The sequence below is a fragment of the Phocoena sinus genome, chromosome 7 (assembly GCF_008692025.1).
Source record: "Phocoena sinus isolate mPhoSin1 chromosome 7, mPhoSin1.pri, whole genome shotgun sequence".
In the NCBI taxonomy this organism is placed as follows: Eukaryota; Metazoa; Chordata; class Mammalia; order Artiodactyla; family Phocoenidae; genus Phocoena; species Phocoena sinus.
Window position 1 is genome coordinate 109,612,281 of NC_045769.1, and position 243,048 is coordinate 109,855,328.

General features: G+C 48.2%; 4 protein-coding genes across 13 annotated transcripts; 2 read left to right on the forward strand and 2 right to left on the reverse strand.

The window, feature by feature from the left end:
• Positions 1 to 16,897: 16,897 nt before the first annotated feature.
• On the reverse strand, positions 16,898 to 65,824 carry IWS1 (interacts with SUPT6H, CTD assembly factor 1). Of its 6 annotated transcripts, none has more exons than XM_032637213.1 (14): positions 65,491 to 65,824; positions 63,305 to 63,420; positions 43,765 to 44,836; positions 41,697 to 41,886; positions 41,093 to 41,150; positions 35,663 to 35,760; positions 34,379 to 34,529; positions 32,595 to 32,677; positions 31,019 to 31,148; positions 29,777 to 29,894; positions 26,477 to 26,588; positions 25,846 to 25,902; positions 22,702 to 22,813; positions 16,898 to 17,872 (listed from the first exon to the last, which is right to left on the reverse strand). In XM_032637213.1, the coding sequence occupies exons 1-14, from the start codon at positions 65,522 to 65,524 to the stop codon at positions 17,741 to 17,743; spliced, it is 2,463 nt and encodes an 820-aa protein (XP_032493104.1). In that variant the 5' UTR covers positions 65,525 to 65,824; the 3' UTR covers positions 16,898 to 17,740. The 6 variants fall into 6 exon arrangements, 4 of the variants coding, with proteins under 4 accessions (XP_032493104.1, XP_032493106.1, XP_032493103.1 ...); XM_032637215.1 differs by having other exon boundaries at positions 16,898 to 22,235; XM_032637212.1 differs by having other exon boundaries at positions 63,305 to 63,423; positions 65,491 to 65,796.
• Positions 65,825 to 82,293: 16,469 nt separating this feature from the next.
• MYO7B (myosin VIIB) lies at positions 82,294 to 181,131 on the forward strand. Of its 2 annotated transcripts, none has more exons than XM_032636484.1 (48): positions 82,294 to 82,361; positions 103,070 to 103,111; positions 108,873 to 108,986; positions 110,013 to 110,165; positions 112,065 to 112,249; positions 118,078 to 118,199; positions 119,211 to 119,353; positions 121,482 to 121,595; positions 123,663 to 123,816; positions 126,250 to 126,326; positions 127,397 to 127,516; positions 127,817 to 127,959; positions 131,883 to 132,093; positions 132,721 to 132,856; positions 137,807 to 137,970; positions 142,041 to 142,178; positions 143,973 to 144,125; positions 144,702 to 144,800; positions 146,479 to 146,573; positions 149,494 to 149,578; positions 151,188 to 151,406; positions 152,240 to 152,410; positions 153,277 to 153,486; positions 153,621 to 153,788; positions 157,011 to 157,088; positions 157,237 to 157,364; positions 161,412 to 161,538; positions 163,599 to 163,718; positions 164,786 to 164,959; positions 165,553 to 165,780; positions 167,081 to 167,248; positions 170,359 to 170,476; positions 170,564 to 170,690; positions 171,767 to 171,945; positions 172,925 to 173,106; positions 173,925 to 174,055; positions 174,373 to 174,530; positions 174,689 to 174,842; positions 175,362 to 175,517; positions 176,377 to 176,482; positions 177,267 to 177,380; positions 177,606 to 177,693; positions 178,637 to 178,743; positions 179,183 to 179,368; positions 179,595 to 179,711; positions 179,929 to 180,012; positions 180,197 to 180,316; positions 180,732 to 181,131. In XM_032636484.1, the coding sequence occupies exons 2-48, from the start codon at positions 103,094 to 103,096 to the stop codon at positions 180,831 to 180,833; spliced, it is 6,444 nt and encodes a 2,147-aa protein (XP_032492375.1). In that variant the 5' UTR covers positions 82,294 to 82,361; positions 103,070 to 103,093; the 3' UTR covers positions 180,834 to 181,131. The 2 variants fall into 2 exon arrangements, with proteins under 2 accessions (XP_032492375.1, XP_032492376.1); XM_032636485.1 differs by having other exon boundaries at positions 171,767 to 171,933.
• A 549-nt stretch (positions 181,132 to 181,680) lies between these two features.
• On the reverse strand, positions 181,681 to 217,405 carry LIMS2 (LIM zinc finger domain containing 2). 4 transcript variants are annotated; one of them, XM_032636491.1, is made up of 10 exons: positions 217,234 to 217,396; positions 198,770 to 198,929; positions 196,510 to 196,576; positions 196,226 to 196,346; positions 185,839 to 185,988; positions 185,030 to 185,180; positions 184,054 to 184,146; positions 183,416 to 183,464; positions 183,177 to 183,252; positions 181,681 to 182,531 (listed from the first exon to the last, which is right to left on the reverse strand). In XM_032636491.1, exons 1-10 carry the CDS (start codon positions 217,242 to 217,244, stop codon positions 182,384 to 182,386), a joined length of 1,026 nt encoding a protein of 341 aa, XP_032492382.1. In that variant the 5' UTR covers positions 217,245 to 217,396; the 3' UTR covers positions 181,681 to 182,383. The 4 variants fall into 4 exon arrangements, with proteins under 4 accessions (XP_032492382.1, XP_032492381.1, XP_032492380.1 ...); XM_032636490.1 differs by lacking the exon at positions 217,234 to 217,396 and adding an exon at positions 204,032 to 204,164; XM_032636489.1 differs by having other exon boundaries at positions 181,681 to 183,464; positions 217,234 to 217,405.
• GPR17 (G protein-coupled receptor 17) lies at positions 187,424 to 196,219 on the forward strand. Its single transcript, XM_032636487.1, has one exon. The coding sequence runs from the start codon at positions 191,921 to 191,923 to the stop codon at positions 193,442 to 193,444; it is 1,524 nt and encodes a 507-aa protein (XP_032492378.1). The 5' UTR covers positions 187,424 to 191,920; the 3' UTR covers positions 193,445 to 196,219.
• Positions 217,406 to 243,048: the final 25,643 nt, after the last annotated feature.

Sequence of the window (243,048 nt, forward strand, 5' to 3'; positions counted from 1 at the left end):
TCTGGCACTCCTTGGCTTGTAGAAGCATCGCCCTGATTTCCGTCTTCCTCTTGACATGGTGTTCTCCCCGTGTGTCTGTTTCCAAATTTCCCTTTTTACAAGGATACCAGTCAGACTGGATTAGGGACCCACCTACTTCTGTAGGGCCTCATCCTAACTTAAACTGATAATCTACAATGACCCTATTTCCAAAGAAGGTCACATTCTGAGGTACTGGGGGTTAGACCTTCAACATATGAATTTGATGGGGGCACAGTTCAACTCATAACAACCCAATAGCCATGAGTGAAAAGTCCTGTCCCCCCCTTCCCCTCTCTTGTTTCTGCCACCCCCCCATTTTTCTTCTCTCTCCCCCTCCCTTCCTCCCTCTGTCTCTCCCTTCTTCCAAAAGAAGTCCAACCATTAGTGCTGGCTGTAGACGTGAACAGAAAATGATCTGATGTGAGAGAGCTGGAGAAGAAAAATTTCAGGGTACAGAGCAGTGGCAATTCCCTCCTATGGTCGTGTTTAAGAATCTGGGGAGTCCCAAAGGCCTGCCTTGGGCGTTTCTTGATTATCTGTGCCTCTCTGTGGAGCGAAGTGCTAAAGTCTTACCTGCAGGAGCGCTCCATTAGGAGCGTGGTGAGTGGGAGAGAAAGGTGACAACAGTGTGGGTGCCGGGCCCTCATTTCCTTTCTTAGAAAGGACCACTTAGAACCACATATGCTCACGTAAGAGAGTGAAAACGTGACTGCCTGTGTGTGGTAGGGAGATTTTCACTTGCATCCTTTGCACTGTTAACTGTTTTCTTCTTCAACCATGGGCAGCTTTTACTTTCCAATTAAACAAATAATAATGTAAAAAACATGCAAGGGTGAGTGGGTAGAGAATGAAGCTCTGCCACCAGAGGCTGCGATGACTCCCGCAGCATGGCGGGAAGGCCTCCTCCAGGTGCACCCTCATGGGTACAAGAACACATGGTTTTTGACCCAAAAGATAATTATCTTGATTCAGCTGCCTCAATTAGATGTGGCTCTGAATAACTTATCATTCTTGTTTCAAGCCTGCTCTTGAAAGAACAGTTTCTTACCATTATGGACACTCAGGGGACTCTGAAGATGATGTCGCGGTTTGTTAAATATTTTGAGCAATGGCAAGTGCTCAATTCTGGAATAAGTATACGCCTTCTCAGGGTGGTGTATCTCCAGATTGACTGGGTCAGGACATACATACCTGGAACTACACATTCCCTCCAACATTCCATCTTCTCGGGAAGACGGGCTTGCTCCATCACCTGATCCTTCTCTTATGGTGAATACTTTTCTCTCAGGGCTCCCATAATCCCTGCAAGTGGGCCTCTGTCTGGGCCACTCCAGCCCATTAATCCAATCAATAATCAAACCCAGTAGTGGACAAAGTTCAAAACTTCCCCCCCAGGTCCTTAGCTCTAACGAAAATCAATGAATATGATGTCTGAAGGAGATTGTCATCAAACCATTTACCAGTTTGGCTGAATCTCAGCTCCTACGTGGCTGTGACCCACTGAGGCTCTTCATTAGGATTTAGCTTTGTCAGTGTCCTGAGGTTTCCATTTGTTATTCAAGGTGTGACTGCACTGAGCAAAAACAGCAAGACCTGGGAGAGAACGGATACAGGTGTTCATTTCAGATGGCAGAAGTTTAACAAGGTCCAAGAGCAACTACAGGCTCAGCACAAAAACTCCAAGCATATATTTAAATGCTAGCATTTCCTCCAGAAAACACCAGAGCATAACCAAAAGCTTTGGAGGCAGAATTGACTTCAGATCCTTGGATGGCTTGCTATTTACTGTGTGACTTTGGGCTGTCATTTCATTTTGAACACATTTTCTTACTTATTAAAAGGTAATGATAGATGGTGATCACTCTGTAGTGTATACAGATGTTGAACAATTATGCTGTATACCTGGAACTGATATAATTTAAAAAATAAAAGAAAGGTAATGATGACTTCTTATAGTTAATTAAAAAATTAACCCAACACACAGTAGGCACAAGGCTGGTTTTAGTTCCTCTCCCTTTCAGTAGAGAAACGTACAGGATGGTCCTTATAAGACCATGCTATGGGATTGACTTACAAAGTTTTGCTTTTCTGCTTTAAAAGGTTTTAGAAAAGAAAACTGGTTGATATGAGAGCAAATTCATTCTGAATTCACCTCCAAGTTTAATATGATTATGCTGAAACTCTACTGTATTTGATTCCTTTTCAAATTTCATACTGAACAATAGCATTTCTCAAGAAACACTTAAATGGCTTTATCCACCTCATGATTTTCTCTGACTGCATCAGTAAAAAGAGAATAGCAATCATTAGGAATGATCAGAAAATAAAAGCCAAGGCATGAAAAGTCTGAACAATAAAAGCTATCACATACTCCATGTGGAAAAGATCCAATTGATAAGGTGGCCAGGAATGCACACAGGATCTGGAATCAGAAGGTCTGAGCTTGAATTCTGGCTCTGCCACTCACCAGGTAGGTGGCACCTTGTTCCCTTGGCATTATTTTCTTCATAAAACAGGGATAACACCATCTCATAGAAGTAAGTACAATAAATGTCAAAATGTGAAGTGCTGTGTGTTGGTTTAGCTCAGCAAACTGGAGACAACCACATCGACCTGGTCCATGACCCCTGGGAACTCACAGACTCTTTGACTTGGTCCTACTTCTTCCTGACATGGGTTTCAGAAGAGGCCAGCTTGGAATGGCTACACATAAGTACATTGGTCAACTACCATGTAAGCTCCTCAAAAGACCAGTGCTTACTGACCTCTGCCAGTCTCACACAGAACTGGTCCAGGGGAACCCTCTCTATTTCTAGACTATGTCTAGCCAAAAAATATAACTTCCTGCTCAAAGAGCATACAACAAAGACAAGAACTGCAAATAAATCACTCTTCCTCCAAACTCAAAGGACACTCCAGAATCTAGCTCTGCCCACCAATGGGCCAGCACTAGCCCTTGGAACCCCAGGGGCCCTGTATCCAGCAGCGTCATGACCGAGCCCTGCCCACCAGTGGCCAGCAGCATCTGCACAAGGCAGGGCCTGGAGACCAACCGGATGGTGGCTAACCACACCTACCAGACCCACAGTAATCAGCCTGCCACAACAAAAGGATGTCCACTGCCCACATGGGGGCACCCCTACAGCATATAGCTCTGGTGACCAGAGAGCAGTGTGCTGCTGGGACTCATAGGACATCTCCTACAAAAGGCCACTTCTCCAAGGTCAGAAAATGTAACCAACCTACCACATACATAGAGATGAAAACAGCAGATTAGACAAAATGAGGCAACAGAGGAATATATTCCAAATGAAGGAACAGGATAAAACCCCAGAAGAAGAACTAAGTGAAGTGGAGACAGCCAACTTACCTGGGAAAGGAAAGAGACATCCAGGTCCAGGAAGCACAGAGACTTCCAAACAGGATCAACCCAGAGAGGCGCACTCAAAGACACATTGCCATTAAAATGGGAAAAATTAAAGACAGAGAGAGAATATTAAAAGTAGCAAGGGAAAAGCAATAAGTTACATATAAGGGAACTCCCATAAGGCTATCAGCTGACATTTCAGCAGAAACTCTGCAGGCCACAAGGGAGTGGCATGATAGTTAAGGTGATGAAAAGGGAAAACCTACAACTAAGAATAATGTACCAGCAAGGCTTTCATTCAGATTTGATGGAGACACCAAAAGCTTTAGAGACAAGCAAAAGCTAAGAGTTCAGCACCACCAAACCAGCTTTACAAAAAATGTTAAAGGGACTTCTCTAAGTGAAAAAGAAAAGGCCACAAATAGAAACATGAAAATTATGAAAGGAAAAAGCTCATGGATAAAGGCAAATATACAGTAAATGTAGTAAATCAACCATGTATAAAGCTAATAGGAAGGTTAAAATACAAAAGGAGTAAAAGCATTTATATCCACAATAAGTAGTTAAGGGATACACAGACAAAGCATGATGTAAAATATGATGGCAAAAACAGTAAACGTGGTAGGGAGTAAAAATGCAGGTTGTTAAAATGCATTTGAACTTAAGAGATCAGCAACTTAATCACATATATATAGATTACTATATATAAACTTCCCAGTAACCACAAACCAAAAATCTATAATAGATACACATACAGGAAGAAGAAAGGAATTCAAACATAACACGAAAGATAGTCATCAAATCACAAGGGAAGAGAACAAAAGAAGAACAAAAAAGAACTACAAAAGTAACCTCAAAACAATTTACAAAATGGCAATATGTACATACCTATCAATAATTACTTTAACTGTAAATGGACTAAACGCTCCAATCAAAAGACATGAGTGGCTGAATGAATACAAAAACAAAAGCTATATGTACGCTGCCTATAAGAGACTCACTTCAGAGCTAAAAACACACACAGACTGAAAGTAGGAGGATGGAAAAGGGTATTCCATGTAAATGAAAACAGAAAGAAAGTTGGGGTAGCAATACTTAGACAAAATAGACTTTAAGACAAAAACTGTAACAAGAGGAAAAGAACGACATCATGTAATGCTCAAGGGATCAATCCAAGAAGATATAACAATTGCAAATATATATGCATCCAACATAGGAGCATCTGAACACATAAGGCAAATATTAACACAAAGGGAGAAATTGACAGTAACACAATAATATAAGGGGACTTTAAAACTCCACTTACTGGAGTTGCCTGGTAGGGAACTAGTGGTTAGGATTCTGGGCTTTCATTGCCATGGCCTGGGTTCAATCCCTAGTCGGGGAACTGACATCCTGCAAACTGCATGGCATGACCAAAAAAAAGCCACATGTACATCAATGGACAGATCATCCAGACAGAAAATCAGAAAGGAAACATTGGCCTTAAATAACACATTATTCCAGATGGAAAAAAGAAAGGAAAGAAAACAAAAGAAAGAAAGAAAGAAAGAAAGAGAGAAAGAGAGAAAGAGAGAAAGAGAAAGAGAGAGAGAGAGAGAGAGAGAGAGTGAGAGAGAGAGAGAGAGAGAAAGAGAGAGAGAAAGAGAGAGAGAGAGAGAAAGAAAGAAAGATATACATACATATAAAACATTCCATCCAAAAGCAGCAGAATACATTCTTTTCAAGTACACATAAAACATTCTCCAGGATAGGTCACATGCCAGGCCATTAAACAATTCTCAGTAAATTTAAGAACACTGAAACCATACAAAGCATCTTTTCCAACCACAATGCTATTAGACTAGAAATCAGCTATAAGAAAAAAACTGCAAAAATCACATACACGTGGAGGCTAAACAGTATGCTACTAAACAACCAATGGAGCACTAAAGAAATCAATGAGGGAGTCAAACAATACCTGGAGACAAATGAAAATGAAAACAAAATGACCCAACATTTATAGGATACAGTAAAAGTGGTTCTAAGAGGGAAGTTTATAGCTGTACAAGCCTTGACCTCAAGAAACAAAAATATCTTGGGCTTCCCTGGTGGCGCAGTGGTTGAGAGTCCGCCTGCCAATGCAGAGGACATGGGTTCGTGCCCCACTCTGGGGAGATCCCACATGCTGTGGAGTGGCTGGGCCCATGAGCCATGGCTGCTGAGCCTGCGTGTCCGGAGCCTGTGCTCCGCAATGGGAGAGGCTACAACAGTGAAAGGCCCGCGTATTGCAAAAAAAAAAAAAAAAAGAAACAAAAATAAATAAACAACCTAACCTCACACCTAAAGGAACTAGAAAAAGAAGAACAAACAAAACCTAATGTTAGTAGAAAGAAAGAAATCATAAAAATCAGAGCAGATATAAATAAAATAGAGACTAAAAAATACTAGAAAAGATTAAAGAAACTAAGAGCTGGTTTTTTGAAAAAAATAACAAAATTGAGAAGTCTTTAGCTGGACTCATTAAGAAAAAAAAGGAGAGATAGCCAAATTCAATAAAATCAGAAATGAAAAAGGAGAAGTTACAACTGTCATCACAGAAACACAAAAGATCATAAGAAATTACTATGAACAATTATATGCCAATGATGAACATAGATGTAAAACTCCTCAACAAAATACTAGCAAACCAAATTCAACAATACATTAAAAGGATCATACACCATAATCAAGCGGGATATATCCCAGGGATGTGAGGATGGTTCAATATCTGCAAATCAATGTGATACACCACATTAACAAATTGAAGAATAAAAATATGATCATCTCAATGCAGAAAAAACTTCTGACAAAATTCAATATCCATTTATGATAAAGTCTCCAAAAGTGGGTATAGAGGGAATATTCCTCAACATAATAAAGGCCGTATGATAAGCCCACAGCTAACATCACATTCAATAGTGAAAAGCTGAAATCATTTCCTCTAAGATCAGGAACAAGACAAGGATGCCCAGTCTCGCCACTTTTATTTAACATGGTATTGGAAGTCCTAGCCACAGCGATTAAACAAGAAAAAGAAATAAAAAGAATCCAAATTGGAAAGGAAGAGGTAAAACTGTCAATGTCTGCAGATGACACAATACTATACATAGAAAACCCTCAAGACACCACCAAAAAACTACTAAAGCTCATCAATGAATTTGGTAAAGTTGCAGGATACAAAGTTAATATATAAAAATCTGTTGCACTTCTATACAATAACAACGATCAGAAAGAGAAATTAAGAAAACATCCCATTTACAATCACATCAAAAAGAATAAAATACATAGGAATAAATCTAACTAAGGAAGTAAAAGACCTGTACTCAGAAAACTATAAGACACTAATGAAAGAAACTGAAGATGACACAAACAGATGGAAAGATGTATCATGTTCATTAATCAGAAGAATTAATGTTGTTAAAATGACCGTATTGCCCAAGGCAATCTACAGATTCAATGCACACCTTATTAAAATACCCATGATGTTTTTCACAGAACTAGAACAAATAATTCTAAAATTTGTATGGAAACACAAAAGACCCCAAATAGCCAGAACAATCTTGAGAAAGAAGAACAAAGCTGGAGGTATTACACTCCCTGATTTCAAACTACAGTACAAAGCTACAGTAATCAAAATAGAATGGTACTGGCATAAAACCAGACACAGATCAATGGAACTGAATAGAAAGCCCAGAGTGAACTCACATGTATATGGGAAATTAATCTATGGCAAAGGAGGCAAGAATGTACTATGAGGCAATGACAGCTTCTTCAGTAAATGGTGTTGGGAAAAATGGACAGCTACATGCAAAAGAATCAAATTGGACTACTCTTTCACACCATACGTAAAAGTAAATTCAAAATGCATTAAAGACTTAAATGTAAGACCCAAAACCATAAAACTCCTAGACGAAAACATAGGCAGTACACTCTTTGACACAGGCCTTAGAAATATTTTTTGGATATGTCTCCTCAGGCAAGGGAAACAAAAGCGAAAATAAACAAATGGAACTGTATCAAACTAAAAAGCTTTTGTGCAGAAAAGAAAACAAAGTGAGCAGACAACTTATTGATTAGGAGAAAATATTTTCAAATCATATACCTTATAAGAGGTTAATATCCAAAATATGTAAAGAGCTCATACAACTCAATAGAAAAAAATGTGATTAAAAAATGGGCAGAAGACATAAATAGACACTTTTCCAAAGAAAACATAATCATGGCCAACAGAGAAGATCCTCAATCATCAGGGACATGAAAATCAAAGCCACAATGAACTATCTCCTCTTCACACCTGTCAGAAGAGCTATTACCAAAAACACAACAAATAACAAGTGTTGTTGAGGATATGGAGAAAAGGGAACCTTCATACACTTCATATGCAAAGTAGACTTTTAAGTCAAAATCTGTTATAAGGGACAAAGAAGGACATTATATAATGATGAAAAGGTCAATTCACCAAGAATGTATAACATATAAACACACACATATATATAGCAAACACCAGAGCTCTTAAATATGTAAAGCAAACAGTGACAGAATTAAAGGGAGAAATAGATTTACAAAAATAGAAGAAAACTTCAATACCCCCTTTCAATAACTGACAGAACAGCAAGACAGTAGATCAGTAAGGAAAGAGAGGCCTTGAATAATACTGTAGACACTAACTAGACCTAGCAGATATATGCAGAATGTGTCACTCAACCATAGCAGAATATACATTCTCAAGTGCACATGGAATATTCTCCGGGATAGACCAGATGTAAGGCCACAAACAACTCCTACTAAATTTTAAAGGATTGAAACCATACAAAGTATCTTTTCTGATCATGACAGAAGAAACTAGAGAAATCAATGGCAAAAGAAAACAGGAAGATCCACAAATATATGGAATTTACACAGTACATCTGATGGCTCAAAGAAATCACAATGGGAATTAGAGAATGTCTTGAGATAAATGAAAATGAAAATACAACATACCCAAACTTATGGGATGCAGCAAAAGTAATGCTAAGAGATAAATCTATAATTGTTGTTATATTAAAAAAATCTAAAACCAACAACCTAACTTTGCACCGTAAAAAAAGAGAAAAATAACAACAAACTAAACTCAGAGCAAAAGCAAGAAAATAATAAAGATTAGAGCAGAGAGAAACGAAATATAGAAAAAAGAAAAAAAAAGCAAAACAAAGACTTGGTTCATTGAAAAGATCAGCAAAATTGAACTTCAGCTAGAGTGACTAAGAAAAAGAGATGACTCTAAAATCAGCTATCAAGAAAGGGATATTACCACTAATTTTACAGAAATAAAAAGAATTATAAGGGAGTACTACGAACTGTATGTCAACAAATAGGGTAACTTAGATAAAATGGACAAATTTCTAGAAACACAATGTACCAAAACAGAATCATGAGGAAATACAAATATGAATAGATCCATAACTAGTAAGGAGAATGAGGGACTTCCCCGGAGGTCCAGTGGTTAGTACTCCGTGCTTCCAATGCAGGGGGCATGGGTTCGATTCCTGGTTGGGGAACTGAGATCCCACGTACCACGTTGTGAAGTCAAAAAAAAAAAAAGAAAAAAAAACTAGTAAGGATATTGAAACAGTAATCAAAAACCTCCACCAAAGAAAAGTCCAGGACAAGATGGCTTCACTGGTGAATTCTATCAAACATGAAAAGAATTAACATCAATCCTCCTCAAATTATTCCAAAATAAAATGGAAGAGGGAACACTTCCAAATTCCAAACTCTGAGGCCAGTATTACCTTGAGGGCCAAAACTAGAGAAAGACAGTACAAGACAAGAAAACTACAGACCAACATCCCTGATGAATATTGACTCAAATATTCTCAGCGGGGCTTCCCTGGTGGCGCAGTGGTTGAGAGTCCGCCTGCCGATGCAGGGGACACAGGTTCGTGCCCCAGTCTGGGAGGATCCTGCATGCCGCGGAGCGGCTGGGCGCGTGAGCCATGGCCGCTGAACCTGCGCGTCCGGAGCCTGTGCTCCGCAACGGGAGAGGCCACAACAGTGAGAGGCCCGCTTACGGCCAAAAAAAAAAAAAAAATTCTCAGCGAACGGTGGGTGAGGTTATGGGTGAAGTAGGTGAGAGGAATCAAAAGGTACAAACTTCCAGTTATAAATAAGTCATGGCGATGTAATGTACAGCATAGCAACTATAGTTAATAACACTGTAGTGCATATTTGAAAGTTGCTAAGAGAGTAGATCTGGTAAATTCTCATCACAAGAAAAAAATTCTCAACTATGTATGGTGATGGATGTTAACTAGACTCACTGCAGTGAGTGACCATATTACAATATATACAAATATTGAATCATTATGGTGTACACCTGAAACTAATGTATGTCAATTATATCTCAATAAAAACAAAACAAAAACCCACTACTTCAGTCTAAAATATTAAAAGGTTATTTAAAAATAACTTTAATGCTAGTAATTCACACCCCCTCCTGCAAAATAAATGAAAGGATATTATTGGCTTTCAAAATTGTCACAATTCAGTATAAGGAAGTATATCAATTCTTTAAAAGATCCATGTTTAAAAGAATTGTTACAAGGAAAATTAAATGGGGATATTGAACGAGATAGGTGGAAACATCCTCAACACAGGGTAAAAACAATCCTCTTGTGTCCATGTCTTACAATAAAGTAAATAAACCTGTAGGCCTATATTATTCACGTGGAACTCAGTGAAGGTCCTCTTCAGAATGACTTTTTGAATTTTGATATGACAAAGATGATTATGTATCAGGTGACTGTAAGGTTGTTCAAACTAACAATCTCTAACTGATGCTTATTATTATTATCATTAGAGTGAGGCATTTCTAATTATTTCCAAGATTATAAACATCTTGGAGCTGGGATCATACTTTCTACACCTTGAGATTCCCTACATCATTAAGTATCATGATCTCAACATAAATGTTTGTTAAACTGAATTTCTGTATAAGCTGATAGTCTTTTATTTTCAAACCCTAGGAAAATAAAATTTATTGAACTAAAAAGACAATCTATTTCTCATGCTATAATGGACTCACATGAAACTCTCGAAACTTGAGAATTATTTTCAAAAATGTATTATGATTAAGAAAAAAAGCTCTTAGCAATAAAAGTTGTATAGATACTAAACAATTATCTCTTAACTTTCAGTTTAGTTAAGACATAACTTTATACGTGGATAAACTGTACATATGACCACATTTTCAAAAATAAAGAACTTGTATCAAATGTTAGAACAGAGTAATTAGAGATTGCCTTTAAAATTCTGAATTCACTACAGATATTTGGTTAATTATTAATCCTTTATTCCTACCAGTAGAGAAGGGGAAGAGTCAATATGTTATGATAATTCTCTTGCTATATACAATAGGATTGTGTATTATCAAATTAAGAAGTTGAATTAGGCCACACTGCCAGAGTAGCTAGAAAACTAACTTTGCCAAATTAAAGTTAAAATACAAGTTGCTATTAGAGTGATTTTTAGGCCATCTGTTGAGTAAGAAATATCAGTGAACAGTAAGATCAGTGCCAGAGTCTAGGAATCATATGACTATAGCATATAATATAAGCAAGAATACACATTCATTAGGTATCATAGGTATTCAATGATTTTAAGCATAAAAGCAAGAGAATATTCAAGTAATATTAATAGAGAGTAGAGGTGAACAAAAATTTTAGTCACTCTGATTAATGCTGCTGACAACAACAAAATCATGGCTTTTTATTTCTGGGAAATGTTTTTTAAAAAATCCTCAACAAAAGTTTAGCCAACAAATTCAATAGCACATAAAAGAATTACGCACCATGACCAAGAGGGATTTATTCTTTTTTAAAAAATAAATTTATTGGGCTTCCCTGGTGGCGCAGTGGTTGAGAGTCCGCCTGCCGATGCAGGGGACACGGGTTCGTGCCCCGGTCCGGGAAGATCCCACATGCCACGGAGCGGCTGGGCCTGTGAGCCATGGCCGCTGAGCCTGCGCGTCCGCAGCCTGTGCTCCACAACGGGAGAGGCCACAACAGTGAGAGGCCCGCGTACCGCAAAAAAAATAATATAAATTTATTTTATTTTTGGCTGTGTTGGATCTTTGTTGCTGTGCGTGGGCTCTTCTCTAGTTGCGGTGAGCCAGGGCTACTCTTTGTTGCAGTGGCTTCTCTTGTTGCAGAGCACGGCCTCTAGCCGAGCAGGCTTCAGTAGTTGTGGTGCATGGGCTTAGTTGCTCCGCGGCATGTGGGATCTTCCTGGACCAGGGCTCGAACCCGTGTCCCCTGCATCGTCAGGCGGATTCTTAACCACTGCACCAGCAGGGAAGTCCACGAGGGATTTATTCTTAGAATCCAAGTATGGTTCAAAACACAAAAATCAATCGGTGTAACACATCACATTAACAGAACAAAGGGCAAAAACCACATGACCATCTCAACTGATGCAGAAAAGGCATTTGACAAAATTCAACATCTTTTCATGATGAAAACATTCGACAAACGGAATAGAAGGAAACTATAACAACATAATAAAGGCCATACATGACAAGCTTACATCACACTCAATGGTGAAAGACTGAAAGCTTTTCCTCTGAGATCAGGAAAAATTAAGGATGCCTACTTTTGAGACTTCTAATCAAATGGTACTGGAAGTCCTAGCTAGAGCAATTTCACAAGAAAAAGAAATAAGTCAACCAAACTGGAAAGGAAGAAGAAAAATAATGTCTGCAGACATGCTCTTAAATACAGACATGCCAATAGATTCTACACTCACACACCCACACACACCTGTTAGAATAAAACAATTCAGCAAAGTTGAATGATATAAAATTAATATGAAAAAACTTGTTGCATTTCTGCATGTTAACAATGAAAAATCCTAAAAGGGAATTAAAATTCCATTTACAGTAGCATCAAAAAGAATGCTTAGGACTAAACTTAACCGAGGAGGTGAAAGACTTGTGCACCGAAAATGACAAAATGTTGCTGAAAGAAGTTAAAACAATACATGGAAAGAAGACACCCTGTGTTCACAGATTGGGAGATTCTTAAGATGTCAGTACTACCCAAAGTGATCTACCGAACCAATCCAAACCCTATCAAAATCCCAATGATGTTTACTGCAGAAACAGTATAATTCATCCTAAAATTCATATGAAATCTCAAATGATCCCAAATAGCAAAAACAGTCTTGAAAAAGAATGACGTATGAGGACTCACACTTTCTGATTTCAAATTTTAATACTAAGCTACAGCAGTCAAAGAAGTATCAGACTGGCACAAAGACAAACATAGACTGATGGAGTCCAGAAATAGACATATATGGTCAGATAATTTTTGACAAGGGTGCCAAGACCATTAAATGGGAAAGGACAATCTTTTCAACAAATGGTGTTGGGAAAACTAGATATTCACATGTCAAAAAAAAAAAAAAAAAGCTGTATGCTTACCTTATATCAAATGCAAGTTAACTCAAAATGGATCAAAGACCTAAATGTAAGAGATAAAACTCTTACAGGAAAACATAAGAAAAACTTCATGAATCACCAAAAAATCTACAAACAATAAATGTTGGAAGGGGTGTGGAGAAAAGGGAACCCTCCTACACTGTAGGTGGGATGTAAATTGGTACAGCCATTATGGAGAACAGTATGGAGGTTCCTTAAGAAACTGAAAATAGAGCTACCATATGATTCAGCAATCCCACTCCCAGGCATACATCTAGAGAAAGCCATAATTCGAAAGGATGCACGCACCCCGATGTTCACTGCAGCACTATTTACAATAGCCAGCACATGGAAGCAACCTAAATGTCCATCAACAGAGGAATGTATAAAGAAGATGTGGTACATATATACAATGGAATATTAGCCATAAAAAGGAATGAAATAATACCATTTGCAGCAACATGGATGGACCTAGAGGTTGTCATACTGAGTGAAGTAAGTCAGACAGAGGAAGAGAAATATCATATGATACTGCTTATATGTGGAATCTAAAAAAAGGGTACAAATGAACTTATCTACAAAACAAAGAGTTACAGATGTAGAAAACAAACTAATGGTTACTGGGGGTAAGGGGAGGTGGAGGGATAAATTGGGAGATTGGGATGGACATATACACACTACTATATATAAGAGAGATAACTAATAAGGACCTACTGTATAGCACAGGGAACTCTACTCAATACTATGTAGTGGCATTTAGGGGAAAAGAATCTAAAAAAGTGTATATATGTATATGTATAACTGACTCACTTTGCTGTATACCTGAAACTAACACGACACTGTAAAATAAAAATTTAAAAAAACGAACAACACTGTTGTTGGAAAAGGCAAAAATAAAAACTGCATGGAAAAGAAAAAAAAAAAAAAGAAAAGCTTCATGACATTGGATTTGACAATAATTTCTTGGATACCACAAAAGCACAGGCAATCAAAGTGGAAAAGATAAACAGAACTACATCAAAATTTAAATCAACTGTGTGTCAGAGGGTACAATTAACAGAGTTGAAAATACAACCCAAGGAATGGGAAAAAATTTGCAAATCTTATGCCTGATAAAAGAGTTATCCAGAATACATAAAGCACTCTGACAACTCAACAAGGAAAAACTTACTTTAAACTGGGCAAAGGATTTGAATAGACATTACTTCAAAGAAGATACCCAAAGCACCAGTAAGAATACAAAATGATACTCAATATCACTAATTATTAGGAAAATGCAAATCAAAATCACAATGAAATACTATTTCACATCCATTAGGATGGCTACTATCAAAAAACCAGAAAATAAGTGTTGGTGAGGGTGTGGACAAATCAGAACCCTTTTGTACTGTTGGTGAGAATGTTAAATGGTGCAGCCATTAAAAAAAATTTTAAATAGAATTACCAGGGACTTCTCTGGTGGTCCAGCAGTAAAGAATCTGCCTTCTAATGCAGGGGACTCGGGTTCAATCTCTGGTCGGGGAACCGAGATCCCACATGCCAAGGGCAACTAAGCCCGCACGCCACAACTACTGAGCCCACACGCCTCAACAAGAGAGCCCACGTCCTGCAAACTACAGGGCCCACATGCCCTGGAGCCCGCACAACAGAACTAGAGAGAAGCACGCGTCACATTGAAGAGCCCGTGCTGAAACGAAAGATCCTGCATGCCTCAACTAAGACCCGATGCAGCCAAAAAAAAAAAAATTAAATAAAAAAAATAATAACTGGGGCTTCCCTGGTGGTGCAGTGGTTGAGAGACCGCCTGCCGATGCAGGGGACACGGGTTCGTGCCCCGGTTCGGGAAGATCCCACATGCCGCGGAGCGGCTGGGCCCGTGAGCCATGGCCGCTGAGCCTGCACTCCGCAACGGGAGAGGCCACAACAGTGACGGGCCCGCATACCGCAAAAAAAATTAAAAAAAAAAATAATAAAGAAAAAATTTAAAAAACAGAATTACCATACGATCCAGAAATTCCACTTCTGGCTATATACATGAAAGAATTTAAAGCAGAGTTTCAAAGAAATATTTGTATACCCATATTCATGGCAGCATTATTCACAATAGCCAGAAGGTGGAAGCAACCCAAGTGTCCATCAACAAAATGGATAGACAAAATGTGGTATATACATGATAGAATATTATTCGGCCTTAAAATAAAATTCTTTCACATGCTACACCATAGGAGAACCTTGACGACATTTATGCTAACTGAATGAATGATCCAGTCAAAAAAGAATTATGTATGATTCCACTTACATGAGACATCTAGAGCAGTCAAAATCGGAGACAAAGTAGAATGGTGCTTGCCAGGCTTGGGAGAGAGGGGAATAAGGAGTTACTGTTCAATGGGTACAGCTTCACTTCTGCAAGCCGAAAAGATTTCCAGAGATGGAAGGCAGTGACTGTTGCACAACAAAGGGAATGCTTGTATTGCCACTAACTGGATACTGTCCTTTACAATGGCAACTTTTATGTGTATTTTACATACTCACATACAACTAATTCCCCAAAATTAAAATTAATCAACAATTAAAACTGTTTCTTTTAATTGAAAAAAAAAAAAGTGATTCTGCACCACTACGTCCAAGTGGCCGAAGTTAACACCACCAACGCTGGGACAAACCAAAGGTCCTTGTTTTGGGGAGAAATATGCATAAGTATTTGGAGATCAAGAGGCAAGCTGTCAGCAAACGTGGCAAAACGTTAACACTTCATGTATATAGGTGAAGGGTATATGGGAGTTTACCACTTTTGCAACATTATTGTAAATTGGAAGTATTTCCAATTAAAAAAAAAAAAAAAACTATTCTTGGCCAGTTTTGAGACTTAAAATGAACCACACAGCAATGGTAGTTTATACAGGAACCAGCAATTTTTTTTTAACATTTTGAATTCCCCAGGTATGATTATCACTTTAACACCTGGCACCATCAGTTTTACCCTACATAGGTGAAATTTTCAGATAACTGGAGCTTACCCCATTGAACGCCAGAATGGTGTATTAATAACTTTAAAGTCTTTTTAAAAAGTACTATTTTAACTTTTCTTGTTTAGAATTTTTAATGATCAGGATCATCAACATGTTTCAGTAGACGGTTGTGTTTGTTTTGTTCTCACGAGTGTTGCTGAGGGTATAAATAAAAGCAAAAATGCCATTGCAGAAAATAGTTGTTTTTCCATCTCCATCTGGTGGTTAGCTATTACCTGGTATCTTTACGTACCTGCTTTTTACAACTATCATTTGTGCTTTTAAATTTGCTGAAAGTACGGGTAAAGAGATCCTCATTTTTTTATGAGTAAAGGGCACAAACTTCCTGGTTGTTCCAAGGCTTTTATCGCCAATAAGATTCTCACGTGTTTTTGAAAATCAATATTGCCAGATAACCCTTCTCCAGTTTGTATAAGATTTCTATAATTAAAATCAATTACTTACTCTTGGATTTAGTCATCTTGACTAACAAGTGACTTCTCATAAATAAGTCTGCAGAGACTAATAAAATGACTTTAAAGGATCACAAAAATAGAACAATACAGCCATAAGCAATATTATTCTCTATCCCAACTGCCCGGCTGCTTATCAGCAATTACAGTGATTTTTAATTATGTCCATGTTTCCTCTGAGACAGTATTTCTCAATCTTTTTTTTCAGATTGTAGGACCCCCCCCAAGGAGAAAACAAATTTAATTTAAATCAAATAATTAAAAATTTCCCTACCGAGAAATACTAAGAAATGACTTTGTCAGCATTTTGTTTCAACCCCAGTAGGATACTGCAATTCAGTTCTGACACTGACCACCTGAAGTCATCACTGGACTCCACAGGTGTAAGGGCTCAGTCCTCCACGAGCTGCCTGCACTGGAGATGATGGCTGCAAGTGGAGTCCATCCCCACTTCTGACCGACTAGTTACTAGTTCTGACTAATTTGGGGGATCCCACAATCCCCTCACATTCAAGAATTTGCTAAAATGACTCAGAACTCAGGAAAGCACTGTGCTTAACATTAGTTTTATTGTAAAGGATTCAAATGAGGAGTACCAGCCAAATGAAGACACACACAGGGTGAGGTGAGGTCTGGGAGGAAACACGGAGCTTCTGCACCCTTTCTTTGTGGAATCAAGGCCCATCACCATTTCAGCACATTAGTGTGTTCACCAATCAGAGCCTCAGTGTCCAGAGTCTTTACCTGGGCTTCACTATTTGGACACGACTGATTACATCACTGGGCAACATGACTACGTCAATCTCCAGTACCCCCCAGCCCCCAGCCCATGAGGCCTGCCCAAAGTCCCGACCCTCTAATTACGTGGTAGGCCCTTTCTGGTGACCGGCCCCCACCTAAAGCTCTCCAGGGGTCTACCATGACTCACCTCATTCGCATCACAAAGACGTCCCTAGCACCCAGGAATCCCAAGGGTTGTAGGAGCTCATGGTCGGGAACCAAGGGTAATGACCAGACAAACCACACCACAGTTAGGCAGTCTACACTCTGAAGGGCCACAAACCACTGTAATATCTAAAATTTTTCTGCACTCACCAAGAACTAATTTTCACTCCCATGGAGAATGCATCCTCGAAGACAATGAAGAGACAGCCCCCCAAAACCAGAATGGAATTTTATTGTGTAAAGTTGATAGAAGTAGGACTAGTATTCTTCTGTACAAAGTGCACAACAAATGGTTTTAAATAAAACTGAGAGAAATGCAAGTCCTATGACAATATTTGATACAAGCTGAATCATTTACAGGTACACTAAAAAAGTTTTTAAAATATCATCTTTCTCCAAAGAGTCCATTGCGCATTTCTTAAGAGCAGATAGGGAACCTCCCAGGCAGTCACAAGGGCATTTTATTGCCCTCGATGCTGATTTTTACTGCGTGTGCAGATCTGCTTTTTTTCCTGATGTCTGTGAACTTTCTCATCTGTTTATCCAGTCGACTGATACCCTTCTTGGAGGTCCCCTGAAACTAAGAGTGGGGTAAAAATTAAAGAGCAAATTATTGAAACACATACACTTAGTTTTGTCTTTCGTCTTCTTTTATCTGAAAGTCAGCAGACAGAAGAGCTCCCAGCTCTGGAATAACCAGAATAAGCTTTGGTGACCTCAGGAACAGAGCAAGTATACACAGCAGTGTTAGAAAAGCATATTAAATTCTCTCAATGGAGAATAATTTTGTTCTTATCTGTGCCTTACTTTCAAATTTTGCCTCTAGTCCACAGAAATTTGCTAGAAGAGAGAAAGGGGGGTTAAAACTGAAACTACGATCCCCCTAATTCCATCAGATTACATTTTGACTGTATGCTTCTCCCTTTCAAAGACCAAATGTGGAGGTGACCGCTTGATACATACACCTTCAAACAGTGCTGGCATAAAAAATAATGATCTTCTAAGGCAAGGAAAGTCATCGAGAAAAAGCCTGAAGCATAATGAATGAGGTTAGAACCGCTAGGTGCTTGCTGGAACTCTAGTTTCCGATTAGAAACTAGTCAGGGTTCTGTAACCCTGTACAAATGATGCCCCTTGTGTGAACTACTTCCAGGACTGCTGGGAGAAGTGAATAAGATAATAATAACAAATACAAGCACAGAGGCTAGCACAGAATCGGCGCTCAAAATAAAAGCAGCTATTATTGCTATTACTACTACTTTGCAATCAATTAGTTTGACACAAAAAGAAAAGTAAATTAATTCTCTTGAACCAAGGGGCTTATACTTCTTGCATCTCTTTCTGCTTGCCCTTTATGTTTAAAGGTTTGCTTGTTAGGTAATTTCTCTTCTACTTTGAAAAGACTATGTCTGAAAAGGTGTGGTCTCCAAGAAATTGACACCTTTTAGAAATGTTGAAAAGGCCTGCCATTTATGTCAGATCAGGGCAAACTCTTCTTGCTGGCTACAGTAATCTAACAATTCCAATCTTTACGACTGTCGAGTGGTTAAAAAAAGATGGGATTTTCTAATTCTTCTCCCCAGATGTTTACTACTGAATCACCTGTGAAGCTCAATTCAAAGAATGCTAAAATAAGGTGGAGACTAGGAGACACTCTAGGGTCGGTACCAGTGTGGTGAAGTTCTTTCGAGTTGGGGAGACCTCCCCCAAGCCTTATCTCACCTCAGTTATAAGCAAAGACCTCTAAGTCATTCTTGAACAAGAGCTGCATTGATCATCCATCCTAGATTTTCTACATACATCCCAATTTCAAATATTATTTTATATCAGTTTTAATCCTGGGCACTAGTAGTCTAAGGGAGCATAAAAATTCATTATCAGATGAGAAAGTTATGCGACTATCACCCTATGCATGCAATACCCCAAATTTCTAGACAGTCCCAAATATCTGATTTCCTTTCAGACAATGTGCCCTGATTTTTAGTAGCTGCAATCAGTCCACAACGGAAGCCTTAGCTGCTCAGATCTCTGCCAACTGCCCAACTCCCAGCAGCTCTACCCCTCAGCCTGGACTTCTCCTTGTCCACTCCCAGGACCTTCTCTATTAATCTGACCCTCTAGCCTCAGCAACTGGGACATGCCCAGGCTGTGCTGACCTACTCCTAGTTACAGCTTGTATGACTTGTATCTGGCAGATGCCTGGTTACCCCAAGCCTGAAAACACACAGAACTGAGTACCTAGCCTGTCAAATTCAATGACTTCTCTACACCACTTCCTTAGGACAGTAAAGCTGTATGCTGCACTGCTTTATCAGTGAAAAACCAAAAGTAGCCTAAAAGATTAGCAAGAGGGGTTTGCTTAAAAAAATATGGTACAATCATATTACAACACAATATTAAGTCACTGAAGGATGTTAACTCAAATGAATTATTACCATGTTAAGTAAAACACAAACCCAACAAGGTATAAATGAGTATGATCACAATTTTGATTAAAAGTTAAAAAACAAAAACAAAAAAACACCACCACCTCCAACAAAACCCTCTCCAAACCAGTAATAATGTTTATGTACACATATATAAAGGACTGGAAAGAAATAACCCAAAATGTTAATATTAAGGTGCGGTGGGATTACAAGTGACATTAATTTTATTTGTGCTTTTCGTATTTAAAAGTTTATATAAAAACATGCACTGCTTGTGCCATTTTAATGTTATTTTAAAAGCATTCCATGGAAAAAATTAGCATATAAACATACAATGTAGCACAGGTTACTGCATTATTTAGAAGCGAAAAATCAGAAACCATAGAGGAATGAATAAACAAATTATATATTCACATGATAGACTATTATGCAGCCATTACAAATGATAACTCTATAAGGCGGTTTAATGAGAAGTGATCAAAATTCTATACAATATAATTTTAATTATATTAAAGTATCAATAGAAAACAAGGCAAAAATTTTATCAAATTGCTTTTGAGTGGTGAGTGATTTTTCTCTTTATAATCTCAAAATTTTCTACAATTGTAAGCAGAAAAAACTAAGTTTAAAGCATTACTGAAAATACATGTAACACATCAAAATTGTTAACAGTGGTGACTTACACAGAGGAAGAGCAGGACTTGGGAAGTGGGGTTTATTCTCTAGTATATTTACTCTCGTAATTTCAAAAATAAAAATTACATTTAAAACAAAAAGAGTTTCATTTGAAAGCCATTTACTCACTCCAGTTTTCTTCTTGGGAAACATGTTTTCTAGTAACACTCATTAGTGTCTGTGCAATGTGAAAGCCTTGAGTGTGTATGTAAGGAAACTTCTTGAACAGGAAAACAGTGTCAGGTGGTTTAAGGACAATTTACTGAAACGTAACATGGGCCTACCAGCCCCCAAAACATGCCTTATTATTTTTTTTCTTTTTTTGACAGAGCTCTGTAAGCCAGACACAGGCCAAGATAAATACCAGCCCGTTTTGATCTGGGGAGTGTTGGGGATGAAGGAGAAGAACTCTGCTTGAATTCCCCTCTCATCACGCTGGCCACCTCTTGCTCTAGCAACAGGCTGGGCCACCTCTGCCCACCTCCCCATCACCTACAGGGAGGGTGGGATCAGAACCAGCAACACCAGCGGACAGGCACACACCCTTCCAAAGAAGACTGGCCACTAGGATTTTTTATTACGTTTTTCACTGCCCTATTATAGTTCTTGATTCTCAAAATAGTCTGCTGGGGTAGAAAATGTATTACAAAAGAGAGGAATAAAAGGATGGAAGAGACAGTGAGAAAAGTAAAGGTAAAGAGAAACAGGGGTGGTGGGGGGGAAGGAGGGATATCAAGGGACATGGAAATGGAAAGAAGAAAAAAGGGAGGAAGGGGACTTCCCTGGTGGCCTAGTGGTTAGGATTTCATGTTTTTCACTGCCGTGGCCCGGGGTTCAATCCCTGGTCAGGGAACTGAGGTCCCGCAAGCCCTGAGGTGTGGCCTAAAAAAGGGGGGGTGGGAAGAAAAAAGGGAAGGAAGTAGAGGTGAAGAAATTCTTAGCACTGAACCAGTGCTCTTCTACCCTTTATTTATTCTCATTAAGTAAGACTGTGTGCTTTGTTTTGACAGTAGCTTAACAACAAAGTGAAACGGCAGGAAGGTGAGTGTGTCTGTCTGTGGAAACAGCTGCCAAAGCAGGGGTCACGGAGGAGTCACAAAAGGAAGGCAACACACTCAGACAGATGCTCAGGAGGGCACTGCCGCAAAGGCGCCACCGTTAACCTCCGAGCACAGCAGGTCAGTGAGTCTGGCTTTACGAATGTTTCAAAGTCTTCTTCATTTCCGACCATGAACTGAATATGTATTAATTAAATTTATCTCCTAAATATTCAGTGTCAGGCTTTATGCAGTGAGCCCTCAAATGCAGTTACTGAGCCACTGACAAGAAGAAAAGAAGCCACCTCCCTTTCACCAAGACGTTACTAACCAATTACATGCCTGTAAGGGAGACCACTCGGATTCCAGGCCCTAACAAAAACCTTTTTAATAAAAAGGGTACCAGTCAGAAAGACCAAAATGCCTAGCCGTGAGGTAATTATCTATTAGTCTCTAGGAAGGGAATCCCGTATCAATTTCTCAATATTCAAGAGGACTAGAATGTCACTAAGTGCCTGTTAGGGTCATTATTTCATCAACTAAAAGTGGTCCTGGCCTTTTCTGGTTAAGAAAGCACACACACATTGTTTTCACTCTAGCTGCTGACAACTCAAGCCCATGCACAGAGCATGCTTCCTTGGGGATACCTCCCGGATACGCTCCGGTAGGGCCAGGCCTACAGGGGCATCCTGTTGCCTTCAATGCTGAACTTGACAGCACGGTGCACTTTGCTGAGTCGTTTCTGTTCTGCAAATCGCCTCTTATGCTTTTCCAATCGGCTTAGGCCCTTTTTAAGAATACCAGGCTAGAAAGAGTAGTTTGAACGGAGAATAAAAAAAGATTACTGAGAAGCAATAAGGATCACCGAATAGTATTTACAGTGATGGCAGAAGTGTCTACCCTAATAAACACTTCACAACAGAATTACTTAAAACAGCTGAATAGAAAGGGAGGGGTAGGTTGCAGAAGCAGGTGAGTTTTGTTTCTCAGGGTTCTTAAAAAAAAAAACGACTGTACCAAAACACTCTAGGCTTCAAGATTCAGTTGAAATAAAGGGATTAATAAGAGGAAACTTCCCAACTTGATAATGTTTCTTTAAGTCTGAAGTAAACTTCATCAGCAATAAGTGATCTGGCTAGATAAGTGACCAGAAAATAGCTCTCGTCAAAACAGGTAAACCTTAAGAGCTGTTAAGGGTTATTGAACACGAAGTAAAAGACGAACAGTAATCTGCATTTCAGATCCACCTTGCTGTCTCCCTGCTTGCTTACCCTGGACGACTCCATTTCCACATTCCACTTGGGCCTGACAACATAGTCCTTGTTCGAGGGCATGGGGACCCTTGCCCGGGCACAGAATCCAGGATCTCCAGGTCTAAGAGCCCTGAGAACGGGAAGAAGAGCATGCTGCTTATGTAGCCGACCACACCCGGGTCCATCCCATTCGGCTGCATATCTGTGTCAAACCTCCTCTGCCCTCCCGAAGTCACCGGCTCCAGCATCCTGCTGTCTGTCTTAGATGGCCTCATCATCACTCACACTGCTGTACCAATGGCTCAACTTCCCCCTCAAAGCCAATTTCCTCTGCATTTTCAGGACTCCTTTTCACCTCTCCTCAGCTTCAGATATAATCGCATCTCTCCTTTCTAAGGCTGGTTCCTCCATCAGGACTCTGAATCTCAATTTCTCTGGTCTAATAGAGTCACTCATGTGTTCACTTGTGAGGTGAAAAACCAGGGAGTCAAAATGACCCCCCAGACTGACTATGCCCATAAAGTAGTTTACATGGTTTTGCATATGCAACTCATACAGTAATTTTTTGGTCTGTTTCTTGTTTTTAAAAAAGTTCGAGATAATTATAGATTCACATGCAGTTGCAAGAATTAATGCAGAGAGATCCAGTGTCTCTCCCAAAGGTAACAACATGCAAAAACTATAGTACAATATTACAACCAGGATATTGACGTTGCTATAATCCATCAATTTTTATTTACATTTCCCCAGTTTTATGTGCACTCATTTATCTGTGTGTGTGTGTATTTAGTTCTATGCAATTTTATCATGTGTGTAAGTTTGTGTATCCACCACAGGATCCCTCCTATTGCCCTTTAGTAAACATGTCCACCTCCCTACCCCATCTGCCCAGTCCCTAGCCCCTGGTGACCGTGAATCTACTAATTTCTGTAAGGCTGGCATTTGAAGAATGTCATATAAATGGAATAATACACCATGTAATGTTTAGAAATTGGCTTTATCCACTCAACATAATGCCCTTGAGGATCCAACCAAGTTGTTACATCTATCAATATTTTGTTCCATTTAATTGCTGAGCAGTACTCTATGGTATGAATATACCATGGTCTGTTGAACCATTCACTTGCTGAAGGACATCTGGGTTGTTTCCAGTTGTGGACTATTACGAATAAAGCTGTACTACTAATGGACAGGTTTTTGCACAAACGTAAGTTTTCATTTCTCGGGGATAAATGCCTAAGAATCTTGTGCAAGTGCTGGGTTGTATGGTGGTTGCATGTCCAACCTTACAAGAAACTGCCGAACTATTTTCCAGGGCAGCTGTGCCATTTCACCCCGCAGCAATGGATGAGTGATCTAGTTTCTCTGCATCCTTGTCAGCACTGGATGGCATCACATACAGTAACTTTTATGTACAAATTTGAGAACTATCGTGCTAGACTAACCTAAGACTATCATCCTTCAAAAGTAAAGCCTATTTGATGTCTGGGAATTCGAATCGTTCAACCTTCAGGTAACTAACCACCTCAGTGGTAAACGGAGGGTGGGTATTTGCGGGGGTGGGGGAAGAAGAGGAAGAGAAGGCTAAAAAATTCTGAAATTGTTTCTATTCCCTTGTATGGTTTACTCCATTCTTAGTATCAAGCTTCTGTAACTTTCATATACGTGAACTGAAACTTCTATAACTTTCATATACATTAACTGACTAGAAAATCTCCCACAACTCTTATTTTTCCCCTGAAGCCACTGTCAGCACACCTGTCCACGAGCAAACGACATTTGCTCCCTCTAGCTCATTTCTCGTTCTCCTTTTGCGATCTGGGTGCTACCTGATTGCCAGCCCTCACTGCACAAACCCCCGTGAAGCCTACCCTCTGCCATGGCCCCCTCCAGCGTGGCCTCATTCTCCTCTGGGTTCTCCTCCAACGTGTAGGACCACATCTGCTCGCTGGCCTTCACTGGCTACAACCCTTTTCAAAGGGTTCAGTTTATTTCTTACTCTGTACTCTCTTTTTTTTCTTTTTGCGGTACGCGGGCCTCTCACTGCTGTGGCCTCTCCCGTTGCGGAGCACAGGCTCCGGACGCGCAGGCTCAGCAGCCATGGCTCGCGGGCCCAGCCACTCTGCGGCATGTGGGATCTTCCCGGACCGGGGCACGAACCCGCGTCCCCTGCATCGGCAGGCGTACTCTCAACCACTGCGCCACCAGGGAAGCCCACTCTGTACTCTCTTGAGTCAACAATCTTTTCTACGGAGGTAACTATCAAATCTATGTCTCTAGCCCAAATTCCAGTCCTAAGCACAGGATAATTATAGGACTATCTCAGTCACCTTACATTTAATATGCTCAAAACAGACATCATCTATGTTTTCACGTCTACTCCTCCTCTCCACTCTAGTGAAGGGTAATACCATCATCTCAGTTGCTTACGTTTAAAATTCTGGGTGGTACCTTCAACTCTAGCCAACTTCTCGCCCACCCAGCCAGACTCCTGGCAGTTGCACACCTGCGAGGGCTCCTCACCCTTCCGCTTCTCCGTTACAGTCTCCGTTTAGCTGTATCACTGCCTTCAGTTCCTCTGCCCTGCAACCCATCCTACATCGTGCTACCAGCAGAAGCATTCCAAATCAATCTGACGACTTCACGTCCATGCTCAAAAACTTTCTAGGAAACCACAAAGAGAAGTGAGAATTCCTCATCTTGACTTAAAGCACTTCAGAATTTGGTCAACAACTGCATTTCCAACCTTACCTTCCACCACCTCAGGCAACATACTACTGCCCGACTACTTGCCATCCCTAAAACAGGCCTTGCGTGCTTACCCCACATCTTTGCTTAAGCTCTCCCCTTTGCCTACAATCCCTCTAAAGACTTTCTGAGAGAATGGACTACTTTTAGTTTGATTCTGTATTTTCAGAGTTTACCAGAGAGTCCAGCACATAGCAAGCAGCAACAAAATCTTTACTGAATGAACTATTTCTCAATATTCTTATAACCTCCAGGGTACCCACAGAATGTGAATATTCAATAAATACTACACTAGGAATCATCCCCTGCCAATGTGAACAGAGCATCATTTCATTTGCTATTTTTCTTAAAACAAAACAGCAAGCAGAACATTCCCAATACAGTCTACATTGAAAATCAATACAAAAATCTTACTTTTCCTCGCCTGTCAGAACCTTTTCCAAATCTCTTCGGGGTGTCTGACCACCAGTGCTGGGAAAAAAGTAATTGATGAGTTATTAGGAAATGTCAGGACCTTATAACTAAGGAAAAAAGAGCAAAATGAAATATCAAACTTAGACCACCATCAGGTCCTTTACACTGGATCAGGGAAAATAATTCCTAATATTATATTATAAAAGTACTACTTATTTTAATGATCATTTGCACACCAGGTTTCACTCACCTGTAATGACCCTGCCATCTTGGATGCAACTACATCCAGTTTATTGATACAAATCGAAATTTTTTTTTTTCTCTTAAGGATCTGGAAATGAGACTGAGAAAGTTTTTTCTGCAAGAGGCTGAAACAACCTAAGCAACCTCCAGAACGGTGGCAGAGGCCAGATCCAACCAGAAAAGCCTGGGAGGGGAGCAGGTGTGGAGCTTCACTGTACACTACTACATTTAAACTAAAAAGTATCATGAACTACAAGACATATCAAGCAGAGGAAAGACAAAATCCTACCATCTTGTAGGTTTCTTAATGATCTTAATTACCAACCCCCGCCCTGAGTTATCGCAACAATAACGTTTACTCCACTTACTCATACCTGTTCCCTCCTACCTGTTCATTCTTCGCCGTTGAGGCATCTGTTCTAGGTCTCTCTGCTCCCTTTCTTCTCTTGTCATTCCTTTGTAGTTTGAGGTAAGACCAAATATAGGCCGAGACCATTCATCTACAACAGAGAAAAATTAATTATTCAGCCCATAAAGTAGCATTTCTACTACCATTCTTTGAGATAATCATACCCTAGTGTAAAGTCATATTCTAGGCATTAAGCACATTCTTTCCTTAAAGATAACATTATTTCAGGACCATTTGTAGAATAAACACAGCATGATACCAGCATCACAACTAGCTCCAGCTGATTCAGAAAATTCAATATAAAAAGATCACTTAAACCTGTAATCACCACAGAGGCTTAAAGAAAGTAACATCTAACTCACTTTGAAAGTCATCAACTAGCTGTGTTATTTCATAAAGACAGTTTAATTTCTAAATTTAGTCTCTTGAAAACAGAAAATCTTTTGTTTTTTTTTTAAATTGAAGTATGGTTGATTTACTATATTTAGTTTCAGGTGTACAGCACAGTGATTTTTTTTTTTTTTTTTTTTTTTTTGCGGTACGCAGGCGTCTCACTGTTGTGGCCTCTCCCGTTGCGGAGCACAGGCTCCGGATGCACAGGCTCAGCGGCCATGGCTCACGGGCCCAGCTGCTCCACGGCATGTGGGATCCTCCCGGACCGGGGCACGAACCCGTGTCCCCTGCATCAGCAGGCGGACTCTCAACCACTGCGCCACCAGGGAAGCCCGTGATTCTTTTTTTGGCAGATGCTTTTTCCATTATAGGTTATTATCCCCTGTGCTATACAGTGTATCTTTATTGTTTATCTATTTCACGTATAATATTTTGTATCTGCTAATCCCATACTCCTAATTTGTTCCTCCCCGCTTCTCTCTCCCCTTTGATAACCGTAAGTTTGTTTTCTATGTCTGTATGTCTGTTTCTGTTTTGTATACAGATTCATTTGTATTATTTTCTAGATTCCACATATAAGTGATATCATATAGTACTTGTCTTTGTCTGACAAGTACTATATGATATCACTTATATGTGGAATATATATTTCACTAAGCACAGTATTCTCTAGGTCCATCCATGTTGCTGCAAATGGCAATATTTCATTCTTTTTTATGGCTCAGTAGTATTCCATTGTATATATATATACCACATCTTATTAAGCCAACTGTCTGTTGATGGGCATTTGGATTGCTTCCATGTCTTGGCTATCATAAATAATGCTGCTATGAACACTGGGATACATGTACCTTTTTGAATTAGAGTTTTCATTTTTTTTCTGGATATATATCCAGGAGTGGAACTGCTGGATAGTATGAAAGTTCTACTTTTAGTTTTTTAAGGAACTTCCATATTGTTTTCCATAGTGGCTGCACAAATTTACATTCCCACCAATAGTGTAGGAGGGTTCCCTTTTCTCCACACCCTCTCCAGCATTTATTAGTTGCAGACTTAATTGATGATGGCCATTCTGACTGGTGTGAGGTGATACCTCACTGTGGTTTTGATTTTCATTTCTCTAATAATTAGCAATGTTGAGCATCTTTTCATGTGCCTGTTGGCCATCTGAATATCTTCTTTGGAGAAATGTCTATTTAGGTCCTCTGCCCATTTTTTTAATGGTTTTTTTTTTTTTGATATTGAATTGCATGAGCTGTTTGTATATTTTGGATATTAACCCCTTGTTGGTCACATCATTTACAAATACTGAAAAGAGAAAATCTTGAAATTCCTCTACTTTCTTACTCTAACCAAAAACAACTCCCTTATTACTTGTCAAAATGGTCTAAATCTTTAAAAATTACATTTTGATAGTGCAGATGTAGGGTCTGTACTTCCATTAAGTCTAAGAAAGCTGCTAAGGTGGTCACACAAAAAAGTACTACATGCGCACTGTTTAGCCAGTAAAAGTCCAGAGGTGCCAGCTGATGTCTCTGTTCTTATCACTGCATTGTATCAAAACAAGAAAGGACCTTTACAGACAGAACACAGGTGTTGTCAAACTAAGAAGGAAGGAAGGAGTCTCAGGGGAGTCTATATCTCTTTAAAAACTGACCCGCTGTCCCCAACCCTGGATTCAGAATCACCTGTCGTACATGACAGGTACCAGTGGGAACAGTTTGCTTCTCTCTTGCCTAGGGCAAAAAGAACGTCGAGAACCACTGCATCAAAGCATCAAATGCTTATTGTTTAATAGGCAATAAACTACAGATCATTAATAAGATCGAAGATATAATACTTCTCTAGTTTATAAAAAAAATTAAATTTCTCGAAAGGCTTTTTTTTTTTTTTTTTTTTTTTTTTTTTTTTTGCGGTACGCGGGCCTCTCACTGTTGTGGCCTCTCCCGTTGCGGAGCACAGGCTCCGGATGCGCAGGCTCAGCGGCCATGGCTCACGGGCCCAGCCGCTCCGCGGCATGTGGGATCTTCCCGGACCGGGGCACGAACCCGTGTCCCCTGCATCGGCAGGCGGACTCTCAACCACTGCGCCACCAGGGAAGCCCCTCGAAAGGCTTTTGATAGTCTTAAACATTCAACAGAAAAATAACTACTGTATTCAGATACAAAAGTAGTTACTATTTCAAATTAGTGTTGAAGTTTAAAAATTTCTTTCCAACACAAAGCACAGGAAGAGTTAAGGAGGATGATGAAGACGCATGTGGTGTTCATAAACAATATGGCAAATGAGTAAATGAACTTCAGTTAGATTCCTCTGGATTTCGCTGTTATCATTAAGTAATAACACACAAAGGCTTTGGAGACCATTATAAAAATAACAACAATAGCAGCAGTGGCTAACATTTCTTGAAGACTTACTGTATTCTAGGCACCATGCTTTACATACACCTTCTCACTTATTCTGTCAGACAACCCAAACTAAACACATAATTCTCTGTTTCACAGAGGAGGAAACCAAGGCTTAGAGCTTAAATCACTAGCCCAAGGATATGCAGTAAGGTAGGTGGTAAATCTAGGATTTGAACCCAGGTATGACCGACTCCAGGGCTGACATTCTAATCCCTCTCTCTCTACATGCTCCTGATCCATGATTAGAAAATGCATCATTTTACTTGTTATATACTGGAGAGCATACTTAAATATACTGAGAAGCATTTTAAGTCTAAGGGAAAAAAGCTTAGTACCTATAAGAAGGTATCAAAAAATTTTCCTACTCCATTTCATTGACTCATTTTAAATGAAAATTGGTAAAAATATAGTTAGCTTTTATATATACATGTCTCTGTATATACATAAACACACCAAACAAAAAGTAAAATGTACATACTGATTAATTTCCCTGCCATGTCCTTGTTGGACCTTGATTCCTTGGGGTGTTTATAAAGATACATCACTGCTCGTCCAATCCCACTATGCTTCAGGGTCTCCTGGCTCACACTAGGTAGCTGGGGAACATAAACACAGACATACATATTAATCATTCTGAAGCTGGGAGTCCTGCCAATCTACTCTAGAGGGCCTGCAAGACCTGGTTCATTCACAATAGAACAAATAACAAAAAAGTTATATTTTCAAGGATCTATGGACACTGAACACAAAGATACTTTGTGTTTACATCAGTAGTTGAGAGTTCAGTACTACCACTGAGTTGAAGTAAAACTTAACAGTGTGAGAAAGTGTGAACTAAGCATCCTCAGAGGTTAGCAGCTTAATAAATCAAGGGTCCTCTCAGGCCTCTGAACCAAACAGACCTAAGTCTGAACCCAACCACAGCCATCTGCTAGCTATGTGACCTTGGACAAGTCATTTAACTTCTCTGAGTCTTAATTTCCTCATCTGTAAAATGGAGATAATACACCTACCTTGCAGGTTTGTTGTGAGGAATAAATGAACCTATATATTTAAAAAACACCTGGCACGTGGCAGGTTCCTCGGGAATTCCTTCAGAAGTTAAGTAGCTTGCCCAAGGTGTCTCAGCCACATAAAGGTGGCCCAGATCAAGATTCAAATGCATGCTTATCTGATGCTGAAGCTGGTGCTCTTTCTACTTCAAGTGCCTCCCTACAACATGCCCACTACTATACTACTCTTCTCAGATAAACCAGAGCTACTCCAAGATCTTTTTTCCTTCAATACCACAGTCACACAAAGTTTTAAAAGGCCTTCCTTTTTTTTTTTTTTTTTTTTTTTTTCTTGCGGTACGTGGGCCTCTCACTGTTGTGGCCTCTCCCGTTGTGGAGCACAGGCTCTGGATGCCCAGGCTCAGCGGCCATGGCTCACGGGCCCAACTGCTCCGCGGCATGTGGGATCTTCCCGGACCGGGGCACGAACCCGTGTCCCCTGCATTGGCAGGCGGACTCTCAATCACTGCGCCACCAGGGAAGCCCAAAGGCCTTCCTTTTATGCTCATTTTATTTGGTATGTTCCTAAAAAACACACCTAATAAAACTCCTGATAGGCTGTGGCAGAGAGAATATATAAATATATGGCAAAATACAGAGGTTATGATAATACAAACCACAGTAGATAACTAATGAAGAGCAAACAAGTCAGATTATCTGCCTCTGACCTCTTGCAGAATCTTCAACAGCTCTTCTCGAATCTTTAGTGCCGGCAAACTCCTATCTGGTAGAGGGGAGAGCCATTCTTTGATGGCAGACATCACACCACTGTCAATAAATGTTTCTTTAAGGTCCTGCCTGTAATAAGAGGAAGAATTAAAAAAAAAAAAGTCAAGTCTATGAATGTTGATTCTATTGTAGCTTCCTTTGGATTTTCTTACAGATTTAGTGATGTTTCCAAAAACTGCTTTTAAAAACTGACTCATATACATTATTTACTGAGCACCTATTCATAGACTTCAACAGCCAATATGAAATTTAGTTCCTATTTTCAAGAAACAAACAGACTTGATAGGTAAAGATGATGTGTTAAAGGAAAAAAACCACACCAAATTGCAAAAGGTAATGCTGATATGAATGGTACAGACTGTAAGAATAATGAGCTTTAATTATTACAGCTAAGAAAAAAAAATGTTTTATCTATGAGAATAGTGAGCCTCAAACTGTTTCAAGTAAGACAGAACCCAGAATTGTGCTATTCTTTGCAGGACACCAGGGAGAATACCATTCTCCTAGCAGAAAAAAAATCCCAATGAATACTGATACTATTCAAATTCCATTTTATGTACTAGAATCAATTATGGTAACAGGGAACATGACATTATATATATGAAATCTGGCACAGATAATTTTTTCTGTTGGGATAGAGGTAGCAATCTTCTAGTAGAAAGTCCTAGACCATATGGCTGGCTCACTGGTGTACTAATGCACTTCTTTAGCCATCAAAAGAAGGCTACTGCTGAGTTCAAGGAGAAATCAAAGTTGCTCAGGAATGTGAGCAAACCAATGAAAAGAACCTGCAGAAGGACCAGTGACATAATTCATGATATAACAGGACACATGAGTCTTATTCAATGTGCTTCAAGTAGTCTCCCAGCATTTTTGCTCTGTTCTCAATCACATTGGGAAAAAAGATGCAATTTTACCAGACTCTAAACAGTCTATAAAGAACAAAATAAGTGGTTTCCAAGTTTCTCTTTCATTAATATCAGATTGCTAGTTGTTCTGTTTGCATCATGCATCAAAGTGTAAGAAAAATTTGCGATGAAGTAATAATCTAGGAAATTCTATTCATTATTATTTTTCTGTAGATTGACAGAAGGCAATCATTCTTTAACCTCTCTAGAATACTAGTACATAGCTTGAATATCATTCCATTAAAAGGGAACACTTTTTCGGACTTCCATGGTGGCACAGTGGTTAAGAATCCGCCTGCCAATGCAGGGGACACGGGTTTGATCCCTGGTCCGGGAAGATCCCACATGCCGCGGAGCAGCTAAGCCCGTGCGCCACAACTACTGAGCCTGGGCTCTAGAGCCCGTGAGCCACACCTACTAAAGCCTGCGCACCTACAGCCCGTGCTCCGCAACAAGAGAAGCCACGGCAATGAGAAGCAAGCGCACCGCAATGAAGAGCAGCCCCTGCTCGCCGCAACTAGAGAAAGCCCGCGTGCAGCAACGAAGACCCAATGTAGTCAATAAATAAATAAATGGAAACACTTTTCCAAGGAAACAGAATACTTACTTCTTAAGATGCATGACCACAGTAGGTAATAATGTTAATTTTTTCAGTGCTGGCTTTTTTTGATTATTCAACTGTCTGTCTTCCTATCCAGGAAGAAAAAGATTGAAAAACAAAAAGGAAAAAAGGGCAATTGTTAATAGTGAATTATAACCACTATAATTCTAAACTTTAAATATAATAAAGTAGCAATTTCTCCGAGACACTACAGTTTTTCCTACAAGAAAGAATAATTACATAAAGAATAGACTTTCTGCAGAGCCAAAACCCACAAAACTATCAGAATAACTAGTTTTAACAACTACAAATCGAGAGGAACAATTTTAATTTAAAATATTGGCATAACTATCAAGTTTTCAGAGTTCACTCAAGGTACAAATTATATATGGAAAAATTTGGTTTATCATCAAGAATAATTTTGCAGCTATGGGGCCTGTAAGAAAGATAAAAGAATATGTTATTAAAGAAGGGTTTTAGTATTTGCTTGGGTATTTTTTTCCTAGTTTTTTTGCCAGGCCACACAGCTTATGGGATCTTAGTTCCCCAACCAGGGATCGAACCCAGGCCCTCAGCAATGAGAGCGCAGAGTCCTAACCACTGGGTGACCAGGGAATTTCCCCTACTTTTTTAATTATAGAAAATTTTTAATTCTACAGACATACAAAACAAAATAATACACTCCTGTCATGTACATCTCAACAATTAAACACACATGGCCAGTCTTATTTAGCTATCTCTCTAGCTACTTTTCCCTTCACCCTTGAATAATTTTGCAACAAGTCCTAGACACACGTCATTGGATTATAAATACTTCAGCAAGTGTCTCTAAAAGAGCAGGACTTGTTTTTAAACATAATACTCGGGCAATTTTTACAATTTGAGCAGAATTTTTAAATGCAGTGAGTTAAATGCAATCATTTGATCAGAGACAAAAGAATGACACAGGTTTATAACATAATAAATATGAGTTTATAATTTTTTGTATGTGAAGAAACATCACTTTGTGGTAAACTAGCAGAACCTGAGAACAAAATCACTCCCCCATAAAACCAGCACACCAATTCAGCTAAAAAGGCCCATTTTACTTAATACTTAGTCTTTTCACTTTTTTCCTAAAACACAGTACTTAAAAATTAAAATTATTGGGGCTTTCCTGGTGGCGCAGTGGTCGAGAGTCCGCCTGCCGATGCAGGGGACACGGGTTCGTGCTCCGGTCCGGGAAGATCCCACATGCCGTGGAGCGGCTGGGCCCGTGAGCCATGGCTGCTAAGCCTGCGCGTCTGGAGTCTGTGCTCCGCGACGGGAGACGCCACAACGGTGAGAGGCCCTCGTACCGCAAAAAAATAAATAAATAAAATAAAATAAAATAAAATTATTTCCGTGCTTAAAATTTAGAACAGTAAATGCTTATTATAAAAAAAAACAAAAATAAAGTATTTTTAATGTAGTTTAAGCAAGGATTAAGTGTAAAAAAAAAAAAAATGGCGGGAATTCCCTGGTGGTCCAATAGTTAAGATTCTGCACATTCACTGCCAAGGGTCCGGGATCAATCGCTGGTAGGGGAACTAAGATCTCATAAGCTGCATGGCGAAAACAACAAAACAAAACAGGGACTTCCCTGGAGGTCGAGCAGTTAAGACTCCATGCTTCCAATGCAGGGGACGCAAGTTCGATCCCTGGTCTGGGAACTAAGATCCCACATGCCTCGCAAACAAACAAAACAAAAAAGGCCACATAATCAATTACGTGGGAGAAAGAAAGATGAAGCTAGAAGTGACCTATCTCACCTCAGCAGCTTCGTTCATCTTGACAATCATGGCGCTCACAACGTCGTCGGCATCACTAATAAAAGTACCGCCATCACGGTTACGCCTGCGCTTGCCACTCATGCTCTTTTTCCGCTGCAACATCATCTCAAAGTCCGACAGAAAGTCCATGCTAAGCAGTAACCCAAAATTAAGTGAAATATAAATTCCCTTTTAAATATACATTTTCTTTTATGACAGTTAAGAACCACCAACTTTCTTAATTCTAACTCAGTGAAGTGCTACTTTCTTTTAAAGTGCACGTACTTTTAAAATTGCTTTTAAAAGAACAAGTGATCATAAATTTTATGCTCAACTTCCCAACAGTTACACATTAAATACTAATAGCCCTACACCTTCATACACTATGTTCATGCCTACATGTGTTAGCCTGGAAAAGAACATTTCAAATTTCAAGTTTTGCCTGCCAATCCATGGTTCAGTTTTAGTTGCATTGCCTTTTTGTGCGGGCAAAGAGTGGTTTTCAATTATCTGAATATTTTTGTCTTATACAGAATAAGTGCGGAAAAAAATCCCGCTGTTTTTTAGTGATAAGAAGTGTAACTCTCAAAACATAATGTGACTGAGATAAAGATGGAGATCTACAAATCTGCTAAGAGCCTCAAAAAGACTTTGTAGCTTTCATCTGAATCTTTGCACTTAACGAGGAGCTAATATGCTCTCTGCCTCTATCATATAAATAAGATGATATGGTTTATAATTTCCAAAGGTACGGCCAAACTCATTCAGCTTAATTCTTGCATGCCACTAGGAATTAAAGCATCATCTTTATAAACAGTAACTAACAAATCATTCTATGTTTGTCACCTTTCGTGACACTAGATTCTTCTGAACGTAGATTCCAACCATCTCAACAAAACTATGTGAAATACAATCAAGGAATATATTGTATCTAAAACATCCCCCCTGGGACCCCCAAATCAGCTTTCTCTCTCTCTCTCAAAAAAAAGTTTTTATTAGGTTATTTTTCAGAAGAACTTACTTGGTGAGATATAAATTAAAAGCCTGGCAACCATATAGCCCCACAAATTAAGACAGCTGAGCACAGGGCAAATGACAGAAAAATAACAGCAAATCATTTTTGGACAGCACTGTATATAGAGAAGTAGATGGGAGAACAAAAATGGAAGATTCTCTCCTACACTTAATCAGGAACCAAAATAAGGAAAACAAAGTTTGTTAGTCTCTACCTTCATTTTTAAAGTTCTCTTTAATAAAGTCTTTTAAAAAATAAAACAAACTTACTGTTTTCCTCTCTTTATGTTATCATCAGAATCTGAATCTTCTGCTTCTTTTACCTGTGTTTCACTTTTTTCTTCTTCCAAATCTTCTTGGTTAAAACCCTAAAGGAAGGGTAAGTTAGCCGGAGTTACCGCAACCTCATTACAGACTCTCTTCTATGTAACTGCTCTTAATTTTCTGCATTTTTAAAGTAATACGTTCATAAAGAATAAAAATTAAGAAGATATCAAAAGACATATAGCAAAAAAACCTCCCTCCCACCCTAGCCCTTAGTGTTATTAGTTTTCTTGTGTCCTTCTTCATTTTTAAGGCTTTAGATGATTTCACCAAATAACTGCAACCATAATTTAAACATTTCCCTGATGATATTTAGGTATGTGTATTTGAAATTTTGAGAAACATCTGCAAACTGTCTTCTATAGAGGTTACACCAAATTAACTCTCCTTCCAGGAAAGCACAAATTCACCTGTTTCCTCACCTTCCCACTACTACGGCAGGTTATCAAGCATTAATATTTGCAATCTCTGGACTGAAAAAAACAAAAGGCATCTCTGTAGCTTTCTCTGTATCCTCTTATTATGAGTAAAGCTGGGCATTTCTCATGTTTCAAAGCCATCTGTTGCTATTTCTCTGTGAACTCTCAATATCCTATGGCCAGTTTTCCATTGGATCTTTGTCTTATTGGTAAGGAAAATCTCTTTAAAAATTAGGGAAATTAGACCTTGCTACATGACGGGAACTGCACAATCCTGACATCTGTACAGTTTGATTTTGTTTATGGTAATGTTTTCTGGGTATAATTTTTAATTTTTTATGTAATTTAAATGGTCAGTCTTTTCTTTATAGCTTCCAACTTTCATGTTATACTTAGAAAGGCCTCCCCAATGGTTCCCCTAGTATGCTGTTTTCTACACTGAACTGAACCCATAATCAAGTTGATGTCCACTCTCCACACTAGAGAAACATATCTTATGCTTGTAAAATGTTGCTTAACTGAGTATAAGCCCCATGAGGGCAATGTCCAAACAATCTCTGGCATACAAGCTCTTGAATATTTGTTGAATGAATTCTTTTCTATTTTCTTTAGGTTTATTTACCATTTTTCTACCATCTTGAATTAGACTCTAAATTCATCTACTTTCATCCTCTCTTGCTTTAGTAATGAAAGTACTGACTTTTTTTTTAACACAAGAACTATTTAACAAGTAAGTTTTAAATTTGGGGGTGGCAAGGGTGCTTTTATGTGCTAATTTTGTTACTAATTTTTAATTTCATTGCATTCAGAAAATGTTGTCTATAGTTTGTACATTTTGCAAAAGCTTGATTTAAATTTTATATGGAAATACAAAGAACCAAGAAAAGCCAAGACAATCTTAGAGAATAACAACCTTAAAGGACATAAATAACCAAATATCAAGGGTTATGCATTAATGGTGCAAGGATAGACCAATGGAACAGAAAAGATACTTCAGAAACAGATTAGAAAATATATACATACTCGATTTATGACAAAGATGGCAGAATAGTGGAAAAGGATAGTCTGGTTCAACTAGATACTACAAATGGGGGCGGAAATCTTGACTATCTCATATATACTGCACACAAAAGCCCATTCCAGGTAGACAATATAACTAAATGAAAAAGATAAAATAATCAAGCTTCGAAAGAATAACTCAGGAGAATATTTTTATAACCTTGGGGATAGGCAAAAATTTCTTACAATTCAAAAATCTTTCTACATAAACGAAAAGACTGGTAAAGCTGATTTACACTAAAATTAAGAACTTTTGCTCATCAAAGACTCCATTTAAAAAGTGAAAATGCAAGCCACTGAACAGAAGATATTTTTATCTTTTATAATCTCCAAAGGGCTCATATCTGGATTATATAAAAAGAGACACTTCTTTTTCTATCTTTCCTGGTTTTTTGGTCTTGATTATTCCATTGTTTACATTCCACTTAGATTACAGATCTGTTCATTCTCTTCACAGTTCTGTCAATTTTTGTTTTGCTTATACATATTTAAAGCCATATTACTAGGTACACGGCTAGGTACAATTTTAAACCCTTTTTTCAATATAAAGGGACCCTCTTTATCTCGAACAATGGTTTTTGCCTTAAAGTCTACGTCGTTGATATTCATATAAGCTACACCAGTTTTCTTTTGGCTAGTGTTTGGAGAGAGTACCTTTTTCCATCCTTTTATTTTCAACTCTATCTTCTGTTTCAGATGAATTTCAAAATTAATATATAGCTGGTTTTAAAAATCCAGTCTTTAATTTGTCCTTTAATTGGAGCACTTAATATATTTCAGTGTGACTTCTGATATTATCAAAGTTTATATCTGCTATCTTACTATGTACTACTTTCTGAATGTCCCCCTGTTCTATATTTCTTTTTCTCTTTTCTTGCTTTCTTTTGGATTGACTAGCTTCTATTATTTCATTCTTCCCTCTCTATTAGGTTGGAAGTTACACATTCCATTAGTCTTTTTAGAGATTACAATGCACATCCTAACTTACCAAAGACTACTAATGTACTTTTACATACATTTGCAAAGACCTGTGAACATTTCAATTCCATGTAAACACCCAATCTGTCACTGTTGTCATGTTTTAATTTCATATGCATTTTAAACCACACCAGACGTGACTCTGTTTTGGATGGTCATTACACATTTAGACCTAGCCACACGCTTTTGTTGCTCTTTTTCCCTTCCTGCATCCTTGACCTTCCACCTGAGATTTTCTTTCTGCCTTTAGTGTTTCCTTCAGTTGGCATTTTGGTAAGATGAAATAAGCAGAGAATCTTCATTCCTGAAAAGAATTTTTACTGAATATAAAAGAACTTTTAAGTTTGCAGTTATTGGATGCTATTACTTCTGTTGAGAAGTTAGCTATTAAAATAACAGTTGCCTCTCTGAATGTAGTATCTTTTCCCCTTTGGCTGCTTTAAAGACTTTCCTGTTTTCTTTGGTTTCTTGCAATTTTCCTGTGGTGTATTGGGTTGGCCAAAAAGTTCATTCAGGTTTTTCTGTAAGATGTTACAGAAAGGGACTTCCCTGGTGGTCCACTGGTTATGACTCCACGCTCCCAATGCAGGGGGCCCGGGTTCAACCCGTGGTCAGGCAACTAGATCCCACATGCATGCCGCAACTGAAAGTCCGCATGCCGCAACTAAATATCCTGCATACCACAACTAAAGATTCCGCGTGCTGCCACTAAGACCCGGCCCAGCCAAATAAATTAATTAATTTTAAAAAAAGTTACGGGCTTCTCTGGTGGTGCAGTGGTTGGGAGCCCGCCTGCCGGTGCGGGGGACACGGGTACGGGGCCTGGTCCAGGAAGATCCCATGTGCCGCGGGGCAGCTGGGCCTGGGCACCACAGCTATTAAGTCTGCGCTCTGGAGCCCGCGGGCCATAACTGCTGGTCCTGTGTGCCGCAGCTGCTGGGGCCCGCACGCCTGGAGCCCATGCTCCGCGGCAGGAGAGGCCACCACAGTGAGAGGCCCCACGCCTCAGCAAAGAGTGGTCCCCGCTTGCTGCAACGGGGAGAGGGCCCGTGCGCAGCAGTGGGGACCCAGTGCAACCAGAAGTAAATAATGATTAATTTTTTTAAAAAAAGTTACAGAAAAACCCGAACGAACTTTTTGGCCAACCCAATGTTTAAGTGGAGATTGCTTTGTTTTTATCCTGCTTGCAATTTGTAGAACTTCTAGACTCTATGGCTTTATGAAGCATTTCTTTAAATATTGTTTCTGATATATATACATATACATTTCCTCCCCTCTCCTGGGATTCCAAGTCACTCTGTTAAACCTTCTCATGCATAATTTATGTTTTATTTTTTACATATTCCACACTAATATCAATGCTTCATTCTACACAGTTCCTTCTATTTATTTATTTAGTTAGTTAGTTGTGGCAGGTCTTGGTTGCAGCAGGCGGGCTCCTTAGTTCCTTCTATTTATTTATTTATTTAGTTGCAGCAGGTGGGCTCCTTAGTTGTGGCATGCATACTCTTAGTTGTGGCATGCACGTGGGATCTAGTTCCCTGACCAGGGATTGAAACTGGGCCCTCTGCATTGGGAATGCAGAGTCTTAACCACGGTGCCACCAGGGAAGTCCCTCTACATAGTTCCTTCTAACTTACCTTCCAGTTCACTCATTTTCTTTTCAAATACGTCTCATCTGTTGTTAAACTCATCCACCAAGTTTTTAATTTCAGTTACTGTATTTTCAAAGTTCCAGAATTTCTACTTGGTTCTTTTTCAGGTATTTAAAAAAAACTGTTTGCTCTAAGAAACTTTTCAATCCTTTACCTTGCTAAACATATATATATTAAAGGCAATATCTAAAATTCCTACATCTAAAGCCCCTAGGTCTATTTCTGTTATCTGCTGTTACTATTGTTTCTTTTTAAATGTTACAGATAAGTGTGTACCGTGTATTTGAAAAACTACAGAAATAATTGGAGGTCTGTGATGATGTTACTTTTGCCCTGAAAGGATTTCTGTTTGCATATGTCAGGTGGCTGAGAGCCAGTCAATGGTTTAAGAATCACTGCAATCAAACTTCTGAGACTTAGGGAGGGTGACGGAAGAGGGAAGAGATATGGGAACATATGTATAACTGATTCACTTTGTTATAGAGCAGAAACTAACACACCATTGTAAAGCAATTATACTCCAATAAAGATGTTAAAAAAAAAAACAAAAAAACTTCTGAGACTGAGGTTCTCTATGTTGCTAGATGACTCAAAGATGGCCTAAAATCTGAGCAAAGGCTATTCTAACTTCCAGTTCACCCTTAATCCTAGCAGTCTCAATCCAGAGCATGGGGTTTTCAGGGTCCCCTAACCTCAGCAGGCCCCGACCTTCCAGTTTTCTCTCTTAAGCCTTGAGGCAATCAAAAATAAATTTAGCCTCTCAGCTTGAGTAGATGAACATCCCAGAAAAAGCAGTTCTAAATGCTGAGCTTACCTCTTTAGGTTTCTATCTTTTGCTGGTTTTTGGCTTAGTAATTCTTTGTTACCTAGTTCTTATGATGATGAGCAGATTTTTTAAACATTTTGTCTAGCTTCTGTAGTTGTCCTTAGCAGAAGGGCTGGTCCAAATTACCTCATGTGCCATTGCTATCATCAGAAGCTCCGTAACTGCTGTGATTCTTTCTCTTTAGCATTGTAAAGCGCGTTTCATTGTCTCTTAATGTGTTCCTTCCTCCCTTTAATTCAATTTTGCCAGTTATTTTCCTTTTATGTCTTTGTAGACCCCTTTATTTCACTTTCTGAATACCTTTGTTCTAGATTTTTCTACTGGATACATCATAGCTATTTATTTCTACTTATTGGAATCTCCTACTAGACACCCACTGCCATAGAAACAAAAAAAGCATAGCATAATCAAAGAGGAAATCTTTCTGTCTAATACTTACTGTAAATTCTTCCTCCTCCTCATCACCAGATTCTCCAAATATGTCTGCAATAAGATTTCTAGAAAATATAAAAAACTTTCATTTGCTTTCTTCTCATTTGCATAGGAATCATAAAATATTTTTCTAATAGGGTATAATTTAATAACAGTAAAACATGCAGAGCTCAAGTGTCCATCTCAATGGGTTTTGACACATTCACGTAACCCTTACCCTAACAGAACAGTTCCATCTCCCCAGAAAGTTCCCTTGTGGCCCTTTCTAGTCAGTCCCCCCTATCAACATCCCAGAGGCAACCACCACTCTGATTTCCACCACCACAGATTAGTTTTGCCTGTTCTTGAACCTCACATAAGTGGAATCAGATAACATGTCCTCTTTACTTCTTTCACTTAAGATAATATTTTTGAGGTTCATCCATGTTGTAGCATGCAGCAATAGTTCAGGACCTAAAATCCTGAATCCCCCAAGGTCATGAAATTAGGCAGGGTATATTGTATTACACCTCAACACAGAATTTTAACACAAGTTTAAAAACCCTGAAAGACAAACCCCTCTGTACCGCCTTGTATGAAGCCTGGGAAGTTCAGGTTACACTGCCACTTACTCTTCTTCATTCCCTGACTCACTATCACTCCCAAAGAGGTCCTTCTCTTCATTTTTCTTATCAGACAATTCTCTCCCTGCTTCTTCTTCACTGTCAGATGCTATCGTCTTCTCTCTTTTGCCTGATTTGTCTGACATAACATCACTGTCAGAGTCATCTGCATCAGAGACAACACGACTCTTCTTTGTTGCTGTTGAAAAAAAAAAAATCATCATTAATCTTACTCCATCACAGTCACTGTATTACTAAGTACAACAGGTGCTCTAAAATGTCAGTACGTGGCCAAAACCAAAGGCCTCATGATACACAGTTTAGAATAAAAAGTAAATCCATAGCTAAAAGACGCAGAGTCATCTTACAATTATCTGCTATATAGGAAAAAGTGGCCAAAAGATGAAGACTGGCATCAATAGCTACCTTTCCTTTGGGGGAACAGAGAAAATAAGAGTAGAATCCCTTCTATGCTGCCTAATATTAGCAGAACTCTAAAGGCTTGGATATTCTTTTGTGGAATCCCCATGCTCCTCAGTCATCCATCACTGCTCTATCTGCATCTACCTTAGTAGTCATCCATCACTGCTCATCTACCTTAGTAAACTGCACGTGTGGTGCTCTTTTCCCTTCTCCTTTAACAACTGTCGGGTTATAAAGAAATGCCTTTTCCCAAAAAGATGTTTCATAAAAAAGTAATCAAGTAGTAAAGAGTGGAATATTTTGTGGAGACATGGAGTCTCTAAATAGAGTCCCTCAGAAACTTCCTTGAATTTGGGCATTCAACAATGTTTAACAACTGAAGACAGGTACCCATGGGAGCTCAGTCACTGTCTAGATGGGATGTAATGCATTAGCTGTCAAAGAGACCACAGTTAAAAAAAAAATAAAATAAAAAATAAAAATAAAAAAAAAATTAAAAAAAAAAGAGACCACAGTTAACTCTGGATAAGGTTGGGTTTTCATGTAAAAGTATTCTTTTGAAACATTACCCTTTCCAGTAAAAAAAAAAACAAAAGGACTTCCCTGGTGGTCCAGTGGTAAAGAATCCGCCTTACAATGCAGGGGAAGTGGGTTTGATCCCTAGTCAGGAAACTAAGATCCCACACGGGGCGACTAAGCCCTCATGCCGCAACTACTGAGCTCGCAAACCTCAACTAGAGCCCGCATGCTGCAAACTACAGAGCCCATGCACTCTGGAGCCCGCGCACCACAACTACAGAGCCCACACACCCTGGAGTCTGTGCGTCACAACTAGAGAGAGAAAATCTGCAAGTCACAACTAGAGAGAAGCCCGCGGACATCGAAGAGCCTGCGAGCTGCACGAAAGGTCCCACATGCCGCAACTAAGACCTGACGCAGCCAGAAATAAATTAATAAATAAAAAATCTTTTAAAAAATTTATATTTTCATAGAAATCTTTCATATTGCCATTGCAATGCAGTCTAGTTTATCATTTTGAGGCAGTCAGAACTTAACAAATGCTGCTAGAACTCAAAGGAAATTTAATATTAAGACTTGCCAATGAGGGAAATCCCTGGTGGTCCAGTGGTTAGAACTCCAGGCTTTCACTGCCAACCTCATGAGTTCAATCCCTGGTGGGGGAACTAAGATTCCACAAGCCACATGGTGCAGCCAAAAGCACCAAAACAAAAAACAAAACAAAACAAAAAACCGAAACACTTGCCAATGAAAACCAGTGTCCTGGTGATATTTTAGAACATCAAGTTGAATAAGAGAATACAGACCTAACATTCCAGGAAAAGAAACAATGCTTCATAGTTATAAGCTTAGACAACAAGTAAAGCTATGGAGGGACTTCCCTGGTGGTCCAGTGGTGGAGAATTTGCCTTCCAATGCAGGGGACACAGGGTCAATCCCTGATTAGGGAACCAAGATCCCACATGCCATGGGGAAACCAAGCCCACGTGCCGCAACTACTGAGCCCGTGTGCTATGGAGCCCACGTTCCACAACTAGAGAGCCCGTGTGCCTCAACTAAGACCCGATGCAGCCAAGTAAATAAATAAATAAATAAAATTAAAGCTAAGGATAAACAGCCCAAAATAATCCCTTACACGCTTTTTCTTCATCGTCACTATCAGAAAGCACAGCAGCTTTCCGCTTTGCTACTTTCTCCTCCACCCCCTCTTTTTCTTCATCCTCATCACTGTCAATTTTGGGCCTTTTTGGTTCTTCCTCCTCGCTGTCAGAACTGTGGAACCGCTTCCTGTCTACATGGGCATCTGAATGAAAGGGGTCAGCCTGCATTTCTGTGTCCTCTCTCTTATTCTCCCCGTCACTGTCCTCATCAGACTCCGGCTTCTGTCTGTGTCTGGGGGCAGCCTCAGCTTCTGAATCGCTGGCAGGCCCCTTCTGAGGCTCCTCGCTCTCAGAGTCACTGGCTTGGGGCTTGGGAAGCTCCTCATTTTCAGAATCACTGGCTTGGTGCCTTGGCGGGTCCTCGCTTTCCGAATCACTAATTCGGGGTTTGGGAAGCTCCTCATTTTCCGAGTCACTGGCTTGGTGCCTTGGGGGGTCCTCGCTTTCCGAATCACTGATTCGGGGTTTGGGAAGCTCCTCATTTTCCGAGTCGCTGGCTTGCTGCCTTGGCGGGTCCTCGCTTTCTGAGTCACTGATCCGAGGCTTGGGAAGCTCCTCACTTTCAGAGTCACTAACTCGAGGCTTGGGAAGCTCCTCATTTTCCGAGTCACTGGCTGGGTGTCTTGGGGGCTCCTCACTCTCAGAGTCACTAACTTGGGGTTTTAGAGCATCCTCTGTTTCCGAGTAACTGGCAGGACTTTTGGGGAGCTCTTCAACCTCTGAATCACTGGCAGGGGGCTTCCTAACATCTTCATTTTCGGAGTCGCTTGCGTGCCCATTAAGCAGCTCCTCGTTTTCAGAGTCGCTCACAGGTAACTTCCTGGGCTCCTCATTCTCAGAGTCGCTCCCGTGGTGATTGGCATCCTCGTTTTCAGAATCACTCGCAGGAGGCTCTGCATGCCCTTCGAATTCAGAGTCACTGTCCTTTTGCCTTTGAAGCTCCTCACTTTCAGAGTCACTGGCATTAAGATTTGAGGGGTCATCGTTCTCAGAGTCTGTCACATGATGTCTTTTGTTGAGACCATCTTCTCGATCACTAGGTTCATTCTGAAAAATCAAGGGAGAAAAAATTAGGAAAGTGCAAAAAGAGCTTTGGTAGTAAAAATGTTAAAAATTTTCAACTTAAAAAAAAAAGCAGGAATACGCATGCTTAAATGTAGAATTCTCATCCTATACGTATATAGAAACATCCCACTTTTAAAAAGGCCATTCATCTGTGAAATGGTAGCATGGTTTAGATCCCAAAATGAGGAACGATAACCTGCCTTCATGAATCTGTAAAGCACAGCCCCCCAGATTACTCTACGGTACCTTATACTTTGAAAAGCTAGATTAAACAACAACAAAAAATAAACCTTAACTTCCTCATATAATTCTAGCTCCTAAATATATTCTTTAAGTACATACAAGCAAACATGTACCCAAGTTCTCTTAAAAAAGGAACATTCTTGGGTTTTATAACGTTAAAGTTCTTTCAAGGAAGAGAACTATAAAACTTTACTTTATTTAAAGGGCCAAATTATACTTAGGGCACATTCTCCCAAGTGAATCTGAACAAATGAAGAGAGGAGCAGAGGAGCAATTAATAGAGCCAAATACCATGTTAGGGTCTCTCCTGCTAGTTTACTCCTCACAAGAGTATTTTTCATGATAAGAAACTGAGGCTTAGAGCAGTCTTGGACATATATCCAGTAACCCTGGCACAAAAGTTTAAGTTTTAGGGAAAACACTGACTAATCTAGCTATACTAACAAATAATGTTATATGAAGTCATCTGAAAACTCTAGGGTACAAATTTGATATTATAGCTATGTTTTTTAAATGCAGAGAAAAATATATAAAACTAAATATACCAAAATACTAATAACTAGAATGTGGGGAATTTTTTCCCTTCTATAATAGTATCTTTACTTTCAGTAACATGGTAATTAATATTCTGGCTTAAAAAGTAAAGTACTTCTGTGTTTGGGTTTTCCCCCTTAAAAGTTACTGAGCCAAATTTTTTTTTTTTTTTTTTTTTTGCAGTACGCAGGCCTCTCACTGTTGTGGCCTCTCCCCTTGCGGAGCACAGGCTCCGGACACGCAGGCTCAGCGGCCATGGCTCACGGGCCCAGCCGCTCCGCGGCACGTGGGATCTTCCCGGACAGGGGCATGAACCCGTGTCCCCTGCATCAGCAGGCGTACTCTCAACCTCTGCGCCACCAGGGAAGCCCTGAGCCAAATATTTTTCTTTAGAATATATGACGGACATTTCCTGAACTTACCACAGATCAATTTTCAAGGAACAAAGAGCCTTTAATAAAGTATATGCCCACCATATCACGCAATGAAATAATTAAGCAGTAAGAGAATACACAGTGACAAGATAAAAGGCATTAAAATGTTTTCACAAAACCCACACTTTAACTTGCTTCGGGCTCATTTAAAGAAGATTAAGTATGTTGTGTCTACAACTTCTGAAAGAGTACAAAAAATTATAAAATAAGCTTATAAAATATGTTTGAGGGTTTTTTCCCTCCATATTTCATTGCCAACTTGATAGCACAGAGTTCCAAAGATACATTAACTGCTATACATATTCATTCAAGTATAACACATTCAGGAAACTTTCTAAAATAATAAGCTTTTCAAATTTCCCAAAGATACTTTTCTTTTATTATCATGGGACACTCACAGCATAGCACTGGATTCCTTGTCAGTCATACATCCTACTACCCCAATGAAACTGGCATTTATCTATTAAATTAGGACAGGAGAAATAACATAGAACCTTTTGATACAGTACAAGATATAGTATTCTATATATTGGTAGAAGCTTACTCTTGGCCATACTTCAGAATTTAATTCTTTTATAGTTTAAAAGAATATAGAAGAAAAAATTAACTATCCAGAATGTAAGCCCTAAGAAGGCAGGCATTTTTTGGTCTGTTTTCTTCACTGAGAAGGCACACTCTGTGCTTCAGAGCACAGAATGGTGTCTGGTATATACAAAATCACAGTAAATTCTTACTAAGTAATTACTTACTTACCTACTTACTTACTGTGTAAGAAAGTAATTACTTAATTTTCTCATTTAATAAAAAGTTAAATGAGAATAATTTAAAGTGAGGAATAATTAACTCAACAAGTATTTGTTTAATGTCTACTACGTGCCAGGTGCTAGGAATCAAGGCTGAACATGTCTCAGTGCCTGACCTTAAGGAAATGTTGTCTAATAAGCCAGCCAAATATACCATAACAATACAGTATAACATGCACTGTTATGAAGGTATGTGACATTCTGAAAGCCTACCGGAAGTGATCTATATGAGACTAAGCTATAAAAGGTGTGTAGACAACAGGTATTGGGAATTAGTTTGTGATGACTGAATTAAGAAGTTAACTGCATTACTGAGGGCAGAAGACGAAACATACAGGTACCAGCAGAGGCAACTAAAGCAGGAGGCAAAAGGGGAAATTGTTAACTGGCTTTTGGAATGCTTTCCATGGCATACACATGACATAACTCTAACAACATGTTCGTGTGTGACTCAGCTGCAAACAACAGAAATCATCTCAGGCTAGCTCCAGAAAAAAAGAACAATCTTTCCAGAATCAAAGTGGAATAAATGGCTAAAGGCTCAAGAAGGGTAGGAACCAAGGCAGCTCAGAGAGCTTAGGAAAGGAAACTCAAGGACCTTTCACTAGAGCACTATCAATAACATGACTCAGCTCTCACGTTGCTAAATTTCAGTGTCCAGGATCTAAATTTTAAATTCCCAGGAGACATAATCTAACGGGCCACGGCAACAGAGGATGTCGTTACTCTGTGACTCAATGCCAGAGCAGGGGCACAGCACTGGGAGCCACTCCCAAAGAAAGGAGAGATACCATGAACTGAGTAGTCTTCCCAAAACTTATCTGTTACACTCTACCCTGGACTTCCCAACACATGGTGTATGCATTCCAAACAAGCAACCATTACAAGGACATTACATGTAATTCATGACTGTGAAACTTATGAATTCCCATCAATTTTTGAGGAGTCTCATAAAATCCTGAGTATCTATCCATTATGTGTGGCACAGTGGGGAAAACGTGGGAAATCACTGCAGTAAGAAAGTACTGGTCGACAGACTCAAGTTAAAGAAGGCAGTTAGGTGAAGACATCATAGGATTTGGGAAAAGAGTTAAGCTTAAAAGTTATCAAAACACTACTCAAAAATTTTAGACTGGTTTCAGCAATTAGTCTAAATTGCAAACTTAAAAAAAATCCAAAATACAGTTTTTAAAAAGTCAAATATGAGTACAACAAATCAATAGTAGAAGCTGCCATTTAAATGCTATTTCTTAATAATATTTTTAAAAATCCCTAATTTTACCTGTCAGAGAAATTGAGCACTCTAAGTGTCCTCAGAGGCTTTAGAAATGTCTATAATGCCTCACACTTCCCTCTTATGATCATTTACATTGTAGTTATAAATAACTTCTGGTTACCCATAATGAATGATCTGATCGTTTATTTCAGCAAACAGTAACACACTCTTTATGACCAGTGCCATAATATACATGCAGAGATAATTAACATTTTTAAATTACAAAATAAATAATAAAACTGCTGTAAAGGCAAACATCAATTTGTAAATTACAAAGTAGTATAAGAATGTCAAATAGGAGTCCTTGTAAAGAACCAAACAACTCAGGACACCTGTTTCCAGTAAAAGAAACTCAAAACTGTTGAACTTGCATTCTAACCTTCCATCATAAATTGGTAAAACATTCAACACCAAGTCACACAGTAAATTCCATGAAGAAATACGTATAGGAGCATTTTCAAAAACATGTTTTATTGGACCTTAGTTCCAGAAGATATATTTGAAATCCTCATCTTGGAGTTTGTCAATACATATCATCTTAAAAGCATAAGGAAGAATCTGGGAAATCCAGTTTTTACTACACAATGCTGTTAATCCAGGGTAGGTCCTGGAATGCTGCAAGGCTTTGACTCTGAGAAACTCCAGCTTTACAGCAAGCGCACACACACATAACAAAATGAAGATGTATACCAGTGTCCTTTGTTGATCTTAGAGCTGGTTGATCTTTGAATCAGTCAAAAACAGAAGCACTCCAGATGAGTACTAGAAAAAGAAAATGTCTACACAAAGCCTAAGAGTTTATAATGGGGACTTCCCCAGGGGTGCAGTGGTTAAGAATCCACCTGCCAATGCAGGGGCCACGAGTTCCATCCCTGGTCCGCGAAGATCCCATGGGCCGCGGAGCAACTAAGCCCATGCGTCACAACTACTAAGCTTGCGCTCTGGAGCCCGCGCACCGCGACGAAGAGTAACCCCTGCTCACCGCAACGAAGAGTAACCCCTGCTCGCCGCAACTAGAGAAAGCCCGTGTGCAGCAACGAAAACCCAACGCAGCCATAAATAAATAAATAATCTCTGAGAAAAGTTTATAATGATGAAGCAAACTCCTGCCTACCTCTCCAGACTCATTTCTGCCCTCTCACCACCATCAACCCTATGTGCTGCAGCAGCAGTTCCCAAACTTTTGCATAAGAATAACTTGGGGAGCTTTGGAGGAAAACATACAGATTTTTGTGCTTCTCACCTCCAGATATTAATACAGTAAGCTTGGGGAAGAGGTCAAAGAATCTGCATTTTGACATCTAATCCAAGTGATTCTAACCGCACATTATAATTTTACTGCAGACACATGGAACCACTAACTTCACTGTTACCTCCATGCTTTTACCTCACCTTGTCCTTTTCATACCTCAACACTAGGCAAAAATACCCCCTTCCTGAAGCCTCTTCCATCCTCCTCTCTAGGTAGAATGGACTCTGCCCAATATAATGTGACAGTTCACAACGTGGACTTTAGTGTCGGTAAGACCTGGGGTCCAAACACTAGCTCGCAGCCACCTTCTACTGTGTAATCTAGGGAAATTTTCTTAACTTCTCAAAACCTCAATTCCTCAATATGACAGAGTCAGAAATAGTTTCTATAACTTAGAGGGCCGTTCAGAGGACCAAATGCATGTAATGTAGTTAGCATGTGCCTGTGAGCATTCAATACATGTTGTTAATCATTTATAACAAAAATATCTTATTAATTACAAAACATTCACCCTTCAAGACTCAGCTCAAATACATCATCTATGAAGGCTGAGCTGGTCAGTCATTCCTTCTTACATGTCCCCATAGCATCCTGTATCTCTACCTCACTGAAAGGTGATTTTTTACACATTTACCTTCATAATATGATTGAATAAATGACCTTAAGATCAAAAAACTATCTTTTACCTTCAGTATACAGAAGATACTCAAATTAAATTCACTGAAATAAAACAAACCCACAAGACAATGCTTAACAAAAAAGAACCAAAGCAAAACAATATTCTTCTCCTCAATTTGGTAGACTCAAAGACAAAGGCTGAAACCTAACACAAAAAAAAGAAGTGTAGATGGAATCAAAAGAACTGATAAGAAATAGGGTAAACAAGGACGGCAAAAACCAACAAGAATCTTCTATGGGCTCTGATCTACTCCCCATAGGAATACTTTCCTTATACTAGCACAGCCTCTCTGTGGAAAGATCCAAATGACCGCAGACTGCCATCTTTACTCAATTCAAAGTAAGGTTGGAGCTAACAGGGCTGTCACCAACTTCAATGACAGATGGATGGTTGTGCCCACTAGGCTTTGCCTACAGTCAGAAAACAAGGAGAAACTATGTGCCATTTCCAAACAACCTCTTCCTCGATTGTCCCACATACTACTTTTTTCCTGTGAGAACCTCAGGAAGGGAACACTACTTTTCTATGCAGATGAAATCTACAAGCTGTATTTTAATTTTATTTTTTTAAAGTTTTCTTTTTTTAAAAAAATTATTTATTTATATTTATTTTTGGCTGTGCTGGGTCTTCCTTTCTGTGCGAGGGCTTTCTCTAGTTGCGGCGAGCGGGGGCCACTCTTCATCGCGGTGCGCGGGCCTCTCACTGTCACAGCCTCTCTTGTCGCGGAGCACAGGCTCCAGACATGCAGGCTCAGTAGTTGTGGCTCACGGGCCCAGTCGCTCCGCGGCATGTGGGATCTTCCCAGAACAGGGCTCGAACCCGTGTCCCCTGCATTAAGCAGGCAGATTCTCAACCACTGTGCCACCAGGGAAGCCCGACAAGCTGTATTTTTAAATGCTTATTACCTTCAATGTATTTCTGTGGAATAAAAACCAGCTGACCACAACCCACAAGTAATTTCACACTGTTCAAGAGAATTTTTTTTTTTTTTTTGGCCGCACCTTGCAGCATGTGGGACCTTAGTTCTCAGAACAGGGATCGAACCCATGCCCTCTGCCCTGGAAGTGTGGTGTCTTAACCACTGGACTACCAGTGAAGTCCCCAAGAGAATATTCAAGTAAAACAACAAAAGAATTGGAACTGGCAACTAGTTATAACTAGGTCACATTCATGCTCAAATTGCTTTATTAAAAAATGTGTTTCCAGTGATGACTATTCAAAACATTTTCTAAAAAATCATTCCCCTTTTCCCTATCTGCCCTACCGTCAACATTGTGTGAAGATTCTGAGTTCTCAAAATGCTCTACACAGAATAAATATACTTGAAAACTCCCCTGATATTCATATCCCTATATTTAGAAACCTAGCCCAAAAGATGTTAATAACCTAGAAACAAATAATTTAAATATGTAATCAACTTATTACTGCAATTGCTTATATATACATTTCTTTAAGAAACCAGGCCTAAACTTAAGAATATTATTTTTAAATTTCATTTCATAAGGTAAGTCTCTTTTGCTTTAAAACAGTGGGCCTCAACCTCATAAAGATTAACTCTTAACTAGCCCCCTAAGAAATAATCTGCCTAATTACTATAGAGGCTAATTGTAAAATAATTAAAGGAAATCAGATTATGTCCCCTCAAAATATGCCTCTGACATAAAAATTTTGATCTGAAGGCAATTAATAAGCAGTAAACACAAGAGTAGCTCTCTCTGTCTTCCCTCCTTTTCCTTCAAAAGGCAGGATATTCCCATTACTGGAGACAGACTGTCATTAGCCCAAAGACACCAGCAGAGCAATCAGCAAACAAACTTTACTACATTAGTTTCTTCCCATATATTTACCTTCGCACTCTGTCACCCTTGGAAGCCTAGAACTGCTTTCCTTTGTCCTGTCACTTCTCCACAAAATTATTACTCTTTGTTGAAGATGTTATATAAACTAGAATTCTAAGCTACTGCTTTGAGTTACTCTCTGTTGAGTTTTCTCCTGTGTGATGTATGCTGCACATGTTAATCAACTCGGTTTTTTTTCACTTGTTAATGTCTTTTTGTTAAAGAATTCCAGCTGAAAACCTAAGATGGGTACGGGTAAAATTTTGCCTCCCCTACATAACTGCTATTACAATTTTCAGAGCTGCTACATAAGTTTTACTTAGCCCTCATAATAATTATTTTAACCCACTGTCAAGATGGTGGAGCTAAGGCTCAGAGATGAAATAATTTTTCTAGGAGCTGACAGTCATTATGGTTATTAAGTGGCAAAGCCAATATATGAAACTACACTTTGGCCATCACACTGCCTTTCACTCTGAAGAGCTATGCAAATACAAAATTTTATCATCATCACCTAAGAGAGATTTGCTGTTATACCATCTAACCCAAACAATTCTTCAGTATCATCTTCCATTAAGCTATCCCACTTTCCAGGTCACAACACTCATTCTTGAAATATAACAAGTCCTTCTCAATTCTAGGCCTTTGAACCTGCGGCTCTCTCCAGCTAGAATCATCACCAGCACCCCTAACCGGCTTCTCCATCTGGCAATAATGTCAGACTCGTTCCTCAGAGTCCACTCAGCCCACCCTCCCATCCTCCCATGGCCCTTTGTATGTGCCCTTTCTGTAATTTTAAAGTATATTTTAAATTATTTGACGCATGCTAGTAAAAATAGGTAACCATATAAAATGATGGGACAGTTATTCTAACTATTCTCCCTTTGATTTTAAATGTGCCAACACAGGAAAGTATAAAGAAAATTAAAATCACCTTTAATAACCCAAAGATCACCATCATTTCTAATTTTTACAAGGAATTTCTTCCCAATCTTTTCTTTGTGTTAATTTACTTTAAAAAAGTAAACAAGGATCTAGAATCACAATTAATTTAATGGCTGTAACACACTGAATTCTCCCATGTCACAAAATATTCTTTGAAAACAATTTGAATGGACGCATTGCCATTCTTACAAATGTTCTATTTATATTTTAATCACTAGTTTTTTATATTGCTGGATACTTCTTGTTTCCTTTCTTATGCTTTCTACACATCATTTGTCCATTTCAGTGTTCTCAGCCTAAGGGTAGCTCTAGGTTCTCCCCTAAGGGGGCATTTGTGAATGCGAGGGACCATTTTTGGTTGGCAATGACTGGAGAGGATATGTTACTACCATTTTATTTAATGTTTGGGAACCAAGATACTAAATGTCCTGCAATATACAGGCCTGCCTCCAAATGCCAACAGTTGGCTTACTCAGAATCACCTGTTTAGGAAAGCAGCACTGGGCTGCTCTCCATGCAGAGGAGGCCACAGACAGGACCCACACACACACAGGCAGGAGACCCAGTGAGATGAAAGAGCCAAATGGCCTGAACAGAGACTGTGGTAATAGACAAGTAAAGCATCCTGGGTTCTTCTGGAATGTGAATTGGGGAATATGGAGAGGTTTGACCAATGATTAGAAGAGATAAAAATGAAGCCAGATGAGGACTTCTGATATGAAAATGAAAAGCTCTGCTGACCCACTCTCCAGTGAAACTGGTTAAAAGTATTTAAAAACAACTATTCAAAACCCCTGGAAATGGTCCTAAAGACAAAGAGAGAATAAAGAAACATCTATCCAAGAAGATCTACAAAATTTTGGTAAGAGAAGCAGAAGTATCTGGTATCTGAACCAAGACCATTCCTCACTTTCAACTTCACAGCTCAGTCAGAAAGGCTCTACTCCAGGCTGTTGCAGCCAAAAACAAAGGGTACTCTTTCCCTCTAGCTTCCAGGGGCAGGGTGTCTTCCCAGGAAGAGCCCGATATCAGCATTTCTCATTCTGCCTCCAGCTACCTGCTGCTGAAGGTAAGTTCCAGGCAAATGTAGTTGCAAGTGGGGGCTCCCATCTTCTGCCCAGCACTCAATCACAGTAAGAAGGCTCTGCTTTGGGTACAGCACACTGACAATACTGGGGCCCTGATCACCCTTGCCCCAATTTGTGTGACAGTGGTTCCATGCCAAGAGAGGCAAGCCAGGAGCACCTCAGGCTGCTATCAAATCCCCACTGCACACTGAGAGCTCGGCTTCTAGAACTGGGATGTCACTCAGAAAGAAACCTGCCGTCACCCTCTCCCCACCCCCTACCACAAACTCCAGAGCCCCGGCTCAGAGATTTTGCTTGGGGAAAAAGCAGGCAGTAAAGTAGATAGCTTCTAATTTTCCCCCAAAGAAACCAACTCCATTTGTAACCAAGCTTGGGGACGTTCAGGCTAAGGCACTTTCACTAACACTGGAAACTGGTGGAAGGCACTTAGAAGGAGATTCAAAATACAGAATAAACTGTAGGCCAGCTAGTTTGCAGGAGATAACCAGGTAATAATACAGCTGGGAGGAGCCATCCTGAGGTCAAAACAAAGCAAACACAGACCTCAGAAATTATTCCTTCAAAGGAGCCAGAATTTGATTAGACTAACTTGTTGAGCAATTTATGCCACAGGGCATGGCTGGAAATAACAGAGCCATCAGTGGAGTTTTTTTTTTGGTTTTTTTTTTTTTGCAGTACGTGGGCCTCTCACTATTGTGGCCTCTCCCATTGCGGAGCACAGGCTCCAGGCGCGCAGGCTCAGTGGCCATGGCTCACAGGCCTAGCCGCTCCGCGGCATGTGGGATCTTCCCGGACAGGGGCACGAACCCGTGTCCCCTGCATTGGCAGGCAGACTCCCAACCACTGCGCCACCAGGGAAGCCCCATCAGTGGAGTTTTAACAGCTGATTGTGGTCAGAGAAAGAGCAAAAAAGAGCCCTACTAATACCACTGTCATCCCAGGCGACTGTGAGCATGTCCCAAACTGCACATCTCTGAGGATGCAACACCAGAGACTTAAAACTGTGGGTGAGGAAACAGTATTCACTACAATCATCCAGCTAGTCACTAAACAATTACTCTAAAATGTCCAGTTTCCAACAATAAATTAAAAGGCATGCAAAGAAACTGGAAAGTATGACCCATAACCAGGAAAAAAGCAGGCAATAGAAACTGCCTGTGTGAGCAACCAGATATCAGATTTATCAGGAAAAGACTTCAAAGTGGCCATTTGTAAACATGTTAAAAAAAATAAAGGCATGATGACAATATCATATCAAATAGAGAATATATATAGAAATAGAAATTTGACTAATCACCTATAAGAGTAACCCAGTAAGATTAACAGCTGACTCCTCAATGGAAAAATTGGAGGCAGAAAGCAGTGGGATAACATATTCTAAGTGCTGAAATAAAAACTATCAACTAAGAATCCTATAACCAACAAAGCTATCTTTCAAAAATAATTAACAAAAAAGAAATGAAAACTTTTGTAGATAACCAAGAAAAGGAAAGAATTTGTCAAGCAGACCCACCATACAAGAACTGCTAAAGGAAGTTCTTCAGGCTGAAAGCAAGTGACCTCAGTGAATCCACATGAAAAAACAATAAGCACCAGTAAAGGTAACTGTGTAATTATGAAAGACAGTATAAATGCATATTTTTTCCTTTCTTAATTTAACTGATTTATTTAACAGTTGCATAAAGTAATATGTATATACTGTATTGCTGGACCTAAGACCAATGACAGTAGAAAGAAGGTGGGTGGGAACAAACCTGTATTACACTAAGGAAATAACTTCTATAACAATGCATTGTTGGATTTTAGCATTAATAAATATAATATGTATAACAATAATATTATAAAAAGAGAAAAAGAATAAGAGCCACATAGTACTAACCTTACTATATACCATTGGAATTAAGCTACTATAAATCTGAAGCTGATTCTGATTAATATATGTGGTAAACCGTAGAGCTACCACTAAAAAAAAAAAAAACCTCAAAACCATAGTAAAAATATTATTAAAGAAATTAAAATTGCACAGAGTATTAAAAATATAACTACAATAATTTGTTAACGAGTACACTAGAGAAAAAGACAAAGTGTGACATCAAAAACATAAAATGTGGGGGAGAGCAAAAATGTGTAACTTTAGCATGTACTTGAAGTTATCAGCTTAAAATAGACTGGTATAAGATATTTTACATAAGCCTCATGGTAACCCACAAAGCAAAAAGGTATACTAGATATACAAAAAAATTTTTTTAAGTAATCTAAGCATACCGCTCACAGAAAATCATCAAACCACAAAGGAAGAGAGCGGGGAGAAGGAAAAAAGGAATGAGAAAACAAAGAACAAAATGGCAATAATAAGACCCTACCTATCAATATTTACTTTAAATGTAAATGGACTCAATTCTTCAACCAAAAGATAGAGTGGTTAAATGGATGGGAAAAACAAAAACAAAAACTGAACTATATGCTGTCTACAAGAGACTCACTTCAGCTTTTAGGACACACGCAGACTGAAAAAAAAAGGATGGAAAAAGATATTCCATGCAAATGGAAACCAAATGAAAGCAGGGGTAGCTATATTTATAATCAGAGAAAATAGACTTTTAGCCAAAAACTATAATAAGATACAAAGAAAGTCATTATATTGTATAATGATAATAGAGTTAATCCAACAAGAGGATTTACCATTTGTAAATATTTATGCACCCAACATCAGAGCACCTAAATATTAACAGACCTAAAGGAAGAAATAAACTATCAACACAATAACAGTAGGGAACTTCAATGCCTCACTTTCAACAATGGATAGATCATCCAGACAGAAAATCAATAAGGAAATATTGGGCTTAAACCACACGTTAGGCCAAATGGACTGAACAGACATTTACAGAACGTTCCATCCAACAGGAGCAGAGTACACATTCTTCTCGAGTGCACACGAACAATCTCGAGTACAGATCATACGTCAGGCCACAAAGTAAGTCCTAATAAATTTAAGAAGATTGAAATCATACCAAACTTCTTTTCCGACCACAATGGTATGAAAGTAGAAATGAGTATGAGTATGAGAAGTACGAGAAGAAAACTGAAAATTTCACAAACATGTGGAGATCAAACATCATGTTGCTAAACAACCAATGAGTCAAAGAAGAATTCAAAACGTATCTTGAGACAAATGAAAATGGAAATATTGATATAACATACCAAACTTTATGGAATACAGCAAAGCAGTTCTAGGACGGAAGCTTACAGCAATAAATGCCTACATAAAAAAAAAAATCTCTCAAATATCAACTTTACACCCCAAGGAACTAGAAAAAAGAAACTAAGCCCAAAATTATTAGAAGAAAAAAAAATAACAAAAATCAGAGCAGAAATAAATGAAATAGAGACTAAAAAGACAATAGAAAGGTCAATAAAATTAAGACCTCTTTTTTTACAAAAGATAAACAAATAGACAAACCTTTAGCTAGACTTACCAAGGAAAAAAAGAGGACGGAAAGAAAACTATAAAGGAAAGAGGAGACATTACAATTGATACCACACAAACACAGAGAATAATAAAAACTAAGAACTGTATGCTGAGAAACTGGACAATCTGTAAGAAATGGATAAGTTCCTAGAAACATACAAGCTACTAAGATTGAATCATGAAGAAACAGAAAATCTAAATAGACTGATTACTGTGAAGAGATGGAATCAGTAATCAAAAACCATCCAACATAGAAAAGTTCAGGACCAGATGGCTTTACTGGTGAATTCCACCAAACATTTAAAGAAGAATTAATACCAGTCCTTCTCAAAGAGTGCCAAAAAATTGAAGAGGAGGGAGCACTTCCAAACTCATTTTATGAAGCCAGCATTACCCTGATACCAAAATCAGACATGGACACAAGAAAGGAAAATTACAGGTCAATATCCTTGATGAACATAGATGCAAAAATCCTCTACAAATTATTAACAAACCAAATTCAGCAATACATTAAAAGAATCATACACCATGGTCAAATGGGATTTATTCCAGGGATGCAAGGATGGTTCAACATCCACAAATCAATCAATGTGATATACCATATTAACAAAATGAAAGCTAAAAATCACATGGTCATCTCAACAGATGCAAAAAAAAAGTAATTCAACGTTGATTCATGACAAAAACTCTTAACAAACTGGGTAAAGAGAGAATGTATCTCAACATAATAAAGGCCATATGACAAGCCCACAGCCAACATCACACTCAATGGTGCAAAGGTGTAAGCTTTTCCTCTAAGATCAGGAACAAGGCAAGAATGCCCACTCTCACCACTTTTATACAACACAGTATTGGAAGGCTTAGCAATTAGGCAAGAAAAAGAAAAGGCATCCAAATCAGAAAGGAAGATGTAACATGGTCTTTATTTGCAGATGACATAATATATAGAGAAAACCCTAAAGACTCCACCAGAAAACTGACAGAACTAATCAATGAATTCAGTAAAATTGTAGGATACAAATCAATATACAAAAATCTGTTGCACTTCTTTACACTAACAATGAACTATAAAAAGAAATTAAAAAAACAATCCCATCTATAATTGCCTCAAAAAGAGTAAAAGAATCTAGGAATAAATTTAACAAGGAGAGTACACTGAAAACTGTAAGACACTGATAAAAAAAAATTGAAGACACAAATAAAAAGAAAGCTATTATGTGCTTATGGATTAGAAAAATTGATATTGTTAAAATGACCATACTACCCAAAGCAATCTACAGATTTAATGCAATCCATTTCAAAATTATGACATTTTTCAAAAAACTAGAAAAAATAATCCTAAAATCTCTATGGAACCACAGAAGATACTGAATAGCCAAAACAATCTTGAGAAAGAACAAATCCAGAGGCGTTATATGCCCAGATCTCAAACTATATTACGAAGCTACAGTAGTCAAAACAGTGTTAACACTGGCATAGAAAACAGACACATAGATCGACCGAACAGAATAGAGAGCCCAGAAACAAACCCATGGATATATGGTCAAATGATCTACAACAAAGGAGCCAAGAATATACAATGAGAAAGAATAGTCTCTTCAATAAATGGTGTTGGGAAAAGTGGACAGCTACATGAAAAAGAATCAAACTGGATTACTTTCACACCATATACAATAGTATACTCAAAATGGGTTAAAAACTTAAATGTAAGACCTAAAACCATAAAACTCCTAGAAGAAAACATATGCAGTGCACTCTCTGACACTGGTCTTAGCAATGTTTTTTGGATATGTCTCCTCAGGAAAGGGAAACAAAAGCTAAAGTAAACAAAGGAACTATATCAAACTAAAAGTTTGCATAGCAAAGGAAACTATCAACAAAACAAAAAGGCCGCCTACTTAATAGAATATTTGCAAAAAATATATCTGATAAGGGGTTAATATCCAAAATACACAAAGAATTCATACAACTCAACATTAAAAAAACAAATAACCCAATAACAAAATGGGCAGAGGATCTGAATAGACATTTGGCCAAAGAAGTCATACAGACAGCCAACAGACACATGAAAAGATCAATCATCATCACGGAAATGCACATCAAAGCTACAATATTACCTCACACCAGCTCTTATGGCGCAGTGGTTGAGAGTCCTCCTGCCGATGCAGGGGACACGGGTTTGTGCCCCGGTCTGGGAAGATCCCACATGCCGTGGAGCCGCTGGGCCCATGAGCCACGGCCGCTGAGCCTGCGCATCCAGAGCCTGTGCTCCGCAATGGGAGAGGCCACAACAGTGAGAGGCCAGCGTACCGCAAAGAAAAAAAAAAAAAAGACAAGAAATAACAAGTGTTGGGGAGGATGGGGAGGAAAGGGAACACTTGTGCACTGTTGGTGGAAATGTAAACTGATGCAGCAAATGTGAAAAACAGTAGCAGCAACTTAAATGTCCATCAATTGACAAAGGGATAAACAAAATATGGTATATCCAAAGAATGGAATATTACTGATCACAAAAAGGAATGAAGTACTGATACATGCTACAACTTGGATAAACATTGAAAGCATTAAGTGAAAGAAGCCAGTCACAAAAGACCACATGTTATGTAGTTCCATTCATATGAAATGTCCAGAACAAGGAGGGGTTGGGGGGTGGGGGTGATAAGGAGGTAACAGCTAAAGGGTTTCTTTTCAATGTGATGAAAATATTCTAAAATTGACTATGGTGATGGCGGTACTACTGTGAATACACTAAAGACCACTGAAATGTATACTTTAAAATGGGTGAATTGTATGGTATGTAAATTTACCTCAATAAAGATATTTGAAAAAAAAAAGTGATATTTTTAAAAGTCAAATTTCACACAAAAATCCACGATGAAAAAAATATCAAAATTTAAATACTAGCATACATACGACTAAGTTTTCCTTTTGCTTCAGGCTCCAATATGGACCAGTAAAGCACTGTTACTGATCCTGACTTTAAGATTTTGATTTTTTTTTATCATATTTTTTGCATTGTTTTAAAATATTATCTTGATCTTTTTTAAGTTTCCTTAGAGATCTAAAGAAACACATGCAGAATGAGTATTATAGATAAAATGAATTAAAAAACAAACCAAAAAAACAAACCACAACTAGCCTGAACTCCAAAATGCAAACGGGAAAAACATTATTTGGAAAAATCACGTTGTGAGTACCATCTTGCAGCAGGCAAAACAATGCCCCCACAAAAGATGTCCACATCCTAATCCCCAGAACATGTAGATATGCAAAAGGGATGTGCAGATGTAATTAAGGATAGGAAGATTACCCTGGATTATCTGAGTAGGCCCAGTATAATTACAAAGGGTCCTTATGGGAGGGAGGCAGAAGGGTCAGAGTAAGAGACAGACATGTGAGAACACAAGCAAAGGTCTGAGAGATTTAAAGATGCTACAGTTCTAGCTTTGAAGATGGAGGAAGAAGCCATATGCCAAGGCCTGTACAGCTAGAGAAGGCAAGGGAGCAGATTCTCCCTTAGAGAAGGAACACAACCCTGGTGCCACCTTGATTTTAACCCAGTGAGACCCACTTTGGACTTCTGACGTCCAGAATTGTAAGAAACAAATCTCTGTTTTTTAAGCCACTAAATTTATATCAGGTTGCTATGGCAGCAACAGGAAACTAATACACATCTTTTAAGCTTGGGGGCTATAACCTGCACTGCTCCATTTAATATAACTGTACTCTTTCAAGGGTACAATTGGCACTCAAACTACTAGAAGTTTAGCAAATTAGGATAACCCTCCTGGAGGGGAAAATCTACGAAAAGCACAAAAATATGTTCATGGCAGACTTCATTTATAACAGCTAAACAGTCTAAATGTTAATAATCAGGAAACTGTTGAATAATAGCCCATCCATATTATGAAATATTATGCAACCATTAAAAATTACACTTAGTGGGAATCTTTAACGACATGGGGAAATACTTAAGTATAATGTTAAGTGAAGAGATAAAAATGTTATATTGATACGTAACATATATAGTAAAAACACAAGTAACTTAAAATGTATACATACGTTCTATATAAGGAGAACAAAAATGCAGGAGAAATAATGTAAAAAAGTTAATAGTCATTTCTGTGACAGGAGTATGCTGACTTCAATTTTCTTCTTTAAACTTTTATATGATTTCCAAATTTTCAACATGCACATTTATTTATTTAGAATCCATCTCATTAAAAAAGTAGTTGAAAAAAAGAAAGTCAACACTACATTTATAACTGAAGCATGAAGCCATCAGTCAATCTCCTGATGCTGTTTTCCAAAATGGAAAGTTAAGATATTATACACTAAATAAACTGTAACAATGTTTATGTTATCAAATAATTTCTACCTATCAATTACATTTTAATTAGAATTTAGTCTAAATGCTTAAGAGTGTACCAAAAACTGAATGACGTCAAAATAACTAAAAGATAAGCCTTCCTCCCACTTCTGATCTCACCTGCCCCCTATTTATTCTAGCCACAACGGCTACCACCTTAGATCTTTGTTAGGAATGTTCATCCCCTACATAGACACGTGCTATTCCTTCACCTCCTTCCACATCTTGATTCAAACGTCACTTTCTCAGTAAGGCCTACGTGTACCTCCCTATTTAACACTAAAGCCTGCCCTCCACCTTGGCACCCTTCACTCTGTTCAAACTTTCTTCTTTCTCCACAGCATTTATCACCTCCTAACAAACTACAATTTTTAAAAAGAAGTGTGGAGGGCTTCCCTGGTGGCGCAGTGATTAAGAATCTGCCTGCCAATACAGACAGGGGACACGGATTTGGCCCTGGTCCGGGAAGATCCCACATGTTGCAGAGCAACTAAGCCCATGCGCCACAGCTACTGAGCCTGCGCTCTAGAGCCCACAAGCCACAACTACTGAGCCCGCGTGCCACAACTACTGAAGGCTGCACGCCTAGAGCCCGTCCTCCGCAACAAAAGAAGCCACCACAATGAGAAGCCCGCTCACCACAACAAAGAGTAGCCCCCGTTCGCTGCAACTAGAGAAAGCCCGTGTGCGGCAACGAAGACCCAATGCAGCCAAAAATAAAAAAATTTTTTTTAAAAAAGTGTATATTGTTTAATGTCTTTCTCCCCCTGCTGGAAAATAAATCCAAGGAGAGGATTTTCGTGGCAGTGGAACCTCATTTAGTCACTCAAAAGAGCCTGACACATAGCAGGTGCTCAAAAAATATTTGTTGGCTATATGAATATACTAGTGATATGTCAAAGGACAGAGTCAATAATACAATCTCTAACAACTGCATCTACTACTTAAAATTGGACAATTTTCTGTGCATGTGTAGTCAAGCAAAATATATGGTATATTGGCCATCTTTATCATTCCTACGTTTCAGTTTGTGTTTACCAAAAACTTACACCTGAATTATTGGAAAAAGTCCCAATTTTATTTTGTTAACATTGTGCAGTACAGACTGTATAACCAGGGAAGCAAATTAAAATCATATAAATTTAATAGGTGATAACCACCATAACTTTCTATTTCAACTGATGTTTCTTCAGATTGCAAATCCACACTGCCCCACTAAGACATCATTCTGGGAATGGGGAAGCCTAGTCAAATATCAAAAGCCTGGCCTATTTTCTGAATCAATAAGCACAGTTGAAACTGCCTGATATCCAAAATGGGACTCAATCAATACTTATTTCCCTGTGATTTCATAAGTAACCAGACTATCCCTATTTATTTACTTTTAAAGCAGTTATCTATCATTTTTGAAGGGTTTGCAGCCTAGACCCTAAGACAGGGTCTCTACAACTCCTAAATAAAACAGGTCTCATAGAATACGCAAGGGAAAAGCCTCCCCAAAGATGTTGTTTAGCCAATACCTCTGAATGACGTTCTACACTTCCAGTGTCTGATCCAGAGTGCTGCTCATTTACATCATCCTCAACGTCTGACCCTGAATCCCGTTCATCCTGTACTGGGGTAGCGCCACCATCATCTGCTTAAAAATAAAACAAAAACCCACTTAAGGTGTAAGATGGACGACATCTACAACCGAAATGAACACAATGAATCAAGAAAAATGTAAGAGCAAGAACAAGTGTAAGAGCACTGATGAACATAACTAATGATGCTAATTTGGGAATAAGACAACAGTACAATACTTACATAAATACCAATAATCATAACTTGTATTGTTGACACATGTGGCAGCGAGAATATATCATTAAAGGAATATGAAGCTTAATAAATATCACTAAGGACCAAGTCAACAAACTAAAGTGTGCACTTTATTTCAACTTTATGTTAAAATAACTGAGTCTATTTTCTCCATAGCACTTACTTACCACCTTCTGATGTACTACATGACTTTCCAAGTTAGTTTGGTTTAATGTGCTTCTCTCCTCGCTTGAATGAAAGTGCCAAAAGAACAGGGATTTTTGGTTCACTGCTGAATCCCTGGAGCCCAGAACACTGTCTGGTACAGTATTTGTTTATGAATGAAGAACACAAGGAACTCCAGTCCAGAAATAGTGTAAACTCCTTAAAGTAAAGCATATACTACTATACTATTATAAAACGAATTGTTACCTACCTTTAACCAATACTTTAAAAATACAAAGTAAAATTGTACTGAGAGGAATTTAGAGTTGTTGGAGAATATGGGAAGCCTTGGTTAGGAGTTTACTAAAAATAAATAAATTTTTAAAAATGAAGCACTCAACTATAGGAAAATCAAAAAAATGTGTAAGAATGAAACCAGTATCATACTAATGAGCTTCTCTACTTAGCTAAGGAGTAAATAATATATATATTTAATATTTAATATTCGTATCATATAGTCATAATAAAAAATTCTGAAGTGTAATGAAAACGTATGCTTCAATGGTTAGAATATGGGGGAAAGAGGGCACAGAGAGGCTAAGACCCTGTCCTAGCATAACAGGAAATCGTTACACAATGCCTAAAAATGATGCAACGAGATAGCATAAGTTAGGAATACAGGGATGAACGTCAAAAAATGGCTAAAAAAATGAAAAGTCAGGAAATTGCTAACTTTTCATGGCTTTCAGCCCGTTATATACACATATTACATACGATTACTTATTTAAAAGTAATTTAAAAACACAAATGAACTGACAACTATTTTTGAAAACATCAGGAAACCGTTTAAAGCAAAACAGCAGTATGTGTTTGGAAACGTGTTTGCAGTCACTACTATTCGCCGTCACGTAATAAGGAATCGAAGTGAACTCAAAACACAACGGAGTAATTAACGCTTAGAAAATTATTTAAGCTCTTTTGATAGAGAATACTCAATGGAACCAGGACACAACAGGAAAGCAAAAGTAACGTTTTTATTCCCCACGAGGTTCTGCCTTATTCGTCTTTGGATCTCCGGTGGCTAGCACGGTGTTAGCGGGGCGGGGGGGGGGGGGGGGCCGTGTTTACAGACTAAACAGGAAAAGAAAGGAGAACTTCAGTGAGGAGAAAGGGGAAAGATCTCAAGGTGAAGGAAAGGAACAAAAATCGCTAGTAAGCCCCAGAGGAACACGCCTTATTGTAAAATATGTATACAACTCAAATACGGGTCCTACGTGTTTGTTCTTTAATGGGAGAAACTAGTTTGCAGGCGAGATCAAACTAGTACCAACTCCTAGTGAAAAGTCTACATAAGATCCTGCAACCCCACTGAACAGCTAACTCCCTCGGATTCTCGAAAATCACTCTCAACTCCTGAAAAAAATCCCCTATCAGTAGACCTTCCCTCGTACTTTGCACACAGTGTTTGATGTATGGAAGTGGCTCCCTAATGCAGCAACGTCCTTCGCCGATTCAGAAGACAACTGTCCCTCTAAAATCCCCTCTCCGAGGTTCTAACTTCGGGGGCCGCAGCCCGTCGGCGGGCTCTCAGCGCTCAGCCTCACTCCACGTTAGACCCAGTCGGCGGAGGGAAAGTCTCCGGGGCGTCCCTCCCCTCCCCACCCCTCCCCCGCGGGAGTGCGAGGCCAAGCCCGGCCAAATAACCGCTCCGCCCCCAGCCCTGTCCCCTAGGTCCGGGCCCCACCTGACTGGTCGCCGCTGTAATATTCCGAGTCCATGGCAGGCGGGTCTCGGCGGGGAGTGTCTGCGCCCCGCGCCGCCCCCGTCACCTCCTTCCCGGCTCTGTGACCACCGACGGCGCGGCCCGGTGCTCAGAGGCTCCCACCCGACTAGAGGCCTTGGAGGTTGCGGAGATTAAGGCAGCAACAGCTGCAGACGCGAACAATTCGACCTAGAAAGCCCGGGCAGGCGAGGCCGTACCCGGAAGGCTGGCAAGGTGTGTGGGTCACCGCACTACTTCCCAGAAGCACCTCTAGGGCCAAAATGGCGCCTGCCCACGACCCTCAAAAGAATTCAGTGCGCAGGCGCCGTCACCTGTCATCCGGCCAATGAGAAGGCGCAACGGTAATGACGCACGACACGACCGGAAAGGAGACTACTGGGAAAATTGAGCGGGAGCCGCGGCTGCGGTTAAAACCTTCCCTTGGAGGAACCTGGCCTGTTCCCCATGGAGATGATAATGTTACTGTATGGGTTCTCCGTCCGCGCCTTGTTCGAGGACCTTCTAGTTTACTCTTCTGAAAAATGAAGACCCGGTAAAATTAAATTTTCCATCAGACAGAAATTAACTTGTTCCCATCATGCAGCGAGGCGCTTGATTCCCGCCCTTAGCACGGAGAGGAAGTGGCGCATTGCCCTCTGGGACTTGTAGTTCGGAACCTGGCGAGGTAGGTTGAGTTACCAAGTGGCATGATCAAAAGGGCCTCTTTTCAAGGCATTTTTCTTCCTTTCTTTTTAAAAATAACGACTTAACTTTCATCTTAAAAAGCCATTTGGTCAACAATACGAAGTACAGGTTTTTGCTTCCAGAAGAGTCCCCCCTAATGAAATCTTGAGGAAGTCACACTGTTGAACTTTACTTGAGCACTATATGCTCCCTGGAAACAACAATGGTTAGAAACTTCCTGACCTGTCAGTGTTCCCAGAACGGCTCACTGTAAAGAACCATCCTTTTCCCTATCTCTTAGGTAAACCTCACTCTCCACCCTTTTTCATGAGTCCTGTAAGACTTACAGAAGACCCCCTTGTTTACCTGTGACAAGGCCAAAGACCTTTCCCCATTTTTCTGAACCTGCTCGTAAGGGCGGACTCAGATCCTCAAACTTCCTGTTCAAATCTTTGCCCTCTAAAACTAGCTAGATACGGAGATAAATATTTTCTGTTCACTTGACTGATTGAAACTTCTGATTGCAAATCAATCCCGACTATAAATCATCCCACTTTCCTCCCTATGAAAGCCTGAGACAAAACCACACAACCTAGACATTCTGATCTTCATATCTGGTGTGCTCTCCCTATTGCAATACCCCAAATAAAGTCTATTTCCTTGCTTGTTTGTTTTTCTCTTAAATAAAGAGGACAATGTTACTACCTTTGGATTGGAGGAGGGCCAGAGGAGGTATAAGCAAATGTTCCCCAGCAGGTATAGAATTGCAGAATTAGGGCCTGTTGTTAGTGACAAAGCATACACCTTGAACTGGATTTCTGGGCATGCCTAGCCTGCTGTAAGGCCTCATGTGGTGCCCTGAAAGGTCTGTCTCCTACCTTGGAGTTGAGATATGTGAATTCCCTGATGCTAGCTTTGCTATGAATTCTCAAAATGCCTTTAATGTGAAGCCGCATTCCAGCTTTGATAATCCTGGAACCCTTTGTTAGCCAGTCAGAATATGCTGGCAGAACCCAGTTCTGGGCTCCAGAGAAGGATATGAAAAGAGAAGGAAGAGAGAGGGATGGTTTCTCTGGAAATTGTCATTTTCTTGCAAGAGAGTTCATGGGCATTCTTGCCCCTGTATAGTGGAAACCAGCTTTGAAATCCAAGTCTGCCCCTTCAGCTGTAAGAATGACATCTTCTCAGGCTGTTGTGAGAATTATAAGAGAAAGGAATTAATGGTGCCTGGAACCAAAATGCAAAATTAAAATATTCATTTCCTTCCATTTAATAGAAGAGGCCCCAGGATCTAAGCTCTCTTCTAAAGAGAGTGGGTGAGATTGTACCTGTGTAATAAGGCAAGGTGAATAGGGCAGAAGTCCAGGAAGAGATTAAATGCAAGGGAACCCAGTGCAAATCCTGCCAATAAAGAATTTGTAATATCACCAAAGGTACAAGACCAACAGCCGTGAAAGTAATTGGGCTAAACGATGTAATTACAAGAGGATAATTGCTGAATTTTAACATGAAGATTCTAACTGTCCTGGCGTTTTGGAGAATGGAGAGATAGAAGTGGACTGAACACACAGTAATGTGCGGAGCCCCAGAAGGCTGTAAGGAAGTGTCAGATCTATTTTTTGTACTCAAGAAGCCATTAACTTAGTGAAACAGGACAAACTTTTTGAAATAAACATAGAGTCTTAGTCAAAGCATTGTGCCTGTAAATGCAAACACAGCTCCAGGAAAGTTTTCCAGAGTCCCTTTTCACCAGCTAGCTGTCCTTCAGAGCCCCCAGTGGAGAAATCCTGGAGCAGCACAGGTGTGCTTTTCTGAGTCCTGGCTGCCTTGCATCTTGGAGACCACCATCTCTCCAATCCTCATTCCTCTCTCCAGTCCCAGCACAGCTGGTCCATGCTGGTGGTGGTAGAGAGGCTCTCAGGGGGGAAGGCTGTTTTTCCCACCAAGGATAATAAGGACAGAGAAGAGAGGAAGGGAGAAGTGAGCTTGCAGCCATCCAGAACTCTCTTTCCCTTGGCTAATAACCCAGAGACATATAAGATTTATCTGACCAGCCTTTTGAGACACTGTAACTTGATGAACATGTCTCGGAGTGAAATGTTACACAATATAAAGAACAGCTTGGAACTGGCAGAGCTTCATACTGGGGGCTCAGAGATCTGGGTTCTGGGTCAAGCTCTGAGCTTATTGTGTCAAATGAGGGAGTTGAATCAGAAGATTTCAAGGCCCTTTAATCTCATTATTCTATGTCAGAGAAACCAGGTCTCCAAGTCTGACCTGCCTTCTTGTGTTTGAGCCACTAGAGGGCCCTGCCGGTGAAGAAATGAAAGAAACAAGTGCGTTCTAAGCCTGCTCCCCAGGTCTGTGCACTGTTCTCACACCCCAGCCCCATGACTCACTAGGACACACGCAAGATGTGTCCTGCCAAGTCATTTGTAATATTGAAAAGTGGGACTCGCTTGAAAGCCCATTAATAGTGGTTAATGAATCACTAAACATCAGTACCATGGCACTCCACACCGCCACTAATACAATTGAATTGAGTCTTTAGCTCTCACATGGAAGGATCTCCACAATATATGAAGTGAACAAAACGGTCATAGAATACTATAAGTGGTATAACATTATTTATGTGAACAACCAAAACAGCAAACAAAAACCCAACCTAAGAATTCCTTCATAAAAATAGAGGGAAAAGAACTTTCTAACGAAGATTGAAAGCTAAAAGCCATAAAAGGCTGAAAATTTTGACTAGACATAAAAACTTTAAAAAATAATAAAATAAATGTAAAAACATATGCGTAGCAAAATCCACACACCATTATCAAAACCAAGAGATAAATGATTAGGAAGTTAAAAAAAAAAGTATTTTTCAACTCATATCATATAATGAATATAGAGCCCCTAGAAATCAATAAGACTAATAACTCAATAGAAAAATGGGCAAAGGATATGACAATTCACAAAAGAGAAAAAAATTTTTATAAGGAACAAGGTTTTTTAAAATAAATTTATTTATTCCTTTATTTTTTTTTGGCTGTGCGTGGGCTTTCTCTAGTTGCAGCTAGCGGGGGCTACTTTTCGTTGCGCTGCACCGGCTTCTCATTGCGGTGGCTTCTCTTGTTGCGGAGCACAGGCTCTAAGTGCATGGGCTTCAGTAGTTGTGGTTTGCGGGCTCAGTAATTGTGGTGCATGGGTTTTGTTGCTCCGCGGCATGTGGGATCTTCCCGGACCAGGGATCAATCCCGAGTCCCCTGCGTTGGCAGGTGGATTCTTAACCACTGTGCCACCAGGGAAGTCCCGAGAAAATTTTAATGCCTTTAAGATGCATGAAAATATATACTAAAGTAAGATAAAAGCAAATTAAAATTATATTGAGATACTAATTTTCACTTCTCAGATTGCAAAAATCTGATAACATTCCATTGGTGAGGCTATGGAGGGAGAAGCCCTCTCATAGGGTGCTGATGGGAGTATGTTAGTGTAGCTCCCTAGAGAAAGCAATCTAGCAATGTTTATAAAAATTACAAATGCATATGCCATTTAGCCTAGCAATTGCACTTCAGAAAATGTATCCTACAAATATACTTTACTATGTGCAAATAATGTATCTACAAAATTATTCATTGCAGCACTATTTGAAAAATACTGGAAATAACCTAAATGTCCAAACAGGAATGATCACAAAATTATGATACACCTGAACAATGGAATGTTACGTAGCTATAACAAAAAACAAGAAAACTCTCTTATGTACTGATATATAAAAGATTTATAAGCTGTGAAAAAATGCAAAGTGCAAAACAGTATGTCATCTTTTGTGAAAAGGGGAGGAGAACATATATTTGTAACTATATCTTTTAAATTTGAAAATCATATAAAAAACAAAATATTGGTGTCTGTCAGGGGAAGGGAGGACAAGGAAAGAGGGTGGGAATAAGCTTTTAAGGTTTTTAATAAACACATTACATTTACTCTTGCTCCACGTGATAACTCCTATACAACTCTATTTAATTTTGTCATGTTATATCTGTGAAAATTGATAAGCAGAAGCCTCATTTAAAATGGAGTCAGAAGGTCAGAAAGGGGAGCTCTTATGCCCTACTGCTCCACATCAGTTACAGACCCGACAGAAAGAAGTAACTTTGCATGTCCAACAGGAAGAAGATTACTGCTTTACTACCCAGCAGGAGGAAGGAAGAAATTTTCCTCGCCTGGTAATAGGCAGCCAATGAGAAACGGTCACACCTTAGCCAATGAAAAGCCACTACACTTCAAACTCCCAGTTTCCTCCAATGGACTCCGTTTAACAGCCCCTCCCAATGCCCCCTTCTCTATAAAGAAAATGGACCTCTCCTTTGTTCGCTGGGTGAGATTGCAGTTCACCATAGATTGCATGTCGTGAACATGAATGAACATTCTGCTGGCAAAATAACTGGCTGTTTTATTGTTTTAGGTCAGCATATCAAATTAACTTCACAGCCCACTAACTTACAGCCCATATCTTGAAAGCTTACAGCCCATAACTTGAAAACCGGAAGTGCCAGTCTCCAGTTGCCCATGGTGTGGAAGCTACCCGGACCAACCTGCTATGATTGGGCCCCATCTCTAGGCCCAGTGATCCAGGCAGAGATATCTTCATGGATTCTGGTCTTGCCTTTTATAAAAACCATAGGTGTGTGCCCTGCCCTGAGCAAGGCCTCTTCAACGCACAATTATGTGTGTGGCTGAATAATTATTCAAGTTAAGGACTCTTTGTTTTTGTTTTGTTTTAGTTGGTTTTGGTTTTGGTTTTGGCTTGTGGTGAGTGAGGACCATATCACTGGAAGTGTGGGAGCAGAGACTACCTGTGTGTCATAAAGGGGTTCAGCTTTGGAACCATGGTTGGACCAAGTGACCTTTACAGCCTTTTTTAAAAATATTTTTTATATTAGTAAAAAAATATATATAACATAAAACGTGCCATTTAATCTGTTTTTAAGTGTACAATTCACTGGCATTAACTACATTCATAATGTTATGTAACCATCACCAAATATTTCCAAAAATTTTCACATCCCAAACAGAATCTCTGTACCCACTGAACGATAACTCCACATTTTCCCTTACCCACAGCCCCTGGTAACTTCTAATCTACTTTCTTTCTCAGTGAATATGCCTATTCTAGACATTCCATACAATATTTGCCCTTTTGTAACTGGCTTATTTCACTCAGCATATTTTCAAGGTTCATCCATGTTGTAGAATGTGTCATTACTTCATTTTTTTATCGCTAAATAATTCTGTTTATCCATTCTTCTGTTGATGAATACTTGCATAGTTGCCTCCTTTTGGCTACTGGGAATAATGCTGCTAAGAAGAGCAAAATTGCAATACAAAATCAACACTCAAAGGTTAATTTTTTTCTATACACTAGTAGTGAACAACCTGAAAAGAAAATGAAGAAAACAGTTCTAAGAGCATCAAAAAGAATAAAATGCTTAGGAATATAGTTAACCAAGGAAGTGGAAGCCTTGTTCACTGAAAATATAAAACATTGTTAAAACAATTAAAGAAGATATAAATAAATAAAAAGCTATCTCCTGTTCATGGATTGGAAGACTTAATATTGTTTAGATGATAATACTACCCCAAATGATCTACCTACAGATTCAATGTAATCCCTACCATAATCCCAATAGTGTTTTTTTTTTCAGAAGTGGATAAACCTGTCCTAAAATACATATGCAATTGCAAGGAATTCCTGAAGAGTTAAAACAATTTTGAATAAGAACAAAGGTGGGGGACTTTCACTTCTTGATTTCAAAATTTACTACAAAGCTTCATTAATCCAAACAGTGTGGCATTGGCATAAGGATAGACATATAGACCAATAGAATAGAATTGAGAACCAGAAATAAACCCTCACATCTATAGCCAACTGATTTTTGACAAGGGTGCCAAGAGTGTTCAGTGGAGAAAGAACAGTCTCTTCAACAAACGGTAACAGGAAAACTGGACATCAACATACCAAAAAAATGAAGTTGGACCCTTATCTTATACCATATACAAAAATTAATTCAAAATGGATCAAAGATCTAAATGTAAGGGCTAAAGGTATAAAACTTTTAGAAGAAAACATACAAGCAAATCTACGTGACCTTAGATTTAGCGATGGTTTCTTAAATATGACACCAAAAGCATAGGCAATAACAACAAAAATAGATAAAGTGGACTTGGTTCAAACTAAAAACTTCTGTACATCAAAGGAGCACTACCAAAAGAGTGAAAAGACAACCCACAGAATAGGAGAACATTTTTGAAAATCATATATCTGATAAGGGCTTAATATCTAAGATATATGAAGAACTCCTACAATTCAGTAACAAGAGGACTAATAGCCCAATTCAAAAATGGGCAAAGGACTTGAGGAGACATTTCTCCACAGAAGATATAAATACAAGTGGCCGATAAGTGCATGAAAATATACTCAGCATCATTGGTCACTAGAAAAATGCAAATCAAAACCACAGTGGGATACCATGTCACACCAACTAGAATGACTGTAATCAAAATAATAGAAACCAACAAGTGTTGGTGAGGCTATAGAGAAATTGAAATCTTTATACAGTTGCTAGTGGGAATGTAAAATTGTGCAGCCACTGTGAAAAAGTTTGGCCATCCCTCAAAAAGTTAAACATAGGATTACCATATGACCCAACAAATGTAATCCTTGGTATGGATCCCCAAACAATTGAAAGAAGGGGCTCAAATGGATGTTTTGTTTTATAATACATTTAAAATTTTGGAATAATTTTAGATTTACAGAAAATTTGCAAAGATAGTTTAATTTCCATATATCCCTCATCCAGGTTCCCTTAATATTAACAACTTACATTACCGTTTGTCATCAGCTTTGTCAAAACCCAGAAACCAACACTGATACATACCATTAACTAAACTCTAAACTTTATTTATTTTTCATTATTATTTATTTATTTATTTGTTTATTTTTGGCTGCATTGGGTCTTTGTTGCTGCGAGCGGGCTTCCTCTAGTTGCAGCACACGGGCTTCTCATTATGGTGGCTTCTCTTGTTGTGCAGCATGGGCTGTAGGCGCACAGGCTTCAGTAGTTGTGGCATGCGGGCTCAGTAGTTGTGACTTGTGGGCTCTAGAGCGCAAGCTCAATAGTTGTGGTGCAGGGCCTTAGTTCCTCTGCGGCAGGTGGGATCTTCCTGGACCAGGGCTCGAACCCGTGTCCCCTGCATTAACAAGCGAATTCTTAGTCACTAACCCACCAGGGAAGTCCCTAAACTTTATTTAAATTTCAACAGTTTTTCTACTGATGTCCTTTCTTTGTCCTAGGACCCCAACCAGGATACCACATTGCATTTTACTGTCTCCTTAGTCTCCACTGGTCTATGACAGTTTCTCAAACTTCCCTTGTTTTTCATGATCTTGACAGTTTTGAGGCATCCTGGAAAAATAGTGTGTAGATTACAGCAGTCCCCCAACATTTTCGGCACCAGGGACCAGTTTTGTGGAAGACAATTTGTCCACGGTGGTTGGGGGGTATGGTTCAGGCAGTAATGTGAGCAATGGGGAGCGATGGGGAGGGGCAGATGGAGCTTCGCTTTGCTTGCCCACTGCTCACCTCCTGCTGTCCTGCCCAGTTCCTGACAGGCTGCGGACAACTACCAGTCCGTGGCTGGGGGAATGGGGACCCCTTGTGTAGAATGTCCCTCGATTTGGTTTGCCTGATATTTTTCTCATGATTAGACCGGGGTTATGGGTTTGGGGGAAGGATACCACAGAGGTGAAATACCCTCTCATTGCATCATATGAATATGACATATCACAGGAGATGTTAAACTTGATCACTTGGTATATTAGTCTGCTAGGGATGCTGTAACAAATACCACAGACTGGGCAGCTTAAACAACAGGGATTTATTTTCTCACAGTTCTGGAGGTGGGGAGTACAAGAACAACGTGGCAGCAGGGTTGCATTCTTCTGAGGATTCTTTCCCTGGCTTGTAGATAGCTGCCTTTTCCCTCTGTCTCTGCCTTGTCCCTCTTTATGACTGTGTCCTAATCTCTTAAGGGTATCAGTCAGATTGGAATAGGGCTCTACCCTAATGACCTTGTTTAACCTTAATTATTCCTTCCTTAAAGGTCCTATCTCCAAATACAGTTCCACAACGGGCCACCTCAAGACCCTGGACTTCCTTTTGTCTCTAATAGTCTGGGTTGATTTAACAGAAGATACAAATTAAAAGAAGATTTAGGAGAAGTTACTAGGAGTTGTAATCTCTAGGTTTAGGGACTATGCAGAAAAAAAAGTTTTTTTCAAAACTAGTTTAAAGTAGTAGTGAATGAGTTTTCCTGGATTATTGGACACATTTTCCAGGCCTCTGGATGGTAAATACATACCAGCACTGAGAGCAAATCCTGCCCTGCCCACACAGTTTGCTTCCAGCTGACCTGCAGTTCCCTCAGCCAGCAAGTGGTGGGTGACAATTCCTCTCCACCTTGCCGGCTTCAGGTATTAGAACAAATGGGATCAATACCATTGCTCCCTGCCCAAAGGGGGCTGCAGTTTCACTGGACATACAAGCTAATGGTCCTGAAACAATTATGGTTGAGATGGTATAATTACTGGAAGCTTAGTCATTACTCAAGTTTCTGGGTGTGAATCCTGGCTCTGTCACTTTCTAGCTTGTGACCTTGGACAAATTGCTTAACCTCTCTGTGTTTGGGGATATTAGTAGTATTTATCTCATAGAGTTGTTATGAGGATTAAATGTGTTTATGTATAAATAATGATTCCTGGGACATAATATATATATATATATAATACATATATATTGGTTATTATCAGACACTGTGAAGATACAAAAAAACCAACATATAATTCTTGCCTTGAGAAACTTACAATCCATCAGAAGTCCTACTCTAAAAAGAAAATACATGGTAACAGGTAAATCATGTGATCTGAGTAACGACTGCCTTAGAAATTGAAAGGTGGGCAAGGCTAGAGTGAACTGTAGCAGTCAGGGCCAACTTCCTGGGAGAGGAGTATTTGTGATGGTATTTGAAAGACAAAGGCCGATTTGGATGGGAGAGGGATCATGTTTTAATTATGGAAGGTTAACTATTACAACAACAACAAATTTTAGTGGCTTGAAACAAAAAAATTATTTCTTGCTCTTGTAAATGGGCAGTGGGGTGAGTGGGCGTACTCTGCACCCTGGAGTCATTCAGGAACCCAGGCTCTTTCCACATTGTGGCTCCACCATCCCCTAGCGCCTCAGAATCCACTCCTGGATGCTCTGCATGCCACCAGCAGAGGGGAGAAGAGAGACAGTGCAGAATGGCACAGGAGGTTTTAACGGGCCTGGCCTGGAAGTGAAGCATGTCACTTACCCTCATTCTGTGGCCGATCCTAATCATGAGTGAGGCTGAAAAGAGTATCCCAGCTGTGGGAACAGGAGGACACACAGAGCATTTGGTGCACACAGAGCATTTCAGCCAGGGGTAAGATTCCAGCATCCTAATGCTTCTTTTTTCCGAAATAAAGCTCTTAGCAATGGGCCTCTCACCCTCAACCTCTTCCAAGAGCTGGACAAAGTATTATTATCATCATCAAAATCAACATCATTTAGCTGGTTATTGAGCTGCCACATAATCAGGTTTTGCTTTCCCCTTCCACTACTTCAACCTCCCCAGGGAAATCGTATTAGTCACCAGGATGCCATTATTCTGGCCATGGGGCAGAGGTCCCCCTGTTTACAGCCAGTGGCCTGGGTTTAAGTGCCAGAGGCCAAGACTGAGATTTATTCACTGGACTGCCCACAGCTCTCCAGAGAGGAGAAAGGGACTCTTATTTTGTGCCTGTATGGTCAGGCCACTCAAGATAGCTGTTCTCTTGCTCTCTGTACATCCTCTGCCCAACCAGTGCCTGCTTCACCTATATTCTACTCACCTGACTGACCTTCCTACATACTTGCCTCAGGCCTCAGCTAATGATTGTTCTTATCAAAAAGACAGTGAGGGGCGTGTCCCTCTGCTGGTTTCCCTGGTAACTAATGAGCCAACCTGAGGTCAATTTCCCCTCATAAACTGCACACAGTGGGGTGTCACTTCAGGACCTTGCTTCAGGCTCCCCCCGTCCATTAAACCATTGATGTCTCTGTCGCTGACTCTGGGCTCTTCCTTTGAAGCTGGGCAAGGGCAGGCCTTAGAGGCCTGTGGGGTGCAGCCCAACAGTGCCCCTCCTGCGGCCTAACCCTTGGACAAACCTCTGGGTGGGTCCCTCAGATGGGATATGATAAAGCACAATCAGAAATGAGTCATTCCTCCTGGACAGAGATTGTAGACACTGCCCTGGCCCATCAGGACTTTGGATCTAAACTTCACCCAGTCTGGAAGTGTCTATCTCACAGCTGCTGATCCAGGGAGGATGCAGTAGCTGGGCTTCCCTGATGATACAGGCATTTCCTTGGTTTGTCAGAACCAAGATCCTCTAGGGAACACAGTCCAGTAGCCCCTTCCCTGTACCTGCTCCCTCCCCCATCTTCTGAGCCATATTTTCTTGCCATTCCAGGAGGCCAATTTCGGTGTCACCTCTTCCAGGAAGACATTCCATTCTGGCTCTTGGGGGCCTCCACTTTTTCCCAGCCGTAATTGCACTTGGACCTATGAGCTATATATTGGTTCTCAGTGGGGGCTGGTTTTTCCCCCTATTTGGAAATATTTGGAGACAATTTGATGGCACCGCCAGGGGAGTGCATATGGTTGGTAGAGGCCAGAGGTGCTGCTGAAAATCCTAAAAATCCCACAGTGCACAAGACAGCTCCTCCCAATGCCCCTATAAACAATAATCTACTCTGAAGTGTCAATAGTACCAAGATTGAGAAATTCTGAACTACCCAGATAGAATGTTTTCTGTGACCTACAGTCCTGTACCGTGCATAACTGTTTCTGGGGAAACATTTAAGCCCTGCTTTTCCCCAGATATTTCTCTGCCGTCGCACTTTGGAGATCACAGAAATGAAAGGCGAAAGGGCCGTCAGATCCTGAGCTAGGATGAGCAAGGTGGAGAAGCACCTTCCCTGAAAAATCTCTAACAATGGAAGTCTTATCTGTCTTTGAGGGAGGGGAGGGAGTCCAGGTTTGTTTGAGGGTTGGTGTGGTGTAATGTAGTGCAGTGAGCACTGGCCCTGGAGTCAGGCTGACCTCGATTCAAATCTTGCCCCTGCCACTTTTAGCCACGTGACCTAAGCAAGTTTCTTAACTTCTTTGGTTTTAATTTCTTACTGTGAAATGAGGATAAACACCTCAAATTTGTAGGGTTTTTGATGAGGGTTGAATGGGTTCACATGCAATGAAGCCAGTACACCAAAAGCACTCATTAAGGGCTCATTCTCTTTGAGACCGAGAATCATAAAATTCTCTAAACAGTAACTCTGTCACAGAGGTCTATGCTTACTGCTGTGCTATTTTAAAGTGTTAATGGATAACTTGGCTGCTGTAGACCAGATGGGAAGTTCGGGGTTACCAGGAAACAAACCACTTCAGGTCGTTCTATGATATGTTGGCAGAGCCGAAATGAAATACTCACTGTGCTCTGTTTTAGTTGCTATGGTGATACTACAATGGGTCTGATCATTGGACAGAAATGGAATGAAACAGATTGTCCCATGGAGGCATTTTGGCTCAAGTCAGAAACACATTCTTTTTTTTTTTCCCGTGGACTTAATTTTATAATGTGTATAATACAAATATTAACTTCTATCATCTTCTCATACGTTTACTTGTGGCAGGCAAATATTATTTAAAACACACACACACGCACGTACACACACACACACACACACACATATACACACAGCTCCCTGCATCTTGAGAAGAATCCAGGTAACTGGAGTATCCAAATTGTCCTTTGTTTGCTGACAAGTGAGGGGTGTATGGACACGAGACCGAAGAGCATGGAGGTGGAGAGTTGAAAGGCTCTAGCAAAAACGAGGTTGGTTTGGTTGCTTGGAAGAGGCGATTGTCAGCTGGTGGCCTGGATGAGGGCCTGGGGGAGAACTGTGCTGAACAATGTGAATCCCACCTTCCCAATCCCAACCAAACTTCTGTCTCTCTTAGGAGACCATTAGTAAACTTTCCATGTCTTGTTAAGGGGGTGGATTTTTCAGGGAGGTAGAAGGGGAGAGTGCAGAAGCGGTATGAGAACACAGGCTGATTGCTGCATCCAATTATTTCTGGGTTACATAGCTTCTCTTTCTGGGATATAAGTGCTAGGTCCCCAAATTACTAATAAAATGACAGTAAAGTAATTTAAAATTTTGGAAGACACTATAAACATCAACTTGTAATTTGTTTAGTCTAGATTCTTTTCTATGTATAGGAATTAGAAAAGAAGCATAAAACTATACAACAATTAAAATCTGGTTTAATGAATGTCAATTTAGTCCAATTCTCATGGCCTCCTTCCAGATCCTGTTTTATGTCTGTCAGATACACAGAATTATTACTGGATAACTAGGCTTTCCTGTATTATTCTAAGTGGAGTTCAATTATTATTGAACATTTCTTTTTTTTTAATTTATCTATCTATTTATTTATTTATTTTTGGATGAATTGGGGTCTTCGTTGCTGCACGTGGGCTTTCTCTAGTTGCAGCGAGTGGGGGCTACTCTTCCTTGAGGTGCACGGGCTTCTCACTGCGGTGGTTTCTCTTGTTGCGGAGCATGGGCTCTAGGCGCGCAAGCTTCAGTAGTTGTGGCTCACGGGCTCTAGAGCTCAGGCTCAGTAATTGTGGTGCACGGACTTAGTTGTTCCTTGGCATGTGGGATCTTCCCAGACCAGGGACCGAACCCGTGTCCCCTGTATTGGCAGGCGGATTCTTAACCACTGCGCCACAAGGGAAGTCCCTATTTCTTTTTCTATGATAAAATTCTTTTGAAAATAGCAATTTCAGAAACGAAAAATTTCTAAGATTGTGAAGTACCATATCTAGTAAAGTCATAAATTTTCAATATTGAATAATAGAAAAGTCCATTCCTCTTGCCCACAAAAATCCAGATACATAATAATCTAGTAGACTGGCTTCCTTTAAACAGGTTTGAAGACGCTTGAAATACAAAAACTTTTCCAGTTTCTGTTGAACTCCATCTACACCCTCTGCTAGCATTTCAGGGATCTGGGCAACTGAAAGAAAATCTGGAGACAGAATCTTTTCATGCTCCTGGAATTCAGTGTCTTTCTCCGACTCGGACACGGTTCCCCCAGAGTCATCCCCGAGGGGGTCGTTCCCCTCACCGTCCAGTGGTCCCCACAGACGTCACCCTGATCCAGCCAGCACGCAGTGGCCCCTCGTCGCCAGGGCCCAGAAACACATTCTTAAAGGTTAGCGGACTATTTGCACCTTGAGGAGAATTGTGGAAGTAGCACTAGGCCATGGGAGAGCCCAGTCTGGCCACGCATGTGACAGGGAAGAACGTGCCCTGACTTCCCAGCCTCTCTTCTTGATTTCCAGGGCTTGGGGTACCTCAGCAACAGAAAACCCAAGACTCTCAGAGAACTGCCCCTCAGGTGTTCCCTCTGAGCTCTGCCAACTGACACAGCAGTCAGGCCAGGTCCTTGAAGTCATATGGACACTGTTTGCTGGGAGGGAGGACTTGACGTGCCACTTGAGAAAGGTTAGCAACAAAACATTCAAGCCCCTTGTTTCAGTAAGTTCCCTTCTGGAATCTCCCTGTAATGACATAATGCAAACAAAGCTGTGAGCACAAATTTGTCCACTGCAGTGCTGTGCATGATAGCGATGGACTGGCTGCCTCCTGATGTCCATTCAGGGATGACTGTTACACAAATAATGGAGCACTTGTAGATTGGACCACCATGCTGTCTTTTTTTTTTTTTTTTTTTTGCGGTACGCGGGCCTCTCACCGTTGTGGCCTCTCCCGTTGCGGAGCACAGGCTCCGGACGCGCAGGCTCAGCAGCCATGGCTCATGGGCCCAGCCGCTCCGCCGCACGTGGGATCTTCCCGGACCGGGGCACGAACCCGTGTCCCCTGCATCGGCAGGCGGACTCTCAACCACTGCGCCACCAGGGAAGCCCTTTTTTTTAAAAATTAATTTTTATTGGAGTATAGTTGATTTACAATGTTGTGTTAGTTTCTACTGTACAGCAAAGTGAATCATTTATACATATACATATATCCACTCTTTTCTAGGTTCTTTTCCCCTGTATGCCAATACAGAGTATTGAGTGGAGTTCCCTGTGCTATACAGTAGGTCTGTATTAGTTATCTATTTTATACATAATCGAATGTATGTGTCAATCCCAACCTCCCAATTTATCCCTCCCCCGCCTTTACCCCTTTGTAACAGAAAGTTTGTTTTCTACATCTGTGACTCTGTTTCTGTTTTGTAAATAAGTCCATTTTTTTTAGATTCCATATATAAGCGATATCATATGATATGTGTCTTTCTCTCAGCACGCAGTCTTTAAAGACTGGTGGTTAAAGTTTGGTACAGTGTCAGAAAATGCTTATGATTTAATGTCAGATGTAAAAAAAAAAAAGGAGGAGATGAGTTTGTAAGTATCCCAAATGTGTTTCTATCAAATTTTAAGACAGGCTCTGGAGAGAGATGTCTTATAAGTCATTTTGTTCTACAGAGATATTCTGTTTCACTACGTTTTTTTGCAAGAGGACAGTGGAATGAGAGCTATAGAGGACCTAACCTGGTCCCGGGAGTCCCAAAGTAGGGGGCTCGCCATTTCTAGGAGCTGCTAGGATCAGCAGTGCCAATCCTGTGGGAGTGAAATGGTATCTTTCTAAACCAGAAGAGCCACCATCCATGTGAAGCCCCCCCAGAAGCAAGCATTGGCCCAGGAACTGGATGAGGTTTTAGGGGCCAGGAGGCTAGTTGGAGCCGGGCAGAACTTGAACACAGTGCTTGCGGGGAGTGGGTGGGAAGCTGGCTGAAAACCTCGGAGCGCACGCTTCCTCCCAATGGCCCTTCCTTAAGTCACCTCCCAATTCACTTCCCTGCCTTTGTCCTGGGCTGGTTGGTTGTAAGCAACAGAAACTCCTTCAGGCTGTCTCAACAATGGAGTGTGCAGCAGAAGGAAGCTTCCGTGGAGCGCGTTGCAGGAAACACAGAAAACTCAGGCAGCAGTGGCCCCTGCCTGTCTCTGGGGCCACGAGGTCTCTGCCCCCGTGGCTCTTCTACTTTACCCTTCTCTCTCCCACCAGCATTTGGCTCCTGTCCCCCAAAGAGGCCCAAGGTCAGGGCTGCTGCCCTGCTGTGGCCTCAACTCTGTCTAAAAGATGATAGCCTGGGGTTCCCTCCCAAGTCCTGGAGAAGGGATAGAACCTGACGGACTCTGGTTGGGCCAACAGTGAGGACCCCCGAGGCCTCTGCCGGCCCAGGGAAAGCATTGCAGCTGAGCAGGTATCTCCCGTGGACTCATTTTCCACCCACCTCCAAAGCCCTCACCCTCACTTCCAGGGACGGCCTGTCTCCTCCAGCCTGGTCTCTCCCAGGACACACTGCCTGATGCCCTTTCCCTCGGAAGGATCTGTATTGCCTCATAGCAAAAATCCCCGCTGCGTTCAAATCCCAGCCCAAGCCAGACCCCTCTGCTCCCAGGGACCCTCCTGGGAATCTAGTTGCCCCAGTGGCCTTTAGCTCTGGTGTAAGGCTTCCTGGCATCTCCTGTATGTGACCCCGATTAGGACATGGGGTGTTTGGGAGCACAGCCCCCGCGTGGGCTGCCTTGGAGTCCCCTTGATGCCCGGAAAGATGCTCAGATCCCTGGATGGATGGTCACCGTGGGATTTGGCTGGTGGCCAGCAACAGGTGTGTGGAATTGGGCTCCAATGGCCCATGGAGACTCTCTGCTGAAGAGGCTGGGGTTAAAGATCGGACCACCGGGAAGCTCTGCTAGCTGGGGCTGCAGGAGCCATGTGGGAGTGGGTGTGCCTGGAGCCCAAGGACAAAGTCCTGTAATAAATTACGTGGGCCCAGAGGACTCTGCCATTTCCTCTTGGGGCCCTTCTGCCGTGCTCTCCGACGCGCCCAGAGCCCTGGCACTGTCTCCTTGCCCAGTTCTCTTTCAGAGTGCTGAGGGCAGAGGGGAAGGTGGTCAACAGGAGCCCCACCCTGACAAGGTAAGAGAGCCCTTGGGGCCCTCTCTGTGTGCCAGGTGCCCCGGGCCAGCTGGGGGCATGGGAGGGGAAGTGCCTCCCGGGAGGAGGGTCTCTGGGCAGGCGTGGGTTGGGAGACACAGACCTGGGGAAGCCCTGTAGGGAACAAGGTGGAAAAAACCTCGTCCACACGACCAGGAGAGAGCTGGAGAGCCTCTGCGGCAGGCTGGAAACCAGAGCCCCAGCGCAGAGATCCATCCCAGCAGCTGCAGGGCCTCTGGGGGGCTGAGCAGGAGGATGGACAGGAGGCAGCCCAGGCTTCTGCTCTAGGAAAGCAGACTCAGGAGCGGAGGGGAGAGACAGGGGCCGGGGCTGCCTTTTTCCAGCAGGAGGGCCTCGGGGGGGGGGTGGGGGTGGCTCATGGGGCGTGAAGGACAGCCTAGGCGCCAAGGACCGGGCGCCTGGCAACGTCAGCCGTGCCATAAGTGCCATGTCACTGCATGCTGGTGTTTTACCGACAAGGAGACTGAGGACCATGGGAGTCAAAGTGCCCACGCGAAGAAGCAGAGAGGGACTCGACTCCAAGGCCTGGGCTCCTCTGAGCCACCACCTACCTTCTTGGACAATTGTGGACACATGTGTTAGTCGCCTCTGAACAGCCTGGGCCCCCGGGTAAGGCAGGACCCTGCCTGCCAGGCCTCAAGGTCTTCCCTGGGAGGGGCGCTGGGCTGTGGGGAATGGAGGGCTGAGAGGAGGGCCACCACCCTGGGCCCTTCCCTCGAACAGTCAGCGCGGTGGGCACCCATCCCCTCCTCCCAGAGGAGGGAATATGACATGGACTCTCTCTGGGGAGGGGCTGGCAGCGGGCAGGGGCGACCCCATCCTAAGCCTCCTGACCCTACAACCAGGCCTCCCCTTCAGCCTCCACTCTGTAACTCTGCACTTGAATTTTGTTCCAACCCATAAAACCCCTGAACTCCATACAGTATTTTATTTTGAAGAAAACCAAAGCTCTGCGTGCGGAGGACAACCCGCCCCCCCACAACCAAGGAATGTTTTTTTCAGAAGCACTCAGCTCAGGGACTTCCCTGGCAGTCCAGTGGTGAAGACTCCGCGCTTCCAGTGCAGGGGGCGCGTGTTCGATCCCTGGTCGGGGAACTAAAATCCCACAAGCTGTGCAGCACGGCCGAAAAAAAAAAAGTAAAGATGCAGAGGAAAGAAAGTACAAGTCCAGCTCGGGCACTGCTGGCTCCTGGCAGGAGCCCAGCATAAGTGTAGGGAGGCAATGGGAAATGCTCTTTCCATGCTGAGAGCAGCGTTCTCTCCTGCACTGCCTAATACAGCAGCCACTGGCCACATGTGGCCATGGAGCCCAGGGAGTGTGGCCAGTGTACCTGAGGGACTGAATTTTTAATTTTAACTAAGATTAATTTAAATTTCAGTAGCCACATGTGGCTAGTGGCTACCGTAATAGACAGTGCAGCCCTAGAGAGTGGAGCATGTCAGACTCAGGAAAGAGGTAAAGTGGAATCAACAAGCAGAGCCAGACAAGCGTGGGTTCAAATCCTGACTCAACCACCTACCAAGTATGGGACCTGAAGCCTCGGTTTCTTCGTTGGTCAAATGCAACCACATCACTTACGTGGCAGCATTATTGTACAGATTAAATGAATGGACTGCCATTGGAAAACTTTCAGCACAGTGTAGTATGAGCCCCTACTCTGTTTTGGGGGCTAGGGACGGAGCGCTGAGGGTACAGAAATGGGCCATAGCACAGTGGGAGACCGCCATGCACATGTGGATGTATCTATCAACCTCTCTTTCATTCATCACCTGCCTTATTCAAAAGTAAACAGAAGAGAGTCACTTGAGACAGCTTACAGAGATACGTGCAATACAACAGAATCAGAAACATGAATAAAATAAATGAGAAACCAAGATGAAGGAACATTAAGGTAAATACAATGCACCTGGAGAAAGGTTTGCAAACGAAGCTCCAGTCTATTTGCTAGACAGAGCTACCAAATGTATCCTGAGCTTCCTGGCGGATAATGCAGAAATAAAATAGCGACTAGATTAATAATGTCCTTGAGTTAAGAACAAGCCCGTTTCTGAGAAGAAGCCCATCTTTCCTGATGGGATACCAGGAAGGGGGTACCAAGAGAGGAAATGCTATAGACATAAATGGTAAATTCAGGAGGGCTTCTCAAGGGCCGTCCCTGCCGAGCTCTCTCCAGGCAGGCTGACAGCACCCCACCAAAGCAAAGCTTGAGGAAAAAAAAATGTTCTCTGGACAGATGTAAACCATGGGTTTCAGTGCAGGGTGGTGAACATCCTTCCCAAGGGCTGGCTAGGGTCTTCTGGGACATGAGAGAGACAGATATTAGCTAGGGTGGCTGAGGACAGCGTCAAGGAGGCCGCAAGGGGACTCTTAAGCCAGGTCTGGAAGAGTGGCCTGGAGATGAGTTTGGAGAGGCAGGGACTTCACCTATACCTGCAGGGAGCCAGAAAGCACTTGAACCCAGGTGTGAGAGGGGACTGGATAAACCTAGTTTAATTCACTCACTATATGACTTTGCGGAGGACCAGCAGGCTTGCTGAGTTCCCCACAAGTGCACTGCGTCTCAAGAGTGGGAGTAGAGCCCTGCTAGGAGGAGAGAGTCCCCTGTGAGGGCCCCTTCACCGGGGCCACCCTGCCATCTCTGACTTCCCCTGCAGGGGCCAGGAGCCTGGCTCCGGGGGAACGGGGTCTCTCATTGTCTCACACTGCAAGGTTTTTGGCAGTGAGGGTGGCCAGGGCCTGTGCCCTCTAAGGGAAGATGGGACCCAGGACTATACCTTCACATCCTCACCCTGGGTGACCTGGGCAGAAGGGAAGGAGCCCTAGGAAGGACCCAGGAGCATCACATCTCTGGGCCGGGGGCACCTCTCTACACCTTCTGGGCGGCCAGTCACGTGTATTCCTGGGAGTGCCACCCCTGGACATCATCCCGAATGCCGGGCAGTCCTGGGTGGGGTGGGACTTGCTTTCAACAGAGGGTGTGTCCTTCTTCAGGCCCTCTGGGGTCCTGGGCTGCAGAGAGGGGCTGAGCTGTCCCTGGGTGGATCAGGGCCCACAGAGGGGCTTAGAATCTGGATTCCCAGGCCCTTTCCTGTATGCGCAGCTGAACCCTGCCACACTGAGAGCTCCCAGCTCAGTGGGGCTGCTACTGCCGTGAGCTCTGCCGTACTGCCCTGTCACTGAGCTTGGTGGCTGATCGTTGCAGGTAGTCGTCACTGTGGGGACGAGGTGGGATTTCAGGCCCCTGTACAATCCTGTGAGCTGTAAAATAAATAATAAAAGCAATCTCTGGCTGTGGAAAAGCTCATCTCCCTCTGCTCCCCCTCCCAATTCCCTTCTCCAGAAGAAACCACTGTCGATGGTTTAATATAATTACCTCTAAAAAACATGTATCTCCAAAAAATACATCTTATAGCTTGTGTGGATTATGTACTCATATATCAACATGTGTTAGATGGAACCACATGAAACTGCCAATATTTGACTTTTCTTGACTGTCTGGAGTGGGTGGTCCAGCCCGGATCCCTATCACCTGCTGGACGATGCTGATTTCCACAGAGCATTGGCCCTCCCCACCTTTGCCAGCCTATGCAGGCTTTGTTTTCCTTGCAGTGACGGATTCTACACTAGGGACCTTGAGCTCTGGGAGGGTGGGGAATAGCCAGTTAGCTGGTGGCATAGCGTATGTACCTTCCAAGCCTCTCAATCTCTCACCCAACCCCAGACACCCTTTCGACCCAAAGATGCTCGCATCCCTGACTTGGGCAATGCTTTGTCGGCCCTCTAGGACAGGGGCTCCTTTTGGCCTGGCAGCCCATAGACTAGAGTCTCAATTTGGTTTTGCCTCTTAGACCCCAGTCACCTGATCTGTGCCCCACCCACCACCTGGCACACAGCACCCTGCCCACTCTGGTCCCTCCTGGTCCCTGCAACCTTTGATTTTCTCCCCAGGTCCACTTTCTCATTCACCTTTCAGCATTTTCTTACCTACACCCCCACACTGCTGTTCAATGATGACCCAGAAATGCATGTTGTGGTGTGGTTTTAGACCTCCAGCAGCTCCGAGGACGTCTTTGGGAACCAGCAGCTTACCCTTCTCCCCTCGGGTGGTAGTCATCCCCATTCTGATTCTTAAGATTAGGTAGACCCTGGGGCCAGTGCAGGATACTGACCACCATGGGCTCAGCCACAGTGACCTGCCTCAGAGCTGGACAAGAGGGTCTGAGCTAAGAAGAAGCATCTCACCTCCAGGGGGCAGGAAACTTGCAAATACCCCTCGGCTTCCCCTCAGGAACAACCCCTTACCTGCCATCCTGGGATGTGGGCAGGGCTGCTTCCATCCCCCAGGAACCAATCATCCATCCACCTATCCACCCACCCATCCATCCATTCATTCAGCAATGATATCGTGAACTCCTTCTGGGATGAGTAAGGCACAGTTCTGCTCCTAAGTTTCTCACAAATGTGGGAGAAACAGAAGTAAGTGATATAAGAGAAAAACAGAAGTAAGGGATGATGTAGCAAGAGCTGCTGCATGTGAGATGTATGTGCCTGTGTGTGAGTACATGTGTGCATGCGTATGTGTTCCTAACTCATTTCAGATCAAGTTCAGAGACACTGAGGTGAGAGAGAATATGGGGTATTTCAGGAACCACATGAAATTCAGCACATCCTGGGAGAAGAGGTGAGATACAGGGCAAGCTGAAAAGGTAGGCAGGTTAGGATCCTGAAGGACCTTGAATGCTATAAAGATATAGCACACTCTTAGCTGTGGAGAGGCATGACATGATTGATTTTTTCCATCTTTTAAAGATTACTTGGTTGGTTAAATGAAGAATGATTTTTGGAGAGGACGGAGGAAGCAAGTCCACCTGGGAGGCTTCCATTCTACCAAGTGAAGGATGATGGGGACTAAGGGATGGGCAGGGGGGAGAAACCCTCAAGTTTTTCCTTTCTTTTAATGTCTGTTATCTGGTTTTGGTATTAGGGTGATGCTGGCCTCATTGAATGAGTTGGGAAGTGATCTCTCTGCTTCTATTTCTCGGAAGATATTGTAGAGAATTGGTATCATTTTTTTCCTTAAATGTTTGGTAGACTTTATCAATGAAACCATCTGAGCCTGGCACGCTCTTTTTTGAAATTATTATTAATTCAATTTTTCTAATAGGTATAGACCTATGTAGATAGTCTATTTCTTTTTACGAGAGTTTCAGTAGATTGCATCTTTCTGGGAATTGGTCCACTTCACCTAAGTTACCAAATTCGTAGGGATAGAGTTGTTCATAATATTGCTTTATTATCCTTTTAATGTCCCTGGGATCAGACCAGTTATCAATGGGGTGTCCCTCTTTCATTTCCATATTAGAAATTGTGTCTTCTCTCTCTTTTTCTTGGTTAGCCTGGCTAGAGGTTTATCAGTCTAATCGTTGTTTCCTAAGAACCAGATTTTGGTTTCATTGATCTTCTCTGTTGATTTCCTGTTTCAATTTCATGATTTCTGCTCTAATTTTTAATATTCATTTATTTTTCTTATTGCTTTAGGATTATATTGCTCCTCTTTCTCTAAGGTGGAAGCTTAGATCATTAATTTTATATCTTTTTTCTTTTATTTTTGAATTTAAAAATTTTACTGAAATATAGTGGATTTACATATTATATTAGTTTCAGTTGTACAGCGTAGTGACTCAGTATTTTTACAGATTATACTCCATTAAAAGTTATTACAAGATAATGGCTATATTTCCCTGTGCTATACAATATATCTGTGTTGCTTAGTTTGTGTCTCTTAACCCTATATCCCTAACTTGCCCCTCCTTCTTCCCTTGCCCTCTTGGAAACCATTAGTTTTCTATATCTGTGAGTCTGTTCATGTTTTGCTATATACATTCATTTGTATATATATATATATATATATATATATATTTTTTTTTTTTTTTTTTTTGGCTGCACCGTGTAGCATGTGGGATCTCGGTTCCCCAACCAGGGATCGAACCCGTGCCCCCTGCAGTGGAAGCTCAGAGTCTTAACCACTGGACCGCCAAGGAAGCCCCTCATTTGTATTATTTTTTAGATTCCACATATAAGTGATATCATACAGTATTTGTCTTTCTCTATTTGACTTATTTCACTAAGCATAATATTCTCTAGGACCATCCACATTGCTGCAAAGGGCAGAATTTCATTCTCATTTTATGGCCAAGTAATAATCCATTGTATATTTATATACCACATCTTCTTTATCCATTTGTCTGTTGATGGACACTTGGGTAACTTCCATATCTTGGCTATTGTAAACAGTGCTGCTCTGACCACTGAGGCACATGTATCTTTTCAAATTAGTGTTTCTGGTTTTTTCTGGATATATACCCAGGAGTGCAAATGCTGGATCATATGGTAGTTCTATTTTTAGGTTTTTTGAGGATGATGATAGCCATTTTGACAGGTGTGAAGTTTCTCATTGTGTTTTTGATTTGCATTTCTCTGATAATTAGTAATGTTGAGCATTTTTTCTTTTTGTTAATATTTATTTATTTGGTTGTGCTGGCTCCTTAGCTGCATCACATGGGCTCCTTAGTTGTGGCTTACGGGCTCCTTAGCTGTGGCATGCAAACTCATAGTTGTGGCATGCATGTGGGATCTAGTTTCCTGACCAGGTATCAAACCCAGGCCCCCTACATTGGGAGTGTGGAGTCTTATCCACTTCGCCACCAGGGAAGTCCCCAGCATTTATTCATATGCCTGTTGGCCATCTGTATATCTTCTTTGGGAAAATGTATATTCTGGTTTTCTGCTCATTTTTAAATTGGGTTCTTTGGTTTTCGTTTTGTTTTTGATACTGAGTTGTATGAACTGTTTATACATTTTGGATATTAACCCCTTATCAGTCATATAATTTGCAAGTATATTCTCCCATTTAGTAGGTTGGCTTTTCATTTTGTTGATGCTTTCCATGCTGTGAAAAAGTTTTAGGTTTAATTAAGACCCATTTGTTTATTTTTGATTTCATTTCATTTGCCTTAGGAGACAGCTCCAAAAATTATTGCTACAATTTATGTCATAGTGTTCTGCCTATTTTCTCTTGTAGGAGTTTTGAAGTTTCAGCTCGCACATTTAGTCTTTAAACCATTTAGAGTTTATTTTGTATATGGTGTGAGGAAATGTTTGAATCTCTTTTACATGCAGCTGTCCAGTTCTTCCAGCAGAACTTATTGAAGAGACTGTATTTTCTCCATTATATATTCTTGCCTCCTTTGTGATATATTAATGGACCATAAATACATGGGTTTATTTCTGGGCTCTCTATTCTGTTCCATTGATTGATATGTCTGTTTTTGTGCCAATATCATGCTGTTTTGATTACTGTAGCTTTGTAATATAATCTGAAGTTAGGGAGCATGATGCCTCTAGCTTTGTTCTTTCTCAAGATAGTTTTAGCAATTTGGGGTCTTCTGCGGTTCTATAAAAAATTTAGAATTATTTGTCCTAGTTCTGTGAAAAATGTCATGGGTATTTTGACAGGGATTACATTAAGTCTGTATATTGCTTTTGGAAGTATGGACATTTTAACAATATTATTCTTCCAATCCAAGAACACAGGCTACCTTCCCACTTCTTTGTATCATTTTCAAATTCCTTCTTCAATGTTTCATTGTTTTCAGAGTACAGGTTTTTCACCTTCTTGGTTAAGTCTACTCCTAGTTATTTTATTCTTTTTGATGTGTTTGTAAATAAAATTTTTTCCTTAATTTCTCTTTCTTATAGTTCATTATTATTGTATGGAAAACCAACAGATTTCTGTATATTAATACTGTATCCTGCAACTTTACTGAATTCACCTATTAGTTCTAATGGTATTTTGGTGGAGACTCTAGGGTTTTCTGTATATAGTATCATCTCACCTGCAAATAATGGCAGTTTTACCTCTTCCCTTCCAATTTGAATGCCTTTTACTTCTTTTTCTTGTGTGATTGCTGAGTCTAGGACTTCCAATTCTGTGTTAAATAGAAGTGGCAAGAGTGGGCATCCTTGTCTTGTTCCTGATTTTAGAGGAAAAGCTTTCAGGTCTTCACTGTTGAATATGATATTAGCTGTGGGCTTGTCATAAATGGACTTTATTATGGTGAGATATTCCCTCTATAACAATTTTGATGAAAGTTTTTATCATGCATGGGTGTTGAATTTGTGAAATGCTTTTTCTGCATCTATTGAGATGATCATGTGCTTTTTTATCCTTCCTTTTATTAATGTGGCATATAACATTGATCAATTTGTAAATATTGAACCATCCTTGCACCCCTGGAATAAATCCCACTTGATCATGGTGTATTTTTTATATATTGTTGAATTAAATTTGCTATTTTTTGAAGGACTTTTGTATCTATATGCATCAGAAATATTGGCCTGTAAGCTACTTAATTTTTTTTGTAGTGTCTTTGTCTAGTTTTGGTGTCAGGAGAATGGTGGTGGCTTCACAGAATGATTTGGGGAGTGTTACATCCTCTTTGATATTTTTGGAATAGTTTGAGAAGCTCTTCTTTATATGTTTGGTAAGATTTCCCTGTGAATCTGTCTAGTCCTGGGCTTTTGCTTGCCAGGAAGTGTTTTTGTTTTTCTTTTTTAATTACAAATCAGCTTCACTACTAGTGATTGGTCTGTTCACGTTGTATAATTCTTCCTGACTTACTATTGGAAGGTTGTATGTTTCTAAAAATATTGTCCATTTCTTCTAAGTTATTCAGTTTGTTGACATATAACTGTCTGTAGTAGTCTCTTACAAATTTTTGCATCTCTGTTGTATTGGTTGTTATTTCTCCTTTTTCATTTATTATTTTGTTTATTTGTATCTTATTCGGTTTATTTGGGTCTCTCTTTTCTTCTTGATGAGGCTGGCTAAAGGTTTATCAATTGTGTTTATCTTTTCAATGAACATGCTCTTGGTTTCATTGATCTTTTCCATTGTTTTTTGGTCTCTATTTTATTTATTTCCTTTCTGATTTTTATTATTTCCTTCTTCAGCTGACTTTAGGCTTTGTTCTTTTTTTTCCTTTAGATGGAATGTTAAGTTGTTTATTTGAGATTTTTCTTGTTTCTTGTGATAGGCCTGTATTGCTGTGTATCCCTCTTAGAACTGCTATGCAGCATCTCAAAGATTTTGGAAAGTTCTGTTCACATTTTCATTTGTCTTAAGGTATCTTCTAATTTGCTCTTTGATTTCTTCATTGACTCATTGGTTTTTAGTAGCATGTTGTTTAGTCTCCACATATTTTTGCCATTTTTCTTCCTGTAATGAATTTTTACTTTCATACCATTGTGGGAAAAAATTGCTTGATATAATTTCTTTCTTCTTAAATTTGTTGAGACTTGTTTTGTGGCCTAGCATGTGATCTATTCTGGAGAATGTACCATGTGCATTTGAAAAGAGTGTATATTCTGCTGGTTTTGGTTGGAATGTCCTGTGATACGTATTCAGTCCAACTGGTCTATTGTGTCATTTAAGACCACTGTTCCCTTACTGATTTTCTGTCTGTATGACCTGTCTATTGATGTAAATGGGGTATAAAGTCCCCTACTATACTTTTTCTTTTTTGTAACGTCTTTATTGGAGTATTATTGCTTTACAATAGTGTGTTAGTTTCTACTGTACAACAAAGTGAATCAGCTATATGTATACATACATCCCCATATCTCCTCCATCTTGCATCTCCCTCCCACCCTCCCTATCCCATCCCCTAGGTGGTCACAAAGCACCGAGCTGATCTCCCTGTGCTATGTGGCTGCTTCCCAATAGCTATCTATTTTACGTTTGGTAGTGTATATATGTCCATGCCACTCTCTCACTTCGTCCCAGCTTACCCTTCCCCCTCCCATGTCCTCAAGTCCATTCTCTATGTCTGCATCTTTATTCCTGTCCTGCCCCTAGGTTCTTCAGAACCCTTTTTTTTTTTTAGATTCCATATATATGTGTGTTAGCATATGGTATTTGTTTTTCTCTTTCTGACTTACTTCCCTCTGTATGACAGTCCCTAGGTCCATCCACCTCGCTACAAATAACTCAATTTCATTTCTTTTTATGACTGAATAATAGTCCATTGTATATATGTGCCACATCTTCTTTATCCATTCATCTGTCGATGGGCACTTAGGTTGTTTCCATGTCCTGGCTATTGTAAATAGAGCTGCAGTGAACATTGTGGTATGTGACTCTTTTTGAATTATGGTTTTCTCAGGGTATATGCTCAGTACTGGGATTGCTGGGTCGTATGGTAGTTCTGTTTTTAGTTTTTTAAGGAACCTCCATACTGTTCTCCATAGTGGCTGTATCAATTTACATTCTCACCAACAGTGCAAGAGGGCTCCCTTTTCTCCTCACCCTCTCCAGCATTTATTATTTGTAGATTGTTTGATGATGACCTTTCTGACCAGTGTGAAGTGATACCTCGTTGTGGTTTTGATTTGCATTTCTCTAATGATTAGTGATGTTGAGCATCCTTTCATGTGTTTGTTGCCAATCTGTGTATCTTCTTTGGAGAATGTCTATTTAGGTCTTCTGCCTGTTTTTGGATTGGGTTGCTTGATTTTTTGATATTGAGCTGCACGAGCTGCTTGTATATTTTGGAGATTAATCCTTGTTCAGTTGCTTCATTTGCAAATATTTTCTCTCATTCTGAGGGTTGTCTTTTCATCTTATTTATGGTTTCCTTTGCTGTGAAAAAGCTTTTAACTTTCATTAGGTCCCATTTGTTTATTTTTGTTTTTATTTTCATTTCTCTAGGAGGTGGGTCAAAAAGGATCTTGCTGTGATTTATGTCATGGAGTGTTCTGCCTATGTTTTCCTCTAAGAGTTTGATAGTGTCTGGCCTTACATTTAGGTCTTTAATCCATTTTGAGTTTATTTTTGTGTATGGTGTTAGGGAGTGTTCTAATTTCGTTCTTTTACATGTAGCTGTCCAGTTTTCCCAGCACCACTTATTGAAAAGGCCGTCTTTTCTCCATTGTATATTCTTACCTCCTTTATCAAAGATAAGGTGACCATATGTGTGTGGGTTTATCTCTGGGCTTTCTACACTGTTCCACTGATCTATATTTCTGTTTTTGTGCCAGTACCATATTGTTTTGATAACTGTAGCTCTGTAGTATAGTCTGAAGTCAGGGAGCCTGATTCCTCCAGCTCCGTTTTTCTTTCTCAAGATTGCTTTTGCTCTTCAGGGTCTTTGGTATTTCCATACAAATTGTGAATATTTTTGTTCTAGTTCTGTGAAAAATGCCATTGGTAGTTTGATAGGGATTGCATTGAATCTGTAGATTGCTTTTGGTAGTATAGTCATTTTCACAATGTTGATTCTTCCAATCCAAGAACATGGTGTATCTCTCCATCTGTTTGGATCACCTTTAATTTCTTTCATCAGTGTCTTATAGTTATCTGCATACAGGTCTTTTGTCTCCTTAGGTAGGTTTATTCCTAGATATTTTATTCTTTTTGTTGCAATGGTAAATGGGAGTGTTTCCTTAATTTCTCTTTCAGATTTTTCATCATTAGTGTATAGGAATGCAAGAGATTTCTGTGCATTAATTTTGTATCCTGCTACTTTACCAAATTCATTGATTAGCTCTAGTAGTTTTCTGGTAGCATCTTTAGGATTCTCTATGTATAGTATCATGTCATCTGCAAACAGTGACAGTTTTACTTCTTCTTTTCCAATTTGGATTCCTTGTATTTCTTTTTCTTCTCTGATTGCTATGGCTAAAACTTCCAAAACTATGTTGAATAATAGTGGTGGTAGTGGGCAACCTTGTCTTGTTCCTGATCTTAGTGAAAATGGTTTAAGGTTTTCACCATTGAGAACGATGTTGGCTGTGGGTTTGTCATACATGGCCTTTATTATGTTGAGGTAAGTTCCCTCTATGCCTACTTTCTGGAGAGTTTTTATCATAAATGGGTGTTGAATTTTGTCAAAAGCTTTTTCTGCATCTATTGAGATGATCATGTGGGTTTTCTCCTTCAATTTGTTAATATGGTGTATCACATTGATTGATTTGCATATATTGAAGAATTCTTGTATTCCAGGGATAAACCCCACTTGATCATGGTGTATGATCCTTTTAATGTGCTGTTGGATTCTGCTTGCTAGTATTTTCTCGAGGATTTTTGCATTTATGTTCATCAGTGATATTGGCCTGTAGTTTTCTTTTTTTGTGGCATCTTTGTCTGGTTTTGGTATCAGGGTGGTGGTGGCCTTGTAGAATTAGTTTGGGAGTGTTCTCCCCTCTGCTATATTTTGGAAGAGTTTGAGAAGGATAGGTGTTAGCTCTTCTCTAAATGTTGGATAGAATTCACCTGTGAAGCCATCTGTTCCTGGGCTTAAAATTAAATTAAAATCAAAATTAAAATTAAATGTGTTAATTTCAAATACATGCTACAAGAGATACATTTTTTATTCTTTTCCCCCATACTTTGTGTTTTTGGTGCCATATTTTATATCTTCATGTTTATACCTTTATGGATTATTGTGGTTATACTTAATTTTATAATTTTTTGTCTTTTAACCTTCATATTAACTTTTTTAAGTTGCTGATCCTCAGTCTTTACTATACGTGTGCCTTTACTAGTGGGATTTTTTTCTTTCCTATAGATACTTACTACTTCTTATAGCTTTTTCTCTTCCACCTTGTGAAGACCCTTTAACATTTCTTTTAGGGTTATTCTAGTACTGATGAACTCTTTCAGGTTTTGCTCGTTTGAAAAGTTGTTTATCCTTGAATTCTAAATGATAATTTTGCTGGGTAGAGTATCCTAGATTTCAGGTTTTCACCTTTCAACCTTTTAAATATATCATGTCACTTCCTTTTGGTCTGTAAATCTTCTGCAGAAAAATCAGCTGAGAGTCTTATGGGGGTTCCCTTGTATATAACTCTTTGGTTTTCTCTTGCTGCCTCTAGAATCCTCTTTTTTCTTTAACTTTTGCCATTTTAATTATGATATATCTTGGTGTGGGTCTGTTTGTGTTCATCTTGTTTGGGACTCTCTGTGCTTCCTGTACCCAGATATATGTTTCCTTCTTCAGGCTTGGGAAGTTTTCAGCCATAATTTCATTAAATACATTTTTTACTTTCTTCTCTATCTCTTCTTCTTCTGGGACTCCTACACTGTAAATATTGGTACACTTGATGTTGTCTCAAAGAACCCTTAAACTGTTTTCATTTTTTAAAATTTGTTTTTCTTTTTACTGTTTTGTTTGGGTGATTTCCACTGTTCTACCTCCAGATCACTTATGCATCATTCTGTATCACCTAGTCTGTTGTTCATTCCTTCTAGAACACTTTTCATTTGAGTTATTGTATTCTTCAGTTCTGACTGGTTCTTTTTTATATTTTCCAGTTCCTTGTTAAAATTCTCCCTGTGTTCATCTATTCTTTTCCCTAATTCAGTTAGCATTCTTATTACTACTGCATTGAATTCTTTATCTAGTAAATTATTTCTGTTTCATTAGCTGTTTTTTTTAGGGGTTTTCTCTTGTTCTTTCAGTTGAGACAAATTCTTCTCTCTTCTCGTTTTAATTATCTTTCTCTGTCTCTATGAATTTTAGTTAAATTGTTACCTATGGTGGTCTTGAAAGTGTGTCCTTATGTGGGAGCATCCCTATACATTTTGCTTGTGCTCAGTGGCTTTGCTGGGAGAGATGGATTTGATGTGAACACAAGTGATGTCTTTCCTCAGGGTGTGTTGGCAGCTGTCTTCTTGGTAGTAGGTGGGGCTGGAGAAGGAGGGGCTAGGGCTAGAGCCAGGTGTGAAGTGGGGCTTACCCTTTGTTCAGTGGCCAACTTTGCCTTATCAAGGGTGGGGTTAGGTCTCAAGTTGCTGGAACAGAAGCCCTGAGTGTCGGGTGTGAGCTGGCTACGTTCCCTTTAAGTGTGTGCTCTTCCCCCTCCCAGCACCAGCACCTTCAGCCCCAGAGGGGAGCAGAGCTGGAGCAAGAGGCGCTGGGCTGGTATTCAATGAACGTTGGGCACAGAGTATGTTGATATGGCCACTGTCAAAGATCTGGAGTGCCTCTGATGTATCACTTGTGCAATCACCAGTAATGACAGGCCCCTCCCTGCTCAGAAGCCGCTTAGTGTTTGAGCTGCCACAGTCTCACAGCGAAGTTTTTTCCTTGGCCATGGCAGCCCTCACTGCAGTGTGGAGCCGTGACATGGGGCAAACAGTGCTGGAGCATTTGCTCAGCTCGGGTTAGGGCATGCTCTGGGGTGGTCCTGGGAAACAAGTCAGCCAGCTGTGTGGTTTCAATCTGCCCTCTCCACCCTGCTTCGGGAGTAGGCAACTGTTCATGTCTCCTCACAAGCAAGGTACAGGATTTCCACCTCCCTCCTGTTAGTCCCACTTGCCCTCCAATGAGCCAAGGGGGCTTGTCTTCCTTTTGTCAGACCCCAGGGTTAGAGCACCCAATATGTGGCTCAAACTGCTCCCTCTCCAGGGAGGGTCTCTGCCCATGTAATCTCTCTTTTCTTCTGAGTCCCCTCCCAGGGGCACAGAACCCCACCTGACTGCTTCTCTTCCCTTCCTACCCAATTTTGTATCTTTCTTAGAGCCTTGGTTGTACAGGAGTCTTTCTGTCAGTCTCCAGTTCGTTTTCCACAAGCACTGTTCCACGTGTAGATGTATTTTTGATATGTTCGTGGGGGGAGGTGAGTTCTGTGTCTTCCTACTCCACCATCTTGATTTGGATCCTCATCTTTTTAAATATAGTCTTTCAGTATTATAAATTTCCTTCTATGCACTGCTTTCACTGCATTCCACAACTTTTAGTAAGTTGTACCTTCATTTTCAATTAGTTGAAAACACTTTAAGAATTTTCTTGAGACTTTGACTCACGTTATTTATAAGTATGTTTCGTAATCTCCAAATATTTGGGGATTTTCTAGTTATTTTGATTTCTAGTTTAATTTCTTTGTGGTCTGACAACAGACATTGTATGATTTTTATTTTTTTAAATTTCCTCAGGGGTGTTATGGCCCAGAAGGTGGCCTATCTTGGTGAATGGTCCATGTGAACTTGAGAAGAAGGTATATTCTGCTGCTGTTAGGTGAAGTATTCTACAAGTGTCAATTAGATCCAGTTGACTAACGATGCTATGCATTTCAGCTATGTACTTACTGATTTTATGCCTGCCAAATATGTCAATTACTGATAAAGGGGTGTTAAAGCCTCCAACTATAATAGTGGATTTATCTTTTTCTCCTTGTAGGTTTGCCCGTTTACCACATGTATTTTGATGCTCTGTTGTTACACACATGCATGTTAAGTAAAGTTATGTCTTCTTTGGAAATTGGCCCCTTTATTATTATGTAATTCCCCTTTATATTCCTCATAATTTTCCTAGCCCTGAAGTCAGCAGTACCTAAAATTAGTATAGCTACTCCAGCTTTCTTTTTTTTTTTAATATTTATTTATTTATTTGGTTGTGTTGGGTCTTAGTTGTGACCGGGGGGCTCCTTAGTTGTGGTTCACGGGCTCCTTAGTTGCAGCTCCTGATCTCCTTAGTTGCGGCTCACCAGCTCCTTAGTTGCCACACATGGGCTCCTTAGTTGCAGCTCCAGGGCTCCTTAGTTGCGGCTCACTGGTTCTTTAGTTGTGACACACGGACTCCTTAATTGTGGCATGCAAACTCTTAGTTGTGGCATGCATGTGAGATCTAGTTCCCCAACCAGGGATCGAATCCAGGCCCCTTGCATTAGGAGTGTGGAGTCTTAACCACTTCACCACCAGGGAAGTCCCCAGCTTTCTTTTGATTAATATCAACATGGTATATTTTTCTCTATCTCTTTATCTTTAATCTATCTGTGTCTTTATATTTAAAGTGAGTTTCTTGCAGACAACATATAGTTGGGAGCCTCAAGCTTTTAAAAGATGAAATCTTCAGATCCTGGTGATCATTTAGATATGAGGATTATAGGATGACTCAAGTGTTTTCTTCAACAATTGCTAGTTCCATTCAATGAGATAAAGAATGAAGGGGAAAGAGCAGATTTAGGGACAGAGGAGATGTGTGGTCATGTTGAGTTTGTTGTGCCCATGGTCTATCTGCTGGAGATATCCAGAGACTAGGGCCTTGGTGGAGCTGGAGTTCTGGATAGAGATGAGAGTTTGAGACATTGACTTCAGACTCAGAAGTGCTTTGATTTTGTCAGTGGCCCTAGGAGAGGGTGGAAATGTGCAAGGGGAGTGGGCAGATTGAAGGAGAATAGAATGAGGACCACCATATCAATGAAAATTCAGAGTACAGATGGCTTAGCTCAAATAACAAAGTGCAAAAAGTCAAAGACAGGATTTCTGTCTTTTGTTTCATTCCCTCCTGTCCTTCCAAATTTCTTCTCTCAAATCAGCTATTTTCAGGACACTAGGACCATAGGCCCTGGCAGTTCTGGAATCACATTTCAGAACTTTGCAACTAGAGAAGAAAACTAATCCCCAGGTTCAATTCAGAACATCTCAGGGAAAGCCCTTTCTTGGATTGCATGCCATCTTTGAGGTACCATGATTCATGGTTCCTATCAGAAACATTTTGGAAAAAGGGAGGAGAATTTCCCCCAAAAGAAAATAGGGGAAGGCACATCAGGCAGACAAAAACAACCAGCATCTCCCTCAGACACCAAGAGATCAAGGTGAGGGAAAGGGCCCTGGGAGGGGATCGAGGGGACCCCCTAAAGCAAAGGAATGACAGGGAAGTGTAGTCCTGCAGAAGCCAAGGGGGCGTGCTCAGGGAACAGGACATGGTTGAAAAAGTCCTGTCATAGACTTGGGCAATGTTAGCCCTGGAGGGGTCGCTGCAGCGTTTGTGGGTATGTGTGTGTGACCCAAGGCTTGGGAAGGCATGAAGGGTGAGACAGTGGAGGCAGCATCGTGGGGCAACTCTTTCAGGCAGTTCAGCTGTGGAATAGAAACAAGAGGAGAGCAATAGCTGGAGGCGGTCATGAGGCCAAGAAAATTCATTTTAAGATAGACAAAACTTGTATCTCTATGCAGGGAGGAAAACCAGAAGAGTAAGAAAGAATGAAGATGTGAGAGGAAGGGGTAATTGTATTAGTTATCTACTGCTGCATAACAAATTACTCCAAGATTTTGCAGCTTAAAATGACAAATATTTATTTCCTCACCCAATTTCTGAAATCCAAGAACAGCTTATCTGGGTGGTTCTGGGCCAGGAACACTCACGTGGTTTGTATTCATTTTCTAGGGTTCATTTATATTCAGCTTCTGGAGCTGGAAGTCTCAGACCAAAGATGTTGGCAGGGGTGGTTCTTCCCAAGGCCCCTCTCCTTGGCTTGCAGACAGTTACCCTCTTGCTACTTTGTCCTCATATGACCATCCCTCTGCATGTACAGCTCTGGTATTTCTTCCTCTTCTTACAAGGGTATCAGGATTACGCCCCACCCTCACAGATTCAGTTTAACTTCACCACCTCTTTAAAAGGGCTTTATCTTCAAATACAGTTCCATTGTGAGGTACTGAGGGTTAGGACTTCCAACATATGAACTTGGAGAGGGGTTCACAATTCAGCCCATGACAAGGTTGCAGTCAGGACGTTGGCTGGAGCTCTGGTCATCTGAAGCCTTGACCACGGCTGGAAGATCTGCTTTCAAGATCACTGGCTGTTGACTGGAGACCTGAGTTCCTCACCACATGGGTCCTCCTTGGGGCTGCTTGAGTATCCTCATGACACGGCAGCAAGTTCCCCCAGGCCGAGTGATCTCAGACAGAGCAAGGAAGAGGACACAGAGCCTTTTATGAACTAGTCTCAGAAGCTATACTCCATCACTCCGACCTTATTCTATTTGTTAGAAGGGAGTCACTAAATCCACATCCACAGTAGGGAGAATGAGTCTCCATATTTGGAAGGGAGCAGTGTCAAAGAATTGGTGGGAGTATTTTAACCACCAGAGTAATTGATAAAGCAAAAGCCCTGATGGAGGAGGCCAGAGAGGGCAGGGCTGGAAGGGTTAGTGTGGGGCTGTCAGGGGGCCCCTTCCCCTGGGCAGTCCCTTAAATGTTCTCAGATATAGGGAAAGGCAGGGAGTGGGCAGAGCTGGAAGCTGAGGGTGATTTTTCTCTCTTCTTTCAATGACACAGGTCAAGGTGTTCTGCAGAGTAAGTAGTGGGAGGGAGATTTGAAATAAGAGTGTTGTTGGGGTTTTTTTTCCAGAAAGAGCTGACCAGGGCCCACTCAAGTGTCCCTGAACATTTCTAAGGTCGTAGGGGAGGTGCTGGCCACTGTCGTCAAGATGGCGTGACCCATCCTTGGTGTGCTCAGCTTGGTGCCGGGACTTTGCAAGGTACAAGCAGGAGTCAACAACATTCACAAGACAAGCGTGGACCAGAGGGGTCCACATAGAGTGCAGCTTACTGTACTTTATTTTTGTATTCCGTTTATGGGTACTTATAAAACCACTTTGTTCCAGAAGAGATGTAAGTCAGTTTCTAGGCAGGTTGGGATAGAAATGAAGCTCGGATGCCCGGTTGATAGAATGGAGAGAAAAGCAAGGGCTGAGGGGTCGTGATGAAATGAGGGAACAGTTGGCCATGGGCGGAGGGCCTGGTGCTGGCCTGGGGTGTGGCTGGAGGGTGGCAGCTGGAGGACATGGCTTCTGAAGTGGAGAAGTTCTGGGACACAGGAAGACCAGGGCTAGTCGTGGGGGAGTGGAGGTCAGTGGAGTCTGGGGACCAGAGGAGTGGGAGTCCAGAACACTTGGCAGGTTCATACCCCAGGGATGGCAGGACTGGTGGGGGGGCACCTATGGGACACATCCTGGTGTCTGGAGAGGGATTATGTCCATGGAGGTCAGTGCCATGGGTGAGGGTGACAGAGCTAAAGAACGTGGATGAGCCTCAGATTCCTACCTGGGGTGGAGAAGTGAGGGGACAGAGCCACAGTGGGGAGCGAGAGGCAGGCAATGCCCTCTGCGTCTTTCCCACCCACCACCTCATTGCAGTATGTGAGGCGCGGAGATGGACCAGCCTCCCCTTGAAAGAGCAGTAGCCTCAGACCCTTAAAAAGGAATCTCAATCCGATTACTACCGCCTTCTACATTGTAGGCACTCAACAAATGCTAGGAGGATTAGATTGCCATAAACATATAAATGCTCACACACTGAAGAAAAATTGGAATAAGAAAATTCTTTGTCCAGCAGAACAGAGTGGCAAAGATTCTCTGTCACATTCACCCACTACCTACACCTCTACTCTCCTCTTACCTCCCAGCTTGGTCTGCTCAACCCAAATGTGCTGACCCCTCACATCCTTTGCACTTTTCCCTCTGCCTTTGCTAAAGTTGCAGCATCCCTAGAGAATCGCTCCGCCCCCCCCCCCTTTTATTTTGGTCTCGCAGCTTGCAAGATCTCAGTTCCCTGGCCAGGGATTGGACCCGGGCCACGACAGTGAAAGCCCTGAATCCTAACCACTAGGCGACCAGGGAACTCCCGAGAAGGCCCCTCTTTCCTTCCACTGTGAATTCTTACAAATCTGGCAAAACCATTGTCAAAGGACATCCTCTCCAAGGGCTTCGTTCTCTGTTTCACTGAACAACTATTTCCTGGGTCCCTCCTTGGAGCAAGTCTGTGTTAGAAGCAGGGAGCATATGATGAACAAAAAGCCAGTACCTGCCTCCCGCTGCTCAGTGAGGCAAGGCTGGGGATGGGTGGGGCTCCTCCTTGAGATCAGGGCCTCCACCCTCCCCTCCCTCCCCTCCCTCCCCTCCCTCCCCTCCCTCCCCTCCCTCCCCCACCTGCTGGCAGCTACACAGGCCTGCCAGGTGCTGCGGACAGGTTTGAAAGGAGGCAGGTCCAGGTTGAATCCCCAGCTGTGCTACTGATCAACGGGTCACCTTTCCTTTGTTGAGTCCCATGAGTGAAATGGGGGATATCTGTGTTTTGGGGGTGTCCGTGAGGTTTACTTATTTATTTTTGGCTGCGTTGGGTCTTTGTTGCTGTGTGCGGGCTTTCTCTAGTTGCGGCGAGCGGAGGCTACTCTTAGGTGCGCGGCTTCTCATCGTGGGGGCTTCTCTTGTTGCGGAGCACGGGCTCTAGGCGCACGGGCTTCGGTAGCCGTGGCTCGTGGGCTCTAGAGCGCAGGCTCAGCAGTTGTGACGCACGGGCTCAGTTGCTCCACGGCATGTGGGATCTTCCCGGACCAGGGCTCGAACCCGTGTCCCCTTCATTGACAGGTGGATTCTTAACCACTGTGCCAACGGGGAAGCCCCTGTCCGTGAGGTTTAGATCAAGTATGTTGTGTCTCTAGTTCTGCTGGCTGCTTCCCTCAGCACCCCGTGTGGTGTAGGGTGATGACTGGTATTCACGGATGTCTGACCAGACACAGCTTGGGCTTCTGTATGGCAGGGATGGTGTCCTAAGGATGTTCAGAACCACCGCACTCCCAGCTGAGCCCAGTGCCAAGTGCAACATAGACGTTCAGTAAAGATGAGATAGGATGGATGAAGCTGAGGGCGCCTCCTCTCACACTTGCGGTGGGACAATGACTCATCCGTCCACTCATTGAAGAGTCATTTCTCGGCCCCATGCCAGGCGCTCAGAGCCACGCTGATGAACACAGGTGGCTCCTCCCCTCCAGGGCTCCAACTCAGGGCCACGAGGACTGACATTCTGCTTTCTCTCTGCACACAGGCTGTCAGGAGTGGCTGCCTCAGGATGTCGGGCTTGAGACTGGTAAGAATTGCATCTCTTCCATCGAGGGGTTGTTCGTGGGAGCTGCCACAGGGTGAGTCAAATCACTCCCAAGGAAAGAAGAAGAGAGGCACTGAGACCCTATAAGGAGAATACCGGAGACAGGGAGTTTGGAGGAACGAGACAGATTGTATTACCTAAAGAAAATGACCTTGGCCAACCTTTGGACTTTGGCAGGGGGACCACACTTGCACAGTAATCCCTTACTTATATTCAGGGCTTAAAATGTCCTGACAAAACACACTACAATATATAAAATAGGTAACCAACAAGGACCTACTGTATAGCACAGGGAACTATACTCAGTATCTTGTAGTAACCTATAATGGAAGAGAACGTAAAAAAAATATATACATATATGTATAACTGAATCACTTTGCTATACACCTGAAACTAACACAACATTGTAAATCAACTATATTTCAATAAAAATTTTAAAAATAAAATAGAATGAAAAATAAAAGAACAGAAAAAAAATGTCTTGACAGGGTACTTCTCATTGGTTGGATCCTTCATTTATCTAAGTAAAGGCAGCACAGAGGCATCTCTAGGCCCATCTTTTCTATGGGAAGAGAAGACATGGCAGGTGGGCACATGGGATCAGGGCACAACACCCATATCAGCCAATGTCCGGAAGAGCCAGCCCACCTCGGAAGACTGAGGATCAGGTCTCCCGGAAGTGGATTCTTCACGGCCTTGGGTCTTTGAGTTTCCTTGTAGTAATTTCTGTCTCAGGCTGGGGAAGGAACTTTCTGCATCATGGGTAGCAGCCAGTCGTCAGGTATTTCTTATCACAAAGAACAACGAAGGTCACGTAGATCTCTCTGCTTTCTGTAATTCATCCTCTGTTCCTTGAATCTCAATATAGACTTTACTTTCTTTGCAGCTGATAGCTTCTGCTTTATCTCTTCTCGCTCACTCTTCTCCTGATCCAGCTGTTTCTGCACAGTCATCTTTTTCTTCCAATAGAGTTCATGAAGCAGCTCTATTTTCTGCACTCGGCTTCTCATTTATTTCCTAGGAGAGCTTTGGCCAAATGGAGTGAACAAAAGTCATGTTCTAGCTCTTTTGTTTATTTTTCCAGCTCATGTTGGCCTGACACCTTATCATTAAGTGTGGACTGGAAATGGTCTTTCTCTTTTTCGTCTCTGGTTAATATCAAGTTCACTGTGAGATACCCATCATCTGTCTTTTTATTTATTTATGTATTCATTTATTTATTGGCTGCGTCGGGTCTTCGACGCATGCGGGATCTTCGTTGAGGCGTGCGGGATCTTTCGCTGTGGCGTGCAGGCTTCTCTCTAGCTGTGCCGTGCGGGTTTTCTCTTCTCTAGTTGTGGTACGCAGGCTCCAGGGAACGTGGGCTCTGTAGTTACGGTGTGCGGGTTCCAGAGCGCGTGGGCTCTGTAGTTATGGTGCGTGGGTTCCAGAGCGCGTGGGCTCTGTAGTCTTCGGCACGTGGGCTCTCTAGTTGAGGTGTGCAAGCTCAGTAGTTGTGGCACTTGGGCTTAGCTGCCCCACGGCATGTGGGATCTTAGTTCCCTGACCAAGGATCAAACCTGTATCCCCAGCATTGGAAGGTGGATTCTTTACCACTGGACCACGAAGGAAGTTCCCATCATCTCTCTTTGACTGATAATCTTCTCATTTGGTAATTTGCCCGCTGTTTCAGCTGCATGCCACAATTTTCACACTGGAATTTTATCCTTGCTGTAAGAAAGCTTTTCTAGGTCTCTGAGGTTCCTGATGTGATTCAATTAGTTCACTGAATCTAGTACGCTTCTCAGGCTGGTCTTCTGCATCCTGTGGCAGCTGTTCCTTACTGTTCTTTTTCATTTCGCTTTTAGTTCTATTAAGTTGTCTTGGGCACACAGTTTGAAGAATCAGTCCCCCACTTTCTCTTCCAGAGAGGTGACCACCTCGACCTTCTAGTCGATTCATTGATACTTCCCTCTGTGCCTCTAAAGAACGTGGGTACAGGGCTGTTTGAGTTTTTGGTTCCAGGCATCACCTATTACTGACTTCCCACTAGGTGAGAAGGGCCTTAGCTCCTTGCCCCTAACGCCCGCCCACAGCACTCATACTATCTCTCCTTCCTCCCGAAATTGTTAAATCCTAGTTTTCATTAGATCTACATACAGAGCTTACTTGTTTTGTGTAAGAAAATGTTCCTCTCAAACGAAATTATGGTTACCAGGGGGAAGCGTCAGGGGCGGGGAAGGATAGTTAGGGAGTTTGGGACTGACATGTACACACTGCTATATTTAAAACAGATAGCCAACAAGGACCTACGGTAGAGCACAGGGAACTCTGCTCCATATTATATAACAACCTAAATGGGAAAAGAATCTGAAAAAGAAGAGATACATGTATATACGTAACTGAATCACTTTGCTGTACATCTGAAACTAACACCACATTATTTTTTTGTTGTTGTTTTTGTTTTTATTTTTGGCTGCGTCGGGTCTCAGTTGCGGCACGCAGGGTCTTGGTTGAGGCACGCGGGATCTTTCTTTGTAGCACGTGGGCTCTTCGTTGTGGTGTGTGGGCTTCGCTCTAGTTGTGGCCTGTGGGTTTTCTCTTCTCTAGGGTGCGTGGGCTCTGTAGTTGTGGCATGTGCACTCTAGTTGAGGCACTAAAGCTCAGTAGTTGTGGCATACGGGGTTAGTTGCCCCACGGCATGTGGGACCTTAGTTCCCTGACCAAGGATCGAACCCACGTCCCCTGCATTGGAAGGTGAATTCTTCACCACTGTACCACCAGGGAAGTCCCTAACACAACATTGTTAATCAGCTATGCTCCAATATAAAATAAAAAGTTTAAAAAAAGAAAGAAAGAAAATGTTCCTCTGGACTGAGCCCTGCAATGTATTGTAAGTGCTGTGCTTCCCTTTGCTAGACTTTGTAATTGTCCTTCTGCCCTATCTGCTTTGTTTTCTCTGTACTTATGACGACATAACCTCCCCCCGCCCCCCGCCACCCAGCTTTCTCCCAGATATGTCAATGTCCTTTCAAAGTGATTCATCTGGGAGTTCAATCAGTTTCATCCTCAGGAAGAAGTTTCTCCCAGCGTTGCTGAGGCCATATCTAAACCGGCATCTTCTACTTCTGAGGCACACATCTCAGAATTGTCCTGGGGTCTCCTTCACAACCACCCTGAAGATTTCTTTCACCTCTCCTTTGCACTGAATCCCTTTTCTTAGACCCAAGGTTCTTCTCTCTCTTGGTTTACTCCCTTGTTTTGATCAAGCACAACCTGTAATAGCTTCCTGAGAAAGGATACATATGAAGTATTTTTAACAACTTGCACGTCTGAAAATATGTTTATTCACATTTGAATGTCAGCTGGGCATAGGATTCCATACTAGATGTAATTTTCCCTGAGAACTGTGAAGACATGTACTCCTTCTGGTTTCCAGCCTTGCTATGGAGAAGGTGGACAATATTTTAATTCTTGAGGCTTTGTATAAAACTTATTTTTCTCTCTGAAAGCTTTTATGATCTTTTCTTTGTCCCAAGTATTTTGAAATTTCTTGATGTGTGTGTTGGTGTGGACCTATCTTCATTCTTTGCACTGTTGACTGAAGTTTGTCCCCTAATCGTTTTTTTCCAAAAGGCTTATGGGAAAATATTGTATCTTCAAAAATGTTTGTTATCTTTATACTGGAAAGACAATTTGGCTGGGTAAAAAAATTATTGGATTTCTTTTTCTGTTTTTTTTTTTTTATTGTGGTAAAAAATACAACGTTCAATTTACCGTCTTAACCATTTTTAAGTGTACATTTCAGTCTTGTTACGTATATCCACGTTGTTGTGCGACAGAGAACATTTCCATCTTGCACACTTGAAACTCTCTACTCATTAAACACTATTTTCCTTCCGTCCTCCAGCCCCTGACAACCACCTTTCTACTTTCTGTTTCTATGATTTTGACTACTCCAGATACTTTCCATGAGTGGAATCATACAGCATGCGTCCTTCTGTGACTGGCTTCTCTTGCTCAGCATAATGTCCTTGAGGTCCATCCACACTGTAGCACGTGACAGGATTTCCTTCTTTTTTAAGGCTGCATAATATTCCATGGTGTGTAGTATTCATTGTGCTATGTCATTTTATATAAGGCACTTGAGCATCCATGGATTTTGGTATCTGCAGGGGCTCCTGGAATCCATCCCCCAAGTACTTTTAGGCACGACTGCATATACTACATTTTTGTTTATTTGTTCATCTGCCAATGGACAATTGGGTTGCTTTTACTGCTTGGCTATTTTGAATAACGCTGCAATGAACATGGGAATGCAAATATGTCTTTGATATCCTGCTCTGAATTTCTTTGGATATTTACCCAGAAGTGGGATTGCTGGATCACATGGTAATTCTATTTTTAATTTATTGAGGAACCTTCATACTGTTTTCTCCAGTGGCTGCACCATTTTACATTCCCACCAACAGTGTACAAGGGTTCCAATTTCTCTACATCCTCAATAACACTTGTTGTTTTCTGTACTTTTTTATAACGGCCATCCTAACAGCTGTATTGTTCTCTTCCTGAGATCTTTGTAGGAGATATTTGGCCCTCGTATGTGATTTGAATTTGTCCTGAATTATCTCCTTATAAGTGAACTTGTCTTTTTGTCTGCCTACCCCTCAAAAAATTATTTCTTAATTTTTTAGTCCAATACCTTTATGTCCTGGAGTTGATTTTTCTTTGTCATTATTTCAAAGAAATAATGGTGTGTCTTCAATCCATAGATTCAAGGCTTCATTAATTTCTTGAAAGTTGTCTTGAATTTTATGTTTAAGTAATTTTTCTGTTTTTTTCCCCGATGTTCTTCTTTGTGCACTTCAATTGTTAGTGTTTTTGTCTGCCTTCCATATCTATCCTTTTTTTCCTAATCCTAATTTTGAAAATTTCCCTGTCACTTTGCTCAGTTTTCTCCTCCTGTCTTCTATGATCTTTACTACGATTTTAGTAAGTGCTTACGCCCCTGTTGTTGCTTCCAGTTTTGCTTTCATCTCTGGCCCATGTTTACTTCTTTACCTCCCTTTCTTTCTTGAGCTCTGCCAACTCACGTCCCATCCTTTTCAGTTGTCTCGGCGTCTAATTTCTGAGCTCTCGTGCCTCAGCTCCACACCTCAGTAAGTTTTTTTGGAATCATGGTGAGATACTTGGTCACAACCTTCCACTGCTCTGTGGCAGTTTGCTTTCCCCTGGTGAGTGTTATTCACCTGCTCATTTCCTCCTTTTGAATTTCAGTATATTTGCATGTGGATCTCTGCTTGTTCCTTTGGGATTCCTCCTCTTTGAGCAGGGTGAGCTTTCTTGGATTAGAAAGAGGTTCCTGTGGGTCAATGCCCTGTTGCAGGCCAGGCACAAACCTAGTGAGATTTTAGTCTTTGTCTTTCCCCAGCCAATGGGTTTGGGTGCTACAGGGCTATTCGCAGGGCAAAGACTCTCTTTTTGCACCTCACAGAGAGATACTTTCCTGCAAAAAGCTAGGCCAGGGAAGCTTCCCCTGCCACCTCCCATTAACTTCCTGGCAAGAGTGAGAAAGGGCTGGGAGCAGGGTAGGAGAGAGGGAAGAAGAAAAAGAAAAAGGAGGAGGAGGGGAAGGGGGAGAGAGCATGCCTCAGCCACTGTGGGATCTCTTGGTTGGAAGGGACACCCCCCGGGGAGGTAAGTCTTGAGCAGGAAGGGGAAGGTGGATCAAGCATCTGACAACCGACTCCTCTCTGCTCTCCAGGGTGACCACGTGTGGCTGAACTTCACCTCTGCTGACAAGACCAGCGTGCCCATCGGGGGCATCATCAAAGAGACAAAGCCTGGCAAGATCTTGGTTGAAGATGATGAATACAAAGTCAGTATGGCCTCGCTCTCCTGAGGGGCTCAGCCTTTTCAGCCCCATCCCCCCACTCCTCCTGGGCCCCGAGCCCCCTCCCTTCTCTGGTGCTGCCCCCAGCACCAGGGATTTGAGAGCCCAAGTCAGGGACCCATGTGGCAGGACAGACTACAGGGAAGTCCCCGTCCTGGTGAACGTTGTGTGTCTGTCTTGGGAACTGCTTCTATAGTGAAGAAGCAGGGAGTGTGTTGGCAGATGGAAATTAGGACAATTAGGGGAGCAGGAAAGCGTGAAGTGGGAAATGGGCTGTGACAGAGAGAGGGGGAGGGCAGGAAGATTGTTTGCAAAGTAAAGGAAGCTGAGCAGGAAGGACAGGAGGAGGGAGGGAAAGGTGAGAAGGATGCCTGGAGGGGAGGCCCTGGAATGTGAGAAGATGGAGGAAGCCCAGCTCACGCTGAGCAAAACAGCCCAGAAGAGAGAGTAGGAAGCTCAGGGTGACCTGCTAGGAAGCGAGCTCCGTCACCTGGGGGGCTGCGGAGCAGCAGGGGAGCGACAGTGGAGAAGGGCATGCAGAGTGAGGGGTCCAGCGGGTCATTTAAGTCCTCCTTGGGCAAGCCTCTTTGCTGAGGTGCTTCAAAGTAAAGCATGTGGAGACTTGGCCTCCAAGGAGAAAATTCTAGACTGTGACCTGTGAGCCCCACAGATTGGAAGCCAGTCAAATGTTAACAATAATACCTTCTATTTGCAAAATGATGTCATGCCATTTAAAGAACACTTTTACTTGCACACTTTTATTCCAACCATCTGTGAGGCTCCCCAGCTGCAAACGGCCCCTGATCCCAATCACTGACCCTCAGTGCACACTGACCCTCGGCCCTAGACGTGTGCTGACTCCAGCCTCGGACTGAGCCGATCCCTTGACCTTCACCACAGACCAAAGCTGGCCAGGTGCCGGCCACTAGATCGTCTGATCCATTGAGGACAAGGGGGACAGGTTGGCCCGGGACAACCCCCGCTCAGGAAAGCCTGTGCCCTTTGTTCCAGGAACACTGGATCCGAGCAGAGGACCTTGGCACCCTCAGCCCCATGCACCCCAACTCTGCTCAGGGCGTGGATGACATGATCCTCCTGGGGGACCTGAACGAGGCGGGCATGGTGCACAACCTCCTGATCCGCTACCGGCAGGACAAGATCTACGTGAGTCCCTCCTGGCCACATGGGGCCCCCTGGTGCGCTGGGGCCACACGTGCTGACTTGGCTGGGGAAGCAAACTATGCCCCGGGCACACCTGGCTCAGTCCCTACTCCCCACGCCCTCACAGTATGAGGATGCTCATCGATCTCTGCTCCCCAGTCTGAAAGAAGCAGGGGGATAAAGCCTTCGAGTGTACAGAAGGCTGACATGCAGCATGCCAGCTCAGTACCCGGCACATAGGAGGCACTCAGTTACTGCTGCCTCTTCGCTCCTCTGTGGCTGAGCAGAAGGCCTGCTCTGACGGCCGAGTGGACTGAAGGCGTGGGGCGTGGTCTTCTGCCTGGTTCCTTCCTAGGTATGTGGCAGAGACAGGGTCACCAGGCAGAAGACCTCTGCCCTCCTATGAAGTAAGTTGCGTGATGACCAGGAGGGCCGCGTAGGTAACTGCGGGTTCTTCTCCCAAAGCCTAGCGGTGGATGGGAGGGTCTCATCCCTGTTCTAATGCAGACCTCCCAGGGGAGGTGGTATTCCAACACTGACACCAGCCCTGCCGTGAGTGGGTGTGACCCGGGGAAGTCACCACCTGCCTGGGCTTCTCAGAGGGAGGTGGCTCATTGACCTCTGACCAGCCCTGATGCTGGGATGCTCAGAGGAGTGGGAGAGTGAGCAGGGGCCCCCGAATAGAGGGCTGGGCTGGGAGAGGAGAAGGAGGAGACCCTCGGGAAGGAGATGGGGATGGGGTACTCTGAGTCCACTTTGGATGAGTGAGCCTCAGCTGCTGGGACCTAAAACAACAATTATCCAAGTTGAACTGCAGCTTATCTTTTCCAAAGAGCTTATGCTTGCATTCTTTTATCTGGTGGTTGTCATAGCCCTGAGCCAGAGAGATTACCCTCTCCCTTCCTAAAATGAAAACGTAGACACGACTTCATGACAAGTCATGAGAACATGACTGTTGAGATGGCCATCCCCGTCCCAACCCAGAGGGGCAGGCAGGCCCAGTGGAGGCTCCAGATGAGTGGGAGGGTCCAGGAGGGGTCCATGAGGGCTACTGTGGTGGCCCAGCCTCACGGAGGCCCCTGTGAAAGGCAGGTGAAGACTTGCTTCATACATTCACTCCATTTTTTTTTTTTTTTGGCTGCGCTGGGTCTTCGTTGCTGCACGTGGGCTTTCTCTACCTGCAGCGAGCCGGGGCTACTCTTCATTGCAGTGCGCAGGCTTCTCATTGCGGTGGCTTCTCTTGTTGCAGAGCACGGGCTCTAGGCACACGGGCTTCAGGAGTTGCAGCACGCTGGGCTCAGTAGTTGTGGTACTCGGGCTTACTTGCTCCGTGGCATGTGGGATCTTCCCAGACCAGGGATCGAACCCGTGTCCCCTGCATTGGCAGGCAGATTCTTAACCACTGCTTTTTTTTTGCGGTACGCAGGCCTCTCACTGTTGTGGCCTCTCCCGTTGCGGAGCACAGGCTCCGGACGCGCAGGCTCAGCGGCCATGGCTCACGGGCCCAGCCGCTCCGCGGCATGTGGGATCCTCCCGGACCGGGGCACGAACCCGTGTCCCCTGCATCGGCAGGTGGACTCTCAACCACTGTGCCACCAGGGAAGCCCCATTCAGTCCATTTTTATCAAGCCTCTTCTGAATACCGGACAGAGCGCCAAACATGAAGCACGACCACCTCATTTAACGTCCCTGCGAATTCACCCCTGCCTGGGAGCTCTCTTTCCTGGTGAAGGATCTGAGCTGCTGAGGGTCTCGTCTCTCGGTCCAGAATCAGACCCCGCCTCCCCGCCACAGTCAGCCAGCCCTGGTGGCCCTCGGGGGGTGGCATCCAAGGCCAAGATCAGGGCCAGGCAGAGCTGATCCTCAGAGCAGGGGTCACTAACCACCTTCTCCCTTCCCCAGACGTACACAGGTTCCATCCTTGTGGCCGTGAACCCGTACCAGGTGCTGCCCCTCTACACCGTGGAGCAGGTGCAGCTGTACTACAAGCGCCACGTGGGCGAGCTGCCACCGCACATCTTTGCCATCGCGAACAACTGCTACTTCAACATGAAGCAGCACAAGATGGACCAGTGCTGCATTATCAGGTGAGGTCCTGGGCGGGCAGGTGGGCCAGACACTGCCTCTGAGCATCTCATAAAGGAGGGCGCATCTCCTCTCCCAAAACCTCTCCAGAGTAGTGTGTGACTTAGGGGCTCCCGTTCAACTGCAAACACCCCCCTTCATGGCCACGAGCTCCCCTGCATCTGGCCCCCGTGGCCCCTCCACCCTGAAAAGTCCTTCTGAGGCTGCCTTCCGTCAGAACCTGTTCTTCCACTGTATCATCAGGGCCTGGACCGCCCCAGCCTTCTGTGAATATTTCCTGAGACGAGGAAGGAAGGGTGGGGATGGGTTGGTTTACAAATGGGACCCAAGATAGGCACTTGGGGTGCAAGGATCCAACAGGTGAGGCCCCTCAAAAACCACCTCAGGGAGACTTCCCTGGCAGTCCAGTGGTTAGGACTTCGCCTTCCAATGCAGGGGGCATGGGTTCGATCCCTGGTTTGGAAGCTAAGATCCCACATGCCTCAGGGCCAAAAAACCAAAACATTACACAGAAGCAATATTGTAGAAAGTTCAATAAGGACTTTAAAAATGGTTCACATCAAAAAATCTTAAAAAAAAAAAACCTCAGGGCAAGTCTCAGGGAGGACAGATCTCAGGTACTTGGGCCCAGAAGGGATGTGTCCCTCTCCAGTCCAGGTGATGCTGCTGCTTCAGAGACTCGGGCCTGGCCTGGCTTCTCTGCCTTCTGCCCTCCCGGTACCCATGGAAGGGAGGCAGAGTGGGAAAGAAAGTGGGGAGAGGGAATTTGGCTCCAGCACACCTTGCTTAGTTCTCTAGTAGAGTCACCCATTCACTCAGTCACCCATTCGTTCATTCGTCCACTCATCCGTCCGTTCACCCATTCATTCACTCACTCATTCATTCGAGGTTTTGTGCTCCAATTCTGTCTCCTGTCCTGTCCTAACATGAGGAGACAGCAGCAAAGGAAAGGGACTAAAATCCCTGCCTTGTGGACCTTACATTCTAGAAGAGGAGACAGGCAACAAACAAGCAAATTGTTTCAGCGGGTAATAAGAACTTTGGAGGAAAACACTGCAGGGAAAGAGGAGAAAGAGCGATGGGGCCGCTGCTTTAGGTAAAAGGGCAGATCGGGCTGGCCTCTCTGAGGAGGGGACCTTGGAACAGAGACTGGAACGAAGTCCTACAGCTTAGGTTATCATGTTTCACGTTGTCAGCAACTCTCTGTAGTAGATACTCCTATTCCCGTTTCACTGCTGGGGAAACCTCCCACCGGGTGACATTCTTTCCTAGAGACACACAGCTGTTAAACAGGGAATTTCAACCCAGGGCTCTGGGAAAAGAAGACAGAGCGGTGTCTTGCCAGGAAGCCTCACCGCCAGGACGGCAGTGCCTGTAGCGAAGCACAGAGCACCCGGGTGGCTGTTTGCGTGAGTCAAACTGCCTCCCCGGGGCGCGAGAGAGGCACCTGAGCCCTCTTCCTTCGGAGTCATCTCTACCTGCAGGGGTGTTCTCCTGACTGGCTCCCCTGGCATAGCGATCAGGGATATTTGGATCAAAACTTTTTAAAAAAATTAATATTTTCAGAGGAAACCGTATTTGTCTGAGGTTTGCTTCAAAACAGTACAGGAAGGGAAACAAAACTGGTCAGGAGTTTCATTGCATACCCGTGACTCATTTATTTTGTGACTGGAAGTTTGTACCTCTTAATCTCTCTCACCTATGTCTTTCCTCCCCCACCCCTGACCCTCAGGCAATCATCTGCTTGTCCTCTGTATCTACAACTTTGTTGATGTTTTGTTCTGTTTGTTCATTTGTTGTGTTTTTCAGATTCCACCGGAAATCAAACAGTATTTGTCTTTCTCTGTCTGACTTATTTCACTTAGCATAATACCCTCTAGGTCCATTCATGTTGTAGCAAATGGCAAGATTTCATTCTTTTTTATGGCTGAGTAATATTCCATTGTATATATATCATTTAGTCCCTTTACGTTTAAAGTAATTGTTAATAGGTATGTCCTTATTGTCGTTTTGCTAATTGTCTTTGGGTTGTTTTGTAGTTCTTTTCGTTCCTTTCTTCTTCTTTTGTTCTCTTCCCTTGTGATTTGAGGACAATCTTTAGCGTTATGTTTGGATTCCTTTATTTTTCTCTGTGTGTATCTATTATAGATTTTTGGTCTGTGGTTTCTGTGAGGTTTATATATTGCTATGTAGATATGTCTGTCATATATCATACATATAATCATGTATATAATCATACGTATACATGATATATAATACATAATCATACATCTATACATACATATATATACATGATTATTTTAAGTTGCTGATCTCATAAGCTAAAATGTATTTTAGTAACACTGCATTTTTACTCCCCCCGCCCAGTTACTATTTTCCACATCATATTTTATATCCTTTTGTTTTGTATATCCCTTGACTACTTATTGTGGATTTAACTCCTTTTGTCTTTTAACCCTCCTACTAGCTTTGTATGTGGTTGACTTACTATCTTTACTGTATATTTACCTTTACCTATGAGCTTTTTTCCTGTCATAATTTTCATGTTTCTAGTAGTGGCCTTTTCTTTTTTGCTTAGAGAACTCCCTTTAACATTTCTTGTAAAGCTGGTTTGGTGGTGCAGAATTCCTTTAGCTTTTGCTTGTCTGTAAAGCTTTTGATCTCTCCATCAGATCTGAATGAGAGCCTTGCTGGGTAGACTCTTCTTGGTTGTATGTTTTCCCTTTCCTCACTTCAAATATATTGTACCACCTGCTCTGGCCTGAAGAGTTTCTGCTGGAAAGTCGGCTGATAGCCTATGGGAGTTCCCTTGTATGTTACTTGTTGCTTTGCCCTCGCTGCTTTTAGTATCTTCTCATCCTGTTATCATTTTAATGACAATGTGTCTTGATGTGGCCCTCACTGGTTGATCCTGCTTGGGTCTCTCAGTGCTTCTTGGACCTGGATGTGTGTTTCTTTTCCCAGATTAGGGAAATTTTCAGCTCTTATGCCTTCAAATATGTTTTCTGCCCCTTTCTCTCTTCCCCTTCTGGGACCCTTGTAATGTGAACCTTAATATGCTTGATGTTGTCCCAGATTAAACTGCCCTCATTTCTTTTCATTCTTTTTCCTGTTGAGCATCAGTGATTTCCACTACTCTGTCTTCCAGCTTCCTGATCCATGTCTCTGTATCATCTGATCTACTGCTGTTCCTTCTAGTGTATCTAGCTGATGGGTGGGGCCAGTTCCCGCCATGGCTAGCTGCAGGGTCTGGGGTGTCCCAAACCTGGCTTCGGTCTGTTGGTGAGGGGGGCTGGATCTCAGGGTGTCCTGGGGCTATTGCTGGCTCACTGTGGACAGAACTGGGTTCCCAAGGTGTCTCAGAGTTGGTGTCAACCTGCTGGTAGGCAGGGCCCGGGGATTTCCAAGGTTGGTGTTGGCCTGTTGGTGGGTGTGGGCTGGTCCCAGGGGTTCCTGAGGCTAGTGCCGGCTCACTGGTGGGTGAGGCTGGGTTCCAGGTCCTCTGGTGGACAGAGCCAGGTCCTAGGGCAGCTGTCTGGGGGGTCTTAAGGCAGCCTCCTGCTGGTGGGTGGGGCTGTGTCCCCACCTAGCAGTTGCTTGGCCTGAGATGTGCCAGCACTGGCAGCAACAGACTATTGACGTCTTGGCACTAAAGAGCTAGAGGGAGGATTCCACAATGGCACCCCCCAGCCCCAGTGTCCACTTGCTCAACGAGCTCCCCAAATGGCTGCCACCAGTGGCCGTGTCCCCAGGGGGAGCTGCAGTTGCCCCTTGCCTTCAGGAGACTCTCCAAGATCAGCAGGTCTGACCCAGCCTCCTTTCAAATCACTGCTTCTGCCCCAGGCAAGCCGTGTGAGGTTTTGTGTGCGCCCTTTAGGAGTGGAGTCTCTATCCCCCACAGCTCTCTGGCTCTTCTTAAAGTAGGTCCCATGGGCCTTCAAAGGCAAACATTGTGAGGGTTTGTCTTCCTGGTTCAGGAGCCCAGTGCGGGGCTCAGACCCCTCTCTCCTTGGGGAGAACCTCTATAATTGTAATTATTCTTCCACTCGCGGGTCACCTACCCGGGGGTATGGGTCTTGACTATACTGCATCTCTGCCCCTCCTACCATCTCATTGTGGTTCCTTCTTTGTTGTTGTTGGTTTAGTTGGTTTTTTTGTTTTTGCGTTGATATAATTGAACTGTGAACTAAATGTATTTTATTCTTTAAACATAATGCCATTTAACATTTAGTCCCAAGACAATTAAGCAAATATTTTTGTTTGTTTTGTTTTGTTGTTGTTGTTGTTTGGGGGTTTTTGTCTTTTTAATTTTATTAGAGTAGAGTTGATTTACAATGTTGTGTTAGTTTCAGGTGTACAGCAAAGTGATTTAGTTATACATTCTTTTTCAGATTCTTTTCTCATGTAGGTTATCACAGAATATTGAGTCCAGTTCCCTGTGCTGTGATCCCTTCTTTATGTATTTAGTTAAAGAATTTCTTTTCCTCTAATCGTCCAGTCTTTGTCATCAATAATTTCTCTGTAAATAGTTGTAATTTGGGGGGACTTCCCTGGTGGTCCAGTGGTAAAGAATCCACCTTACAATGCAGGGGACGTGGGTTCGATCCCCGGTCAGGGAACTAAGATCCCACATGCCGCGGAGCAACTAAGCCCGCACACCACAACTACTGAGCTCACGCGCCACAACTAGAGAGCCTGTGTGCCACAAACTACAGAGCCCACGTGCCCTGGAGCTCAAGCACCACAACTAGAGAGAGAAAATCTGCCCACCACAACTAGAGAGAAGCCCGTGAGCCACAAAGAAAGATCCCGCATGCCTCAGTGAAGATCCTGTGTGCTGTAGCTAAGACCCGACACAGCCAAAAATAAAATAAATAAATAAATAAAGAATGAATAAATCTTTTAAACAAATAAATAGTTGTAATTTGGGGGGGCTTATGGCAGGAGGCAAGCTCAGGGTGCTCAAGGTCCTTCTCTAGCACCATCTTGGCCACTGCACTGCCCTAAAATATGAAAAAAACTGGTTTTCATATTTTACCATTATGAAATTAATATATATTCACTATGAAAATGTTAGAAAATTTCAGAAAAATATTCTCAGCAAAAATATTGCTAGACATTTTTGGAAGAAAAAGCTTCCTCTACCCACTTGGTTAAAATTTGACTGAATACTGCCTACATTTACCGCTTCACTTAATTAGTAAGCATTGCTCGTGTGACCGCAGGCTCTGTGCAGACCTGGATTAAGTGGCTGTACAACGTTCTCTGACTGGATGGACTGTAACTAATTTCCCCCATTTTTGTTGCTTCCCACGTAATTTCAATGATAAATAAATAAATAACACTTCAATGAGCAGGAAGCTTTGTGGAGAAGGCTTCTTCTGATTTTAGGAGTCTTTCCTTAGACTAATGGCAGAATAATTCTGAAGCATTTTGATACCTAGGCCAGACTGCTTTCCCAAAAGGCTCGTGCAGTTCCCCCTCTGGCCAGCATGACCTCACCGCTCCCAGAGAGAACATTATTATCAGGGCATTGCATCACCTGGTCTTATTCATTCATGGAGTTACTGAACACTGTGTCAGTGACCCTGGAATGAACCACATACAACCATACCTGCATAGTCGAGCAGGAAAGATGAACACACTAATAAACTAACACAAAGTAGGCAGGGGACGTCAGGGAGAACGCAGTGGGATTTCTGCACAGGGAGAGAGCATCCTTGTTCAGACCGGCCCAGAAAGCGGGCATGTGATGGGTCTGCAGGAGAGCTGACAGGTGTTGAAAACTAGTTGTTCTACTGACTGACGTTCCTGCATGCCCTCTTTGCAGTGGCGAGTCTGGAGCAGGGAAAACAGAGACCACCAAGCTCATCCTGCAGTTCCTGGCCACCATCAACAGCCAGCGTTCGTGGATTGAACAGCAGATCCTGGAGGCCAACCCCATCCTGGAAGGTATGCAGTCACCCACGGGACCAGCCTCCTTTCCAGGACCTGTGGGCTGGCACCTTCCTGCCAGGGGGTGCCTGTGGGGAAGGGCAGGATAAGCCATCCTCTTTTAGTGACTTCTCAGGATTTAAAAAGGGCTCCAAGGGACTTCCCTGGCGGTCCGGTGGTTAGGACTCTGCGCTCGTACTGCAGGGGATGCGGGTTCGATCCCTGGTCAGGGAACTAAGATCCCACATGTCGCGCAATGCGGCCAAAAACTAACAAATAAAAAACAAAGGGCTCTAAGATGAAATCAATTTGCGAAATGCTGGGAACGGATTATTGATACAGGGAAGGATCCCAAATGCATTCTACTGATAAGACAGATCCTCTATTCTTTTCAATTATGTGTGCAGGTGAGGATGTGTGTGCAAAGGATCTCTCTTAATGCAGTCACATGATAAAACCTTGCAGAAACAGCTCTATGGCATGCACTTCGGATCGTGCTACAGCCCAAACGCCATCTGGTCTAAGCTCCTTGTCTGCGCTCTGACCCGTGCCAGCTCTTGCCACTCTCTCTGCGAGCTTGCCCTCTCTAACCCAGCCTCCACCCTACAGCCTGAGCAATCTTTCTAAAATGTAAATCCGCCTCCACACTCCCTCAGGAGGTTTCCTCCTTCCCCCGTCACCTGTGGGACTAATGCCAAACTTCTTAGCTTGGCATTCAAGGCTCTGCACTACTTGGCTCCACCTGCTAACAGTTCCATCCATCTTCCACTGCTTTCCTCCTGTATCCAATGGTCCAGCCGAATTTCCCTCCCTGGAAGCACACCCCATGCTTTCTGACCTCCGAACCTTTAGCTGCACTTTGCCTTCCTCTTAGCAAACCCCTGGCTGCCACCACTGTCCAGTGTAATCCTACCCATCCTTCGAGTCTGGGCTTGGCCACCTCCTCTGAGAAGCCTTCCCAGAGGACCCCGGTAAAAGTAAATTTTCTCTTCTCTGCTCCCGTCATGGGCATCATCCGTCGGCCCTCAGCCTTCGGAAATGCCAAGACGATCCGAAACGACAACTCAAGCCGCTTTGGGAAGTACATTGACATCTACTTCAACTCCAGTGGGGTGATTGAGGGGGCGTGCATCGAGCAATTTCTCCTGGAGAAATCCCGGGTCTGCCGGCAGGTAAGGCCTCCACCCGCTGCACTGGTCCTGGGGGAACCTCCTCCCACCCCAGGATGGGAGTCAGGGGATTGGGGAGGCTTCCAAGAGGGGTCCCTTCCATCACTCTCACCCCTCCTTTCCTCCACCCCAGACTCCCATAGGCCTTAGCTTGCTGTCATTGAACCCTGGTCCGAGATGGGCCAAGGACCCTTAGAATTGGATAATGATGGTCCTTCCCCAATATTCAAGGAAACGATTTATTCAAGGATTTTCTCTTTTGAATTTTCCATCTGTATAGTCGGCCTCTCTTCACCTCTACTATAATTAATTCTGAGGCCAGGCCAGTCCCCATCTGGGGGTGGATGTATCATCAGGTGTGCTGGGGCCCCTGGCAGGAGGACCTAGATGACACTGTTCAAAAGACCACCTGCAGGAAATGAGGTGGCATGTGGTCTGTGTCGTCAACGCGGGGCCTTGTACTCGCAGGGGCCCGGTCTCGGTTTGATGCTCTGTCGTTGCCATCTTGAAACTCTTAATAACTCCTTAGCAAGAAGCCCCATGCTTTCATTTCGCACTGCGCCCCACAAACCAAGTAGACAGTCCTGGGTAACAAGGAGCCCAAAGTGTGGCAGCCACATCGGCTGAGTTACCACGGCTTTGTTGGGGGTAAGGTGCTCTCTCATATGATGGCATAACCCCTAACACGTGTATGCATGAGTGCACATGTACCCCACACACACGATGTTTCAGATTGGGGATATGCCACCAAAGGGACTGGCGCTGTGTGTTAGGACAGACAGACACCTGGGCAAGCTGAAGAAGGAAGCTCACCTTTAGTGACCCCCACCTGGTGCCAGGTGTTTCCCCTGCATTATCTCATTAGACCTTCACAACAACCAGGAGAGACAGGTCTCTTTCTCCCCATTGTAGAGATGAAGAAACTGAGTCCAGGAACGTTAAGTAACTTACCAAGGGTCACAGAACTAGTAGAAGGTAGTCTCTCCAACTCCAAAGTCTGCCCTTTCCAGAAGCTTGTAATTCTTCGCACGGTGGTTGGTGAATTCAGAGAATTTGTTCCTCGAAGAGGTACCCCGGAATGGACAGGAGACTTCTAAAGCAGATCAGAGACAAGTCCTGTCCATGATAAGATTAAAAAATTTTGGCATATCTATACTGTGGAACGCTGGGTCAGTTAAAAGGCTGAGGAGGTGTGTCTGTGTCAGTGTAGACAGACGGCTAAGAGACCCGTTTAGATGAAAAAAAGAGGAAGCTGTAGAACAATAAGTATGTTCTTGCCTAAAAAATAAACTTTTTATAGATATACTCTAAGTAAATACATTAGTGATGTCTACAAAGGAACACAGACCATCAGACTGTTCTGAGGAGGTCAGTTGAGGAGTGGCAAGTTGGGGCAGAAAGTAACTCACCCTTTAACACTCTATACTTGGAATTGTTTGAATTTCACAACGGGGATGTGAAATAAAGTTTAAAAATAATGTTTAGGGCTTCCCTGGTGGCACAGTGGTTGAGAGTCCACCTGCCGACGCAGGGGACACGGGTTCGTGCCCCGGTCCGGGAAGATCCCACATGGCGCGGAGCGGCTGGGCCTGTGAGCCATGGCCGCTGAGCCTGCGCGTCCGGAGCCTGTGCTCCGCAACGGGAGAGGCCACAGCAGTGAGGCCCGCGTACCGCAAAAAAAAAAAAAATAATAATAATAATAATGTTTAAAAATGCAGCGGCCCAGCTAGGTAAACCTGTGGATGCCAGGTCCTGGAGGTCACAAGGTGAATAGGAAGGCTTCACCGTAGACTGTAAAGAGTCCGGGGTTCTGAGTCAGAGGGCCCGGGTCTGAATCTGGACTCACTGCCTCACCTGTGACTCCGGGCTGCAAGGAGCGGTCAGGATGCAGGGAAGCCCCGGGGAGTGACGAGTTCCAAGGTTAAGGTGGCCTTTCCGCGCAGAACAGTCAGGATGAGCTGGCCTTGGAGGAGGACAGCGACCAGGCATGGCCATCCCTCAGGTCAATGCCGGAGCGCTACCCGCTGAGGAAGAAGGAAGCTGGGACAGGGGTGGGGGCAGGAGACAGTCCTGAGGCCCCGCAGCCTCAGGCGAGATGCTTACAAGCTCCCCGGAACTCCCTCCCCACTAGGCCCCAGAGGAGCGGAACTACCACATCTTCTACTGCATGCTCATGGGCATGAGCGCAGAGGAGAAGGACCTGCTGTGCCTGGGCGCGCCCTCCGAGTACCACTACCTGACCATGGTGAGGCCCGCGCTGCGCCTTCCCTCCTCCCCCCTCCCCTTCCCACCCTGCCCCCGCCCCGCCCCTCCTCTCCCTTCCCCTTGCCCCCTCCCCTTCCTACCCCTTTCCTCCTCTCCCTGCCCCTCCTCTCCCTTCCCTTCCCCCCCTCCCCCTCCTCTCCCCTCCCCGCCTCTCCCCTCCCCTCCCCCCTCCCCTTCCTGCCCCTCCTCTCCCCTCCCCGCCTCTCCCCTCCTTGCCTCTCCCTTCCCCTCCCCCCTCCCCTTCCTGCCCCTTCCCTCCTCTCCCTGCCTCTCCTCTCCCTGCCTCTCCTCTCCCTCCCCACCTCTCCCTTCCCTTCCTCTCCCCACCCTGCCTCTCAATAACAATGAGGAAGACAGAAGAAGGGCCGGCTCAACGCTTGGTTTACAGCCTCATAAAAGCCCAAACTGTGGTCGGGCCCCTGGGCAGGGACTGAGGACTCCCCTTTTCCATTCTCCACTCCAGCCTTCCTGTGTTTGGCATCCCCTTTACGGCCATCAGAGGCTTACCCTTGTCCGTGTGCCTCCTTGTTTCCTACTGAACCCATGGTCCCGCCCCACAAGCCTCAACTTTCTTTGGTGCCTATGGACAGAAGGCTCTGAAACCCTCGTTTCATTCCACTCACCGTCCTCGTAGGTGCTGCTAGAACTTGAGCTCCAGGAGAGCAGGGGCCTTGCTCGCTGCGTCCCCATGCACAAACAGTGTAGCACAAGCAGCCATCAGGCTCACCTTGCTGCTGAGGGAATGAATGAAACCCACGTCTCGACCTTGTGTCCTGCCTAAGCCCTCTCTCCTGGGTCTCTGCCTGGAGACCTCCATCATCTCTTGCCTAGACCATGGTGCTAGCTTCCTCCTGGGTCCCCCCTCTCTCCAGACTTGACCCCAATCTATCATCCAGCCCGAGACCTCCCACAGAGCAAGTCTGACAGACCACGTCTCTCATTACAGCTCTTCAGGGGCTCCTTGTGTCTCCTTGGCAAGGTTTCCAAGTCCCTCCAGATCCCACCATCCACCAACCTCTCCCCCTCAACGGCGACGCCAGGCTCCTTGCAGTTTCCACCCGTGCCTCCCACCTCACTGCCCAGTTCTGGCCGTTTCTCCCCTGTGCTGCTGTGAAGCTCAGCCTGAGGGACCACTCAGATGCCTCCTCCAGGAAGCCTTTCCCCAGCTCCCAGGAGGCCGCCCCAGCCCCCTTTGGTCTCAGCGCCTGTAACAGCCTATGACCCCGCCATTCTCTTTGTGCCTCTCCTCCTGGATGCAACAGCACCCAGGGCAGGGCCTGGTCTCTCCATTTCTGAATTCCCAACAAATAGCCCAGAGGCTGGCACACAGTGAGCCTTGGAAAGTGTTTGTTAAAGGAATGAACCCGTGATGTTCCCGGCCCCCCCCCCCCACCACCAGAGGGTGAGGCAGGCGTTACCATGGATGGCTGACAAATAGAGGCTCAGAGAAGCCTGATGACTTGGCCGTGGCCACACAACTGTCAAGCTACCATAGCACGCTGCGTCTGTGTCACCACCGTTCCGCCTCTGTGTATTTTCTTTTACTTTTTTAAAAATATTTATGTATTTATTTATTTTTGGCTGATTTGGGTCTTTGTTGCTGTGTGCGGGCTTTCTCTAGTTGTGGCGAGCGGGGGCTACTCTTCATTGCAGTGCGCGGGCTTCTCATTGTGGTGGCTTCTCTTGTTGCAGAGCACGGGCTCTAGGCGCGCGGGCTTCAGTAGTTATGGCACGCAAGCTCAGTAGTTGTGGCACACGGGCTTAGCTGCTCTGCGGCATGTGGGGTCTTCCCCGACCAGGGCGCGAACCCATGTACCCCTGCGTTGGCAGGTGGATTCTTAACCACCGCGCCACCAGGGAAGCCCTTCTGTGTATTTTTTGAGCTTGGGCCTCCAGGTGGCCCCTTGGGATCCACCCAGAGCCAGTGCAGTATCACTTACCAGGGCCCTTTGGCTGAATCCCTGATGCATCCCTGCCTTGCTGGCCCTACAGTGGAGGAGGTAGGGTGTGGGGTGGCCTCAGAAACCTGATAGGCCCTATCTTGCAGGGGAACTGTACCTCCTGTGAAGGACTCAATGACGCCAAGGACTATGCCCAGGTCCGCTCAGCCATGAAGATCCTCATGTTCTCCGACTCCGAGAACTGGGACCTCAGCAAGCTGCTGGCCGCCATTCTCCACCTGGGGAATGTGGAGTTCATGGGTAATGCTGTTTCCACCCAGAGTACACCCCCTGGGGAGGAAGAATGGGGAGACTGGGACAGAGGAGGAAAAAAATCCCTGCGGGTCCTCACGCAAAGGACCCACCCAAGTCACGGCATCTTGGAAAAGTACATTGAAAATTTTAGCTATGATTTTGGAGGCCTTGTGGGGTTAGGGGGAAGATGCCAAAGCTTAGGGCCCTCCAAAGGTGAAGACTCTGATCAATCACCCCCCACTTTGGGCTGGGAACCCAAAGGGTGAACCAGAGTAAGCAAAGCCGTGCGTGAACTTACAAACCAGTTTGTAGGCATCCAGTTGGTCTACGGATTAAGGTGTCCTGGCTTGTTAGTGCCTCCAAGCGCCTGAGTGACAGAGTTGCTGACAATCCTCTGTGGGAGAAAATAGCATCAACCTAGATCACAGATTATTCCTTTAAACCGTTTTAAACACAACATCCAGCGTGCCTCCAAAAATAAACAAGAACAAGGAAATGAGATACCGTGAGCAAGAATCAGCAGACACGATAGACAATAGAAACAGAGCCACATAGATTTCAGAGATTGGAATTACTGAGCACAGACCACGAAGCAGCTATGCTTGCTTTGTTCAAGAAAAGAAAAAACCAAGCTTGAAAATTTAGACAGGGAACTGGAAACTATAAAAAAGTGACATTACAGATTTTAAAAGGAACCACATAGAAATTCTAAAGTAAAAAAAAAAAAAAAACCAAAAAAACCAAAATGAACTCAATGGATGAGTTTAACGGCCAGGTTTTTTTTAATATATATTTTTAAAATTATTTATTTATTTATTTTTGGCTGCATTGGGTCTTCATTGTGGTGCGCGGGCTTCTCACTGCGGTGGCTTCTCTTGTTGCAGAGCACAGGCTCTAGGCACGCAGGCTTCAGTAGTTGTGGCACGTGGGCTCAGTAGCTGTGTCGCACAGGCTTAGTTGCTCCACAGCATGTGGGATCTTCCCAGGCCAGGGCTCGAACCTGTGTCCCCTGCATTGGCAGGTGGATTCACCACCAGGGAAGTCCCTAACGGCCAGTTTTATAATGTGAAAAAGGAGGAAATGTCAGAAGAAACTGTGTGTACAGTGTGGAGAGATAAAAAGATGGAAAATATAAAAGAGAGAGTAGGAGACCTAAAAGATACAGTGAGAAGATGTAGTATACATTTGATTCGAGTTCTAAAGGAAAAGAGAAGGATGGGGCATACACAACATTTGAAGAGATTATGGCTGGCTTTAGATCTAATGAAAGACACCAATTCATAGAGCAGTGAGGAAAAGATGGACTTTTCAATAAACTGTTCTAGAGCGATTGGGTATTCATATAGAAAACATGAACTTGAACCACTGTCTCAGAGGATATGAGGAAATCTACTCCAGGCAAGTTGTAGCTAGGTGACCATGTAATGAACCAGACGTGGGTGCTGACAAGAAGGGGGCTTCAGGTCATGGAAGAGAATCAAATGTGATATTGAAGAAATGAAGCCAAGTGAAAGAATACAGACAATTATAGATCACACTTACACAAAATTTAAAAACAGGTAAAATTAAATGCTACAAAGGAATGCAGGTAGTTAGATGACACACAGGTAAACAGGTAAAATTAAACGCTGTTTAGGGATTCATATGTAGGTAGTAAAAAGATAGAGAGAAAATAGGGAGCTGGTTTCCATGGAGGTCAGGAGAATACTGCCTCTTGTGCAGGAACTGGTCTGAGCAGGAAAGGATGTAGGAGGCTCCGGGTGTTAGCGAGGCTCTGGGTTTTGGCTTCAGTGGTCGTTACACAATGTTGACTTAATAATTATCCGTTATAACATGCCCTTGGATTTTATGCATTTTTTAAAATCTGTATGCTTTATTTTACAATTTTTTAAAGTTTAAAAAGGAAAAAAAATACAGAAACAGCATTCCTTCCTCCCCCCAGCTCAGCAGCCCTAAGGTGGAGGGACCCAAAGGGGGGGGGACTTGAACTAGGAGGTGGGTCAGGAGACTTGCAACAGAGCTGGCCCCGGCTTCCAACCACTCCTCCTCTCAGCTCCGTGCTTGTTTGACCAAGCGAATGAACACGCCTAGGTTTCTATGGACAGCAGAGTGGATGGAAGGGGACTGATGGCTGGTTTTCTCCCTCAGTAGACCCCACATGCCCCACCAGCACCTTCTCCCTCCAATAACTTCAAACTCCCCTTTGCATCAGGGTCCCGATCTCAGCAGAGGGGGACATACCCTGTTAACAGTAGTTACAGCTAAGGAGTTGATAGGCCCCCAGGGAGGCCTCGGCTCTCAGAGGGGGTACTGGGAGAGGCAGTGCTTCCCTCCTGGGGACGGTTGTCTCTAAGCGTGGATCTGGGACTGCCTTCCTGAGGCCTCTGTCCCATCACTTCAGGCCAATTTGCCTCTCAGGGTCATTGCTTCTCTCTGCAGCTACGGTCTTCGAGAACCTGGACTCCTCTGATGTGATGGAGACGCCCGCCTTTCCCACCGTGATGAAGTTACTGGAGGTGACTGGGCTGTTATGTCCGCCAGCTTCCATTTTAGTGAGGAGCCCCGGGGGTCTGGGCTGACAGCCCTTCCCAGGCTCTAGTTCCTTCCTCCTACCCCTCTCCCAGGCTCTCCGCTCACCCCCTGAGCTCCCTGGTGGAGCGTTGCAGGCCCTGGGGGTGGGAATCAGGGTGGGGCCATGGAGCTAACCATTAACCAAGTCCCGGAAACGATCAGTTTGACTTGAACGTGTGTTTCTTCCCTTTTCCCTGACCCTCCTGCTCTTCTGTGGCCTTTACTCAACTTTCCACCCCACCCAGACCCCAGGCTCTCCCCACTCACACAATCTGATGTCCTTACATCAAAAGGTCCCTGCCCCGTGTCCTGGTCCCCGGGGCTTCTCCATGAGTTGTGCTATTCTGGGCCGGTGGAATGTGCTCAGACCATTCACCCTACAGGTTATTAAGGAGACCAAATAGAGCGTTGACTTGGAGGATGAGCGATGGGGCATTGTAATGTCCTCCACATCACACCCCGCTGGCAGGTCCAGTGGAAAATTAATAGAATCAGAAGGGGTGGGGGAAGCAATCACATTAGGTGGGCGTGTTTTGCTGCTAATGTTCTTCATGTGGTTCAGGGTTCTCAGAAACCTTCCATTTTTGCTGGTTCAGTCTTCCCCGCATGGTGGGAGGGACTCCATCCAGACTCGTCTTGCTCCCTTGGGTCTTCAGCCTCCAGGCAGCAGTGACGTCAGCGGGGGCGTATCCAGATGTCAATGGCCAGGCCTCAGAGCCCTTCCTTCCCACTGTTTCCCAGGGTCCACCCAATGGTGGACCCAGCCTCAGGAGACCAGCACAGGACTGGTCAACCAAGCAGCCAGCATGCTTGGGGCCCACCCAGTTTGTGCACCCTTCCCCAACACTGATACCCCAGTGCTCAGACTGACCCTGCCCAGCATCCCGACTCTGGCCCTAGTCACAGGCATCTCCTACCCTCAGGCTTTGGGCATAGGGTATTTGGTCATGAGACAAGGTGTTGGCGCCAGGCCCTGCTCAGTCAGCTGTGATGCCAGCCCCCACCCGCCTTCCAGGTGAAGGACCAGGCACTCCGAGACTGTCTGATCAAACACTCCATCACCATCCGTGGGGAGTTTGTCACCAGGCCCCTGAACATCGCCCAGGCTGCAGACCGGAGGGATGCCTTCGTCAAGGTGCAGAGCTGTGGGAAAAGGGGCCCGCATGTCAATCTGTTGAGCGTGGCTCCTTGCCTTGTGGGTGGACAGCAGGAAAAGGCAGAGGTAGCTGGGCAAGTCCCAACTCTGCCGGTCACCTGCCTGGTGACTGTGGGCTGCCTAGTCTCTCCAGGGTGGTTTCTTACCTTAAAGTAGGGATGATCTCCTTGAGTAGGTCCATGAGATCCAGTGTGCCTGCAGCCTTTCCAGGTGAACTGGAAAGGGGCAGCCTTCCTCTTGTACATCATAGCCTGCAGGCTCTACCCCATGTCTCCACAGGGCATCTATGGGCACCTCTTCCTGTGGATTCTCAAGAAAATCAACGCCGCGATTTTCACCCCACCTGCCCAGGACCCCAAAAACGTGCGAAGGACCATCGGCCTCCTGGACATATTTGGTTTTGAAAATTTCCAGAAAAATAGGTATGGAGATCAGTGCACCTGCTTTTGGAAAATGGAAGATAAGCTTAGCTCTTCTCCGAGCCAGCTGCAGGGTAGCCATTCCTCCCCCTCTGGGCTAGGAGCAGGACCTCTCACCTCCGCTCACAGGCACCAGGGTGAGTCCCTCAGCAAGACTATGGCTTTCCTCAGTGAGGTGGTCCGTGCGCATCCCCTGGCATCCACAGCATGTCTAGAAAAAGCCACATAACTAAAAGCATCCCTGAGAGTCAGGCTAAAAGCACCTCAGCATTCATCACCCCTCTTGAGCCATCCACTCTCCTCATGAACTAGAGTGAATCATCACACGTGGTTAGGGTGAAAATGGAAATCAATAACACGGATGCAACTGCATCTAGGTGGGATATCATACTAGGTAATGGGGTTTGTGGCCCATCACCGACTCTTCAGTTTGGCAGGGGTAAGGTGAGGCAGGACACTTCTGATCCAGTGTCCCAGTCTGGAGGCTGAAGGTCTGGAGGCAGGAGGCAGTTCAGAGAAGTAATTCCCAGCTGAGACTGTGATGAAGGCTGGGGGTGGGGGTAGAGAGGGGTGGTGAGGGGAGCCAGGCAGTGGGGCCAGATGAGGACAGGTGTTGCTCTGGGGCATTATCCGGGGGCTGGAGGATGAGGAAATGAGGACTGGGAACAAGCAAGCAGGAAGCGTCCTACGTGCGTGACCTAGCTTACCCAGGTGAGCCTGGTTCATTTAAAGGGATGGGCTGGATGGAGCCTAGAGTTGGTCCTATTACCGAACTGAATTCAGGTCTGCTCACCCAGTGAGCAGCAAAGCCAATCTACTGACACTGGGCTGTAGTGAAGGAAAGCACAGCGTTTATTGCAGGGCCAGGCAAGGAGAACGGGCAGCTCATGCACAAACTCCTTGATGACTTTCAGGGAAAGTTTTTTAAAGGCAACTTTAGGGGTGAGGATCACAGGGTACGTGGTCAGCTTGTGGACTTTCTTCTGATTGGTTGGTGGTGAGGTAATGGGGTGAAGTTTCAGGTAGCTTAATCATCAACCTTCTGGTTCCAACCAGTCTGGGGTCTACATACTTGTGGTCAGCGTGTAGTCACCATCCTCCACCTGGGCAGGGGTCTTAGTTTCTGTAGAAGAACTCAAAGAGATGCATCAGACTGTTATGTGTACCCCCTGAGGAAGAACTAGGACTCTGTTTTATCGTTGCATTATTGTTTCTTGACTGCATTTCCTCACTTCCCTAATTAGTAACTGCTTGAGTCTGCTCTTTGGAACTCAGGGATGGCCTAGGAGACTAAAGCCTTTCTCTACAAACAAGAAACGGGGACGCAGAGGGGCTTTTGTACCCAGGAGGGTCCCTCAGGGTCCTGCTTGGTTTCAGTTCCAAGTGGAGGCCTCTGGGCACTATTAGAGGAGCCAAGGGGCTGTCCTGACCTTGGCATGCCCCTGCCTGAGGCCCTACCTCCAGCTGAGGTCTGAGAAGGTCCCTTTGTTGCAGGAAGGGGGACCGCTTCCAGGGCCCAAGAGTGGGCCCTTGTCTAACACTTGGAAATGAATTGTCCAAGGAGACACATGTGCTGACAAAGAAAGAGACTTTATTGGGAAGAGGTGCCCGGGTGGAGAGCAGGAGGCTAAGGGAACCCAGGAGAACTGCTCTGCCACATGGCTTGCAGTCTCAGGTTTTATGGTGATGGGGTTAGTTTCCGGGTTGTCTCTGGCCAATCACTCTGTCTCAGAGTCCTTCCTGGTGGCGCACACATCACTCAGCCAAGATGGATTCCAGCGAGAAGGATTCTGGGAGGTCGGTAGGACATATGGACTGGTGTCTCCTCTGTCTTTTGACCGTTCCCGAATTCTTCCGGTTGGTGGTAGCTTGTTAGTTCCACATTCCTTACCAGGACCTCCTGTTTAAGATAACTCATGCAAGTGGTTACTATCGGGCCTGGCCAGGGAGGGCAGTTTTGGTCAGTGGTTTCCCTATCAACTTGGCCAGGATTGTCAAGATACAAACCATTCCGAGTGCAAGCACATGGGGGTGACAGCCTCCCAGGACCAGCTCTCTGCAGGCAGGTGGGCTGGGGTAGGGCTGGCAGAACTCAGCCCAGCGCGATGCAAACTCTAAGTAAACTAAAAAGTGATTCTGATCATTGGTTTCTGGCCCTGAGAGGGGCCGTTGAGCGGAGCAAGCACACTTTTGGACCCTGTGGAGGTGGATGAGTAGTTGGTTGTAGGGGATCTGGGCCACGAGCAGGGTTTGCGACAGGGCTGCAGTCCGGGGGCCACATGGAGGAGCAGGGCCATGTCACTCGCAGCACCCAGTCACTGGCCCGACCGGGGTTCACCGAGCGCTCTTGTCGAGTGAAAAAAAGTGCACAGCCTCAAAGTGGAGAGTCATGTTTTTTTCAGTGGACATTCTTAGGACTTGAAGCCCAGGAGACAGCATCTCAGATAACTCTGAGAAAACTGCTCCGAGGAGGTGAGGGGGGGTCCCAAGGCATATAAAAGTTTTGCAACAAAAGGCAGGTAGTTGGAACATCAAAAGATTAATGTTAATTAAAGAAAATCAGACATCCCAAGTTAAGGCATTTAGTGCTTTTCTATGTATGGGAAGATGCAAGAGTCTGGGCTCGTTGAAATCATTCCTTTGATACGCACCTCAGCTCTCTGGGGCCAGCATCCTGCGCTTTCCCAACCTGAGTCTCCCCAGGGTGCATCGTTGTTGCGGGTGGCTGCAGTCTGATGACTGCTAGATGGTGGTCATTCCTTGTCTCCATCCTGAGTTCCCTCAGGGCTCGTAGCTGTGACACCCTTTGTTTACTGATATGACAGGCAGCATTCTTAGTCCACACTCTGCAGGCAGTGTGTTAACTCTGTTGGGTTAACAGACCTTGAACAACGAGTCCCGGGTACCATGCGGCTTTGCATAAATGGGCAACCCATCCTGAAAAAGAAATGCCTAAGTGAGACCCAGAGGGTGAGCAGACCAAGCAGGTCAGAGGAAGGAGGGGAGGGGCTCACACGTGTGAAGAAGACTCAGAGGTAAGCAGGGGCCAGGTGCCTTCCCAGCACTGTGAGAAGTCCAGGGTGCCCCTCAGCCACTCCCTGGCAGAGACGGGCAGGCTTTCTACTGTGTCACTGTCTGTCTGGATCCCAACAACAATGGGCACCCGGGTCTACAAGGATGCGAAGCAGGGGGAGAGCGGGATCAGATGTGCTCCCTCTGGTGGCTGTGGAGAGTGACGGGGGGCGGGGGGTGAGGCTGGAGGCAGGGAGAGCCATGAGGACGCTGTCACTGTGCTCCAGGTGAGGAAGAAGGGTGGCCTGGATTAAGGTAGCAGCAGTGGCGGTGAAAAGAAGTAAACAGGTCTGCGTTGGAGGAAGCGTGGACCAGACTTTGGCAACTGATTGGAACTGGGGAGGAGGGAGAGAGGGGTGTCAGGCATGATGGGCTGGTTTCTGACCTGAGCTAGGGGCGGTAAGTGGCGGACCCATTTCCCAAGGTGGGGAACCCGGGAGGGAGAACAGGTTGGGAGGATTGGGGTGGGGGTAAGGAGTGTGTCTGGTTGATGCAAAGGAGCCCAGCCAGAAGCTCATCTTAATACCAAAGCCACTTGCCCACGGATGCTTGGGTGGCTACAGGACACTTGGTCCCCCAGGGATTGTCTCTGTGTCAGGATAGGCAGGCCTGGCAGAGGACCGCAGGGGACCGGAGGGAGACAAAGGCAGGGGCTTGATGATACACAAGCCCCCTCATTTCTCTGAGTCTGTTTGCTGTGGGGTGGAGGAGGTGATGGAGGCAGAGGTAGAAGAAGAGGGAGGCTGTGTGCCAGCGTGTGCATGTGTTTGGGGATATGCAGCTGTGTGCCAGGGGCCGGCTGCAGCAGCGATCGAGCCAGCCCCTTCCCGCCCGGGGTGGCCCTGTCCCCACAGCTTCGAGCAGCTCTGCATCAACCTGGCTAACGAGCACCTGCAGCAGCTCTTCGTGCAGCACGTGTTCACCATGGAGCAGGAAGAATACCGCACCGAGTGCATCCCCTGGGACTATATCCACTACAACGACAACCTGCCCACGCTGGACCTGCTGGCCCTCAAGCCCTTGAGCATCATCTCCCTCCTGGACGAAGAAAGCCACTTCCCACAGGTGCGCCCCTGGGCCCGCCGCCCCTCGGGTGGAGACCCCACACGTGGGAAACTCCAGGGCTGCTGGAACCTCTACCGGGAGTTAGCAGACAAGCCCCAGCCTTCCAGCCTTCCTCTCCTTCAAGGCCTGCCTCCTGCAGGGAGGCACCTGACTCTACCCTCACTCCCACTCCCCAGAATGCATTATTTAGATTCAAGAACACACCCCAAGAGGGGGCTTGTTCAGCCTTGTAGGTCAAGGGCTGCAGAGGGTTCAAGACAAGGAAACACTTTCATTCTCACTTTGGGGCACTCTGCCTGTCCTTGGGGAGATGGATTCTCAAAGGTAGTCAAGAAGAGCTGTGATCTACAGAAGGGAGAAGCTCTGGTCCCTGGGCAGTTGTAGGGAAGGGTAGAGCAGGAAGCTGGCAGTGAGGATCGCCCGACCCAGTCCCTACTCCCGCCTTTGTCCTCACTCACCGCAACAAGCTGTCGCCACCTGGGCGTCCGTTTGCTGTCTGTAGAAAGGCCCTCAGTCATTCAGTTGTTTTGCCCCCTTGAGGGAGCCCCTGAGACCTGGGAGTGTGCCAGCTGACCTCCCAGTGGCTGGACTCTGGGACCTCAGCCCATAGGGTGTCCATTCTTCCAGGGGACAGACACCACCTTGCTACAAAAACTGAAGAACATCCATGCCAACAACAAGGTCTTCCTGCAGCCCAAGAACATCCACGATGCCCGATTTGGCATCTCCCACTTTGCCGGTGAGGTGTACTACCAGGCAGAAGGTGGGTGCAGCTCCTCTCCACAGCCCCTTTCTTCTAAATCCCGAGCACTCCAGGGAGGCCAAGGAAAGAAGGCTGAGGGGACTAGGTCATTTTGCAGAACCAGCAATGGGACAGAGGGAATGGAATGGACCGGGCGTGTTTGTTTGTGTTTTGTTTTGTGGGTAATAGTTCTATTGAGAGATAATTCACATACCGAAGAATTCAGCCATTTGAAGTCTACAACCCAATGGTTTTTACTATGTTCACAGAATTATGCAGCTGTTGCCACAATTTTTTAACTTTTCCATCACCCCAAAAGAGAAACTCCCATTAGCGGTCATTCCTCATTTCACCCCAGCCCTAGGCAACCACTGATTTCTGTCTCTATGGATTTGCCTGTTTGGGACATTTCACATAAATGGAATCGTACACCATGTGGCCTTTGTGACTGGCTTCTTTCACTTGTCATAATGTTTTCATGGTTCTTCCACGTTGTAGCACGTGTCCGTAAGCGTGCAAATATTTTCTCCTATTCTGTGGGATATCTTTTCACCCTCTTGGTAGTGAAAGTATATATGCTGAGATAAGGTCAGGCATGGTTTTGATTGGAGAAATAAAGGCCTGGGGTGGTCAACCTGCTGATGTGCTTAGAAAAATGGGAAAGGCGGCCAGAGAGTGCTGTGGTCAGGAAAACGAGGCAGACGGTCATAGTGTCACTGTGGGACTCGTATGGAGAAATGAGGAGCTGCTCTGATCTGTTTAAATGGAAACCTGGAGTCAGGGATGCTCCAAGCACTTTTCAGGTGGAGGGACAAGGCAGCAGGAGGGGCTGATGTTTTTACATAGAGGAGGGGCAGTGTTAGGAGGTCAGGGGATTATTTCTGTTGGAAAAATGAGGAGGTGAGGCTGCTCCTTCGTAGTTCCCACCAGATCCTGGCTTTGGGGCTCTTCTGAAAGGGAGAGACCAGAGCTAGTGGGACCCCAGAATCCCAGAATACAAAGACACTGAGCGCATCAACCTCCATGGGCTACTCAAGGCCAAGTTTTAGTTTTTGAAGTGACCTGAAACTTTCATGTATGCTAAGATTAAGGTAGCTTCTTTCTAAGTGCAAAATTTTATTCACGCTCTTTAAAGATAGGCCTGCTGGGTTTTCTTTTGGTGCCCTGCTGTGCTGAAACCTTAAGCCCCATTTACTCTGTCTTTTGAGGGACCGAGCCCAGGGGTGCCTTGACCCTCCCCCGACTCTGAGAACACCTGGAGCCGGGAGGCTTTGCCTAAGCCTGGAGAGACACAGGGTGCCACCAAGTGTCTGCCCGTCCCCACCTGCAGAAAGCAGCCTCCTGGCACACAGCTGGGAGAGGGGCTTAGGTGGCCTTGGAGCCTCGCCTAGGCTCTCACCACTCCCAGCTTGGTGAGGGCCGCATGGCCCCAGCTCCCGATCCAGTCCCCTCCTCTCACAGCACCAGCTGGCAGAGGGGGAACCAGGCTTCCTTCTTCCACCCCTGATGTGGCCTCCCTGCACCCCACACCAGGTTTGTGGGTTTTTCTCTTTTTTTTTGGTGTGCATACAATTCAGTTATAGTTTTGTTAACTGTTAACTGTTAAATGGCAGAGATACACAGATGAGCTTTATAGTATTTTTGGGGTTTTTTGTTTGTTTGCTTCTTTTTTTTTAATAAATTTATTTATTTGTGGCTGTGTTGGGTCTTCGTTGCTGCACGCGGGCTTTCTCTAGTTGTGGCGGAGCGTGGGCTTCTCATTGCAGTGGCTTCTCTTGTTGCGGAGCACGGGCTCTAGCTTGCAGGCTTCAGTAGTTGTGGCACGCGGGCTCAGTAGTTGTGGCTCAGGGCCTCTAGAGCGCAGGCTCTGTAGTTGTGGTGCATGGGCTTAGTTGCTACACGGCATGTGGGATCTTCCCGGACCAGGTCTTAAACCTGTGTCCCCAGCATTGGCAGGGGGCTTCTTATCCACTGTGCCACCAGGGAAGTCCTATGGTATTTTTGTAGTTCCTTAGTACCACTTAGTACTTCAATATTGTATCAGCTTCTGATATCCTGTAAATGTGAATTAGAGGGAATAAGAAAAGTCTTTCATCAGTTATCACTTTTAAATTCTGAACAAAATAGAGACCACACACTACTCAAATTCCTAAGAATTTAAGAATGCATCCCACTAAAATGTGGGGTGACTCAAAGCGTGAGGACAAGTCAGGGTCGGACCCTTGCTGGATGAATCCCTCAGCAGGCCCCGGGTCCTCATCTAGCCTGGCTTCGAGAAGCAGCCTCTTCCAGTGCCTTCTCCCTGCGATTCTGTGCCCTGCCTCAGGTGGTCCACTCTCTCCCATGGCAGCAGGGGAGGGATGCTGTCTGCTCACCCCCAGACCCACACCTCTGTTCGTTGGCCAGTGCTGCCATAGCAAATTTCCACAAATACGTACAGAAATGTATTTTCTCACAGTTCTGGAGTCCAGGGGTCCAAGACAAAGATGTCGGCAGGACTGGTTCCTTCTGATGTCTCTCTTCTGGCATCTTTATTGTCTCTGGGTCCTAATTTCTTCTTCTTTTTTTTTAAAAAATAAATTTATTTATTTTTATTTTTGGCTGTGTGGGGTCTTCATTGCGGCGTGCGGGCTTCTCATTGCCATGGCTTCTTGTTGCGAAGCAGGGGCTCTCCACGCACAGTCTTCAGTAGTTGTGGCGCACAGGCTCAGTAGTTGTGGCACAAGGGCTTAGTTGCTCTGCCGCTTTTGGGATCTTCCCAGCCCAGGGCTTGAACCCGTGTCCCCTGCATTGGCAGGCGGATTCTTAACCACTGCGCCACCAGGGAAGTCCCTTATCTCCTCTTCTTATACGACACCAGTCAGACTGGATTAGGGCCCACTCTAACAGCCTTATTTTATCTTAATTATCTCTTTAAAGGCCCTTCTCTCCACATATAGTCACATTCTGAGGTACTGGAGGTTAGGGCTTCAACATATGGATTTTGGGGGCAAACAGCTCAGCCCATACATTGCCCTCCCTGATTTCTGGAGGCTCAGTCCTTAGGCTGGAGGGCCCCTTGGCCCTAGAAAGTCCTTCCAAGGCCCCAGAGCAGGGCTTGTAGAGGGGCCCTGGGGTTCCCAGGCCCTCAGGGTCTCCTTAGTGAGTGACAGACATGCTTCGTTCTTAAACCTACTCTGTCCAAGCACACACATATGCTGACGCGCATGTGCACACAATGCCCATGGGCACACATTCATTTCCAAGACCAGTGCAGTTTAAACTTATGATGAAGAGGGAAATACGTCTCAGGACCTCATAATCAGCAAGTCACCCCCCCCCCCCCCCCGCATCCTTGAAGCCAGGAAGCCAAATTGTGTTTAATTTCTTTCGTTTCCCCGTTTTGGGCTTCCAGGAAGAGCAAAGCAGCTACTGCCCCCACGCTGGTTCCGCAGGGGCGTTTTGAAGTGGCCGCTCCTGCACAGACCGGCGAGCTGGGAAGGGTGGGCCTCCAGGTGGGAGTGCCCAGCTCTTCCTCTCCAGACTGCAAGCTGCCTGGATGTGGCCAGGTTGCCAGATTTTCAGGGATTATGAGGGGTGGGGAGGTTTCTGTGCTTTCTCCTTTTCCTTCTCTTCTTCTTTTGGCTCCTTTATGTAAACACGCAGTTGCCTCGATCATACTTGCCCAGGGTCCCCAGAAATTCAGAGCCCTGATGAGAGCCTGCAGGAACTGCCCTCGGGGAGGTCTAAACTGTACATGGAACGGACACTCTGTCTGCTGTGCTGTTAGTGGGTTCCTGGGTGTATGTGGCAGTGACAGCGGTGGCTGGGATTGCTGGGATGTTGAGGGGCATGGACTCAGTCTTGCCCGTGGTCCACCCAGGGAGCCGTGGCTGGTGGAGCAGATGCGAAGTCCTCAGGCCACCCCTGAGCCAGGTGACAGGGCGGAAGGGAGCCCCAAGGAGGGCCCCTCACCCCACTTGTGGGACAGGAGAGCCTCCTGGAGTACAGGACACTTGAGCTGGCCTGAAGCAAAAACCAGAGTTGGCCTGGGTGGGATGGGAGGGTAGAGGGCCCCAGAGAGCTCGTGGAGGCTGCAGGCCCCCCTGGAAGAGATGAAACCCCCTGGGGTGGGACACAGGGCCTGGGGGAGAGATGAGGTCTCCGTGGGGTGGGGTGCAGGCCCCAGGGGAGAGAGGAGGGAGAAGGCAGGCACTGGCAGCAGAGAAGAAGAGGAAAGGTAAGAGGGGTGTTGGGCGATGTGCCCTCTCAGGAAGGTCCCTGGGGGCAGAGGGGCCAGGCAGGCAGGGAGGGGCAGGGGGCGGGCAGGCTAATCAGGCGGAAGGACTGGTGGCGGCTTGGATGGGGGCAGCAGTGGGGATGGGGGCTAGTGCCGGCCGCAGGATGTGGCTGTGGCCGTGACACCGGCCGGCGCCGGTCCCCGGTGATGGAGGCAGGTCTGGAGGGGTGGCCTGCGGGACTCCTGTCCCACCGCGCCCGAGCTGGGTGGGGGACTCTGCTTCCCCGAGTAGAGAAATAACTGAGGACATGGAAGGAGACGTGCCCCATGAGTCCCCCCGGCAAGCTGGGTGGGTGCGTGCGAAAAAGCCAGAACTGCAAGCAGTCCTGAGTGTTTGGGGCGCTGATCCATGAAATGTCCTCAGTATAATCAGAATAATGGGAACACAGGGAAATGTCCTTGTGCTCCTTTTGCGTTCAAGGACGAAGCATGACACGTTCTTAAGAAAGCCCACCGTTTATTGTATAATCAGTAAAAGCATATCTGGCTGCTTTGGTATTTCTGGAATGTTGAGAAAACAAGTCTTAAGATGTAACCATAGATAAAGCTTAAATAAAAGTCACCACAGCAGGACGAGCCGGCGCTGTATCTCCTGAGACAGCAGCAGCCCTCTTCTGTTGAGTCTCTGCACAATTCGTCTCGTGTGGTGAGCTTGCTTTCAACCCTGACATGAGAAACTACAACACCTGCAGGCTTCCTGGAGAAGAATCGGGACGTGCTGAGCAAGGACATCCTCGCCCTGGTCCACTCCTCCCAGAACGAGTTCCTGCGGGAGATATTCGGGCTGGAGTCCTCGGAGCGCAAGCGGGGCCGAGGGACCATCGTCCAGGTGACGGCAGGCAGCCAGCTCTTCAAGGTGGGCTCGGTGGCCCTGCCCAGCCGGGGGCCTGGGTTCTCGGGTCGGGAATCCTCAGGCGGGGGGCAGAGGTGACTGAAAACGGGGAGCGGGGCTTCAGGGGCAGCGGGCGGGGTGGGGTCGGGGGAACGGGACTCCGCCTGCTTCCCAGTGAGTGGTGGACTCTAGACGGCCCACCTGCTTTGGCTTCTCTTGTTTCTTTCTATATCTGTCTCTGTGTGTGTTTTGTGTGGTGTGTGTGTCATGTGGTGTGTGTGTGTGTGTGGTATATGTGTGGTGTGTGTGGTGCTTGGTGTGTGTGTGTGTGGTAAGTGGTATGTGGTGTGTGTGTGGTATCTGCTGTGTGTGTGGTGTGTGTGTGTGGTATCTGATGTGTGTGTGTGTGGTATCTGGTGCGTGTGTGTGGTGTGTGTGTGTGCGTGTGGTATGTTGTGTGTGTGGTATGTGTGGTGTGTGTGGTGTGTGTGTGTGTGTGGTGTGTGTGTGTGTGTGGTATGTGGTGTGTGTTTGGTATCTGCTGTGTGTGTGGTGTGTGTGTGTGGTATCTGATGTGTGTGTGTGTGGTATCTGGTGCGTGTGTGTGGTGTGTGTGTGTGCGTGTGGTATGTTGTGTGTGTGGTATGTGTGGTGTGTGATGTGTGTGTGTGGTGTGTGTGTGGCGTGTGTGTGTGTGGTATGTGGTGTGTGTGTGGTATCTGCTGTGTGTGTGGTGTGTGTGTGTGTGTGGTATCTGATGTGTGTGTGTGTGTGTGTGGTATCTGGTGCGTGTGTGTGCGTGTGGTATGTGGTGTGTGTGGTATGTGTGGTGTGTGGTGTGTGTGTGTGTGGTGTGTGTGTGTGGTGTGTGTGTGGCGTGTGTGTGTGTGTGGTATCTGCTGTGTGTGTGGTGTGTGTGTGTGTGTGGTATCTGATGTGTGTGTGTGTGTGTGGTATCTGGTGCATGTGTGTGGTGTGTGTGTGCGTGTGATATGTGGTGTGTGTGGTATGTGATATGTGGTGTGTGTGTGTGGTGTGTGTGTGTGGTATGTGGTATCTGGTGTGTGTGTACTACGTGGTCTCTGTGTGTGTGTGTGTGTGTGGTATGTGGTGTGTGTGTGTGTGTGTGGTATGTGGTGCGTGTGTGGTACGTGGTGTGTGTGGTATGTGGTATGTGGTATGTGGTATGTGGTATGTGGTGTGTGGTGTGTGTGTGTGGTGTGTGTGTTTGGTATGTGGTATCTGGTGCGTGTGTACTACGTGGTGTCTGTGTGTGTGTGTGGTGTGTGTGTGGTATGTGGTGTGTGTGTGGTATGTGGTGTGTGTGTGTGTGTGTGTGGTACGTGGTGTGTGGTGTGTGTGTGTGGTATGTGGTATCTGGTGCGTGTGTACTACGTGGTGTTTGTGTGTGTGTGTGGTGTGTGTGTGGTATGTGGTATGTGGTGTGTGTGTGTGGTATGTGGTATCTGGTGTGTGTGTACTACGTGGTCTGTGTGTGTGTGTGTGTGTGTGTGTGTGTGGTGTGTGGTATGTGGTGTGTGTGTGTGTGTGGTATGTGGTGTGTGTGTGGTACGTGGTGTGTGTGGTATGTGTGTGTGTGGTGTGTGGTATGTGGTGTGTGTGTGGTATGTGGTGTGTGTGTGTGGTGTGTGGTATGTGGTGCGTGTGTGGTACGTGGTGTGTGTGGTATGTGGTATGTGGTGTGTGGTGTGTGTGTGTGGTGTGTGTGTTTGGTATGTGGTATCTGGTGTGTGTGTACTACGTGGTGTCTGTGTGTGTGTGTGGTGTGTGTGGTATGTGGTGCGTGTGTGGTACGTGGTGTGTGTGGTATGTGTGTGTGTGGTGTGTGGTATGTGGTGTGTGTGTGGTATGTGGTGTGTGTGTGTGGTGTGTGGTATGTGGTGCGTGTGTGGTACGTGGTGTGTGTGGTATGTGGTATGTGGTGTGTGGTGTGTGTGTGTGGTGTGTGTGTTTGGTATGTGGTATCTGGTGTGTGTGTACTACGTGGTGTCTGTGTGTGTGTGTGTGGTGTGTGGTATGTGGTGTGTGTGTGTGTGTGGTACGTGGTGTGTGTGGTACGTGGTGTGTGTGTGGTATGTGCTGTGTGTGTGTGGTATGTGCTGTGTGTGTGTGTGGTGTGTGTGGTGTGTGTGTGGTATGTGCTGTGTGTGTGTGTGTGGTGTGTGTGTGGTATGTGGTGTGTGTGTGGTATGTGGTGTGTGTGTGTGGTATGTGCTGTGTGTGTGGTATGTGGTGTGTGTGTGTGTGGTATGTGGTGTGTGTGTGTGGTATGTGCTGTGTGTGTGTGTGTGTGTGTGTGTGTGGTGTGTGGTATGTGGTGTGTGTGTGGTACGTGGTGTGTTGTGTGGTGTGTGTGTTTGGTATGTGGTATCTGGTGTGTGTGTACTACGTGGTGTCTGTGTGTGTGTGTGGTATGTGGTATGTGGTGTGTGTGTGGTATGTGCTGTGTGTGTGTGGTATGTGCTGTGTGTGTGTGTGGTGTGTGTGTGGTATGTGGTGTGTGTGTGGTATGTGGTGTGTGTGTGTGGTATGTGCTGTGTGTGTGGTATGTGGTGTGTGTGTGTGTGGTATGTGGTGTGTGTGTGGTATGTGCTGTGTGTGTGTGTGTGTGTGTGTGGTATGTGGTGTGTGTGTGGTACGTGGTGTGTTGTGTGGTGTGTGTGTTTGGTATGTGGTATCTGGTGTGTGTGTACTACGTGGTGTCTGTGTGTGTGTGTGGTATGTGGTATGTGGTATGTGGTGTGTGTGTGGTATGTGCTGTGTGTGTGTGGTATGTGCTGTGTGTGTGTGTGTGGTGTGTGTGGAGTGGTGGCAGCAGCACTGAGGCTCCTGGCCAGGGAGGTGGGCAGCAGAGAGCCCCAGGTGCTCCTCAGAGCAGCCTAGGACACCCCAGCAGGGTGCCGGTCTGTGCACCCCCTAGCAGCCATGCCTTCACCCCTTAACAGTGACTGTTCCAGAAAAGCCCTGTGAGTCACCTGACGAGGAGCTCCCCCACGCCCAGGCAGGGAGATGAGGCCGGCTCAGGGGCTCAGGAACTGTGGGTGCAGCAGAGGACACCCCCTGTCCTCTCCCCCGCATGCTGCACAGTCAGCCCTGGCCACACTGAGGTGCCCTTGACCTCTCATCATCCCAACCCCCACCTCTACTCCTGAGGCTTTAGCGCCCAGGGCCCACAGCACAGCCACGTGCAGAGCCAGCCCAGGGGGGCACCAAGGAGCCGCGAGGCTGTGCAGGAATTGCCCAGGTCTGCAACCAGGTGGAGCTGGGCCAGACCCTCTGCATTCACAGAGCCAGCCTGGACGTCACAGCTGAGGCCGGAGCACAGCCTACTCCTGGCCCTGTGGGGACACCAGAGCATGTCCCACAGGTTTCAGGCAACAGAATGACAGTGGAGGGAAATGCACATTATTTTATAAACCAGGACAACAGGAAAATGCTGCCCATCGTCATTAGGCCTGCCAGTGATCGCATCCTGCTTTCAGAGGTGTTGAATGCTGAGCTCGTGTCTCCAGACGGACGCAATTTGGCAGTACATACTCAAGAACATTCGACCTTGGAAAGGTTTGATCAAGGAGCATTGTCCAAGGCCAGCATTGCACAAAAACACACACTACTCTTGGCCCGGGGCTTGGGCTTTTGTTTTCTCTTGCATCCATCATTTTAATACATGTATTTTAAAACTGTATACATTTACTATAATGCTTACAATGTACAGTGTAAAACATTCAAAATAAGCATATAAAACCGATACAAAAACTGAACATGTAGAATGGTGAGGTAAAACATTCGCTCCTCACCCTGGGGCATCATCTGTGCGCCCCACTTGGGGGGCCCCACCCCTAGACAGGAGGCTTGCCCTGTCTTACTTGGCTCTGGGTCCCCAGTGTCTAGCTGGGCACCTGCACACATAGGCACTTGAGGAACCTGTGCTAGATGAATGAATGAGCGATTGGATGAACGTAGCCCTGCCCACCTGCGGGACCTCGGCAGAAGCCCTCGCTGTGCCATGGGTCAGCTGTGCCCCAGGCCAAGCTCCCCAGCCCCCCACTTGTGCCCTGTGCTTTTGCCTGCAGTCTGCAGACTCCGGCAAGCGGCCCTCCACCTTGGCGGGCCAGTTCAAGCAGTCCCTGGACCAGCTGATGAAAATCCTGACCAACCGCCAGCCCTACTTCATCCGCTGCATCAAACCCAATGAGTACAAGAAGCCACTGGTAATGCGGGGAGGGAGAAGGCCTCTACTGGATGAGTCTGATGGCATCTGGGGTCATGTCACTCCCTGCACGAGTGTCTGGGCAGCTTTAGAGCTATCTGCCCCCATTTTACAGATGTGGGTACTGAGGCAAGGTGACCAGTCTAGGCCATTTGAAGGTCTGTGACCTTCAGGGCTTTGGATCACCTGGACCTCAACTGTCTCAGCCCTGCCATTCGCCTGCCATTGGCCAGGTGTGTTGCTTCTCTGAGCCTCAGTTTTCTCTTCCGTAAATTCAGGACCTGCCTACCTGCAGGGGGCAGCAAGGATTGCACATGACGTTTTTGCCACATCTGCATAAGTAAACCACACTCCATAAGGGGCAGCAACCAGTACTGTGATTTTAGAGACTGACACCAACTGCTGGTCACCGAGACCTGAGGCCATGCAGCCCTTGGAAGGCGGCTTTATCTGCTTATGTGTGTGGTGGGGTGGGAGCCTGCTGCCTGCCCAGCCCCTGACACATGGGCTTGGGAATCCCACCCAGAGGCTGCAAATACAGGATTCCAGAAACTCGGAGATGCCATCTGAGAGGAGATAACATGATTTAAAAAAAAAAAAAATCTTAAGAAAAGAAATAATATTACATTAAATGAAGTGCCTTTTTGAAAAGTATAAAACCATATGAAATTCAGGCTGGCCCAGGAGATCCAAAGTGTGTCTTCCTTAAAGGCACAATGCACAGATGTTAGAGAGTAACTGTGCTCCCAGAGGTCCTCTACCCACGCCCACAGGTGGGGGCCTGAGGATCATTCTCAGGTCTTGTGGGTGCCCCTGGCTGAGACATTTCTGGGAGTTGGTAGCTGCTGTGCGGGTGTAGGGGAACCCAGGCTGAGGGGCCAGGAAGGCTCAAGGTAGGAACCCTGGCTCAGCCACTCAGGAGCATGGCCCTGAGCCTCAGGCAGCTTGTCTTTAAGTTGGAGCTCAGTACCGCACCAGGTAGGGCTGTTGTAAAGATTAAAGGAAAAGCACGAGGCCCACCGGAAATAATAAATGGGAGCTAAGGAGTTGCCCAAAACTAACTACTGTGCGGTCCTAGATGCCACAGGCAGTTGCCTCTGTGGCACTCTGTGTTTCCAGGTGCTGGTGGGCTTGCCAGATTGGAGGGCTTGCCCCTAGTCCCCGGACACTCCTGGTTGGAGGTGGAGGGGGACTCTCGAGGGTCCCAGGCATGCAGAGTCTTGGGGCCATGGCTGAGACCCCATACCCCTGTGCAAAGCATCGTGGCCAAGTTCCTCTCCAAATACCCATCTCTGGAGGATGGACAGACTAAGTTTAGAATATTTTCTGACTCAAAGTAGGAAAGGTACTTATTCCTTCCACTAGAGTGTGAGAGGCACGATGGAGCCCCAGCCTGAAGGACTGCAGGGGCACCGGTCACCCCAACACAGGCAAAGCCAGAAGGAAACTGTGTTCTTTGGCATCATTGCTTGGGGGCACTTCAAAAAATTTTAAATGTGGCATATGCAAAAACACTTCGATATTCCTCACACTTTGCATATTCTGAAAATGTGGGAAGCATTTGGTGTTCTTGTGGATGTCCCAGTTCGTATGTTATCGACTTTTTAGCTCCTTGGAAAACACTTCCAGGACTTTGCAGCAACTTCAACCAAATATCTCCCTTCAAAACAGAACGTTCATGAAACCAAGCGTTTGCTTGGTTCTCCTGCATCTGGTGGACAGCCGAAGGGTTGGTGGCAGGGAGGTCCGGAAGGGGGAGGCCCGCGCCATCAGCCCCTCTCCTCTGCGCCCACAGCTCTTCAACCGGGAGCTATGCATCTGGCAGCTGCGCTACTCAGGCATGATGGAGACGGTGCACATCCGCAAGTCCGGATTCCCCATCCGCTACTCGTTCGCGGAGTTCTCGCAGAGGTTCCGCGTCCTGCTGCCCAGCGCCGTGCGCACGGAGGTGTGTGTCCCCACGGCCCGGCACACGGGCCCCGAGAGGCGGCGTGCGCATCCGCAGAACCCAGCCGCCTCTGGGCGCCCACACGGCCGCCGTTCCAAGCGGGCTGCCCACCTGATGCCCAGGGCCCCTCCCTGGACTCCAAGCTTTGAAATGACCCCCGTTCCTGCTTCGGTTCTCTAGACGAGGCTAGCGGCTGATTATGTTCCTTCTAGGAGCATGCGCAGTTAAAAGCAAACACTCTCTTTTACGTGGCAGAATGTCACAGAGATGATAAGTGGCCAGGGAGCAGGACACTTCCTGCTTCCTAGCCTTCCCCGAACACTCAGCCATCCTGAAGTTTGGGCTGCCTGTGTCCAACGGCCCCACTGAGGCCCCAGGCCCTACAAGGTGTGGTGGCCTCATGGTCCCCTGGGCCCCACCCTTGATCCAGGGTGCCCAGTGCCTGTGCCCCGGCCCAGCAGCCCCTGACGGCGACCCCTGTGGGAGCAGACGGACCCCGCTCCCTAGGAAGCCCCCGAGGAGGGACCTCAGGCTCCGGCGTGACTCCACAGAGCCAGTCCTGTTTCTCTTTGGCAGCTTCGGGGCAAGTTTCGCCAGATGACCCTGCGCATCGCCGAAAGCAGGCTGGGCACAGACAAAGACTGGAAAATGGGAAAGACCAAAATTTTCCTGAAGGTGAGACCCTGAACGTGCTGGTCCTCAGCCTCCGGAAGCCTGTGTGGCTGGTCTGGTGCCCGTGGGCGCCTGGGCCGTGCGTGGCCTCTCCCTCAAGAAAGCCACGCTAGGGAGGAAAGGAGGAGGACGGCACGGGGAGAGCCCGGCCGTGAAAGCCCGGGGGCTTCTCAGAGGAGGACATTTAGGGCAAGGCCTGAGGAGAAGGAGGGGCTGCCTCCAAGCCACCGCGGAAGAGCAAGAAGGAGCTGAGGGAGGTCTCCCACTGTCCCGGAGAACAGCCCTTCAGGCCCGCCACAGTCTGCAGTCAGACCTGGGGAAGCCCCGCCCCTGCCTCCCTGGAGAGGCGGGGCTTCAGGCAGGAGGCAGTGTGCCCCCTCCCCCCATGACAGCTCCTTGGCCGGTCAGTACAAGCAGCACCATCTCCCACCTCCCACCTCCCTCTCCATCAACTCACAGGGAGGCTCAAGGTCACGCAGAGGCAGCCTCCCGCCCTTGAGGCTGGCCTTCGGGCCCTCCAGGATTGCGAACTGGGTCAGAGAGCCACAGGGAGAGAACCTCCGTGTCTCCTAGCCTCACACGCCTTGGGCAGGTCAGCAGGGCGAGAAAGAGAAGATCAGGGCTAGAATCAGGGCTCTGCCAGCCGGCCCCGCACCCCACCTCGTCCCCACTGCCCTTCCTGAGGCCTCCACTCTCTCCTCCTCCCCCGTAGAGCCTGCCCAAACGTCCTTGTCTGTCCTCCCAGCCCCAGCTCTCCAGTGGGTCTGTCCGTAGGTCCATGCGTTAGTCAGGTCTGCCTGTGCTGGGACTCTGGGGCTTGACAGGAAGGAAGAAACAGAGGGGCTTCAGACCCCACTGGGGAGGTGAGGCTGGCAGAGGGAAGAGGTCTGGAGAGTCCCAGGGCCGCTGCCCAGGAGGGTGCGGTATGGAGAGTGGGGTCAGCGTGGGTGGATGGCCAAGGAGGAGAGGTGAGTGCCCACCCCTCCATCCCTCCCCCTCCCTGGCTGCTCCGTGAGGCCACAGTCGGGGGTCTAGTCCATCTCTGTGTCCCCAGGGCCCACCCAGGCACACGAAGAGACCCAGTGCTTGCTTGATGCAAGACTGATGGGGGCAGGAAGGGCCACCAAGCCCCTGGCCTCTGCTCATCACTTAGCAAAGGGCTGTGCTGCGCTCTACTCTGCAAAGACAGCCCCTTCCTTCCGGGCCCGGGATCCAGGGGGAGCAGGGAGGTGGGCCAGGGAAAGTCACCGCTCAGGGATGAAGACGGCTTATGACCTCAACACTCTGAATTCTACGCAAAGGCTGGAGTTCATGTTTATATGGAAACAAGCGTGCATCTGTATTACAGCTGAATGAGCGTTGCACATGAGTTTTGGGAAATAAAATACAGCTTTGGGGAAATGTTTTGCCCCCATCTTGGTTTCTCCAGAGCAGAAGTGAAATTTCCCAGATCGAATTAACAAGAAGAAAGAACTAAAATGGGAAGTTCTCGGATTGGGGCTGGGGATGTAGCTGCGGTTCTCTGCTCTGAGCCACATCGGTGGCAGCATGAGGGCCCCATCCCCTGTCCGCCCTCCTAGGAGACGTGTGGGAAGAGTCTGAGATACCCTGACTTCTGGCTGCAGGTGGGCGAGTAGGGGTGAGGCAGGGCAGCTTCATGATGAGATCTCTCCCATCCCAGGAAAACCAGGAAACCCTGCTGGCGGTACAGAGGAGCCAGGCCCTGGACAAGGCTGCAGTCAGCATCCAGAGAGTCCTGCGGGGCTACAGATACAGGTACCTGCCCTGACCCGTCCCAGCCCATACACCCACCCGCCATGTACCCTGGGCAGGCCTGTACCCCACAAGGGCCACATGTTCCCACTGGTCCCCCTCTCGGGGTAACTGAGGCAGAAGTGCTGTCGGGACCTCCTGACCAGGGACACTGCAGCCTGTGTTGGCCAGAGAATTCTAATACATTATTTGAATCTTTGGGGTGGAGGGCAAACTCCACCATGGAAGCAAGAGCCCAATGAAGCGTCAGCTCTGGTTTCGACTATATCTCGGTGTTCTCCTTCAGTTGTCTTAGAGAACGTATGGGTTTGGTTTTATGAGGTGGCTGGTTTTGGAGGGAAGAAAAGAACTGTCTTTGACTCGGGTTCCTTGTCAGTAAGAAGATAACGCTTGAATTTCAGTGCAGGTTCAGTAAATTAGCCATATTACCGCCTCCCTCCCCCTCACCACGTCCAGGGGGCTCGGCAGGTCCCATGGTGCCATTCCCTGCTGTCCTATCGGCCCGTTGCCAACCATAGGAAGGCCTGGAAACCCAGAGAGGACAAAGTGCGAGAAAGTGGCTGAGCCACGGGAATAGCGGCCATGGGCACCAGCAAGCAGGGTCATGAGGCGGGGAGGTGTGGCTTAGAAGGCCATACAGGTTCGGGATTCCCCAGTGGTCTCTACTGCCATTGTTGGGGGTGAGCTCATTACTACCCATCAAGGATGACTTCCTACACAACCCAGGTGAGGGTGGATGTCTAGGCTTTCCACTGGGCATCTTCTGGTGTAGGTGGGGGAACCACAGTTGTTTACATGATGTTTCACTGGAGTAGACTTGGTTATTATCTAAAAGTTTTCTGTTTTGCTAAACTGCCCCTTTCTTGATCCTTTTGGTAGAGAGAGAAGCCTTTTCTTGGGGTCTTTCTGGTCTGTGCCCATTGTCATTTCTGGATCGCCTACTTCTTCAACTCCTAGTCTGGGGTATGTGAGGCAAAAAGAAATCCAGAGAAGTTACCACTGTGTCTGAGATCCTCAGCTGGTCTTCCTTCTTCTCTCCATCTTTCAGAGTCTTCTTAATGTTTGTTTTATGTATAATGTCTAGGGGGTTTTAGTTGTCGTTAATAGGAGGAGTAAGGGAAAGTATGTCTACTCCGTCTTCCCAGAAGTGATCACCATTGGTAACTAATGGTGTTCTTGCTGTTCTGGCCAATGCAATTAGACAAGAAATTTAAAGAAAATATAGAAATCAGGGTTTTTCCACTTCAACACTATTGACATTTTGCTTGGATAACTTTTTGTCATAGGGGGCTGTCCTGGGCATTGCAGGATGTTTAGCAACATCTGAACTCTACTCACTAGATGCCAGTAGCATCCTCCCCAACCCCCGGTCATGGCAACCAAAAATGTGTCTAGACATTGCCAAATGTGCCTGGGGGGCAGAATCACCCCCAGTTGAGAATCACTGGTGTAAATATTAGAAAGGAGACAAATTATCTTTATTTTTAGATAACTCAGTTGTTTACTTTGGCCTTATATTAGAATCATCATGTGAGTGTGTGAGTGTGTGTGTGTGTGTGTGTGTGTGTGTGTGTGTGTACATGCACCAAAAAATATTGAATAGATAGATATACAGACATATATTGTCCACCCATCAACAAAGATTCTGACTTAATTGGACTGGACGGCACCCAGACATCAATAAATATTGAAGTCCTCCAGATGATTTTTTTCTTGTTCTTTTTTGTTTGTTTGTTTTGGTTTTTGTCCCCCAGTTTTATTGAGATATAATTGACTTACAGTACTGTACAAGTTTAAGGGGTACCACATAACGATTTGACTTATACATATCATGAAACGGTTACCACAATAAGTTTAGTGAACAACCACCATCTCATACAGATGCAGAAACAAAAGAAAACAATTTTTTTTCCCTTGTGATGGAAATCCTTCTTAGGGTCTACTCTTTTAATAGCTTTTATATATACCATAGAGCAGTGCTAACTATAGTCATCGTGTTGTACATTACATCCCTAGTACTTAATCTTACAACTGGAAGTTTGCACCTTTTGACCACCTTCATCCAATTCCCCCTCCCCCAACTCCCCGAAGGTGATTTTTAATATGATTGAGATCTACTGTCCTAAACCTAAGAAAATACCCTGAAAAATTATTAGAAGTGATAAGAAAACTCAGTTAAGTGTGGGAGAAAAGGTACATCCTGTATGCACCTCTGACTCCCCCAAGAGGCGAGGTTTCAGGTTACCTCCTCCAGTTTTCAGCCCTCGTTCCTCCTTGTGGAGGGAGCAGTCTGCTGGAGCTTGCCAGGCTGCCTGGGTCTGGGGGCAGCCCTCTGCTTTGACCTGCCCCCAGAGAGGAGCTCTGGTCCTAAGACTTCTGACCTGATTTCTGGTAAACCCCTGGGCTAGTGGCCAGAGGAGGGGGCAGAGTCTGACAACGAATAAAAAGTTGGAAATGGGTTTTATCCCTTCAGAGATCTTTGGGGGAAATGAGGAAATTTATTCTCCTCGCTCTAAAAACTGGACTGTCCTCGGGAATTCCCTGGAGGTCCAGTGGTTAGGACTCCTCGCTTCCACTTCAGGGGGCACAGATTCAATCCCTGGTTGGGGAACTAAGATCCCGCAAGCTGCGTGGCATGGCCAAAAGAAAATAAAGAAAAGAAAAAGAAAAAAGATCAGTTTAAATAAATAAATAAGTAAATAAAAACTGAACTGTCCTCATTCACAGATTTAGTTGTTGGCAGTAGATTTTAAGCTCCTAACCTGTCTGTCTTTCAGCCTATAAAGGCTTCTGGAAAAGAAATATTGTATGCATTCATTTCCCCCGACATTTCATTCCCTCTCTTCTTTCAAAATCAGTTTTTCCCCCCAAAGGCTTTAAAATGTCTGTGGTTGTTACCACTGACTTGCATTTCCGCTTCTAGGAAGGAGTTCCTAAGGCAGAGGCGGGCAGCTGTGACCCTCCAGGCCTGGTGGAGAGGCTACTACAGCAGGAGGAACTTCAAGCTGGTAAGAGACTCACGTGGGAGGCGGAACCTGCGGGAGCAGCTGTCCAATTAGAAACAAATGTTGACGATTGTTTATGACTGTGAGAGCTGGGGCAGGAAGCATCACATCAGCCACAGGCATGATCTGGACCTCAGCACCCCACACACTCTTCTTAGCATGGTGTCAGGTCACACAGTTTGCGGGTTTCAAAGCGTTCTCCTGCAGAATTTGGGGCATCTCCAGGGCTAGAATGAGATGCCCTCTTCTGAAATTAGATGGTGGCTTTTTTTCCCAATTTCCGGGCAACAGAATAAGTTAATGGATTGATTGTTTTCTGTTTCAAGCATTTTTTTCTAGTTTTTTCCTTGACCACAGGCACTGCTAACGAGTGTCTGCGCAACAAGCAAACCAGAGCAACCTTGAACCGTGTCCTGTGGGGCCTGTTCGACTGCTTGCCTTGGTCATGGCTGCGACTGTGGTCGGGACATGCCGTGGTCACGTCAGCAAAACTGACCCACACCTGTCCTCGTTCCGTGCTCACAAGGGCACATCGGCAGCTGACATGGATGGAAAGGCTCCTTGGGGCCTGTCGCTCTGTGTGCATCATTTCATTTATTATTTTTTTTCCCTAAATTTCTTATATGTAGTTTTTTTTTAATACATTTATTTATTTACTTTTGGCTGTGTTGGGTCTTCATTGCTGCGCACGGGCTTTCTCCAGCCGCGGCTCGCGGGCTCTAGAGCGCCGGCTCAGTAGTTGTGGCGCACGGGCTTAGCTGCTCCGCGGCACGTGGGATCTTCCTGGACCAGGGCTCGAACCCGTGTCCCCTGCATTGGCAGGCGGATTCTTAACCACTGCGCCACCAGGGAAGTCCCCATTTTATTTATTATTAAGCCAACGCTGTATGCCAAGGAACCGAGGCATAGAGAAATTAAGTCATTTCCCCAAGAGCACGCAGTCAGTAAGCAGCAGAGCTGGAGTTTGGATGTGCGTCTGTGTGACTTCCAAACCTGTAAGATGAAGCGTGACCCCTCACACCTGGCAGCCGTTAGGTTGGTCTTTCAGAAGCCAACAGGAGCCATCCCAGAGGCTTAGGGACTGCTGTGGCCTAGGGTGTGTTTGCAGCATAGAAGCAGGTACTCATAGTTTATTATTTCCTCTTTATTTTCAAAATCCTTGAGGGATTAGCTTGATGGAGCCGGCCATAGGCCTCCACACAGGTACTCTAGCTCCACACAAGCTGGCTGGACTTGGCTGCAGGTGTGAAAAGCAAGGCCTCTGGAGTCGTATCACGCATGTGACACCCAAACCAGTTCTCTGTTACTGGTAGAAGTACCAGGAAACTACTTTATTATTGACGCCATTTAAAGAGCCTTCTTTAGCACTAGTTTCATGCCAGGCTCTGTTCTAACTGCTTTACAAGTGTAACTAACTCACTTAATATGCTTGTACTCACAGGCACATAAAATTTTAGCACTAGCGCTTATGCCATAAAGCAGGTAACTGTAAAGCTAATTTGTGAGGGCACCTTGCCCCTTGCTCTCTGTCCCCTCGGGAAGGCCTTTCTCTGCTCTGTGCCCTGCTGGGCCCAGGCCTCTCTGTGAGTGCCCGTCCTTCTTGCCTCCGCAGGTCCTCCTGGGTCTTGAGCGTCTGCAGGCCATTGCCCGGAGCCACCTGCTGGCAAAGCAGTACCAGGACATGCGGCAGAGGATGGTCCAGCTGCAAGCCCTCTGCAGGGGCTACCTGGTGCGCCAGCAGGTCCAGGCCAAGAGGAGGGCAGTGGTGGTCATCCAGGCATACGCCAGGGGCGCAGCTGTCCGGCGGAACTTCCGGCGGCAGAAAGCCAATGTAGGTGGTCACTGCCCTCTTGGGCAGGTGGGAGGTGGCTGGGCCCAGGTGAGGGAGGGTAGGCGGAAGGAATGGGCAGCAACATAGGGCTCTTGCCAGACACTTCTGCCCCCTCCAGGTCCAAAAATACCAAGAAATACCAAGAGGAGCCTTCAAGAGAGTCCAGGCAAGAGAGGCGGGAGGGCAGGGAACAGGGGAGCAGCGCCGAGACGCGTATCCCTGCGTTTTGAAATTTCACCCTTGCGTGATCCCATTTCCTCCATTCGGAGAGCATCTGAGACTCAGCCTCACTCCTCAGAACTTGCTCATTTGGCAGTGGTGATAAGGAAAGAGGGCCTAGGGTAAAGTCTTCCCCTGCTCCGTAGATGAAAATGGGTCCACGGGGCACAGTGCTAGTACAGTGGCCAGAGCAAGAAACAGTGCAGAGCCCCAGACACGTCAGCAGTGTGTTCCTGCACCCACATGGCCCCGGACAGGCCACAGACCAGGGCAGGCCCAGGGCCCCCTCCCAGGGGAGCCTTGGTACTCTTTGTGAAGGGACCAGGTGGGCCTGAGTGGGTTTTCCAGCTAGGTTCTGGGGGTCTTCGGGCTTTGGCGTGGTACGCTGTGAGGACAAGCAAGCATCTCCCCTCTCTGGACCTCTAATTATCCACTGGGAAAGGAGAAGCCCAGGCTGGTTGATCTCCAGTCCCTGTCGCTTTTAAAACCTAGGATTTTAGAGGGAAATGTATTGATTTGGACAAATATGGCGGGAGGAGGTTTATTTGGCTCCCGGGAGGGGCTTGCCCCAGCTGGGCCTGTGGTAACCGTGGCCCCCCGGGGTGTCTGTGCAGGAGCCTCTGGTCATCCCTGCTGCAGAGCAGAAAAGCCCAAGCGCTGTCCCCAGCAGGAAGCGTAAGTCCATCTACGACACTGTCACCGACACGGAGATGGTGGAACAGGTGTTCGGCTTCCTGCCTTCCCTGATGGGCGGGCAGGAAGGCCAGGCCACACCGCACGTCGAGGTAAGATAGGCCCTGCCGGCACAGCAGCGAGAGGGGCTCTGTCTAGGGGCCAACCTCTAGGCTTTACTGAAAAGCCAAGACTCAGCTCGGGGAGCCGAAGGAGTAGGTAGGTGTTGAAGTGAGTTCTGCGGTCCTGGGTGAAGATGCAGGGAAAACAGGAGCGAGGGTCTCTGTGGTCAAACCCTTTCAAATTGAGCAGGTTTCTTACCTGCAAGGCTTCCTAGAGCCTTTACTGCGCGAATGTCATTGGGCTTTCAATCGGGCAGCGTTTCCCGCGTGCGTTTGGCCCCTGTCACAGAGCACCTCGGCGGCTGCTGCTCTGCAGTCTGTGACCTGGGGACCCGAGGTAGAAAACGCACGGCAGGAGGAGGGCGTATCTGATTTGGGGGCAGCTCCGGGGCTGTCCCGCTGACTCGCACCGCATCCTGCTCTGGGCCAGTGACCTAGGCGCCCCCCAAGGTGCTCATGCCTCCCCCTCCCCTGCCCAGGCTCCCCCACACACACATAAATCATCTGTGCAGTGCGGGCAGCCCGGCCCCCCTCCACTGGAGGAGCATTTGACAGAAGCAAGCAGGAAGCGGGTAGGGAGTGGGGAGTGTCTGGAGAGCCCAGGTCTGCAGGCAGAGGGTGCCAGGTACCTGGGGCTTTCACACCGAGGCCCGCCCAGCACCTGGCAGCCCAGCAGGGGCCCACCGAGGGTGAGGGTCGGGGAGGTCCCCAACACAAGGGGCAGTGGATAATTCTGCACCCCGTCAATAACCAGACAGACCCTTCTTGGGGCTCCCCGGCCCCCAAAGATGCACACGCTGCCAGGTCACATCTTAAAGGACAGCAGACCCTTGTCCCTCCCTCTCACTGGCACCCAGGATCTGGAAGAGAGGACCCAGAAGCTACCCGAGGTTGACCTGGACACGGTCCCCATCATGGAGGAGCCCGAGGAGGACGCAGACGGCCTGGCCGAGTACACCTTCCCCAAGTTCGCCGTGACCTACTTTCAGAAATCAGCCAGCCACACACACATCCGGCGGCCCCTCCGATACCCTCTGCTTTACCACGAGGAGGATGCCGACTGCTCGGTACCTGGTTCTCTGGTTTCTAGTGGCTCAGGCCTCCCCCTGGTTCAGCGGGAACCAGGCACGGACGGGGTGCTGTGGGCTCCCCGCTGCGTGGAGCTGGCTTCCAGCCAGGCACTCTGTCCCCGTCTCCCCAGGCCGCCCTGGCTGTGTGGAACATCATCCAGAGGTTCATGGGTGACATCCCGGAGCCAGTGCTCTTTGCCAGGAACACCCTGCGTGGTGACTCGGTGATGCGGCAGATCCATGACGCCCCGGGCAGGGAGAGCGGTGCCCAGCCTCCAGCACACGGCGGATCTGCACAGGTGCGCAGTGGGCGGGGGCACAAAGGGCATACGCCCTTCCGGGGTCCCCAGGCCCCGGAAGCTGGACTGGAAGCGGGAGGCAAGGTGTGGAGTGAGCATCACCTGCTGGACCCAGGGGCCCCCGAGGCTTTTCAGTCTTGGATGGCACTCAGGAACTCATGAGTCAGGCATTACACCCAGGACTTTGTGAATTAACACAGTCATCAGAGGAGAGGATCTCCCAGGCTCTGAACACCGGGTTTGACCTGAACATTGGACAGTAATACTAACAACAGATGTTATTACTGACTGGTGACGTGCTATGTGCCAGTTGCCTGTCTGCAGTTAATTTCCAGATGAGCCATCCCTACAAGGTAGGGATTATTAAGTTTAGTGTAGCTAGAGGAACTGAGAAGTGAAGTGACTTGTCCCCAGATCACAGTGAATACGTGTGACACAGCTGGGCTTTGAATCCATTCTGCTGAACTCAGAGACCAAATTCTTTACCCATGTTCTGCCCTGTCCTCTGATGGAAGGTTAATTCACATCCATTTTTGGTCAGAAGTCCTTCCTAAAGCCCTGGTTTCATGATGTCATCTTAGTGGAATTAACCAAAATAGTCCAAAGGAATGACACAGCAGTGATAGCACTCGGGCCCACCAGCATTAGGAGTCCCACGATTGCCTATGATTCTGACACCAATTCCAATGTATGGGGATTTTTCCCCACACCAAGACTTCTCAGTACCAGCTGGGTGTCCTACAATTCAACTCAATTCTGACACTATCTGTCTGGAGGTAACGTCTGATTCCACAGATGAAGGGCTCCATCCTTCAAGATGACCCCTGCTTCAGCACAAGTCCGGATTGTTCCTCATTTGCTGACCCACTGTCTGTAATCAGAGGGTTCCCACGACACCCTTCTTGGGTTTAATTTGGGAGAGTGGCTCAGAGAATTCGGAGCAACATTTTACTTACTACATTACTGGTTTATTATAAAAGGATACAACTCAGAACAGCCAGATGGGAGAGATGCATAGGGCATGGTGTGGGGAAAGACTAAGACGCTTCTATGGGGAATTCCCAGGTGGTCCAGTGGTTAGGACTCCATACTTTCACTGCCGAGGGCCTGGGTTTAATCGCTGGTCGGGAAACTAAGATCCCACAAGCCACACGGTGCAGCCAAACAATAAATAATAAATAATAGGAAAAGGGCTTCCCTGGTGGCGCAGTGGTTGAGAGTCCGCCTGCCGATGCAGGGGACGCGGGTTCGTGCCCCGGTCTGGGAGGATCCCACATGCCGCGGAGCGGCTGGGCCCATGAGCCGTGGCCGCTGGGCCTGCGCGTCCGGAGCCTGTCCTCCGCGACGGGAGAGGCCACAGCAGTGAGAGGCCCGCGTAACGCATAAAAAAAAAAAAAAAAAAAAAAAAAAAAAAAAAAAAAAATAGGAAAAAAGAAGAAGAAGCTTCCATGTCCTCTCCAGGCACCACTCTCGCTAAATCTCCAAGTGGTCACCAACCTGGAAGCTCTCTGGACCCTATTCTTTTGGGGTTTTACGCAGGCCTCATTACATAGATACGATTGATGAAATCATTGGCCACTGAGCCAGCTGAACTCAATGTCCCGCCCCTCCCCCCTCCCCTTGTCCCCTGGCAACCAGACCCACCCTTAGGTGCTTTCCAAAAGTCACCTCATTAACATAAAAAGACACCTTTATCATAGGAAATTCCAAGGGTTTTAGGAGCTCTGTGCCAGTAATGGGGACAAAGACCAAATATATATTTCCTATTAGAAATCACAATATCACAGTGCCCCATACCTCAGCTCAGATAGCTGTGAGGTCCTGTGTGCAGACCAACTGCATAGACATCTAAGGGAGTCTGCAGCCTGGCATCACGTGGCCAGATCTGGTCCAGGGATTACATGGAAGTTGCCCAAACTCAAGCCCTGACTCCCTGACCTCTAGAGATGTGGGCTCTGCAGAGTGTAATAGTCATTCATTGCTGTGTAACAAATTACCCCCTAAATTTGACAGCTTGAAACAGCCCACATTCGTTATCTCAGACAGTTTTTGAGGGTCAGGAGCAGCTTAGCTGGTTAGTTCGGGATCAAGGTCTCTGGTGAGGTTGCAGTCAAGCTGTCATCTCCAAGCTCGACTGGGGCTATGGGATCTGCTTCCAAATGGCTCCCTCACATAACTGCTGGCAGGACACCTCAGCTCTGGCCACCTGGGCCTCTCCATGGTGCTGCCCGAGTGTTCTCACATATGCTTCCTCCACAATGAGTGACCTCAGAGAGACAGCAGGAAGGAAGCTTCAATGCCTACATGCCATGGTGGGTGAGAATGTCAGGAGGCAAGGGCCACTGGGGGCCACCTTGGAGGCTGGCCACTTCTCAGGGAGGGGATGCTGGGAGGTGGTCCAGCCACTGGCACATCTGGAAGGTGAACACAGGGAGGACTGGCTTCCCAGAGGTCAGATCTCAAATGTTCCTTCCTGCACACTTATTAAGCACCCACCATGTGCCCCCCGAGGAGGAGCAGTGGGCTGAGTGAGCCTTGCCCACCCTCGCCCGCCAGCCTACCATGTTTTATGTTTGTCCCCTGTGTGGCAAACCAGTTTTAGCCCAGCCAGAAGCTGGTACCCAGCCCTGAACCCAGTCCCACATTGAGCTCTAATTTTGGCAGCAACTTCTCATGACACCATCAGGACAGGGTGTGACCCCTGCCTAAGGAGACCAGCAGATCACGATGGCTGGGGGCAGACCCCTCCCCACCCAGACCAGGCCCCACAGCTTAGAATCTTCTGATCTCTGGGAAAGCCCCTACCTTGCAGTGGGTGGAGTGTATTCCAATTCATCCACCGAACTGTCACAGAGAATGACCATAGCCTGGGGCTGTCCTGGGCACCTGGGCTCAGACCCAGCCCGCCTGGCTGGCGAGAGGTCCAAGCTTTGGAATCAGGACAGTCCTGAGCCCTCCCAGAGGGCAGGTGACTGGCCGAGCAGCTTTTGTCCAGTTTTTCACTTTCCCTCGCCTCTGTTTCCTCACTCAGCTGTGAGGATGGCAATGCACACCTGTCAGTGTTGCACAGCTCAGTCAAGATGAGGGGCTGCTTGGCGCTTTGTCAATCGGCTGGGAAATGGCTGGGGGATCTGAAGACTAGCCCCACCCTAGGCACTGTTGGGTCAGATTGGGAGGTGCTACCCCAGCTCACCATCCCTCAAGAACTGTCTCCATCCACAGAGGCCCAACCGCAGGGACAGCGGGACCAAGGACATCTCCTCCATGAAGCTGAAGCGGTCCTCCAGGGTCACGGGCCAGGTGAGCCCAGGGACAGGGGACCTGGGCCTGTTCCCAGCTCTGCCGCCCGCTGGCTGGCCTGCGGCAGCATTCCAGGCTTTCACCCGGTTTCCTCCTTTGCAAATGGGAAGAATCTCAGCTGTCCTGACTGCCGCCTTTGGGTTTCAAGGTGGCCAGCCAGCTGAATATCGGGGAAGAGGCATTTGATCCTGACGAACCCATCTCAGACCGACCCATGTCCAATCTGGAGAAGGTGCAGTTCATTGTGGGTTATGCCATCCTGCGGCCCAGCCTCAGGTCAGTCCCCACCCCCGTCGCACCCCATTCAGAACATGGGACCCCTCATTGGCTCTCAGCCCATGGCTGCAGCCCTATCCTGCTCCCTACCCTGGGGCCTGCAGGCTGGGTCTCAGGACAGCAGATGTTATCATCAAGGGTTCTCTATTTGCTCTGGGTTAAAACCCCTGGGTGAAACCCAGTTTTAGGAAGACAAATTCATCATGGGCTGGTGATTCATTTGATAACCAGTTTTAATGCAAGTCCGTTTAAATGGGCAAGTCCCTCATTTATGTTATGTATATTTTACTTTATATACAATATGCTTTACAGGAATTGTGTTTTTATAGAAATTTAAAGAACCATGTATACTGCTTTCAGGGACAGACTACTGTATCTCAAGGGTTCACATATTTTAAGTTATTATTTTTAACCAAATTGGGGGAATTGGGGGCATTATTTCTTCAAATGTTTTTTTCTACTTCATTCTCTCTCTCTTTTCCTTTGAACTCTAATTAAACCTATGGAAGACTTTTATATTATCCCTCACATCCCTGAGGGTCTGTTCATCCCTGCTTTCTTTTTTTTTTTCCTCTGTTCTTTAGATTGGATAGTTTCTATTAATCTATCTTCACATTCACTGATTTTTCTTTGGTCTTCCCCAGTCTGCTATTATACCCATCCAACATTTTTTTTAAATTTCATATATCATATTTTTCAATTCTAGAGTTTGCAGTTGGTTCTTTTTTATAGTTTCTGTTTCTCTGCCAAGATATCCTGTTTGTTCATTCACTATGAGCATAGTGTCCTTTACATCTTTGAGCACAGTTATGGTAGTTTTTAAACCTTTTCTGATTAATCCAATATCTGGTTCATCTTGGGGCCAGTTTCCACTGATTGCCTTTTCTCTTGAGAATGGTCATGTTTTCCTGTTTCCTCATACGTCCAGTACCTGACTGTTATTTTCTCAGAAATCTAGTACTTTGGGGTTGTATCCTAGACATTTGGGGATGATATGTTTAGAGACTCTGGAATCTGTTGTATTCCTTCGGAGAGTGTTGACTTTTCATTTTGGCAGACAATTAACTTGGGTGGATTCAAACTCTGCCTCCCTTTGGTGAGCAGCTCCTGGAAACCCTGTTCAGTTATTTTAGCCTTTGCTGGACTACCTGGAGTCTTCCCCACACACGTGTAGATCAAGGGTGAACCAGAGATTCAGGAAGATTTTATATGCAAAATGTAGGACTCCTCTTCTTTGGCTGTCTTCATTACAGGATTTCTCTTTTCACTTTCAACTGCTGTGGGTACCCAAACTCTGTCTTCTGGTTCTTCAAGCCAGTAAGACTAGCGTTTTAGCTGCCTGCATGACACTAACATGGCAACTCTTCCAACTTAGTTGGTTCTACTGGTAATTCTCTCACGGTTAGTCCTCACTGGCCACCACACCCTCCAACATGGCAGACCCATATAAGATGATTGTGGGTTCTTCAGATACCCTATAGGCACTTCCGCACAGTCCTGACCCCAGCTGGGGCCAACACTGTCTCAGGGATCCCTTGAGGTTCTCTGTCATCTCTAGCCCCTAATGGAACATACCACAGCCTCTTAACCACTGGGACCCTCCGGAATGATGGTTGGCCTGCTTGCGTGGATCCCAGCAAGATGCCTGACGCCCAGCTCCTTCCATGGCCTCCTCTTGGTCAACCGACACCCATCCACGCTTGCCCCACCAAACTGTACCAGTGCAGTTCTCAGCTCTTGACTGTTCTTTCCCATCTTGCCCATCAAGGGTGGCTTAGACTTCTCTAGCAGGAAGCAGACACTAGTCTCTTGTTCATGGAGACCCCCAACTTGTATCTCCAGGGGACACAAACGAAGCACTCTCAAGAGCTCTGTCATCATGCCCCATTCCAGTACCCTGGGGTGGTCCAGTGGGCTGCTGGGGCTCATCATGCCTCAGATGGGGAGTGAGGTGGGTCCGTCTCTAGCAGACAGTCCCCACTCCATTAGCAGTTCTCCTGGGTCCCCCCTCACTCCCCCTCACTTAGATGTAGTGAAGATGAGCCAGAGATCTCTCTACTCCCATGAAGTCGCTTCCAGGAATCACCTTTCAAATTTCTCACCTTCCTTTATGCAGGCTGGAGATGGCGTGCTGGCTGGACTGGTTCTGCCATCTTTTAGTAAATCCTACAAGAGTGTATCTCTTTAGAATATTGAGTATTATCATCTGTTTATCCTTGGCTTTGGAGTCTTAGCCAAATTCCAAGACAAAGCAAATGCCCCACTTCACATCCAGCCACACGTTTGATAAATGTTTATTAAGTACCTGCTCAGGGCCAGGCCCTGGCCTGTGGGCTGGGGATGTAGAGAAGAAGGCAACGTGTCTCTGTCCTCAAGGAGCCCATCCTTTAGTTGGGGAGCATGGGAGGACCCGGAGACCCACAATAACTGCCTGTGCTAAGGTGGTGATCCAGTGGGGGCACCGAAAAAGAGTAGGGCCAGGTGGGGTGGGAAGGAGGAGGGGTGTTCGCTAGACAGAGGGAGAGGGTGAGCAGGGTCACAGAGTTCTGAAACAGCCTGAGGGTCTGGAATTCCGGATGATTTGTCCCAGCTGGGGCCCAGAGTTTGAATTCAATCCTTAAAGCACAGGGGAAAGCTTTAAGAGAAGACCATGATCATAGATGACTTCCAGAAAGATCTTCCTGGCAATGACATGGAGGGATGGAGCCTGGGGGTGGGAGGCCAGGAGAGGGCTGCTGCAGAGCTGATGAGGAAGCCCAGGGAGCAGAAGTGGAGAGCAGCGGACAGAGAAATTTTCCAGGAGACAGATAGTAGGATGTGGTGGCTGATGGGTGGAGTCTGGGGTGGCCCCCAGATTTCCCGTCTGGGAGAGTGGTTGATGGCAGTGCCTGCAGAGGCTGCAGAAGGAGGAGGTCTGCTGGGACTGACTATACTGGCCCAGGAAAGCTGGCCGTGCACGTCTCCTCTGAACTCTGTGGTCAGCAACGTGACATTGGTAGCTTGAAATCAGCACTGGTGGGAATATTTACACCACAGAAATTGGCAAATGCAATGAATTTCAGGGCTTTTTCCCCCAGAAGAGTTGGTTGTTAAACATTTAGGAGCATACCGCTGTGTAATTAGGGGAAAGGTGCTGGTCTCTGGATGTGTGAGGTTGGAGAGGCTAATGTGACACTTTTATAAGTTGATAGAGGCTTGAGTCAGCAGGGAAGAGTGGAGGAAAGCCCCTTCCCCAAGAGAGGTTCATGAGCCTGTGGGAATGGGAACTGATCAGGAGGTGAGGAGTTGAGGGGTTCTCCCTCGAAGTCCCCACTCTCCTCCCTGCAGTGGCGGGGTGGGGGGTGCTGCATTCAGGGGAAGGGGGAGGACCTCTAGGCAGAGGGAAAGGTTTGAAATAACTGTGAGGTTGGGGAAAGGAGCAGATCAGATTAGGCTGATCTGCTAGGAGCAGGGCTTTGGCTGGAGACCCCTCGGCCCTCCCTGTAGCTGTGACCCACAGCTGGAGGGTCAAGGTGCTGTGAGCAGAGTGGGTGAGGGCAGGAGCAAAGGCCCAAGGGGCCGAGATGACTGACTGGGAGGACAGAGGGCTGAGGCCTTGGGAAGACAGGAAACAAGGGCTATCAGGAACGGGGGTGCAGAGGGACTTCCCTGGCGGTCCAGTGGTTAAGACTCCACGCTACCAATGCAGGGGGCCCGAGTTCGATCCCTGCTCAGGAAATAGATTACGTGTGCCACAACTAAGACGCAGCACAGCCAAATAAATAAATAAATATTAAGGGAAAAAAAGAAAGGAGTGGGGCTACAGAGCCCACTGGGGAGACATTGGAGGGAGCAGTCCTGGGAGATGACAGGGTCCACGGTGGGCCTGGATGTGAGGAGGTGAGGGTGTGCAGCAAAAGCAATTGGAGGCGAGGAGGCTGGAGGTCCCCCTGCAAACATGTCTGCCCCTAGGGGTGCAGAAGGAGCTGTGTGCCCCTGTGCCCCGTTCTCCTCTTCTCCCCCAGAGCTAGCCCCCTGCCTGGCCTCCCAGCACTCCGTGTCTTTTAGGGACGAGATTTACTGCCAGATCTGCAAGCAGCTCTCGGAGAACTACAAAACAAGCAGCCTGGCCCGGGGCTGGATCCTGCTTGCCCTGTGCCTGGGCTGCTTCCTGCCATCCAAAAGGTTCATGAAGGTGGGAAGGGCTGGGGGCAGGGGCTGAAGGCGGGGGCAGCACGGGTGGGCCCGGGGCCCTGGAGCAGGTCCAGACATCCTAACGCATGCATGGCCCAGTTCTCCTGCTACTGCAGGCCAGGATGGGTATCAGGGCCTGGGCTTCTTTGAGCCTCAGTTTCCCGTCTGCATAAAAGGATGCTCCTTCCAACCTCTACTCAGGATCTGCAGAGTCATCTTACCTGGGCTCAGGCACCAGGAGACAATGAGACAATCAATGGGTGCAGTGGGCACTGAAAAGGCAAAGGGGTCTGAGGAGTGAGCACCAACCAGAGATTGGCTGCAGCATCTCTCTCTAGGCCTTAGAACTAACGAGGGAGGTGCTTTCAAGTGTTGGAGGCCCCAGCCTTTGCTACTCTAATATACCTTTTGGTTCTGATGATAAAAGTAATATGTAGGGGGCTTCCCTGGTGGTGCTGTGGTTGAGAGTCCACCTGCTGATGCAGGGGACACGGTTCGTGCCCCGGTCTGGGAAGATCCCACATGCCGCGGAGCGGCTGGGCCCGTGAGCCATGGCCGCTGAGCCTGCGCGTCCAGAGCCTGTGCTCCGCAATGGCAGAGGCCACAACAGTGAGAGGCCCGCGTACTGCAAAAAAAAAAAAAAAAAAAGTAATATGTAGGATATGAAGAAAATCTAGAAAGAAAATAAAAGTCATCCCCACACCCAGAGGTAACTTCCATTACAATTCCTGGCCTTTTGTGGTGTGATAGGGTCATACTTGGAATCACATAGAAAACAATATCACTACCTCTTGTCCTGTCAGGGACAGCAGGAAGTGTGGTCACCCTAGCCATCTGCCCTAGGCCCTGGGCCACCCTTGACACCAGTAAACCCTTCCAGGCTGCATCTCCTCAAAGAATCTCTCTGAGAGACAAAAAAGTTTTCAGTGCCTTGTTTCAGCATCTTATCAAACATATTTTGAACATCGGCTCTCCTTTTTAAACATTTTAAACACTTATCTTATGTGTCTTCTCATGTCATAAACTGTTCCCAAATGGCAGTGCTAATGCCATCTGTCCCAGCGTGTATTTCACTCGTTGATGGACATTTAGGATCCATCTTCCAATTGCCCATCACCATAAACACCACTATGATTAAAAACTATAGGGACTTCCCTGGTGGCACAGTGGTTAAGAATCCGCCTGCCAATGCTGGGGACATGGCTTCGAGCCCTGGTCCGGGAAGATCCCACATGCCGCGGAGCAGCTAAGCCCCTGCGCCACAACTACTGAGCCTGTACTCTACAAACAACAAACCACAACTACTGAGCCCATGCACCACAACTACTGAAGCCCACGCGCCCTAGAGCCCATGTGCCACAACTACTGAGCCTGCATGCCACAACTCCTGCAGCCTGCATACACTAGGGCCTGCGTGCCATGACTACTGAGCCCACGTGCTGCAACTGCTGAAGCCCGCATGCCTAGATCCCGTGCTCTGCAACAAGAGAAGCCACCGCAATGAGAAGCCCACGCATCGCAACGAAGTGTAGCCCCTGCTCGCCACAACTAGAGAAAGCCCACGTACAGCAACGAAGACCCAATGCAGCCAAAAGACTAAATAAATTTTAAAAATGAAAAGCAAAAAAACCTATATATCTCCCTTTATCGTAGGTTTGAATTATTAAGTCGAAGAGTATGTACATTTTTAAACTATGTACTATTTAAAGCATATTGACAAATGACTCCTCAGAAATGCCGTCTAATTGATATTTCTTCTCACAGTGTGAGAGCCCCGTGTCAATGCACCTTTGCCAACACTATTATCATTTTTATTTTCATTTAAAATTTTTTTCCAGTTTTATTGAAATGTAATTGACATATAACATTGTTCAAGTGTAGGGTGTACAGTGTAGTGATTTTACATAGGTGTGTATTGCAGAATGATTGCCAAGTAAGGTTAGTTAACACATCCAACATCCATAGTTACAATTAGTATCACAGTTTCTAGAATCTGGACAGTAAGTAGAAAATGTCCTCTGTTCTAAGTGTCTTCGTCCCCTTCCCTTCCTCACCCACCAGTATCTGCTGAACTTCATTGGTCAAGGGCCAGTCGGCTACGGGCCCTTCTGTGCTGAGCGCCTGAGACGCACCTGTGCCAACGGGCTGCGCACGGAGCCGCCCTCCTGGCTGGAGCTGCAGGTAGGGGCGAGAGACGGTCCATGTGGGATGGTGCCAGCCGTCATGGCTCTTCCAGCACAGCTCATGGGGCTGCCGGCTGGAAGTGTGCACTCCGGGCCCATCCACCGCCTTCTGTGCCTGTGGTCCCCGTGACCCTCCCCAGGCCTGGTCCAGCCTTCAGAATTGCACCCTCGCCACCAATCTAAATCGGCATTCCTTTAGGGCCCTACCAGCTGAAGGGGAAAGTAAGTCTACTTAGTTCCTTAGTTCCTTAGCTGCAGGGTGTGAGTGGCTGCTTAAAGCGTTACCCCTCCCGAGGACATACGCATTTTATATGGCCAACCAAGGTTGTCTGCCGTGGTGGCAATGTTGTTTGTGTCACCTGTGAGCTCCTGCAGTATCCTCAGGAAAGGACCTTCAGAAGCAGGCAGGGTTGAGGGGACACCCCTGCCCCCCACTATACCTGCAGCTCCTGAAAGGCACTCACTGTCTGTGCCCCATGGTGCCCTATAGCAGGGTAACCTCCCGCCACACTCCCTCCCATCCTCGCCCTGCCACCCGAGTCCACAGGGCCTCCCCGCTTCCACCTTACCTACCTGCTCTGCCCATGATGCTTGGAGTTGCATGTGAACTTGCCTTAACGGTGTGGTGGTGCTCACGCCCTGCTGTACACAGAGGAACAGTGGCTTCCTTGGACCCAAAATGTTCCAGAGTACGAGACCCAGCCATTTCCGAGAGCTTCTTGACTTTCTGTGATTCTGAGTCACCCAGCCAAAGTTCAGGGATCTCATGTTAAAACTGGGCCTCCCGCTTGCCGGCTGCATCCCAGGGGCGCAGCCCTGGCCCAGTTTGTCAGTTCAGTAGCAGATGCCCGTTGGCCAGGACTTCTGTTAACTCCCTGCTGAACCGGGTGGGGCTTCAGAAGGCTCCTCCCCCTGGAACCCACTGGGATGAGCCAGCAGGGGCAGCGTGATGAGAAGAGGGGATGGTGGACTGGCCTCCCATCCCAGGGTTCCGGGAGCGCCAGCGCCGGCAGCTGAGTCCAGGAGCCTCCTGGGTAGAGGACCTGAGTCTTCGTCTGTCCCCAGGCTGTCAAGTCCAAGAAGCACGTCCCGATCCATGTGACCTTGGCGACTGGAGAGAGCCTGACCGTCTCGGTGGACTCAGCCTCGACGTCTCGGGAAGTCTGCCTGCACATCGCCCACAAGCAGGGCCTCAGCGACCACGTGGGCTTTTCCCTGCAGGTTGCCGTGTATGACAAGGTACTGGCCAGGGAGTCCCATCCACCACCCGCCTATCAGCCTAGCCACCGCTCGCCTTGCCGGCTGCCAAACACAGATACGAACACAAACTCCCGCTCACAGACATGCCTCCTAACAAGGCAACCTGCCCTCCTGCCCCAGCACTCATGCGCTCAGCCCAGTGGCTGTACCTCGGCCCCAGACGGTGTCACAGGCACACTGGTAGGTCCCCCCCCACATCCTGCTCCAAGCCCCCCACGCTGGGAGCTCAGACTCCCATGTAGCAGTGCGGAGGTCACACCAGCACTGCCCCACCTGAACCCCACGTCGTCGCCCCCCCAGATGCCCTGATGCCCATGCCCAGAGCCTCAGACCGAGACGTGCTCATGCCAACCAACCAATCAGAGTGTTCCGACCCCGTCACGTGGGCATGTGCCGCCTGTGGGCGGGGCGGGCAGGCGGGACAGTGTTGGGGGGGTGATTGACAGTCCATGCCACATGGGGAGGAGTCCCTCGGGCGTCCAGCGGGCTCTTGTCCTCCGTGTGCCAAGGGCAGGTGGGGCAGCCTGACGTGCAGCAGTCACTCACCCCTGCCGCCCCGATTCTGGCCTCAGTTCTGGTCCCTGGGCAGCGGGCGCGACCACGTGATGGATGCCGTGGCCCAGTGTGAGCAGCTGGCCCGGGAGAGGGGCGAGAGCGAGCGCAAGGCACCCTGGCGCCTCTACTTCCGGAAGGAGTTCTTCACCCCGTGGCATGACTCCCGGGAGGACCCAGTCAGCACCCGCCTCATTTACCACCAAGTCCTCCACGGAGTTCGCTCCGGCGAGTACAGCTTCGAGAAGGTGAGGGGACCACGGCCGTCAGGGCCCTGAAGACCCACCCATCAGACAGCCCGAGGAAGCGCCCTGTTCCAGCGCAGGGGCGGCGGGGACAGAGCAAGGGCAGCTGGGCTGCGGCCACCAGGGATGGCCGTGGGGAGCTGGAGGGCAGGCGGCCAGGGGAGAGGAGCGGGCCCGGGGGTGCGTCCGCCAGTGCAGGTCCCTGGGCCCCTCTGGGCGCAGCTGTCCCTGCCTGGCCGCCTCCATCTCGTCCCTCAGCCATAGGTTTGCTCAAGCCGCTGGGGTTTGGGGCACCTGCAGCCGGTGGGGAAGCCCTCCCATCAGCCCCAAGCCCACCTGGCCTCACCACGGCAGCTGCTTATGGGGCAGCAGGGCCTGGGGGTCAAGAACACGGCCTTGGAGCCCCAGCACTTGAGTTCAGGTCCCACCTGTGCCTCTTCCTGGCAGTGTGACCTTGGAACTTTAGGTCACCTCTCTGAGCCTCTGGCCCTCATCTGGAAAGTGCAGAGTCACCTGAGCTTTCTGGATGTTTGTGAGACTCGAGGGAAGGGAGCTTGTGCACCTGAAGTCCTAGGGCAGCGCTGCACCTGTTCAGTGGGTGCAGACCTCCTGGGCCCGAATCGGAGGATGCTGCCCTGGGGGGTCGGAGGCAGCCATGGCAGCCCTGGAGGCCTGCCTGGAATGGGGCAGTGGGCAGGGAGAGGCAGGGGTGAGGGGAAAAGGGGACCCAGAGGGCAGGCAGCTGGGTGGCCGGGCAAGGTTTTGGTCTCCCGGGAAGCACTGGGCTGCTTGGAGCAGGAACCCTGCTCTGTGCTGTGCATGCTGGGGCCTTACACAGGCTTCCACCCACATGAGCCCTGCAGAGGCCATACAGGGGTGGCCACTGGTCCCCTTTGCTCAGTGAGGACTGGGGGAGACAGGGTGAAGGCCTCGCCCACACTCACCCCACTCAGACAGCTGTGTTTGGGGCTCCACCCAGGCCTCAGAGCTCCCTCCCACACATTCTCTGGCTCCGGAGGGCTGAGAGAGGGGCACGGGGATCCCCCCTTGTCCTCAGGCAGAGGCCCCGCAGGGCTCAGGCCAAGGCTGCTGGGAGGTCCCTGCCTGCCAGCCGGAGCCCAGCCCGCGTCGGGGCCCAGTCGGGGCCCGTGGAGGTTCTGCCGTGTTGGGGGAGGGGCAGGTCCTGCCTAGCAGAGGTGGCTGGTCACCTCTGCTGGGCCGGGGCGAGAGCGTCCTGGGGGAGGGTGGGCTCTCAACGCCGCCCCCCCCCCCCGCCCCGCTGTGTGTCCCCCGGGCTGTGCAGGAGAAAGAGCTGGTGCACCTGCTGGCCCAGTGCTGTGCCGTGCAGCTCGGCGCCTCGGTGAGGAGCCAGGCCGTCCAGGAGCTGCTGCCCAGCTGTGTCCCCCCGAAGCTGTACAGGACCAAGCCCCCAGAGAAGTGGGCCAGCCTGGTCACCGCCGCCCTCGCCGAGGTCAGCTCCCCAGAGCCTGTGCACTCGGGCTGTGCAGCTCTTTACGGGGGCCCTGGGGGCCCTAGGGTGTGTAGAGCGGATGGAGACCCCATGACGAGTCCCCACTCATGGGGGGTTGGGAGACTAACTTGCCACTCAGCAGAGCCCTGTCTCTTCAGGTTTAAAGAGTCTCGCTCAGGTCCACTCCCTCTGACAGGCCCGTTCCGTCTTCCCTCCTCCTTCCACGGCGGCATCCTGCCATAGGTCAGGGCAGCTCAGCCCTGCACTGGTCTCCACTGCAGTGTCGGGCTGGGCCCTGGCCTTCCGGCGCGGGAGGGCATCCCCAGCTGCTGACCGCGAGCGCGCCCTTGCCTCGGCACCAGTCCCACCCTGTGAGGCCCCATCCTGGCCCCAAGCCTTACGGTGTCCCCTTGCTGGGCCCTGTGTGCCCGGGGCTGGCTCTGGACAGCAGGGAGGGCTGCCCCCCTTCTACCCCTGCTTGGTCAGCCCGCACCAAGTGAAGGCAGGTCCCGGAGGCTCACAGCCTCGTCCCCAAGACTCTACCTGCACCTCCCAACACCCACTCATGTTCTCGGGATCACCCGCACCAGCGGAGGTTTCTGCTGCTCCTAAACTTCCACCCCAAGAAGGGACAAAGACAGGCTGTCTGATTCAGTCCCCCTGTCTGTCTTCCCCTCCCCACAGGGCTGTCCCAAACCCGGCCCTCTGTCAGAGCCTCCTTCCTCATAGGGTGCTTTGCTCTGCAGCGTGGCCTGAGGGTGCAAAGGCATCTCTGAGGACCTGGCTGGCTGGTGCAGCTGCTGCAGGAGAGCTGTGCACAGGGGGTTACTGAGGATGCAAGCCTTTGTTTAATGCCTCCCTTGCATTAACTTGCACTGGGGGCCAAGAAAGAACACGACAGGCAGTGGGAAATACGAAGGCAGCATGGCGCTTGTTTGTAAGGGGTTGAGAGCCCAGTGGCAGGGGGATAAGCCCCGGGGGAGTGGCAGCAGGGGCCATCCAAGTGCGGAGAAGGGCAGGGAGGATGACCAAGAAACACACTTTCCATTCTGGCAACACAGGAGGAGGTGCTCAAAGTGGGTCCGTAGACAAGGGTCCTGTACGCCTGCGGCAGGGGATGCAGCTTGCTCTTTCCTGCTCTTCGGGTGTCACAGCGCACAGCCCTTAGGAAAGGCTCTAAGAAGTCCTGCAGGACAGAAGCCTGATTGTCTTACCCAATGTTCCCCACACAAGCTTGACCACATATGTTCTGTTCCACAAGGCAGTGGCTAGCATCCCTTGGGGACAATCCTTGAACGGGAATTTGGGGAAGCAAACCCTGTTGGTTGTTCCTGTTGTTTCCCAGCCTGAGTGGATGTGTTTACAGGGGAGAGACCATGGACGTTTTAGGGCTAGTACGAGACGGAGGGGAACAAGAGATGCACACAACCCCAGATGAACATGAGTGAGAAGTGGCTTCGTAATTTGGGCAGGGGGAGTTGGGGTGAGAGTAAAGAATTAGGAAATTCACACCACACTTTTTCCAAAGTGGACATAGTTTCACTGATTTTTTTCCATTACACACTTAAAACCTGGGCATTACCAAATAAACCAGAAAATACAGACAAATACAAAAACAACAGGGAAATCACCAATAATGTCACATCAAAGAGCTCATCCCTCTTAAGCTTGTGACGTGTGTCCTTCTAGACTGCCTTATTCACATGTATACAATGGAGACATGCATATGATTGGAGTGAGAGAAACACGCCTTTTTTTGGGGGGGGGGCTGTGTTGGGTCTTCACTGCTGCACATGGGCTTTCTGTAGTTACGGCGAGCGGGGGCTACTCTTCCTTGCAGTGCGCAGGCTTCTCATTGCGGTGGCTTCTCTTGTTGTGGAGCACGGGCTCTAGGCACGCGGGCTTCAGTAGCTGTGGCACACGGGCTTAGTAGTTGTGGCTCACGGGCTCTAGAGCGCAGGCTCAGTAGTTGCTGCACACGGGCTTAGCTGCTCCGTGGCATGTGGGATCTTCCTGGACCAGGGCTCGAACCCGTGTCCCCTGCATTGACAGGCGGATTCTTAACCACTGCACCACTAGGGAAGCCCAAAACATACCTTTTAAAAAATTAAAAATAGGATTATCATTAGATAACTTTAAGACATGCTTCTTTACTTCACTTAATAGCTTGCGGCCCTACTTCTGTGTCACTAAATACCGAGCTCTCTGTTTTTAAGGGCTGCATATACTGCATTCATGAGTTATAATTCACTTTACTGATTCCTACTGATGAATGGTAAGGTCATGCCCCATTTTTCACTGTTAAAACAGCAAGGTGAACCTCTTTGTAGATACAACTTTTCTGTGTTTGCCAGTTATTTCATCAGGATCAATTTCTAGAAAAGGGATTTCAGAGTGTGCGACTGTTCTAAAAATCCTTGACACCCGTTGCATACTGCCAAGTCTCAGGTAGGATGTATCAACATCCCCCAATCCGGTATCTGAATGTTACCCAACCACCTTTTAAAGTAGGAACGAGAGAAATAACATTTTATTCAACAGATTAACAAGAAAGCTCAGTTGGGTGTTACAGCCAGCGATGAGCACAGAGCAGTGAGATGGGGAGAGGAAAGGGTGAAGGTGGGGAAAAGCCGAGGACCCTGAAAGAGGCCTCCCAAATGTGCAGACGAAGAGCTCCGCAGAAGAGAGGCAGAGAGGGGCACCAGCAACACACAGACACACACACACCATGGTTGGCCTTGGGCACGGGGCAACATGCAGCCCCTTGAGGCCAGTGTTGGCGAGAGCCCGCCTGAGCCCGCAGACGGGGGCCCGCAGACACCTGCACGTGACCCTCACAGGCTTCCAGGCTGAGGCAGGAGCCTGGCCCTACAGCCTCTGGAGCTCTGATGCTGAGGAGGGGAAAGCCTTCCTTCCTTCTCAAAACCGCCGGTGAGGGGTCCTCCGCAGCCCACCAGAGCCTCCCACCCAGCCCTCGCCCGGCACTGGCCTGGCTTTAGGCAGAGGCTTCACAGAATCATCCAGCAAATGAGTACCCTGGGCGCTGGGTGAGTAGTTAGGCGGGGGATGATGAGTGATGGAGGTGACACGTCACCATGTCCTCCGAGCAGGCACCCTACACCCAGAAGCAGGCCACGCCACTGGCCGTGCAAGAGCAGGTGGTGAACACTGCCTGCCTGAAGTGGCCGCTGCTCTTCTCCCGACTATTTGAAGTCACCACACTCTCAGGTAACGGTGTCTGACCGGGCACGAGGGTGCAGCTGGGCCCACACCTCGGGCCAGCCCAGGCTTCACACTTCTGTCTCCTTCCGCCAGGCCCCCGACTGCCCAAGACTCAGCTGATCTTGGCTGTTAACTGGAAGGGGCTGTACTTCCTGGACCAGAAGGAGAAGAGGCTCCTAGAACTCTCTTTCCTGGAGGTCATAAGCCTGATCACCAACAGGTGGGTGCCCTGAGGGAAGAGGCCCCAAATCTCTCTCTCCCCACAACCTCAGCCCTTGGGGGGCTCCAGAGAGACAGGGAGAGGAGGCGGGACATCGTCCCTGGGAGCCCGGCTGGCTCATACCACATCACACGTGTGGTGTGATGGCTGCTGGATCGGGACCCACCTTCCGCTGTCCCAGGGCCAGCACTGTGTCTGCACATCACGCGTTGCCTTCTCAGGCTTCCTTTAGAACCCAGCCCCCCTGGAAAGGGGCACATGAGCTTGCAGCCTCCAGGCTGTACGTTCACCTACAGGCTCCTTCCCTTCTCATGGAGGGGAAGCACTCACTCGGAGGTGCCAGCCGTCTGGGAGAGGGAGCGAGGGACAGGGCTGCGTGTGCAGGGCACAGAGCAGCAGGAGGGCGGCCTTGCACGCCTGGTGGGACCTCGGACGCCCTGTCCCTGTGCTCTCCACAGCTCTCACCTTCTGAGAAGGCCTCCATGCCCTTCGGGAAGGCCTGCTTGTGCCCTGCCAGAGCCCCTGTTTGGTTAAAGCACAGCCCGGTGTGGCATGGCCACTGTGGTCAATACCAGTGTGTGCAGGGCGCAGGCTGGCCACCACTTACTGAGGCTGACCGTGCTGGGTGCTCTCTGCTATGCCAGTAAGTCCCCCCAGCACCCCCAGTCTGCAGATAAATAAACGGAAGCACATAGAGGCTGGGTAGCTCGCCCAAGCTCACCCAGGCTGGCGCTCCATCTCAGCGCCACCATTCTTTTTGTTGGCCCCGTGGTGGCCCTCCACGCTGGCCACCAACCTTGCCTGCCCGGAGCTGACCCCACAGACTGGGGCTCAATACCACCACTGCGTTTGGAGCCCATGGGAGCCTAAGCTCTGGCTCACCTGCCCACACACACAGCGGGGCCTGGGACCGGGGCAGACTTGCTCTCAGCCCCTGGCCCTGCCATGGCTCTGGACTCGCTGCTCGGTTTCTTCATCTGTAACTCAGGCGGGTCACCCCTCCCAGGCTGTCGAGTGGCTGACCCAGGGGGAGGGTGGAGTAGACCTCTGGTCACATTGCCCCCTTTCCCCCTCAGGGAGGCCCAGGGTGGGCAGAGGCTGGTGCTCGTCACGCTGCACGAAGAGGAGTTCGAGTTCAGGTCCCCCAGCAGCGTGGCCATCGCCGAGCTGGTGGCCATGTTTCTGCAGGGCTTGAAGGAGAGGTCCGTGTTCGCCATGGCCCTGCAGGACAGGAAGGCCACAGGTACCCAGCCAGGTGGGGAGGGGACCGGTGAAGGTGGGTGGCTGGCTCGTGCCAGGTCCCGGTGGTGACGTGGCAGGCGGGGCACAAGGACTCGAGCAGAGAGAGGGAGAGAGGCCACCAAGCCCTCAGGGGGCAGCGGTAGGCAAGGCCTTCCCATGTGCAAGATGAGGAGACTCCAGGAGGGGTCTCAAACCCTCCAAAGTGAAGTGCGCTCGCTGAAGGCTGTCCTCGTGCCGGAAGCATGGGAAGGGCCAGCGCCCTCACCTGCAGAGAACAGCTGGGCCACCCGCCCGTGCCTTGCATACCGTCCCCACAGCTGCCCTGTTGTCCCATTTTACAGGCAAGGACTGGAGGCTCAGAGAAGGGACACAACTTGTCCAGGGCCACACAGCTCAGGAGGGGGGTTGGGGGCGGGGTGAGCCCGGGCAGTCGAGTCCTCGGCCACGGTTTCCCTGAGCACGTCTGGAAATCAGGCTTCAGGAGGGAGGTAGCAGGGGAGGGCTGTGCACAGGGTCTTAAGTGCAGTAAGAAACGTCAGCAGAAGATTTGCCCCTGGAGCCCATTCCATCCTCACAACAGCCCCAGGAGGGAGGGATGACTTTCTTCATTTTACAGCTGAGGAAACAGGCTCAGAGAGGTCACCCAGCTCCCGGGCAGGCTTGGTGACTGCCAGCTGGTATTCTGTTCCCTTGGTCCACCTGCCTCCCGGCTTGCCAGCCATCTCCTTTTCAGGCGTCTGAGCAGGTCTCCCCAGCTCCTGCCACCCCAGGCTCTGTGCCTGTCCAGGCCCCCTGAGGGCCAGAGCTCTGGGAATCCCACCACCAGCTCACTGTCAGGGTGGCCTTGGGCCCACTGCTCTGCATCTCCGTTTCCCCACCGGTCAAAGGAGATGGCCCACAGGATGCCAGCCCAGCCTGTGGCCTCCACTGAGCGCTTGGGAAACGGCATCTTCTCTGCCCCGTGTGTGTGTCCGTGTGACCTGGATTTGTAGAGGATGCCACCCTCCTGCCCTTCAAGAAGGGGGACTTGCTGATCCTGACAGAGAAGCAGGGGCTGCTGACCTCTGAGAACTGGTCCCTGGCCCAGAATGACAGGACCAAGAAGACGGGGCTGGTGCCCATGGCCTGCGTCTACACCATCCCAACGGTCACCAAGCCCTCGGCAGAGCTGCTGGTAACTCATATGCTCCCCTGCCCTCGGCTGGGTACCCGTGGGCACCTGGGGAAGTGGCCGAGATGCCCGGCCTGGGGTCCTAGCTCAGGGGCCGGGGACCCACCTCATGGATCCTGGGCAATCACGTCAGCTCTGCCGGCCCCATCGTCCTTCTGGGCTGATGGAGAGGCAGGAAGTGCTCGTGCAGTGAGTGCCTGGTGCAGCGCTCGGCATTTAGTAGGTGCTCAATCAGTGGACATTCCTTCCACCCCTCCCACCAGGGAGTGTCCTGGGGATGCATCCGTCCTTGTCTCAGCCTCATTTAAACCCTGACCCGGGGGGCCACCCCACCCAGCGCCCAAGACCAGCCCCCCAGGGAGACAGGACAGACAGGCCTTCCAGCGTGCATGTATTGAGTGCCAACTGCGTGCCCCGCGCCTGCAGTACAGGATTGAACACAGTAGTGTCTCCGCCCTCAAGGAGCACTGGGACGAATGACGACTTGATGGCAAGTGAAGGAAATGCCACCAAGGAGGAGTACCTGTTATGGGAGCAAATCCTAGGGCGGGGGCTTGCCCTGTCTGGGAAGGCATCCCTGAGGGACTGGCACTTGTGCTGAGGCTGGAAGGAGTGGACCTGAGAGCCCGCCTAAGGGAAGGGAAACAGGCTCAGAGACACTGAGTCACTGATCCTGGGTCACACAGCAGGTGACACAAGAAGGGTAGACCCAGGCTTATCCAGCCCCGTGGTCTGGCCCCCGCCGAGTCTCTGAGGCAACTAGGCTAGGAGGAGCTAGTGGGCAGGGGCTCCTGGACACCCACAGACCCGTGCCCTCACAGAGCTTGCTGGCCATGCCACCAGAGAAGCGGAAGCTGGCAGCCCAGGAGGGGCGGCCCGCAGAGCCGGCCCCCGAGGAGCAGCCTGAGGAGAAGCTGCACACCTTGGAGGAATTCTCCTATGAGTTTTTTAGGTGACTGCCCTGCCCACCCCCAGAACCCACCCCAAGCAGCCTTGCTCTCCGCTCCCCGGAGGCTGGAGGCCATGAAAGCAGGTGCACTGCCCGCCTGGCCTCGCTGGGCAGGGAGGGGACCCTCTGACCCTCCCCCCACCACCCCGTTTCTGAGCTGAGAGCTGTGGGCACAGAGGGCATCCCCGTGGGGACCTGCACTGGAGCCCGGGGCTCTCTTGCCACTTTGTGCGTGTGGCTCATGGTGGGGAGGGGACAGAGAGGGGCACGGGCAGAGGAGGTGTGAGGAGGGCCCTCACCCCCGCCTCGATCCCTGACAGGGTCCCAGAGAAGGAGACGGTCAGCAGAGCCGTGCTGCCCCTGGCCCGGCCCCGGGGCCGCCTGTGGGCCCACTCAGCCGAGCCGCTGCGGCAGCCTCTGCTCCGGCGCGTCCACGCCGACGCCGAGCTGCGGGATGTCGCCTGTCGGATCTTCATCGATATCCTTTCCCGGCCAGCCTGCCCCAGCTCCGCAGCCCGCCCGCCAGGGGGCCGGATCTCCCAGGGCACAGCGCTGCCCCGGGGTCCGCGCGGGCCTGGGCTCGGGGGTCAGCGGTGACAGGCAGCCCCGCCGGCGCGTTCTCCTTGACGGCTGCACCCGTCCTCAGGTACATGGGCGACTACCCCTCTCGGAAGGCCTGGACCTCCCTGGAGCTCACCGACCAGATCTTCTCGGCGGCCCTGCAGCAGGCAGCCCTGCAGGATGAGGTTTACTGCCAGATCCTGAAGCAGCTGACACACAACACCAGCAGGTCTGCGGGCACCAGGGAGGGGCAGAGGGCACCGCACGCGCGGGTTGCCATGCCCAGGGCCCCCTCAGGCCTCGCCCCAGCCCCCGAGGCTGTGTCCACTGTTCAGAGGGGGAGGCGGCCCCTCATAAGGGCGACCCTCGCAGTAACGGTGGGAAGGTTGGGACCTGGTGTGGCCCTGACTTCCTGGGCTGGCCAGAGCCGGGGGTGGGGGTGGGGGGAGGCAGACCTGCCCTGGGCCCCGCCTCTCCGCCCTCTCCTTTGTCTCCTGGGCAGGCCCTAGCCTCTCTAGACCTCAGTGCCCTGCTCCACAAAATGGGCACGATAGCATCCCCTCCCCTTCTCGTGGGCAGGGAAGCCTTGGTGGCGTTGGCAGCAGGACAGCGGCTGCCTTGCCCAGGGCCTCAGGCAGGCCTCAGCTCATAGCGTAAATCCTACAAAGCCCCATCTCCCCGAGGGGCCTGGCTGGCCCGGGCTTCCGGGAGGGGCCCCTCCTGGGCTGACCAGCAGTTCCATCTGCAGGCACAGCGAGGAGCGGGGCTGGCAGCTGCTGTGGCTCTGCACCGGCCTCTTCCCGCCTGGCAAGGCGCTGCTGCCCCACGCCCAGAAATTCATAGACACGCGGAGAAGGAAGGTGCTGGCCCCCGACTGCAGCCGCCGCATCCAGAGGGTCCTGAGGTGAGCCTGACGGCTCCTAGGCCCCCGGGAATGTCGGCTTGGGGATGCCAGGGGGCCCCGCAGCTCCTCCAGGAGCTCATGGTCCAGTGGGGACACCCGCCTGTGGAGCCAGACTCGGCTTCCTTTCTAGAAGCTGGTGTCAGTTTGTGGAGGCGGGACCAGGTCCCAGCAGCCGGGGAGGAAGATGGAGAGTGAGGCCCCAGAGGGTTGCAGGGCGGCCAGGCTGGTCAGTGGAGGTTTCTGGCCATGAGCTCCTCCTGCCCCTGTGGCTGCCTGTCCAGGGCAGAGAAGGAACTACCCTGAGGCCAGAGGATGACCTTGATGTCCCCAGCCACCTGTGTGTCCCCCTAGCTCAGCCCACAGTAGTTGAGCTCAGACCCATCCCTGCCAGCCCGTCCTGCAGTTCCTCCCTGGCTCTGCCTACCCTCCAGCCCTGGCTTGGTCTCCTGTGTCTGTGCAAGAGGGTGGGGTGACCTGGTGAGCAGACGTGACAGTGAGTGGCAGCCTGGGTCGCAGTGGGGAAGGTGGGTGTCCCCATCCCCAACCCCCTGCCCAGCTGTGTGGGAATGAGAACACAACTCACCCTGCCTACTGGTGCCGGGCCCAGGACCCCTGGCCAGCCTGGGTCCCCTGCCCATGTGTGTCCTCAGAACCTCGGGGCACCTGGGAGTGAGGCCAGGCTGGCCACTGCTGCCTCCTCTAGGCCATGTGCCCAGCACCGCAGGCAGGGCAGCCCCCCAGAACGCCGGTGGTCTCGGGGTTGGCTTTTGTTTTGTACCTGGCACAGAGCTTAGCTTAGAGGCTGGGCCCAAGTGAGGGTGTCGGGTGGCATGTGCAGCGCGTGCACTGTCTGCTCCAGGACGGGGCCCCGGAAGCAGCCCCCGCACCAGGTGGAGGTGGAGGCCGTGGAGCAGAACGTCTCCCGCATGTGCCACAAGATCTGCTTGCCCAACAACACGAGCGAGGTGAGGCCCTGTGCCCCCCGGGGACCCGCAGCTGGAGCAAGGTCCCTCCCCACAGGGGTCACCCGAGGAGAGCCAGGAGACACCGCCCAACACGGCTGTTTCCAATATAGAGTGGATGGTCTCCCCTTCAGCGCTCTCCTAGCCTTGCCCCGTCTCCCCCGAAACTACCGCTTCGCCCCACCCCAGTCCCCATGAGCATGAACTGAGTGCTGGGCGCCCTCAGGTGCTCCGGGCCACACAGGGGAGGGATGGGCCCCGGGGAGGCTGGAGTGCAGTCGGGAGTCTGGACGTCCCAAAGGTGTGGGGGGCATTCCAGGCTGGGCACAAGGGAGAAGAGGCCACAGGGCTGGGGGCCCCTCAGGCTTCCGACCCGGCCCCGGGACATGGTGAGCAAGGGCCGCCATGGGGTGCCTGCGGACAGAGCCCAGTCGGCCTCTGGGGACGGCGGAGGGGACAGGTGGGAGTCGGGAGACCCTCGGCCAAGGGGCAGCAGTGGAGCGAGGGGGCCCTCACAGCCCTCCCCAAGCGGACTGTGGCCTTGACAAAGTTCCCACAGTCTGGCGGCAGGCTCTCAGAGCAAGTTCAAAAGGCTGGGACTCTTGGGACCCCAAGACAGCGAGCCCTGTGACCAAACAGCGCATACATCCGGCCAGGTTTCCAGAAGGGGAGTCTTGCCCTTCTCAGGACAGGGCAGGCGCAACCCCAACCCCAGTCAGCAGGCTGTTGAGGGTCACCCCAGGCCGAGCCGCGTCCTGAGACATTCCCCTGCCCCCTCTCTGCCCAGATGGTGGAGGTGGGCACCAACACCCGGGTGCGGGAGGTGTGCGACAGCATCGCCGCCCGGCTACAGCTCGCCTCCTGGGAGGGCTGCAGCCTCTTCATCAAGATCTCGGACAAGGTGTGCGGCCCAGCAGGCCAGGGGCCAGGAGGGAGGGAGGGAGGGCGGGCAGGCGGAGGTCTCCCACGTGCGCTGGGCCAGGCCCCCCGCGGCACACAGGGTGAAGGGACGTAGGCAGGAGGGGTCGGAGCCCCAGTGCGGCACCTAGCCTCCCAGGCCAGAGATGGATCCCTGGATGCCGCACACCTGCATGCCTCCCTGTGCCCTCCTCTCCACCCGCCCCAGGTCATCAGCCAGAAGGAGGGAGACTTTTTCTTTGACTCCTTGAGGCAGGTGGCCGACTGGGTGAAGAAGAACAAGCCCCAGAAGGAAGGTGAGGGGAGGGGTCTGTGGGGCAGGCTGGGGCCAGGAAGGAGGGGAGGGGCCGGGAAGTAGGGGTGGGGCAGGGAAGGAGGGGAGCGGCGGGGCCGACAAAGAGGGGAGGGGCGGGGAAGGAGGGGAGGGGCCGGGAAGGAGTGGGGCGGAGGAAGGGAGGGGCGGGGAAGGAGGTGTGGGGCAGGCAAGGAGGGGAAGGGCGGGGAAGGAGGGGAGGGGCCGGCAAGGAGGGGTGGGGACGGGAAGGAGGAGTGGGGCGGGGAAGGAAGGGAGGGGCGGGGAAGGAGGGGAGGGGCGGGGAAGGAGGGGCGGGGCCGTGAAGGAGGGGAGGGGCCGGGAAGGGGAGGGGCCTGTAAGGGGAGGGGCCGGGGGCCGGGAGGCCGGGAAGGAGAGGTGGGGCGGGGAAGGGGCGTTGCAGGGATGTGAGGCGGGGGAGGGCTTGTCTGCCTCCTGGGCCAGGGTCAGGGGCCTCCCCGGGCCACTCCTGCATGGCTGTGCCCATTCATTTATTCATTTATTCTCATTCCCCTTCATGTTCCCTGGGTCATGGGTAGGCCAGGCCTGGGGCCAGGCGGTCAGGCCCTGCCCCTGGAGCTCTCCCAACTCCGGCAGGGTCCGGGCATGCGGCAGGCCTAGAACACATGGCGGGACTGTGAGGTGATGGAGGGTGCATGGGGGCAGAGAGGGCGGAACGGGGCCTGACCCCACGGGGAGATCCGCGAATGCTGCTGGAAGAGGGGGCTTCCACACTTATCTTGGGGGATGAGGAAGAGCTGGGGCACAGGGAGGAAGAGACATGGAGGCTGTCCAGCTGGGGAGGCCGCAGTAACAAACACAGCGGCGATGCGAGGGGCCAAGGGCAGGGTGCGGGGGTGGGTGGGCAGCGCCCCGGGCCTGCTGGGCCAGGGACAGGCTTGGTGCTCACTGCCGCCTCTATCCAGGGGCCGCTGTGACGCTCTCCTACCAGGTGTACTTCATGCGGAAACTGTGGCTCAGCGTGGCCCCAGGGAGAGATGTGAAGGCAGACACCATACTCCATTACCATCAGGTACCCGGGCCGCCCCTCCTGGTGGGCGTTGGGGCCACCCTCGCTCCAGCCCACACCTGCCCTGAGAGTGGAGCACGGCCGCCTCGCCCCCGGGCACCCAGCTCCTGCCCAGGGCCTCTCGGTGGGAGGGTTCTGGAGCCAGGAGCAGAAGGACAGCGGCGTCTGGAGACAGCGGCCACACCGTCACCTGCAGCATGCCTGCCTGCTGGGGCGGGGAGGCGCGCAGAGGGTCCTGCAGCCCGTGGAGCACTGGCCCTTGCCCTCCACGGCGAGACGGCAGGGAGCCCTGCCTCCATTCAGTGGCCTTCCCTCTGCTGGACACCTTACCCTGATGACCTTAGCTTTTTGCGGGCTCGGTTTCCTGGATGGGGGCGGGCTACCACATGAGCATGAAGCCAGGCGTGGCTGCAGCCTGAAGTCCAGCTTGTCCTTCACCCAGGAGCTGCCCAAGTACCTGCGTGGGTTCCACAAGTGCTCACAGGAGGATGCCGTCCACCTGGCAGGCCTCATCTACAAGGCCCAGTTTGGCGATGACCGGTCCCAGCTAGCTAGCATGCCCAAGGTCCTGAGGGAACTCGTGCCTGAGAACCTCACACGTCTGATGTCCTCAGAGGAATGGAAGAAGGTCTTTGGCAGGGGCTGGGAAGGGGCCCCTCGGCTGCTGCCCCCACAGGGACCCCGCCCAGGTGCCACCGTGGGGGGTGGCCTGGGTCCGCTGTAGCACCTTCCCCGCGCTGTCCACGGCCTCAGGCAGCAGCTGCCGCTCTGGGCCAGGACCTCGGGGCCTTGTGTGGCAGCCCAGTCGGGCAGTGGCCTCCACTCAGGCCCTCACTGGCCCTTGCTTCCCCCAGCGCATCCTCCTGGCCTGTGACAAGCGCAGGGACATGACAGTGGAAGAGGCCAAGGTGGCCTTCCTGAAGTGGATCTGCCGGTGGCCCACCTTTGGGTCTGCCTTCTTCGAGGTGAAGGTAGGCCGCGCCCCAAGCCCGGCCATCCTGGCCACGCAGGCCCCACCCGGCTCTGGCCCCAGCAGCCTGAGCTTCTCCCCAAAACACGCCACGGGCAGGGCCAGCGGCCGGGCCTGGGGGAGCAAGTGTGCACGTGTGTGCGTGCGTGCGTCTCGGGGAGGGGCCGCCTGGCCTCCCAGGCTGGGCTGTGATCACTGTGACCCCCCTCCCTCCCCAGCAAACCTCGGAGCCCTCCTACCCGGACATCATCCTCATCGCCATCAACCGGCACGGGGTTCTGCTCATCCACCCCAAGACCAAGGTAGTGGCAAGACCCCGGGGACTGCGCCAGGGTCCTTGGGCCCCTGCGCAGCTGGGGCTGCCCTCCTGGCCTCCCACACATGGCCCCATGGGCTCTGGAGGACCCCGGGCTGCAGCTCAGACTCAGGGCCCCTGGGCCGTCTGGGCTTTGATTGGCTTCTACCCACCGCCCATTGTGCCCCCAGGACCTGCTCACCACCTACCCCTTCACCAAGATTGCCAGCTGGAGCAGTGGCAGTACTTACTTCCACATGGTGCTGGGGAGCCTGGGCCGGGGCAGCCGCCTGCTGTGTGAGACCTCTCTGGTGAGCCCGAGGCCCGGGAGCCTTCTCCCAGCCCAGACACGAGGGACCCAGAGGCTCCGGACACTGGGTTTCCCCGACCCTGACCCAACCCCCTGGCCACCAGGCGAGTTGCTCCCTGGGAGGACGTGGCCCCCATGCCTGGGGTGGGCAGGCCAGGCTGGGCCGGCAGAGGAAGGAGGTGCAGCTCAGGAAGGGCTGGGCGTGTCACCCAGGGGGGCAACAAGGCCTGGCAGGGGGGCCTGTGGTCCCAGGGAGGGAAGGGGACTCGGGGCCCAGCCGCAGGAGCCCTGTTTCTCTCTTCACACCCTGCCCGGTGTGTCACTGAGGCAGAGGTTGGGCCCCGCAAGCTCTGGCCCAAGCCCCGCTTAGCTGTACCCCTCAGACTCCGACCCCACCCTTCCCCCGCCCCGTCCAGGGTTACAAGATGGACGACCTGCTGACCTCGTACGTGCAGCAGCTGCTGAGCACCGTGAACAAGCAGCGGGACCCCCGGACCTCAGTCCCGGCCAGTCCCTAGCGGTGGGGGCCTCTTGCCCATTCAGCCACCCTCCGCAATCGGGGGCTCCTGGTGGCACTTCCCGAGGACCCTTCTCTGGGCCCAAGGCCTGCCCTCTGGTGGCAGCCTTTCAAGTCACCCTCTCCCCAGAACCCCCAGCACCACCACCCTATGGCACCCCAGGGCCCCCCCCCCCAACCCGGGTGCTGACTCTGAGGGCCGAAGGGCAGGGCTGGGACTGGCAGGCCTCCAGGCCGACGGACGGATGGCGGGGAGGACTCCCCCCAGGAATGTTCAATAAAAGTTCCGCAGAACAGTGGGGAGTGTGTCAGCGAGAGACGAGGGTCGGGTTGGGGCTCGGGTGGGCAGCAGGTCCAGCAAAGGGTTCCTTCCAGAGAAAGCAAAAAGCACTGCGGCCCGTCCAGGCCCAGCAGAGGACAGCTTCGTCCTCATGGTGTGACTTCCTTCGTGTCTCCCTCCTCCCTTTCCTTCCACCCCCACCACTTCCCTTCCTCCGCCTCAGACTGCAGAGATGCTTTCTACAGGCCCCTCTGCACACCTTTCCTCCTTCCCCTGCCCGGCACCGGACACGGGCTGCCACCAGGAGGGTCTGCTGGAGGTGGCTGCTGGCTTCGCTGCCCCGAGGGCGGAGCTGCATGCGGGGCCTCGGAGCCTGGGCTGGGCACCCACAGCCCCCGCCAGCCCTTGCGGAGCCTGTCCCCCAACTCCACCCACCGGGCCAGCCTTCAAGGACTGAGGGTCTCTGTCGGCAGCCTGGCCCTGGGATGCCTGTCCGGTCTGGCGTCTGTCTCCCTAACCCTGCGGCAGCATATCCACCGCAATGTCACAAACCACGCAAGCGCTGGGGTCGTGTAGAAAAGCCTTCATTCGTTGTGCAAGTGTGAGTCCCAACACCAAGGTCCCATGCTGTCCTCCCCGGAGGGCAGGAATGAGCCGCCCACCAGAGCCCACCACCTCCTAGCCCCAGGCTGCACCGGGGAGTCAGCGGGTGCCCTGGCGGTGGGGCGAGCGGGGGCCCTCCCACTGCTGCGTGGGCTGAAGAAGCAGGACTCGCCGGCCTGGCCTGGGCACGAGGCTCCTGCTTGGCTGAGCGCGTGCGTAGTCGGGGGACTGCAGGGTGGTTCCCCGGGGGCGCCCACCCACATGGCCCTGGGGTCCGGGCGGCCGCCTGGCCGTGGGCTACACCTGTGCCACGGGGGGCGGAGGCTGGCCAAGCTGCCACAGAATGTGAGCCACGAGGCCTCCTGCGGGGATGGGACAGGTCAGGACAGGCCGGCCCAGGTGACCCTGGCCCTACTTGCTTCTGTCCCTGGAAGACCTCAGGCTGAAGCTGTGGACGAGGATGTGTCACAGGCTTGCCACGCCCAGGCCCCTGCCCCGTGGCCTCTGGCCTCGTGGAAGGAGGGAGGGGAGGGACGGGACGCCTTGGCAGGGGGATGCTGAGCGGAGAGACGGGCAGGGAGAAGCCACAGGTTCGGGCAGCGGGGGCGGGCAGCGAAGCCGGGGGGAGCAGGAGGACGACGGCGGGCGGCAGGCGGCGGGCGGGCCTCTCAGGCGGGTTGGAGGCCTGCGGACTTGGGCTGCGCCCTGCGGGCTGCCAGCTCCGACAGCTTCTTCAGCCGCTTCTTCAGCTCCAGCGGGAACTTCTCATAGCACCTCTTACACACGGGCTTCATGTCGAACTCCACAAACTTGTTCCTGCAGAGGAGGGGCAGCGGCCAGGAGAGCCGGGGTCTCCTCGGACCCCTGGCCCAGAGCCCACCACCTCCCCTACCCCAGCCTGTCCCCGCGCCAGCCGGCCAGGTCCGGGGGGCACCTTCTGGCCGGACGCCATGGGAGACGAGGAGACGGGCCTCCAGGCCTCCCTTTCTGCCTAGAGATTTCTCTGGAATGCTGGAACTCCAGAACCTTCCCTCTTGTCCTCAGACGCCAGGCTGCACCTCACCTCACCTCACTGCTCCAGCTGTCCTTCCCCCTCTCAGCCTCCTAGGTGAGGTCTGGCTCCTTTGGCTCTGAGCGTGTTTCCTGCTCCCTGAGCCAGAGTGTCCTTCCCTCCCCAGAGGCCGGCGCCCTTCCGAGCGCGGAGGCTAGTGTGACTCTTCCTCCCACCGTGCCCTGCGGGGTCCCTGGACCTGCCTTCTCGGGGCTGGGGCTGCCCCTGCTCCCACTGCACCCCCAGGGCCTGATAACAGTGAGCATTCAGGGAGGGTCCGACGAAGGGAAGAGCCCATGGCAAGCCGACTCCAACGTGAGCCCCTGATGGGCTCCAGGGGGAAGGAGGGGGACACCCTGCAGGTCTCTGCCCTCCTCGGCCCCCGACCCCTGGGAGCCAGCACGACTTACTTCAGGGTGAGCCGGCTGTTGCAGGTAGAACAGGAGAAGCAGTGCACACACCAGGCCTTGTTGAGGGCCGACACCACTGTGAGGGTCAGATGGGGGCTTAGCGGCCCCCCCAGGCCAGCCAGAGGCCCAGCTGTGCACACGGAGGGCCAGCTGGGCACGCAGCTGCAGGACCCACAGCCCAGAGAGCGTGGGGGAACGGGGCCTGGGGCGGGAAGGGGGCACAGGGACAGGGGCCTTACCATCGCCCTCGATCACGTGGCTGCAGGTATAGCAGACGTCCCCAAAGAGCTGTAGACAGAGCAGGTGTTAAACATGCTGCAGGCATTCGTGCCCCAAGCTCAGAGCCAGGAGTGTGGTCCCCACCCACCCCCCAAAGGGCAGCTCTCATCAGCCACCTGGGCCTCCTGCCAGGGCACAGCCTCAGGCCTGAGGGTCTATCAGAACTACCCCCTGGGAAAGACAGCATGTGGAGGCATTGCTCCCCCTAAGACCCCTTTGCTCCCGCCCGTGTCCTGAGAAGTGTGGGCAAGGCAGTAACCCTGTCCTCTGTGCCAGAAAGGCTGGGCAGCTTTGCCAAGCCTGGCAGGGGGGAGGAGATGGTAGTATATGTCACCCCAGGAGCCCAGGACTTAACACTGCCATCTCATTCAGTGCCCGGGGCAGGCCTGGGCCACAAGGCACGTTTCTCAAATGGGGACCCTGAGGCCCAGAGGGCTGCCCCGGTCCCGAGACCCTGAGCTCACAGGCCTGGCCTCAGCACCCACGGCGGGGCCCCGGGGGCCGCCCCGTGTCCTCTCCTGCCACGGACACAGCCGCCTTCCCAGCCCGCGCCCTGCTGGCTCCCCACAGCTCCCGCCTCCCCTGTCCCGGGCCCTACCTGGTTGTAGTGGGTCTCACAGTAGGCCAGGCCCTTCTTCTCATAGTGCCGGTGCCCCAGGAATGGCTTCTCACACTTGGCGCAGACAAAGTGCTGGGGTGGCGGGGGGGTGCAGGGAGGGCAGCGTCAGGCCTGGAGCGACCTCCCAGCACACAGCCAGGAAGCGGAGGCTGGCGGGTAGGGGGCCTCGCTGGGCTGACACCTCCACGGACTGCTCATGGTCAGCAGACCCCACTCCTTCCCTGATGCCTGGTGGCGCTGCATCCTCCCCGGGCCCACGGGGCACCCTCGGCCCCCGTGTCGGGGCCGGCGAGGTGCCCGGGCCGTGGTGGGTTGCACCGTCTGCTTCTGGTGCACACCTCTACAGGCCCAGAGTCACCGGGCACACCTTCCGCCCATGGAGGCCGTGGCGTGTGAGGATTCACCCTCCCCCGGGGGGCTGGGGGCCGTGCCAGGACCCTCGCCAAGAGGCCACCCAGGGCAGAGACTGTGGGACACAGAGCTGACCCAGTCACAGGCTTGCACGCCTCCCTGCCAGGTGGTGTCCCTAAGGCCATCAGAGCCCCCAGCGCAGGGGTGAGTGTTCCCGGACAGCCAGTCAGACACACCTGAGCACCTCGCCTGCAGGTGGGCCAGACACGCAGCCACTTCCACCAACCGCAATCCCACAGGGCACCCCGGACCAGTGTCCCCAAGGTGTTCTCATGATTTTGGAATCCTCTGGAAGGCCAGGATGGGGAGGGAGGGAGGGGGTGTGCCTGCCCAGCCATGGCCTGTGGGCTCAAGTCTGCTGGGTCCCGTGGACAGACCTGTCCCAGACCAGGGGTGAGGAGGGATAGCACCTACGAGGAAGGTCCCCGCTGGGAGCCGGCCACATGGCCTGGGGGCTGGAGGGCGTGTGGAGGGGCTTCGGGGCCAGGCTGGCTGGGGACGGGAGCCAGGGCGCCCACCTGCTGTCCGGGCTGGCCTCGCTCACCTCCACGTGCCACTGCTTGCCCAGCGCGTTGACCACACGGCCCTCGATGGGCCGGCGGCAGGCCCCACAGATGGGGACACCCATCTTGTCATGGCAGGGCAGGCAGTAGAGCTCGCCCTTCAGCTCGCGGGCCTCTGCAGTCAGCTCCTTCCTGGAAGACAGCGTGAAGACCCCAGGTGACCACCCTGCCCTTCCGTGGCCTGTCGTGCTGGGAGGGTCACCCCAGCCCCTCCAGCGCCAGGGAAGTAGCTTCCTGAGACACACCGCCACCTCCACCCCCCACCAGCTCGGTCCCAGCAGAGCACCCGCCCGGGGCAGGCATGGCTTTCATCTCTGCTCTCTTTGGAGACTTCCTGTGCCCCAGACGGGCCCCAGGGCACAGGATTCCCCGCCCGGCCCTTGCAGAAGGCGGCACAGATCTGTTCCCCGGGCCCCCGCCCTCCAGACCAGACTGGGCGTCTGGGACCAGCACGAGGGCATGGCTCCATGGCCTCTCCTTCCTCCCTCATCCGCTCCACCTCACGCTCATCCTCTGCACCTGGGATTCCCTCCTCTCGGCTTCACCGGCGGCGGGGGTGGGGGGCAGCCCTCCCTCACCCATGAGTCCTCCTGTCAGCCTCGCCTGAGAGGCGTTTCCTGCAGCAGTGACCTTCTGGACCCATTCTACCTGCCCCTGCACCCCACTCTCCGGACGCCCCTCTCTGCCCCCGTGGTGTTCCCCTCCCGCCCCATCACTGCCCCCGGGCGGCCGGCCCACCTCCACCCGGCTCTCCCCCTTCCCGGCCAGCCGGGCCCGGCTGTGCACCTACCCGCAGTGGGTGCAGCTGAAGTGGTCTGGGTGGTAGGCATCATTCTTGAACATGAGGGGCTGCTCGTCGATGACCAGGTGGCAGCGCTGACAGATGTACTTGCCCAGGCCCTTGGCCTTCTCACGGTTGTGGCAGGGTCGGCACAGGTGCCTGTGAGAAGTGAGGTGGGGGTCAGGGGCAGAGCCACTCTTCCTGCCCGGGCAGCCTGGGCCACCTCCCTGGAGAAGACGCCCCCGGCCCCCGCCCGCAGCTTGAACGAACGCCTGCCAGGAAGCGTCAGGGGGCTCAGCTCGGTGGTCCAGAAAAGCAAGCCAACAGTCCTGCGGCCGGGAAGGCCACGGGTGCACCCTCTAAAAGGAGCCTCTGCACGGGGCAAAGACCTGGAGGAAACACAGCAGCATGCCGTGTTTGGACAGTACGGCAAATGTGGTGTTTTTCTTCTTTACGCTTTTTCTAAGCCTAGGACATCGTGTGTGGACGAGAGCAGACACTTCATGGGCATTTGCTGAAAAATTCATTTTATTTTTCAAATGTCTTTTAACACACACGAGTGACCGTATAGTGACTTTCGTGCCCAGCCCAGGGACCAAGGAGTGCCAGGCCCGTTGGGCCTGCACGCCTGCTTCCTCAGGGGTCGGCCCGACAAAGAGGAACCCGGATGTCTACAGGCTCTCTCTGTCTCCAAAGACAAGTGCAGCTGTGTCAGATGGAGGCCCCCAGACCCAGGAACTGTCATTACAGAGTCTTTTTTGTAAAGACCTCAGAGTGATTTCTGATGTTACTCCCTCCATTGGGCCACAGCTGCAGTCTCTACCGAGAGAGATAAATCAACATGGTTTCTGTTTCCTTGGGCCTCAAAGGCGGCAGGAATTTAGATTCAGGGTCCCCGGGCGAAGTTGCACAAAGGCCCCAGTGCACTGCTCCCATCCCCCACCTGCCACCCCGTCTGCAAGTGCTCTCAGCATCCGGGCCCTCCTTCCCTCCCATTCCAGGTCCCCAACCCACTCTCACCAGCCTCCCAGTCACCTGATACCGGTGCGGGCCTCTTTTAGAGGCAGGTCAGGGAGTCCACTTAAGAGAGTAACTCTCAGACTCAGGAACCCCCAAGCAGGTGTGGTGGGCAGACCCTAGGTGCCAGGGCAGCCAACTCCATGGCCTTGACCGCAGTGCCTCCTACCGCGTTTGGGTCTGGACTGCCCTGTGCTTGCCCTGAGTGTGTCCTAGCTCCCCGGGGTGAAGGGCAAGGGGCCCAAGGGAGTGCCCAGCAGCTACCTGCTAAGCTGCTGACCAGCTCCCAGCTGTGCTCTTATGGACCCCGTGTGCCCCACACAGGGCAGCGGCTCAGGACAGGTCTTCTGATGCGTAAGTGGGTGAATGATTGTAAAAGACAAGAAGGGAAGGATGGCGGGCGTCATCTCCCACGATGACGTGGCCACCGAGACTGGAAGGTCGTCTCCTGGCCTGGGGCCCCCAGCTCACTCTACCGGCCCAGGGGCCACAGACGTGGCCTGTGGCTACAGTCCCCATCTCCCTTCCGTCCCAAGATCCCTGAAGCCCAGTGGGCTCTCCCCGCCCCACTCTCCCCCAGACACCCCGTGCCCCAGCCCCACCCCAGGCCTCCTGCCACGGCGGGGCCACTCCCACGCCTGCCGCCTGCTGTGTCTCTGCCACAGACAGGGCATTTATTCCCTACAACCCCACTCCAATCCTGGTGACTCGTCTTTAGCAGTAGGACAACATTCAACCCATACGGAACGGTTTTTGTTTCAAAGATATAGAAATTAGCGCAACTCCTCAAAATTCTGTTGCAACGGTCAGTGCCCTTAAAACCACTGCCATCAGTCACCCGACAGAAGCCAGCCAGACTCCCACATTTCAAGTCACCGTGAGCCAGTTCTCCCAGACAGCCACCCCGGGCCACAGCGGGGAGGGGGGCCGCACACCCCACCGGCTCCCAGGCATGACAGAACTGAGCAGTCCCGCTCTCTTGACGGAACCCCAGACGGGAAACGTCTTTTCAACAGACCTGATCCCAGCGCCAGATCTAAAGGCAACCTGCAGAATTTTTTCCCAGGTAGAATGAAGATGGAACCTAAGAATTGTACCACTGAGCTGCAACAGAAGAGAACAAAACACACACACATACAGCCTGAGTTTCAGAGTGACACACGCTTGAGTCCAAATGTGGGCTCGGCCACCCCACTGGTTTGTCGTTGGCCAGTTACCTCACCTCTCTGAGTCCCAGTTTCCCCGTCTGTAAAATGGGCAGTGATCCCAAGTGCACGGGTTTGTGCGAAAGAATTTCAGACAGTACTTGTGGCAGGTACTTCCCAGGGATGGCTGTGTACATCTTTCAACGTTGTAACTAAAAAGTTTTCTGAAGTCTTTTGAAATTAGGAATGGTGATTCGGCTCCCTGTGTTACCGGATGCATCACTTTGGGAAAGACGGGGAGAACCAAGCACTGCTGCAGCCGTCACAGGGGCAGCCACTGTCAACATCCAAACACCCCGCAGACTCCCAGACTCCCAGGAGGAGCTGTGGGGCAGGTGGGCGGCGGGCCGCAGCGACCCTCTTCCCAGGCTTCCCGTCCAGAGGAGGAGCCCACACAGGCGAGGGCCAGGCCTCCGGGTCCCCACAGGCACAGACAGCGCCCCATTATGAGGCAGCCTGCAGCTGCGCCCCGCTCGAGATAAAGGCCGCGATTTATTCCGCACACCCAAACGGGGCCCCATTATACGGGGCAGGACACAAGGACCCTAAGCAAGTGTCCTGAAAGCGTCCCCTCTCATTGGACCGAACAAGACTCCTTGGCCTCCCACCCTCCCCATTCACAAGACCCCCTCTGCCGATGGCCAGTGCGGGCTTGGGCGCCCAGGCCCGTTGCCATGGCGGCCAGCCCCTCCCTGGCCCCCTCCCCGCCTCCCAGGAAATTACTCTGATCTGAAACGTCCTGTTGTGTCTGTCGGTCCCAGCCAGGCCTCCCACCCGGCCGGCGCCCACTCTGCGGCTTGAAGACAGTCGCACACTCGGCCTCTGTGCCGCTCAGTGGCCCAGCTGGGGGCGGGGGGTGGGGGGACGGCTGGGACACACTGGAATATTCACGGCCCAGCGGCAGCAGAGGCAGCCAGAGGAGTGGCCCACCACACAGGGGACCCCTCAGGAATGAAGCGGCCTTTCAGGGCCCGAGGGGCTGCAGCCTCGCCTCCCCTCCTTAAATAGCCAGCCGGCCTCCACCACAGCTGCGCGGAGCCCACCACCCACCCACAGGCTGCAGCCCACCTGCCGCCCCAGACCCGCCGACAGAGGTAAGGGCAGGGCCTGGCAGGGCGGGCGGGGAGCTCAGGCCCAGCCGAGGCGGAGGCAGAGCAGGGCAGGGACGCGAGCCCAGCCCCAGCCCCGAGACGCCTCTCTGTGGTCGGACTCCGACTTAGTTATCCAGGCCGCCGCGGTCTGAATGAGAGCAGCGCACAGGCAGTGTTCCTGTCTCCCTGTCGGGGCTTTTAAAGGAAGAGTGAGCGCCCGGCCTGCGGTCCCACGGCTGCAGTGACAGCCCCCGTGCCCCTCACTTCGAGCCAGGCGGCTCCGGGAGGGGCCAGAGGAGGAGTCGGGAGGGAGAGGTGCTGGCGGCCGATGCCCCGGAGACGGCCACCCCCCCGCCACCAGGCCCGCCCACGTCCCCTCTGCGGAGGCCAAGCCCTGCGCCTGACCCACGGCCGGCCGGGGCCCCAGGCCCGCCCAGGCCCGGGCCAAACTGCACGCACTGCAGTCACCCTGCCCGAGCTGAGCGACACGCCGAGGGGCAGCGAGTGCGGGCGTTTCTGGGGACCCGCAGAGCCACTGCGGACCGCACGGCAGGACCAGCACCGAAACTCCTAACGTGGGGGAGGGGAGAGGAACCCCGGCAAAGCAGAAGCGAGCCTAAAAGAATTCTGAAGCCAAATCTGCGCCCCTGGAGAGAGCACGGCGCACGCAGCCTTCAGGGCTGGCAGGCGGAGGGCACGGGGCGGGAGCAGAAAGCCAGGCGCTGGCCCGCCCGCCAGGTGCCACCTGTGCAGGCACGCGGGGCCCACGCTCAGTTCGCTGCTCTGCCATCACCATTGTGCTGCTTTCTGAACAAGGGGTGGTGCCAACTGTATGGATGGTCCTCGGGCCAGGCCCCCGTGGGAGCCACTGAGGCAGGGAGGAAACTCCAGCACGAGCTCTAGCAGCCGGGAGCTGTCAGCCTCCACGAGAAAGGCAGGTGGAGGTGTCGGCTGTCCCCGCCGGGTCTTCCTGACCTGACTTCCTACTCCAAGGCCGTCGCCCGGCCAAGTGACCCTGGGCAAGTTAGCTAATGCTAAGCCTCCGTTTCCTCATCTGTAAAATGAGGCAACTGAGGCCTGCCCCTCAGGACTGGTGTGCGGTGTCCAGGCAGGCCCGCCCCCTCATGCTGGCCAGAGGAGGTGGTCGGCACCTGGAAGTGGCCCTGACGGAGGGGCCGGGTGACGACTGCACCGCCGCAGGGCACAGCCCGAGGTCAGCCCAGAGCGGAGGGCACCCAGCTCAGCCCCTCCCCAGCCCCAGGTTTGCAACAGGACCCCTCCCTCACTTGGCCTCCAGACCACCCCCCTCAAGTCACACACACCTGGACCAACGGGCAATAATCCCTGTAGTAGAATTTCAGGCAGCGTGAACCACTCTGGAGCCAGGAGACATCATCTGGGCAGGGGAACTGCCCTGGACCCCTTCAATAATTAAAATGTGACACGATCGGGCAAGCGCCCGCCCTCGGCTTGAGGACGACTGGCCAGATGCTCTCTGCCACTCAACCGCAGCCATCTGTGGTAGTTAACAAGGCACGAAGCTGCTGCCGGCCCGACAGCCCCTCGTCCCCGCAGTCTGGACCACCCTCCCTCCCTCTACTGTGGGAACCCGTGCCTGGGGACGGCACCCAGCCTCCTCCTCAGGGCTGACGTGCCCATGCCCCCGGGGCACCTGTCAGCCCTGCCAGGGCATGAAAGGAGAGGGCTAAGAGCCAGGAGAAGCTTGCAGGCAACTTGCTCCGGGTCCCGTGGCTCGGCCGGGACACGACACCGCGCAAGCTGCCCCGCTTCCTGCTGCTTCCCGCCTCTCCTGCCCCCCTGCAGCCCAACCGCACAGGCAGGGAGTGGAGGTGTTGGGGGGCGGGGCTTCAGGGGAGCCCCAGAAGCTGCGCTGCAGGCAGGGGCGCGCGAGGCTGAAACTGACCCCCACTCGGGGCTGTGGACTGTGTGGGTTGTGGACAGAGGGTGCTCTGGCCCGGCTGTCCTGCCTTCTCCTGCCCACACCCCCGGGTCCCAGGCCTGGCGAGGGAGGCGGGGTGTTAGGGATCTTCCCTCTCCTTTCTGGATCTCCTGAGTTGACCAAAATCAAAATAGGAACCTGTTACTCTGTCTGCTGGGGCGGCAGCAAGGGTCACCCACTCAGACCTGGGGTTGGCAGACAGAAATGGCTTGTTAGCAAGGCCAGTAGGGCTCCGAGCTGCACGGCCCCTCAGGTGTAGGTAAACCAGGCGGGTGAGGCCAGGCAGAGACAGGCCGCCTCCCTGGGCCCCGGGCCTCTCTGGGGCTGCAGATCTTGGCTAGAAAACCCTGGCAGGTCTGTCTACCTCTGGGAGAAATGGCTCTTCCTCTCCTGGGAAAGAATCCACCTCTTGGTAGTTAAACTACCCTGGGTGGTAAAATACCCCCTGCAGGCCTGGGGCCCAAGGGCTTTCTAAAACACAGGTCTCCACTCGTTAAGATGCCTACCGTGGGGCTGGTGGGCTAAATCCAGAAAGTTCAAGAGACCTTGGGATCCAGGCCCGGATGGCCTTCAGGTGCCGGCAGACACAGCAGGCCTCTGCCCTCCCTGACACTCTGACACTGGCATTCCCAGCCAGGCCCTCCTGTGGCGGGTGGCGGGTGCCGGGAGAACTGGGGAAGCCGGTGGGCAGGCGGGTCAGGGAGGGGTGCGCAGGGTTCCCCCGAGGCTGAAGAGAAAATGGCTGAGCTCTACACACTGGGCCCTCAGGAATAGGTGACCCGCCCATCCACCCATGAGAAGTGGGACTCAGGGGCCCCATGCACCACGCCCCTCAGACAGCACACAGGGGAAAGGGACAGAAAACGTGGGGCTTCACCCCCCGCCCTCGCACCCCCCAGAGCCTCAGACAGACGGGTCACCACGCTCTCCCTGTGGTGCTGACTCCATCCCCCAGGCCTGAGAGGTGGCCTTCCGGATCACCAGGGTCCAACCAGGGCCTTCACATGCCCTGTAGGGACGTGGCTGCACAGTGGGGAGCCGGCCCCAGCAGCAGCTTAGCACCCAGTCCCTGGTTTTGGTTTTGCTTCCTGCTGAAGTTCAGAGAGCCTGTGATGCCTGCCCACCCCCAGATGGACCCAGGAGGTGTCCTCAGTGGCCCCCGAGGCAATGCCGAGCGTGGAACAGGGTCGGGGTCGGCAGGTACCGCAGGCTTCCGAGGGCTCACGTCTGCAGAGGGTGACGCCCCGCCGGTCGCAGGCTCTCCGGGGCCTGTCTGCTTGTTCCCTCCAGGCTCAGCCCCGGGCTCTACCTCCAGCCAAAGCATGAATGGCCTCGAGGTGGCTTCCCCAGGCCTGATGGCCAACTCCTCCCTGGCCCCCACGGAGCAATGTGGCCAAGAGACGCCACTGGAGAACGTCCTCTTTGCCTCCTTCTACCTCCTGGATTTCATCCTGGCTTTTGTTGGCAACTCCCTGGCCCTGTGGCTCTTCGTCCGGGACCACAAGTCCGGCACCCCTGCCAACGTGTTCCTGATGCACCTGGCTGTGGCCGACCTGTCCTGCGTGCTGGTCCTGCCCACCCGCCTTGTCTACCACTTCTCGGGGAGCCACTGGCCGTTTGGGGAGATCCCGTGCCGGCTCACGGGCTTCCTCTTCTACCTCAACATGTACGCCAGCATCTACTTTCTCACCTGCATCAGCGCTGACCGCTTCCTGGCCATCGTGCACCCCGTCAAGTCCCTCAAGCTCCGCAGGCCCCTCCACGCCCACCTGGCCTGCGCCTTCCTCTGGGTGATGGTGGCCGTGGCCATGGCCCCGCTGCTGGTGAGCCCACAGACGGTGCAGACCAACCGCACGGTGGTCTGCCTGCAGCTGTACAGGGAGAAGGCCTCCCAGCACGCCTTTGTGTCTCTGGCCGTGGCCTTCACCTTCCCGTTCGTCACCACGGTCACCTGCTACCTGCTCATCATCCGCAGCCTGCGGCAGGGCCCACGCGTGGAGCGGCGCCTCAAGAACAAGGCGGTGCGCACGATCGCCGCGGTGCTGGCCATCTTCCTCATCTGCTTCGTGCCCTACCACGTCCACCGCTCCGTCTACGTGCTGCGTTACCGCGGCCACCGCACCTCGTGCGCCGCCCAGCGTGCGCTGGCGCTCGGCAACCGCATCACGTCCTGCCTCAGCAGCCTCAACGGCGCCCTCGACCCCATCATGTACTTCTTCGTGGCCGAGAAGTTCCGGGACGCCCTGTGCAGCCTGCTGTGTGGCAAGAGGCTCCCAGGGCCGCCCCCCAGCGCCGATGGGAAGACCAACGAGAGCTCGCTGAGCGCCAGGTCGGAGCTGTGAGCCGGGGGCCACCTCTCTGCGCCCCGCCTCGTCCACGAGGACCGGCCCTCAGACTCACCACCAAGGAGGAGCCCGCCTCCACCCCAGCGGCCCCGAGAAAACAAGCTGCAGGCTCAGCGGGCCACCACCACCTGCTCCGAGGCCCGAACTCATCACCCGGCGCTGAGTTCTGTCTTCTCTGCCACGCAAATCCCTGAACAGGGAGCACAGAAGGGACCAGACGGCCTGGCCCTGCTCACTCACAGCTACAAGACACTCAGCAGCTTCACCCCCTGCTGAGGGGGCAAGGAGGCCAGAAACGTTCCTGAACAATGAGCGTCTTTCTCTCCCAAGGGCCGCCTGCGAGGTTCCCAGCCTCCTTCCCCCGACAGAAACGCACAGCGGTGAAGCTTTGCAGAGAGGACGCCGGAGACAGCTGCAAACGGGCCCACGGGAAGAGGGGGCACTGGAAGCTGGGTGGGGGCGGGGGGGGCGGAGAGTCTAAAGGTTTTCTCTCAAGTGCAAGGTGCTTTGAGGTCCCTTTGTGGCACCTTTGCCAAAGGACTCTGCATTTAGGGGACACAAGCTATAAATTAGAACCCAACACTGTAAGCACATTTCAGGGTGGTCACCAGGTGACAGCCAGCAACACGGGCGGGGCCTGTGAGGCACATCAGCTCTCCATCCCTCCCGCCAGAAACCCACACACAGACCTGCATGTGCTCGACAATCCCCAGGGCTTCTTGGCAGCTGCCCAGTCCTTCCCGAGTCCCCGTGGAACACGTGCTATGGGTGGACGGTCACGGGGAGCTGAGCTTTGTCGCCGCTGGGTGGCGGGGAGGGCAAGGCCCGGCCTGTGAACCCGTCTGCTACTAACCCAGACCCAGCAGGGGCAGAGCCCCCCCTCCTTCCCAAGAGGCTTCCATCAGTCCCGGCAGGCCAAGCTTTGAGCTGTTTTGCTTATAGGGTGGTCTGATCGCCCTCACCGGTCCTTTCTTGTACTTGATTATACTGATCATAAACATAACTGTACTTTAATAACTGAAGGTTATTCTGTTTGGTTAACACAACTCCCTCCCCAGAACTTTTCTTCCCTCTGACCCAAGAATGGCAAAGCGGAGGCAAAGGCAGCAGTGTGGACTGTGGTTCTGGTGGCCCTACGGTGGGCCTGCCCCGCGCAGACTCTGAAGTTCTGCCCCGTGGGCTTCAGAGCGTCGACCTGGGCTGGAGGGTGTGCGTAGGGCCCCCGCACTCCTTTTGTCACAGTGATACTTTACTTTCCTGAGCACGTCCAGCCTCTTCCGGACTTTTCCAGCAGAGCACCGGAGTAGGGGTCCCAGCGTGAGCTGCGGCTCAGGCCCACACCCGGCAGGGGACCCCACGGACCAGCATGGGACACCCCCCCCCGCCCCGCTGCACTGTCTGCCCCCCGATGGTCTCTCAGATCCGCACCCAATACCCAGGCTGCTACTGAGTGCTCTGCAGACACCAAGACGGACAACACGCGTCTCTGGTGGGGCAGGCAGATGGGCGAGACCACTACAGCAGCGTCAGGAAGGGGTGTTCGACAGGCACCAGAGAATGTGACAAGTGCCCAGACGGGAGGGCATGGGAGATGGACAGCTAGGGCGCTGCAAATGAGGCAGGCCTGCTCTTCCCTGAGGCCTGGCTGTCGGCAGAGGGGAAACTCAGAGTCGGTTGGTTGGTTGGGCTCTGTGGCATTTGGGGTGCCCTATGGGCACCAAGTGGAGCTGGCACGTGGGCAGTGGGGTACTCTGGGAGAGGTCTGGGGTGGAGGCGGACATCTGGACTGCCCAGCACACACTCACCATGTGAGGCACCGGGACTTTGGGCCCGGTGCAGAGCCCCAGAGAAGCCCAACATGGAGAGACAGGTGGAGGAAAGTGAGCCAGGAGAGGAGAGGGACAGCGCAGCCGTGAAGTAGGGGGAAACTCCCAGAACATGGGGGCCTGGGTGCCCAGAGAGGAGCGGGGGCTGCCGTGAAGGCCGCGGAGACACCGACCAGTCTGGGCGGCAGGGAGCAGATGGGAGGACGCGGCTGGTGGGCTGGGGAGGGCTGCAGGCAATCGCTGTGGAAAGAAGGCTCAGAGTGTGCTTTGAACCCTGGGGGCCACCAAGCCTGAGCCTTTAGAAAGGGAGAGAGAGCGGACCAGAGCCATGAGCCCCTGCTGGAGAGGGTGTGTGGGGTGAGCAGGGCTTTGGGGTGCAGGGACACGGCCCCCACTCTGACAAGGCAGGGCGGCAGCACAGATGCCGGGCGGCAGGGGTGGTCATCCGTCGGGGAGGGGGAAGGGAGGTCCTGGCTGTGGGTGTGATGGTGCAGGGACAGTGGGGGGGCGGGTAGGAGGCGGGGAGAAAAGAGCAAGTCTTCATGGAAGGCGACAGCTTAGGCTGCTGAGGAAACCTGGGCCCCAGCTGAGTGCTGTCCCTCCAGCAGCGCTCGTGGGGCGTGAGGACGGAGGTGGACGGCCGGGGCCAGCACTGGGGGCGGCCGGGCAGGCAGGAACTTGACTCAAGCTCCTCATCCTTCCGCTGCACCAACAGCACCTGCTTGGGCCACCTTCCTCCTTGCTGTATGCTGTCAGCCTGCTCCCAGGAACAGCCTCAAGCCTGGCATGGCCCCCGACTCACCATCCCTCACTCTCTCCAGGCTCCGTCCTCACCCATACACTGGACAGGGCTCTCCCGTCCGCCTCGCAGGGACAGGGCCGCACGGCAGCCCCATCCGCAGCCTGCAGCGCCCAGACCGGGCCTGGGCCCATGATGAGGGGCCCATCTCACCTGCCGGCGTTCTTCACAAAGCCCAGGTCGGCCAGCTCCACGTCGCACAGCTCGCAGCGGAAGCACCCGGGGTGCCAGTTGTTGTTCATGGCCTTGATGACGCGGCCGATGATGAACTCGCCTGGAGGAGAGAGGTTCCTGCTCGCCTCGTGCCCTGCCCCTCCGCAGGCCCCTCCCAGAGCCGGGAGGGTGACGCCCGTGGGAGCCCGGGGCCGATGCTGTGAGGGGCAGAGCTCTCTGCCCACCCGCCTCCCAGGCAGCGCCGAGGCCTGTGCGGCCCTTACCACAGGTCCTGCAGCACGGAGCGAACAGCATCTGGAAGTCGTGTTCGCAGTACTTCCGCCCTTCGAGCTGCAAACGGGGCCAGCAGACAGGACAAGGAAGGCACTGTCATCCCCCAAGCTGCGCTGGCCCGTCTGCTGGGTGAGGACCTGCCCTCGGGGACGCTGGACAAACACCCCACTTTGTGCACCTGCTACCACCACAGGAAGCTGGTGGGGGGGAGGTGCGGGGAGGAATTCCAGACAGTGAGCTGCCCGTGCAAGGCCTGGAGATGGAACGGGATTGGCCTGTTTGACTTGGGGAGAGTGCAAAGCTAGGGGCCTCGAAGAAGCCGGCAACTCAGCAAGGCCAGCCCCGCAAAGGACCACTGCTGCTTGCAGAAGATCTCGGCCCTGTTGGTCTCAGGAACGAGCTGAGGGCTGGGGGCGGAACGTCAGGCTGGGGAGGGTGGGGATCGAGTTTGAATTCTGTGTGTCCCTTGGCCCTGTTTCCTGTGTGAGAAGTCCACTCCCCCAGCGGCCACAAAAGACCCAGGGAAGGGACACAGGAAGCGGGGCAAGGGAGTCCTGCAGCCGCTGTCCCCATCTGTCTGGGCAAGGAGGGCCCTCACACTGGCCCCAAGTGTGGCCCCAAGAAAGCCCCTGCTTTCTTCTCCCTTGATAATTGTATTTGGTTTTCCCCTGTTCCCTAAAATGAGTGTCTTATTAAGCTGCACCTGGCTAGAGCCCTAGCCAGTGACCTTCAGAGGCGGCAGGAATTTAAACTGTCACAGGCACATCCACAGCGCCCTGCCCACATCTCCCCTCCCCCCACCCCCGCCTCCATCATCGGCCAGCATTTCCCAGGAGGCACCACAGGCAACAGCAACTCCTGCTCTGCCAGGCAGATCACACACCCCACAGCCATCTACCAGCCCGTCCCATCAGCTTGGAAATCTGTCCAGCCTCTGAGCACTGCCCTGGTGTGCTGGTAAACATTTCACAACCGGCTCTGAGGCTGCCTTGCAGCGTTTGCCGATTTCTATGGTATAAATATTCCCACCCGTGGTCAATTTCAAGCTACCAACAGACCTCCGCATGGAGCTGAGAAGAGACGTCAGTAGCCACCACGGTACGGTGTTTCCAGCACACAGGCATAATAACAAATCATAACCTCAAAGGCATAGCTGATCGTGAAATGTAATAAAGTAATCAGGAAGCGGTGAGTTTTGAGTATCTGTTACCTTTGTTGTTTTTTTTAATTAAGTTTCATTGGAGTATAGTTGCTTTACCATGTTGTGTTTCTACTGTACAGGAAAACGAATGTTACCTTTGTTTTTAATACAGTTTTATCTCATTGTATGTTTATATCATTTAACTTTTAGTAATGGCTGTGTTTAACAACCGGCTTGCAAGGCTGCTGAAAATTTAACGATCTGCTCTTGTGACCCAGTGCAGCCCAGTGTAGGCCCCTTCACTTCCATCTGGATTACCGAAATAATCAGCTTCTGGTCCCACCTGTTCTCCTAGCTTCTGTCCCCGCCGCACACAGTCTCTCCTCAGCAGAGCAACCAGAGGTCCTTCTCTAAGGTCAGACAGACGATGTGACCCCTCCCCTCCAGACCCTGCAGTGGCTGCTGCCCCTCCCAGGAGGAAAGCCTGAGGCTCCACGAAGGCCCACGGGGCCAAGCAAATCTGCCTCCCCACTCTCGTCTTCTTCTGTTCCCTCTCCTTTGCTCTGCTTCCATCACACCGGCCCCCCCACTGCTCCTCAAATACCTGCGTGCTCCAACCTCAGGGCCTTTTTGCCCTTGCTGTGCCCTCTGCCGAGAGCTCTTCCTGCAGGTACACGCTGCTCTCTCACCTCCTTCAGGTCTGCTCAGACATTCCCTTCCCTGATCACCACCCCGCCTCCCCTGAGATGCCTTACAACCAGAGCACTTAGCACCATCTGGTACACGTGGGTTACGCTGACTGCATGACCCCAGGGAGGGTAAGTGCCACCACGGCAGGGTGTTTGCACCCCAGGGCCCCCCAGCAACTGCCCAGAGGTGACAGGATGAACGGCGACTCTCCTTCAGCACCCATGGCCACCAGGAGAACACTGTTCACATCTCACAGGTAAGGGATGGGGCCCCGAGGTGGCCAGCAAGGTCCTCAAGGAGCACCGCTCGGCTCAAGGGCTGGCGTGTCTACCTCATCCTTCACAAGAGGACCACGGCCAGGCATGGCCCACAGGCTGCCAGAGGGCAGACCCTGAGCTGGGTCCGGGGAGCACGCTCACCTCGTAGAAGAGCCCGTCGGGGAAGGGCCGGAAGCACTGAGCGCACACGAAGCAGTGCTCGTGGTACAGCTCGCCGTTGCTGTTGACAATCCGCTCGGCGGGGGGGAAGCGGGCCTGGCAGCGCTGGCACACGGCATTGGCCAAGGCATTGGACATGTTACTGGGTGGGAAGAAAGAACGGGCAGGTCAGGGCCTGAGGGCCGCACTCGATGGACACGCTTTCTGGGGTGAAGACAGCGCCGTGCTCACCCCGGGTCGGCCTTGACACCGCAGGGACTGAGTCACACAGGCGGGGCCACGCTGCCCGGCACCGGCTTGGGTCACCCATCCCTGCAGCTACCTTGTGCCTCGGGCACATTGGGTGCCAGCGCATGCCAGGCCACGGTGGCCTTCCCAGATGACAACCCTGCGAGGCCAGCGCAGCGCCTCCATCTCCCAGATGGACAAGCGGAGGCCTGGAGAGAGTGACCCGCACACCACCAAGGCCACAGTGGGTGGAGGCAAAGTCTACATCAGAACCGGTCCCCCGCCTGACTCTGGGGCCCCGACCTTCCCCCACACCCTGCAGCCCCTGATGCCCTACACGGGGGCTCAGGTGTAGGCCCGACCGTCGCCGGGCTCACGCCGGCCAGAGCAGTCACGACTCAAGTCCGTTGCTCTCACTCACAGGGCAGCCGGGGCTGGCCCTCGCTCTCCAGGCCCAGACGCCCAGCCGTGGAAGGACCCTAATCACGGCCATGGCCACAGGTTACAGGCTGTTAGACGACGGACACACAAGCTTTCAGCAGGGTGCCTGGCCCACTGTAAGCCCGCAGCGGACGGCGCTGTGCTTGTCAGTGTTACTGACCGGGCCCCCAGGCTGCTCAGTCATGGTGCTGGGCCGTCTCTCGAGGTGTCAGGGACGCTCGGCAGACACAGGGGAGCGGCTCGGGTTTTACACATTTATTTAATCCCCGAGGCCACTCTGCTTTCCTAAGGCTCAGAGGGGTTAAGTAACTTCCCCAAAGTCACAGAGCAGATGACAGCGTCCAGATTTGAACACAGATTGGTCCGACTTCAATGGCTCTTTCCCCTGCACCACGACTTAGTTTCAAATCACCTGCACCCCCAAAACATATAACCACCCTACCATGGGGAAGGTGAGATTGTGAATATTGGAGATGGGAGCAGAGTGGGGAGTGGACCTCCTCATCCACAGAGGGCAACTGCTGTTCCCAGGGAAGCGGCAGACATCCCGCCGGGAGGTGTGGAATCCGAGCTAAACTACAGGGGAAATGGCCACACAGACAGATGTGTGCTGGCTCCAGGCTGGGGCCCCAAGGCTCAGGCTGGAGGAGCCTGGCTGTCAGCCCCGACAGTCTGTACAAACGCCCAGCACCCTGATGCCTGTGTCTTTGGCTACAAGGGCGGCAAAGAAATTTTGTCTCGTGTCAACTGGGTGGGCACAGAAGGAAGGTCAGGCTCAGTGAGGAGAGATGTAACCAGTTGGCAACATCACGTAGACGCGTGCGGTGGCACACGGCACGTCTCCTGAGAACATCTCTTCAGCCTGTTCCGCCTCCCGGGACGCTGAAGCCCACCCCTCCCTCATGGCCACAGCACAGGGAGGAGAATTCTCAAGTGAGCAATGCTCGTGCTGGGGTCCCTAGGCGCGACGAGCCCAGGAGGTGGGAGAGGGCTCTGCCTGTCAGGGGTCTAGGTGTGGACAGTGGGTCTAGCAGAGGGTCGCTGCCACGTGGACACGGTCTGGAAGCCAGGCTGGGGCACCCAGGCAGGACTTCCTCTCTGCTCTGTTGGAGGAGCCCTCGCGGCAAGGGCAGGGCCGGTAGGCTCCTTGGCGAGCCTTGCCAGGCAAGTGCACCTCTGCATGCCTCTGCCTGCCCCCAGGTTACTTGGGGGACCAAAGCCGTCTCCTGCATCCATATTTAAGCCAAAGGGGCAAGGAGGCAGGACAGTGGCAGGAGGGATGGGCAGAGCCCAAGATGACAGGGAGGCTCTGTGCACAGTGACCACTGCCCTCCTTTCCAGCTCCCTGCTGATCGCCACAAGGCGATCAGTACCAGTCGCCATGGGCTGGGCTGGACTCTGTCAGCACAGGCATGGCTTCCTGTCCCAAGAACACTGTGAACCTTGAGGCCTTGTTCTCCCCAAACACACATACCCAAGGTGGCTGGGAGGAAGTTCCAGTGCCTGGCCACGAACAAGACCTTGGCAGGTCTTGGAGTAGTCAGAAATCAACAGGAAATCCTGTGACTCTTGAGCCTGGAATTCCCCACTGAAAGGACCCAGAAAATGAAGCCAAAACAAGAATTCGAGTGCAGCCCCAGGCTTCCAGATTGTTCCAGACCTCTGGACCCTAACCAAGCGAGTGCACAGCAGGCCCATCTTCGGTTTGCCTCTCCAGAACTCCAGCCTCCCCGCAAGGCAGACATTCGGGGACTGCGTCTCCACGCTGTCACCACAGCAGCCGGCCCCCAAAAGAGCAGCTGGCCCTTCACTGGTCTGGGTCTAGTTCCCTGGCTGGGTCCCTGGGAGTCTCAGGTCAAGGATTCTGCCGTCTGTCCCCGACACACCTCGCAATAAGCCCCGGCACAGACAGGTGGGGTGTGGGGGTGACCACCTCCCCCCTGCCCCACCAGCTGCCCCAACCCAGGTCTCGGCCAGGTGCACCCCCGGCGTCACTTCTGTGGCTGCGTCCCCACGGCCCCTGCTCCGGACCGCAGAGAACACCCCAGCTCACTGGCCGAAGGCAGACGGATGGGCCGACGTACTCATGTGCCGGACAGCCGGACCACAGGCCCGTCAAGAGAAAATGCCAGTTGTCCCCTGCAGGAGGAGGCCGCTCTGGGCTCCACCCCGCGAGGTTAAACCCTGACAGCCCTAGCCCCCAGCTGTGCGCCTGGAAGAAGGCCCAGCTCCTCGGGGCCTCATTTCCTCATCTGCAAAGAGGTCCCCGAGGAGCAGGACCTGCCCCGCAGAGCTGAAGCGAAGAACTCGCTGCCTGCAGCATAGGTACAGAGCGCGGAGCACAGGGCCGGGCAGGCCAAGCACTGGATACAGAGCGGTTGTTGCCGGCAGCTCAGGGACCCCACCACCACCACCTCCCCCCGCCCCACCGCCACCCCGGCCCAGCAGCGCTCCCTGCAAGGACAAAGGAGGGAGATGCGCATGCTACATCCTCCTCCACACATTCCGCCCAAGAGCTGGGAGCACAGTCTGCCCGGTTACCTGCAGGGAGACACCGCCGCCCCGCCCCGGCTGGACAGCACACAAACACTGCCGAGGGCACGGCCACCACCTAGAGGCCAAACCCCAGAGCACACCTGTGCTCCCGAGCAGGGGCCATGGGGATGCCGTCACAGAAGTGTCCGCTCCCTGAGACGGGCTGGGGCAGCCGGTGGGGCAGGAGGGAGGTGGTCACCCCCATCTACCCTGTACCCTTCTCCGACCCTCCGCGGCACCCCAAAGGCTCTCAATCTTGACAGCCAACGCAAGCCTATTTGTTGCAAGACGTCACTGAGCTCTAGCCTGGGGTGGGCTGGAGGGAGTGCTCTCCGAGCCAGGTCCTCGGGAGGGGAGGTTGCTGGTTCCAGATAAGGAAACTGACGTGCAGAGAGGGTCAGAAGCCCGCTGAGGTCACACGGGATTGGACCTGCGCTCCCGCGTCCCCTCAGCTCCTGGTAGCATCACACAGGCATGACCATTCCAGACTGCTTTTTCAACAGCCCCAGACCATCCCCCACTCCAGTCTCCCACCCACCAGAGCCTAGAAAGCCAACGTGTGGGCCCAGGAATAGGCAGGGGCTGGCCACAGGGGCCTTTGCACACTCGAGGGTGAGTCCGTGTCGCTGAGGCCAGGTGATCCCGCACAGCAGTCAGTCACAAGCCAGAAGCTCAAAGAAGCTGAGGATAGCATATGAACGTATGTGCCTGCATGTGTGCACGGGACTTTCCTGAGGCCTGATCTTCACTATCAGCCCTGCCCTCCTTTCATCTGGCTCAAGTTCTTGTGCTGCATCCATACAGTGACACCAGCCTCCAGCTTGGCCTCTGGCCCATCAGGGCCCTGGTCGCCCACTCCCAGCTCACTCCACAGATGTCCACGGTGACCCAGAGGCCAACCGGTGAGGGTTCCTGTTCACTCAGGTAAGTCACTTGGCCTCCCGTGCCCCGGATTCCCCACCGGAGCAGTGGGCTTGTCCAGTGCCCATCCTGGTGTGGCCCCTGGTGAGGGGCCTGAGACACGGATGCAGGTGCAAGCCCGGCTACAACAGGTATCCCGCGGGTGGCCCTCTGCAGCCTCTGCTCCCTGCCCCCCACCTGACGGCCTCCCAGACACCTTTGAGGGCTCAACCCTCAGTCCCGCTCCGGAAGGCTGCCCTGGCCATGCGCGCACCGTGAGCACACAGTGGGGCGCACGTTTAACGCAGAGCATCAGCCTCTGGGTTCGCTCTCCTCCCGCAGCCTCCAGGCCGCCCACCTCTGTGACTGCTGCTCTGTCTCCTCCCTGAATCCCCACCCGCTCCTCGCAAACCCCACGTCCTTCCCACAGCTCCTCCCCCACGCCTCCGGGGGTCCCACCTGCTATTTTGATGCCAAAGACCCCAAGCCCGCGGCCCTCACCGCTCTCACTCCCTGCAACTTCAACATGTCCAGGAGCCCCTCCCCCAGTCCCACCCTCACTCCGGGGGCTCCACTATCTAAATGCCCCCTCAGGCCCTCCCCACCCCAGGCTAACTCATCCTCTAGATGCCCTGAGGTCCATCCCGTACCCACAGGTTCCCCCTCCCAGTCCCAAAGGAAGCTCTCCTCATTGTCTACACTGGCAGTTCTCCCCGGGATAAAGCAGTTCAGGCTTCAGAGTCAGTCCACCCTGGCTTCAAGTCACAGCTTAGCCATTTTTTGGATGGGTGATGTCCAGCGCGTTCCCTGACCACCCAGGGTGCTCATCTAGAAAGCGGCCAGAAAGCGATCCGAGTCTGAAATGGGTCGTGGAGGTTACCTCGGGCAACTTATCTGAGCGCCCCATCCTCAGCGCCCTGCCCAAGAGTGCTGATCCCAGGACAGCAAACCCGGCTGGATTAAGCCGCGCCCTGCCCCCCATGGCCGCCACGCCCGGCGCCGAACTCACGCCCGGGGCAGCCGGGCCGCCGCCGCCGCCGCCGCCGTCGGAAGGGCCAGGCGGGTGTCCGAGGAAAGGCCCGCGGCGGCAGCTTTCCGGCCATTGTCCCCCGCGCCCCCGCCCTGCCCCCGGCCACCTACCCGGGCGCGGCGGGCGGCGAGCTCTGCCGGTGCTGGCGCCGCCGGTACAGCCCCGACGCGGCGAGCGCGCCCAGCCGGGCGGCCATGGCGCGGGCCTCCTCCTGCCGGCGCGTCGCGGGCCGCCCGCTCCGACCGGCCGTCGGACCCCAGCCTCGGAGGGCAGGTGCGGCGGCGGGCAGCCACCAACGGCCGGGCTGGGCGGCCGGACTCCCGGCGTGCGGGGGGCGCCTCGGCCCCCACCCCTCTGCACAGGAGCTCACGTTACGCACTGCGATCTCCAAAGGGCAGCAGAGTCAACTCCGAATAGAAAGGATATTGTTCCCGCCGCGGGGGCAGCACAGTGAAAGCTGAGGCTGGCAGGGTTGGGTCCAGGCTGGGGAGGGAACACGCTGGGAAGCTCCCAAAGTGCACCGAGGTGAGAGGTCCAGTCCACAGTGGCAGGGCAGGATGCCTGGAGATCCCGGGTTGCCAGGAGCCTCCGAGGAAATGCTGACGATGGTACAGACATGGACATGCTGACGATGGTACAGACATCTGAGGAGGGCAGTATGGGACTGAGCCAGCTTAGGAATCCTGCAGTCAAGAAGCTGATGAGGGATTCCCACACATGCCCACGTTTGCCTTGTTCCCTTCCCTGAGAACATGCAGCCACCGAGGAGACCCAGACCAGGGCAGCCCGGTCCCTGGATCTGGCCAACAAATAACCATCCACCCCAAAAGGGGTCCACACTGTCAAAAGCTAGAGGGCAGGTAGCCCCCCAGCTCACCACGGAAAGCAGAAGCAGCAGCCTCTGATGGAAGACCACAAGAAAGGCAGCGTTTCCATGCCTTCTTACTTAAAGGGACTGGCGGGGTTACTGTGATCTAAGTGCAAACACCCACGGCCAGCATCTGAACTGTGGCCACTGCTGGCCAGGCAGGCACCACGCGCAGCGTTAAATAAGGATCCGGAGGGCTCGCAGAAATCTATAACTTAGATTCCATTTCCCTGGAAAACCTTTCTAGCGGGGTCAAGGAAGCGTGAGCAGGACTTCCTCTGCCTTCCATCGTTCCAGGGTGCTGGGCCTCCAACACGGGGGCAGGAGGAAACTGAGGGGATCCATCGAGACTCAGATGCCAGTCCCAGACACCGAGGAACACACGTCATCTAGTAAATCCAAACACGAGGAAGTAAGTACTCATTAACTACCCTGGGGGTCAACCCCCAAACACAGCCAGATGACTACGAACATTGGGTGCAGTATATAGTTTGTCAAAGCAGCTCAATTCCAAAGGTACCAAGCACCGATCAATTCAACAAATATTTTCTTAAAGGTGGCCCCAGGGGCTAGAGGGCAGAGAGAAGCTGAGCCTGGAGCCAACAAGTAGAAGGATCACCTCCCACCTGCTGATGTAGAGAGATGAATGCTTAAGAAAGCTACTGTAGAGAGTTTTCTTAGAGCAGCTTCAAGTCGATGGCCTGGGGCCTAGGCCCCTCTTACCAGTGCGGGTGGAGGTACCAGTCACACTGGGATCCCCAGCCAGCATTCTGGCTCCAGAGAACACAGTTGCAAAAACACAGTAAGAATGATGTCAGCAAAAATGGCAGAATAAGGACCTCTGAAAGTTTGTCTTTCCATAAAACAATGAAAAAACTAGCAAGGAATGTCAGCATCACCTCTTTCAGAGCTCTGTAAATTAACCAAAGACTTACAGTAACCCAGAGAGCAAGAAAAACTGCTGAGAAGACATACAGATGACCAACAGGTACATGAAAATATGCTCAACGTCACTAATCATCAGGGAAATGCAAGTCAAAACCTCAAGGAGATATCACACCTGTCAGAAAGGCTATTATCGAAGGGCTTCCCTGGTGGCGCAGTGGTTGAGAGTCCGCCTGCTGATGCAGGGGACACGGGTTGGTGCCCCGGTTCAGGAAGATCCCACATGCCGCGGAGCGGCTGGGCCCGTGAGCCGTGGCCGCTGAGCCTGCGCGTCCGGAGCCTGTGCTCCGCAACGGGAGAGGCCACAGCAGTGAGAGGCCCGCGTACCGCAAAAAAAAAAAAAAAGAAAGGCTATTATCAAAAAGACAAGAAATAACAAGTGTTGGTGAGGGTGTGGAGAAAAAGGAACCCTCTTGCACTGTTGGGGGGAGTGTAAATTGATGCAGCCACCATGAAAAACAGTATAGAGGTTCCTTAAAAAATTAAAAATAGAACTACCATATGATCCAGCAATTCCACTTCTGGGTATTTATCTGAAGAAAACAAAAACACCAATTTAAAAAGATATACACACCTCTATGTTCATTGCAGCATTATCTGCAATAGCCAAAATATGGAAACAACCTAAGTGTTGTTTAGGTCAATGGATGAATGGATAAAGAAGATGTGGTATATAAATGCAATGGGATACTATTCAGCCATAAAAAAAGAATGAAATCTTGCCATTTGAGAAAATATGGATGAAACTTGAGGATATTACACTAAGTGAAATAAGTCAGAAAGAGAAAGACAAATACTGTGTGGTCACATTTATACTTGGAATTTTAAAAACAAAACAAAACAAAAAGCCCAGGTCAGATACAGAGAACAGATTGATGGTTGACAGAGGTGGGGGGGGGGGTGGGAGATGGGTGAAATGGGTGAAGGGGGGTCAAAGGATACAAACTTCCTTTTGTAAGACAAATAAGTCATGGGGATGTAATGTACAGCATGGTGACTATAGTTAATAATACTGTATTTCATATTTGAAAGTTGCTAAGAGAATAAATCTTAAAAGTCCTCATAACAAGAAAAAAAAATTTTATAACTATGGTGTCTAGTTAACTAGATGTTAACTAGACTTATTGTGGTGATCATTTCACAATATATACAAATGTCAAATCATGTTGTACAGCTAAAGCTAACATAATGCTGTATGTCAATTATACCTCAATAACAATAGATAAATTAAAAAAATAACCAACTGGGAGGGGGTTATAAAAGCTGAATCTTGGTAAGAACACCTTTATGGTGTTTTAATTTATCCTAGTCCTTAATCCCCACTTCCTAACTCCATAGCTGCCTAGAAGAGTAACTGGCTGCATTCCCAGTAATGAGGGAGCAGAACAGGCTGAAACTCTTTCAAAGCTTCATCCCCAAAGGAGAAAGACCTGGTCTTCCCTGGAAGATCCCACTTGAAAGGCTGGTTTTTATGTGACCTCACTCACACTTACCCAGTGCTCAAATCCTCTCCTGGGGTGAGTTTTTCAAATGTATTACTATCACAGCTACCTATGTATTACTATCATAGCTGCCATTGTCACAGGCAAAGGGGACAGTTGGGCAATTGACTAATCAAAAAGCTTAAAAGGAAAAACCAAGGAATGAGATGTCCTTAGGGGCTTCAAAAAGAACCGACATATTCCTGGGAATCTAGAAGGCCATGCGAATGCCCAGGGCTACGTGCATGCTCAGGAAAGTCCTTAGAAGGTCCTAAGCTCTCACTTCTGATGGACCTTTTGGGCTCTGTACAATCAGGAAGTGAAGACTAAGGCGGAGTTGTAAAATGCCTGGTTGGATGTTGACACTGTACCCCAACATACACTCAGAGCCTTCAGTAAAGGCTGGGAGACTTACTGGTTTCAGACATTCAAGAAAATCTCTGTCCAATCATTAGCTGACTACTAAACTAACCAGGCAGCGACTTCAGTGGCCACAAATGACAGAGATACAGACTTTACAGAATCTGTTCAGAAAACTCACTAAACAAACAATAAGCAGCAACAACAAACCCTGGGGAGTAGGGAGAATCTGGTTTCCAGAGCTGCCACGTTATTTTATTTGAAAAGTCCTGTTCTCAGCAAAAATTATGATACACGCAAAGAAACAACAAAAAAAAATGACCTAGACACATAAAAAAAAGAGCAATCAACAGAAACTGTCCCTGAGGAAGCCCAGATTTTAGACTTACTAGACAGACCTCAAATCATCTGATACAAATACGTTCAAAGAACTAAAGGAAGCCAGATCTAAAAAACTAAAGAAAAGTATGAAAATCTCTCACCAAATGGAGAATATCAATAAAGAGAGAGAAATTATAAAATGGGACCAAAAACAAATCCTAGAGTTGAAAAGAAATACTAAAGAGAGTCCTTCAGGATGAAATGAAAGGACACTAGACAATAACTCAAATCCACATGAAGAAATTAAGAGCAGGGACTTCCCTAGTGGTGCAGTGGCAGTTAGGAATCCGCCTGCCAGCATGGTGGGGACACAAATTCAATCCCTCATCCGGGAAGATCCCCCATGCCTTGGAGCAACTAACCCTGTCCTCCATAACAACTGAGCCTGTGCTCTAGAGCCTGTGAGCTACAACTACTGAGCCCGTGGGCCACAACTACCGAAGCCCGCGTGCCTAGAGCCCATGCTGCACAACAAGAGAAACCACTGCAATGAGAAGCCTGAGCACTGCAACGAAGAGTAGCCCCTGCTCACCACAACTAGAGAAAGCCGGCACGGAGCAACGAAGACCGAATGCAGGAAAAAATAAATAGGGAAAAAAGAGAAGAACCTGTTAAATTATTTAAAAACAAAAAAGAAATTAAGGGCAGTAAAGGTAACCATAAGATACATATAAAAGACAGTATAAATGTATTTTTTGTTTGTAAACCTTTTTTTCCCATCTGGTTTAAAGATGACTGCATAATGAAATAATTTAACACAAAAGAAGGCAATGGTGTAGGAATTAAGAAACAAAAAAGATGTAAGACAAATAAAAGGAAAATAGGAAAGTGGCAGATGTAAACCCCAGTTATCAGTAATTACATTACATATAAATGGATTAAACTTTCCAATTAAAAGTTTTTTGAACTTTTTTAAATGGATATTTTAAATGTGATCCAACTATATGCTTTCTACAAGAGGTTCACTTTAGATTCAAAAACACAAAAAGCTGAAAATAAAAGAATGGAAAAGATATACCATTCAAACAGCAAACAAAAGAGAACTGTAGTGGCTACACTATCAGACAAAATAGACTTCAAGGCAAAAATTGTTACAAGAGCAAAGAAGGAGATTTTATGATGATAAAAGAGTTAATCCATAAAGAAGAAATAACAAGTATAAACATATGCACCTAACAACAAAGCCCCAAAATACCTGAAGCAAAAATTGACAGAATTGAGAGAAAAATAGATAATTTAAAAATAATAGCTACAGACTTCAATACTCCACTGTCAATAATGGATAGACCATTATACAGAAGCTAAGCAAGGATATAGAAGACATAAGCAACACTATAAGCCAACTAGGCCTAAAAGACATCTATAGAACACTCCACCCAACAATAGCAGAATATACATTCTTCTTAAGGATACATGGAACATTCTCCAGGACAGACCATATATTAGGACATAAAACAAGCCTCAGGGCTTCCCTGGTGGTGCAGTGGTTAAGAGTCCGCCTGCTGATGCAGGGGACACGGGTTCGTGCCCCGGTCCAGGAAGATCCCACATGCCGCGGAACGGCTGGGCCCGTGAGCCGTGGCTGCTGAACCTGCGCACCTGGAGCCTGTGCTCTGCAATGGGAGAGGCCACAACAGTGAGAGGCCCACGTACCACAAAAAAAAAAAAAAAAAAAAAAAAGCCTCAATAAATTTAAAATGATTGAGATCATAAGAAGCATATTCTCAGGCCACAGCAGAATAAAATTAAAATCAATCATAAAAGGAAAGTTAGTAAATTCACAAGTATGTGGAAATTAAACAACATACTCCTAAAGAACCAATGAACCAAAGAAGAAAACACAAGGGAATTTAGGAAATACTTCGGAATGAATGAAATGAAAACACAACAGACCAAAATTTATTGGATGAAGCTCAAGTGGTGCTCAATTTATAACCGTAAATATCTACAGTAAAAAAATCTCAAATCAATAAGTTAACCTCCCATTTTAAGGAACTACAAACAGATTAGTAAACTAAACTCAAAGTAAGCAAAAGGAGGAAATAATAAGGATTAGAGCAGAAATAAATCAGATAGAAACTAGAAAAAAAATAGAGAAAATCTATGAAACCAGAAGTTGGTTCATTGGTAAGATCATCAAAACTTAACAAATCTTTATCTAGTCTGACCAAGAAAAAAAGAGAACATTCAAATGACTAAAATTCAGAATGAAACAAGGGACTGAACTTAGAGAAATTTAAAGGATTGTAAGGAAATACTATGCACAATCATATGCCAACAAATTAAATAACCTAGTTGAAATGGACAAATTCCTAGAAAGATATAAATTACCCAAACTGACTCAAGAAGAAACAGAAAATCCAAATAGACCAGTAACAAGTACAGGGGATAGGTTAGTAATTAAAAAAAAAAAAAAAGAAACTTCCCACAAAGAGGACCCCAGGACCGGATGGTTTTATTAGCGAATTTTATCAAATGTTTAAGTAGAATTAACACCAGTCCTTCACAAAAATCTTCCCAAAAATCAACCAAGAGGGAACACCCTAACTCAGTGAGGCCAGTATTGCCCTAATACCAACACCAGACAATGACATCACAAGAAAACTACAGATCGATATCCCTTACGAATACAGATGTCCTCAACAAAACTGAATCTAGAAGCCTATAACAAGTATTATACAACATGACCAAATGGGATTTATCTCAGGAAGATAAGGTTGTTTTAACATTTAAAAATTGATACAATACATCATATCAGTAGAATAAAGGGAAAACACCACATGATCATCTCAGTGAATGCAGAAAACACACCTGACAAAATCCAACACCTTTCATGATTAAAACAAAACAAAACAAAACAAAACTCAAGGATCTAGGAATAGAAGGGAATTTCTTCAAACTGCAAAAAAACCACAGCTAACATCATACTTAATTGTAAAAGACTGAAAGGTTTCCCTCTAAGGTCAAGAACAAGACAAGATATCCAGCCTTCTCATTTATTTTCAACATTGCACTGGAGGTTCTAGCAAAGACAACTAGGCAGGAAAAGAAAATGAAAGGCATCCAGATCGGAAAGAAGGAGTAAAACTATCCCTAATTGTGTATCACATTTTCTTATATATAGAAAACCCTAAAGAACTCCCCCCTGACACACACACACACACACACACACACACACACACACCTATTACAGCTAGTAAATTAATTCAGCAAGGTTGCAGGATAAAAGAACAATATACAAAAAGTCACTAGCAATGAGCAATCTGAGTATAAAATTAATAAAACAATTCCATTTTTAATAGCATCAAAAAGAAAAAATACGGGGCTTCCCTGGTGGCACAATGGTTAAGAATCTGCCTGCCAATGCAGGGGACACAGGTTCCAGCCCTGGGCCAGGTAGATCCCACATGCGTGGAGCAACTAAGCCCATGCACCACAACTACTGAGCCTGTGCTCTAGAGCCCGCAAACCACAACTACTGAAGCCTGTGCGCCTAGAGCCCGTGCTCTGCAACAAGAGAAGCCACCGCAACGAGAAGCCCACGCACTGCAACGAAGAGTAGCCCCCGCTTGCTGCAACTAGAGAAAGCCCGTGCGCAGCAACAAAGGCCCAACGCAGCCAAAAATAAATAAATAAATAAGAAAAAAATACTTAGAAATAAATTTAACCAAAGAAGTGTAAGCCTTATACACTGATAACTCTGCAACGTTGTTGAAAGAAACAAAGAAGACCTAAATAAATGGAAAGACATCTCATGTTCATGGATCAGAAAACCTAACATTGTTAAGATAGCAATACCTTTCCCCCCAAATGACCTATGGATTCAACACAATCCATATCAAAATTCCAACTGCCTTTTTTACAGAAATGGGCAAACTAATCCTAAAATTCATATGGAAATAAATGCAAGGGACTCAGAATAGTTGTTCAAAACAACTTGAAAAAGAACAAAGTCAGAGGACTCACATTTCCCAATTTCATAACTTACTACAGAGTTATAGTAATCAAAACAGTATGGTACTGGCATAAGGATAAACACATACATCAGTGGAATCGGATTGAGAATTCAGAAATAATCCCACACATCCAGGGTCAATTGATTTTTGACAAGCCTGCCAAGACAATTCATTGAGGAAAGAATAGTCTTGTCAACATATGATGCTAGAACCACTTAATAACCACATGAAAAAGAATGATTTTAAACCTCTACTTCAGGTCATATATACAAACTGACTCATAAAAAATAAAAATAAAAAATAAATAAAAACTGACTCATAATGGATTGAAAACTGAAATATTAGAGTTAACACTAAAGAACTCCTAGAAAAAAACATAGGTATAAATCTCCATTGATTAGGTAACAGTTTCCTAGATATGAAACCAAAAACTCAAGCAATCGAAATTAAATAGGTAAATAGGACTTCATCAAAATTTAAACTTTTGTGCATTGAAGGACACTTTCAGGAAAGTTAGAAGACAATCCACAGCAGAAAGTATTTGCAAATCATATATCTGACGAGTGTCTAATGTCCAGAATACAAAAAGAACTCTTACAACCCAACAATAAAAAGAATCCAATTTTAAAATGGGTACAGAATTTGAGTAGACGTTTCTCCAAAGAAGATATACAAGTGGACAATAAGCACCTGAAAAGGTGTCCAACATCACAAGTCACTAGGGAAATAAAAGTCAAAACTATAATGTGATACCACTTTACACCTACTAATGCAGATAATGATGTAATAATTAGGGCGTGGAGAACTGGAACCCTCACACATTCCTGGTGGGAATGTAAAAATTGTGCTGTCACTTGGAAAACAGCTTGGCAGTTCCTCAAAAAGTTTAACACAGAGTTACTATGTGACTCAGCAATTCCACTCCTAGGTGTATGCTCCAGAAAGTAGAAAATATATATAGGGATGTTCACAGCAGCATTATTCATAAGAGCCAAAAGTGGAAACAATTCAAATGTCCACCACAGATGAACATATAGACAAAACGTGGTATATCCATATAAGGGAATATTTGGCTAAAAAAAGGAACAAAGCACTGATTCATATGACAACATAAATGAACCTTGAAAACATGATGCTACATGAAAGAAGCCAGGCAAAAAAAAAAAAAAAAAAGTGACCTAATGTATGGTTCCATCTATATGAAACGTCCAGAACAGGCAAATCTGTAGAGACGGAAAGCAGACTAGGAATTGCCAAGGGCTGGGGTTGGGGCGGGGGGAATTGGCTGCAAATGTTTTTCTTTTGGGAGTGATGAAAATGTTCTGGAATTAGTAGTGATGGTTGCATAACGTGGTGAATGTACTAAAAGCCACTGACCTGTACACTCTGAAACAGTGAATTTCATAGCATGGGATTCCTATCTCAAATGTTTAAGCAGCACACACGTAGCGATGAATGCAACTATGTCACTTACTAGGGCAGAGACAAGGGCCAGGGCAGCCGCCAGCAAGGCATGAGATGGCGCTGCCTCTCCGGCTGAGTGGTTAGTGCCACCCCCAGGGGAGCCAGCGACACCACCACAAACAGCCTCTCCGCCAGAGCCAACCTCACTGGGGAGCCGAAGACGACTCGCCCAGATCCTTTGGCATGCCTGAGATGATGAGTGGTGTATTCCAACCTTCTTGCCTCACGGGAAATTCGAGTAAATAGACATCATCAGAAATTCAGAAGATCTGAATAAACAGAGCAAGGAGCACAGTTCAGGGACCTCCCTCTGCCCCACTCCCCACCTAGAAATGAAGCCCCCGGGAAGGTTTAAGTGAGAATGTGCGCGTGGTAGGTGGGAGCGGGGAGCAGCAGTGTCGCCGGAGAGGCGGGCCAGCCGCTGTGCAGGGAACGCCTGGTGCCTCTCCACAGCGGTGTGCCCGGGCCACCCTGGGCCAGATCACACTGCTGACCGCTCAGTTTTCAGGAATTTCGTGAACTGCTTCACATCACGTGGGTAGCTTGAAGTGAGCCCAGGTAGAGGTGTTGTTATAGCATGGAACTGGGCACACACTACAGGTCAGGCCAGCCAGAGAGGGGAGTCTACACTAGAAGCAGAGGAAAAGGCAGGCGGTGAGGGGCCATAGGCTGGGCCCAGCCTGGGGCTCAGGCCTCAGCTGCACATCCCGTGTCACCCACTTCCCACTGTGCTTAAACCCTTGCCTCCATCACAGCCCCATGTGCTGTCCTGAGGGCTCTGGCTGCCACCCTAGCTGCACCTCGGCAGGTCCCTCTGCTGAGGGGGTCACTGGCCGTATTCCTGAGGAGGGTGGGGAACAGCTGGGAGCACATCGGGGTCGGGGGAGGCTGGTGTGTGTGAGGAGAGGGCTCTAGCAGCCCCACTCTGCACCGTACCGAGCGTGGGACCCAGCTGAGATCTGGCAGCCTCTGCGGATGCCGGTCATGCGGTGGGTGGGACTTGGTGGGTAGGCCAAGCCACTGAGTCACACTGCTGCGAGCACCACGTCCCAGGCTCCCTCTGGAAGAGAGCTGCTGCCAGGCCAGGTCCCTGGGTAGGGGACATAACCCACCCTGGCTTGAAAACCGGTGATGCCAAAGGCCCCTTCAGCTGGGACAAAGATGCGGTGTTTTTAAGGTCCAGAGTCCCCAGGGCTGCAGCTGGGGCTGAGCCTCTTCCCACAGCACAGCTGCTCCCTAAGCAACCACGCCCACGTTCCAGGCCTCATTCACTCTTCCGCCCTAGCTCAGCCCTCTCCTGGGCTGCAGGCCCTCATGTCCAGTCTCAGGGTTTGCCCCTAGACTCACCACAGCTCTTCGAACGCTTCATGGCCCAAACTAGCTCTATGTCCACTCCCACACCTGCCACCACAAACTGGGCATCCTCTTCCTGGATCCGTACTGGGTCCAGACTCTACCGCCCAGGTCCCCTGAGTCCGTCTATTCTTCTCCAGCCCCATGGCTGCCAAGCAGAGGCTCTCCCGTTTCTTGCCTCCTGGCCAGTCTCCTTCCCCATCTCTTCCTCAGCAGCCCCAGGCATGGGGTGACATGCCTGGTCATGCATGTCACCCCAGGTCACTTCAGTGGCTCCCCACTGCCCTCCCTCTGGTCTCATCTGCTCCAGTCCCACGGAGGGCTGGGACTTTACGCCGTTGGCAGGGACAGCCCCAGAAGGTGCATGAGGTGTACAAGGACAGGGTCATTTCCAAAGGTCAGCCTGGTCTGGGCAGCAAGGGATGATGTGCGGAGAGCCAGCATCCAGGTGTGAGAACTGCCCTGGCATCTCGCGGGGGCAGTGGACGTGTGGAGGGCATGGTGGCATGAAAATGAAACTTCACAGCTTCTGGGACAGGAAAAACCTCGCCCACCCCAAAGATTGAATGTCCATTGCTCTGCCAGCCTGGCCCCTATGCCTGTGTGGGGAGGGGAGGCTCGCCAGCCCTGGCATGGACGCCGCATGTGGTAGGCAAACTTCAAAGGAGGGCGGAACACTGTGCTCACAGACCACTCACAGCTTGTGAAAAACACATGAGCACGAGAAAACACCACAAGAAAAGAAGAAAGCCACCAAAATGTTCCTGAGGGCATTTCTGAGGAGTGGAACTGCTGGTGTTTCCTTTCTTTCTTCTAATGTTTCTGTTACCTTTTTTGTTTCTGGGTTTTTCCAAACTCTCTAAGATGAGCAGTTTTACTTTCACAAGGAAAAACCCGACTCAGTGTTTTCCAAGGCTCACTCTGGTCCCTGTGTCACTTGACGACCAGCATCTTTCAGGCTCAGGGAGCCCGCTGGAGCCAGGCAGCAGCTGGGGCAGGCTGGTCTCTGCTCCCCCACCCCCACCCCCACCCCGCCTGCCTTCCCAGCTTCTCCTGCCGGGCTGCGTCTGGCTGACCCGATGGCCCCCTCTCCCTGGAAGACCCCCGGGACTCAGGGTTGAGAGGACTCCTGCTGAGGGAACAGAGGTGCGTCGGGGTTTCTGCCTCAACGCCCACCCGGGGAATCTGGGCAGAAGCTGGCACCCTGCGGCTCTGCCCTACGATCTCTTCTGCGCCTGGAGAATCACCTGCCACGCATCCCACCCCCACCCCACCACCCATCTGTCGCTGCTCCTGATTCCGTCCCTGTCCTTCTCTCTCCCTTCTTTTCCCGGTAAGCTCTGAGGGTGGGGAGCGAGGCAGCCGCTGGGGCGCCCTGCGAGGGACCGGAGGACACGAGCGCACTAGGAGGGGTGAGCGCTGGAAGCTGGCTTTGTCCACAGACTTGGGTGGGGACAGGAGGTCTGGGAAGTGGGCAGCAAATCGCATATGAAGCACAGGACTCCCCAGGTGACAGGATCCGTGCTGGTTTCTGGGGCTGCCCTAAGACTCGGGGCCACAGCCTTAATCGATGTGCCCCTGCAGGCTGGGTGACGGCCCTGCACATCACCTAGGTTTGGGTCCACCACCCTGTCCCGAGTGGCTGCTCCCCATTCCTGGGCACTGCCTCTCCAAGCCCCTTTCCCCAGCAAAGCCACAGGGTGCCCTCCACCCTTCCGCCGAATTCAAGGGGTAGTGAAGAAGAGCATCCTCCTCCCAGGGACTGGCTGGAAGGGGGCGCCCGGACCTCAGAGACCAGCCCCTCCCACCCAGCCGTGAGTCATGCACTTGTACCCAGCCACGTTCCAGAAAGGGCCGCAGAGGCCAACACTGGCCAGGAACTGGTGGACATGTGACTGGCCTGGTGAGTCACTCGGGCTCTGTGGCCTCAGTCACCCCATCTGTGAAATGGCCACAAGGGGTATGAGAGCAGAACCTGAGCCAGGCCTGGGGGAGTTTCCTGCCCCCAGCCTATCCCCGCGCAGCCTATGTTTGTGGGCAGTTCTGGCCAGGCCCCCAGACAGACCTTTTACCATTTTTACCATTCCTGGCTTACAGAAGGCTCCAGAGGTGGGGCCTCACAGGATCACACAGGGAAGCTGGTAGAAGCCGACAGCCTGGGTTTTGACGCCTTGCCCTTTAGTTGGTTGTGACCTTGAGCAAGTCCCCGCCCCTCTGAGCCCTGAGCCCCGGTTCTCCGGAGGGGGCGGGGCTCACGGCCCAGTAGTGCGGGCAGGCGGTGCGGGGGACGGAACAGGCCCTTCACCTGCCGCTGCCCGGGGCCGGCGGGAGGGCGGGACGCGCGGGGCAGGGGCCGCTGACCTGACCGGCGCTGCCGCCCGGGAGCGGCCGAGGTGGAGGGGACGCGCGAGGCCGGCGTGCGGGAAGGGCTCCGGGCGGGCGGGGGGTCCTGTCGCGCAGCCCCCCTCCCTGGCCAGCGGCGCCCTCCGCCCGGGGGCAGTTACCTTCCCGTCATGGTGGCCGAGCGCGCCGAACCGGGACCGCCTCGGGACCCCCGGAGCCTCCGCCGCCGCCGCCGCCGCCGCCCGCCGAGCGCCCTCCCGCAGGTCCGCGCGGAGCGAGGAGACGCCCAAAAAAGGCCGGGAGCCGCTCCGCCCGCCGCCCAGCCCAGCCCAGCCCAGCCCGGCCCAGCCACCCGAGCGGGAGGTGGGGGCCGCGGCCGGAGAGCTGGGGCGGGGGGGGGCGGGGGGAGGCGCCCCGCCCACGAGGTGTGGGCGGGGGCGGGCGAGGCGCTGGGAGCCCAACGCTGGAGCGCTGGGAGGGGGGGCGCCGCGCCACCCGCGCCGCCTTGTCTCGGGGGACACCCGAGCTCGGCCTGCGGCGGGCGTGGGTCACGTCCTCCCAGCCGGCTTCGCCCGCCACCTCCCGGATTCCGGGCATAGCTTTCCTTTAAAAGGGAGGGAAGTTATAATAAACGCGAACGAGCCCCCTCGCCCCGCCGGGGCGCCCCACCCGGCGCTCCCCCTCCGCTGTCCCGGCCGCCCTGGAACGCGAACACACGCAGCGGGTGGGAGGACGGGGGAGAGAGCGGCGGTGCTGAGACCACCTCCCTCCCCGCTGGCCCCCAAGCCCGGGGTCCCCGCTGCGGCCCCGGGCAGGAAAGGGGGTCACCTTCGCGCTTTAATTCCGCAGACGGATGTTTCTGGGCACCGACTCCCTCCCGGGGCACTGGGGACTCCCAGTCCACGCAGTCTCGCCTCCAGGGAGGTCAAGGTCGAGGGGCGCCCCTCGGAGTCAGGAGCCAGGTTCTGCATACTTAGATGCCAGGCCAGGAGATTACCTAGTGCCCTCCCCAGGAAATTACCATCTCATCCAAGTCTGTGAGCAGCCCCCTAACCCAGCAGAAGGTACTTTGTAAAGACAGACCAAACGCCGAAGTTGGGGAGGAGGGCCAGGTACTACTCCTCTTGCCTATGATGAAGCGCTCGCTATTGGTAAGCTGAAGAGCCATTAAAGTGACCTGGCGATATAAAACCATTTAGGGAATCTATTCTGAGAAAAGTATTAAACAAACAAACAAACAAAAACCTCACTCTGCCTAAAGGCAGATATTTCTAGCGGGGCTGTGGAGTGTAGCTCATAATTGGAGACGGCCCAAATGACACCGTCGGGGGGCGTGGGGGGGGCGGTGGGCGGGCAGAACTGAGCAGCCTGGTCTATTAACCCGACTGAACGTCGCGCATTACTTCTTGGCAACAAAGACTATCTAGAAATGGCCATGCAAAATAGCAACCTATGAATAAACAGGGGAATTCAGAAAGATGAATTGATACTACCGTGCAGCCTTATATCTGCAGAATAAGCTTGGAAAAGGCACCTGTCCCTAAGTAGCTGATATCTTGAAACTAGTGTGGTTTGCAGTTGTTCTTTTTGCGAACGTGTCTTAGCTGATTCTGATTAACTGTAATTTGATGGTTAAGTGTAAAATGTGGATGATTTCTTGGGTCGTCTGCCTGTTGAGAGACAAATGCTTTCCATAACTGCGAACACAGAGAAGCAAGTGTGCTGGGGGCCGTGCACCAGAAATGGACTGGACGCTTAAGCGAATACTGGGGTCCTGTGGGAACCAAAGGGGATGAAAAGTAGACGGCAGAACACCAAAGGGACCTGCTGCCTACCTGTAGGGGATCCCATGCCTGCCCTCCAGCCTTCCAGCCTCCCTTTGTACTGTTGCTGAGCGGGAGACTATCTGCCCGTGGCCAAACCAGAGCCCTCTGCTGCTCACTCATCCAGAGTGCCTCTTCCCTGTGCCAGGGGCAAACTCAGCAAGAGCTGGGCGGCGACTGCGGCATCGTTCAGCCCCGCTGGAGATGTGGAGCCTCCAGGAGTCGTGGGCCAGCCTCCTACAGTGCAGCTACAGGTCAGATTTGCAAGAAAGAGCAGGCAGTTGCCTGGCAGTGGTTATTCACATGTTCACTCACTCATCACCCCTTCATTCAAGACTATTCATGGTATATCAGCACCAGGGGTACAGCTGTGAACAAGAGGACCTGGACCAAGCTCTCACTGAGTTTAGCTGGGGGTGGGGAGAGACTGTAAACAAATAAACATGATTTTAGACAGGGACAAGTGCTGCAAAGAAAAGGCAGTGTGTGGGGCTGCTTTAGAGTGGAGGGGCAAATGGAGGTGACGCTTGAATGAGGAAAAGAGTTGGCGGTAAAAACAACAAGTGCTGTTTTTTTTTTGGTTTTTGTTTTTTGCTGCCCTGAGGTCAGAAAGAAGGTGGTCTGGAGAGAGGGAGGGCGGGGCATGGGGAATAAGGGAGAAGGTAGGGCCAGAGTGCAGGGGCAGAGTCTAAGCAAGGACGGACACAACACTGACCCCAACGTGGATGAATCTCCAGACATGACTCTGAGTGAAAGAAGCCTTATGCAGAAGAGCTCCTGCTCCATTTATGGCAAGCTCTACAGCAGAAAAACTAGACAGTAGTGGGAAAAAGTCAGGATGGTGGCTGCCTCAGGGTGTGTGTGGGAGGCAAGGATTGGCTGGAAAAGAACATGAAGAAACTTTTGGGGGTGATGATAACGTTCTATATCTTTTTTTTTTTTTCTATATCTTAATAGGGGCTTGGGTCACACAAGTGTATGCTTTTGTCAAAAATCATGAAATGTACAGTTAAGATTTGTGCATTTAATCTTGAGAAAGAAAAACAGAGCTGGAGGAATCAGGCTCCCTGACTTCAGACTATACTACAAAGCTACAGCAATGAAGACAGTATGTTACTGGTACAAAAACAGAAATATAGAGCAATGGAACAGGATAGCAAGCCCAGAGATAAACCCACGCACATATGGTCACCTTATCTTTGATAAAGGAGGCAAGAATATACAGTGGAGAAAGGACAGCCTCTTCAATAAGTGGTGCTGGGAAAACTGGACAGCTACATGTAAAAGAATGAAATTAGAACACTCCCTAACACCATACACAAAAATAAACTCAAAATGGATTAAAGACCTAAATGTAAGGCCAGACACTATCAAACTCTTAGAGGAAAACATAGGCAGAACACTCTGTGACATAAATCACAGCAAGATCCTTTTTGACCCACCTCCTAGAGAAATGGAAATAAAAACAAAATTAAACAAATGGGACCTAATGAAACTTAAAAGCTTTTGCACAGCAAAGGAAACCATAAACACACGGTTGCACATCCCAGGGAAGGTAGTGGGGGAGTGGGCACTGTGAACCTGGAGCTCAGAGAGGTCCCATCTCTGCAGAGATGTGGAAGGTTTGGTGCAGATGGAGTTTCAACCCTGGGGCTCATGAGGTCACTGAAGGTGTCTGTGCTGAGCCAGGAGCCCTCCAAGGGTGAGAGGTCAGGGGACCAGGGAGTGAGGAGGAGAGGGGTGAGGTATCACAGAAGCCCGGAGGGTATGACTGCTCCCATGTGCAAGCTGCTCCGGTTGCAGGACAGGGAGGGACCTGGGTTTGGTGTCAAGAGCAGGCCCGTGCGTGTGAGGGGACCTGAGTCCAGCTGGAGGGGTGCGGTGGGACCCTGCAGTGCCCCACCCCTAGGAGCACTCCTCACTGTGGCCATGCAGACAGTGCTCCCCTGCAGTGGGGCATGCAGCACCCTAGGGGGAGAATGGAGGTGACAGAGAACATTATAACTGCTTGGAGAAATCCTGCTCTAGGGGAGCAGAGACGTGGGAGGGAAGGAGGGGGAAAGGGTGCAGTTCCTAGGCTGGGGTTTGACAGGGAGGGAGCCCCTGATGACACTCAGAAGTGAGGCGTGAATCACCCACTTAATGTGCTGATTCAGAGCAGGACAGATGAGGCTTTGAGACAGGCAAGGCTGAGCCACAAAGCAAGCAGTGGAGCGACACGGGAGCTGTCCTAGAAGGGACCCGGAGGTGTGGGGTCCCCCCCCCCGCCGGGCGTAGGCTCCACACCTTCTGGGCCTCGGGGCATCTGTAAGCACCCCCTTCCCAGGGGTTTCCCTGGCTGCCCCGCCCGTCCACCCTCTCACTCCCCACTCCAGCCCAGCACCACACCTGAGCTAGCCCTGTGCCCAGGGGTCCCATGGTGGGGGGCTGGGGGTCATGGGGGCCAAAGGAGGGGTCGGGCCTCCCTCAACCAGCATGGCCTCATCAGTAGGCTGAGGACAGTGGGAACTGGGGGTCTCCAGGTGCCTTGAGTGGCCTCTCTAGAGCCAGGGCCCTTCCCCCATGTGGCAATGGGATGGAGAAGGAGGTCTCAGGGTCTCTCCTGCCATGGGCCTTCCCAGCAGGCAGGACGGGTGTCACGGCCCATGTGATGTGAGGGCCCCAGGGGTCTCTCCCCCTGCGTCTGGTCTGGGCATTTCCCTCTCAGGGTGTTGGGGGTGATCAAGCACTGGTCCTCGTAGGGTAGGAATACATTACTCAAATAAGCCAGCTCTTTCGAGTGTAAAGTTTGTTCCAGAAGTGGCCTGCGAGAATCCCTGGGGAGGGCCAGGGAAGCACCTGGACTGTTCCAGCCGGAGCCTCTCCCCAGCCCAGGCTTCCCAGGCTGAGAAATGAATAGCGGGCAGCACACCCACAGACACCAGAACATTTGTCATTTTGACAAATACACTTTTCCATTTTAAAATGTGAGCATGCCCTCAGAACACACCGTCTGACCAGCACAAAACGTCCTTACTTCTTCTTGGACCACGCAGCGCTCAGTGAAATAAGCTGGTGGAATCGTAACCCACTAATTCTTGCAACACTTGTAGAGCAAACAGAGAGACGCAGAGCCCTTCTTCAGGGTAAGGAGAACACAGGACCCTTCTTCAGAGTCTGGTTTACTCAGGGGTGTTGCTGAGCCAAGGAGCTTCACCGCTCGTGGCTCGGCAGCCTTTCCAGAGACTGCCTGCCTGGAACTTTGAAAAGAAAAATGCATTTCACTCTTACCTTGGCTCTGGGACGGACTTGACTCCCGAGTTTGGAACAAGAGTGGCCAGAGAACAGCCCCCAGCAGGCATTCAGCAATGCCACATTTTTGCACCTCAAACATCATGGCCTCCGTCACCCAACAAGAAACCACCTGTGCACAGTGACCACAGAGTTCTTCACCTGCGGGGTCCCCAGCCTCTCCCTGCTTCTAAAAGCACCTTTCTTCAATGCGCCGAGGTCTGTTTCACTTTCCCTTTTCCACGAGGACGACCAACCGCCAACCTCCCCATCAGAGCATCTCCAACCCGTGTGCAGAATAAAGATCGGCCGTGCCCACGCCCACCCGCAGCCTGTCCATCCTTGGCCTGCCCAGCAGGAGGCCCAGCATCCGGCCAAGGTAAGCCGGGCATTCCCCCGCAAGGGCTGGTCCCTTTCCCCATTAGCGACATTAGCGTGACCACTTAGAAGGCATAAAGGGAATGGCAGGGAAAGCCAGGAACAGGGCCCCACGCACATCTCAAGAGCAAAAAGCACCACTCGCTGGGCACCACGCAGCGTCTCTACCTCAGAGTGCTGAGTCGCCACCCGGCCTCGTCCTGCTGCTTCCATACCCGAGCACCGCCCGCCACTTCTCTGGGGAAGAGCAGCTGCCTGGCCCTCCTGGCGTGGCCACGTGGAGAAGGCCTGGGCAGCCCCTGGGAGTGTCCAGTCACCACGGGGTACCCAGGCATTTCAGTCCCATCTCTCCCTGGACAGGAGGCTGGGCTGGAGCTGGCGCGGGGGCAGGAGGCACTTCTGGGAGATGGGGAGAAGATGGAGGAAGCCGAGGAAAGAAGGGCCGGCCTCCCTGGGGAGGTGCCTGCTGGGCGGGCCATTGAAAGCCTATTCCCTGCCGGCCGGGAGCCAGGGCTGCAGAACAAATGGAGCGACAGCTGTCCTCTGAATTCAGAGGGGCCAGCAGAGGTGCAGCCGCCCCTGCTAAACTAAGCATTCACTAAACTGGCTTCATGAGCCCCTGGGAAGCCTGATGCTTAGAACAGGTACGCAGGCCAAAGCCACCCCCCGACAAGGGCACGAGAAGAGAGAACCTGCAACCACATGGAATAACCCAAGACCGCTTACTAAGACACCTCCCCGCCAGTTACTGTTTCCCCAAGAAGGAAAGTCTCAAGATGATTTATGTCAAATCAATTATAATCTTCTGCTATAAAGTTTTCATTGTATTGGGAAATGTCCAGAAGTAGAAAGAAAGAAGAAAGAAGAAAAATTGAGTTGCACCGTCCAAGATGGGTGCTGACGACACCTTTGTTCCAGTCTCACTTGGGCAGAGTTATTTTGTGCTCCTTTTGTGTTTGCAATTCCATGCTCTGTTTCTTCACGGCAGATGGCCACACTGATGGGCACTTAGCAGGGCGGCCCCAGTCGTCCAGCTCTGGGCATCAGTCACACTGCGTAGTACGTAAATGCTGCTCCGGGATCTCCCTGGATCTGTGCTGCTGGCTAGGGGTGGGCCGGCATTCGTGTGCACCACTTTCATGAGGATGACTGGTTTTCGTTTTTCAATCAGACGCTACACCCCTCGAGGTTGGAACTGTTGAACTTTTACACAACATAGCACCCAAGAGGGCCAGCTAGATCTAGAGCAGGCACTCAGCAATTTGCTGGAACCAGTGATGTTATACTGTATTGACGTGTTGTTTAAAATGACTTGCCACCATGCTATAAATATGCTAGACACCAGAATGTAAACTCTCCAAGAACAGACTCCTGCCCTGTTCACTGCTCTACCCCCTGGACCAAGGACGGGGCTCTCTCTACTCAGAGAAGCTGCTCAGTAAATATTTGTTAAATGAACATTGTTTTAAACATGCTTGGTCAGTTTTATACATGTGTGATGAGCTGCCTAATTGTAGAGTACATATCATACTCCTGTTGCTGAAAGCATCTCAAATATCATTTTACACAACACATCAGTTCCTGAACTGAATTTGTAGAACTGAAAGAGTTTATACCCAAGGCAATCTATCATTCGAGGAAACCTTGATGGACGGCATTCTTTGAAAAACGGAATCTGTTTGGAAATGCAATTAATGCTCAGAGTCATCTTACATATGCCAGACTTTCATAGCTGTTCACTAGCCTGAGATTTGCCCCGGGAGAAGCAGGTCTGGGAACACCCCCAGCCCCGCCAAGGCGCCGTAACTTTGACCAGCACTAATGCTACTCCATTAACTGACCAGCTACAGGGAGGCCCAAGGCCTCTGACCGGTGCCACCCAGAGAAGCTGTAATTCCACCTGTATGTCTGTCGATTAGGACCGAGTCCGTAAGGGTGGGGTCCAAGCATGAACGCAAAGCAGAAATCAGCTGCACATCTTTTCCCCTGGGGCCACCCCCAGAGTTGTCCACATGAAGACACTTGGAGCCCAAGGATTCTGCTGGGCAAGAAGGGTGCAGACACCTGGGACAAAAAGGGGCTGGGCCGGCATCTAATGGTTACTCTGAGGCTTAGAAACACTGTATCAAGTGGAAAAACCCATGCTCTGAAGGGCAGTGTGGCATCGTGGTTTGAAGAGTATAGACCATAGAGTCAGGCTACGTGGGTTCAGATACTGTCTCACACTTCCTGTGTGACGGACAACTGCTTCCCTGCTCTGAGCCACAGTCTCCTCACCTGTAAAACAGGGTTGATAACAGTAATCCTAATAAAGATTTTGTGGGGATTAAATAAACTCATATATGTAAATTGTTCTCAAAAGTATTGAGGATACCAAAGATAGTTTGGTACCAAGGATATACCAAGGTAGAGCAAGGATACTTTTATTTATGTGGGTTATATCTATCAATATTTACCATATTAGAAATTAAAATGAAAAAATTTTAATTAGTTATCAATTCATTTAAAAATCAATAAGAATGGGGACTTCCCTGGTGGTCCAGTGGTAAAGAATCCGCCTTCCAATGCAGGGGACGTGGGTTCAGTCCCTGGTTGGGGAACTAAGATCCCACATGCCACGGGGCAACTAAGCCCGCGCGCCACAACTCTCTCAGTGAGAGAGCCCGTGTGCCGCAAACTACAGAGCCCACACACCCTGGAGCCCACGCGCCACATCTAGAGAGAGAAAACCCGCACGCCACAACTAGAGAGAAGCGTGGGTGCTGCAACACAAGATCCCGCGTGCCTCAACAAAAGATCCTGCATGCTGCAGCTAAGACCTGATGCAGATTTAAAAAAAAAAAATCAATAAGAACATTAGTACGTATTAACATGATACCTGTTTATGAAAACTAACTATATTTTCCAAGACAAAAAATAATTACTAAGACTTCTATACCCAGCCAAGATGCAGTAGCAGGAACCAAACAAAATATGTAAAACAAGAGACAAAATATATGACACAATTGTTTTCAAGATACTGAACATCAGGATGGTGATCCATAAGAGACAGAACAGACAAGTGAACAGTGATTGCCCCAGCCTACTGCCTCAAGAGCGCTCCCAGGCCTGAGCCTGGAGAAAAGGAACCCAGGCAGAGCTGAGAGAACTCCCTTAAAGAGATGCAGCAGAGAGCCCAGGGAGACAGAGGCAGCTGGATTTCATGGGACTGGATCCTGGGAAGGAGAAGGTTGCACAGAGAGAGAACTCCGAAGATCAGAGGGTCCGCCTCAAGTACTCAGCTGAGTGCTGACAAGCACGTGCATGTGAGAAACTACTCCCTCGGGGAAAACCACTGGAAATAGGTGCGAGGAAACAGTGTCTGGTACCTTTACGGGGCCAAGAATAATGCCTATTTCCACCAGCCAGATTGAGAAATCCCGGGATGGAGGAACGTAAACTACCCAAACTGAACACTGAGGGATAGACTGAAAAAAATGTAGAGAACCCCAGCAACCGGTAACACTATTACAAAATGGTAAAATGTCGACACTAGTGGACTGTGCATACAATGACTTTTTAGAGCAAGTACTAAAAAATCTATACAAAGAGGTACACCAAAAAACGCTACAGATAAATCAAAGTGGAATTCTAAAAATATGTTCAAGGGTAACATGGGGAGGCAGAATAAAAAGGAATGATACACACACAGCTTGGACATATCTCAAGAGCATTATGCTGGGTGAAAAAAAAAAAGCCAGTCTTCAAAGATGACGTACTATGCAAGTCATATAACATCTTTGAAATAACAAAGTTATGTTATAGAGAAGGAAAACAGTTTAGTGGTTGCCAGGGGTTAGGAATGGTTGGAGAGGGGGTAAGTGTGACTCTAAAGGAGTTTTCTGATCCATTAACATGGGTTGTCTCTCCATTTATTTAGATTTTATTTAATTTCACTGAACAATGTTTTGTAGTTTCCAGTGTACAAGTCTTGCCCTACTTTAGATAGTTTATTCCCAAGTATTTTATTCTTTTGGGTGTGATTGTAAATGCACTTGCTTTCTTAATTTCCTTTTCAGATATTTCCTTGTTAGTGTATAGAAATACAATTAAAATTTGTACACTGATCTTGTATCCAATAACCCTGCTGAACTTGTTTATTAATTCTAATAGTTTCGTAGGGGATTCCTTAAGTTTTTCCACATAACAGATGTCATCTGCAAATATAGTTTCACTTCTTCCCTTCCAAACTTGATGCTTTTATTTTTCTTGCCTATTTTCCCTGGCTGGAACCTCCAGTACACTGTTGAATAGAAATCTTGTTCTTGCTGTTAGCCTGAAAGTATTGTCTTTCACCATTAAATATATTAGCTGTGTTTTGTAGACCTCTTTTATCATGCTGAGGAATTTCCCTGTCTTTCTTGGTTGTTATATATGTTTTATCGTGAAAGGGTGTCAGATTTTTGTCAAATGCTTTTCTTGTATCTATTGAAAGGATCATGTCACTTTTCTCCTGTATTCTATTAATGTGGTGTGTTACATTGTTTGATGTTCATATATTATTCCAATCTTGCATTCCTGGGATAAATCCTAGGGTAATGGTGTGTAATCCTCTGTACATGTTGCTAGATTTGGGTTGCTAGTAATCAGCTGAGGATTTTTGTGTATATTCATGAGATGTTGGTCTGTGGTTTTCTTTGTTTTGTGATGTCTTTCTCTGGTTTTGATATCAAGTACATGATCTCACAGTATGAGTTGGGAAGTGTCCCCGCTTCTTCTATTTTTGGAAGAGTTTGTGAAGGATTGGTGTTAATTCTTTAAACGTTTGGTAGAATTCCCCTGTAAAACTTCTGGTCCTGGGTTTTCCTTTGTGGGTAGCTTTTAAATTACTAATTCAATCTCTTTATTTGTTATGAGTCTTTTCAGATTTTCTATATTTCCTTGAGTTAGTATTGGTAGTTTGTGTTTCTATGAACTTGTCCATTTCATCCGGGTTGTCTAATTTATTGGTATAGAACTGTTCATAGTATTCTTTTTTTTAATATTTATTTGGTTGTGTGGGGACTTAGTTGTGGCAGGAGGGCTCCTTAGTTGCGGCATGTGAGCTCCTTAGTTGCAGCTCACCGGATCCTTACTTGCGGCTCACTGTCTCCTTAGTTGCGGCACGCAGGCTTCTTAGTTGTGGCATGCGAACTCTTAGTTGCGGCATGCATGTGGGATCTAGTTCCCTGATCAGCAATCGAACCCGGGCCCCCTGCATTGGGAGCATGGAGTCTTATCCACTGCACCACCAGGGAAGTCCCCCAGAGTATTCTCTCATAACCCTTTTATTTCTGTTAGCTTGATAGTGATTCCTTTCTTCTTCTTCTTCTTTTTTTTTTTTAGTTGTGGCATGCAGACTCTTAGTTGCAGCATATGGACTTTCTTAGTTGTGGCATGTGGACTTCTCAGTTGTGGCATGCATGTGGGATCTAGTTCCCTGACCAGGGATCAAACCCAGGCCCTCTGCATTGGGAGCATGGAGTCTTACCCACTGGACCACCAGAGAAGTCTTGTGATTCCTTTGTTTCATTTCTGATTTTAGTCATTTGTGTGTGTGTGTGTGTGTCAGTTTAGCTGAAGGTTTATCAGTTTTGCTGATCTTTTTAAAGAACCAGCTTTGGTTTCATTGACTTTTATTTTTCCATTCTCTATTTATTTCCACTTTGCTTTATTTTGTTTCCTTCCTTCTGCTTGCATTGGGTTTAGTTTTCTCATCTGTTTCTAATTTCTTAAGGTGAAAAGATAGGTTATTGATTTCAGATCTTTCTTCTATTTTAATGTACACTTTAACAGGTACAAATCTCCCTCTGAGTACTGCTTTTCCTTCATCCCGTAAGTTTTTGTATATTTGTCTTCATTTTCATTCATCTCAATATATTTTCTAATTTCCTTTGTGATCTATTCTTTGACCCTTGTGTTCTTAGGACTATGTTAATTTCCACATATTTGTAAATTTCCCAAATTTCCTTCTGTTATTGATTTCTAATTTCATTCCATGTTGTCAGAGAACATATTTTGTATGATATTAGTCATCTTAGATATTTTGAGCTTTGTTTTATTGGCCTAGCATATGATCTATCCTGGAGAATGTTTCATGTGCCCATGAGAAGAACGTATATTTTGCTTTTTTTTGTTGTTGTTGGCTGCACCATGTAGCATGTGGGATCTTAGTTCCCCGACCAGTGATCAAACCCACACCCCTCGCATTGGAAGTGTGGAGTCTATACCACTGGACTGCCAGGGAAACCCCTGTATTTTGCTTTTGTTAGGTGGAGTGGTCTGTATATGTCTCCTTCCCTTCTCTGTGTTATTGTTATACATATTATGTCCATATATATTATAAACCCAACAATAAATTCTTATAATCCTTACTTTACATAATCCTGTGTCTTTTAAAGATTCTGTGAGAAGAAAGTGGAGTAATTATATATTTATAAAATTATACTAAACTTTTTTTAGCATTTCTGATTCTATTTTTCTTGTGGATTTGAGTTACCATCTGGTGTCATTACCTTATTCCAAAACAGCTTTGTTGCCACCTCCCTCCTCAGTGCTGTTATTGTCAGATAACATTTTGACAAAATCTTGACAAATACTTCTATAAGTATGTGTCAAGAAAAGCCTAAGAATACAGTTATATACATATATCCTAGGTAATTACGTTTTAAACAAGAGAAGAAAAGAAGGGAAATATGCAATTATACTGTCTTTTGAAATTATCCATCTTTACTGACACTTTGTTTTTCACATGGATTTGAATTACTATCTTGTGTCATTTGTTTTCAGTCTGAAGAACTTATTTTAGTATTTCTTATGTCAGGCTTGCTAGCAATTTATTTTTTCAGGTTCCCTTAATTTTGAAATATCTTTATGTTTTGAAAGACAGTTTTGCTGGATATTGAATTCTTGGTTGACAGGATCTTACTTTAAGCACTTTGAATACCATTTTCCGGCCTCCATTGTTTTTGATGTCAGCTGTCAATCTTATATGTGATGAATTGTTTTCCTCTTGCTGTTTTTTTAATATTTTCTCTTTATCTTTGACTTTCAGTGTTGTGACTATGATATATCTCAGTGTGGATCTCTTTATGTTTATCCTACCTGAAGTTCATTGTGCTTATTTGATGTACAGATTAATGTCTATGATCAAATTTGGGAAAATTTCAGCCATGACTCCTAATAGTTTTTATGCCCCCTTTTCTCCCTTTTCTCCATTATGCACATGTTGGTGCACTAAATAGTGTCTCACATTAGTCTGAGGCTCTGATTATTTTTCTTGTTTTTCAGATTGCATTATCTCTATTGAACCCATCTTCAAGTTCACCAGTTCTTTCTTCTGCCAACTCAAATCTGTAGAAAGCCCCAGTGAATTCTTCATTTTGGTTATTGTACCAGAATTTTCATGTCCAGAATTTTTATCTGGTTCTTTTATATAATTTCTCTTTATTGGTATTCTCTATCTGATGAGACATTGTCATCAAGTCGTCTTCTTTTTTTTTTGGCCACACCGCACGACTTATGGGATCTTAGTTCCTGGACCAGGGATTGAACCCAGGCCATGACAGTGAAAGAGCTGAGTCCTAGGGACTTCCCTGGTAGTCCAGTGAGTAAGACTCTGCACTCCAAATGCAGGGGGCCCAGCTTCGATCCCTGATCAGGGAACTAGATCCCACATGCATGCCGCAACTAAGAGTTTGCACGCCACAACTAAAGATCCCGCATGCCTCAACTAAGGAGCCCACATGCTGCAACTAAGACCCAGCACAGCCTAAATAAATAAATAAATAAGAACCTGAGTCCTGATCACTGGACTGCCATTGAATTCCCAAGTCATCTTTTAATTCTTTAAGCATGGTTTCCTTTAGTTCTTTGAAAATATTTATAATGGTTGCTTCTTTTCCTATGTATGGGTCACACTTTACTGTTTTTTGTGTGTGTCAAATAGTTTTTGTTGAAAACTGGATGTTTTAGATATTATACTAGCAACTCTGGATACCAATTCTCTCCATCCCCCAGGAATTGATGCTGTTCTTTGCTTGGTCATTTATTTGTTTAGTGACTTGCTGAACTAACTCTGTGAAGTCTATTTCCCCTGCAGTGTGAAGCTTCTGATGTCCCTATTCAGATCTTGTCTTGCTCTTATATTTTAGTCTGGCTTCCCAGGGGTCACCCCTGGGTCAGCATAAGCCACTTATTGGTCAATGGGTGTGCTTAAGCCCCCTTGAACAGTTATATTTTTTTACCCTTTACCATTGGGTGTATGTGTGGTTTGGATGCTGCTATCACAGCTTGAGGATCTTTTTTTTTTCTTGGCCTATGTTCAGCCAGAGACCAGTAGCTTGGATTGTCCCCCTCTGATCCCTCCTAAGAATGTTCAGCCTTGGCCATGCACACAGTCTTCCAAACTCCTTTAACTTTTACGTTAAAGCCTGACTTCCTAGGCTTTGCCTCTGCATGAAAGTAGCTTATTGTTCAGCTAGTGTTTGGTCAGAAGTTCTGCTTAAGGCCCTTGTGCCAAAGAGGCTTCCACATTGTGCTGAGTTTTTGTGCAGACTGGAAAGTGTTTCCAAGACTGCTCACATCCTGCTGCGATTGCCCCCAAGTGGGTGAAGCCTAATGCTTGTATACAGACTTCCTGACACCCATGGCTGACTGTGATCCCTGGAGAATTTTTCTTGGCTGTCTCTTTCCCTGGTTTTCTCTATCAAACTTCTGGTTGCTCTGCCGTTTTGCTTGTTGCTACTAGTATCATGGAGCTATGAGTGCCTTCTTAATCGCTCTCAACCAAAATCTCGTTTTCAACAACACCCTTAGCATGAAATTTTCCACCCTCTCCTCCAAATAAAAGCAGTCCCCCTCGGACAGAGCTGGGAGCTCTTAGTTCTTATGGTCTGACTCTCCCCTGGAGAGAATCTCTGCACCACCGCACAGGATCTAGGCTTAGGGACAGCAACCCACTTATCCTAAACTGAACATGTCTTCTCTAAAAGTGGGCTCTGGGCTAAAAGTAGCTCCTGGTCTTCTTGGCTTGCCCCTCTTGGTGTGGAACCTCCCCCCATAAGCAATCTGGGGTGGGGATTGTGGCCCCAGGATTCTCAGCCTGTGCACCTGGAGTAGAGCCTCTGCTCTACTGGTAGGGTCTGCGGGAGAGGGAGTCCCTCCTCTTCTTGCCTGCACCAAGTAGGGTGCCTGGAATAGAGTTTCTGTAAGGTGGAGCCGACAGGGGAGGGAGTGGGTTGTAGCTCAGTTGCCAAAGAAATCTTATTGAGATTTAGGTTTTCTTGAATGAATGTTTCTCCATTTGCTGTATGCCCTTAGGGCAATTTCCAGAGGCTTTAAATTATTCTTCTTAATCATTTTCTCCAGTTAAATGGTTGTTTTGTTGGGGGGAGAGTCCACCATGCCCTTCACTCCAACATTCCAGAAACAGATTCACTTCTGTGACTTTTTTTTTACTGTATTTGCATCCAGCAATGTTGAATGCATAGGCTTTACCGGTCTCTCAGCTATTGTGCGTATTACTCTAGTCAAGACTGCCTGGTAACTTAACCTGTCAGATGTCCTAGCAGTTTTTTCATATCTAATTTTAAAAGATGGGAGAAATAAATTTGGTCTTTCCAACATTTAAATCATTCAATTCCTTTAACTTCAGAATTACTGGTCTTAAAGGGATAATGCAACTTAAGTGGCACAGTAGATACACAGTAGATACAACAAACTAAAGTAAGATCTCAGCACTGTGGAAGACAAAATGCACTGGACAATTAAGGAGATGATTCTATTCAGCCTACTGCGCTAGGGAAAAGGGTTCAAAAAAGTGGAAGGGGGTCTGGGACTTTATAGAGCCAGATAAACAAGGGAGTCATGAAAAAGGGTGGAGGCACGTCCAATCTGCAAGCACAGGGTGGTCCTTCACAATTAGCCATCTCCCAGAACATTAGGGGGTCAATGTGGTTATTCCCCTCAAATTTCAGTTGTTGCTGAACTCAGAGGCAATCATAAACCTCCTGTGCAGGTGAGGAAGGGTCTAAGTGTTCATATCTCAGGCATTCTTGTTGGCGTTTTGTAAAACCATTTGAACCATCTGTTGGAAGGTGGTGGCGAAGGTCAGTTCTTTCAGGGTCCTAGAGATCAGACTTCTTAAAAGAGGGAAACCTAAATGAAAAAGGAATATAAAAGCTGTACGAAAGTAAGAGCCCCAGATTGAACGCTGAAAGTACCTAGTCCAGCAGATTCTAAGAGGTCAGTGGGGGAAAATCTTTCAGCTATGCAGCAGCACTGATTATTGAGCCTCTTAAAGCCCCCTTGCTAGATGTCAATGCTTTTGGTGATGCTGTTCACAGTCTTGGTTGCCTCCATACAGGACATGTATGACCCGAGCCTTTGGCCCACCTGTCCAGGGAAATCCAGCTCATGAAATGTCTGCCGCAGCAATAACTCCTTCCAGGTCTGTAACAAGTCACCAAGCTTCTCCAGATCCTGGGGAAATGGCCAGGCAATCCAGAGACCCAACAGGGATCTAGCTGGTCAGGTTTCAGCCTTAGTGATGCCAAGTTGGGTGGGAAGGAGGAAAACTGGAAACATTCATTTGGAGGGTTCTTGCCAGATGCTGACACAAACTGGAAACACTGAAAATTTAGTAAGGTTTGACAATTTGGGAAAGGTAGCAGGGTCCAGTTCAATGTGCAAGTAGGTACCAAAACCGATTCTTCCAGTGTCAAGGAAGTCAATTAAATCTCTACCAGATAAGGGCTGCCCTGTTGGCGCAGTGATTAAGAATTCACCTGACAATTCAGGGGACACAGGTTCGAGCCCTGGTCTGGGAAGATCTCACATGCTGTGGAGCAACTAAACCCGTGCGCCACAACTACTGAGCCTGCACTCTAGAGCCTGTGAGCCACAACTACTGAACCGACGTGCCACAACTACTGAAGCCCACGTGCCTAGAGCCCATGCTCTGCAACGAGAAGCCACCACAATGAGAAGCCTGCACACCGCAATGAAGAGTAGCCCCCGCTTGCCACAACTAGAGAAAGCCCACGCACAGCAATAAAGACCCAACACAGCCAAAATAAATAAATAAATAATTTTCAAAAAAAAACCTTTACCAGATAAGACAAAGTTTGCACCTCCATCAGTTACCCACAATTTACAAAGAAAGTGCAAAGTGGCTCAAAGGCAATGAACAGGGCTGGAATCTGAATACCTAGAAGAATGCACAGTGCATAGTTTTCTACTGAAACACAATTTTTGCTCTCAGGTCTCTAATCTCAAAGATACACTAATCTTGCCTGCAAAATAAGTCTGGTCTCATTAGACCTGGCCTGGTGTTTTCACAGATGCAGCAAGAATGGTAATTTACCTCAGGCCTTCCTAAGTTCGCTTTACTGGAAGTTTTCCTAAGGAATCTCAGAGTGCACATTTTTTTTTTTTTTTTTTTTTTTGGCTGAGCTGGGTCTTTGTTGCTGTGCACGGTCTTTCTCTAGTTGTGGCGAGCGGGGATTACTCCTCGTTGCGGTGTGCGGGCTTCTCATTGAAGTGGCTGCTCTTGTTGTGGAGAGCGGGCTTTAGTGGTCGCAGTACGCAGGGGCTCAGTAGTTGCAGTGCAGGGGCCCTAGGGCATGTGGGCTTCAGTAGTTGCAGCACACAGGCTCAGTACTTGTGGCGCATGGGGTCAGTTGCTCCACACGGCATGTGGAATCTTCCCAGATCAGGGATTGAACCTGTGTCCCCTGAATTGGCAGGAGGATTCTTAACCTCTGCACCACCAGGGAAGTCCTCAGAGTACACTTACGCGGGCCCCTCACTGTTGCGGAGCACAGGCTCCGGACGCGCAGGCTCAGCGGCCATGGCTCACGGGCCCAGCCGCTCCGTGGCATGTGGGATCCTCCCAGACCAGGGCACGAACCCGCGTCCCCTGCATCGGCAGGCGGACTCCCAACCACTGCGCCACCAGGGAAGCCCCAGACTGCACTTTTAAAAAAGCTTCTTGAGGCTAGGAAACCAAGCAAAGAAGAGCCACCAGATCTCACTGCAGTACCTATAGACTTAGGTGATTCCTCTCTTCTCAAGGTTCCCAAGATATCTTAAGGATCCTGGGCCTGCCAGGAAGTGACCTTCCTTACTCACCTGTAAGGCTAGGAGACCTGTAAGCCAGGAAACAGGCTGGTGTTCCAAAGAGGGTTTTGTAAGCCTTGGCTCCATAAAGTCAACCTTAGCTTCTTAAAAGTGTCTGGTCATATTTGGTTAAATGATCATCAAGCTCAAATACGATATTCCAGGCAAGGCTTTGGTTCCAGCTACACCCATTAACGAGGAAGACAATCTTACTGAATTTATGATAACAACTTATACTGCTATGAAAATAAGAGAACTCAGTAAGAGTTCCTACAGGTAGGAGTTCCTACCTGGACGGGTCAGGTAGGAAAAACAAGATATTTTATAAACTGCACATTTCTGTTTATAAAATCATAGTCTACTATATTGTTAGGAGTTGCAGATAACTTCAAAGAACAGAGGAAGGCGTTCCTTATATATCCAAATAATTTTCCGAAGTTAAAGACTGGATGAGAGTTCATTACAAGAATAGCGCCATTGACAAGGAAATCTGCTTATTTCTGCAGCATGCAAAACAATTAAGTCAACCCCCCCAATTTAGATAAAATAATTATATACAAAATTAGCCCTATTTTCAAAGAAGAATAAACAAGAACAAATGCCCTGTGATTTTCCAGGTATCCTCAGGGAAATTCAAAGACAGTTTTAGGTGTAAAAGATACCCTGAAGGAACATCATTCTCAAATACGACATTCCAGGTGAGATTTTGGAATTTTTTAACTTCACTTTATTATACATTTAGGATTCAATATGAGAACATAAAAATCAAAGCTATCAGATTTAAGATAGGAATCAAATCATGGGTGCCTGAGAAACAATATTTGGCTATTCATTTCAAAGTGACAATAAAACATTAAAAAAAATAGACGGTAATATGATTGCAAAGAACCTTAGCCCATTCTTAAATGAGAAACTCTGTTTTCTATTGATAAATAATCAAAGACATAATAAATGAATATAAACCAAAGAAGGCTATTCTGGTCAGATACAGAACTTTTGTTGTCTAGATAGATTAAATAACAGAATAAGTGATCCTTTATGCTGTAGGTGAAGGTAATAACCAGTAAACCAAGGAGACAAGCCAATCAAATTGGGCAAACTTTGCCAAGATTTTCACTTTTCAAATTCAGGTATTATACATCAAGGTGAATAAAATTCATTTCCAAACTTTGTCTTTCACTGCACTCTTTCGTATTCCGGGACAAATGGACATTGTACTCTAGACCAATCTCAAGGTGTCTTAGCTCATTCAGGCTGCTGTAACAAAATACCACAGACTACGTGGCTTACAAACAACAAGAATGTGTTTCTCACAGTTCTAGAGGCTGGAAGTCCAAGATCAAGCGCCAGTGTGGCGCGGCGAGGGCCTTCGTCCGGGTGGCAGATTTCTCCTTATACATGCACATGACTGAAAGGGGTAGGGAGCTCCCTGGAGCCTCTTTTATAAGAGCACTAATCCCACTCATGAGTTAAGCACCTCCCAAAGGCCCTACCTGCTAACACCATCATCTCTGGAGGAGAGGATTTCAACATATGAATTTTAGGGGGGAATTTTCAGACCATAGCACTGGAGGTCCACATGGTCAGAACGAATTCTGTAATACTACTAAGATATTAACGTGCAATGTGTTCATTGATCCTACTGTCAAATGAATCAATGAGTAAGCATTTCAAAGTTTTCTCAGTTTCCGCTTCCAGTATAGTAAACGTCAATAGTTACAACCACAGAGAAAGCTTTTCTCGGTCCTCAGTAAGCTTGAAGAGTGCAGAAAGGGGATGGAGACTAAAAAAAAAAAAAATCACTTCTTTAGGACAAAACTACTGTTTTCCTTGAAAAATAGATATATGCACTCAGTTGTATTTCTCCAAAATTCTTTCTACTTAGTCTAAACCACAAATTAATGATACTTTTTAGTAACTAACTCCCAGTCGAGAGATAACAGGGTGGACAACTGTGCACTGTCTGTCACACAGCAGCTCTCTATCGCAGACTAGCAGCACTCGTGAAGACACACAGGACAGCTGTGTGTGGCCTTACACCTCACAAAATGTAAGAAATGAGCGGAAGTGCGCATGTTCATTACAGACCCAAAGATACAGCCCTCTGTAGCAAATAAAAATAAGAAGCAAAAGAATGCAAAATTTAGGGACTTCCCTGGTGGTCCAGTGGTTAGGACTCGACACTTTCACTGCCAGGGCCTGGGTTTGATCCCTGGTCAGGGAACCAAGGCAAGCTGTGTGGCAAATACATAAATAAATAAATTATGCTTAGTAACAATGTTTCAGCATTCTCTTACTTGGAGATGATCTAGGTATTTTTGCTTAATTAACTCAATACACTATAAGTACAAGGATTAAGTTACCTAAACATCTTGGCAATTATCTTCAAGAAAAGTAATTACTGTTGAAATAAAGTTTGTCAGAATAATGATTTGATTTGGTTAGATACAAACAGGTGTTTCATAATCTTCAACACTTAGTGTAAGTAATGCTAGCTTATTTGATCACTAAACCTGCATAAATTTAAGAAAAATATACCCAAGTAGAATAAAAATGTAAGCACTTAATGGTCAGAGAAGACATGGCTGTTTTTATTAAACCAAAAATATTAAGCTAGTCTCATCTGCCTAAATAATGTGAACTTATTCTTAAAACATTTCTGAGTTAATTTCTGTAAGAATGTATTTTTTCTTTCTGTTCTTTGAAAGTATTAGAAGTTCAGTTTCCTTAACTTCTGGAAATTTTAAGAATATTGCATTTATAAGGTGCTTACTTATCTCTAAGTCAATGAAAATAGAGCTCCTTTAATTTAAGCAATTTCATAATCTGATCTGGCAATACCACCCAGAGGTAGGAAAATATCACACACTCACATAATGAGAAGTCAAGGCCTTTCTGAATGACAGACACAGACCAAGAGCTTATAGCTCCAATTCTAAAATTTCAGCCCTGGGCAGCAGTCAACAGAGATGAACAGAATTCACTAGTCCACATCAAAGAGCTGTTTTCTTCCCAGTGGATACAAATCTTTAATTGATGAGCTCAAAGTAGATGAACAGAAAAGAGTAACAAACAAGACTTCCTGTCTTCCTTTTTTTTTTTTTTTTTTTTGCGGTACGCGGGCCTCTCACTGTTGTGGCCTCTCCCGTTGTGGAGCACAGGCTCCGGACGCACAGGCTCAGAGGCCATGGCTCACGGGCCCAGCCACTCCGCGGCATGTGGGATCTTCCCGGACCGGGGCACGAACCCGTGTCCCCTGCATCGGCAGGCGGACTCTCAACCACTGCGCCACCAGGGAAGCCCCCTGTCTCTTTTACCCAACAGAGACCTGATCTCTATAATCCAACTGATCAGACCATGAAACCAGGTGAGCATTCAAAAAGAATCAAAATAAAATCCTTCTGTGCTACTGATGGACACAGTCCAGAGTACAGGAGCAGAAGTCAGAAATACCATCGGTCCCAAATCTACAGTCAGGAATGAAGAGGCTCCCTATGAGGGTGGAGGAAGCAGGGATCCAAGCACAGGCTTTGCTCCTGAACAAGTCACGGCACCAAAACTATCAAAGACAAAATGCACTGACAACTAAGGAGGTGGTTTCACTCGGGCTGCTGTGCTGGGGAGACTGTTCATTAACGAGCAACGTCTCAAACAGGAAGGGGTCTAGGGTATTACGGAGACAAGTGGAGAAGGGGTCATGGGGATGAGGGGTGGGAGGGGGCCCTGTCCCAGACATAAAGATTGGATTTGAGACACGGGGATCTCTCAACTGCCACTGCTTCCAGGAGCACAGGGCTCAGACCATGCTCAATGTGGTCAACATCTATAAAGCCGACGAAAAGAGAGCTTTTGTCATATTTTCTTTGCTAATGTATAGTTTTGCCCAGTTCTACAGAGTCGACTCCTGTCTTGCAGAGAACAACTCTGCTATATGTCAGTTTCCCTTTTCTGGGATTTTTTTTTTTGGCCGTACCATGCGGCATGCAGGATGTCAGTTCCCTGACCAGGGATTGAACCCGGGCCACCGCAGTGAAAGCCCAGAATCCTAACCACTCAAAAAGAAGGGAACTCCCTTTTTCAGCATCTTTAGATGTAGATGGTGCAACTGTAGGTTGAGAAAGCATGCCTCCTATTTTACAGTCAAAAATCCATCTTAAAATATAAAAAATTAGTATAAATACATTTTGTTTCCTTGAGCATAAAATGTTAAATTCTAAATTAGTAACAGTTTTAGATAAAATGTAAATGTACAAAGGTTTCTGACACAATTTTTTTCAATAGTACTCCAAAATAAGAAAACAATTTGTATGTACTTGTTTTCACTTAAGTTCAAGGAAAACGTCAGGATTTCACAGGCTATGAATTGGACAATAGTGAGATTACAGAGCTTGTGGCTGGTATACCAGAAGAGGCCTAGGAAGAGCACAGTACAAGTACTGAGACGAACTGAATTAACTGCTCTACAGTCACACATCCACACGCCCAAAGCCCTACCTCAGCAAGTCCTAGAACACACACACACGTGCACTTCCCGAGCGCAGCCGCTGGCCGTGCAGCCCACTGGGTGCCCCTCTGCCCCTGGCTGGGCCGCGCCTCCAGCAGCTCTGCACCCCGGGGCTGTCCCAGCCGGGCACCGCCAACAGCCACACTGTCACGTCTTCTGCTCCCGTGTCCTGTCGGTGGGGGGCTGTGCTCCTGGTCCCCCGGCATCCTGTGCTCTCAGGCCCCCCACACAGATCACCCTGCTTCTTCCGTGCCCACCGAGCCTGGAACACAGGGAGAACCGTGGGCCCCTTCCAGGTGACCAGGTCCCACCTCCACCCTGGGGCTCCGAGTGGGAAATGACCCCCAGGGTCCAGTCTTTGGGATCAGTGGGCGGAGGGACAGGTGGGGAGGGTTAAACCAGCACCCTGACCACCGCCCCTCTGAGCCCTCTGCTGGGCTACAGTCAGACCAAGCTGCAAGTGGCAAGTAAGACGTCCTGATGAATCCTTTGACAGCAGCAAGAAGTGCGGCGCACCAGGGCAGCTATGGTCACGGCCGGGCCACAGAAAGGGCCCTCACCTCAGCTTGAGTCTCCCCTCAGCCCTCCTTTGGGACTCGGCAGTGCCACCTCGCTGCCCCATGACACCCAACGAGGGCGCCGGTGCCCAGGGTGGCTACCCAAGGAAACAGCACAAGGATGTCTCTCAGGTTAAGCGAGCTGGACACACAAAGCCCTGCTCAACAGTGAGACACACTGTGATGGGTCCTCACTACGCACAAGGAACTCCTGTGTAGGAGCGCCTGCTTCCCTGGTTTCCCCCAGGGATGGGCCCCGACTCAAGTAGTCCTGCCACGGAGCAGGTAGCGAGGTCTGCAGAGCTGAGCTGAGAAAACGCTGTGTTCTCAGATCAGACTGCTCTGCCAGAACCCCTGTGGAGGAACAAGCTATCCCAGCCCAGACGCTCTGACTTTCACCAAAGCCTGACATTGCAGGCACTGTGGAACAAATGCCTCCGGTGCCCGCTGGTCACGGTGATAACCAAAATGCCCATGTTTCCAACGTGCTCCAAGCTGTGCTGTCCAATACAGAAGCCACTGGCCACATGTGGCTCTTATCAATTTGATCATATAATGATGCTATGTTATAATAAATTATATTTTATAAATTATGTTGATAATATAAGTTATAGTATAAATATAATTCATTATAAATAATGAATTAATTAAAATTTAAAATGAAGTTCTTCCAACTCACCAGCCACCTTTCAGGTTGCTCAAACTACATGTGGCTAGTGGCTACAGAACTGAACATTCACCAAGAATCTCTCCCCATCTAATTACCAGTGGCATTTTTCACAGAACTAGAACAAAAAATTATACAATTTGTATGGAAACACAAAAGACCCCGAATAGCCAAAGCAATCTTGAAAAAGAAAAATGGAGCTGGAGGAATCAGGCTCCCCAACTTCAGACTACATTACAAAGCTACAGTAGTCAAGACAGTATGGTACTGGCACAAAAACGGAAATATAAATCAATGGTACAAGACAGAAAGCCCAGAGATAAAACCACACACCTATGGTCACCTAATCTATGACAAAGGAGACAAGAATATACAATGGAGACAAGACAGCCTCTTCAATAAATGGTGCTGGGAAAACTGGACAACAACATGTAAATGAATGAAATTAGAACACTACCTAACACCATATACAAAAATAAACTCAAAGTGGATTAAAAACCTAAATGTAAGACTGGACACTATAAAACTCTTAGAGGAAAACATAGGAAAAACACTCTTTGACATAAATCACAGCAAGATCTTTTATGACCCACCTCCTAGAGTAATGAAAATAAAAACAAAAATAAGCTAATGGGACCTAATGAAACTTAAAACGTTTTGCACAGCAAAGGAAACCATAAACAAGACAACCCTCAGAATGGGAGAAAATATTTGCAAATGAAGAAAAGGACAAAGAATTAATCTCCAAAATATACAAACAGCTCATGCAGCTCAGTATCAAAAAACAAACAACCCAATCAAAAAATGGGCGGAAGACCTAAATAGACATTTCAGCAAAGAAGACATACAGATGGCCAAGAAGCACACGAAAAGCTGCTCAACATCATTAATTATTAGAGAAATGCAAATCAAAACTACAATGAGGTATCACCTCACACCAGTTAGAATGGGCATCATCAGAAAATCTACAAATAATAAATGCTGGAGAGGGTGCAGAGAAAAGGGAACCCTCTTGCACTGGTGGTGGGAATGGAAATTGGTACAGACACTATGGAGAACAGTAGGGAGGTTCCTTAAAAAACTAAAAATAGAACTACCATATGATCCAGGAATCCCACTACTGGGCATATACCCTGAGAAAACCATAATTTAAAAAGACACATGTACCCCAATGTTCACTGCAGCTCTATTTACAATAGCCAGCACATGGAAACAATCTAAATGTCCATCGACAGATGAATGGATAAAGAAGATGTGGTACATATATATACACAATGGAATATTACTCAGCCATAAAGAGAAATGAAATTGGGTCATTTGTAGAGATGTGGATGAACCTAGTCTGTCATACAGAGTGAAGTCAGTCAGAAAGAGAAAACAAATATCATATATTAACACATATATGTGGAATCTAGAAAAATGGTACAGATGAACCTATTTGCAAGGCAGGAACAGAAAGGCAGATGTAGAGAACGGACATGTGGACATGGGAGGGGGGAAGGGGAGGGTGGGATGAATTGGGAGATTAGATTTGACATAAATACACTACCATGTGTAAAACAGATCGCTAGTGGGAACCTGCTGTATAGCACAGGGAGCTCAGCTCAGTGCTGTGATGACCTAGATGGGTGGGATGGGGGGTGGGAGGGAGGTCCAAGAGGGAGGGGAGATATGTATACATACAGCTGATTCACTTCACTGCACAGCAGAAACTAACACAACATTGTAAAGCAATTATACTCCAATTAAAAAAAAAATCTCTCCCCATCCTCAAGCCAAACTTACTGCCTGGACTCTGGCTAGACTCCCTGATCTAGGCACTCCTTGCTCATAAATACAGCCCAGTCCAAACCTCAACGGACTCCCTTGTAGCTGCTACAGTTTCCTTTTCCCGAAATGCAATTCCTCTGCTATTCCCGAATAAGTTCAATTTCTGGTAACTTAAGCTTGCCTCGGTTTACCCATTTATTCAGGGTGACACACGTGAGATAACAAATTGGAATGTATTTGAAAAAGCATACTGAAACCAAGCAGGACCCTCCCAGGGAGAGACCTCCCCATGTCTCCACTTCTTGTTTGTAGAAAAGCTTTAGCCTCCTAGGTGTTCCCCGAGTTCCAAAGAGTAAAGTGAGAAAATGAAGAAACAAAGGAAGCAGTCAAGCCAGACAAAATAATAATAGTTTAGCCATAAAACAAAGTTGAGGACCTTTAGCTCCTTCTCAAGGGCTGTAGATAATATCCTGAACCATACCCTTGAGCTGTTTTGCAGACACTAAAACCTCCACCAGGTGGAGGAAGTTAACTGCATGCTCACCACCAGCACATAGACCCCAGACCTGTTAGAACCAGAAGGCTGATGACTGAGATTCCTGAAACATCATCCTCTTAACCTCACCATCAACCAGAGAACTGTGCACAAGCTGATCATGCACCCCGTGACCCTCGCCCTCCCACTGTCTTTAAAAGCTCTTCCCTGAAAGCCACTGGGGAGTACGGGTCCTCTGAGCATGGTGCTGGGCGCCCTGCAATAAACGCTGCGCTCTCCTCCACCACAATCCAGTGTCAGTGGGTTGGCTTTGCTCACATCGGGCAAGTGGAACCAAGTCTGGTTCAGGACCAACAGTAACTGCCAAGATCCA

Excerpts from the sequence above, each read along its gene's own strand:
- IWS1 (XM_032637212.1), bottom strand. The coding sequence starts at position 65,524 with ATGGACTCGGAATATTACAGCGGCGACCAGTCAG. Across the intron at positions 32,678-34,378 it reads AGATGAACGAAGCTGCTGAG|GAAGACAGACAGTTGAATAA; the intron begins GTGAGATAGGTC and ends CTTCCTGGATAG. Across the intron at positions 22,814-25,845 it reads GTTCTGACAGGCGAGGAAAA|GGCTCTTAGACCTGGAGATC; the intron begins GTAAGATTTTTG and ends TCCCGTTCTCAG.
- MYO7B (XM_032636484.1), top strand. Across the intron at positions 112,250-118,077 it reads GACCAGTGCTGCATTATCAG|TGGCGAGTCTGGAGCAGGGA; the intron begins GTGAGGTCCTGG and ends CCCTCTTTGCAG. Across the intron at positions 121,596-123,662 it reads AGTACCACTACCTGACCATG|GGGAACTGTACCTCCTGTGA; the intron begins GTGAGGCCCGCG and ends CCTATCTTGCAG.
- GPR17 (XM_032636487.1), top strand. The coding sequence starts at position 191,921 with ATGCACCACGCCCCTCAGACAGCACACAGGGGAAAGGGACAGAAAACG.
- LIMS2 (XM_032636488.1), bottom strand. The coding sequence starts at position 204,117 with ATGGCCGCCCGGCTGGGCGCGCTCGCCGCGTCGGGGCTGTACCGGCGG. Across the intron at positions 196,347-196,509 it reads TCCGTGCTGCAGGACCTGTG|GCGAGTTCATCATCGGCCGC; the intron begins GTAAGGGCCGCA and ends TCTCTCCTCCAG. Across the intron at positions 183,465-184,053 it reads GTGAGACCCACTACAACCAG|CTCTTTGGGGACGTCTGCTA; the intron begins GTAGGGCCCGGG and ends CTCTGTCTACAG.